This window comes from Mus musculus, chromosome 17 (assembly GCF_000001635.26).
Source record: "Mus musculus strain C57BL/6J chromosome 17, GRCm38.p6 C57BL/6J".
NCBI lineage: Eukaryota > Metazoa > Chordata > Mammalia > Rodentia > Muridae > Mus > Mus musculus.
The window spans coordinates 23627834-23867252 of NC_000083.6; the positions used below are offsets into that span (position 1 = coordinate 23627834).

The 239419-nt window shown below is 49.5% G+C and overlaps 18 protein-coding genes, 2 long non-coding RNA genes, 1 other non-coding gene and 1 pseudogene across 85 annotated transcripts; 9 read left to right on the forward strand and 13 right to left on the reverse strand.

Moving 5' to 3' along the window:
• Positions 1 to 481: 481 nt before the first annotated feature.
• Mmp25 (matrix metallopeptidase 25) lies at positions 482 to 17436 on the reverse strand. 3 transcript variants are annotated; one of them, XM_017317466.2, is made up of 10 exons: positions 16515 to 16601; positions 16206 to 16338; positions 12306 to 12441; positions 11920 to 12209; positions 4901 to 5077; positions 4716 to 4800; positions 3958 to 4040; positions 3510 to 3662; positions 3173 to 3430; positions 482 to 3003 (listed from the first exon to the last, which is right to left on the reverse strand). In XM_017317466.2, exons 2-10 carry the CDS (start codon positions 16282 to 16284, stop codon positions 2735 to 2737), a joined length of 1530 nt encoding a protein of 509 aa, XP_017172955.1. In that variant the 5' UTR covers positions 16285 to 16338; positions 16515 to 16601; the 3' UTR covers positions 482 to 2734. The 3 variants fall into 3 exon arrangements, with proteins under 3 accessions (XP_017172955.1, NP_001307187.1, NP_001028511.1); NM_001320258.1 differs by lacking the exon at positions 16515 to 16601 and adding an exon at positions 16758 to 17436 and having other exon boundaries at positions 1336 to 3003; positions 11920 to 12103; NM_001033339.4 differs by lacking the exon at positions 16515 to 16601 and adding an exon at positions 16758 to 17436 and having other exon boundaries at positions 1336 to 3003.
• On the forward strand, positions 14368 to 15344 carry Gm7773 (predicted gene 7773; annotated as a pseudogene).
• Bicdl2 (BICD family like cargo adaptor 2) lies at positions 16772 to 40788 on the forward strand. 3 transcript variants are annotated; one of them, XM_030249622.1, is made up of 11 exons: positions 16772 to 16976; positions 32578 to 32719; positions 33935 to 34229; positions 37555 to 37770; positions 37908 to 38024; positions 38109 to 38255; positions 38916 to 39113; positions 39227 to 39376; positions 39716 to 39846; positions 40056 to 40176; positions 40270 to 40653. In XM_030249622.1, the coding sequence occupies exons 3-11, from the start codon at positions 33948 to 33950 to the stop codon at positions 40429 to 40431; spliced, it is 1524 nt and encodes a 507-aa protein (XP_030105482.1). In that variant the 5' UTR covers positions 16772 to 16976; positions 32578 to 32719; positions 33935 to 33947; the 3' UTR covers positions 40432 to 40653. The 3 variants fall into 3 exon arrangements, with proteins under 3 accessions (XP_030105482.1, NP_722479.1, XP_006524048.1); NM_153784.3 differs by lacking the exon at positions 16772 to 16976 and having other exon boundaries at positions 32673 to 32719; positions 40270 to 40788; XM_006523985.4 differs by lacking the exons at positions 16772 to 16976; positions 32578 to 32719; positions 33935 to 34229 and adding an exon at positions 36730 to 37297.
• On the reverse strand, positions 40785 to 46084 carry Thoc6 (THO complex 6). 3 transcript variants are annotated; one of them, XM_030249886.1, is made up of 14 exons: positions 46008 to 46084; positions 45681 to 45906; positions 42959 to 43074; positions 42808 to 42872; positions 42616 to 42719; positions 42490 to 42527; positions 42360 to 42408; positions 42203 to 42274; positions 42014 to 42116; positions 41694 to 41743; positions 41558 to 41620; positions 41363 to 41473; positions 41143 to 41277; positions 40785 to 41053 (listed from the first exon to the last, which is right to left on the reverse strand). In XM_030249886.1, exons 2-14 carry the CDS (start codon positions 45717 to 45719, stop codon positions 40973 to 40975), a joined length of 1026 nt encoding a protein of 341 aa, XP_030105746.1. In that variant the 5' UTR covers positions 45720 to 45906; positions 46008 to 46084; the 3' UTR covers positions 40785 to 40972. The 3 variants fall into 3 exon arrangements, with proteins under 3 accessions (XP_030105746.1, NP_001344309.1, NP_001008425.1); NM_001357380.1 differs by having other exon boundaries at positions 46001 to 46044; NM_001008425.2 differs by having other exon boundaries at positions 45681 to 46044.
• Positions 45775 to 47691, forward strand: Hcfc1r1 (host cell factor C1 regulator 1 (XPO1-dependent)). Its single transcript, NM_181821.2, has 3 exons — positions 45775 to 46235; positions 46702 to 46842; positions 47051 to 47691. The coding sequence occupies exons 1-3, from the start codon at positions 46150 to 46152 to the stop codon at positions 47184 to 47186; spliced, it is 363 nt and encodes a 120-aa protein (NP_861542.1). The 5' UTR covers positions 45775 to 46149; the 3' UTR covers positions 47187 to 47691.
• Positions 47612 to 49616, reverse strand: Tnfrsf12a (tumor necrosis factor receptor superfamily, member 12a). Of its 2 annotated transcripts, NM_013749.2 has the most exons (4): positions 49494 to 49616; positions 48686 to 48790; positions 48306 to 48440; positions 47612 to 48213 (listed from the first exon to the last, which is right to left on the reverse strand). In NM_013749.2, the coding sequence occupies exons 1-4, from the start codon at positions 49585 to 49587 to the stop codon at positions 48158 to 48160; spliced, it is 390 nt and encodes a 129-aa protein (NP_038777.2). In that variant the 5' UTR covers positions 49588 to 49616; the 3' UTR covers positions 47612 to 48157. The 2 variants fall into 2 exon arrangements, with proteins under 2 accessions (NP_038777.2, NP_001155218.1); NM_001161746.1 differs by lacking the exon at positions 48686 to 48790.
• A 1898-nt stretch (positions 49617 to 51514) lies between these two features.
• Positions 51515 to 54613, forward strand: Cldn6 (claudin 6). 2 transcript variants are annotated; one of them, NM_018777.4, is made up of 3 exons: positions 51532 to 51574; positions 51925 to 51988; positions 53215 to 54613. In NM_018777.4, the coding sequence occupies exon 3, from the start codon at positions 53231 to 53233 to the stop codon at positions 53888 to 53890; it is 660 nt and encodes a 219-aa protein (NP_061247.1). In that variant the 5' UTR covers positions 51532 to 51574; positions 51925 to 51988; positions 53215 to 53230; the 3' UTR covers positions 53891 to 54613. The 2 variants fall into 2 exon arrangements, with proteins under 2 accessions (XP_006524704.1, NP_061247.1); XM_006524641.1 differs by lacking the exon at positions 51925 to 51988 and having other exon boundaries at positions 51515 to 51574; positions 53215 to 54610.
• A 137-nt stretch (positions 54614 to 54750) lies between these two features.
• Cldn9 (claudin 9) lies at positions 54751 to 56193 on the reverse strand. The gene has a single exon (NM_020293.3). It carries the CDS (start codon positions 55814 to 55816, stop codon positions 55163 to 55165), a length of 654 nt encoding a protein of 217 aa, NP_064689.2. The 5' UTR covers positions 55817 to 56193; the 3' UTR covers positions 54751 to 55162.
• Positions 56194 to 76774: 20581 nt separating this feature from the next.
• 1520401A03Rik (RIKEN cDNA 1520401A03 gene) lies at positions 76775 to 98618 on the reverse strand. 14 transcript variants are annotated; one of them, XM_017317753.2, is made up of 42 exons: positions 98306 to 98618; positions 93998 to 94168; positions 92244 to 92276; positions 91090 to 91119; positions 90577 to 90609; positions 90271 to 90300; positions 90147 to 90179; positions 89467 to 89499; positions 89326 to 89382; positions 88538 to 88567; positions 88412 to 88444; positions 88195 to 88224; positions 88069 to 88101; positions 87922 to 87981; positions 86879 to 86911; positions 86729 to 86764; positions 85976 to 86005; positions 85839 to 85871; positions 85692 to 85751; positions 85581 to 85613; positions 84663 to 84692; positions 84537 to 84578; positions 84320 to 84349; positions 84194 to 84226; positions 84047 to 84106; positions 83488 to 83520; positions 82640 to 82675; positions 82133 to 82165; positions 82008 to 82043; positions 80917 to 81220; positions 80674 to 80783; positions 80277 to 80396; positions 80071 to 80115; positions 79732 to 79773; positions 79580 to 79612; positions 78434 to 78493; positions 78315 to 78344; positions 78165 to 78224; positions 77960 to 78037; positions 77696 to 77737; positions 77546 to 77599; positions 76775 to 77402 (listed from the first exon to the last, which is right to left on the reverse strand). In XM_017317753.2, the coding sequence occupies exons 7-42, from the start codon at positions 90163 to 90165 to the stop codon at positions 77377 to 77379; spliced, it is 1857 nt and encodes a 618-aa protein (XP_017173242.1). In that variant the 5' UTR covers positions 90166 to 90179; positions 90271 to 90300; positions 90577 to 90609; positions 91090 to 91119; positions 92244 to 92276; positions 93998 to 94168; positions 98306 to 98618; the 3' UTR covers positions 76775 to 77376. The 14 variants fall into 14 exon arrangements, 12 of the variants coding, with proteins under 12 accessions (XP_017173242.1, XP_017173246.1, XP_017173244.1 ...); XM_017317757.1 differs by lacking the exons at positions 93998 to 94168; positions 98306 to 98618 and adding an exon at positions 92686 to 93169 and having other exon boundaries at positions 80674 to 80709; positions 80917 to 80952; positions 81167 to 81220; XM_017317755.2 differs by lacking the exon at positions 92244 to 92276.
• On the forward strand, positions 98503 to 108902 carry Pkmyt1 (protein kinase, membrane associated tyrosine/threonine 1). 7 transcript variants are annotated; one of them, NM_023058.3, is made up of 8 exons: positions 98503 to 98808; positions 104504 to 104991; positions 105990 to 106483; positions 107133 to 107239; positions 107367 to 107539; positions 107730 to 107887; positions 108491 to 108568; positions 108662 to 108896. In NM_023058.3, exons 2-8 carry the CDS (start codon positions 104641 to 104643, stop codon positions 108771 to 108773), a joined length of 1473 nt encoding a protein of 490 aa, NP_075545.2. In that variant the 5' UTR covers positions 98503 to 98808; positions 104504 to 104640; the 3' UTR covers positions 108774 to 108896. The 7 variants fall into 7 exon arrangements, with proteins under 7 accessions (NP_075545.2, XP_030105682.1, XP_030105685.1 ...); XM_030249822.1 differs by having other exon boundaries at positions 98504 to 98808; positions 108491 to 108556; positions 108662 to 108902; XM_030249825.1 differs by having other exon boundaries at positions 98632 to 98808; positions 105990 to 106082; positions 108662 to 108902.
• On the reverse strand, positions 108353 to 113066 carry Paqr4 (progestin and adipoQ receptor family member IV). 2 transcript variants are annotated; one of them, NM_023824.3, is made up of 3 exons: positions 112027 to 112497; positions 110307 to 110528; positions 108353 to 110166 (listed from the first exon to the last, which is right to left on the reverse strand). In NM_023824.3, the coding sequence occupies exons 1-3, from the start codon at positions 112190 to 112192 to the stop codon at positions 109733 to 109735; spliced, it is 822 nt and encodes a 273-aa protein (NP_076313.1). In that variant the 5' UTR covers positions 112193 to 112497; the 3' UTR covers positions 108353 to 109732. The 2 variants fall into 2 exon arrangements, with proteins under 2 accessions (NP_076313.1, XP_006525161.1); XM_006525098.3 differs by lacking the exon at positions 112027 to 112497 and adding an exon at positions 112966 to 113066 and having other exon boundaries at positions 108354 to 110166.
• A 299-nt stretch (positions 113067 to 113365) lies between these two features.
• On the reverse strand, positions 113366 to 118127 carry Kremen2 (kringle containing transmembrane protein 2). 3 transcript variants are annotated; one of them, XM_006524983.4, is made up of 10 exons: positions 117906 to 118127; positions 117102 to 117197; positions 116710 to 116884; positions 115920 to 116011; positions 115722 to 115846; positions 115387 to 115540; positions 114729 to 115061; positions 114524 to 114649; positions 114364 to 114442; positions 113366 to 114138 (listed from the first exon to the last, which is right to left on the reverse strand). In XM_006524983.4, exons 1-10 carry the CDS (start codon positions 118105 to 118107, stop codon positions 113928 to 113930), a joined length of 1593 nt encoding a protein of 530 aa, XP_006525046.3. In that variant the 5' UTR covers positions 118108 to 118127; the 3' UTR covers positions 113366 to 113927. The 3 variants fall into 3 exon arrangements, with proteins under 3 accessions (XP_006525046.3, NP_082692.1, XP_006525047.1); NM_028416.2 differs by having other exon boundaries at positions 117102 to 117270; positions 117906 to 117996; XM_006524984.4 differs by lacking the exon at positions 117906 to 118127 and adding an exon at positions 117473 to 117849 and having other exon boundaries at positions 117102 to 117270.
• Positions 118128 to 121402: 3275 nt separating this feature from the next.
• 9530082P21Rik (RIKEN cDNA 9530082P21 gene) lies at positions 121403 to 126232 on the forward strand. Its single transcript, NR_015472.2, has 3 exons — positions 121403 to 121877; positions 121968 to 122266; positions 123845 to 126232. It is a non-coding gene; the product is annotated as an RIKEN cDNA 9530082P21 gene (long non-coding RNA).
• On the reverse strand, positions 124962 to 146697 carry Flywch1 (FLYWCH-type zinc finger 1). 5 transcript variants are annotated; one of them, NM_001357993.1, is made up of 9 exons: positions 143582 to 143769; positions 142402 to 142499; positions 135143 to 135485; positions 134333 to 134761; positions 132774 to 133283; positions 132371 to 132634; positions 128714 to 128977; positions 127821 to 128111; positions 124962 to 126030 (listed from the first exon to the last, which is right to left on the reverse strand). In NM_001357993.1, the coding sequence occupies exons 3-9, from the start codon at positions 135393 to 135395 to the stop codon at positions 126008 to 126010; spliced, it is 2034 nt and encodes a 677-aa protein (NP_001344922.1). In that variant the 5' UTR covers positions 135396 to 135485; positions 142402 to 142499; positions 143582 to 143769; the 3' UTR covers positions 124962 to 126007. The 5 variants fall into 5 exon arrangements, with proteins under 5 accessions (NP_001344922.1, NP_001344923.1, XP_006524145.1 ...); XM_006524082.4 differs by having other exon boundaries at positions 124964 to 126030; positions 142402 to 142495; positions 143582 to 146697; NM_001357994.1 differs by lacking the exon at positions 142402 to 142499.
• A 2383-nt stretch (positions 146698 to 149080) lies between these two features.
• Flywch2 (FLYWCH family member 2) lies at positions 149081 to 158383 on the reverse strand. Of its 3 annotated transcripts, XR_001782129.2 has the most exons (4): positions 158168 to 158303; positions 151795 to 152223; positions 149979 to 150107; positions 149081 to 149266 (listed from the first exon to the last, which is right to left on the reverse strand). XR_001782129.2 is itself a non-coding variant. In NM_001357140.1 (3 exons), exons 2-3 carry the CDS (start codon positions 152114 to 152116, stop codon positions 149169 to 149171), a joined length of 420 nt encoding a protein of 139 aa, NP_001344069.1. In that variant the 5' UTR covers positions 152117 to 152223; positions 158344 to 158383; the 3' UTR covers positions 149083 to 149168. The 3 variants fall into 3 exon arrangements, 2 of the variants coding, with proteins under 2 accessions (NP_001344069.1, NP_084074.1); NM_001357140.1 differs by lacking the exons at positions 149979 to 150107; positions 158168 to 158303 and adding an exon at positions 158344 to 158383 and having other exon boundaries at positions 149083 to 149266; NM_029798.4 differs by lacking the exon at positions 149979 to 150107 and having other exon boundaries at positions 149083 to 149266; positions 158168 to 158248.
• Positions 158384 to 161786: 3403 nt separating this feature from the next.
• Gm52285 lies at positions 161787 to 175939 on the reverse strand. Of its 2 annotated transcripts, none has more exons than XR_003952234.1 (2): positions 175857 to 175939; positions 161787 to 163133 (listed from the first exon to the last, which is right to left on the reverse strand). It is a non-coding gene; the product is annotated as a predicted gene, 52285 (long non-coding RNA). The 2 variants fall into 2 exon arrangements; XR_003952235.1 differs by lacking the exon at positions 175857 to 175939 and adding an exon at positions 163348 to 163456.
• On the forward strand, positions 162694 to 196908 carry Srrm2 (serine/arginine repetitive matrix 2). Of its 22 annotated transcripts, none has more exons than XM_006525077.4 (16): positions 162912 to 163112; positions 164557 to 164678; positions 179099 to 179369; positions 180233 to 180340; positions 180521 to 180685; positions 182136 to 182213; positions 182580 to 182642; positions 182906 to 182938; positions 183198 to 183248; positions 183806 to 183898; positions 184595 to 184787; positions 187289 to 193857; positions 194580 to 194867; positions 195958 to 196071; positions 196183 to 196287; positions 196383 to 196902. In XM_006525077.4, exons 3-16 carry the CDS (start codon positions 179128 to 179130, stop codon positions 196390 to 196392), a joined length of 8112 nt encoding a protein of 2703 aa, XP_006525140.1. In that variant the 5' UTR covers positions 162912 to 163112; positions 164557 to 164678; positions 179099 to 179127; the 3' UTR covers positions 196393 to 196902. The 22 variants fall into 22 exon arrangements, with proteins under 22 accessions (XP_030105991.1, XP_006525140.1, XP_017173200.1 ...); XM_017317711.2 differs by lacking the exons at positions 162912 to 163112; positions 164557 to 164678 and adding exons at positions 175308 to 175565; positions 194088 to 194182 and having other exon boundaries at positions 195170 to 196071; positions 196383 to 196908; XM_017317714.2 differs by lacking the exons at positions 162912 to 163112; positions 164557 to 164678 and adding exons at positions 175308 to 175565; positions 194088 to 194182 and having other exon boundaries at positions 195170 to 196071; positions 196186 to 196287; positions 196383 to 196908.
• On the forward strand, positions 195458 to 195536 carry Mir5125 (microRNA 5125). The gene has a single exon (NR_039586.1). It is a non-coding gene; the product is annotated as a microRNA 5125 (primary transcript).
• Elob (elongin B) lies at positions 196907 to 201276 on the reverse strand. The gene is made up of 4 exons (NM_026305.2): positions 201250 to 201276; positions 201011 to 201145; positions 199635 to 199740; positions 196907 to 197146 (listed from the first exon to the last, which is right to left on the reverse strand). Exons 1-4 carry the CDS (start codon positions 201250 to 201252, stop codon positions 197034 to 197036), a joined length of 357 nt encoding a protein of 118 aa, NP_080581.1. The 5' UTR covers positions 201253 to 201276; the 3' UTR covers positions 196907 to 197033.
• Positions 201277 to 205504: 4228 nt separating this feature from the next.
• Positions 205505 to 208860, reverse strand: Prss33 (protease, serine 33). Of its 4 annotated transcripts, none has more exons than XM_017317516.1 (7): positions 208210 to 208860; positions 207844 to 207934; positions 207443 to 207466; positions 207165 to 207327; positions 206764 to 207035; positions 206358 to 206527; positions 205505 to 206190 (listed from the first exon to the last, which is right to left on the reverse strand). In XM_017317516.1, exons 1-7 carry the CDS (start codon positions 208354 to 208356, stop codon positions 206032 to 206034), a joined length of 1026 nt encoding a protein of 341 aa, XP_017173005.1. In that variant the 5' UTR covers positions 208357 to 208860; the 3' UTR covers positions 205505 to 206031. The 4 variants fall into 4 exon arrangements, with proteins under 4 accessions (XP_017173005.1, XP_017173006.1, XP_006524514.1 ...); XM_017317517.1 differs by lacking the exon at positions 207165 to 207327 and adding an exon at positions 207689 to 207764; XM_006524451.2 differs by having other exon boundaries at positions 207689 to 208293.
• A 91-nt stretch (positions 208861 to 208951) lies between these two features.
• On the reverse strand, positions 208952 to 216386 carry Prss41 (protease, serine 41). Of its 4 annotated transcripts, XM_006524911.4 has the most exons (8): positions 216244 to 216386; positions 216124 to 216150; positions 216006 to 216038; positions 215609 to 215777; positions 215367 to 215510; positions 214412 to 214692; positions 209658 to 209815; positions 208952 to 209315 (listed from the first exon to the last, which is right to left on the reverse strand). In XM_006524911.4, the coding sequence occupies exons 1-8, from the start codon at positions 216302 to 216304 to the stop codon at positions 209076 to 209078; spliced, it is 1113 nt and encodes a 370-aa protein (XP_006524974.1). In that variant the 5' UTR covers positions 216305 to 216386; the 3' UTR covers positions 208952 to 209075. The 4 variants fall into 4 exon arrangements, with proteins under 4 accessions (XP_006524974.1, NP_081920.1, XP_006524976.1 ...); NM_027644.1 differs by lacking the exon at positions 215367 to 215510 and having other exon boundaries at positions 216244 to 216323; XM_011246604.2 differs by lacking the exon at positions 208952 to 209315 and having other exon boundaries at positions 209727 to 209815; positions 214599 to 214692.
• Positions 216387 to 225938: 9552 nt separating this feature from the next.
• Prss32 (protease, serine 32) lies at positions 225939 to 231943 on the forward strand. The gene is made up of 5 exons (NM_027220.2): positions 225939 to 226093; positions 226546 to 226708; positions 228138 to 228418; positions 229406 to 229569; positions 231247 to 231943. The coding sequence occupies exons 1-5, from the start codon at positions 225964 to 225966 to the stop codon at positions 231511 to 231513; spliced, it is 1005 nt and encodes a 334-aa protein (NP_081496.2). The 5' UTR covers positions 225939 to 225963; the 3' UTR covers positions 231514 to 231943.
• Positions 231944 to 239419: the final 7476 nt, after the last annotated feature.

The following is a 239419-nucleotide window of genomic DNA, read 5'->3' on the forward strand; positions in this document are numbered from 1 at the left end:
GTAACCTCATAACAGCTGGGTCCCCCATTTCTTTTAAAACCAACCCCTCACCCCCTTCTCATCCAAGCCTGCAGCTTCTCCTGCGGTGCACAGTGACTGACATCTTATTCCAGCTGCCCCAGATCCATCACGCTCACAAGAAATAAAGGCTTTCTCTGACCACCCTTTTAAAACGATTGACTCTTTATGTACATGAGTGTTTCGCTTGCAAATGTACCACACACCTACAGAGGTCAGAAAAGGGCATCAGATCCCCTGGGACTGGAGTTATGGCCATTCCGATGCTGGGAAACAAAACAGAATCCTCTGCAAGTCTAGAGAGCACTTCTCCAGCCACTCCAATCCCGTTTCGTTCTCTTCCTGAGTCAGGCTTAGTTCCCAGCTCCCCACCCCTCCCCCACATTATGGTAAAAAGCAAATGTGTGAGTTAAAGTGAATTAATTTGATGAAGTTGTGAAGATAAAGAACACTTTAGATCCCATTGTGGTGGCACAGACCTTTAATCCCAGCACTCCAGAGGCAGAGGCCAGATTATCTCTGTATGAGACCATCCTGGTCTTCAACAAAACACTGAAGGCGAAAAATAATAGAGTTTGTAATTGGATATGAAACAGAAAAGCTGACGGACTCAGAAGCATGCAGCTCTACAGAAAAGCCAGTAACTATGGTCTCAGTCTAAGGCTCTGATCCGAACCGATGAGGGCTGAGGGACTCACACACCTTTCGCACACTCTCCTAACTCCGTAACAGACTCAGTGGTGGGTAAAATGGCTTCTCAGAAATCCTTGAGGTTCCAGCAGAGACCATCCAGTAGCCAAGGAACTAGAGAGGTGAGGACAGCTGCATCTTGGTGGCTGTCCCCTGGTTGTCAGAGTACCCCTGGCACCTGTGCTTCCTTGAAGCTGCAGTTACATTGTCTCCACAATACAAGAAACTAAACCACAAGGACATTCAGCCTACATACCTTCAATATATATAATATTGACCATTCAATATATGCTGAATACATATTTCAATATTATATTTTGATATATATATAATATTGAAATATCATATATGTCACAAAAGTTCCTAATGCTTTTTCATTCCTTCCCTTTTGTGGACCTAACAATGAAAGATCTGGTCCACCATAGTTTGAGATGAAAATAAGGGCGCATTGCCCAATAAATATTCCACCTACCTCATATTCATAAAACCCCTCATTGGAAGCGGTCCGTTAGGCCTCCCCCCACCCACCCACCCACACACCTTGGGGTAGTCAGTCTTCCGTTAGGCCTCTCCCCCACCTTGGGGAGCCTACTTAACCTCTCTTCAGAGTGCTTTGCTATCTTGTTCTTTTTTTTTTAAGGATGTATTTAGTTTATGTATATGAGACTGTAGCTCTGTCTTCAGACACATTAAAGAGGGCATTGGATCCCATTACAGATGGTTGTGAGCCACCAAGTGGTTGCCGGGAATTGAACTCTGAACCTCTGGAAGAGCAGCCAGTACCCTTAACCACTGAGCCATCTCTCCATCCTAAACTTGGTTCTTTTGCCTTACTAAGTAAACTACTCAAGCTGTCTATGCATTCATTCCTAAATATAGATTCTTGGCCCCCTCCCCAGAATGCGGATTCAGGGCAAGGGAAAATGATCTTTATTCTTGAATACCCATGAGATGCTGGATAGTGGCGGTGCACATCTTTAATCCCAGCACTCAGTAGGAAGAGGCCCCATATCTCTGAGTTCGAGGCCAGCCTGGTCTACAGTGTGAGTTTCAGGACAGCCAGGGCTATACAGAGAAACCCTGTCTTGGGAAAAAAAAAAAATCCCATGAGGTTCTGCACAGAAGCAATGATCTAGGTCCTGAATCTATGAGGAAGTTGGTTTGAAGGAAGCTACCTCAGGTTTTTTTTTCACTGCTCACTGTGTCTCATTGGGCACCCTGGGGGGGGGGGGGCTAGGACAGCAATCAGTGACAAAGACAGGAATCATAAGATCCCTTCCAAATGAATGGGGCAATCCTGAGTTCAGGGTGATGACCCTAGGCTGTGTTCTGGGATGAGGGTGACGTAAAAGGAGATAAGCAGGGCCAAACATGGAGAAATTCCATCCACATCAACACTGTTGTCAGCCAAGACTTGACGCACACCCTAGAGGAGGTGGCAGTGCTTGGCCTAAGTCCCTACCCTGTGGCAGTGATTATGAAGGGACATGGAGGGAGTAGATCATGGTAAGAAGATTCAGGAACATTCAGAGGCTAAAGGAGATGCTGGGGTTCAATGTCCTGGTCCTGTTTAACGCATCTAGTCAGAGTACAGTCACCATCCCACTGTGATCAGTAGGACTAGTTGAGAATTAGAGGAGTGGGGATTCCCAGAAAGCCAGTTAGCTCAGCAGAAGGCAGCACATAACCTGGGTGTTAGTGTCACCTTGGTTTGGAGGAGCAATTCTGGTTTGAGGAGCTGCAATTCTGCTGGGTTTCTAGTTCTAGTAGCTACAGCAGGCACGCCCCTCTTGGCGATGGAGAGGGTGCACACCACCCCCTGGCGGCCACCCTCACTATGGCCACGGCTCCCTGCACCCTAACAGAAAGCAGACTCAGTAACACTGGAGGCGTCCCCGGGCTTCTACTAGGAATCTCTCAGCTCTGTGCACGTGGGATGAGGGACGCGGAGCACAGATGGTGAGGCCCCGCTGCGGGAGACTCCGTCTTCCTTTTATATAGGAAGTCCACAAGGAAGGACCAGGTTTCAGTAAGAAAAGACCTCTCCAGCCACTAGGGGTAGGAGAGGCAGCAGGAGGGGCGACAGCTGCTCTGAGGCTTGATTGAGCTCGCAGTGACAATCACAGCTTCGGGTTTTGGATGTCGTTTTCGGGGGACTGGTGACTCGAGGGTCAGAGTTGGGGGCAGGGCAGTCCAGCCACTTGGGCCCAATGGGCTGGGGGGAATCTGACTCAGCTTTGACACTGCCCTCCGCAAAGCGCCAGAAATGGGTGCCCTTGAAAAAGTAAGTGTCACCTGTAGGGGAGGAGACGCCTCAGAGTCTTGGTCTAGACTTGCCCCAAAGCCAATGTTCCTTTTTTCATTCCAACTCCCAGGATGCCCACCCCACCCCACCCCATCTGCCCTCCCCTCGTCTCCATCTTTTCTCTCCCAGGGATCACAATTTGCAAATGACTCTCCACACCTGTGTTGCTGATGGTGACATCGTCTGGGGCAAAGGGCGCCCCATCCCAGAGACTCAAGGCACGTGGGTAGCCAGGGTCTGGGCGGGCGGCCACCTCGTCATACCGCCAGTACTTTTGACCTCGGATCAGGTATGTCTTGCCATTGTGAGGCCATGAGAACACAGCATCCACGTCTTCTCCTGGGGGCAGCCCAAACTCTACCAGTGGCCGCGCTGCACCCTCAAGCTGTCGTTCCTGGAACACCCAGAACTGCGGGCCTGGAAGAAGGCATGTTGGTAAGGGGGCAGGGAGAGCTCCCTAGACCTGCCCTATCCAGTACCCATGACCCTTACCCACCGCTGAAGAGGATGATTCGGCCATCTAGGGGTCGGGCATAGGCAGCCTGGATGACTTTCACATGGGTTGGCAGCCCCTCCCAAAAGCGGTGCAACCCAGCAGGGCGGGGTGATACCAGCTGTCCTGAGGGTTGGAGGCGCCAAAACCATGGGCCTGCAAGGGTAGAAAGTATAAGGGATGGAGATGTGACATGGTAAGGGATCTTTTCCCCTCCCTAATGTCCCTGTCTGACCCAGTGAGTGGCTGGGCAAGGGGCTGCATCTTCCCGTCCCATAAGATATATGCAGGGGGACTCTATATATCAAATAACCATATATATGATGACCATTTTATGGCTTGCCTGGGGTACCCCACCCCCACCCCCAGCAATCCCACCTCTCAGGAAACTTTGTAGCCTAGGTATGTCACCAGAAGTATGCAGATCCAAAGGCCATCCAAAGTGACTTACCTTTGAAGAGGAAAATTTCCCCTCGAATGTTGGCAACGGCATCAAAGTTGCCCTCACAGCGGTCAGGCACAGGTGTGGCGGGGCTGGGAAGGACAGGGGAGTAAGCAGGAGGCGGGGCTCCCTGTGCCTTGCTCTTGACTACTTGGCAGGGGAAGGATGCTTCCCACCGATGCCTCTTGTGTGCCTGTGTGGATCGTGCATGGTGCGCGTGCATCTCTATGTGTGTGAGCCAAAGGTTGACAAAACCCATCTTCCTCCATTGCTGTTCACCTTGTGCAGTCCTGGCTATCCTGGAACTTGTAGGCCAGGCAGATCTTGAACTCACAGAGATCTGCCTGCCTCTGCCTCCCTGAGTGATGAGATTACGGACCCACACCTCTGGCTTGCCCATGGGTCATCTTTCCAGTCTTCCTTTTTAAAACTGTGTTTGTGTCTACCACCTGTATGTGGGCGTGAGAGGGTCACAAGTGTCAGATGCTCCAGAGCTGGAGTTACAGGTAGTTGTGGGCCTCTTGAAATAGGTCCTCCACTAGAGCAGCAAGTGCTCTTAAACACAGAACCATCACTCCAGCACTTCCAGCCCCTTTTAACGGAGGACACTGAGCAAGGGAGCTGGCCACACACTTACCTGTCAGGGGGCATGGCTGGAGGCTGGGGAAGACACACTTACCTGTCAGGGGACATGGCTGGAGGCTGGGGAGGACACACACTTACCTGCAAGGGGGCATGGCTGGAGGCTGGATAGGTCACACACTTACCTGTCAGGGGGCATGGCTGGAGGCTGGGGAGGCGGAACCAGGGGTTTCCTTGTGGGCCTGGCATTTGGATTTTGGGACACTCTCCCTGTGGGAAAAATCAGACAGATATGGGTTCCCTGGATCTGCTGTATGGGCCACAAGGAAGCCACACCTGGGGCTGGCTCAGGGTATCCCCCTTCCCCTACCATAGAGCTGCTGCAGTCCGTCACGGTCATCCTGGGGCAAACGGTATGTGGCAGGGTCACCCACCGGGCCCTGGTAGAAGGGCCGCATAATGGAGTTGGGTGCAGAAGAGTGGCCAAGGCCTAGGGCATGGCCAAATTCATGAACTGCTACTGCAAATAGGTCAATTCCGTTATCATCTGGAAAGAGAGGACCAAGGGCTGAAGCTGAGACCACCCCACATTGGGATGAAAGCACAAGGATTTGACCCAGTGGCCAAGGGGAAGGAAAACTCAGGAGACTCTGGAGTGGGAGCTCCCTCTGCCCCACCCACCCCTTCCTGGATGGTACCATCGGTCCCACATTCCTGCAACCACTGAATATTTGAATCTTCAACCATTGAGTCAGTGAATATTTTTGAGTAGCTCTTTTTGGCAGTAGTGACATTGGGATATGGGATGAAAGAAACCCAAAAGAAAGACAGAAGGGGTCCCCGTCACCCTGGAAGGAAACGGTGCATACAGAAACTTAGGGGCAGGAAGTTGGGGTGTCCGGTACTTGGAGCATCCTTGCCCAATTTCAACCTGTGGTTAGAAACTCTCACTCTAGCTGGGGGTGGGGTAGGGTGGGGTAGGGTGTGGTGCACATCTTTAGTCCCAGCACTGGGGAAGCAGAGGCAGGCAGACCTCTGAATTTCAAGGCCAGCCTGGTCCACAGAGCAAGTTCTAGGACAACAAGGTCTACACAGAGAAATCCTGCCTTAGCAAAGAAAACAAACAACAACAACAACAACCCCACTCTGCTGGGTGTGTGGTATACACCTTCAATTTCACCATTTACAAGGCAGGGCAGAGGCAGGCAAGTCTGAGTTTGAGGCCAGCCTGGTCCACATAGTGAATTAAAATCTAGACAGGACTACATAGAGAGACTATGTCTCAAGACCAACAGACAGACATTCCAACCCCTACCCTCCCACCATCTCCAGCCCAGGGTCTCTTTCATTCCATTCCCTCCTGTCCTTGGATCCGCATTTCCATGTCAGTTCTCAGACCTCACCACTCCCTTCTTCACCTTTTCTTCCTCCCCAGGGCCCTTGCCCCTCCCACTCAAAGCTCTCTTAATGGTGGGACCAGACAGAGCTCAGAGCTCCCACTAGCAAGCACTCTCAGACCACAGCCCGCTGCTCTGCTGCTCTGGCGCCCTGTCTCACTCCCAGCCTCTTCCCACCGCAGCACTTCTTCTCTGGGGACACCGCCCTGGTCAGAACAGAGCCTCTTCAGACTTGGTTTCATCGATCTCTGACTTCATTGCATAAGGCCTGCTCGGAAGAGACTGAGTCAGGGGACCATTCCACTTGGCCCAGGTTTCTGAATGGCGGGTCCACCTCCTTGTTTCTAACCAGTTTAATGAAAGTGAGGTATTGGGACTCACTGGTAAACTGAAGAGCATTTGCCCTCAGCTGCCGAGTCTATAAGCAAAATAACAGGGAAAAATGTTGTGTTTTTCTTTTCTTTTCTTTAAAGCCTGGGTCTCACTGTGTAGCCCTGGCTAGACTTTAATTCACTATTCAGACCAGTCAGGCCTTGACCGTGATGTAATCCTCCTGCCTCTGCCTCCTAAGTGCAAGTACTACTGGTATGAGCCACTCTACTCAGCAAATTGTAAGAACAGCTAATGCTAGGCTCCCGTACATCTTAGACCTCCATCTTCGATCATTTCAAAGAGAGAAGAAATCAGCAAAGTCAGCAGGGGAGCTGGGATGGATGCTCTCCGTGCCGGGCTCTGCCCCTGGCTTTCGACAGGTCACATCTTCAGGTGAACCTGTTTGAACTACATTTGAACTTCCATTTTGGCTACAGGTCAGCTTACTGTTGTGAATCCTTTTACTGAGAAATCGGAGGAAGTTCGGTGTCTCAACAGGGGTGCTTTCTTTTCCCCTTCCTTATCTCACCTCTCTTGGGGCAACTTGGGGCTTCCGGGCCAGGAGTCCCTTCCTGGTCTTTCTCACGCCATGCAGACACCCTGAGAGCCCTGGTGGACAATGCTCAGGTCCCTGTCACCACCGGCCCTTTTCTTGTCTTTGACCTAGCAGATGGCTCCTTTGCTCTCTCAACCTGTATTCTAGGTTCATAACCCTTCAACGATGGGACCCAGACTCAGTCCCCACTTTCATGTGACACATGCTGGCAAGTGTCCTTCTTATTTCCTCAGGACAGGCAGAGCTGGGATGTAGTTTAGTTGGTAGAGTGCTTGATTCCCCAGGAATTGAAGGTAATCCTTAGCTCACAGATGTAGTAGCTGTCTTTGGCTACTTTGTGGGTTCTTCTTCTTCTACCCTTCTCCACCCCTTTTCTTCCACCCTTTCAAGCCCCTAACACTAGATAAGAGAGAAAAAAGGATAAAGAGGAAAGGAAAGAGATCCCTGAATAAAGTCAGGGGTTGGAGAGGGTGATGTCCTTACAGACGACTGCCTGCTGAGTAGGGACAGCAAGTTCCTCAGGGCAAGCTTGATCTTCACTGTCAGGATACCTAATTTCTTCTTGTTGTTGTTTCTTCTTTTTACATAACTACTTAACAAACCACAACCACCAACCAACCAACCAACCCACCCACCGTCACCAACCCTCTGAAAAGTCCCCAGAATTCCAAACATCATACAATCCCAGAAACTGTCTGTAGCTGGCAAAATCACGCTCCTGCTAGAGCAGGAGGCAAACCATGGTGAACTGCTGTGGACAGTCTGAAGCAGCCCTGTATCCCCACCTGGGGTTAAAACGGAAACATGTTCTTGTATTATTTCTGTGGTTTTGTTTTTTAAAAAAATTTCAAAATTGTCACCACACAGAGATCTGCCTGCCTCTGTCTGCCAAATGCTGGGATTAAAAGTTTGCATCACCCGTGCACTCTCTTTCTCTATATGCCTCCACATCCATCCTTCTTTCGACAGACTCAGTGGTAAATGCTTAAACACATCATCCTGAAACACTCTCTGGACCTGGCTGCCAGGATTCCAGCCACACTAGGTTCTGCCCTTGCTTCTTGGCCATTCGGTGATCACAGCCTCCACTTTCTCGATTCTTCTCACACAAAACTCTACTTTGGGATCCTCACATCCATGGAGATGTGATTTACAGGCGCAGAAAGGTCACTTGTCCCCACATAACCAAATCCTAGCCAGTTAATATTTGTTTGTGGTGTGGCAATGTCTAACTACTTCCTGTTTTCTCCCTACCTCCATTGTTTTAGGTTTGGGGTCTTGTTCTAGACCGTGTCTCTTGCTTGCTGGCCCAGAACTCTCGAGATTGTTCACCGGCTGGTCACCTGTATGGATCACCCTGCCTTTGCCTTCAAGTGCCACTACTTCTTAACTTTGAGGCTCTCCACTGCTCTTTTCTTGACTTTCAAATTCTCCCATTTCTTCTGGGCAGCCTTGCTGATCCCTGTCCCCAGACCAGTGTGCACAAGTAAGAAGGAAACGAGCCACCGGACACTCTCCTTACTTCATCTCTAGCTGAGGAAGCAGTGCAAGAAGGCAATGTCATCTGCACTTATCGCAGTGGCGGAAGCTGAACTGAGTCAGCTTCGAAGCTGACCTATTTGCACTGGAGATGTGTGTGGCTCAGTAACAGAGCACTTGCCAGGTCTGCACAGCCTGCATCCCGAGCCTCACAGTGTTGCTGGATACTACTTCCTTACAGCAAGTGCTCCACAGAGCCTGGGCACCAGACCTAGCTGTCTCCTCCCGGTCATCCTACCCCAACACAGCACACGACCGACTGGACAGGACTGAGAAGAGCTGGCCCACATCCTTGCTCAGCTGTATCACTTCTCTCTCCTGCTACCTTTGCCCCTGAGAATTTACTTGCTTAAGAATTTCTATCTGTTATTACTACTACTTTTAGGCCTGAACTGCTTGAGTCAGCTGACAAATTCTATGGTGTAAAGTTCAGAAACAAGGTTAGTCATATTGATGTGATCACAGCAGAGATGGCCAAAGATTTTGTAGAAGACGATACCACACATGATTAACTGAAGGATAATGCTTGCTGTCTTGGAAGATGTGTATAATAATGTGGTCCATACCCAGGAACTGTACATTTTAAAACTAAGTATTTGGTTATTATTAAGTTTTTGGATTTAGAGTACACAGTCCTTTTATACTTGTCTTTGTATTTTATAAGCTCCCCTGTAATGTTACATTTCTACATATAGCTGAGGAATTTTATTTCCTATGCGACTTTTTGTAAAGTGTCCTCCTATTTTAAATCTTTTGAGATATTCTAAATATTCTTCCCAATTATTTTATAGCTTCTATTAAATAATTGGTTTGTGACTAAAAAAAAAAAAAAAAAAGAATTTCTATCTGGCAGGGAGAGGTCGTGGCGCACACCTTTAATCCCAGCCCCCGGGGAGGCAGACATGTGGAGTTCAAGCCTAGTCTAGTCTATAGAGAGTAGAACAGCCAGGGCTAGGTAGAGAAACCCTGTCTCAAGGAAGGGAGGGAGGGAAGGAGGGAAGGAGGGAGGCAGGGAGGAAGGAAGGAAGGAAGGAAGGAAGGAAGGAAGGAAGGAAGGAAGGAAGGAAGGAAGGAAGGAAGGAAGGAAAGAAGAAATTTTTCTGTCTGGAAACAAAAAATACAAGAGGGAAAAAAATGGGGGTTCGGTGCAGGAATCAGAGAGGACAAGGGAAGAAAATAATTTCCACCTGAACCTCAACTTCTGGGAAACCTGACCAGGGACAGAACTAGGAGTCCAAGTTCTGCATGTGTGTCTGGGTGAGAGTGTTGGCAACCCTGGAAATAAAGTTACACAAAGTTATGAGCTGCCATGTGGGTGCTAGGAATTGAACCCAGGTCCTACAAAAGAGAAGCCAGTGTTCTTAACCTCTGCACCACCTCACCAGCCCCAGGGATGCAGGTTCTAAAGAGGATGTTTATGCTCTGTGCTACCTGCACTTTCTGCCCACCTACTGCTTCCTCTCCAACGACCCTATCTAATAGTATCAGTCTTGTAGGATGCTGAGCTGAACCTGGACCATGTCATCCTCCCTGGCACCAGAACTAGAGATCACAATCTGGGCCTGCTCCAACCTCCCTCAGATCTAGCCCTCCGCCATCGCCCCCATATTCTCTTCCCTAGACTTTGTCTACTCCCACCACTTTGCCTTTCTCCACTCCATCTCCTCATGCATCCAGGACCATTTCTAGGATGCAGAACTACTTGATGTGTCCTCAGTGCTTTCCAAAACCTGTTGTTTTAAATTCTGCTTACTTCCCAAAACCTTTTCCAACATAGGGTCCACTCATGTGTGACATCCCCACTGAGGACACAACTTTCTAGCCATGGATGTTGCAGACGGTGTCCCCCCTCAGTGGCTCCTCCCACCTAACTACATGGCACTCCACTCACTGGCTTGTGTGCTTTCCCTGAGTGTCCCCTGTACCTTTGTACTTGAGATGAATAAGACTTGGTCCATCTGGCCCGTGGTATCTGGTGCTCAGCATTCTTTGTTCTGTCCTGTTTGAGACAGGATCATTCTCTGTAGCCTAGGCTGGCCCTCATCCTACTATGTAGCCCTCACACTTGCTACAAACCTGCTTTAGCCTTCCACATACTAGGATTACAGGTGCACACTCTACACACCTGCTTGGAACCCTGTGTTTTAAAATAAAAATGTTTGTCTTGAGTTGAGTCTGGCTATAGACCTTCAGCTGGTCTCAATCTCACAATCCTCCTGCCTCATCTTTTCAAGTACTGTGATTTCAGGTATGTGCCATTACCCTTGGTACCACCGCATCTGGCACTTGGTCACTTGGTGTGTATTTGAGCAGAAAGAGACACCACCACCCTATCCAAGAGCACTAGACTGCTGCCTCTTCAGGACACTTAAGCTGAGAACTTTCTGTTGTGATTTCTGGCAACTGTCTCTGTGTGTACTGTAAGTACCAGTCAAGTTTCTGCTTCAACTGATGGGCAGGGAGATGCTGGAATGTTTCACACCAGCCCAGCTTTGAGGTGGGCACTTGAAAGGCCTCTATAGTGGTAATTTTAAGTTGATTTGGTTGTGCCTCAGTGGACTGGCCAAACACTAGTCCAGATGTTGCTGTATAGGTGTCTCAGACTTGACTGCCATCTACTTTCAGTGAAGCAAGTCACCCCAGTGTAGACGGACCAAATCCTAAAAGGCTCTGACAGCAGATACTCAGGAATCTAGGAGGGAAGGAATTCTGTCTCAAGACTGAAGCAAAAATCTGTCTGAGTTTTCATTCTGCCTTACAAAATTTGGCCATAACTCCCATGAGCCAATTCCTTAGAGTAAATCTCTTTCTGGATAGCCTAGAATAAACAGTGAATGCAAAGCCAGCCTGGGCTACAATAATGAGACCAGGTCTCAAAAAAACTCTTTTAAAAAATTCCCCCCCACCATCCCCCAGGGTAGGGTGGGGAAGGCAGAGGAGGCTAGGAACTGGAGAGGTGGCTTAATAGTTAGCACTGGCTGCTCTTCCATAGGATCCAGGTTCAATTCCCAGCACCCACATGGTAGGTCACACTCTTATGTGATACCAATTCTATACCCCCTTATGGCTTTCCACAGAACCAGGCAATGCACATGGTACACAGACACACTTACAGACAAAACATCCATACACATACCATTAATAAGTTTTTTTTTAAGTTGTTGCTTGTTTATTTGTTGGGGTGTAGACTCTCACTGTGTAACCCTGACTGGGCTCACTATGTAGACCAGGCTAACCAGCCACCTGACTCTGTCTCCTGAGTGCTGGGACTAAAGCTATCTATTACCATGCTGAGCTCTGTGTGTGTGTGTGTGTGTGTGTGTGTGTGTGTGTGTGTGTGCATGTCCACATGGGGCTGAACCCATACATGCTATACAAGCAGAATCCCCCTGTAGTCTACCCTTCCCACTCCTCTGGGGATCCCTGACCGACCAACACAGCTTCCATCAATTAATTAATTCAGACCTCATTCTTCAGCATAGACAGATCTGAAGAGGCAGTCCCTCTGAAGATGGAAAGTTTTACCTGTTGACCCAAAAGTCCAGGTCTCTTCATCATCAAAGTGCGTGTCTCCAGAGATAGGGTGCTCCCCAGGGAAGAAGGCGTGAGCCAACGTGCCACCAGACCCGTCAAAGGGGTAACTGTCCTGGTGGTAGGCCCGAGCAAAGTGGATAATGATGTCAGGCTCCTGGTACTGAGAATTCACCTCCTGGAATGTAAGGCCTGATTCAGTAGCCCAGACAGCCAGGGCATAGCTCAGGAGGGTCCGAACAATCTGCGGGCTCAACTGGGATTTCTGAGAGAAGGACCGGATACTGAGGAGAGAGAAGGAGAGCCCGTGGCTGTGGAGGAAATGGCCAGCCAGGCAAAGTGTACTCACCAGGTCAAGGGAGGGACAGACCAAGGCCTACCTCCATGTCAGGGTGCGTTTCTTCCAAACACTGCCACTCAGAGAATAGCGACGTCGGCGTCTGACCAGCCCAGCTGCGCCCAGGACATCAGGCAGGGAGCACCGGGGCTTGCGCATGGTCTTTATTGTCATTGGGTCTGCGGGAGACAGCAAGGCATGGTGAACAACTGGACAGTCTGAGAGGGTGGTACTAAGAAAACCAAGAAAACGACCCAACAGTAAAGACCACTGGCTACTCTTCTAGAAGATCTGAGTTTGCATCTCAGCACTCATACGGTGGCTCACAATGGTCTCTAACTTCAGTTTCAGGGGACATGACACCCTCTTCTGACCACCATGATGCACAGACATACACACAGGCCAAATACCCAAATATAAAAGATAACAGTAAATAAATCTCTAAGAAAGAAGTTGGGGGGGGGGGCTGGAGAGATGGCTCAGCGGTTAAGAGCACTGACTGCTCTTCCACGGGTCCCGAGTTCAGTTCTCAGCACCACATGGTGGCTCACAAACATCTGTAATGGGATCCGATGCCCTCTTCTGGTATTTCCAAAGACAACGACAGAGTATTCACATACATAAGATAAATAGATAAATCTTTTTTTAAAAAATTAAAACAAAACAAAAACAAAAACAAAACAAAACAAAAAAACAAGAAAGAAGTTGGGTACAGCTCCACGACCTGATTTGGAACCTAGATAGTCACTGTGAAAGGTGGCTCAAGCCAGACACACTCTCTACTGGGCCATGAGTGGACTGGCCACTATCCGAGGCACTTAGAGGCTTAAGCAGGGTCTCTTGTACCAGTTCACTAGACTCAATGGGTGGATGCTGGAGAAAGGTGAAATGGATTGTACACGGATACATGTGGGGTACACATGTGCACCTGTGAGTGTGGAGGCCAGAGCTCAGCCTTGGCTGTCATGCCTTAAGGGCTGCCATTAGTTTGGGGTTGAGACAGGATCTCTTACTTGGTCCAGAGCTCCCCACTAGATTAGACTGGGCAGTGAGCCCTGAGGATCTGTCTCTGCCTCCCCAGATACAGTTGGGATTACAAGCGTACCGTCAGGTTCCTTCCTAGCTGGGTTCTAGGGATCAAACTCAAGCCCTCACGCTTGCAAGGCCAGGACTTTACTACCAACTCGGACACCTCCCCTTTCCTTTTTTTTTTTTTTGCTTTTGTTTGTTTGTTTGTTTGTTTTGTTTTTCCGAGACATGGTTTCTCTTTATAGCCCTGGCTGTCCTAGAACTCACTTTGTAGACCAGGCTGGCCTCAAACTCAGAAATCCGCCTGCCTCTGCCTACCAAGTGCTGGGATTAAAGGTGTGCACCACCACGCCCAGCTTTCCCCTTTCCTTTTAAGGCCAGAGCTCCACTAAGCTGCCTAAAAGCTGTCCATCACTTTTTTTTCTTCCTGGTTACTCTGTGTAGACCATGGTGTCCTGGAACTCACTCTGAAGATCAGCCTGCCTCTGCCTTCTGAGTGCTGGGATTAAAGAGTATGCCACCACCACCCTACCTGGTTTAAGTCTTCATGGGATGTTGATCAAAGTCTAAAGACGAGCAGGAGTCTTAGTAGTCCCCAGTAGATAACCATCCATTTTCCAAATCAGCTCTATCTATAAACCCCTTTTCTAGCACCACCCATTTTCGGAAATCATTTCTTCAAACGAGGTCAAACCACATCTCACGGGTAGCAATAGCAAACAGTAACCCAGTGATCTCAGACTCTCTTCTAGGCTGCTTGAGAATGAACGGGCAGGGGGACGTTCTTTTCCTTGTAGCTACTGAAGATTCTCCAAGCTCCCTCTGCCTTCTTATTTAACTCCAGAGGGGAGCCCTCAGTATACTCCCTGAGCTCGGCTACTGCCACATCCCCACCCTGTCTCCCCTGCACCACATGCAGCAAATGAAGGAAGTTTAAGACCAAACCAGAGCTGAGCACGAAGGCCTGGCAACTGTATCCCATCTACTCAATGGGGCTAAAACAGGAGGACCACATGTTCAAGGCCAGCCTAAGCAACAGAGTGGAATGCTCACCCTCACAATAAAACTAACAACAATCTTCCTGTCCTGGCCGCCATCAGAGAGCAGCAGCCATGGCCCTGCGCTACCCCATGGCCGTGGACCTCAACAAGGGCCACAAGGTGACCTGTGTTAGCAAGACGAGACACTGCAGGTGCCACAGGCACCTCACCAAGCACACCAAGTTCGAGCGGGACATGATCCGGAGGTGTGCGTGCGGCTTCATGCCCTACAAGCGGTGAGCCATGGAGTTGGTCAAAGTGTCCAAGGACAAGCGTGCACTCAAGTTCATCAAGAAGAGGGTGAGCATGAAAGATCCTGACAGAATGTAAAAGGTCACAGAAGCTCTGAAATTGGCAAAATAGATTTCATTGTTAGCAGAACTAGCTTCACTGATTTAGAAAAATAGAGGCGCACAATGCTCTGGCCACTCCTTGAACCCGTGTGTCTGCCAATGTTTTGACCATTCCTTGAACCCATGTGTATGCCCACTGATGAAGCCCATTGCCAGGTGTTTGTGTTATTGGTTGCTGAGAAAGAATCGAAAAATCTCCCTAGCAACCACAGCCCGGCCAATCCTGAGTTGCTACACCTGCACCAGACTCTTTCCTTGTACCCCTCCCATACCCATTTCTTGAGAATAGATATTGTTTAGATCTGGAAATCCCCTACTCCCTCCTTCTCCTTTCCCCTGTGAGGGCCTATAAAAACTGGGACCCCTTTCCCTCTGGGTCGACTCCTCTATCCCTGCATGGGATATGAGTCATCCCCAGAGCTCTGGCTTTCCTCAAATAAAGCCTCATGTGGTTTGCATCAAGCTTGGTCTCTCGTGAGTTCTTGGGGGTCCGCTATTATCCCAAGACTTGAGTGAGGGTTTCTCTTGTGAGGTCTTTCAAGCACGCACATACGCGCCAAGAGAAAGCAGGAGGAGCTGAGCAACGTGCTGGCAGTCATGAGGAAGGCGGCAGCCAAGAAGGATTGATGAACCCTCCCCCAATAAAAGATGGTTCCTACAGTTAAAAAAAAAAAAAAACCACTGAAAACAAACCCTGCACCCTGCAATTCAGATGAAGTTGCTCTCTGCCTTTGAGCCCCCCTTGCCTGGGTTCTTTGGAACAAACCTCTTCCCAGGTCACCTGATCAAGTTCTTGCTTGCCTAAGCCCCTCTTGAGATGTAGGCACCCCCAGGCAGATGAACTTGTGCCTTGTGCCTGTCACAGTTCTTCTGCAGTTGCTGAGATGTTTTCCTGTGGCTGTGTCCTATTTGTGATCGCAGTTTATAAGCTCATGGGACTTATTTCAGAGAGGCCTGCTCAGCTGGACACAGTAGTACAGACCTGGAATTCCAGCTCAGGCTGAGGCAGGTGGGTATAGAGTGTTAGGCTAATCTGTGCTACTTAGGAAGACTGTCAACAAAAACAAAATAGCCCTTTACCCTAATCAGACTAGTAGCTCTTAGCATCAGAATGGCCTCATCTGATGTAATTTTGCATATTGATGTTTTTTCTTTATTTCGAATGGGGACCAGATTTGTTCTGTCCCTGCTGCACTGGAGCCTGACAAAGACTGGCCAGTGAGAGTCCAAGGTCTGGGCTGGAACCTGAGACCAACATCTTTAACTTCTTGCAATTTAGGCACTCCCTGCGGTTTAAAGACTCCGAGCCATGCTGGGCAGTGGTGGCGCACGCCTTTAATCCCAGCACTCGGGAGGCAGAGGCAGGCGGATTTCTGAGTTCGAGGCCAGTCTGGTCTACAAAGTGAGTCCAGGATAGCCAGGGCTATACAGAGAAACCCTGTCTCGGGAAAAAAAAAAAAAAAAAAGACTCTGGGCCAATCATAGAGGCAGGCTTGTCCCGCAGCGTGGTGGGCTACCTACCCATTTGTCCAGTCTCAGGTAGTCCGGCAAATCTCTGCATGACTTTGATTGCATCCTGCAGTTTCTCAAGACTCTGCATCTGGGCGTGGACAGGATCCGCCGGTGGCAGGTAGCCATAGCGAGTCAGCCATTCCTAGATCACAGGATAGGATTGATGAAACTCTAAAAGGATGGGGCTTTCCCTTCTCACTATTTGAAAGTCCTGCCCTTCAGGGTAGGCAGAACCTCAGCTCCTAGCCCTGAATGATAGAACCTATCTCCCTTATACACACAATCATGGCCCCTATCCCCCAGCCCTGAGTTTGCCACCTTTATAGAACCAGCAGATGAGGCCCCAGCTTCCCATTTTAGCTCCTTTTCAAACTTCTGAATCTCAGCCACCAAACCTCCTGATAGAGACAGTATTCCAGAGCTCCAAGAGCCCACCCTCAGTCACTCTTCAGAACATTTGAAGCCAACCCCCTCTTCCCTTCAGACCAGAAGTCCGCCCCCACCCCCCCTTTCCTTTTACAGGTTCTGTGTGATCCCAGTTGCGGGTGGACCCCAGCTCACCACGCCCATGCTCACGACCTTCGCATCGGGATTCTGAGCGCGCACCGGCAGCAGCGGAACCAACAGAAGCGCCAGCAACGGGAGACCGAAAGCCGGCAGCCTCAAGATGCGTTCAGCTTGGACGGACCGCGGAGGCACGCGAAGAGGCCCTGACTCCCGCCGCCGTGGAAGTCTGGAGGAGGTCAGGGACCCGGTGCAGATCCAGGGAGCCGACACAAGGTAGTAGAGACGGGCAGGAGAGATCTGGGATCCTGGGAAGCACATCACGGGCTGAACGGCGATAATCGAGGGTCCAGGTGGCGCTGGGGAGTGGGGGTCCTGAGAGCGTGGAGAAGGCTCAGGAGGGGACAGAGGTCCGGCAAAGAGGTCCCCTACTCCTGTCTCCTCCAGGTCCAGCCTGGGCGAGGCGCCAACTGCCCAATATGCTAGTGGGAGCCTGGATGAGGCGGGGCTCACCCAGAGAAGCGTTAAGGGCGCGGTAGGGGAAGTAGCCCAATCTTCCAACGTCAGTGTCCAAGAGGAGGGTCAGGGGCTCTCCCTGTTCCCCACCGGCACGCAGGGACTCTCCTATGAGCTTAAGGGCCAGCTACAGTGGGGCAAGCCGGCTGACAAGTCCTCTACTCCGCCGTCTCAGTCTAAAAGTTTCTGTTCCCAGATCCATGCTCTGTCGCAGGGCTCTCTTCTGCTTCCTCAGGACCGCGGGCCGGGGGCGGGGTGGCCGGAGCTCCCCTCCCCCCACGCATCCTGCCGCCCTGCCGGGGGACCCCAGGCTGCCGGCCGTCTGAGCTCCGTAGCTTCCTTTCGCCGCGGGATCCTAGCCGGGCCCAGCTGTGCGCAGTATGGTTGCCCCGAACCATTGTTCCAACCCACCCAGATGTATGAGCCTCTGTTTTGAGCACAGAGCTCTGGCACCTCTAGACTCTAAATTCAGGTCCTGTTCCCATCTCAAAGTCCCCCCACCCCTCTCTGGACTAAGTTTAGGGTTTTTTGTTTATTTGTTTGTTTTGGTTTTTTTGGGGGGTGTTTGTTTGGTTTTGGGGTTTTTTGGAGGGTGGGTGGGCGGGTTTTTTTGGGTTTTTTTTGTTTGTTTGTTTGTTTGTTTTTGGTTTTTTTCGAGACAGGGTTTCTCTGTATAGCCCTGGCTGGAACTCACTTTGTAGGCCAGGCTGGCCTCGAACTCAGAAATCCGCCTGCCTCTCCCTCCCGAATGCTGGGATTAAAGGCGTGCGCCACCACGCCCGGCCGGACTAAGCTTTTTAAATCCAAAAATCTGCACACCAGGAGAAAAGCAAACGGAAAAAAAAAAAAAAAAAAAAAAAAAAAAAAAAAAAAAAAAAAAACACAATCACTGAGGAAAAGTTGAGGACCTGCAGAGCCTCCTCTCCAGCTAGAGAAACGCAGAGTACGAGATCTGATTTAGGTGAACAACGGTTGAGAGCACTCAGGAGTAATCAGGGTTCAGGCTGCGGGTCAGAATGGAAGGAAAGTGGTGAAAGGAATGTGTTGACTGCTCCGGGCCTGGAGCCACAGGAGGAGCTCCATTTGCATCTTAGACAAAATAAATCGTGGGCAGGATGTAGAAGCTGCAGATGTAACTTGGTATCCTGTATTCTTCTGCAGAGCTGTGGACAAATACCGCAGTCTGGGTGACTTAATACAAAAATTCGTTTTCTCACGGTCCTGGAAGGTCCAGGAGCCAGCGCTCGGTTTCTCCTGAGACCTCTAGGCATAGAGAGTGCCACGTCTCTTCACATGGTCATATCTGGATCATGACACCCCTGGTATGTCTTCCCCAGACCTTGAAGTAAACACATTACCAAGCAATGAGAATTAGAAATTCAGCATAAAAATACATAGGACATCCTCTGACTTTATTTTTTCTTTTATTTTTTTAAACCTTTTATTGATTCTCTGTGGAGTTTCACATCGTGTACCAAATCCCACTCATCTCCCCGTTCCTTCATATCTGCCCTCCACCCTTGCAACCTACCCCCAAAAGAAAACAAAAACCAAACCAAAACAACAACAACAACAAAAAATGTATTAAAAAACCAAACCAACTCGTCGAGAAAGCTGTAGTGTGCCACTGTTTTCTCACAATATACCCTTTTGTCCACACATTGCAAGTGTTCATTGCAATGAGTGCTTGCTTTGATTCAAGGCCCCTGGCTGCTGCCACACCATCAATACCAGATCCTCACTGGGACTTTTTTGAGACATCCTGTTACAGTCCTGTGTCATGGAGTTCCTGCAGCTTTGGATCTGCAGGTTCGGCCCCGTCATGCACTCCAGCAGTTCATAGATGAGGTAGATGTTGAGATGCGCCAACTCCAAGCCCTGGATCTGGGCCTGGGCGGCAGCTGAGCTGGTCAGCCAGCCAGTTCTCCCACACCCACACCTCCTCCAGGGTGAGCTCTCCAGCACTGCCCTGGCTACCTCACCCAGTATGGGCAAGGGCCAGAGACCGCTCCGCTGTTCTCATGCACTGGAACTGGCTCCCCTGAGCTACTGCCACCAGAGCCAGGCAAAATGAAGGGCCTCGCTCTCAGAGTTCCTCAACCAATGAGGGGTGGGGCCAGCTCTGCCCAGCCCTTGAACATCCACATGGTCCCAGGCGGCACCCCAGACCAGGGGCATCCAAATTGTCTCTAATGGTAATATGAGCCATAGACATCAACACAAACCCCTGCTGCTACATGGCTACAGATGCAGACTTGGCCGTCCGCAGCAGCAGGAGCCATCCGTGATTTCACTGTGGTCTCAGATGGAAGGGCAAGCTACTTATATCAGGCTGCCTCTCTCTCCACCCTCGAGTCGGCAGCTCTACCTCTCTTCATAACGCACAGCTGCTCCTCTTCTCTTTCTCTCCCATCTAGCCACCACGTACTTCCACAGAGTGGAATAAGTGGATAAGCCGTGCAGCAGGTGGGCCTTTGGGTGTCCTCTATCTGCCTACACCACTTGTCATGGCTTCAGAAGAGCCTTGGGGTATCCTCCATTTACCCATGCCACGTGGCAAGGAAGCTGGTGGGACTGTGGGTACCTACAGCCTGCCCATGCCTCCTGGTAGCTGGCTGGTCTTTTTTTTTTTTTTTTTTTTGAGACAGGATCTCCCTGTGTAGTCTTGTTGACAGAGATCTGCTTGTCTCTGCCTTTTAAGTGCTAAAATTATAGATGCCACCATGACTGGCCGAACCCTTTTTGAAGATTTACTTTATTTTTATTATTATTTTGTATGTGTGTGCCTATGTTGTAGTGGGGTGCCCACTGAGGGCAACAGGGCATCAGATTTCCTGGCAGTGGTGGTAATGGTGGTAGTGGCAAAAGCCTTTACTCATAGCACTCTGCAGGCAGATATCTGAGTTTGGGACCAACCAGATTTACAGGGTAAACCTGGGCTACATAAAGAAACCCTGTCTTGAAAAGCCAAACAAACAAAAAAAACCTAAATTTTACTTGGTAGCCTACTCTGTATGATCTTGAGCTCATAGCAATCCTCCTGCCTCAGCCTCTGGAGATTACACGTGTGCACCACTATACCCATCAAGGAATGGCTTTTTTTTTTTTTTTTAGATTTTATTTATTATATGTAAGTACATTGCAGCTGTCTAAAGACACCAGAAGAGGGCGTCATATCTCACTATGGATGGTTGTGAGCCACCATGTGGTTGCTGGGATTTGAACTCAGGACCTCTGGAAGAGCAGTCAGTGTGCTCTTACCCGATGAGCCATCTCACCAGCCCAAGGAATGGCTTTTATTGAACCTAGGTGGTGAGGCTGTGGCAGGAGTACTCTGACTCTGAGGAGAGGTAACCAGCCACGTGGCACTCATAGAAATGAATAAACGGGTTATTTAAGTTACGAGCTCATCGGAGAATGAGACAAAGTCTGTGGCCTAGGAATTTATTTAAGTCTCAGAGTCATTATTTCAGGAACAGGGAAGTGGATGGGAAAGTCCACAGATATAGTGAGGAAGGCACAAAGTTTTAAAGCTGTATCAGCAAATAAATACTTTGGTTTTTGGTTGTGATCTTAGACTTTAACAGCAGAGCCATCTCTCCAGTCCTCAACTAAACAATTTTTTAAAAGGCACTCGAGGTAAGTAGGTATTGTCCAGCATACCTGTATTCCCAATTCCTAAAAGTTGGAGGCAGAATGATCAAAAGTTCAAGGTCGGGGCTGGAGAGATAAGAATGCTCCCCCATAATTCAAAAACTCTGTAGGTGAAGGTCAGAATTTCATTCCCAGCTCTATGTCGAGTTAGAGGTCAGCCTGGGCCATGTGAGACCCTGCCTCAGGAACAAGCTACAAACAAACACAACAGTCGGGATCCGTATTGCAGGGTGAGAATGGAGCCCTGTGCTCAGGACTTATTTTGTGGTTGATATTAGACAGCTCTGAAGAGTCAGCCATCTTTTATTATTTTTGTTTAAGATTTTATTTATTTATTATATGTAAGTACACTGTAGCTGTCCTCAAACATTCCAGAAGAGGGCATCAGATTTCATTATGGATGGTTGTGAGCCACCATGTGGTTGCTGGGATTTGAACTCTGGACCTTCGGAAGAGCAGTTGGCGCTCTTAACCACTGAGCCATCTCTCCAGCTCAGAGTCAGCCGTCTTGAAGATGAAAGACAGCTGCCAGCTCCTTGCCACTTAAGAGGTGGCATCTAATCATCACCCTGTACTGATCTAGCCAGCCAGCGCAGACAGCAGGTGTGGGTATGGAGAAAACTTCCATTGAGTTTGCCACAAACACCACCCCCACCCCCTAGCACATTCTGCCTGCAAGTTCATCAAGGCAGATCTGCCAATCTCACAACTGTGAGAGAGAGGTTTTAAAGAACCATTGATCTAGGCCAGGCAGTGGTGTCACACGCCTTTAGTCCCAGCATTTGGGAGGCAGAGGCAGGCGAATTTCTGAGTTCAAGGCCAGCCTGGTCTACAGAGTTCCAGGACAGCCAGGGCTACACAGTGACTCTGGGACTTTAGGTGTGATTTGCCTATCATATGAAAAGCTTTGCAGCATACCCTAAAAAAGGAAGAAAGGAAGAGAGAAAGAAAGGTTGTTGAGCATCTAGGTTGAGATAATTACTGTGCAGCAAGGGATCCTGGGACCCTCCCTCCCCGCCCCTTAACTCCACCTTTGTGTATAAGACACAGTGAAACTCCCTCCCGTGTGTCCATAGAGATGGCCACTAATTATTGTCTTTGGGTTTTTGTTTTTGTTTTCTAGAATGTAGCCCTGGCTGTCCTGGCACTAGCTCTGTAGACCAGGCTGGCCTCAAACTCTCTGCCTGTCTCCCCCGTAATGGGGCTAAAGGTGTGAACCATGACCACCCAGCTATTGTCTTTGTTTTTGACACAAGGGTTCTTGAAGACTAGGCCGGGCTCAAATTCACCATGGATCCAAGGGTGGCTCCTGATCCACCTGCCTGTCCTCTCAGGTGCTACTATTACAGGCCTGTGCTCCCACGGCTGATTTTATGCAGTGCTGGGAACAGAACCCAGGACCTAGTATATAGTTAAGCATATATGTTTAAATTATTGAAAATATGAAGAACCCAGCACCCAGGGGACAGAGGGATGCCAGATTCATCTGCATAGTCATTTTCAGGCTACTGAGACCCTGCTTCATAAAAGAAAGAAAAGGGGCTGGAGAGATGGCTCAGTGGTTAAGCGACTGCTCTTCTGAAGGTCCTGAGTTCAAATTCCAGCAACCACATGGTAGCTTACAACCATCTGTATTGATATCTGACGCCCTCTTCTGTGGTGTCTGAAGACAGGTACAGTGTATTTAGATATAATAATAAATAAATCTTTAGACCAGAGCAAGCAGGGCCAGAGTAAGTTGAGAAACCGGAGGGAGCAGGCTTGACCAGAGAGATCAGAGGTCCTGAATTCAAATGCCCAGCAACCACATGAAGGCTCACAACCATCAGTAAAGCTACAGTGTACCCATACACATTAAATAAATAAATAAACAAACAAATAAATAAATAGATCTAAGAAAGAAAGGAAGGAAGGAAGGAAGACAGACAGACAGACAGACAGACAGACAGAAAGAAAGAAAGAAAGAAAGAAAGAAAGAAAGAAAGAAAGAGAGAGAGAAAGAAAGGGAAGCATAAGGAAAGCTGCCTGTTCAATGGTAGAAGAACCAATAAATAAACCGAATCTTAAACACTGTGTACCTCTGCCCAGCCACTGATAGACACAAAGTAAATCCAAATGGATCACTCTGAATCTAGAGGAAGAGAAAGGGAGAGGGAAAGAGGGAGGGGGAGGGAGGGGGAGGGGGGAAGGAGAGGGGGAGGGGAAGATGGAGGAGGAAGAAGAAAGATCTTGAAAAATGTGAATGGTACTTCAGGCTCCTGCCTTTGTGCCTGTCAGGAAATTTGCAGGCCTGACATTCCTGGGACCATCTGAAGACTGACTGCGTGTTAGGTTAAGATATGGTATTCATTTAATCAGGGTTCAGTCTGTCAGGTGTTCTGAGAGCATGATTAGGAAGAAGTTCTTAGCCAAGATTCACATCTTTAATCCCAGCACTGGGAGGAAGAGGCAGACAGATTCTGTGAGTTCGAGGCCAGCCTGGTCTACAAAGGAAGTTCCAGGACAGCCAGGGCTGATACACATAGAGACCCTGTCTTGAAAAAACAAAGAGAGAGAGGAGACAGAGAGACACAGAGAGAGACAGACATGCATGTGCGTGCATGCGCACACACAGAGTGGTGAGGAGGGAAGGAGACAGAGACAGAAAAAGAGAGAGGCAGAGAGGAATAAATCTTTGTCCTCTGGAGAAATGAGCTAAAGCAGACAGTGGTCTACCCAGAATGGTGTGAGCACATGATACACAGTTCCTAGTCTGAGGGAAGAGGTAGGCTCCATTGCACAATTCCACAGCCTCTTTAATTTGAGGATTTTCCAACCTACTGATCCGACTGATTCACGCAACAATCATGAGTGTTAGAGCATCCTAGTCTGTTCAAGAAGCCAGCCTGAGTCATAGCTCATTCAGTAAAGTGCACATTCGTGGAAAAAGCAGAGCCTAAAGTGCCACATCTGTAAAGTCAGTGATGGATGCTGGACAGACATAAGTACATCCCTGAAGCTCGTGGAACCGGGGAACTTCCGGTTCAGCTAGAGACCTTGTCACAAAAACCACAGATGAATCCTGGTGTGGTGAATCAGACTTTCACCACAGCACTTGGGAGACAGATACAGGTGGATCTCTGTGAGTTAGAGACCAGCCTGATCTATAAATCAAGTCCCAGGCCAGTCAAGGCTACACAGTGAGACCCCCGCGCCCCTTAAAACAAAACAAAATACCCACTAAAAACAAAAATACAAATGAAAGAAAAGATGAAGGAGCTGGAGAGACAGCTCAATGGCTAGGAGCTGGGGAGATGGCTCAGTGGTTAGGAGCTGGAGAGATGGCTCAGTGGTTAGGAGCTGGGGAGATGGCTCAGTGGTTAGGGGCTGGAGAGATGGCTCAGTGGTTAGGGGATGGAGAGATGGCTCAGTGGTTAGGAGCTGGGGAGATGGCTCAGTGGTTAGGAGCTGGGGAGATGGCTCAGTGGTTAGGGGATGGAGAGATGGCTCAGTGGTTAGGAGCTGGAGGGTTGGCTCAGTGATTAGGAGCTGGAGAGATGGCTCAGTGGTTAGGAACTGGAGGGTTGGCTCAGTGGTTAGGAGCTGGAGGGATTGCTCAGTGGTTAGGGGCTTGAGTGCTGGCTCAGTGGTTAGGAGCTGGAGGGTTGGCTCAGTGGTTAGGAGCTGGAGGGTTGGCTCAGTGGTTAGGGGCACTTGCTGCTTTTGCAGAGGATTGGAGTTCAGTTCCCAGAAGTCACGCTAAGCAGTTCACAACCACCTGTAACTTGAGCTCCAAGACATCCAATACCCTCTTTTGCCTCTTCAGGTACTACTCTCATTCATGTGCACGTACACATACACACATACATATAAGTAAATAATAAAAATGTTTTTAGAAAAGGTAAGGGGGCTGGAGAGATGGCTCAGTGGTTAAGAGCACTGACCTCTCTTCCAGAGGTCCTGAGTTCAATTCCCAGCAACCACATGGTAGCTCACAACCATCTGATGCCCTCTTCTGTCTGTGTGTCTGAAGACAGCTACAGTGTACTCATATACAAAAAATAAATAATACTTTTTTTAAAAAAAGAAAAGGTAAAGGATTGAAGAAAGCCATGTAACATTGACCTTTAGCCTCCGTACGCATGCTCATGCGTGTGCATATACATATGTGCACACACCCACAAAAAGACCTGCATACACAGTTCATACTCAAATACAAAGAGAGAGAGAGTCAAACCCAAAGGCCCACATCCTACCTATAACTTCCTTTAAAAATGCTCACTTGGCTCAGTGGTTAAGAGCACTGACTGCTCTTCCAGAGGTCCTGAGTTCAAAACCCAGCAACCACATGGTGGCTCGCAACCAACTGTAATGAGATCTGATGCCCTCTTCTGGTGTGTCTGAAGACAGCCACCGTGTACTTACATATAATAATAAATAAATCTTTAGAAAAAAATGCTCACTTGGGGCTGGAGAGATGGCTTAGTGCTTAGAGTGCTGACTGCTCTTCCAGAGGTCGAGTTCAATTCCCAGCAACCACATGGTCACTCACAACCATCTGTAATTGGATCTGATGCTCTCTTCTGGTGTTCTGGTGGTTGCCAGTGGTGGCGCACACCTTTAATCCCAGCACTTGGGAGGCAGAGACAGGCAGATTTCTGAGTTCGAGGCCAACCTGGTCTACAAAGTGAGTTCCAGGACAGCCAGGGCTATACAGAGAAACCCTGTCTCGAAAAAAAAAAAAAAAAAAAAAAAAAGTTGGGCATAGCTCTTCTTAATCTCAAAAGGGACTCAGTTTCAGTTCCCATGATGGCTCCTGACTGCCTATAAGTCAGTTTCATAGGATGTGATGCCCTTTTCTGCTTTTCTGACTTCTATGGGCTCCTGCACACTTGTGGTGCACATACATATACTCAGGCACACACACACATTGAAGGGGGGAAAAAAAGCAATGTGCCAAGCTCTATAGAGAATGGTAAGGGTCCTGAGAACCAGGCAGGCACTAGGTGGTGCTCTGAGGTAAATAGATGAACACAGGCAAGGAAAATTCCAAAAAAGCAGAGGCAAGCAGAGACTGATGTCACCACAGGCATTGTTGGCGCACGTTTCCCAGAGAGGCACAGGAAGTGACCAGAAATCACAGTTTCTGTCTCTCTGTGTATGTGTCCTTCCCCATCTCTTCCCCTCCTCCCAGTCTCTCTCCCTGCTTCCCACCTTCCCTCCCTCCTTTTCTTTCTTCTTTCCACCCAGGCTGACCTTGAACTTGTGTAGCTGAGGCTGCTCTTGAGCACCCTGAAGCTCCTGCCTCTACCTCCCATGTGCTAGAATTGTGGGATGTGCTATTACACACATGGCTTTCTTGGAGGACTCTAAGCATTCTAAGTAGGAGAGTGTATCTGCAAATGAGAAAAAAAAAAAAAAAAAAAAAACTGATGGCCTAACTGGAAAAAGCCCTCATGAAAGAGAAATGGAAACCTATATTTCTCCTAAAGGGGAAATAAAAAGGGATCTGAATGCACTGAGAAAGGCTTTGTTGAGTTTTCTTCTGAGTCAGGGTTTCCTGTAGCCCTGGCGTGGCTTTGAACTACGGCTCCTCCTGCTTCCACCTCGGCAGGTGCTGGGATTACAGGTTATGCCACCACGCCTGGCTAAGGAAGGTGAAGGACGAAGCTGGGGCTCCACTGTTACTGGAGTGGGGTTGGCCATCGACAAGACTCTGGCTACAATCAATGATGACTGACCTGAGGCAGGCAAAGGCATTACTCTAAATCACCAGCGCTGGGTTTCTCAGACTCTAGCAGTCTTTATCTGGAGCCCAGAGATCTGAAAGAGCAGAGCTCTGCCAACTGGCTCTGGGCAGACAGGCTGGAGGGGCTCAGCCTTCCTGGAGATGCCTGTGGCAACTTCTGGGTTTCAAGTTTAGGAACCCAGCCAGGGTGTCCTTCCTACTTCTTCAGGAAGCTCTCTGGGCTTGTGCCCCGAGTCAAGAAGCCTCAGGGCACAACAAACAGCTCCTTGCCCAAGTTCCAACTGTCATCAGAGAAGTGGCCCAGCTTTGAGTACAAAGGGAGTGCCCAGGGACCTGAACCTCTCAGAATTACAGGCTCTAGCCCTCAGGGTCCCAGGCCTCCCTCACACAGAGGAGGCGCTGCTCTATGGCATCCCTCTGACAGCAGGTGACAGCAGGTGACAGACACAGGCATGAGATACCAAAAGACTCCAGAGTCCCATCTGTACACTCTTCCTGAGTAGATGGTTCTGTCCACACTGACACATCCTGGACAAAGATGGGGAAAATAAGGGGCTGGTGAGATGGCTCAGTGGGTATGAATTGAATGCCCTTCTGAAGGTCCTGAATTCAAATCCCAGCAACCACATGGTGGCTCACAACCATCTGTAATGAGACCTGATGCCCTCTTCTGGGGTGTCTGAAGACAGCTACAGTGTACTTACATATAATAAATAAATAAATCTTTTTGTTTTTGTTTTTTCGAGATAGGGTTTCTCTGTGTTCCCTGACTGTCCTGGAACTCACTTTGTAGACCAGGCTGGCCTAGAACTCAGAAATCCGCCTGCCTCTGCCTCCCGAGTGCTGGGATTAAAGGCGTGTGCCACCACGCCTGGCTAAATAAATAAATCTTAAAAAAGAAAAAGAAAAGAAAATAGGGGGCTGGGTGTGGTGGCGCATGCCTTTAATCCCAGCACTCGGGAGGCAGAGGCAGGCGGATTTCTGAGTTCTAGGCCAGCCTGGTCTACAGAGTGAGTTCCAGGACAGCCAGGGCTACACAGAGAAACCCTGTCTCAAAAAACCAAAAAAAAAAAAAAGAAAGAAAATAGGGGCTAACTGTAGCAGAAGACCCTACCCATCTGGTACTTTGATCTTAGACCCATTTTACAATGAAATTATCCAAAGTTGAAAGGAACTGAAGATGTGTGAGATATCCAAAGCAGGAGGAAGCAAGGTGTGATCTGCGTAGTCCAACAATGGCTGCTCACACTGGAAAGGTCTGGAAGGTCTGGAAAGCATTCAGTCCAGGAGGCTGGATGTCTCAACAGTCCCAACCTGGTACCGAAGGCCTGGAGGATTTCTGCACAGCAGCCGATCTTTAGTTTATGTTAGAACCCAGAAGCTTGTTCTAATATTGGTGAAGGATTGCCTCAGCAAGAGGATAGATGAAGCTGCCAGCAAGAATGAATGCAAGCAGGCAAAAAGGTATGCTTTGTTGTTGATGGTGATGATGTATTATTTGTTTTTTTTGTTTCTTTGTTTGCTTGCTTGCTTGTTTTGAGACAGTGGTTCACTATGCAGCTCTGGCTACCCTGAAACTTGCTCTATAGAACAGGCTGGTCTCAAACTTCCAGAGATCCTCCTGCCTCTGCCTCCTGAGCACTGGGATTCCTCAAAATACTTTTTCCCATACCAGGACAGCATTTCTCTATGGAACAACCCTGGCTGTCCTGAAACTCAATCTGAAGAAAAGGCTGGCCTCAAATTCACAGAGACCCACTGGCCCCTGCCTCCCGAGTGCTAGAATGAAAGGTGTATATACCATCATACCTGGCTTAAAATAATTTTTGAAGGGTGCTAGCAACATTAACTCAATAGTCGAGACTCTTGCCTCTATTTGTGAGACCCTGAATTCAATCTCTAGTACTAAAAAAAAAAAAAAAAACCAGTCTGTTGAACAGAGGTGAATATAGGAACATGATTATTGTCCATGGAGTTAAAGAAAAACTTGGAGTAGGAGTCAAAGTTGGAAAGAGCAAGAGGATGAAGAAGATGATGGACGACTTGGGTTTAGAAGGATTTCCCCCTTGTCTACAAAGCATCTCTCCCATCACAACACAACTCGCTCTTCTCCCCTGCCCAGGATTTTGAGGTTGAGCCTCATGTTGTAGCCCAGGATAGCCTAGAACTTCCTACATAGGCCAAGCTGGACTGAGTTCAGCTGCTGAGTGTGTGTACTATAGGCATGCACCGCTCTGCCTGAAAATAACTTCCCTCTTCTAAGAAAAAAGGTGAAATGCAAGGCTGCAGAAACTTGTATGTCTTGGGGTTTGAGTCAGGGTCTTACTATGTAGATCAGGCTGGACTCAAGATCACTATTCTATAATGTCTGCCTCTCAGGGGTAGGCTTTGAAACAGGTTCTTGTGGACATATGGAGCAAATTAGCTATATATAGGGACAGCATTCCTTTCATCTCCTTGTCTTTGATATAGCATATATGATGTCATTGTGTTAGCTAAATACTACTCTATAATTGCAAAAACATATTGCAGCTACTTTCTTGACACTCTGAAAGCATCTAAGTAATTTTTAAGAATAAATTATCAGTGCCTTCAGTGTGAAATATTTCATACAAAGGTTTTAAGTTCTCCCCACAATATACTCATTATTCATAGATTCCATACATGTCATAAACGCCTGAAGGCTTTTGGACCAAGGTTTGGAACCAATGCCTTCCCTGTCCAGTTGCCCATGTGGAAGAGAAAGGCTGTTTCAAGACTTGCCTGGCTTCTAGGTGCCCAGCAGAGCTTGACCAAGGCACTGTAAGTTCTGAGAAGGCTTCCCCAAGAAGGAGATTCCCTCCATCCACTCGATCCATTAGGAGCTATTTAGATGGAGAGGAGGTGAGAATAGGATAGAAGCTGGGCCTGGACCTCCAGGAAGCTGGTTTGCTTGTGAGCACCACTGAAGAGCACGGGAGGACTGCTGAATGGTCCCTCATCTCCAGCTACTCCAGCTACCTCAGGGTCTCCCTGGAGATACTTCATCTCTACTGCCCTGCTTCTTCCAGATGAGTAGGAAAAGTGGGGGTAGAACTGGAAGTCTCCAAATGTAGGGGGCCCATAGCTAGGTGCAGAGGTGGTAACTACATTCAGAAGTCCACAACTCTGGTGCTGTAGAGACTAAAATAGGAGAATTGAGAATTCAAGGCTAGTCTGGGTGATATAGAAAGATTCCACCTTTAAAAAAAAGAAAAAGAAAAGAAAGAGAAAGAGAAAAGAAAAAGGGAAAGGGAAAGGAAAAGAAAAAGAAAAAGAAAAGGAAAAAGAAAAAGAAAAAGCACGTATGGGACCCAGTGCTAGACTAGTGTGAGGTCTATAGGTACCCACAAACAGTTGACTTTACATCTCACATCTGGGCTCCTCACCTATCCCTGTGGTGACCTCATAGGTTTGTTCTGAGGGCGAGAGACAATGGAATACAGATGAGTCACCAAGCACAGTTCTTCATTGTCACTGAATCTTTACACTCCTGCAAGCCAAGAACTGCTGTAGTCCCTACTTGCAGAGAAGGAAACTGAGGGCCACACGGATTAGTCAGCTGATTGACACAGACACTCATATCTGGCCAATAGCCACACTGGAATTAGAACTGAAGCCACGTGATGTCAGCACCCATGGACTGAGATCCTTTGTTCTACTGTTTTATTGGTTTGCTTCCAGTTCATAGATCCATGCTCCCTCCCACATCCGGGGTGTGCTGTGAGCATCCCAGAGGGAGGGCTGTAGTCTCATCTTGTCCAGATGAGCTCAGCACCTGCCTAACTGGAAGGCCTTTGCCAAAGTCAGCTGAGTGGGGTGTTCTGGGCCGGGTCCAAGAGACCGGCCATTGGAGAGGATGCTTTGCTTGATTTTCAAAGGGGTCAGGTACACAAACCAGGCCTTGAATACACAGAGATAGATCCTCCTGCCTCTGCCTCTCAGGCCATCACCTGCCAGTCTTGGTTTTGGTTTGGGGGTGGTTTTTTTTTGGGGGGGCGTTGTTTTGGTTTGGTTTGGTTTTGGTTTTGGTTTTTTTGGGTTTTTTGGTTTTTCAAAAACCGAGCTGGGTGTAGCCCTGACTGTCCTGGATCTTGTGCTGTAGACCAGGCTGGACTTGAACTCAGAGATCTGCCTGCCTCTGCCTCCCAAGTGCTGGGATTAAAGGTGTACGCTGCCACCACCTGGCCTACTTCCTACTTCCTTTTTTTTTTTTTTTTTTTTTTTTCGGTCCTGAACCCTAGCCAGAGACACACAGAGCAGATACTCTCAGGAAAGCTGAAGATGAGAAATGTAGCTTAGTAGGAGAGCTCTTGGGTAGAATGTAGAAGCTGTGGGTTCAATTCCAGCATCTCTCCCTCCCCCCTCCTCTCTCTCTCTCTTTCTCTTTCTCTCTCTCTCTCTCTCTCTCTCTCTCTCTCCCCTGATTATGTATATACCCTTCCTACTTACACTCAGCTGGTATTCTGGTAGCAGCTTCCAATCAGCCTAGAGTGAGTATTTACACCACAGAAACAGGTAAATGTATCAAGTTCACTTTCCCCAGAAACCCGTTGTTAAACCCTTGCCAGCACACCTCTTTTCCAGAGATACATTTGTCCTCTTTATCAGGCCTGGAATTCCTGTCCTGTGCCTCAGGAAGCCCTGGTGTCTAGAATTATGAGGAGCCACAAGGCCAGTGCTGGGTTTCACTTTGTGAGCTGATCTGACATCACCTGTCTTGGCTCCTGTCCCTTGATACCATGGGCCTTGCTGGAGCATGAGACCCAACTCTGCAGAAAAAAAGAACTGAGACCCCACCTCTGGAGCTACATGGACTCAGGTGTGCTTCGAGGCAAGCCACCTTAGGTGCCAGGGAATCAGTGTCTTGTATGCAGCACGGAACTATTAATCCCAGCACTCAGGAGGCAGAGTCAGGCAGATTTCTGAGTTCGAGGCCAGCCTGGTCTACAAAGTGAGTTCTAGGACAGCCAGGGCTACAAAGAGAAACCCTGTCTCCAAACAAACAAAAAAGAATAAGATGCTAGGGCTGGTGATACCGTCGGCTGGTCGAGTACTTACCTAGCACACACCAGGCACGGATTCAAACCCCAGCACAGCATAGGCTGAGTGTGGGGTGGTACATGCCTGTTATCCTACGACCAGGAGATGGAGCCAGGAGCATCTGGAAGCTCAAGGTCCCCTGTTCTTTAGTAAATTTGAGGCCATCCTGTGACACATGAGACCCTGTCACACACACATCCCAAAAATGGCACCGCACACATTCACTGTACATAACTGTGGGGGTTCAAATGAGAATGCCCCCTCCTGTAGGCTCGTACATTTGAATGCTTTGTCCCCAGTTGGTTGAACTGTTTGGGAAGGATTAGGAAGTCAAACTTTTTTGGAAGACATGTGCCAAAGAGGTAAGCTTTGAAATTTTAAAAGCCCATGCCAGGTCCTTGCTCTCGTTCTTGCTCCCCTTCCTGCCCATGTATCAGAGGTAAGCTCTCAGCTACTGCTCCAGTACAAAGCCTGCCTGCCTGCTGCCATGCTCATGGTCTCTAACCCTCTGGAGCCATGAGTCCCCAAAATAAATGCTTTCTTTTATAGGTTGCCTTGGTCATGATACTTTGTCATGGCAATAGAAAAGTAATTAAGACAATAACAAACTTGTACCCCAAACAAAGCCGGTGGCTTCCCTGAACCTCAGCTTGCCCTTCTATAAAATAGTGTGTCAGTAGATGCTGCTTCCTTAGGGTGTTACAAAAGAAAAAAAATTACTATAAAAGGGCTTTCTTAGTGGAGGGCTTACCACGGTATCCTTACTAATAATTTCCTATCACAAGGGCAAGCATGAAGAATAAGAAGCTGACTTCTTTGCTCAGCCTGTAGATCTGCACATAGTAGGTGTTCAATTAATGTTCCCAGTAAGAAGCAAGATGGATCTTTAAGAGGATGGATGTGACATTCCTTTGACAGTGCCTAGCCATTCCCACCACCAGGGGGCGTCCCAACCCCTCCCGCGGCACCGCCCCCTCACCTGTGCAAGCTTGCACCTGGCACCGCCTCCGGAAGAGGACTTGGGGATCGGGGAACCTCGGAGGGAGCCTGGTGGCGACAGGTGAGAGCCTAGGGGGTGATGAGGGCGGGACACTCAGGTTTTGGGCATGGTTGGAGAGGACCGGTCGGAACGGTAGGATGGAGATCGGGAACAGCCTCTAGGGACTCTGGAAGTAACTCCGGGATGCCGGACACCTGCCGCAAAGAGTGATTATCATGCTTGCCCTTGTGATAGGAACGGGTCGGAGAACCCACTGGGTCTAGCCCTAGGACAACTAGACTGGGACATGTGTAACACCTGGGATTTTTCCGGCCAGCTGTACTTGGCACCTGTCGAGGGGAGGGGAACAGGTGCGCGTGGGCTCCGGGGTGAGTAGGGGGCGGGGACCCTCCCGGGGTTGGCATGGAGAAACCAGAGTGTCAGGCCTTTTCTCCTGAGCCCCTGAACCCTTCTCCCTTGGCGGCCCTCGTAAAGCACAGGGCTCCCGTCCCCAGGGGCGGGCCGGGAAGTAAACAGAAACCCGAAGTGGAGGCTGTGGCGCGCTGGCTGGCACAACCTGTTACCTCGCCCTGCGCTGGGTCAGCGCCAGGGCTCAGGGAAAATGGGGGTCTGCGGATGAAGGCTCCTAAGTCAGGAGGGGTAAAGGCAGGAATACCTGAGTCTTGATAAAATTAGGATTCCGGAGATTCCACTTGGAGTCCAGGAGAGGGACGCGATGCCCATCAAGGCTGACAAGGCTAAACCAAGTCTAACGCACTTGGGTCCTGAGAAAGTAGACAAGGATATGGGAAGGCAAAGAGCTAGAAATCTGAGTTTCTGGAAAGGGAAGGAGTTGGATCCCTGTGGCTAAAGGGTCAAGACACAGCTGTCCCCACTGGTGAGAGCCTGTACTCTCTGGATAGGAAGTTGGTTTCATCCCTAAGACTGAGTCTACGTGACCCTGCCATTCTAGGTAGGATTAGTGCCCAGGTGGTGAGGGACTGGGAAGAGGAGCAAGGTCTGTCATTGGGTTGCTTGTGGCACCAGAGCGCTGGGACAAATCTTCCCTAGGGCAAAGAATGTGTGACAAAGGCAGGAGGCAGGAGGTGAGGGCAAGATGGTTGGTTTCATTCTGCTTCCAGCCTCAGTCTACCCTGAGGTCATTAACGGAGCTGGGTGGCCCACATGGATCATTAACCCTTGTCGGCCCAGGCTGCAGAATTGAAAGGCCACTAGGGGGCGTGCCCGGGGGCTGCTGCCGAATGGCTATGTTTCAGCAGCAACCTATCTTCACAGATGTGAAGGCACCATGGACTCCCCTGGTGAGCCAAGCTTCCCTTCCGGGCTGCTCTCAGGGGGTGCTTCTCCTAGTGGCGATGAAGGATTCTTTCCCTTTGTGCTGGAGCGACGAGACTCCTTCCTGGGAGGAGGGCCAGGGCCAGAAGAACCAGAGGACCTAGCCCTGCAACTGCAACAGAAAGAAAAGGACCTGTTGCTGGCTGCTGAACTTGGCAAGATGCTTCTGGAACGCAACGAGGAGCTTCGGAGGCAGCTGGAGACACTGAACACTCAGCACTTGGAGCATGAAGAAGTGAGTTGGCCTGGGGCAGATGGGGGGTGGGCAGGGCTGGGGTGAACAGGAATGAGACCCAAGCAAGGAGAGGCGAGAGACATGTGGGCAGAGTGATGCCTTTCAAACAGATCGAGGCAGGGAATCCATGGGAAGTATACATGGAATCCTGTAGTCCCAGCACTCTAGAGTTCGAGAAAGGCTACATAACAAGACCTGTCCCCAGAGAAAAAGATCCAGGCATGGCTTGGGAGGCAGAGAGAGGCAGGAAGATCTAGATTTCTGTGGGTTCAAGGCCAGCCTAGTCTACATAATAAAACCTTGTCTCAAAAAAAGAAAAGAAAAAGAGAAGGAAGAAAAGAAGAAAGAAAGAGAAAACACATACAGAGAGAACTCACACATACATACTAATTAAAAAAAAAAGATCTAAAAAGAGAAGAGCAGGCTGGGAACTTGGTATGATGGTAGAATTCTTGCCAAGTAAACACAAACCTGTATCCAGCCCTTGGAAAGTGGAAGCAGGAAGTTCAGTAGGGATCAAGGCCATACTTGGCTACATATTGAGTTTGAATCCATCTTGGGCTACATGAGACCCCCCCAAAAAGAAAGAAAGCCAGCAAGAACTCTAAACTGAAGGTGTAGTTCAGTAGCAAGGCATTTTTGTAACCCATGCAGGGCCTTGGGTTCAGTCCCCAGCACAGCAATGTTTCATAAATAAATATCTCAGGCTGGATGTGATAGAACACACCTTAATACCAGGATCCCAGGAGGCAGGGGCCGGCAGGTATGTGAAGCAAAGCTGATCTGCATAAGCCCCAGACCTTCCAGGACTATTAATGAGACCCCCGTCTCAATAACAGATAAACAATTTAAGGACAAACAGATACTGTGTTCAGATCCCTGTCTGTCTCTGGGACCCTGGTACAGTGTTGGTCCTCTCTAAATCTAAAGGCTCGCTCATCCACAGCAACGTGGGAGCCACCACCAGCCTGCGCACAGCTAAGGACTCCTATGCACCCCTCCCTTTATTCTTGTCTAACTCTGGGTTGCAGGGTCAGGTCTTCCCTCTGCCTGGTCTGTTGTCCGCCCCACTCTCACCCTGGGGCTCACACCTGTAAGTGCCCTCCTGTACCCACATTGTAGACCTGGCACTCTGCTCTCAGCTGACCTTGGTAGCCAACTGCCCTGCACCATCCCCACCAGGCCACCAACCAGATGTGCACATAAATGGTGCCCAGGTCTCTGTACACACCTGTAAGCCTCTTTGAATCTTCTACACCTGGTTCCGAATTTCTCATCCCATATTTCACACTTTGTAGCTTCAACGCTGGTGACAGTGGCCATGGCTCTGCCTCAGACTCTGCAGTATCCCCACCCTGGTCACAGCTTTCCTGGATCTGTGACTCTAGTAGCCGATGAACATTAAAAGTGCAGTCAGGCTGGGCACGGCAGTGCATGCCTTTAATTCCAGTACTTGGAAGGCAGAGGTGGGTGGATCCCTGTGAATCCAAGACCAGCCAGATCTATGAAGCAAGTTCTAGGACAGCTAGGGATACGCACAAAAACCTGTCTCAAAAAAAGAAAAAAGAAAGAAAAGGAAAGGAAAAAAGAAAAAGAAGAAAAGAAAAAGTAATCATATTGCTTATGACTTAATCCCTGAACCACAGCTGTCATCAGAGAACTGAAATTCCTCACCATGGCCTAAAAGTCCAGGGAACTTGTGGTCTCTAGTGTCAGTGACACCATCCCTCTTTTGACAGGGTCTTTTTCAGTTCCTTCAGTGACGCAGGCCTGCTCCTTAGGGCTTTTACATTTGCCTGCCTGCCCCACTTCTGAGTCAGGTTTGCTGTGCAACTCAGGGCTGGCCTTAAACCCATTGTCCTCCAACCTTTAGTTTTCCAGATGTCGAGACTGCAGATGTATGCCTTTGCTCCTGGTTTGCACTGGCTGTTCTGCTTGCCACCCCCTTTCTGGTTGGCCCCCCTTGCTCTGCAGGGGCCAATGTAAACATCAACGCCTCCTTAAGTGAACCCCTGTTCTGCTTCCTCCTTCTCTCACTTTCCTGAGTCTTCGATAGCTCTTCCTCTATGTCTCTCTCTCTCTCTCTGAACTTGCCTGATTCAGATATGTGTCCATTACTTTTTTTTTTTTTTAAATTTATTTATTGATTATATGTAAGTACACTGTAGCTGTCTTCAGACACTCCAGAAGAGGGAGTCAGATCTCGTTACGGATGGTTGTGAGCCACCATATGGTTGCTGGGATTTGAACTCTGGACCTTCAGAAGAGCAGTCGGGTGCTCTTACCCACTGAGCCATCTCACCAGCCCTATGTGTCCATTACTTGTGACCCTCTGCCAGTGAAGGTCTCCTTCAGCTCTTAAGAGCAGAATAGAAGGAACAAGGGAAATATTGACTGGGGATGATAAATGTCTGTAGGAGTTGAAGGACAAAGGGCTTGGAGGTGTTAAAGGGACTTGCAAGATATTAAAAGGACTTGCCAAAACCATATAGTGGTAGCAGAACCAAGCACCAAGCAGTCTCTTATTGCCCTAGCAATATTGAGTAAGAGTTTGGCTACCTAGCTTGGGGTCCCACGCTTCCAGCTTCTGACCCAGTTTCCTCCTTTGAGGAGGTTGATGTTCTCCCTCTAGTGGCTGAAATGAAGTAATGCAGATAGAGAGCCAGCAAAGTACCTGGCAGAACACCTGCTCATAATTAGCAACTGCGGTCAGAGTCACTTGGCCCATCCCTTCCTGCTGTAAGGCCTCAAGAGACAGTGAGCCTCCCAGACTTGTCTCTCTGCTCGTGCTGGGCACCTTAGTGTGTAAAGTGTTCGTCCCCCCGCCCCCCTCCTTAGGCCTGGTCCAACAGGTTTGGGGAAGGGCAGATTGAGGGGTGGGCCTCTGGGTGAGACAGCCCAGGATTAATTAGAGGGAGATGGGAAGAGGGGCTGGGCCAAGCTGGCCCACAGAAGTTCCAGGAGACTTCAACGTGCGAGAGGCCATGGGCCGGGGCTTAAATTCTAGCAGGCTCAGACGCAAAAGTCGGTTACAACTTCGTGTCCAGAAGCGCAGGCAGCAGCAGGAGGTGAGTGGACATCAGGGCTATGGCTACCAACACTGCCTGTGTGAGCCTACCTATTTGGTCTGGAGTCGTCTTCCTAGCTCTCTCTGGGTTTCATTTCACTCCTTCTGCCTCTCACTGACTTGCTTTTTTTTTTTTGCTTTCTTGTCTGCCTTAGACAGACTGGCCTCTTTCACGGGTAATCTGGGTGTCCCTCCCTCCATCTCTGTCTCCGAGTCTGCTCCCATCTTAGGTCGCTTCGTTCTTTCCCCTCCACACAGAGGCTACAGCAGGAGAATCATGAGCTCCGTCGAGGACTGGCTGCCCGGGGTGCTGAGTGGGAGGCCAGAGCTGTGGAACTGGAGGGAGATGTGGAAGCCCTGCGGGCCCAGCTTGGCGAACAGCGGTCAGAGCGGCAAGACAGTGGTCGAGAGCGGGCGAGGGCCCTTGGTGAACTCAGCGAGCAAAACCTCAGGCTGAGCCAGCAGCTGGCCCAGGTGGGATGGCCCTGGCCCCTGGAGAGATGGGGATTGCTGCACAGGTCCTCAGTTAGTTAGGGGACAGGTCAGTGGATAGGCTGGGTTGGTGTCGACTCCAGACCGTCGGATGGCTCCATTGTCAGCCCCCTTCCCAGGCCTCCAGGACTGAGCAGGAGCTTCAGCGGGAGCTGGACACCCTTCGGGAGCGGTGTCAGACTCAGGCCCTGGCAGGGGCAGAGCTGGGAGCGAGGCTGGAGAGTCTACAGGCAGAGGTGAGTAGCAGCAGGAGCTCCCTGAGACTGGCCCAGGCAACCCCGTGCCCCAACCTCTGCCTTATCTTTCACATCTGGCCCCAGAACCAGATGCTGCAAGACCGCAGGCAGGACCTGGAGGCCCAGATCCGAGGCCTTCGTGAAGAAGTGGACAAAGGGCAGAACAGGCTACAGACCACCCATGAGGAGTTGCTGCTGCTTCGTAGAGAGAGAAAAGAACACAAGCTAGAGGTGATCAGAGGGGCTGGGGGAGGGGCCAGCCAGCTGGGCAAGGACCTTGGGACTCTCTGGGAGATGTGGGACTGGACGCTGAGGGCAAGTGGGACCCAAGAAAGTGTATAGAACAAAGGACAGGCACTTTTAAAGTACATCAGACAGCCTGGCAGGTCAGGAAGAAGGCCAAGGCCAGAACTCAGGACAGAAAAGTCTGGGGCTGTGGACTCGGTGGAAAGGAGTGAAAAAGAAGGATAGTCTGAATTCAGATAGCTTGGCTTCTTAGCCACACCCTGCCTCAGTTTCCCCAATGGGGTGGTATCATACACCTCAAAGGACTGTGGTGAGACTGTAGGACTCAGGAGAATCAATAAATGCTAGATCAAAGCATTTAGTGAATTAGAAGGAAGACTGCACAGGGGAGGGGACCTACTCTGTGAGATGACCTGATGAAGCCAGACCTGGGCAGAGGACGATGCCAGGCACGCCCTGCTTTATAGTTGAGGAAATTGGTGCCTGCAAAAGGGAGGTGTGTGTTCTAGGTAACTGTGATTCAGGAGAGAGAGCAGGCCTGCTCCACCGGGGTGCAGACCCGGGCATAGCCCTCGGGCGCCCCGTGGGCCCACCGCAGAGGGCCAGCTTCCTGCTGACAGCTGGACGGATCTGTATGACCTGCAGCTGGAACGCGCCCGCTTCGAGGCTGGAGAGGCGCTGAGAACGCTGAGGGGGCTGCAGCGGCGGGTGTCAGAGCTGGAGGAGGAGTCGCGACTCCAAGACACCGAGATATCGGGCGCCTCCCTGCAGACCGAGCTCGCCCACAGCCTTGACAGTGACCAAGACCAAGACCAGCAAGTCAATGAATGTGGAGGCTCTCAGGTGAGCTTGCAGCCTACCAGCCCCACATTCAAATCATTTATGAAGGATGCAGGCTCTACTCCTCCTTTTCCCAGAGGTAACATACATCACTGACCAATTCCTTTGACAAACAGGCCATATTGTCCCCTGAGACTCAAGAGACATCCAGTCCCCAGCCTTCAATACAGGAAGAGATCTTGGAGCCACCTAAGAAACGAGCATCCCTGAGCCCAGTGGAAATACTGGAGGAGAAGGAGGCAGAAGTGGCCAGGCTGCAGGATGAGGTGGGAGAGCATGGTACTGCACACAAAGCCCCCAGGTGTCCACTTCTTTGCCATCTCCACTGTCAAGCCCCCTCCTCCATGAACTTGTAGTCTACCTGAGCTAGTCTGTACCCCCTGGAAGCCTCAGGGGCTCTACTGCTCCCTAAACTTCTCCCTGCATCCGTCCTGTTGAAGGCTAGCCCTACCTCTTCTTTACTACGCCACCTGATTCAAAGGATTCACTCTGAGTTTGAACACAGGCTGAGTTGCCTGCGGTGTTTATAGAGCAGTCCCAGGTTGTGGGAGGGCAGGTTGTCCTCCAAGGCTTTTGTACCAGTCTGCTCTCTTCCTGGCCTGTAGATCACGCTACACCGTACAGAGCTACAGACGCTGCGGGATGAGCTGCAGAGACAAAAGGAGCTGAGAGCGCAGGACAATCCAGAGGAAGCCCTGAGCAGTGCGCTCTCTGACCGGGACGAAGCAGTGAACAAGTGAGCCTGGCATTCTCTTCTCCCCTGTTGCCTCGGGAGGGGCTTATACTCTATCTGGTCCTTCTGGGTCCCTGATTTCCATCACCCTGACAGGAGTATAGCCTTCATTTTGACTCAGAAGCTTCAGCCCCGCCCCCACCCCCCTTTTACCAAGGTCCAGGAGGCCCCAGCACCCCCCGGACCAAGTTCTCTATCCCTTTGATTCTCAGGGCCATGAAGCTGTCACTGGAGCTCAGTCGTGTCTCCCTAGAGCGGGACTCTCTGTCCCGGGAGCTGCTGCGCGCCATCCGCCAGAAGGTGGCACTGACGCAGGAGCTCGAGGCTTGGCAGGTAAGAGAGGGCAGACCCTGAGGAGGACTGGTGGACAGGTATCCTGACCTCATCCCACCCCCATACCCACCCTGCTTTGCCTCCTACCTTCAGGACGACATGCAGGTAGTGATTGGACAGCAGCTGCGCTCCCAGCGCCAGAAAGAGCTCAGTGAGGCTGCAGCCGCCCCAAGACGTGCGAAGACCCGCTTTTCACTGCGCCTGGGATCCGGGCAGAGTGGAGGCTTTCTGAGCAACCTCTTCCGAAGGACCTGAGGGTTGGGGGCCAGGGCTACCTTTTCTCACTCTGGAGCTCAATTTCCTAACAGCCAATGGAGCCGTGGGGTCTAAAATGACTTCCAAGGGAAGTCTTCCATGCCCCAAGAGGTGGACAGAGGCACTTTGGGTGCAGGGGCCAGCTTTGGGGCAGGTGCCCCAGGTGGGTGGCGGGGGCAGAGCTGTTTATTTTTTGAATCTAAATAGATCTATCTTTTCTAAGCGCCAGGTCCTGCCCCATCTGTGCGAGAGGGGTGGGGATGGGTATTTATGTGTAAGGATAAGTCAGAGCTATATATATAAATCACTATACTTAATTGGTCTCCATTTTTGGGGAATAAAATGCAAACAAGAAAAGCCTAAAATTTTATTTTGACAGGACAACAAAAGCTGAATGTAACGGTTCACCAAGCTAAATCTCATACAGGAGTTTGAGATCAAGCTAAGCCAAATGAGTTCCAGGCCAGCCTGAGCTAAAGTTTAAAACCCCTATCCCAAAACACAAGCATCACTCTAGCTCCTGAAATACAGGGTCATGATGTCAAAAGGACAAAGAGAAGGCTCGGTAGCCCAGGTTGGTAAAGACATCTACTCGACAGCTGTTGCCCGATGCAGTCAGGACCTAAAGGCAAAGAAGACAAAGAAGACATACCTGGCTAAGTCGCCCATCTACAGGCCTGGAGAGACCCCCATGGCCATTCCAAGACCCACCTTGCACTCTGGGGCTGCTGGCTGCTGGTTGAGGCTCAGGCTGAGCAGCCCTGGGGAGGAGCCAGGCACCTGGGCCTTAAGCTCCCCGCTCAGTTGCCAGTGATTGACACAACAGCCCTGGCCAGCAGACAGGATCTGTGGAGGACAAAGAGGAGGTGCAGGGGTCAGGTCTAGGTGGGGGCACTGGATAGTGGGACAGGATCAAGACAGGGGGTCTCACCAGATCCTGGTAGAAGGTGACGTGCTTCTGTGGTGCTCGAATAGGAAAGACGGTAGTGGGTGTGGAAGACCTGAGGTGCCAGAGGGTGAGGGCTGGGCCCCCTCCACAGACCTGAACAGAGAGGTGGCAGGCTCCGGTCACTGTGAGCCATGGACCTTCAGTGGCCACTCTCACCCGACACTCTGCCCAGCTTACCATCCAGTCTGAGTCAGTGGCCAAGCAGCCAATCCAGCGCCCATTATGGGGCCTCGAGCACTCCTGCAAAGGAGGAAAGACGTGAGGGCATCTGAGGGCGGATGAGGAAGAGGGCACGGGCGCACTCTCTCCTCACCTCATGCTTGTAGACTTCGATGGTCTGGACCTCTTTGGCTATACGGAGATCTGTGGGAAAATAAAACCACCAAGGCTCCTGGTGAGCCACAAGCCTGAGACACCCCCACCCCCACTTTCTCATTTTTTGTCTTTTTTTTTTTTTAGTTTTTCTAGACAAGGTCTCTACATAGCTCAGGCTGTCCTAGAAGTCAGTATGTACACCAGCCTGCCTCAGAATCACAGAGATCCACCTGCCTCTGCCTCCCAAGTGCTGGGATGAAAGGCTTGAGCCACTAGGCCTGGCTTACTTTCGTCCCCTGTAATTGGAATTTTCCTTACCCCAAAGCCGTACAGCTCCATCCTCACCGCCAGACAATACCTCAGGGCTGCGCTCCCTCAGTGCCAGGCAATGGATGTAGTCTGTGTGGCCCCGGAGGGCCCGCTGCAGGGAAGAGCGGTGGACGGCTCAGGAGATGCAGGAAACACAGGGCAGGCCCAGACTTGCCCTGGCCCCAGACCTCCACTCACTGTGAAGGCCCCAGTTTCCAGATCCATACTGTGCAGCTGACAATCTCCCCCAGCCAGGATGAGCGAATTCTCCTGTGGAGGGAGACAAGAGGGAGCTGAAAGTCCTCGTCCATCAGGGTAGGGAACAAGTTCTTGAATGGTCATAAAGAGCTCAGACCTTGGGGACAAGCAGCAAGGCATTGATTTCGGGTACTTCCAGACTGGTCCTAGGTGGAGGAAGAGAAGGGTCAAAATCACAGAGAGTGTCCGTGACCTCACCTGCCTCCCCCACCGTGGTCCTGGCTCACCTGTATGGAGGCTGGCGACGCCACAGTTCCTTACAGCCCTTCATGGAGAAACACAGGAGGAAACCCTGATCCCCACACCTCTGAGGTGGGGAAGGTCAGCCCTGCCCTAGGCTCCAGACTTCTTACCTTCTTGAGAATTTCTGCCCAAAGCCAACCCTTGACCTCTCCATCGCCAGCACTGAGTAGGTGTCGATCTGTGGAGACCATGCTGTAGACAGGCCCGTCATGGGCTAGAGAGACACAGAAAACTCTCATTAGCCCCTGTGAGCCCTTCTCTCTCCTGAGGTCACCTGAACCACTCTCAACAGCTATACCCACCGTGGAAGACCACCACCGGTTTTTTGCTTTCTTCTTTGGCCTCTGAACTTAAGGCAGCAGACAAACTGAAAGAGAGGTAGGGAGCCAAGTCAAAGCCAAGGAGGCTCAAGTGCCAGGGCTCCTGTGTGGTAGGAATCAGGGTTGAGGGTACCTGAAGATGGCAATCTGCCCGTAATTGTTGCCAGCTGCCAGAAACTTCCCGCAGGGGGAGACACTCTGGGAAAAGATGGTCATGTGCAGTCGCTGCAGGGCCTGAAATACCTCAGCCTGTGGAAAAGGGTGATCAAGAGAGTCTAAGAAGTCTGGGGCCACCTCCTACAGACTTCTGCTTACCCACCCCACCCCCACCCCCACCCCCGCCCAGGCTTCTCAGCCCATCTCAGCCAGGATGAGAGGCATCAGCCCATACAAAGTGACTCCAGGAAGAGAGTGGAAAAAAGAACCGAGGAGCCACAGCTTGCCGGCGGTGGTGGCGCAAGCCTTTAATCCCAGCACTTGGGAGGCAGAGGCAGGAGGATTTCTGAGTTCGAGGCCAGCCTGGTCTACAAAGTGAGTTCCAGGACAGCCAGGGCTATACAGAGAAACCCTGTCTCAAAAAAAAAAAAAAAAACCAAAAACAAAACCTAAGACTTTGAGCAAGACCAAGCCTCCTCCCATTGGCTGAACAGACAGATGGCACTCACAAGAAATTCTGTCATGATTAGGTAAACTAACAAATCTTGAGAGCACTGAAGCCAGAGGGAGTTGTATAGAATGTAACCCCAGCACATGAGAGTTGGAGGCAGGGAAACTCACTGGTAACTCAAGGTTATGCCCAGCTAGACAGTGAATTCAAAGGCAGCCTGGGCTACATGAGACAGTCTCAAGTACACACTAAGGATGGAATTGAATTGGTAGAGTGCTTGCTTAGCACAGCACACTGCATAAAGCAAGCACACACATGTAGCCTGTGATCCCAGCACTCTGAAGGTACAAGCAGAAGGACACATTCCACTACGTGACAAACCTCAGGCCAGCCTGAAATATCTCAGACCCTATCTCAAAAATCTAAGTGACTCAAAATAATCTTTAAAAAATGGGGGTGCGGGGGAGGAGGTCTGGAAGATGGCTCAGCAGGGAAGTGTGCGCCACTCTTGCAGAGGATCCCCAAAGCACCCACATGGCAGATCACAACCACCTGCACCTCAGTTCCAGGAGGGCCCAGCCCCCTCCCTCTACTGCACCTCTCTCTCCTTTCTCCCCCTCTCCCCTCCCCTTTTCTCTCTGTCTCTCTCTTTCTACCCCCACCCCTCAGAAAAAGGTTCTCACCAGGAACCCTCTCTGGCCCAGAACTCACTATGTAGATTAGGCTGGTCCCAGAGAGATCTTCTTGCTTCTGTCTTGTGCATGAGTGTACATGCATGTGTGTGTGTGTGCATGTACATGCGTGCGTGTGTGCGAGTGTATGTGCAGTGTCGAGTGTTGGACCTCCTGGAACTGGATTACAAGCAGCTGTAAGCCCACTCCTATATGGGTACTAGGAGCTGAACTTGGTTTCTTTGGAAGAGTAGCAAGTGCTGGGCCATTTCTCCACTCCCCTGTGATACCCTTTCTGGCCTCTAAGGGTACCATAGCACACATACAACATGTAAGCAAAACACTTACATACATAAAACAATGAGAAAACTTTACAAGGAAATAAGTAAGCCAAGTGTGGTGGCATGCCTTTAATCTGTTCCGACAATTGAGAGGAGGCAGTTAGGTAAATCTCTGAGTTCCTGGCCAGTTTGATGTACATATATGGGCAATGGTGACACATGCCTTTAATCCCAGCACTTGGGAGGCAGAAGCAGGCAGATCTCTGTAAATTTGAGGCCAAACTGGTCTACAGAGCAAGTTCCAGGACAGCCAAGGCCACACAGAGAAACCCTGTCTCAAAATGTGTGTGTGTGTGTGTGTGTGTGTGTGTGTGTGTGTGTGTACGAGCAAGCACAGTGGTTCTTGGGGCTGAGGGTAACTGCTCATGGTAGACCATGCTCTTTTCTTCCTTTTTAAGATTTACTTTACTGATTTTAATTATTTGTATTTTGTATAAGTGTGTGAGGGAAGTATATACAAGTACGTCCACAGGGGCCAGAGGATTGGCTCCCCTGTAGCTGGAATTAACAGGCAATTACAAGCTTTGGAACTTGAGTGCTGGCACCCAGCTCAGATCCTCCACTCTCTCTCCATACCCAAAAACCTATTCTTACTCAAAGCTCAGCGTTTGAGCACCAGCATTGTAGATATTGGGCTTTGCAGCACACCCAATAGCCTGGAGCACTCAGTGGAGGTGAAGGCAGGAAGAACAGAAGTTCAAGGACATTCTCCAGTATATAACAAAGTTCAAGACTTACGAGACTGTCTCACACCAGTAAGCAGTGGGCTGAGCTGTAACTAAATAATAGAGCACATTCTTATGAAGACCAAGACCCTGGGTTTAAAGGGGGAGGGGCACCTCATTTACAATTACGATGAACTTTTTTTTTTTTTTTTTGAGTCAGGGTCTAACTATATAGCATTGGATGACATGGAATTCACTAAGTAGCAGGCTGGTTTCTAACTCACAAGAGATATGTCTCCCTCTGCCTTCCCAGTGCTAGGATCGTAAATGTGCCACCACCTCCAACGGCGCAAATTTTTTTAAGTGGCTCTATTATCCCGCACAGGAAAATGTACCAACATCTAATCCTTCAGTCACTATTAGATCTCAAGGTTCCGGATCACTTTTCGTGGGCTCAGGGTACAAGTCCCACAAATCACCTATGAACACTGGGTATCCTGGAACACTCCAGGGGTAGATGTCAGAGCAAGACTACAAACCCCAGAAGGCACTGTGCATACACTCGACTCACCTGACCCAGAGGCACCGCGAGCGGTGCGGCATGCTCCATCTTGAGAACTACAAGTCCCAGAGGGCTCTACGTGTGACACAATCTCTCGACGCACGACACAACCTCTCGATTCCGGACGTGCCTGATGGTGGCTCTTCTCGTTACGCCCCAAGACCTAGCACTGCCTGTCGCCCAGCAACTAAGGCGGCAGGTCCGTGCTGTCTCGAACCACAGAAACCTAGGAGAACTACACGAAGCACCCTTATGCTAAAAAGCGCCCAGAACTATCCAGCCACGCCGGATCCCCTCCCCCACCGCGCCGACCTGTCCCGCCTTCTAACCTCTAACCTGATTCCTGTCTTCCGCGCCTGCGTAAAACGTCTCCAGTGCGCACGCCGGTAGGCCCGCCCCTCGCGCTGTACCACGCCCTCAAAGGCTCCGCCTCTGCTGCTTGAATCCCACCCCTCTATCTGCAGGACCCTGAGCCGTAATGATCCTGCAACAGCCCCTGGAGCGAGGTCCCCCAAGTCGGGACCCACGGGCCACCACTGGGGTAACTCGCGGCCTAAACGCCAGGTGTGTAATTGGTCCCTGAGTGGGCTGGACGAGCGGAGGGCAGGAGTTTTGGCTGGGGGATCCAGGGCTGGTCAGTAGGGGGATCCTGGAAAGTGGGGAGGCGATTCAGGAAACCGTGGTGCTTGAGCTTGTGTTGAAGCAGGGAAGCCAAGGTCAAGATTTCCAAGGTAACCTGTGTATAGCCTGGGAGAGGAAGGTGGCTTAGGCCACACAAGACAAGGCTGATTCTGGGAACCTGGTTTACCCTGTAGACTCAGGTGGACAGATCTTTGGGAAGGGGCAAAGAGAGTGGACTACACCTGGCGCTACTTCCCAGCTCCCTTCTCAGAGGAGCTGTGCCAGTGACCATGGAGAGCCCTGGAGAAGGAACTTCTAAGTGTAGGGGCGGATGGGGCTTCCAAGATTCACCTTTGGTCCTCATCAGTTTGCCTCCACTCTCAACATCCCTGCCTCTATTCTTCTCCAGTCTTTCCCCCAGGGAACCTTTGCACAAGCAGTTCCTGTCTGAGGAGAACATGGCCACCCATTTCTCCCGACTCAGCCTACATAATGACCACCCCTACTGCAGCCCCCCTGTGACTTTTCCCGAAGCCCTGCCACCACTCAGGTAGGCACCTCCCCTTGAGGGCCTTCTAGAGGATCACATTCGGTCCTCAGAGCCCCTCCTCACTCTCTGCCTCATCGTGCTATTTTTAGCTTCTAGCCAACTTGTGCTGTTTTCCATCTTTGGCTCCAGGCGACCTGGACCTGGTAGGAGGTGGCACTGCCAAGCCAGCCTTCTGCCCTGTTCTTTCAATCTTTTTTTCTTCTTTTAGGAGCCCTTGCCCAGAGCTGCTTCTCTGGCGCTATCCCGGGAGCCTGATTCCTGAAGCCCTCAGGCTGCTGAGGCTGGGGGATACCCCCAGTCCCTACTACCCTGCGTCCCCAGCTGGGGATATCGTGGAGCTCTGAGTATTGATGGCCTGTGTCCCTCCCTATCTTCTTTCTGACAACAAAGACCAGCAACTCCCAGAAAGGGATGAAGTCCTTCTGCAAACCTGGCCACCAGGACCTTCCCTCTGACAAGAGGACACTAGCTCGGTGGAACCCTCAGTGAAAGGCAGCCTGGGAAAGGGAAAATGTTACCCCATTAGTGAATAAAGACCTGTGAGCAGTTGAAGATTTCTCAGCAGCCTTTGGGGAGGGTGGGGTACTGGATGCTGGGGTTTCCTCCTCAAAATCTTCCCTGGAAAATCGGTGAGGGCAAGCCAGGTCCTGGCAGGCTGAGCTCCAGGCATTGAGAATGTGTGAGTCACAGCCTCACCCCCGCCCCCGCAGTGGCCGACTGGCTCCCTCCCTCCAGTTCTGGGGAGTCAAGTTAGGGATCAGGCCATATCTTAAAGTTAAAGATTCTTTTATTAATAAGTCTCCCTCCCCTCCAAACATTATCCCCACAATAAATATCACCCCCCTTGGGAGATGGTTGTTTCCGTGTGTACTGGGGCCAGCCCTCCCAGAGGGCCAGCCCCCTTAGTGTTAAGAACAGGTCTGTCAATCTGACCCACTCCTAGGGCTAAAACTCAGGGAGTGGCATTATAGCCCCTCCGAGTGGGTGGGACCCAGTGTTGTGTCTGCCCCTCAAGTCAGCCAGACTGCCAGGACTTGTGGGGAACAAGAGATTCCCTTGTGCAAATGCTGCAGTTCCTTAGTATGGGTCGCTTTGTGACCCAGATTGAGGCTCTCTGTCTGCCCCAGACCCAGAGATAGGGCAATTGGACACCTTGGAAGGCTCCCTGAACTCTAAGCCCAGTCCTTGGAGGTGAATCACCACCTCGCCCCACCCCCTTGTGGTTGAAAGAGTCTGGCTCGGCTTCTGTCTGGAAGGCCAGGCTGACTCCAGAATGAATGAATGGACGACGAGTGGGCCCCAGCGCGGGTGCTCCTCACTGGATCAGTGCCACACCTGGGCAGCCCTCTCCACCAGTCTCCTCTATGGGGGCTGGAAAATAAAAAGTGGGGTTGTTGTGGTTAGGGGACAATTAGGGAAGTGATGAGGGAGGTGGGAGGAGCGAGGGTGGAGAGCTCACTTACTAGTAAACTTTTCTCTCCGGCGGCATCTTCTCCAGACCAGGAAACTAGAAACCAGCGCCAAAACCAGGACCAGACTAAGAGCGCCCCCCAGAATGGGCCACAGTAGCCTGAAGTGGGCAGGAGGTGCTGCGGCGCCTAGTGATCAGGGTTCAAATCAGATCTTGCCCTTGGGACAGCAGTCTAGTCTGTCCTCAAGGAGGTCTCAAGCTTACCCCCCCACACACACACACACACAATACACACCCTGATAGAAGCCCCTTCCTCAGTCAGTCTTCCCTGATTTCCTATATCCTACGTCTACAACCCTCCTCTCTGCCCCAACAACCCACTACCCAGGTCTAGGATCCGCTTGCCACCAGCCCCACCCCGCCCCCACTCACATCCCAGGCAGAAGTCGCTGTGTGGTCGCGCTGGACAAGAAGCGCAGTCCATGCACTTGTCGAGGTCCGCGCTCCAGGAGCTGCCGCTAGAGCATGGGGAGGTGCCTGAGGAGGGGGCTGCAGGTCAGAAGCTTGCGGCTGGGTGCGGCTATTCTGGGGGCTGAGGTCAGGGTCAGTCGGCTCGAATAACGTGAGTCACTATCGCGTGTCCCCCCCGCCCCCCACTCATTCCTCGCAGGTGACCGCATCGCCTGACCCAAACGCGGCAGTGCGGGAGGGGGGTCGAGTGGCGCGGGACTTGGGGGGGGACAGTACCCCCCCGCGCGCCACAGTGTGACTCACTCCTGGGCACCGGGCCCGACCCCAGTCCCTCCCCCCGCATAACTGGGCATTGAAGTCACCGGATGGAAGGGGCACCCCCACATGGTATAGAGGGCAAAGTCCCCATTGCCCCTTCGCGATTCAAAGATACCAAGACTGGACAGATCTCATTACAGACCAGTTTGAGGACGTGCCCCCTTCCCAAAACAAACCTCCTGCCCTCAAATATACGTTCTCTCTCTACTCTGGCTCTCACTTTTGAGACAGAAGACCTCCCACACCTCAATTGGACAGGTAGCGAAACTGAAGCTCGGACTGCGGATAAAACTTGAGACCTTTCCCACTTGGAACTTGCTGCCTGAAGAGCACAAATCGCAAATCCTCGTGTCTTCCCGGTTCCCTGGTTTCACCGGGTTCTCCAGGCACTCAAATTCCGTTTCTGACCTCCCCAAAGTCCGAGGTTTACCGTCGTCTGAGCCGTGCATACCTGGTGCTTGCTCCCCGGCCGCGGCGCGCATCAACACCAAGCCGAATCCCAACACGAGGATCTGCGGCAGAGACCGCGGCCAAGCCGAAGCCATGATTGCCGGTCCCGAGGCAAGAACTGTCTGCTCCCACCACCCGCAAGCCAGACTCAGGGCTGCGGCTCCGCCCCCGCCCCCGCCTTCCGGGGCGGAGCGCTGGCCTCGGCCCGCCCCAACAGCCACTCTGCTTTGCGAGTAAGCAGTTAGTTAAACCCAGTCAGTTCAGTAAAACCATTCATTCAACACAGTCCCGCCAAGTGTCTACCCTACTCCGCCCTCTGCAAACTTGAGTACCCACGATGTGGAGCGAAGGAAATCAGTTATAAGACATAACTGCATAGTTGGGTTTTTCCTCTTTTTAAGCCCAAATAAATTAGATTTGTCTATTCTTTTGCAATTCTGGGGTGGAGACCAGAGGCTCAAACATACCAGGCGAGAACTGAGTTATATCCACACATCCTTTATGTTTGCTTGCTTTGTTTGGATTTGGGGGTGGGGGGGACCAACAAAATCTCATACTCTATCCCAGAGTAGCCTCGAATTTGAAACATTCTGTCTCATCTCAGCCTCTCAAGTGCTAGGATTGTAGGCAGGAACCACCACACCGATTTTCTTTGGTTTGGTTTAGTTTTTTAGCTGCATAGCTTAGGCTGATCTTGATGTTGGCATTCTCCGGTATCAGTAAACAGTACTGCAAGCATATATAGAAATGCTACTTTCTTTTTTGAAAGATACCTTTTATTTGTGTGTGTGTGACACATATGTTTGAGTGTCTCTGGAGTCCAGAGAAGGGCAACGGATCTCCTGGCAATCGAATTTCAAGTGGTTATAAGCTGGGAGCAAAAAAAAAAAAAAAAAAAAAAAGAGCACCTGGAAGAGCAGAAAGGCTAACCCATGAGCCATCTTTCCAGACCCACGTGCTGCTTTTTTTGGTTGGTTGGTTGGTTGGTTGGTTGGGTTTTTGTTTTGTTTTTTTGTCTTGGTGTTTTGTTTTGTTTGTTTGGTTTGGTTTTGGTTTTGGTTTTTCGAGACTGGGTTTCTCTGTATAGCCCTGACTGTCCTGAAACTCACTTTGTAGACCAGGCTGGCCTCGAACTCAGAAATCCACCTGCCTCTGCCTCCGAGTGCTGGGATTAAAGGCATTCGCCACCACGCCTGGCTCTGTGTTTTGTTTTGTGACAAGGTTTCACTGTGCCCTGACTGTCCTGGAACTCACGTTGTAGACCAGGCTGGCCTCAAACTCACAGAGATCCGCTTGCCTCTCCCTTCCCAGCCCTGGTATTAAAGGCATGTGTCACCACGCCTGGCCATATATGTTGCTTTCTGTTGCTTTCTTTCTTTTCTTTCTTTCTTTCTTTCTTTCTTTCTTTCTTTTTTTTTCTCCAAAACGAGTCTCTCTGTATAGCCCTGGCTGTCCTGGAACTCTCTCTGAAGACCAGGCTAGCCTCTAACTCAGAAATCCGCCTGCCTCTGCCTCCCAACTGCTGGGATTAAAGGCGTGAGCCACCATTGCCCGGCTATATATTGCTTTCTTAAGGGCCTCGGGAAGAGCACGAGATGATTCAGTGGGTAAGATTGCCTGCTGCCAAGCCTGGCAATCTGAGTTCGATCCCTGGGGCCCACAGAGTAGAAGAAGAGAACAAACTCTGATCATAGGTATGCAGTGTGACAGGGTGTCGTCGTCGTCGTCGTCGTCCCCCCGCCGTCCCTGCCCCCCAAAGAGTCACAAAAAAGAGTCACAAAAGTAATGTATCCTTAGGTAACATACAGACCTGTCTTCATTCGCAAAGCGAGAAACTGGGACTGGGGAAAGTTGAGTAAAGTCTCAAGTCATAGCCCAGGTTACTGAACTCAGCAGGTTCCGCCCTTGGAGTGGCCACCAACTAAGGGAACTTTGGGAAACGCACGCAGGTGGCTATCGCCGCAGGGGTCTCTGCTCCTCCCAAAGAGAGGTGGTCCAGTGACGTCATTGAGACTTTAAGACCCCTTGCCTCCGCCCTCATTCCTACTTTCGACCTGGAAATCTTAGCAGTCTCTTTTGCAGGTGAGCCTGGGGTATGTGTGTAAATTGCGGGTGTGAAAATACGCAGGCAGGGGATGTGGCAGAGTGCGTGCGGGCGTGAGTTAAATGCTGGAGCTTTGATCCTGGTGGCGGCCACCTGCGGTGGCCACCTAGGCAGGAGAGGGTTGCGTCGGGAGAAGCGCTCGGGTCCCCTCGGCCCCAGAAAAGTTAAACACCCCTCCCCCTCCCCTGGGACAAAGGCACCGAAACCTGTGACGCCCCTCCTCCACCTGCTTGGCCACTTTGGGGCGGGACTCCCTTCCCCCTCACCTGCAGGCGCGGACCCAGCTGCGGGCGCCGCCATTAAGCCCCTCCTGGTCTCGCACTCCTAGGCTCGGATATCAGGGGTGGCCGAACCGGACTGGACGTCCGCAGACAAAGCTGACCGAGCACTCGGTAAGTAGAGAGGGACAGAGATGAGAGGGAGAGAATGGTCCCCAGCGTGAGCCTGCAAGTGAGAGGAGTCGAAAGGGGCCTATGCCATTCTTAGGGGCAAGGTGGACTTGTAGAACCGAGGGTTATGAAGAGCCACAGCAGGGCGCCAAGCAGAACTGATTCCCTTCGTATCAACATCATGAAGAGCAAAATGAAGGACACAGGTGCCTGTCACAAAAGGCACTGGGATCTTGAATTTTAGCTCCTTAAAGCTGTGTGGAGAGGGGAAAGAAAGGTAGCACGGCCTTTGGTCTAAAACTCAAAAGGATGCTCCCAGCCTCGAGGCCCGCACCTTGACCCTTAGAGGTGGAGGTGGGTCAAGAAAGAGCTGGTAGCCTAGGAAAATCTGTTTTGTGGCAAAAGGGCTTGTTTTTCCTTATCTCTCTCACCCTATAGGGTGGGCTGGACCCGGACTGGCAGGGCTTCCAGCAACTTCCAGGGATTGGGAGGAGCAGACCTTGGAACATAGGGAGGGCGAGATTTCAAGGAATTATACCCACCTGAAACAGAGCTGGGGGTTTCCATTTGAACCTTGCTTGGGTGGCAGGAGGAAGCTTCAGGTCTCCTCTGAGTGCTCACGGGATAAGGGTGGGCCTGAAACTTGTATCGAGAGCCCGACCAATCCAAAATTATACTCCCGACATGTCATTGTCTTTGTTCTGATAAAATGTACCTAAGGATGTGACTCAGCTCCTAGACCGCTTGCCTGGCGTGCAAAAAGCCGAAGCCCTGCCTTACCCCTCTGGTGGTAAACCCTGCAGTCCCCGAATTCAGGGAGTGGACACAGAAGGTTCAGGAGTTCACAGCCAGCATCAGCTATGCAGGGAATTTATGGCCAGCCAGCCTGGGCTACATAAGACCCTTTCTCAGCTAAGATATAAAAAACAAAACTAAACTAAAATCTAGACACAACTGTCGCTATGGGCTGTCCTGTGCTTCAGGTATGTCTTATTTCCTGTCCCTTGCATGAAAATCAACAGGATTTCATTCTCCACCTGTCACAGTCTAGGAAAGAAGTAAATGCTTATTTTGCTCTTGACTGACCCAGGAAGTGTATCTAATCCACACTACAGGACATAGCAGCCAACTGTCAAGGTGCTTGGTGCTGGTATCAGCTGTCGAGGTGGGATGTCCAGACATGCTGCTCTTTAACATGACTCTCCTTTTATCTCCTCCACACTACACAGCCCCCTCAACCTCATCATGGCCTCTACTGGTCTGCAAATCTTGGGGATCGTCCTGACCCTGCTTGGCTGGGTCAACGCCCTGGTGTCCTGTGCCCTGCCCATGTGGAAGGTGACCGCCTTCATCGGCAACAGCATCGTCGTGGCCCAGATGGTGTGGGAGGGGCTGTGGATGTCCTGTGTGGTTCAGAGCACTGGCCAGATGCAGTGCAAGGTGTATGACTCACTGTTGGCGCTGCCCCAGGACCTGCAGGCTGCCAGAGCCCTCTGTGTTGTCACCCTCCTCATTGTCCTGCTTGGCCTGCTCGTGTACCTGGCTGGAGCCAAGTGCACTACCTGTGTGGAAGATAGGAACTCCAAGTCTCGTCTGGTGCTCATCTCTGGCATCATCTTTGTCATTTCTGGGGTCCTGACGCTCATTCCTGTCTGCTGGACTGCCCACTCTATCATCCAGGACTTCTACAACCCCTTGGTGGCTGATGCTCAAAAGCGGGAGCTGGGGGCCTCCCTCTACCTGGGCTGGGCAGCCTCAGGCCTTTTGCTGCTGGGTGGAGGGCTACTATGCTGCGCCTGCTCTTCTGGAGGGACCCAGGGACCCAGACATTACATGGCCTGCTATTCTACATCTGTCCCACATTCTCGGGGACCCTCCGAATATCCCACCAAGAATTATGTGTGATGCTCACTGGGGAGTGAGGCTCTGCTAGCCAGGGAACCTGAGCTGAGCCATCAAGAAAGGTTACGGAGTAGTTTGGGGGTTGTCTTATTTCTTGTTTTTCTTTTGTACTACTGGGTATTGAACCTGGGGCCCCACGCATTTGGTAGGCAAGCACTCACCAGTGAGTCATGTGGTGCCCTGTCTGTCCCTAGGGTTTGTTCCACCTGTTTTTGAGACAAGCTCTTCTCATGGAGCTCTGATCGACCTCCAGCTCCAGTTTTCCTGCCTCAACCTGAGTCCAAGCTCCACCTCTCTCTCTGCTGCTGGCATTTCTCACTTTTAGCTACTGAGGCTGGGAGGATGGGACACTTGAGTTTCTGCGTCATTATTCATTCTGGGGATCTTCTGTGCAGTGTTCTAAGGCTGCCTGGCCTTTGTTTTTCTCAAAATATCCTGTCCCAGTCCCAAGAGTTCCTGCTGTGGCCGGAGGTAACTCACAGGACAGACGCACCCCTTCCTGGTCAGACTTCTCTCCAGCCCTGGAAGGGCAGGTGATAAGTTACCAAGGAATTTTCTACCCTGAGACTTCCAACCTTTGGCCCCTGAATCCCATCGCCAAGGTTACTGTGTACTCTCCCTACAAAAGGTCCCAGCTGTGCTGTAGACCCTCCTCCCCCACACCTTGCACACTTCCCTGCTCACACAATGCTTTACTAAATAAAACATGATTTTTTTTTCTTACAATGTGTCTGATGTCTCTTGGTGTTCAGTACAAGCCTCGCTAGAGTTAGAAGGCGTTAATGGTCTAAGCAAGCTGCTCACTGGTTGGAGACCTCTCCCCCCACAGTATACACACCCTCTTTTCACAGACCAGAGGAGGCTCAGTTACAATGTGCTTTTATTCACAGGTAGGGTAGGGGGCTGAGTAACTTGGATTCAGGTGGTGCTTGGGCTAGACTTGACCAGCTAAAGCCTCAGTATTAGGTCACAGTCCACATCTTACTTTGAAGGCAAGGAGGCTGAGGTCCAGGTTCCAGAGTAAGAAAGTCCAGGAGAGCAAACCACAGCAAAATCCTGGGAGGCAGCGATAAGCAGGGTACCCAGTAACTGGAGCTTTCTCAAGGTTGCAACCACTACAGAGGGTTAGCTCAAGCCAGACCAGCTGAGATCCCCTAAGAGCCAAGTCCTGGCCAATAAGTGAGCTTCGCAGGCGCATGGATTTGATGATATAAGGATGTAGCCCAATGCAGGGCATGAAGCCGCAGGTGGAAGCTTCTGGAAGAAGCCTCAGCCTCACACATAGTCCCTCTTATCCAGTCCCGAAGCACCTGAACGGGAAGGGATGGAGTAGCCCAGCCTGGGGCCGCGGGGACGCTCAAAGTGTGACGGGGGACACGTACAGCAGAGGAGCCCTCCCCCTAGCATGAGCAGGGCAGCGGCAGCCCAGCCCAGGTAGAGGGAAGCCCCCAGTTCTCTCTTGAGGGCTTCCGCAACCAGTGGGTTATAAAAATCCTGGATGATGGCATGGGCTGTCCAGCAGACAGGGATGAGCACCAAAATGCCCGAGAGGAGGAGGAGGACCCCTGCGGTGAGTACGATACGGGCCTTGGCACCTTCGTCCTCCACACACGTGGTGCACTGGGCGCCCGTGATAGCCACCAGCAGGCCCAGCAAAGCCAGCAGGAGGGCCACGACACAGAGGGCTCTGGCTGCCTGCAGGTCCTGGGGCAGCGCCAGCAGTGAGTCGTATACTTTGCACTGCATCTGGCCAGTGCTCTGGACCACACAGGACATCCACAGCCCCTCCCATACCACTTGGGCCACAACGATGCTGTTGCCGATGAAGGCGGTCACCTTCCACAGTGGCAGGGCACAGGACACCAAAGTTCCTAGCCAGCCTAGCACAGCCAGGGTCATGCCGAGGAGTTCAAGGCCAGTGGAAGCCATCTGCTCCTCGGGTCTTCTCAGCTCTTGGCCTGAATCACTCAATAGGGTTGGGAGCACTGTGTTGGAGTTCGGGTGCGTCTCACTGCTCAGGAGGGGGATCTGTTGATCTCAGACCAGGCCAGACCTCACAGCTGCGGGCCTCTCACACATCTGGTACTCACTGAATACGAAGAAGTCCTTAGGTCCCGCTCATCTGTATTGCTTGTGTCCTCCTGGAAGCCTTCACCCATTACAGCCCCTCCAGATCTGCCATGAACTAGGAACAACCGCGTTCCTCTCTGCTGGCTGCTCACGTACTTTCTTGGTTGAAGTCTTCTCTCAGCTGGTATACAGCTTGTCTCAAAACAGGGAACCGTGAGGTGCCACTTGGGACGTCTGAGGGCGCTGGCTGCAGGCGGGGTTTTAAGGCCTAGGCAGGGGAGGAGCCCAGCAAGAGACCTGGAGGCTGCTATTGGGTAGCATAAACCGGAGCAATGGTGAAAAGGGGATGGATGGGGGCCCTCGGGGTTAGTTAGGGTCTGGTGCCAAGACCAAATGGAAACTCAAGAACAAAGAAATTCCAGGAAGATGGGACAAACAGAAAAGAGGAGAGAGAAGTCTGTTAATTGCCTTGGAATGGACAGAGGAGCTCTCAGCCTGAGACTGCCCCCTCTTTGCCACCCCTCTAATTCACTCTGTCTTGGTGGGGTAAATACTGCCCCCCTTATCCATCATTATATCCCCTCCCCTTCCCCCATCCTTTCAGGACTCTGGAATCTGATCTGTCTCCAGTCTCAGCTCAATAACCCTGGCAGTTCCTAGGGAAGGGGCCCCGCCTACAGTTTCCCAGACAACAGGTGCCTGGCGCCCAGCTCAGGTGGCATTACCAGGGCAACAGCCTAGAAAACTATCCCCTCCACCCCTCACACATACACATGCACACGATTCTACCCCAGCTCAGGTGTTTCCACTCCGCCCCCACTGCCGAAACTAGGGGAATGAGCTGAGCGGCTGAAGGTCTCTAGTGGCCTGGTGATAAAGAGCCTTTTGTGGAGATGGGGAGGGGCAGAAAGAGGCCTGAAGCAAGAAGGGACAAGGGAGACCCTGAGCAAAAGTCACATGAATAGCCAGCCAAGACCAGATGTCACAGAGGTGGGCAAAGAAGCAAGGCCCAGAGGGTTAGAACGTCCCTGAGCCCTTACTTCCAGTCCACAGAAAACACTCATGAAAGTCTCCACCTCAGAGTACTACTGCCTGCCTGCAGCTCAAATTCTGATTCTAGAGTGGTCAGGGAGGGCCAGGCGTCTTAACCTATTTGGATCAGAGACTCGGTTGAGAAAACTTAAAGAGTTTGTATGGGATGCTTGGAACAGAGAACTTAACAAATGAGCTCTCAACCAATATATGCATATTTCAGTAAGTCATGAACAATTCCTTCCAGGGGCTTTTTTTTTGGGGGGGGGGGTGAGGGTCTCTTCATAGCACTGTCTAGCCTGGATCTCATTATATAGACCTGGTTGACCTTGAACTCAGAAATCTGCCTTCCTCTGCCTCCTGAGGGCTAAATTAAAGGTGTCTTGCCACCGTGCCCGGCTGCTTTTTTTTTTTTTTCTTCCCAAAACAAGGTTTCTCAAACTCAGAAATCCACCTGCCTCTGCCTCCCAAGTGTTAGGATTAAAGGCCACTGTCACGCCCAGCTAAAATATATTTTTAAAGACTTTATGTGAGTACACTGTCACCGTCTTCAGACGCAGCAGAAGAGGGAATTGGAACCCATTACAGATGGCTGAGTCACCATGCGGCTGCTGGGATTTGAACTCAGGACCTCTGGAAGAGCAGTCAGTGCTCTTAACTGCTGAGCCATCTCTCTAGACCCAAGGGCTATTATTTAAAAGACAAAAACTGCCATGCAGGCATGGTGACACATACATACCACTCAGGAGGCAGAGATGGGTGGGTATCTGTGAGCTCAAGGTTAGACTGATCTACATAGTGAGCTGCAGGATTCCAAGACAGCCAGGGCAATTACAGGGTCAACTACATAAATAAAAAGAGAAAGAAAAAAGAAAAAAAAAAGTAGCTGGGCTACTTTAACCTCATCTTTAACCCCAGCACTCGGGAGGCAGAGGCAGGGAGACTGCTGAGTTCAAGGTCAGCCAGGACTACATAGAAAAACCCTGTCTCAAAAAAAAAAATTAATATACTCCCAATGGCACTTATGCAAGCATCCACAGGCAAGTGCACATGTGTGTGTGTGTGTGTGTGTGTGTGTGTGCATGTATGTGTGTTGTACAAAAGTGTAGGGCTACACAGTGAAACTCTTATCTTTTTTAAAAAAAGGAAGAGGGTAGAGCTAGAGAAACAGCTCAGCAGTTAAGAGTGATTGCTGCCTGTATTAGTCAGGGTTCTCTAGAGTCACAGAACTTATGGATAGTCTCTAGATAATAAAGGAATTTATTGATGACTTACAGTCGGCAGCTCAATTCCCAACAATCGTTCAGTCACAGCTGTGAATGGAAGTCCAAGGATCTAGCAGTTACTCAGTCTCACGCAGCAAGCAGGCGAAGGAGCAGGAGCAAGAGCTAGACTCCCTTCTTCCAATGTCCTTATATTGTCTCCAGCAGAAGGCGTAGCCCAGATTAAAGGTGTGTTCCTTAAACTCGGAGATTCAATCTTCTGGAATCCATAGCCAATATGGCTCAAGATCTTCAAACCAAGATCCAGATAAGGATCTCCAAGCCTCCAGATAAGGGTCACTGGTGAGCCTTCCAATTCCGGATTGTAGTTCATTCCAAATATTGTCAAGTTGACAACCAGGAATAGCCACTACAATCCACCCCTTGTCAACTTGACACAAATAATATCTCATGTTCACATGAAACAATAACAAGGTTGTAAATACGCCTAACATGATATAACTATCCCTCGTACAATCGCAAACGCATTAGTAAATTTACAATGGGCATTCATATTACTTTATAATCCTCGTTTCTGCAACTGGTTACGTGGCCTTAATTGGTATTTATAACTACCTTCCTCTACTACCCATTCTGTATTTCCTTCTCCTTCAGCCAGCACCTCAGCAGGTCTTGGCTCTTTTCCTGGAGGATTGACCCATACCTTCATTCCTGATGGATCTGCGTTCTTTGTCATCCTGCTTGGATTAGGCTGTTGTAGTTTCCCATTGACTTTAATCACAGGACATGGTAGTACTAAGAGGCGCCCTAAGGGATCTCCTACACTCCAGACATAATCTTGCTTACCACCATTGTGAAGAGGTAATCCAATTTCTCCATGGTAATCTGGATCTATCACCCCTCCTAACACTGTTATTCCTTTTTTAGCCTGTTGGTTTAAGGGCATTAGAAGCCCAAAATGACCAGGGGGAAGTCTGAGCTTCCAGTTCAATGGAATGTTTGTTGTAGCTCCTGGTAGGAGGACTCCCCTCTCTGGAGCCAAAACTTCTAGGCCAGCAGAACCTAGAGTTATGGGGACAGGAAGCAAAAATTTTCCTAGAGGGTCACTAGGAGTGATAGTAAGTGGAACTATTCCTTTTTCCACCCCTTGATTCCTGGACCCATGAATCCTGGCTATGGGTGAAACTGTACCATATATCGAGCGCTGATTCAAAGCATATACTGCCTTCTGAAGAACTCTGCCCCAGCCTTCCAAGCTGTTACCACCTAATTGGCGCTGTAACTGCGTCTTCAAAAGGCCATTCCATCTTTCTATCAGCCCAGCTGCTTCAGGATGATGGGGAATGTGGTAAGACCAGTGTATTCCATGATCGTGGGCCCACTGTCGAACTTCTCTGGCTGTGAAATGAGTTCCTTGGTCAGAAGCAATACTGTGTGGAATACCATGACGATAGATGAGGCATTCTGTCAATCCGTGAATGGTGGTTTTAGCAGAGGCATTACGTGCAGGAAAGGCAAATCCATAACCAGAATAAGTATCTACTCCAGTAAGAACAAAACGCTGTCCTTTCCACGAAGGAAGTGGTCCAATGTAGTCAACCTGCCACCAGGTTGCTGGCTGGTCACCTCGAGGAATGGTGCCATATCTGGGGCTCAGTGTTGGTTTCTGCTGTTGGCAGATCTGGCAATCAGCAGCAGCAGTAGCCAGGTCAGCTTTGGTGAGTGGAAGCCCGTGTTGCTGAGCCCAAGCATAACCTCCATCTCGACCACCATGACCACTTTGTTCATGTGCCCATTGAGCAATGACAGGGATGGCTGGGGAGAGAGGCTGACTGTCCACAGAACGGGTCATCTTATCCACTTGATTATTGAACTCCTCCTCGGCTGAAGTCACCTTTTGGTGAGCATTTACATGGGACACAAATATCTTCACATCCTTTGCCCATTTGGAGAGATCTATCCACATACTTCTTCCCCAGATGTCTTTCTCACCAATTTTCCAATTGTGATCTTTCCAAGTCCCTGACCATCCAGCCAATCCATTGGCTACAGCCCATGAGTCAGTGAATAATCGTACATCTGGCCACTTCTTCTTACAAACAAACTGTAATACCATGTGTACTGCCCGAAGTTCTGCCCACTGTGAAGATTTCCCTTCACCTGTGTCTTTCAAGGTTGTCCCAGAAAGGGGTTGTAATGCTGCAGCTGTCCACTTCTGGGTGGTACCTGCATAACGTGCAGAGCCATCAGTAAACCAGGCTCTAGTCTTCTCCTCTTCGGTCAGTTGATCATAGGGAACACCCCATGAGGCTATAGGTGCATGCTTGGCAGCAGATGGCATTGTAACAGGAGTAGAAACCATAGGCATTTGAGCAACTTCTTCATGTAACTTGCTTGTGCCTTCAGGACCTGCTCTGGCCCGATCACGTATATACCACTTCCATTTGATAATAGACTGCTGCTGTGCGCGTCCCACTTTATGACTTGCAGGGTCTGATAGTACCCAGCTCATGATGGGTAGTTCAGGTCGCATAGTAACTTGGTGTCCTATTGTCAAACGTTCAGTTTCCACTAAGGCCCAATAGCAGGCCAAGAGCTGTTTTTCAAAGGGAGAATAGTTGTCTGCAGATGATGGTAGAGCTTTGCTCCAAAATCCCAAAGGTCTTTTCTGTGATTCACCTACAGGGGCCTGCCAGAGGCTCCAAACAGCATCTCTATCAGCCACAGATACCTCAAGTACCATCGGGTCTGCTGGGTCATATGGTCCAAGTGGTAGAGCAGCCTGCACAGCAGCCTGGACCTGTTGAAGGGCCTTCTCCTGTTCCAGGCCCCACACAAAGCTAGCAGCTTTCCGAGTCACTTGGTAAATAGGCCTAAGTAACACACCCAAGTGAGGGATGTGTTGTCTCCAGAATCCAAATAGGCCCACTAAACGTTGTGCTTCTTTCTTGGTTGTAGGAGGGGCCAGGTGCAATAACTTATCTTTCACCTTAGAAGGAATATCTCTGCACGCCCCACACCACTGGACTCCTAAGAATTTCACTGAGGTAGATGGTCCTTGAATTTTGGTTGGATTTATTTCCCATCCTCTGATACGCATATGTGTTACCAATGAGTCCAAAGTGGTTGCTACTTCCTGCTCACTTGGTCCAATCAGCATAATGTCATCAATATAGTGCACCAATGTGATATTTTGTGGAAGATCCAAACGATCAAGATCCCTTCTAACTAAATTATGACACAGGGCAGGAGAGTTAATATATCCTTGAGGCAAAACTGTGAAGGTATACTGTTGGCCTTGCCAACTGAAAGCAAATTGCTTCTGGTGGTCCTTATGGACAGGTACTGAGAAGAAGGCATTTGCCAGATCAATAGCCGCATACCAGGTGCCAGGAGATGTGTTAATTTGCTCAAGTAACGAAACTACATCTGGTACAGCAGCTGCAATTGGAGTTACTACCTGATTTAGTTTTCGATAATCAACTGTCATTCTCCATGATCCATCTGTTTTCTGCACTGGCCAGATAGGAGAGTTAAACGGAGATGTGGTGGGAACCACCACCCCTGCGTCTTTCAAGTCCTTGATAGTGGCAGTAATTTCTGCAATGCCTCCAGGAATACGATACTGTTTTTGATTCACTATTTTCTTTGGCAAAGGCAACTCTAAAGGCTTCCATTTGGCCTTTCCAACCATAATAGCCCTCACTCTACAGTTCAGGGAACCAATATGAGAATTCTGCCAATTTCTGAGTATATCTATCCCAATTATACATTCTGGAACTGGGGAAATCACCACAGGATGTGTCCGGGGACCTACTGGACCTACTGTGAGTCGGACATCAGTCAAAACTCCATTAATCACCTGCCCTCCATAAGCCCCTACTTTAACTGGAGGGCCACAATGTTTCTTGGGATCCCCTGGGATCAGTGTCAACTCAGAACCAGTATCCAGCAGACCCCGAAAAGTCTGATTATTTCCTTTTCCCCAGTGTACAGTTACCCTTGTAAAAGGCCGTAGGTCCCTCTGGGGAAGAACTGGAGAAAGGGTAACAGCAAAACCTTTGAGTGTCTTATCAAGATCCTTCCTCAGCGGAACCTGGCCACCCCTTCATTCAAGGGGTTCTGGATCTGCAAACTGTCTCAAGTCTGGAAATTGATTCACTGGCCGAGATTGCTGTTTACCACGATCTAATGTAGCCTTTCTTTCATTTGGCTGTTTACCACGATCTAATGTAGCCTTTCTTTCATTTGTTTGAGAATTTTTCTGCTTATACAGATCAAACAAATATGCAGTAGGCTTCCTATGTATTTCATTCCTGGAAACACCATGATTGGTTAGCCAGTACCAAAGGTCCAACCGAGTCATGCCATTATAAATTTCACCTCTCCTGTGCTGACCATTACTGGGTATGTTATTATAAACATTCTTTTGTCTACGCTGTCCATTATAATAACTAGAATCACCTTGTCTCGGGCGATTCAATGCTGCCACCTGGCCCTTGTTACCTCGGAATCCAACTAAACCCAGTGAATTTAATTCATCTAATTGAGCAGAAGCATCTCCAATGCTAAGATCTGGCACAAGGAAAAGGGAAAGAACAAAACCCTTCAAATGTGCTGGTGCCCCTCTCACCAATTTGCGTCTTATAGAGCTGGTGAAAGGCATATCTTCTGGACCTTCCCATTGTGGACAATTATGCTTTACACAATATATCCACTCTAGCATTGCAATTTCCCTAAGTCTTAAAATCCCTTCATCAACACTAAGCCATGGAATATCAGGCATCTCCAAGTCATTTCCAGTAGGCCATCTTTTGATAAACACCTCAGCCAACCATTCAAACAAACTTTTGACACCTTTTTTAACTATGCGAGCTTCCGTATTAAACCTAGAATCTCTACTCAGAGGACCCATGTCAATAAACTCAGCCTGCTCTAGTTTTATGTTCCTTCCACCCTTATCCCACACCCTTAAAATCCATTCCCACACATATTCACCAGGTTTCTGCTTGAATGAATTAGCAAACTCATTAAGCTCCTTAGTAGTGTAGCGAATTTCCTCATGGACTACACTTTCTACCTCCCCTCTAGGAGCCTGTTTTGCTTTGAGTCTGGTTACAGGTCTAGAAGAAACTATTGGTGGGCCGTGAGCAGACTCTGCAAAATTAATTTCCTCATGTGGGGAAGGCATTATTTCAAGAGGTGGGGCTGAGGGTACTACTTCCTCAGGTGGGGCAAACCCTTGAGAATCTGAGGATTCAAAATTCTCAGCTTCAACATGGTCTTCCCACACATCCCCATCCCATGTTGTAGGATCCCATTCTTTGCCAATTAGAGCCCTTACTTTAACTGTCGACACACTCTGAGGCTGAGACTTGAATTTTCGCTGTAGTTCAGCCAACCTTACAATGAGAGTTTCTGTTTGATTTTCTGCAACTTGAGCTCTATTGCTACAAGAGAGAAGATTCTCCTCAAGGACACACTTAGCAACTTTTAGATCGTTTACTTGTGTCTGGAGCCTTTCGATTTTATCACACAACTCCTTCCTTTCATTCATCATTTTTTCCACAGATACTAAGAGCAGCCAGCCAGTAAAATCATTTTTCGATTTTTTCCCCATCTTGTAGAAAGCTTTGTGCACTGAATCACCTAATTCATTAAGAAAATCAAGGGCATTAGCTTCTTTAAGTTCGGAATATAGTTTCAACCATGGGTCTTCAAAATTCTCTGAGCTCCCAGGAGGGAGAGAATCTGGAGAGGTTTCAATAGTTGAAAGTGCTGGTGGATCAACAAGCCAATTCCAGAATTTTAAAAGATTCATCCTTGTACTTCTGTTACTCTAGAACCACTCCTGGTACCAACTTCTGTATTAGTCAGGGTTCTCTAGAGTCACAGAACTTATGGATAGTCTCTAGATAATAAAGGAATTTATTGATGACTTACAGTCGGCAGCTCAATTCCCAACAATCGTTCAGTCACAGCTGTGAATGGAAGTCCAAGGATCTAGCAGTTACTCAGTCTCACGCAGCAAGCAGGCGAAGGAGCAGGAGCAAGAGCTAGACTCCCTTCTTCCAATGTCCTTATATTGTCTCCAGCAGAAGGCGTAGCCCAGATTAAAGGTGTGTTCCTTAAACTCGGAGATTCAATCTTCTGGAATCCATAGCCAATATGGCTCAAGATCTTCAAACCAAGATCCAGATAAGGATCTCCAAGCCTCCAGATAAGGGTCACTGGTGAGCCTTCCAATTCCGGATTGTAGTTCATTCCAAATATTGTCAAGTTGACAACCAGGAATAGCCACTACACTGCCCTTGGGGACAGTTCCTGTCACCCACATTAAGTAGCTCTCACTACAGCCTGTAGCACCAGTTCTTGGGTATCTGACACCTTCTAGCCTCTGGGCACCTGCACACACATACAGTAACACATGAAGTTAAATAAAACAATTTTTGGAGACAGGGTTTCTCTGTGTAGCCCTGGCTGTCCTGGAACTCCCTCTGCAGACCAGGCTGGCCTCAAACTCAGAAATCCAAGTTCTGGGAGTAAAGTCATGTGCCACCACAGACCTACTTGAAATGAAATAAATCTAAAAAAGGAAGAAAGATTAAATAAATCTTAGAAAGAAATAAAGGAAGAAGAAAAGCTGGACATGGTCTCCGAATTTAATCCCAGAACTCTGGAGGCAGAGGAAGGGATTAATACACGGTGTCTGTGTGTCTGAGGCCACTCTGGTCTACAGAGTGAGTTACAGGACAGCCAGAGCTACACAGAGAAACCCTGTCTCAGTGAAAAAAGAAAAAAAGAAAGAGAGAAGTAAGGAAAGAAGAAAGGAAGGATAAAAGATAGAAAGGAGGGAAGGAAGAAAGAAAAGTACACACTTTTAAGAAAGGAAAAAGGAATAGGTTTTAGTAATGCATGTGATATGCATTATGAAATTTTATCTTTTTAAAAAATTATTTATTATTATAAATGCATACATTGTAGCTGTCTTCAGCTACATCAGAAGAGGACTTCAGATCTCATTACAGATGGTTGTGAGCCACCATGTGGTTGCTGGGATTTGAACTCAGGATCTTCGGAAGAGCAGTCAGTGCTCTTAACCACTGAGCCATCTCTCCAGCCCATGAAATATTACCTTGACATGTAGGTTTGAACAATATATACTAAATACAATAAAAAGGGAGGTCCTGGAGGTGTGAAGCAAGGGCGGAGAACTTGTTCTGCACATCCCAGTTATACCTGGCCCTGTGTAGCAGCATTCCCAGCACTGAAAAAAAGACAAAAAGGAGTCACGAGTGATGTGAACATCAGAGAAAGGGCTTTTGGATGCAGGGGAGGACAGCTTCTCATTTCAGAGAGACACTGATGGGGCAGGGCTGGGAGGCATGCCACACAGAGACAGAGGTGGGGCAGGGAGGGAGGAGGGAGGGAGGGAGGGAGGGAGAGAGAGAGAGAGAGAGAGAGAGAGAGAGAGAGTAGGTGTTGCCCTACTATTTTTCCCTTACTTTACTCTGTATACTCTGTATATGTGAGCCATAGCTTTGTGTGAGAGAGAGAGAGAGAGAGACAGACAGACAGACAGACAGACAGACAGGATAACCAGAGAGGATAACTTGCAGGAGTCAGTTCTCTTTCCATCATCTGTGGCATGGAGATAGAACTTTACCAGCAGGGTCATCTTGATATTATGATATTATGAGGTTGGGCGTCTGTCTCATCACTTCTGGGTATGGGTTTTAGCACTTTTAGGAAGAGAAGTTTGCTAGCATCAGATTACAAAGGGATCTCTGACTCTAAAAGCCTGAGAAGCTCTCAGACCAAATATCAAGACCAAGGTCGGTGCTACTCTGGTCTGAAAAGTGGGCTGGGCCCTCCCAGTTGCCTCTTCCTACTGAGTCAACCTTCTTGGACCCCAGAGAATTAGAAGTCTCCAATGGTGCACAGAGGCAGAGGAAGGTGGGTCTCTTAGTTTGAGGTCTGGTCTACAAAGGGATTTCTAGGACAACCAAAGCTACAGAGAAATAAATAAATAAATAAATAAATAAGTCCCTTTCTTTTGTTAATACATTATTTACTTTTCTTCCCCTTAATTTTGGCAGAGGTTCATGTGTGGGTATGTGCACGAGTGAGGAGGTGCCTGCAGAGGCATCCTGTCCCCTGGAGCTGGGGTCATAGGTGAGTAGATTGACATTTGCGCTGGGAACCGCCCCCCCCCCAGTTCCCTGGAGGAACAGTGTACACTCAGAATTGCCGAGCCATCTTTCCAGTCTTCCAGCTGATACAGTTTCCCAGCTCTTTACTTATCTGTGTGTGGGATGTGTTCGTGGCATCCAGGCATCACTCACTGTATATGTGAGGTCAAAGGACAACTTGCAGTAAATAGTTGGTGGTGCTCTTCTTCCTCAGCACAGGGTCTAGGAGTTAAACTCAGCTTGTCAGGGTTCTTGGCAAGTGTGTTTTTACTCATTGAGCCATTTTGATGGCCAATGGGGATCTCTTTTCTGTAGTGTCTGAGTCAGAACTAGGAGGCTCCTCAGATCAGTGGCCAGTTTACAGCCCTCTGGTGATAGGTCAGATTTGTCCAACTCATCTGCCTCCAGGGCATGGATGTTTAAAGGGAGTGGCTGTTAAATAGGGCCAATAGAGTCCAGTCCTGCAAGAGGCTTCTCCTGAAGCCTTCCAGGGCCCTCCTGGAATCTGGTCACACAGGTTTGGTTAGGTGTCTGAGACTGGGGCTAGCCTGGGTCTGGGGGCCAAGGACTCCACCCTCTCCGACCCCAAGCCCTCTGGAGGCACACCAGGCACAGAGAAAGTTTTCTGGCTTTGGGTGTTGGAGGCTAGCTCACCCTGGTTGGCTCTGGACATTTTGAGTTTGAGGACTGATCCAAGATTGGGCTCTTGGATTCTGCATTTTCGAGAGTTGGTTAATCTACAGAAGGCTTTGCAATTCTGCAGCTAGCTCTAGAGCCCGAGGCAGTCTGAGTGTGGCAGTACCAGTAAGAGTAGGCAAGCATTGTCAGGAAGCAGGGGCCAAGGGGCCCCCAATTCCTCTGGAGCCCCAATGTGTGGGATGCTTCCTGTCCTGTATCTAGAAGCATAGTGGGAAGCACCCACAGCACCAGGTACTGGCCAACCACAGGAAAGTTTGTGTTGTAGACAGGACACATCACCAGTAAGCAGTTTTGATTGGACTGGCCTTCAAGTGGCTCAGGTAGCATGCCTCCCAATGGCCTTTTTTTTTTTTTTCTTTTTTTTTTTTTTGGTTTTTCAAGACAGGGTTTTCTCTGTGTGACCCTGGCTGTCCTGGAAGCCTTAAACTCACAGAGATCCACACCTGCTCTGCCTCCCAAATGATGGGATTAAAAGTGTGCCCAATACCATCAAGGGTTCACTGTTTCTAACTTTCAGGTCTGGGAAGAGCAAATATAGGGAAAAGCCCCGAATTTCCCAAAGCCTGCAGACCTGGGCACTGCTTCTTGGAGGACTCTAGGTCAGGTTGTAAAAGTCTGCTTACTACACTTGCCGGGCCCTTTGCTTTCCTTGGGACTACTTGGGTGGCCCTAGATTTCAATTAGGTTAACTCCCAGTCTCTCTCACCTCTGCTGGGTCCTGGGAAATCAAAGGTTAACCAAGTTTGGATTTACTTATGCAGTTCCATTGCTATGAAGAGGCAGGGCCCCCCTGAGCAGTTCCCATCTCAGTGAGACTTTAACAGGTCCTCCACAATCCCCCCCCCCCCCCATCTCCCTAGGCTAGGACAGATGTGAGAAATTTTCCCCAGTGTCCTAATTGCTAGAGGAAACGGAGGTGTGCCCCTCCTACCCCCTCCCCCCACAGCCCCCATCTAGAGTAACCAAACAGCATTCTTTGTCCTGGCTGAGTAGGCCTATCAGGGGCCAGTAGGCTCTGGAGGGCAGTTCAAACTAGGGTTCAGTTTACATGAATGGGGCCTAAGTGGGTTTCCTCAAAGTGCAAAGTGGCTTAATGACAGGGGAAGGCAAGAGCCCTCAGGCTACATCCTCCATGGCCTCTTTAAGAACCCGAGAGCCCACAGGCTTTACTGGTGGAGGAGCCAGTTTGTAGCTCCTGAACCTTCAGTGACTTTAACGACTTTAGACCCTCAGCAACTCACTAGCCACCTCCTACAGAGAGGAAACAGGCCCTAAAAAAGCTAGGCTGTGCATACATACAGGCAACAGGAGGGACATGAAGCCAAGATCCTGATTTCTTTCTTTTTTTTTTTTTTTTTTTGGTTTTTCAAGACAGGTTGTCTCTGTACAGCCCTGGCTGTCCTGGAACTCACTCTGTAGACCAGGGTGGCCTCGAACTCAGAAATACGCCTCTGCCTCCCAAATGCTGGGATTAAAAGTGTGCACCACCACCGCCCGGCAAGACCCTGATTTCTAAGTCTGCTGCTCTCTCAACAGGTCAGGAAGACAGGCCTCTGATTACCCATCCATCCGCAGCAGGGTAGGGCATCTTTCCCCTGCTGAGTATCTGTTAGCCACCTGGGGAGGCCCCTAAGACCTATCTCTTCCTGGACAGACCTCTCTCTCATATGCGTGCACATGTGTATGGACTTGACTTTGTGGGGAAGCCACTTTACATTCTGGCTTCATTCCCAGGGTCTGGATCCCTAGCATGGAAAGTCTTCATGAGCAGCAGCCCAGGCTCCCACCGCTGAGCTTCTCTGGACATGTCACAGATGTCCCATTTACAGTGCAGCTCTGGATTGTAAAAGGAAAGGAGCTACCTACCCCACATGGGGCCATGATGAGCAGTTTCCAAAGCAATACCTCTCCCATTCCCACTGAGGTCTCAGACAAAGACATTCTGTCAAGAATGCGAAGGTAGTTTCACCTGGGTAGGGCACAAGCAAGGGCTGAGTAACAATTAACTTTATTATCCATCAGCTGGGTGGTGGTGGTGCACAGATTTCTGAGTTCGAGGCCAGCCTGGTCTACAGAGTGAGTTCCAGGACAGCCAGGGCTATACGGAGAAACCCTGTCTTGAAACAAACAAAAAACAAAACAAAACAAAAAACCAGAAAACTTTATTATCGGTCTCCATTAGTGTTCAACCTGAAGCAGTAGTTATGGCTCCAAAGCTTGGAGAGCTGGGCTCCCTCCCAGAAGAGTTGTGTTTAAAAGATACATTCACATCTTTTTATCTTTAAAAGATACATTCACATCTCACCTGATATTCTCCACTTCTTAGCAAGGAGAGGGGAACTACACAAGAGGAAAGAGAGTGGGAAGGCAGAAAGACAATAGGGTGGGGCCAGGGCGGCAGCAAGGCCCTAGGGAGACTGGGGAGCAGAAAGTCAGGCACTAGGAAAGGCAGCTATGTTACTTTTTCTCTGTCCCAGGATTAGTGTGTCACCTACTGCCCGCGGGCTCGCAGACCACTCAAGGCCCCAGGTCAGTGAAGGACATGGCCTAGAAAACAGTTAAGTTCTGAGAAGAAGGTAGAAGGGGAGACAGGGTAGACACACCTAAACCAGGGCTAGTAGCACAATCCTGCAATCCAGCTTCTGGGCAGCAGACGCCTTCAGACTCCAAGGTCAAAGGCGGCCTGGACCACAGAGAAGGCTTAGCCTGTATGCACTGGATGGTGAGGGAACTTGGGCATGAGACCTCCTGTGATGAGTATCTTTGATTTGCCTTTCGTTCTGGCTGGCTTGGAACTCTATGTAGACCCAGCTGGCCTTGAACTCAGAGATCTACTTGTCTCTGCCTCCCAAGTGCTGGGATTAAAGGTGTGTGCTACCACATCTAGTAATAAAAGTATGTTTGCAAACAGGATCCATAGAGTAGCTCAATATGAAGTCAACTTGGATTTAAGAAAGGCAATGTCGCCGGGCGTGGTGGCGCACACCTTTAATCCCAGCACTCGGGAGGCAGAGGCAGGTGGATTTCTGAGTTCGAGGCCAGCCTGGTCTACAAAGTGAGTTCCAGGACAGCCAGAGCTATACAGAGGAACCCTGTCTCGAAAAACAGAAAAAAAGAAAGAAAGGCAATGTCCTTAGAAGCCGAGGCAAGGGAAGCACTTTCCTAGCACATGCCAGGGCCTGCCAAAGAAAGGCAAAGAGAGGCCAGGTCTCAGGCTGCTGTGGACACTGCAGGTCCTGGTTTAGACCCCTGGCCACCAGCACCGTTAAGAGAACACATTCCTATTGTCCCAGGCCGCTCAGTTTGCATAATCTGTTATTGCAGTCACAGGAACCTAATAAACTAATTGATCTTGTTGATGGGACCTGGGTCTCAGAGGTCCCCCAAGGTCAAGGCTGGTTTCCTGATACCACTCCTGAGTGCAGAAGAGGTCTGCCATCCACTTGGTTACCTGAGCCCAGGCTACCTGTGGAACAAAGAGAACTTTGTATTAAAGTGTCCTGGCTGCACAGAAACCAGCTGTGGGGTAAGGGGCCTGTAAGGCAGGGAGAGTCTTTTTCTCCCTTGGAGATGATTCATAGTCCTTGCATGTGATTCTCCGGCCCGGTATCAACTGTCCATCAACACCATTTGTGGGTAGGAGGACTCCTGGATCTATTTCAGCTGGAGGTTTGACTCCTAAGACTTGGGAGTTTCCAAAGGTAAGTGAAGAAGGCCTTAGCAGTACATGTACTCCCTAGATAAAGGACAATGTGTCATTCCAGACCCCAGCTGCAGAGTCTGAAGCCTTTGTTCTCAAAGCCCAGCGTGGTATCCCAAATATTTAACCTAGCTAGCGCTCAGAAGGCTGACAGGATAATGGAATTGCTGAGTTCAAGGTACAGCTAGTACTACATAGCAAAAAAGGTCTGATCTCAGGGAAGCAAAGGCGGGTTGGTCTCTGTGACTTTGAGGCCAGCCTGGTCTATGAAGCGAGTCCAGGGCAGGCAGGGCCATTACACAGAGAAATCGTGTTTTGAAAAACAATAACACAAACAAAAACAACAACAAAATCCAAACAAGAACAAAAACAAAAAGAGATCTGTCTTAAAAACCCAAGACAAACAAAAAAGGCAAACTTCTGTTTTTATCCACAGAACCTGGGTGTTTCACATCAGCAGGTGTTGGGTAGGCTCTGCAGTCCCAAAACAACAGCTCATTTTATCAGTACTTTGATGAGTTACTTCTTAAATTACCTAGGGAGGACGCTGCAGGACAAGAGGTGTGGGGGAGGGGCAAACGTCCCTTATCTTTCTTTAAATTGCTTTGAATGAGGGTCTCACTAAGTAACAAAGGCTGACCTTTTAACTTGTGATCCCTCTTCTTAACTATCCCTAAAGTTGGGATTACGGGGCGTGTGCCGCCAGCCCCAGCTGACATCCCTCATCTTAATGCCAGGTTTACTTTTTTTCTCCTCAGCCTTGGCTGCAGTCCTGACATTCTTGTCTTATTCCCAGTCGAGCTCTGGCCGGGCCTTCCGAGCCTGCCGGTGTCCAGGCACGGACTCACCGGCTTGTAGCCCCCGCGGAGCCAGGCGGTCAGCAGGGCGGCGACAGGAAGAAGTAGGGCGGCGGGGGCGGCGGCGGCAGCGGCGGAGGAAAGGCTGGGAGCGGCCAGGGCTCGCGGGGGTGCGGCGGCGCCAGCAGGGTGAAGGGCGAGGGTCGCGCGGGCAGCGGCGGCAGCGGTTGTGGAGGCGGCTCGGCGAGCAGCGGGGGCCGGCCGCGAGCACCCACCGGCCCGGGGGTGGCGGCGACCGCGGCTTCGGGCAGCGGCGGCAGTGGCAAGTGCGCGGGCGGCGGCGCGGGCGCGGGCAGACGCGGCAGATCCTGCAGGGCGAGCACGGCTGCGGGCGGCGTGGGCGCGCAGACCTCGGGCGGCAGCTCTGGCAGTGCCAGGTGGACCCCGGGGCCCCAGGGCGCCAGCAACTCCGGGCGCAGCGGGAGTGCGGGTAGCGGCGGCAGCTCAGCTAGGGCCAGCGCCGAGGGCAGCGGCCGTCCGGAGCTCAGGCCGGGCGGTAACCCCGGCAGCGGCGGGTGCGGCAGGGACGCTGCGGGCGGCAGGGACGCGCGAGATCGGCTAAGCCGAGAGTGCAAGCGGCCGCGGTCGCGCCGCGGGTGCGAGCGGGAGCGGGGCCACCGCGCCGCCAGCTTGGCCGATGCTGCCACCCCAGGACCCAGTGCCCGCTGCCGGCCGCTGCCTTGGAGCGAGGGCCAAGGGCTGCTAGGTCCTCCCGGCCAATTGCAGTCGCTTGCAACGCGTTCCAGCCAAACACAAGCTGGTGCGCTTGCTGCCTCGGCACCCCAACCAATCATCGTGTCCTGCCATGCTACTGGTGCATACGCGCCCTGGGCTCCCTCTCCTGGTCCGATGGTGCTCTGAGAGGTTGCAATCTCCAGGCCGTGCCCCAACAGTATTAAATGTGTCACAGCTCCGCAATTGTTGCTGTTTATCAATGGTGACGCTGAAGTGATGCATATTTTCACTCCATTTTCTGTTTTGAGACAAGGGGTCCCAGGCTGGTATCCATACGCAGCTCAGGATGCTGTCCCACTCGAAGCCCTCCTACTTCCACTTCTTGACTACCAGGTGGGTAAAGTTGCTTACCTCCAAGCTTAGAACTGAGTTCAATCCGGAGATCCACATAATGGAAGGAGAGAACCAATTCCTATTAGTTGTCCTCTGACCCCCGAACCCGTGGCACGAACACAGTCACACATACACAAAATAAATAAACAAAATGTAAAAAAAAAAAAAAAAAAAAAAAAAAAAAACCAGTACTCAAATGCAGTGTTTTGGGTTGGGTGTGCAGCTATGTTGATGAAGTGCTAGCTGTATAAGGCTCTGAGTCCAGCCCTCAGCCCCACTCAAATCAGGTGTAATTTTTGTAATTGCAGAACTCGGGGGAGATGGAGGCAGAAAGATCCGAAGAAGCCCAAGGTTATCATCAACCACATAGCCAAATTCAAGGCTAGTTTGAGCTAGATGAGATCCTGGGCAGGAAATGGGGAGATTGGTGGCAATGTGTAGTATATATGTTAACATGCCCAATAATTCTGAATGACAAATGGGTGGGCTTCTGGTAAAGAAAGAAAGAAGATAAATAAATAACTGAGACTCCAGCCTGTCACCCTAGCACTTGGCAGGCAGAGACAGGAGGATCAGGGCACCAAGACTGGCCTCAGCTACTCAACAAGTTTGAGGCTACCTTGAACTGCCCAAGAATCCGGCTCAAAAATGAAATGAAACAACAAAAGGAGAAAAAAGAAAAAGGGGCCAATACCTTCAAATTCGGAATTGGAGGACACTGGATAGATGGCTCTGTGGTTAAGAGCACTTGTTGCTCCTGCAGAGGACCCAGGTTCAATTCCCAACACCTGCTGGGTGTCTCAGTGTCTCATCTGTAACTTCAGTTCTAGGGGGTCAAGAGGCTCCTTGGATACCAGACGTTTTCATGGTGTTCATACATACATTCATACATTTCATGGTGTTCATACATACATTCATACATTTCATGGTGTTCATACATACATTCATACAGTTCATGGTGTTCATACATACATTCATACATCTCATGGTGTTCATACATACATTCATACATTTCATGGTGTTCATACATACATTCATACAGTTCATGGTATTCATACATACATTTCATACATTTCATGGTGTTCATACATTCATACATTTCATGGTGTTCATACATACATTCATACATTTCATGGTGTTCATACATACATTCATACATTTCATGGTGTTCATACATACATTCATACATTTCATGGTGTTCATACATATATTCATACATTTCATGGTGTTCATACATACATTCATACATTTCATGGTGTTCATACATACATTTCATACATTTCATGGTGTTCATACATACATTCATACATTCAGGCAAAACATTCAGCACATGTAAAACAAGGTTTTAAAAATTAAGAAAAATTTGGAATTGGAATATAGGAACTTTTATTAGAATAATTATTAGCATGGGGTAGTGGTGGTGCACTCTTTTAATCCCAGCACTCGGGAGGCAGGGTTCAAGGCCAGCCTGGTCTACAAAGAGAGTTACAGGACAGCAGGGGCTATAAGAGAAACCTTGTCTCAAAAAAACCAATAATTAGTAACAACAGAATGGTTCTAGGGTTAATGATACAGATGGGCCTGGGATTGTGTCTCTGATAGAGTACTTCTTAGTGTGTTTGAAGCCCTGGACTCCACCTCCATTGACCTCTCTGGGAGTAGGTGGTTTGAGCTCACACTTCTATTCTCCAGTAAGGAGAAAGCCTTGGGAAGTGGAAGCCATAGTGAGAGGACAGGGAGGAGCAGGGAGATAATTATTTGAAGTTCAGGCTTAATTTCAATTTTAAACCCTTCCCTGGAGGCCTTGTAGCACGAGAGCTCCAAGAGGAAGAAATGAAGACATCCAGTAGCATGAGCTAACATGAGATGAGGATGAGCAACTGGAGATTTTATATATGTGTGTGTGTATACATACATACATACGTGTGTGTGTGTGTGTGTGTGTGTGTGTGTGTAAAATCCTATATAAGCCTTAACTGCTTATATAGGTATTGTTTGTAGGATCTATGCCCTTTACCATTTAGAAATCAAGTAGAGGGCATTTGTAATTCAGGGGATTTTTTTTTTTTTTAATTTACTTGGATTTTGCTTCTGGAGCCTGAATCCACAGACCTGTGCTCTGTGACTGAACTATATCCTGGTCCCTGGTGTTTATAATTGTTTGAGATAGCTAATTTGCCACCATCAAGTCTGTAGACCATTCTAAACATCTAATCTGTAATTTAGCTAAACATTAATCAAAGAATGTGAAAGCAAATTCTATATCAAAATTATTAATTCAGTGATATCTGACCATAACTGTAAATCTTTTATTTATTTTTTTTATTTTATTTTTTTCCGAGACAGGGTTTCTCTGTATAGCCCTGGTTGTCCTGGAACTCACTCTGTAGACCAGGCTGGCCTGGAACTCAGAAATCCGCCTGCCTCTGCCTCCCGAGTGCTGGGATTAAAGGTGTGCACCACCACGCCCGGCCTATAACTGTAAATCTTAAGGAAAAATACTTTTGAGCCTGGTGTGGTGGCTCATGCCTATAATCCCTCCACTGGGGAACCAGAAGCTGAAGGATCAGTGTTGGGGATTGGTTCTAATGCTTTGAGCTAATCCCACCCCCCAAATCAGGAATCTGCTTGTCCAAACGCTGAAGGTCTTTGTTCCGAATTAGGTTTTGATCAATCAATAAGGAGCCAAAGGCCAATGGCTGGGCAGGTAGACTGAGGTGGGACCTTTAGATTTGCATGAGCTAGGGACTGGGAGAAAGGAAAGCGGAATCATCATGATTTGATGGAGATGGACCAGATCTAGAGCTGCAGAAGGAGAATCATCTGAAATGTGGGTGAGAAGGAACGTGGTGCCCGGAACGGCTTCCCAGGAGCATCATAGGCAGCAAAGATAAAAATATAGGATTAGAGGGCGTTAAGCCAGGAGGAAAATGTATGCCAGCCAAGAGAAGGATTAGAACTGCCCAGCCTTTGAGCTACTAAAGGCATGTTAAAATTAACTGGCGTGTGTGTATGTGTGTGTGTGTATGTATGTATGTCTTTCATTTGTGAATCCAGAAAGCTCCTGGGCAGGTGAAATAAGAGCGAGCGACTGCAAGAGCAAGTGACCTGCGGGAGCAAAGTGGTTAACTAAATACCACTACAGATCAGGAGTTCAAAACAAGCCTCAGCTTAGAGCAAGTTAGAGTCAGCCTCTAACCTATGTAACTGTAAGATCCTGTCTCAAACAAAACAACAGCAGAGAGAGAGAGAGAGAGAGAGAGAGAGAGAGAGGTGGGGCTGGTGAACGGCCTTGGCACAAGAGCCTGATTGCAACCTGACTTTGAGGCCTGGGACCCACAGTAGAAGGGAGAAATGACCCCCAAAGTTGTCCTCTGACCTCCGCTTGTGAGCAGTGACATTCATGCGCCCACCATCACACACAAGCTATACACATGCAAAATAATAAGTCAATTAAGCTAGAAAACATATTTTTATTTTAATTATTATTTTATGTACATGGATGTTTTGCTTGCATGTCTGTCTGCATACTATGTGCAAGCAGTGCCCTTGGAAGCCAGAGAGGGGGTCAGATCCCTTGAGGTTCCAGACAGTTGAGAGTCACCATATGAGTGCTAGGAATTGAACTCAGGATCCTTTAGAAAAACAGCAAGTGCTCCTAACCACTGAGCCATCCCTCCAGCCCCTAACCACTGAGCCATCCCTCCAGCCCCTAACCACTGAGCCATCCCTCCAGCCCCTAACCACTGAGCCATCCCTCCAGCCCCTAACCACTGAGCCATCCCTCCAGACCTCAACTTTTTCTTCTTTTTTTCTTTTCTTCTTTCTTTCTCTCTCTCCCTTTCTTTCTTTCTCTCTCTCCCTCCCTCCCTCCCTCCCTTCCTTCCTTCTTTTCTTTTTCTTTCTTTCTTAATTTTTTTTTTTTTGAGATAGGGTCACGCTGTCTATCAATGAACTCTGAGTCCTCCTGCCTCAGCTTTCGGCCTTTCTGTTCCCCCCCCCCCCTACACACACACACACACACTTTCACGGTTAGAATGCAGCCATCACACCCAGCCTCTTTAACAACGTTAGCAAATGGATTACAAATTGAAACAAGCTATAAAACATTCTTTTGCAAGGTAAAAAAACAAAAAGCTCCCTACATCCTAGACTCCTCCAGGACCTCAGAATGTGACACCATTTAGAGGTAGGTCTTCCTTTTTCAGAACTGGAGCTCACACCCAGAGTCTCCAGCATTCTAGGCAGTACTGAGGTACATGCCAGTCGAAACACTGGGCGTGGGTGGTTTGTTTTGTTTTGTTTTGTTTCTCCACTAGACTATGATCAAACAACACCCCTCCCTAGGGACAGGTTTTAAATCTGTTTCGCTGTCTTCCATATGGAATCCACCCCTGGCACAGAGCCACACTTGATGAGCAGATAAAGATGAAGTGAGGCGCCATGTGCCGCCCTCCCTGAAGTCAGCATCCCTCCCCTGCATGCAGAGGCAAACGGGGAATCATATGGCTTTTATTAATACTTCAGCCCAGAGGAGACCCGGGGCAGGGCAGTGCAGTGCCCTGGGCAAGTCTCATGATCCTCCTGCTGTGCTCCTCTGACCAGGCTCTAATGCAGAGACCCTGGGGTCGGCAGGGCTAGGCTCCATTCAGCATTTCCCAGAAGGACAGTGTCCTGGGGAGAGGCAGAACAAGGTTGGAGCACCCTGATGTCTCTTGGGATCACTCCTCCGCAGTCTAAGGCCTTGGAGCCTACAATCCCTGCCAAGGTCTGGGGACATCTGAGAGGAGCATATGGGCCACCATGACTCCTCTTACCCCTGTAGCCATTTCCCAGCTGGCTGTTGGTATATGTTTTTACTTCAGGATCCCCTGCAATACAGGCCACAAAACAGGGACATGTGGGACACCAGGGGACTTCAGCCTTCCCAGCTTCTTCACCCCAGGCTCATAAAGGTGCTCACTCACCCAGGTGCTTCAGCTGCTCTGGCTTCAGCTGCCCATAGGGCCCTGGGAGAGAGGGTTAGGGTAAATGAACTACATGTCCCACCCCGCCCCCACCCCGCCCCGCCCCAGCCTCATGGTTTCCTTTCTGGTCTCGCCTGTACCCTCATGCCATTCCCTCAGCCATGGGTGTGTGCCCTCTCCTCACTACCCCACACAGCTGTGTGCTAGGCCTGGACTCAGGGCCCTGATACTGCCTACCCACCCTCGGTCACACAGCCCATTTACCTGCCTGGATCCCAAGGCCTGCATATCCATATCCTGGCTTCATTCCAGCCCCCCAGGGCTGGAAGGCTCCAGCCTGACCTGTAAGAGAAGAATTAGAGTAGGTACGGTATCCCCCAGAGCTGGGCACTCAGGAGGCCTCAGTCCTCTGACCTGCCTTGCTGGGTGCTGGTGGTGGTTGTTATTGTTACAACTACTACTACTTTACCATGTCTTTCAAGGGCTGGAACTGTGGCTTTAGGGTAGAGAAGAGTCTCCTCCCTGAGTCCTGCAAAGGATCGGTTTGTTATTCCTATCCAGCTGCTGACTGCAGCCCATCCTCTTCCTCATTGTTTCTGGTACCCTGGGTCCAACTCACCATTCCTAAAGCCATTGGCTCTGGGGAATCCTGGAGGATGAAAGAGGTTTAGTGGGGATAGTGCTCAGTCTACCTTCCTACCCCAATCTCAGTCCCAGTCCCATCCCCTCCCCAGGCACCTGGCTGCAGGGTCTCTGGCAAAATTCCCGCGTCCACAGCTTCATTTCCATAATGGAAACCTGCATGAGAGAGACTGAAGCAGGGAGGGCCAGGGCAGGGCAGCCAGGTAGCCAGCTTTCAGCAAGGCAATACAGAAAGACCAGCTCAGATTGCAGAGGCAGAGCGCCCCCTGGTGGTCCAGACACAAAATACTTGGGAGGCTGATAACTAATGAGATGGGTAAGCCTGAAGTTGAAGTACTGTGATTTCTAGAAGCTACATAAAGATGGAGAGAGATGACCCCATAAAGTTGCCCTCTGAGCCCCATGTATATTGTTATGGTACATTCCCACTCACTCAGAACAATACATTTTTGAAAATAGTAAAAAGGCCTGGCATGGTGGCACACGCCTTTAATCCCAGCACTTGGGACACAGAGGCAGACAGATCTCTGAGTTCCAGGCCAGCCTGATCTACAGAGGGAGATAAAGAACAACCAGGACTATGTAGAGAGACCCTGTCTCAAGACCAAAAGCAAAACCTGATGATGGTGATGATGATGATGATGATGATGACGACGATGATGATAACGATGATGATATCAAAAACAGAAAGCAAAAAGAAGGCTGGGGTAGTGTTGGCTGCATTCACCCTGACCACTCCTGTACTTCCTCATCCGACTAACCCCAGTTCAGCTTTCCCACTGACACCTCCAGGAACCACTTTCCTTCTCTGACTTTCCTTCTGGGCAACTTCTAAAGCTGCTTTCTTCCCAGCTTCCTTCTGAGTGTCCCTATGCTGTCACCTCAGGCAGGGTCACACTGGCACTGGCCACCATCGTGGAGGAGTGTGTGTCGGGTGAATAAGGAACAGAACAGTGGTGCTGCCTGCCTGTAACCTCAGTGCAATGGGGGCATAGGGAGGAGGCAGGCAGAGCTCTATGGATTTCAGGCCAGCCTTGTCTACATAGTAAGTTCCAGGCCAGCCAAGGCTACATAGTGAGAGTCTGTCTAAACAAATCAAAAAAAGAAAGGAGGAAGAGGAGAAGAGAAGGAAGAGAGGAGAAGAATAATAAGGAGACAAACAGAGACAGGAGAGGCCAGAATAAATAGGATCTGCCCATAATAGGTTTGCTTGAGCCCAGATGGCCATTTTGGAGGGCTCACCAACTTTCTGCAGCTTGAGGCCACCACGGAAGCCTGAGGGGAGAGAAGACTGTGGGTCAGACATGACCATGGCCTTTCCCTCCCCTTTTCTAGAGGTGGAATACAGAGAAAGAGATGCAGAGAGGAGAGAGGAGAGGAAGCAGCCTTCTCACCCAGTTTTGCTCCAGCTCCGTAGCCATTGAAGGGCTGGTAACCTGTGAAAGGCAGAGGCCGGAGATGGAGGGGAGGGACCTTGTGATCTCCTTAGGAGCCACAGATTGACCTAGGGAACCTTGAGAAAGAGGCAGGGACTGGCCCTGTTTACATGGAATAGAAACACAGGAAGAACTTAGCTACAAGAGACTTTGAGGGTAGACTGGGAGGGGCTTCCTGGCCTTAGGGTACCTGAGGCAGTTTGAGAGCAGGATGGTGGATGCCCTGATACCCAGAGACAGGCAGAGAGAAGTTGAGGGTTTGTTCTTCTGAGATACAGGAGTTGGAGACTTACGTACCAGCTTTCTGAGGCTTCGGTCCCCACTGGATGGCTGGGGTTGGTGCTATAATGAGGGACACAGAAATGAGCCCAGCACAGGGCCTCTCTGAGCTTCAGTTCAGATGATATGAAACCAGAACACGTAGCCAGGCCCAGACCCTCCCAGAGCCACATGCCTCCTGGTGCCATGCTCCCCCCAAGCTCCACACTGACATGGGATTTTACCATTCTGCACTGGGGGTGGGAGCTGGGATTTCAGGCTCCAGCCACCTCCTTTAGCTGAAGGGACTGTGGTGGGAGGCCTGGGGAGGAACTTTGCTGGAGAAAGGCCACGGTGGCAGGGACCTAGATTAGGGAGGGAGACCGTGAGGAGCTGGCTGCAGGTAGCTGCTCACCCTGTCTCTCAGGACACCTGTGCCAGATCAAGCCATGGTTTTCAGCGGCTCCCAGGACATTCCCAGCATCCTCAGGACAGGACAGCCCAGTGTCTGTGGGCCATACTGCTCAGGGAGACGAGGCAGCTCACACAGGCAGGCAAAAGGCTCTTACTGTCAGCCACCCAACCCCTCTACTTCCCAATCATGCCATCTGACCCCTCTCTCAACTTGGCAGGAGCACTCACCCGGCTGGGCTGCCATGCCATTTCCATTGTTGTATCCTGGAGAAGAAAGGGGGTAAGGGAGAGGCAGGGTCACTTGCCTGTCTTTGGAGGTTTCATACCAGCCTCCAGGCCTGTAGGAGACAAAGAATGGATCACATATACATTCTTCCCTAAGAGTGAAACTTCCGCCTCCTCCCCTCCCCCTTCCCACACCCCCATCTCCCACGCCCCCCACCCCACCCCCACCCCACCCACAGCACTCACCTGGTGGGATCCCTAGCCTGTTCCCTGTCATGTACCCTGAGAGGAAGGAAGGCTATGAGGGTGGGGCTGACATTAGGGGTAGGGATACCAAGGGGGGGGGCAGGGAGAGAGACAGAAAGGACTTCACCTGGCTTAAGAAGTTTCCCAGCCTTTCCCAGTCCTGAGGTGAGATGAACAGGGTATGGGGACCCCACCTTGTTCCTGCCCCTTCCCAGGACCATCTGTGCCTGAGATGGCTTGTTTCCCCTACCTGGCTGTGGTCCCTGGCCTTGGAAGGCTCTAGGTCCCAGCCCATTTCTGTACCCTATGGAGAAAAGTGGGGTTACCCCTCCTGTAAAGACCTTTCTTCCATCTCTATCGAGCCTTGCCCAGGACCCTTCCTGTTCCCCTTCCTGGTCCATAGCTGATGGGAACTGCAATGTCTATTGGGCAGAGGGAGATTTCTTTTTTTTTTTTTTTAAAGATTTATTTATTTATTTTGTGTATATGAGTACACTGTAGCTGTACAGATGGTTGTGAGCCTTCATGTGGTTGTTGGAAATTTAATTTTTAGGACATCTGCTCACTCCAGTCGGCCCTGCTGGCTCTGGTCAACTCCGCTCAACTCTGCTTGCTCTGGCCCAAAGATTGATTTATTATTATACATAAGTACACTGTAGCTGTCTTCAGACACCCCTGAAGAGGGCATCAGATCTCATAACAGATGGTTGTGAGCCACCATGTGGTTGCTGGGATTTGAACTCAGGACCTTTGGAAGAGCAGTCAGTGCTCTTACCTGCTGAGCCATCTCGCCAGCCCCCAGAAGGAAATTTCTGGTTTTGCAGAAGCCATGGACTCCCTCAGGGCCTAGAGTGAGCCCCCATTTGTTTCCTTTTCTCCACTTTCTCAACCCACCCTCACCCCCCAGCCCCTAGTTCCTGCTTATTACCATTCTGAACTGGGAGCAAGAGGGTGGAGCTAAAGTTAGGGAGGAAGGGACTTTAGCCTCCCTAAAGACTCTAAAGACTCAGGCCAGAAACTAGACTCCTTTGGACCTGCCCCTGCAGATCTACAAGGGGACAGTGATAGGAGCCAGACACAAGCTCCCTTACCCAGCTGGATTCCAAGCCCACGGCCATTCCATAATCCTGGGAATACAGAGGGAGGGGACATTAAAAAGGGGAGAAGAGTGTAGGGCTGGTGGCCAGGCAGAAAGACAGGCTACGGCTGGGCTCACCTAGTTTCTGAGCCTTCAATTCTGGCCCATAACCTGAAAGAAGCACAGGGTACCGCAGGGTACCAGTGAGAACTGCTGGGCTCTCTGCCCCTCAGCCTGACAAGCCTGGCCCTGCTCCTACCTTGTCCTTAGCAAGCAGGGGCCGAGGAGAGGGGATGCTATCAGTGGACCACAGGGGCAGAGGTCAGCAGGAGGGAGTGTCCTGCACCTCCCTCCCCAGTACCAGGATCCCCACTGGCCCTACTGATTTACATACTTCCTTTCATTTAGGGACTAAGGCTGACTTTTTGGGGTCAAGTACAGAAAAACCCCTCCCACCATGAGCTTAAGGACCAAGGATGGTGAGGGCAGGGACAGACAGAAAGGACACAGGCTCTCCTCCCCTGGCTTCTGTCAGGAGATAGTTGTGTCAGGAAACCCCCTCAGCTCTCTGCCCTCCTGCTACCTGCCCCTAGCCCTTCTCCCCATCTGCCGGGTATGCCAACACCCACACCCAGAAGACCACACCTGGTAGGGCATCCAGTCCATTTCCGTTCCCATATCCTGGGGAGAAAAGGGAGTGGGGTGAGATGGGGCCCTCAAGAGGAGGCAGTCTCCAAGATATGCAGGGGAATGAGAGGACTTTCCCCTCCCCTGGACTCCTAGGTGTCCCGCTAGGAGGCTTCATTCTCTTTCCAGGTCTATGGAAGAAGACACAGACTCTGGGCCTCGTTATAGACCACCCATCTGTCCACTGCTCAATCAGGCCTTTGTGGTTCTAGCTCCAGACTTCTAGGCCTCAGGATAAATTACCACTCAATCAGGACCTTTGTGGTCCCGGTCTTTGCCTTAAGGTCTTTACCTGGCTGGGATCCTGTTCCAGGAAAGACCCCAGTTGTCAGCCCCGTGTGTTAAAGAGAAATGGAAGTGAAGGTGTGGTGTGGTGTTTATGGATTCAGGAGAGCATGGTCAGGGCACTGCTCTGGTTGGTTTTTGTCAACTTGACACAAGCCTGAGAGTTTCTGGGAAGAGGGCCTCTGAACTGAGAAAACGCCTGCATTAGATTGACCTGCAGGGTATTTTCTTGATTGGAAATTGATGTGGAAGGGTCTAGCTCCCTGTGGACAGTGCTGTGGTCCTGTGTAAGAAAGCAGGCTGAAGAAGCCAGGAGGAGCAAGCCAGTAAGCACTCCTCCAAGGGCTCTGCTTCAGTGCCTGCTCCTTCCTTGTCCTGTCTACCCTTTATGAAAGACAGTGATCAGGTCACTCAGGCTAAGTAAAGCCTTTCCTCCCTAGGTTGCTTTGGTCCTGGTGTTTTATCACAGTAATAGAAATGCAAACTAAGGCAGGGACAGACCCAAAGTAGACAAGACTCACCTGGCTTCTGGGGTTTCCTGCCTTCTCCAAAACCTGTAGGAGACATACACTGGTGAGCGCTTGCTCACCCACCCCACCCTCATACACATATAAAAGTCTCCCAGTACCCCCCCCCCCCCCCCCCCGCTCCAATTCCATTCTGAGCTGCCAGGACTGTGTGAAGGGGACAGTAGGATTTGGGATTCAGCAGAGGGGACAGGGAAGGTCTCTCTTGTACAAAACTAGAAACTGCTCTCAGAAACCCCTCAGTTTTGTACCAAATCTTGGGGAAGGGGAGCACGGAAGGATACCCCAGATGTGGGTCTCTCAGGTCCCTATCTCATCAGACTGGACTCCCAGTCCAGTTCCATTCCTAAACCCCGGGGAACAACAGGGAGCTAGCACTAAACTTGGGAGAAGACAGAGTCATTGGCAGGAGTGACTCTCACCTGCCTTCTGGGGCTTTGCTTGAGTTCCAAAGCAAGAGAGGCAAGTGGGGAGCAGGTGAGGACTCAGAAATGTCTCCCTCAGAACCTTAGTACCCTGACTCTGACCTCTCCCAGTTCCCTGGTGCCCTCACCTGGCTGGGCTCCAATTTCTGGGAAGGCTCCAGCTCCTATTCCATTCCCATTGCTGAACCCTGGGAGACAGCAGAAAGGAGTAAGGGAGGCCAGGCTATGTGGGCTGAGTGGGCTGCCCAGGGACACTGGCACAGGGTAGACCTCACCTGGCTTTGGAGGTTTCATGCCTTCTCCGGTACCTGAGAAAGACATAGGGACCAGATGAGAAAGTAAGAGCTCCCCAGAACCCCAACCTAAACACATACCCCAACTCCTTCCATCCCTTCCTTTACCTGGTCCATGACCATTCTGAGCTGGAGGCCCTGTGGAGAAGGATGAACAAGGGACAAAAGGCCCACAGTGTGTCCCTGCTTTATGGCCAGCAGAAATCTAGGTAACCTGAGGACTTCCCTGACCCTCCCCTCACTGACTGGCCCTGTCCTTCAAAGTCTGGGAGGGGAAAGCAGGTTATAGACATGTGTACTCCACCCCAGAGCCCACCACCATCACCTGGCTGGGCTCCCAGGCCAAATCCATTCCCGTTTCCGAATCCTGGGGGCACAGAAGGGTGTGACTGAGTGGAGGGAAGCCCTGGGCTCCAGGAGAGAGAGAGAAACAGGTCAGAACAGGGTTTACCTGGTTTCTGAGGCTTCACACCTTCGTAGCCTGGAGGAAAGACAGATCAAGGTGAGGGACCTGGATTTCTTTTTGGGGGCCTCCTAAGGAGCCCAGCCCTACTCCTGCCTGGTCCATAGTCATTATGAGGCGCAGGGCCTAGTAGGGGAAAGCAAGAGTCTCTGAATGTCAGGCCTCTCTCTGCCCAAGTCCTTGAGCTCCGGCACCAGCCATCCACAGACAGCTGTGCATGGGTCTTGGGGCAGCGGTCATACTGTGTGCTGGCTCCTTTCTTGCTTTCCTTGCACCATCCTGAAGCACTGAGTCCTAGTATCTTTTCACTATGCTCCTAGTGGCCTCTGGGTATTCAGACCTTCATTGCATATGGCAGCCCTGCCTGAACTTCTGGTTTCTCCAGGTCTGGCTCTGACAGTCCCTCACTTTCTGTCCCTCTTCAGTCCTCTGCTGCTTCTCGGTCTCTTCCTGGGTTCCTTTCTTCTGCTCATGTTCTAGAAGGTGATGATTCAATCGTCTGTTGCGATGGGCTTTTAACCTTCTTCTTGGGTCTTGCCTCTCTAAAGCTCTGGAGGCCATATCCAGTTGCTTGGGTCATTCTTTGGGTATCACAACCAGCCAAGAAACCTTCCTTCTCCTTCATCAATACTATCTCCAGCCTTGTGGGTCCCTCGGCCATTTCTAGAGCCCACAACTTCTTTCTGTGGACCTCTCTTCGATGTTCTTCAAGCCTTCACCAATTTGTAGTGGACCACAGCCTACTCCCCAACTTCTCCTTCTGTTCTAGAATGCTCAGGGTGGCTCTTGTTGACAGCCTTAGTGCCATGCTGTTGTCCTAACTTCCCAGCATACCTTGGGCTTCCACACCTGGCTAGAGTGTTTGCTGTGTGGGGTTAAACTGGAAATCAAGCAACTGGGTCTCACCTGGCTTCTGGGGTCTTAGTCCTCCTCCAAGGCCTGGGGAAGAAGAGAGAGTTTTAGATCTCCACTTTAGCACTCCTATTCAGGGGTGCTTGAATAATCACAGTACTTCACCTGGCTGGGCTCCAGTTCCCAGGAAGGCCCCGGCTCCCTGCCCATTTCCATTCCCAAGTCCTAGGGAGACCATGAGAAGGAGTGAGATTAGAGCCCGGGAGAAATGCAGCTGTATATGAACAAGGATGGGTGTAGCAAGAGTCTCACCTGGCTTCTGGGCTTTCCCAACTCCTCCAAAGTCTGGAAGAGATGTACAGATCCGTACAGGCTTCTTTCTAGAAACTCAGCCCAGGATACCCTGCATCTTTCCCTGTCCTTCCCCCAACCTCCACCCCCACTTTTACCTGCTCCAAAGCCATTCTGAACTGCAGGACCTGATTGGGGGTAGAGGGATTGACATAGGAACGGTGGATGCACCTTGAGGGGTCTGCCTTGCCTGTGGACCTGTTCCTCCTTCTGTAAATTCCTTCCCAGTTGGATATTTTTTGTTTGTTTGTTTGTTTATATTGTGAGACAGGGTCTCACTATATGTAGCTCTAACTGGTCTGGAACTCTCTCTATAGAATAGGCTGTCCTTGAACTCACAGACCTATGCCTGTTTCTACCTTCTGAGAGCTGGGATCAAAATCCTCCATCACTATGTTTAGCTTTGTTTTATTCCAAGATAATGTTTCTTATAGCTGAGGCTGGGCCTCTAGCTTGCTCTTGGCCTAGGGTGACCTTGATGGAGTGTCTCTACCTCCCACGTGCTAGGACTGCAGACTTGTACCACCAGGCTCTGCTTTCTTACTCAGACCAGCCTGGAATTCACCACATCTCCCAAACTGACCTGGAACTCTTGATTCTCCTGCCCTGGCCCCTGAGCATGGAGATTAAGGTGTAAGCCACCATATCCTGCAGGAGCTTTGCTTCTTGACCCATAAAATGAGCTCACTAGCCTGTGTATAAGTTGAACTTGAGCTTCATGGTGTTCATAGGGCATAACACCAGGCCTGGCTGAGGGGTGAACTTTGGAGAGTGGTCACCTGAGTGAGCTTCTAGAACCCTGCCTCAGGTGCCCAGGCGGGCCCTGGACCTGCCACCATCCCTGTGCTTACCTGGCTGGGACCCCAGGGTGTTTCCATTGCCAAATCCTAAGGAGAAAAGGGGGTATAAGCAGTGGGTTTGAGGAGGGCTTGGGAGTAAAAGGTCTCAGGGTGATGGGGACAAAGCCAAGAGGACAATGGAAAGAACAGGTGCCTGCTCACCTGGCTTCTGAGGCTTCATGCCAGCTCCCAAGCCTGGGGGAAGACCCAGGGAAACTGAGCCATGTACAGACCCATTATTACTCCTATCATCCAAGAAATTAACGTTCTTGTTTCTTTCCTTTGTTTTTTCTTTTCAGTACTAGAGGTTAAATTTGAGGCTCTGTGCACACTGAGGAAGTGCCCCTCCCACTAGACTATATTCCATAATTTTATTTATTTTAATCTATTTTAAAATTCTTTGATAATTTTATTCATGTATTTAGTGGATTTGGTGATTTTCTCTCTCTCTCTCTCTCTCTCTCTCTCACACACACACACACACACACACACACGAACATACACACACACACACACACACACACACACACACACACATGCAAAGAGAGAGAGACATCATTACCTTCTTTTATCCTCTTCCTATTATCTTCCCACTATTTTGGGGACAGGGTTTCTCTGTGTAGCCTTGACTGTCCTGAAACTGTAGACTAGGCTGACCTTGGACTCAGAGATCTGCTTGCCTCTGCCTCCTAGACACTAGTTTTTTTTTTTGTTTGTTTTGTTTTTTTTTGGTTTTTTGAGACAGGGTTTCTCTGTATAGCCCTGGCTGTCCTGGAACTCACTTTGTAGACCAGGCTAGCCTAGAACTTAGAAATCCTCCTGCCTTTGCCTCCCAAATGCTGGGATTAAAGGCATGTGCCACCATGCCCGGCTTTTTTTTTTTTTAAAGAATGGGTAATTTTTATTTATTTATTAATATGTAAGTACACTGTAGCTGACTTCAGACATTCCAGAAAAGGGTGTCAGATCTTGTTACAGATGGTTGTGAGCCACCATATAGTTGCTGGGATTTGAACTCATGACCTTTGGAAGAGCAGTCAGTGCTCTTACCTGCTGAGCCATCTCACCAGCCCTAGACACTAGTATTAAAGCCATGTACCACACCAGGGCCTGGAAATCAGTCTTTGCTCTCCCAGTCCGTGACTTTCCCTAGAGTATCCCTTACCCTCATCTCCAGATCCCCAGTTTGACCCTGGTGCCCTCACCTGGCTGGGCTCCAATTCCTGGGAAGGCTCCAGCTCCTATTCCATTCCCATTGCTGAACCCTGGGAGACAGCAGAAAGGAGTAAGGGAGGCCAGGCTATGTGGGCTGAGTGGGCTGCCCAGGGACACTGGCACAGGGTAGACCTCACCTGGCTTTGGAGGTTTCATGCCTTCTCCGGTACCTGAGAAAGACATAGGGACCAGATGAGAAAGTAAGAGCTCCCCAGAACCCCAACCTAAACACATACCCCAACTCCTTCCATCCCTTCCTTTACCTGGTCCATGACCATTCTGAGCTGGAGGCCCTGTGGAGAAGGATGAACAAGGGACAAAAGGCCCACAGTGTGTCCCTGCTTTATGGCCAGCAGAAATCTAGGTAACCTGAGGACTTCCCTGACCCTCCCCTCACTGACTGGCCCTGTCCTTCAAAGTCTGGGAGGGGAAAGCAGGTTATAGACATGTGTACTCCACCCCAGAGCCCACCACAATCACCTGGCTTTGGAGCTTTCATGCCCTCTCCAGTACCTGAGGAAGGCATAGGGACCAGATGAGGAAATAAGAGCTTTCCAGAACCCCAACCTAAACACATACCTCAGCTCCTTCCATCCCTTCCTTTACCTGGTCCATAGCCATTCTGAGGTGCAGGTGCTGTGGGTAGAGAGAGGCAGAGGCTACAGCCTGACTGGTAGGAGGCTAGCCTGAGGTGGTCTGGACCACTCTCAGACATTTGTGTCCCAAGCCCCCAGCAGTACTCTTAGGGAACATGCCCAAAGATCGGCCTAGGAAACCATCCCTAGACTGAACACTACTCAAGCAATACGCCGGGCAGGCCAGTGAAGGGACCTGTTCTTGGGAGGTAATGCAGAGACAGAGCTGGGGACACGGAAAGCTGGAACCTAGAGATGACAGAGCTGAGCTGGGGATACAGCATCACAGAGAGAAAACGAACAAACAAACAAACAAAACCAGCGCAGAAGAAAGGCACCTGGTTTTTGAGGTTTCATGACCCCTCCTGGGCCAGAGAGAGACATAACAAGATTGGCATCTCTGTCCTCAGAGAGACATAACAAGATTGGCATAAAACTGTGCCCTAACCCCTCTTCATCACCTGCACCCCCACAGTCCCTGCCCAGTTCCTCTCATATGGCAGGCTTCCTGCCTTAGGGGATGTACTGATGCCGAAGCCATTTCTGCCATTAAATCCTGGGGAGAAAGTGGTATGGTGGGATTATCCGAGGGACAAAGAGAGCCATGGGAAAAGATGGAGCTAAGATTTGGGCAGGGCAGGATCTTCAAGCCCCCAGCTTGGAGAGTTTCTCTCCTCCCAGGCCTGGGTCAGGTGGAAAGTTGAGCCCTACCAACTTCATCCAGAACCAACCTCTCCTTTTATATCCAGTGGTCCTTACCTGGCTGAGCTCCTCCCACTCCTGGAAAGGCTCCAGCTCCTAGCCCAGGCCCATATCCTGGGATGAAAGAGCCAGAAAGAAGAATAAAGAGGGGGCGGGGCCATCAAGCTGAGGAGGAACAGGCATAAAGAGAGCTCTCACCTGATTTCTGGGGCTTCACCTTCCCTCCAAAGCCTGGGGAGAGAGACAAGGCAGATGATGGCACCCCTGGGACCGAGCCTCCTCCTGGGTTCTCTGTTCCATATCCATTGTGAACTAAGGGGCCTAAGGTGGTGTCTGGGGCCCAGCTAAAGTAGTGGTGAGATGGCTGGTGAGATGCCTCAGCAGGTAAAAGCACTGACCGCTCTTCCAAAGGTCCTGAGTTCAAATCCCAGCAACCACATGGTGACTCACAACCACCTGTAATGGGATCTGGTGCCTTCTTCTGGTATGTCTGAAGACAGTTACTCATATAAATAAAATAAATAAATCTTTAAATAAAGTAGTGGTAAGCAGGGTACCCTGTCCTCCCCTCCCCACACCTGGCACCAGAGGCTGCCATGCCTCCTGCCTTCTTCTCTATCTCCTTGAGGCTTAGGGGATTAACCTAGAGTGACTGTACCCCCAAAGGAACACCCCCATTTTCCTACACCTTAGAAATAGGATGCTATATTTGGGAAAGGCCCTGCTTCTAGACCAATACCATTACCAAACACCATGGAGCCAGGGTAGGGGTGTCAGGGAGGCACATGGGGGTGGCTGTAAAGGTGAGGAAGGTGTCAAGGAGCTACAGGGAGGTTGCAGAGGTGGGGTTAAACAGGTGGCATCTGAGGAGGGCTCACCTGGCTTTGGAGGTTCCATACCACCTCCAACGCCTGAGAAAGAGGTGAAGGTCAACTGAAAGTCACAGGATTCCCCCTTCCCCAACCCTTGATCCCTTTCTTCCCGTGGCAGCCCCACCTCTACCTGTTCCATAGCCATTTTGAGTTAGAGAGCCTGTGAGGAGAAAAAGAGCTGAGTTGAGGAACTGTGTGGTCCCAGCTGAAGTGGGTGATGTGGGGACCTTGAAAGTCTTCCCTAAGATCAAGCTAGAAACAAAAATATCCAAATGTCTCCTCAAGGAGAAGGCCCCAGATGCTGACCTCCCACCAGGTGATGCTAACCTTGCTGGGGGTTCCTGAGTCCTGCTTAGAGAGGGGGTGTGAGAAAGATAGATGGAAATGAGTGTGTGAGAGAGACAGGAAGACAGAAAGCTCGGCTGGTAGAGCTCACCTGACTTTTGAGGCTTAGCATCTCCTCCAAAGGCTAGGGAAGAGAGAAAGCAGGTGAGTACCTGGGGCACTAAGCTGAGGGTCTCCCCAGAACTAACCATTATGAATGACTTACATAGTCATTCTCATTAGTGGGTCTCCCTACCTTCTGGGACTATGCTCAGATCAAACCACGAGAATGGACATCTTCCAAGTACCCAGTGTCCATCCCTTTATTTCTACCTTCCTTTGTGTGTGTGTGTGTGTGGGGGGGGGTAGAACACAGTCTTACTCTGCAACCCAAGCAGGTCTGGAACTTACTATGCAGTCCAGGCTGACTTGAGCTCTCAGAAATCTTCCTGCCTCAAGCTCTGAGTTTGGGGTTTACTGGTATGAACCACCACACCCAGCTTCCCACAATCCTGGGATGTCTGTATGCCTGTATCCTCTTTCCTGCTCTGTCTTGCCCTCCTTTATTAGGGAGAGAGACTAGAGTGTCCTGGCCCTGGCCCCCCAAGTTCTCCCTTCATCTCACCTGTTCCCAGTCCACTGGAGGGGCTGTAGCCTGAAAGAGAAATGAGGGGTTTAGTTTAGGGGATGCACAGCAGGGCAGGAGCCTCGGAGCTACTCTGCTTACACTTCTGAAGATTTCACTTCATAGGTAGCCATCTGGCCTGCAAAAGCCTGTTGAGGGTTGGGGAGGATTGAGAAAGGAACCAGGCCAGGCAGTGGTGGTGCACACCTTTAATTCCAGCACTTTCGAGGCAGAGGCAGGTGGATTTCTGAGTTCGAGGCCAGCCTGGTCTACAGAATGAGTTCCAGGACAGCCAGGGCTACACAGAGAAGCCCTGTCTCAAAAAACCAAAAAGAAAAAAAAGGAAGGGAACCAGGCCAAAGGTCCTGATTTCAAGTCCTAGCAACCACATGGTGGCTCACAGCCATCTATAATGGGATCTGATGCTCTCTTCTGGTGTATCTGAAGACAGCCCCACACCAGAGGCTGCCAGGGGTGTAAATAAATTAAAGTGTTGGGGGGGGGACCCAGGTCACCAAATCCCTGCTTCTGAACCTCAGTTTCCCCCTCTGGTCACAGGAGGTATAAGGACTGAACCAGTGGATAGTCTGGGACTGGGGAACTGAAGATTGGTTCCTGGAATGGAAGGGGGTACCAAGCTATACCCCTGGATATTTGAGGGGGCAGAGCACACTTTGCTCTCCTAGTCACTGTGTATAGCCCTCCCCCCTCCAACCTCATCTTTGGAAACTTCCTGTTCCCTCTTCTCCTCCTCTTTACCCAGTCTCAGGGATCCCTCCTCCTCCCCATAGAACTCTATAGGCCCCATTCATGATGCTCAGTAGCAAAGCCTTGAAGCCTCTCCGCTCACTGGTGCCCCCCTCCCCCACCCCCCACTCCTGTCCCACTGTAGCACTCTGCCCTTGGATGCTGCCAGAGCCACCTTCCTCCTTGCTGTCACATCCCATTCTCCAGGCCCCTCCCCCAGGGACAAACTTCCCAACTCTTTCAAGATGAGTTTCTAGCTTCCTATCCTCAAGCAGACACTGCTAATGCTGCCCACGGGGAAGAGACTCCGTGCTCTCCTGGCCTTTGTATCTGGAATTTCAGAGCTGGGGAATATCTAGAAAGCTCCAAAGGTCGCTGGAGTCAAAAGTATCCAGAGAGCCACTTACCTTTCCCCAAGTTAGGAGGGAGTCGGGGAAGTCCTAGGGAAGCAAAGGGTACTTAGAGTTCAGGGCTGCAATCTCAGAAACTGAAAGAAAGCTAGACCCAGACACCCATCTACCTCCAGTGCAATGCACCTAAAATCCTCCTCATCTGAATTCTCTGCTTGCCTAGGCTCCCCTATCCCCAGTGCCCACCCAACCCCGATCATTCTGAAACTTTTAGAAGGGGGCTTATGTACCCCAATGTAGCCTCGAACCTGCGGTGTAATCATATAGCCATGAAGCCAAAAAAGCTCCTGAACTTCTGATTGCGTTGGAAACACTACCAACTGTACTCATTCCATCCCCACCCCCAGAACCTAGCTGTCTAATTCATGTTCTAGTCAAATCTCAGCCCCAGCCCCAGCCCCAGCCCCAGCCCGGACCCTCCCCAGAAGCCCACCCTCACCGCCTTGCAAGCTCTCAGAAGTCAGGCAGAGCAGGAAGAAGGCAACGGGAGAGACTCTAATGCCCATGATGTCCAGGGAGTACAAAGGCTCGGCACCCTTTGGGCCTTTAAGCAGCCTTACTGGGATACTCCCTCACTCAGGTCCCCAGCTGTGAGGGGCAGAGACTCTGCTTGTAGACCCCAGGAGGCCAGTCCAGGGGTTCCGCCCTGGAGCAGAACAGGCGCCTGGTCCTCTGGGTCTCCCTATAATGTACCCCCTCATCCATCATTGGTGCTGACAGCTGGGTTAGACCTCCCTGGGGCTCCTCCACCCTGTCAGTGACTCTGGCATTGGCACCAGGCTGGAAGGAAGGGTTCAGATTCCCCCAGCAGCTGGGAAGGAGCAGACTGGCACTCTACGCCCAGCCTAAATACAGCTATGGAAAAGGTGGGAGCAAGGCCAGAGATCTGCGCTTAGCTAGTCCAGAGCGCTAGCAAAGTTAACTGTGTTACTAGAAAGGCAAGCGGAAGATGCAACAGTGTATCAGAAGCTATTGAACTCTCAGATTGTGCTGGCAAGAGACTAGCTCTCGTCCAGTCTTATTCCTCCACCGATCACTAGAAATGGACCTTTTTGGCTCCAAGCGAGGACTGGCTTGCTAGAGGGTTACCCCAACTTTCAGTCCTCATCCTGAGCTCTTCCTCATTCCCCATAGCAATAGATTACTCCAGAACTGACTTTAGGGGTAGTCTCAGGATGGATGGGACTGGCACACCTTTCATCCTTGGGGCCTGGACAGTTGAGCTGGGCTTGCTGCAGGAGGCCTGGCAGATTGTGCTTAGGAGAGGCAAGCCTGGATACACTAGGGAGGGGGTCTGGCCGGGAAATGCCCCCACTCATAGCAAAGTGAATCTGTGGACCTCACTGAGCTGGCTGAGGATAGCATTGACTCAGAACCTGGACCTTGGACTCAAGTTCAGAAAGCTCCACACCCTGTTTATTTTTTGTCTCTTCTCAAACCTCAGGCCCTCCTGGAGCTGCTGGCTGAGGAGGCCACTTTGCCAATGCTGGCTTCCAGACAGGATGGAGGTCTGGAGACAACGGGGCCTCTGAGCCCACCACACTTCGAAGCCCAGTTTTTGCAGCCAGCAGCCAGCAGACTAGCCAACACCATTCACTCATAGGTCAACTGCAGCACCAAGCTAGCTCTAGAGATCACTCTTGGACACCCTAAACTCAGGGCTACACCTCACAGATAATCTCTCCCTACTCTGGACATGCATGCATATGACCAGTCCCACGGTATCTCTCCACCTTCCCCCAAAGACTCACCTTTTGTGAAAAAATTGACTGCAGGGTCCCTTAGCCCAGCATCTCAGTACAGCAGCACCCTGCTTGCCCATTTCCATCCTGCTTGGTGTCCAGGGACTGGATCTTCCACTAGTCACTGAGAAGGACGCAGGGGTGCTCAGGTCCCAGCCACTCCTTTCGAGTCCAGGACAACTGGATAGAAAGTACTTTCATGCTGCATTGCCTGCTTTGCCCCAAGGTCATGGACCTTGGTTCCCTGGTGTTCCTAATTGGTTTCCCTGAAAGGCCAGCTGAGTGGGCCCTAGGCATGTCAGTGAGTTGACCTTGGCCTTTTTGAGGCTGAGTACTTTCCTCCAAAGTGATGGCAGTAAAAGCCAAGGGCCAGAGCTACTGGAAAGCCTGGTTTTGTAGATGGGGAAACAGGCAGAGAAGAAAAGGCATTTGGCTCAAATGGTACAACTCCTAAATTGGGCTAGAGTCTGATGCTAGGCACTCCAAGAGGTTTTCTCTCCTGCTCCTAACCTTCCCCATTTTCCGGAGCAGGCCCAGGCCCAGATGTGTCAGTAAGCTTCAGAGCTGGGACAGCTGAGGGCCCCCTAAGCAGAGTCAGACATACAGACACATAGTATTCATTACAGGGTGCCAGGGAGGTAAAGGGAAAGATTTCAAGGGGCTACACAGAAGGTATGCTTGGCCAGTGCCAGGCTGTCTGGGAGCTGGCACAGGCCTGAGGAAAATCCCAGACAGCCTGAGTCCTTGGGCCAGCTTGATGTCTGCTTGAGCCCTGCAGAATCACCATACTGGCTCCACCCAGGTAGTCCAAGAACACAGAGTTGGGAGCTCCAACAACTCCTGCCAGAGCACTAGTCTGGGCTGCTGAGCACCCTGAGCTGAAGAGGACAGGGGACAAGGCCCGGTATCCAAATATCTAAACAGAAGAGGTGTCTGGCAGGGATCAAGGGCAAGGAGATAGTAGCTGCTGGACCGGCAGGACTGATGCCTAGGATACATGTTTTAAAATGGCAGTCTGTGTCAAAGGATTCCCTGACAGTTGCTTAACCTCCAGCAGCACCTGTGAGGGTGGGAATTTGGGAGGACAGCTGGAGGCACAGCCAGGCGCCTGTAGGCAGACGCCTCCTGTACCAGCAGCTGCGCTGCTGCCCCTCAGCTGCCCCCTCCACCCTGTATCGGCAGCTCTTCAGGCCAGATCTGAGCTTCCGATTTCCCCTGGCTGCCTTTGGGACACCTTCCCAGACATTACCCAGGCACCCATAAATGGGCAAAGCTGACCTCTATTAACCTCCTCTCCCCCTCCAACCCCCCCCCCCAATTATTAGAATTGTTGCAACCATGATATATGATATACATTGAAAAGCAAGCATACACTAGACAGAAATATACAATGTAACAAATGCTCATAAACACTATGCAACAGAAATAGAAGGCAGCCAGTCCTCAGAAGCTTCCATCACGGCTTCCTTCCGTTCTGTAGGGTTCCATTTGAGTATCATCTTTGCCTCCCTTTCTTGTCACACCACCCCTTTTGTGATCCCATCTGAGCGAGAGACTCTTTCTAAGAGTCTGAGAAGTGTGTGCAGTTCTGTGGTACTGTTATGGTGAAGTGTAATTGGGAGTGTTTGGGGGGGGTCTCCCCTGGATGAGGGGTGAGGCTTGCAGAATTGAGCACCTAGGGGAGGTTTGAGGTTTCCAGTGCAAGAGTCCTAGGGTTTTGTTTTTTGGTTTTATTGTTGTCGAGACTAGGTCTCTACATGTAGTCTTGACTGGCCTGAGACTTATAACAGAAATCAGGCTGGCCCTGAACTCTGAGAGATCAGCCTGCTCTGGCTCTGAGTGCTGGGATTAAAGGCATGCACTGCCATGCCCAGCTAAGAGTCCTGGTTTTGATCCCCTTGGGAACATGCCTCTGTCTGTGCCATCGCAGTATGGGTAGAGGTGACTCCTGACTTAACCAGCAGCTGCTCTTGTCTTGACTGATGCAACCCGTGGGCCCATTTTGCATCAATGGGAGAGAACTCTTACACTAGAGCAGTGGTTCTCAGTCACCCTACAGCTTCAACCCTTTAATACAGATCTTCACGTTGTGGTGACCCCCAACCATAGAATCAATATTGTTGCCACTTCATAACTGTAAATGTTTTACTGTTATGAACTGTAATGTAAATATCTGTGTTTTCTGACGGTCTTAGGCAACCTCTGTGAAAAGTTCTTTAGATAGCTTCAAATGGGTCTCGACCCTCAGGTTGAGAACTCTAGCGGCTCTCACCTCTACTGATCAAAAGCACTAAACCAATCAACTGTCCCTCTGCTGCTGCTCCATGTCAACTTTCACTTTCTAAATCAAACTTTTGCTTTCTGGCCTTCTGTTTTTTGTTTTTGTTTTTGTTTTTTAAAAAAGACAGGGATGGTGAGATGGCTCAGTGGGTAAGAGCACCCGACTGCTCTTCCGAAGGTCTGGAGTTCAAATCCCAGCAACCATATGGTGGCTCACAACCATCCGTAACAAGATCTGACTCCTTATTCTGGAGTGTCTGAAGACAGCTACAGTCTACTTACACATAATAAATAAATAAATCTTTAAAAAAAAAAAAGACAGATAAGACCATGAACCTGGGCAGAAAAGCACAGATCTCTCTGGTCTGCCTCTCCTCTAACAAAAGCAGTTCACATATATTTTCTCAGTTGATGCTCGTTTCTTCCAGCAAGGAGGAGCTATTATTCATTTTACACATGTGGAGACTGGCAGAGCAACACTACAGCCTTTAGTTCCCTCACAGGATGTCTGTCCACTTACCTGTAACTGCTGTTAATCTATATTTACTAGGTGTCTAGTGCAGCCTTCTCTGCAGAGTGAGATGTTTTCTGATGTATGCCACTGAAATAAAATGCTTTTATTTCTCCCTGTAGCGCTGGGGATTGAACCAAGGGCTTCACACCTGCTAGCTGACAGCCTAGCCTTTCTACTTCTTCCCTAGTTTCTTTATGAGACAGGGTTCAAATTGATAAAACTGTGCCGGGTTTTGAGACAAAGTCTCACTATGTAGCCCAGGCTGGCCTAGAACTTCTGATATATATCAGGGTGGCCTCAAACTCAGAGATTACCCCTGCCTCAGCCTCCCCAGGTCTTCAGTGTTGGGATTACAGAGCTATACACCACTTTACCCAACTTTTACTTAGTGGTTTATCTGAGGACAGGCATCTTGTTTCGTTTTTTTGTTTTGTTTTGTTTTAATTGAGTTTTCTTTTTCTTTCTTTCTTTTTTTAAGATTTTATTTATTTTATGTATGTGAGTACACTGTAGTTGTCTTCAGGCACACCAGAAGAAGGCATTACAGATGGCTGTGAGCCACCATGTGGTTTCTGGGAATTGAATTCAGGACCTCTGGAAGAACAGTCAGTGCTCTTAACCACTGAGCCATCTCTCCAGCCCCAGGAATATTGTTATAGTACCCACTGGCCTCCAATTCCTAGGCTCATGTGACCTTTCTGCCTCAGCCGCCTCTGTGCTTGGGGTATAGACATGTACCAGTGCAGTTTTTTGTTTGTTTGTTTGTTTTGTTTTGTTTTGTTTTTTGTTACTGTGTGTGTGTTAGTGTGTTTTAATCATTATGAATTAGACTTTGAGGAATAAATGGTTGGAAGAAGGGGAGGCCTGTCCAGAAAACGGAGCTGGCAGAAAATAGCTCTAAATAGTTGGAGAGGGACCTGTCTAGGGTTCTCAACAAGGACTAGACCAAGTCACAACTGTTCTGGCTCTCAAAGTCACTAAAGCAAAGGGAAGGGCTTGGAGGTGGGCGGTACCCCAGCTCTTGATCTCAGGCTTAAGTAGGGCCTGGCCTTCCTTCCCACTGTTGTTCCAAGAGATTGCAGGAGCATTTTAGAGAGATTGGCTATAAAGCATGATTTTTCACTTCTAGTTGAAATCAATAAAGGTCCCTTTCTCCATGAAGCAAGCTCCACCCCACTTTGTTCTGTGCAGACCTTCTTTAAAGAAATTGTCCTAGGTTCCTCGGCTCCACGTTTAGAAGAAAAGTGACAACCCATCATGTACCAGAGGTTGTGAGGCCAGGAAGTGACTGAGAGGAGTCAGTTGAGCACAAGGTTCTGAGCTAAAGGATGTAAGAATCGGCCTCAGACAGCCTATTTACAAGGAGACTCCACCGTCTTAGAACAGGCGCTACCAATCGCTATCCTGGGATGATGAAGACCGGTGTCTGAATATGCATAAGATTATAAGTAGTGGGACATTCGCTTGTGCTGTCCCCAGTGGCAACTCCTTGAGGAGATGCCACTTGGCTGCAGGGCCCTTACCTGCCCCTTTTATGGACACGAATATTAAGGCAGCCAATAGAGAGCAGCTGGTGTGGGGACCATAGTGTGAAGGCCGACAAATACCGACAGAGAGGGGCCAAGGATCGTTCCCGCCGCAATAGGCCTCGAAGAGTTGCGTCTGCGCAGTGAGAGCGCTCCGGCAAACTTCGGAGGCGGGGAGACCTCGGTGCGCACGCAAGACGCGAGGCGGGGCCAATGCCCCGGGCGCTAGACCCGCTGCACCAGGCGGGGGCGGGACCACGGGCGAGCCTGGGCGGGGCCTCGAGGCCGGTTTGGAATTTTTGGCGCGAGCTGGCTCCGCGCGCGTTCACGGGCGGTTCCCCTTCTTGGAGGGTGCTTCGTCCCGGTGTCCAGAGGCCCCGCTGCCCGACCCCGGCCTGCCTGGCCTCTGTGAGGTCCCCAGCGGCCCCCGCCGACCCGGAACCTGGGACCTCGCTGCTGCGCCACGCTGCGCCACGCTGCGCCACGCCCAGCCTCCCCAGGTGAGCCCACACCCGGGTGAGATCTCCCGGTTGCGCCGCTCTTCCGCCGGCGCCCTGGCCCGCGCTCCTGCCGCGCTGCGCCCCGCGACTGCCCTCCGGCCTCTTCTCAGTATCCGGTCACCCCCCCACCCCCCTGCAGCAGCCCCACCCCTCCGTGTCTGTCACGGGCCGGACTAGCCCTCGGATGACTCCAGGTCAGCGCTGTCGCCCACGCCCCGCCTACTCCCGCGGGTCCCCTGTCCCTTCCCATTGGGCGCTCCTTTTCCAGCACTGCCTCTCTTTCTCCCGCGGCTCTCTGGGAAGAGCCCCTCCACCCCCGGGTGACAGCCTGTTTACGCAATGGTTTGTCAGAGTTCCCCCTCGCCTACCGAACGGATTCAGCAGTGGCCCTGCACGGGAGAAACTCACAGTCTAACGCTAGATGGTGGTCAACAGATGGGTACAGCTCAGTAAGAGGGTGAGGTCCCTGGAAACCCAGTGGCTCAGGGACACTCTGTACTCAGCCGGGACTCCACTACCAACCCTTCTCACCCCATAAAAGCTGTTTGACCAGGCCAGAGGTATTAGAATGTAAATGACCAGTGATGTTGAAATGAAAATGGCATTGAGAGGGAATGGTCTCTCTGGCTGAAACAGAAGGTGATGGACTCCCAGGTGCTAGGCATGGAGACTGTATTCCTTCTTCCTTTAAAAAAAAAAAGTTTTTACTCTTTTTAATGCATGTGTATTTTTGTCTGTTTGTGCCTAGTGCCCACATAGGTCAGAAAAGGGTGTCAGATCCCTTTGGAATTGGAGTTACAGACGCTTGTGTGTCAGGGAATCAAACCTGGTCCTTTGGAAGGGCAGCAAGTACTCTTACCTCCCCCACCCACGTCCCCTTCAAGACTGTAGGTTTAATTAACAAGCATGATCGTGGATCCTTACAGAAGACCTGGGATGGGATTTGTTTTTTTTTTTCTTAGGGTGGGCATCAAATGCAGGACGCTGATGGTGCCAGGCATGTACTCTATCACTAAGCTAAAGGCCACCTCTGGGATGGGATTCTTGAAGTAAATAGATCCATAACAAGAGGGCCTTCCAGCAAGCCTCTTAAGTACTTAACCTAAGTAGTAATTTGATCTAGCTACTACTAGAGGTTAGGTGTGGCTCCTTTGATACATTGTGGCTTCCCCTAAAATGGACACTTTCTATTGCTTTTTTGCCTTTGTTTCAATTACAACATTGGAGCAACCCAACACCCTCTTTTGCCCCAAGGGGCACAAAGATACTGACACCAGGGCACTACTATACTTGAGTCATTTCAACTATTATCTAAAGCACTGATTAAGAAAGACAGCAGTTAGCATTTATGTCTTAAGTCCTTCAGCGTTCTGTATGTCTGTGCAGAGTTGCAGCTCCACAAACTCCTGGTGCCAGGTGCTCTTCATAATTCAAAATATCCCAGATTTAGGACCTGGAGTTATAGTAATAAGTCAGTTGGTTTAGCATTTGTCTAACATGAATCATGTCCTGAGTTTGATATACAGCACTGCATAAACTAAATGTAGTAGGACATGTCTGTGATCCTAGTTCCCTGAAGGTGGTGTCCGGAGGATCAAAACCTCACAGTTTTCCTTGGCTGCACAGTGAGGGAGCTTGAAGACAGCCTAAACTAGAGACACTGTCTCAAAAAAATAAAATAAAATACATCTCAGATTTAGAAAGCACAGATGAACCGGGCGGTGGGGGCGCACGCCTTTAATCCCAGCACTTGGGAGGCAGAGGCAGGTGGATTTCTGAGTTCAAGGCCAACCTGGTCTACAAAGGGAGTTCCAGGACAGCCAGGGCTACACAGAGAAACACTGTCTCGAAAAACAAAACAAAACAAAACAAAAAACAAAAAAAGAAAGAAAGCAAACAGATGTAGGGCTGAGGCTATAGCTCTGGTAGAATGCTTTCCTGACGTGTGTTAGCCCCTTGGTTTGACCTATAATGACTAGTAGCTTTTAAATAATGGTTTGACCCATAAATAAATAATAGCTTTTGAAAAGCCATCCTAAGAAAGCATATATGTATAAGACCACTAGCAAATCTGAGGCATCCATTCCAAGATCAAACACTAATATTTCTGTCAATGTCAGCTAGTGGTAGCTCATGCCTATAATCCTAGCACTTAGAAGGCTGAGGCAGGAGGATTGCTTCAAGTTCAGGATCAGTCCAGGTTACATAGACTTTTCTCAAAACAAAGTAAAACTATAAGTATAGTGAGTGAGAAAGATGAATAAAGTTGATTTTTTTCCCCTGTAGTAATTTTTTTTTCATGTAGCTATCCAGTTGTGTGCCATTCGTTGAAAAGATTCTTCTTTCCTGTTGGTTTGTTTGACATCCTTTTTGCAAATAAGTAATTCCAGCTCTCTGGAGGTTGAGGCAGGAGGCTGTTCAAAGCCAGCTTGAACTACATAATGAGTCCTGTCTTGAGAGGGGGAAAACACACACACACACAATTTTTTTTTTTTTTTTGAGACTGGGTCACTCCATATAGCCCTGGCTGTCCTGGCACTTGCTCTATAGACTATGCTGGCTTCAAACTCACAGAGATCCACCTGCCTCTGCCTCCCAAGTGCTGGAATTAAAGGCGTGCACCACCACTGCCCAAGATGCTCATTGTTTTCAATAATGGAGCCAGCTGAAATTCTAACAGAGATTGTACAATTTAAGCTGAAGGCCTTTACTTTGTTTTGAGAAATGTCTGGTAACACTGTACCATAACTATACACCAGTTCACAACTTCAAGACCATTGTTATGAACAGGTTTCCCCTTTTATTTAGGCCTTTAGTTTTTTGTATATGCACGTGAGGGGTAGGAGGTGTCTCTGCAACCACTAGGACCTGCAAAGGATTGACCTCTGTGAGGCAAGAAGAAAATCCAGTTCAACACGACTCAGTAGCTGGTGTTGGTTCAAACTTCTAGACTTCGACCCTGGGTAGTTTATTATAGGTATATTTAAGTACAGTACAATTTGGAAAAAGGTTTCCTAGTGTAACAGAATCCCCCCCCCCCACTCTGTCCAAGGAAGCATAATTAGATCCAAACACGCCTCAGTTCTCTAGATAGGCTACATGTGCCAGCTCAAGGCCTCGGAAGGATCTGGCGAGCAGTCATCTGGGCTGCTAGCCACCTCTGGTTCTGCTGGGGACATCCTGGGGGAGCCAGGTATGGCCTGGCTCTCTAGCACAGGGGTTAGGTTTTTAGCCACCTCTATTCCCAGCCTTCTGGCTAAAAGAGGTCTGTTTGTTTGAAAAGACAACTGTGTGTGCTTAACATTCCTGGTTTTCCTAGTTCTAGCTATGAGTGCAAGGACAGCTGTGCCCCAGTATATGTCCATTCATTTTGGTTTTGGTAATAGGGATCAAACCAGGGCCTATCACATGCCAGGGAAGTGTTCTGCCACTGAGCCAGTGAGCTACATATCTTCTTCCACCTCCTCTTCCTCTTCCTCTTCCTTTTCTTCCTCCTCCCTCCTCCCTCCTCCTCCTCCTCTTCTTCTCCTCCTTCTCCTCCTTCTCCTCCTTGTTCTCCTTCTTCTCCTTCCTCTTCTTCCTCTTCTTTCTTCTTTCTTTCTTTCTTTCTTTCCTTCTTCTTCTTCTTCTTCTTCTTCTTCTTCTTCTTCCTCTTCCTCTCCCTCCTCCTCCTCCTCCTCCTTCTTCTTCTTCCTTCTCTCTCTCTCTGTCTCTCTCTCTCTCTTTTCTTTCCTTTCCTTTCCTTTTTTTTTTTTTTTTTTTGTTCTAGACAGGGTCTCACTATATATGTAGCCCTGGCTAACCTGGATCTCTCTGTGTAGACTAAATTGGTCTCAACCTCATAAAGATTTTATGCCTCCTGAATGCTGGGATTAAAGGCATCATGCCCAGCATTTCTTCCTAGTTGCTTGTTTGTTTATTTACTTTATATGTATGGGTGTTTTGCCTGAATGTATGCCTATGTTTTATAAGTGAGTAATGTGGGTGGAGGCCAAAAAGAGGGTGTCAGATTCCCCTGGCAGCCATGTGGGTGCTGAAAATCCTGGAAGAGCAGTCACTCCTCTTAACGGCTCAGCTACCTCTCTAGCTCCTTCTTCCTTCTTTTTGAGACAAAATCTGGATATGTGGTCCAGGCTGCTGTCAGATCTGTGGCCTTCATGCTCCACTGTCCCCTACTGGAATCACAGGAATGCATACCATGCCCAGCCCCTCAGCTAAGACCTAAAGCTTTCTTTCACTAAAAGAGATGTATTATTACCAGGGTGAGGTGTGCAATCACATGGATGTGGCTGGTTGTCAGGCTTGCAAGGCAAGCGTTTTTCACCTGCTCAGTTATCTTTCAGTTTGGTTTTGGTTTTGGTTTTTTTTTGTTGTTGTTGTTGTTGTTGGTTGGGGTTTTTTTGGAGCAAGTTCTCATATAAATCATGTTGGTCTTGAATTCTATGTGTAGCCAAGGATAGCTTTGAACTCATCCTTTTGCCTCTGCCTTCCAAGTGCTGAGATTATAGGTGACAGTCACTGTGCCCAGCTCCATTCAGCCCTCCTTACTTTTTTGACAGTATTGTCAGATATGGACGTCTTAGTATTTCAAAGTCAAGTTTTCCTGGGAACAGCCTCAGGACTCTGTTTTACAGATTGCTTCTACCCCTGGGCAATATATCTAATCTGTGCTGTGGACAGTGGTGCACTTTGCCCTGACTGGCTCTGATGCCTTAGAAGCAGGATGCCAAGCCAGGACAGCGGTCTCTGGCATTCCCTGCCTGCCTTTTCCAATGTGGAGCTCTCTTCCTATGAATGAGCTGGGGCTTGACCATAGGCTTCTCAGCCTGCTAGGCCCAATATAGAACTTCCATCTTGTCTTTCAGTGGGGCAGGGGAGAGAAGAAAGGTCTTGGCTAGCCGGGCAGTGGTGGCACACACCTTTAATCCCAGCACTCGGGAGGCAGAGGCAGGCGGGTTTTTGAGTTCAAGGCCAGCCTGGTCTACAGAGTGAGTTCCAGCACAGCCAAGGCTACACAGAGAAACCCTGTCTCAAAAAACAAACAAACAAACAAAAACAGAAAGGTCTTGGCTAATCTACCACTCAGCTGGAACCAGCCTCTGCCCTGTGGAGTTGGTGGGAGGCTTAGTAATGCTGACAGCCTGCTCTCCTAGACCAACACCAAGTTTGACAGGGAGCCGAGGCAGCAGAGCCTCACCTCCGGATCCCTGCCCACAGCCAGCGACATGCAGATCCTACTGGATCTCCACATTCTTACCAAGACTTGCTAGATTTTCTCCTGTAAACACTTCATTTCTCTGTCTTTAGTACTACATTCAGAGACTTAAGATGGTTGTAAATTCCCCTCTATTCTGTCTATATCTGAGGAGAAGCCCTCGGGTTTCATATTTTATAGGAATATTCTAGAAAAGAATCTGTTGTAGTATAATAACTCTGAAAATAGAAGAAGGAAGTTTTGGAACTCAGACGTTGTCTTTACTGTTAAACTGGTGATGAGGGACCTTGGGAGAGGCTGCAGGGAGAGGCTGGATCGACACGTGCAGGGCTGCCAGGCTTGGCATTCCCCAGCTGCTATGAGGCCCTCAGGGATACAGGGATACAGGACATGGTCCTGGCTTGGTGTAATTGCCACCTCCAGGCCTCAGATGGCATCATGTGCACGTGTGTCATGGCCTATTCTTTTCCTTCTCTGCAGGTACTTGTGGCCCACACGACCTTCATGTGGACAATACAACGTGTGTGTGGCAAAGAAGTGGCTCTCTTGTGGGCCACAGGACCAAGTGCTGTTTGAGTGGACACATTGCTTTGTGCTCGGATCCTTTAGCGTTGGCCATGACCATGCCCACCGAGGGCACCCCACCACCCCTAAGTGGTACCCCCATCCCAGTTCCAGCTTACTTCCGACACGCAGAGCCTGGTTTCTCCCTCAAAAGGCCTGGGGGCCTCAGTCGGAGCCTCCCACCTCGGCCCCCTGCCAAGGGCTGCATCCCTGTCAGCCGTCTATTCCCCCCTCGCACCCCAGGCTGGCACCAGCCCCAGCCCCGGAGGGTGTCTTTCCTGTGTGAGACCTCAGAGCCCCTGCAGAGTCCTGGGTATGACCCGAGCCGGCCCGAGTCCTTCTTTCAGCAGAACTTCCAGAGGCTCAGCCGCCTGGGTCATGGCTCATATGGAGAAGTCTTCAAGGTAAATGGAGGGTGGTTTCCCAGGCTTCGCAGGAGCCTCTTTGCCTTGGGTTCCCTACTTGAGTGGAATAGTGTCCTAGGCACCCTGCAGCCCTTTCTTCTCTGACAGCCTTCCTCTCTAGGACTGAACAACCACTCTCCATCCCAAGATCAAGTACCTTCAAGAGCTACCTCATGCACACTGGCCTCTTGTCCAGGCCTAGCACAGCCCACAGCAGTTCTCTGCTTTCTGCCTGGAGATGGCTGTGCTGGCGCGTCCATGGCTGGGTCTGTCTGACCTGGAGCTAATCCCACACCATATTCCCTAGGCTAGCAGGTTCAAAAGCTGTTCCTCTCCTTGGCTCATCATCATCTTCTTTTCTATTTTTTTAAAGATTCACACACACACACACACATACAGAGAGAGAGGGAGAGGGGGAGGGGGAGAGAGAGAAAAAAGACAGAGAGAGAGAGAAAGAAACTGTCTTCAGAAACACCAGAAGAGGGCATTGGATCCTAATACCAATTGAATGGTGGGAATTGAACTCATGACCTCTGTAAGAACAGTCAGTGCTCTTAACCACTGAACCATCTCTCCAGCCCATCATTTTCTTTAATATGGTTTTAATTTTCCAATTACATTTCTCCTAAAATAGTAGCTTTCCTTTATGCAAGCATTATTGAAAAGCAATTTTATTTAAAATGCAAGCGGCACAGACCCTTTTCCTCTGTAGAGGAAAGCCTGGACACAGCAGAGACACTGTCCGTGGTTTGGGGGACTACCATTTCCTCTTAGCACTGGACCCTGGTCATAGCACATAGGTCTACCCCACCTCCTCTGTTGCTGGGTCTCTGATGCACCGTTGTGCAGTGGACATGCATGTGTCCAGTTAGTTATCATTGCACGCAGAGGTCTAAGGCTGACATGGATTCCCCTACGTTGTGAAATCAGGACAGCATTCTTTGATTGCCCCATCCCCTGCCCCCACATCCTGCTTCTGGGCAACACCTCCCTTCCAGGTGCGCTCTAAGGAAGATGGGCGACTCTATGCTGTTAAGCGCTACATGTCGCCATTCCGCGGCCCCAAAGACCGAACTCGTAAACTGGCTGAGGTAGGTGGCCATGAGAAAGTGGGGCAGCATCCACACTGCGTGAGACTGGAGCGGGCCTGGGAGGAGGGTGGCATCCTATACCTGCAGACAGAACTCTGCGGGCCCAGCCTGCAGCAACACTGTGAAGCCTGGGGGGCCAGCCTGCCAGAGGCCCAGGTCTGGGGCTACTTGCGGGACATTCTTCTGGCTCTGGACCATCTACATAGTCAAGGCCTAGTTCACCTTGATGTCAAGCCTGCCAACATCTTCTTGGGCCCCCGGGGCCGCTGCAAGCTGGGCGACTTTGGACTACTGGTGGAGCTGGGTTCAGCCGGTGCTGGCGAGGCCCAGGAGGGAGATCCTCGCTACATGGCCCCAGAACTGCTGCAGGGCTCTTATGGGACAGCAGCAGATGTGTTCAGGTGAGGCCTGGGTGAGGACTGTAAGAGCCCTTTGTTGGTGGCTGATCAGCAGACAGAAAGGGACTGCCTGATAGAGGAGCTCCTTCCTGGCACAGGGTAGGAGGGCAATCCAGCCTGGGAGGTGCTGTCACTCCCTGCTAGCTGAAAGGTTTCCAGAGTAAGCAGCAAGCCTGCCAGAGGCCCTTTATACTGTAGGCTAGCCGTCTCCTTGCAGCTTCATGGCTGTGCTCCAGGACAGGGAGAGTAATGAGGTGGAGGGACTTGTTAAGTCCACAGTTAACATCTGGGACTACAGCCAGACCCAGGGTTTTGAGACCATACTGGCTACTACTACCCTGCCTCAGTGTATTCTGTTCATCTCTACAGAATGATGATGCCAACCCTAGTAACCATGGAACCATTTGCATGTCAGTGTGGTTCTGATGGGCTAGCTGCTTGAGTGTGGAGTCCATACTTCAAGGTGTCCATCTTGACTGGTGCTCACTGGCCCTCCAGGGCTCTCCTCAAAGCTCCTTACCCCTTTCTCACTAACTTTATGGTTTATGGTAGAAGAGAACGGCCCTTTCCCACCAGAATGCTGGATAGGATTGGGATGTGTGTCACAAAGCTGACTCTGCCTCTTTTTGTCTTCGCGTCCTGTCCTTCCTAGTCTGGGTCTCACCATCTTGGAAGTGGCCTGTAACATGGAACTGCCCCATGGTGGGGAGGGCTGGCAGCAGCTGCGCCAGGGATACTTGCCCCCTGAGTTCACTGCTGGTGAGTGGTTCAGAAGAAGAGCCAACTATCACCAGCTTCTGGCAAGGGGTGGTGAGTAGTAGGGGGCACCATTGGACTAAGGGCCCAGTCAGTACCCTGCCCCGACATGGCCCTGCCTCATCGGCAGGTCTGTCTTCTGAGCTGCGTTCTGTCCTCGCCATGATGCTGGAGCCTGACCCCCAGCTTCGAGCCACAGCTGAGGCCCTGTTGGCCTTACCCATGCTGAGGCAGCCACGTCCCTGGAATGTTCTGTGGTATATGGCTGCGGAAGCCCTAAGTCGAGGCTGGGCCCTGTGGCAGGTAAGCCTTTATGGTGCTGGGCTACCCTACCCGTTCCTTGCCCAGGTGACCTTCCTGGCCTCCTGAGGCTCACTTCTGAACTTACTGTATAGATTACTGTTGTCCTTGAACTCATCATATTCCTACCTCAGCCTCCCAAGTGCTGTGATTCATCACAAGGCTTGGTTTCTGAGGCTCATTCTTTCTTTAGGCCCTGGTCACTCTGCTCTGCTGGCTCTGGCACGGGCTGGTGCATCCTGCCAGTTGGCTGCAGCCTCCAGGCCCACCGGCCACACCACCTGGCTCTCCACCTTGCAGCCCCCTCCTGGACAGCACCCTCTCCAGCAGCTGGGATAATGACAGCATAGGGTGGGTGGTGTGTGTGTACATCATTGTGGTCAATGCGAGGGGTCTCGGGGCCCCTGTCACACTCAGGGGACAAAGACTGCCAGTGTAGAGGTAGATGGTGGTCTGTGTAGGCAGCTGTGACATTCAGTGCACAACTGCAGTCCCCACCTCTGTAGAGGCTGTCCCTGTTCAGAGATAAAGTGCTGTCTTCCACTGAGTGGACACCTCCCAGCACCTGGTAAGTCCCTGTCCTGAGAGGATTCCCTTGCTCCCAGGTGTCTGCTAGCCAAGGGAAAGAGTGTATAATTAAGAAACGGCTGCAAGGAGGAACCTTATGCTCTCAGGATGCCTCCCATTATAGAAATATCCCCTCACTCTGACGGCTCGTTCTAAATGCTAGAGAAGCTTCATTTACCAAAACTCCACACCCAGCTCAGTTGGACCTGAAAAGGGACAGAGTTAACCCATGAATGTGGTCAGGCGGGAGAACTTGTCAGCTGCCAGTGTTTATTTCAAGTGTGCCTTGTCCCTTCACCAAGCAGAGGCCTGAAACAAGGAGGAGCAGGGCTGTTTATATCCTACTTTGCCCAACCGTCACCACCCTGCTTGTCCTCTTTCTTGTAGTCCCTCACTCTCCCCAGAGACCGTCCTGTCCCGGATCACTAGAAGAACCTCTACCCCTCGGGGCAGGTACATACCTAGGTGAGCAAGCCCGGGGTCTAGGCTTGGGCACGGTTTTCTTTAGGATCCAGTGTCTTATTCTTTTTTTCTTCTTCTTCTTCTTCCTCCCCCAAGGGATGCCCTGGACCTAACTGATGTGGACTCAGAGCCTCCAAGAGGTCCCTGCCCCACCTTTGAGCCAAGGAACCTCCTCAGCCTGTTTGAGGACTCCCTAGACCCAGCCTGAGCACAGGCCCAGCCAGCCTTGGTGCTTTTAAACCTCTGACCGTCTTGCCCACCTCTCCCCTGAAACTTCCGTGTCTAATAAAAAGTAATGCGTCTTGGGAACACCCAAGGTTGCTCATGTGGCAGCATAGCTCTTCTTGTCCCTTTATTGATGTTGCCTAGGGTCTTGGGCCTTTGGGATGATCTGGCTGCGAGTCAGTACCCTTGGGCCAGCAGGCTGGAGCCACCCACTGTATAGAGATTTCCTGAGCAGACAAGTCTCTGGTAGGCAGGTCAGTCAGACCATGGCACTGAAGAGCTGAGTCCTTGGTCCAGTGAAGCCCGAATCCAACACCTCCATTCCACAGCTGTGCCTGTTGCCTAGGAAAAGCAGCAGTTCCCCTCCTGTCTCCTGGCCAGATGATACAAGCAGGACCAATGTCCACTTGGCTCTGAGAGAAGCCTGGTCCCACTCCTCTGCATCCTCACTGCAGGAATGACAGGAACAGCAAAATTCTGGCTGCTGAGAGGTTTGACATGCAGAGCAGGGAGATGGAGGTCAGGAAGCAGGGTCAGAGTGGCTAGCTCAAGAATCCAGGAGCAGGAGGTGTAGTTATGTATGGGAGCAGCAACATAGGGGTAGTGGTTCTGGGCTGGAGGCTTGGTAAGTTGGCAGGACTCAACTGTCAGAGACTCTCACAGGTTAAACAGGGTAAATTGGGAAAAAAAAAAATGGTTTCCTTCTAATGACAGCAAAACAATGCCCAGGAGGGAAGATGGCAAGGAAAGTGGAAGCTGGGGTTTGAAGGCCTGGATGCAAGAAGTGAATCCATGGGGAAGAATGAAGAATGGTCTCCCAGCTAGGAAGTCCCATGTGCTGGTTCTTCCAGGGAACCAGCCCCTTGCAGACCAGTAGGAGGAAAGGTGGTGGAATTTGTCCAGGAAGCTGTGGGCAAGCCAGTTTGGCAGCTAGGAGGCAGCTCAGTCTGGGGGACAGGCATGGTGTGCAGCCCAGAGCAGGTCAGGCACAACCCCAGCATGGAGCTGGAGGATGGAGCCCACACTCAGCAAGTGCATGATCTGGTGGGAGTTGCCCCAGTAGTCGAAGCGACCAGGCCCCCACCGCTCTGGCAGGCGTGCCACATTCACCAGCCCTCCAAGCAGAGCCAGTGCGTCCATGCGCAGGTAGCAGGGCAGAGAGCCTGGAGCCCCTGAGCCCAGCCCCACTCCACGGGCCCCAAACACCAGCAGGCGGGCCCCAGCTTGCCAACCAAAGGCTCGAAGCCGGGCACTGGTGGAGGGGGCAGTGAGAGCTCTCCAGCCGGCTACACCTGACAGTGCAGTGTAACCCATCAGGGCAGCTGGGCGAAGCCACGGTCTGCAGGCCAGAGTGCAGTGGATGATGGGCAGGGCTCCTGCAGAGAGAGGGAGGGAGAGAGGTGGGGGGAGAGGAGAGGAGAGGAGAGAAAGGGTTTAAGTCCAAATTAGCTGATCTTCCCAACCCACAGCTCCCACCAGTGGCCCCTGCCGCCACCTCTCTGGGGCCCTGGCTCACCAAGGGTGTTGACAAGGCAGACTCCACACATATCCAAGGCAAGGAGCCGGGTGTACACAGGACTGCCTCCTTGGTGGCACATGAAGAGGTGATACAGCACAGAGGCTGCAGGGGGCACCAGGCAAGCCACACAGTGTGTACCTCCTAGCCAGCCATCCTTGCCCAGCTGACTCCAGGGCATGGTCATTGGCACCAACACCAGGAAGCCCAGCAGGGCTAGCCCTAGAAGGGAGGGAGAGTTATATATCAGACACAATCAGCATAAAAGGAGAATCATATCCACAAAGGTACCAACTGGAGCCAGGAAAATAGCTTAGTCGGTAAAAGCTGTTAAGCCTGACAACCTTAACTTGATCCTGAACTCCACATGGTAGGAGAGAACCAATTCTCACAAATTGTCTTCTAACCTCCACATTCCTGGGCAGAAGTACACCTGCCCACCCACTCATACACTATGAGTATGTTTAAAAATAAAAAAACTAAAGTGGCCTGACTATGAAAAACAAACGAAAGTCAGAGCAAGGCAGAGTTCAGTGCTGCTGCCTGCCCACACAGAGCAGGTCTTGCGGGCTACAAACTTTCAGAAGGGTTACTGTCTGTCAGGATCACTGCAGATCTAGGAAGCAGAGACAATAAGCCCTACTTTGCAGGTGCAAAAACTAGCTTGGAGTAATCTGTCCCAGCTGAGCCCAGCGAGTAGGCAAAGGAGAGAGGATGATGAACCAGGGCAGACCAATTCCTGGCTAAAGCCACAGTTCCTCCCTGCCACACAGGAGGCCAGACCAGGTCTGTCTTGTCTGTCTGTCTGTCCGTCCTGCAGAAATCTGGAGAAGCATGACCTCAGCCTGAGTTCTGATTAGGACAGGAGGGACATACCAGCCTCAGGGTTACTTAACATTGTCAAATGTCCAGGCAGATGGAGGCTTTGGGTCTTTTTGTTTTCCATAAAGAAAGCCAGGAAAGGCCAGAATGAGGGGAAAGGACTGGAAGAAGCCTATCCTGTCTCCACTGGGGCGCTTTCAGCTCTGTTCTTTCCAGTGCTGGCCTTTCTTGGACATTCCTCCCTTCCCCACAACCAGTTGGCATTGCCTTAATAGAGGACAAATGCAGGCATCAGCCCCACTCTTGGTGGGGGTCTGACTAGACAATAGCGCTCTTCCTCTAGAGAAAAGCCCAAGTCTAAACCTAGCTGGCTCTAGTTCCCTCTCCCAGCTGGGGCGGCTCAAGGACAGGCCAGGGCTGTGTCAGCAGAGCTCTAGGGGCCCGCAAGAAGTGTGTTGGGGGGCGGGGTGGGGGAAAGCGGAGCCCCACGGTACTGCTATGGTCGTGGGGACTCAAGGCTATCGCGAGGAAGGGCTTGGGTCAGGCAGGGGCAGTCTTCTCTCCAATTCCTCCTAGCCAGTGAACGCCCATCTCCAGGATGAGCGCTGGAGGGGGAGGGTGCCCAAGGCGCAGGATTATCAAGGGGATACCAGGATTCTTACCCCTAGAGCTCAGCCGGATTAAGCTGGCTCTCACTCTGCTCCCCTGTCCTGCTTTGGGGCACTACTGGGAAAGCAGGAGCTGGCAACGAAGCTTGGGACAATGGCAGCTTTGTCACCGCGGCGCCTGACCCAACCAGAGCAGGGACAGTCCAGGACTTGAGCTTGGGGGGCTGCTGTGCTCACAGGCAAGGCGGCCGCGAGTGCAAGAAGCGTGAATCGGGGCGCGGCTCACCTACCGTGTGTGTAGATGTTGCCCAGCTCGTTGTGTAGGTAGAAAAGGCTGCGCAGACAGCCCGAGCCGCTGCTGGCCGGCCGGTAGCCGGTTAATACGAACTTATTGAACTGCAGGTGCGGCGGCGAGCTAGCCCAGTCCAGGAGACGAGGCCCGGTCAGGAATGCCATGGCCTCACGCACTGCGGCCGACCGGCGACCCTCTGCGCCTGGGCTTCCTTCTCAGTGGAGCTGCAGCGCTGGGAAGCTCATCCCGATTCACCTCCGGCTATCCGGTGGCCCTGCCCGGGTCAGCAAGGAGGTCCCGGCCCCCTTCCCTCACGCGCTGCGCACGCGCGAGTTCGACGCCCCCGCAAGGGAGAGAAAGCTGGCAACCCCAGGTCGGAGCTCAGTGCATTCAGCTCCACCGTAGCAGAGCGGCGGAGGGAGAGCTCCGGTTGGCCGCAACGGCAGCCAGGCGTCTCGCCGCAGCCCGGAGGACGGGCGCGGCCGGACGCCGGAGGGGACAGCAGGCTCCACCCCGGCTCCTCGCCCCCGCCACCCTGCCTGTGTTTCGCGCGCTGGATTCCTGACGTTCTTGTTGCAGGGACCAATGGGCTCTGCGGACGGAGATGCTCCGCCCCGAGACCGCCCATGCCTTCTCTTTTTAACATATGCGGTTCCAGCCTTCTTTGCGTGGAGTGGCTGTTGGCTTGCGACGCGAGTTTCTGTGTCGGGCTCCTCCACTGGAGTGGCCTAGCACCTTGGGTCTACCAACATTATCACACCCCAGCTTTCTTAATGACCTTCAGGTTGCCGCACCTTTGGGCACCTACCTCAAGCACATAACCCGGCTACCCAGCTCTAAACCCACAGTCAGACTCTGTCCAAGGTGCTGCTGGCTAAGCGCCCCACCACCACCCCCCACACCCCCCAGAAGAGTCCTGAGCAGCGCAGGCGCTTACCCACTTTGGAGGCATATTTCCATTGGCGGGGAACCCAAGCGTCTAAGATGTGTGGTGCACCTGGAACCCTTAGCGAGGCCCAGCCCTTCCGGCCAGGCTGCTTCGAGCTTGGGTTCCACCCAATTCACTCCCTTTTATCGCCCACAAAGCACACCCTTAGCCCTGCCCAGTACAGGCAAGGAACGGGCAAAGGCAGGAGACCAGGGAAGCAAGGTCGGTTCTCTTCTACTCTGGCAGGGACAAGGAAGGCGCTTCTTCCTCATAAAACTACCCAAGACCAACTTCCACATCCTCTCATAAGAAAGCTCACAGTGTGGACACCCAGCATCCCACCTGCAGCCCCCCTGCCCACACCCTTATCGACAGGTTCTTCCTCGCGCAAAGAACTTGCTAAAGCCTCTACCAAAATAGGCCTTTTATTTTAAGTCTATACTGAGTCTTTAGATCACTTTTGTTTTGTTTTTGTTTTTGTTTTGTTTTGTTTTTTGAGACAGGGTTTCTCTGTATAGCCTTGGCTGTCCTGGAACTCACTTTGTAGACCAGGCTGGCCAGAAATCCTCCTGCCTCTGCCTCCCGAGTGCTGGGACTAAAGGCATGCGCCACCACGCCCGGCTTTAGATCACTTTTGTTGGCCCCTAACCTTTCATCGAGGGCAGCAGTCCAGGACCATCCCCAAAAGAGGCGCAAAGAACCCTGAAACCAAACACCACCCATCACATCAAGGTCCATGAATTAGGGTGTTGGATTCCCTTTGTCCTTTGGCTTCAGTCATCTGGACCCCAAGGGTCAGGCCAAGTTCCCAAATAGCACTGGATGCTTCCTGTCCGATCTTCTGGTCTTCCCGAGATGATCAGAGACCGAGCTGCTTTTAAAGGGGCACAAGGTCGAGGTAGGGTGCTGCATAATATCTCGGGTGTCCATCTCGCTGGCAGAAGTGGTGATGGACTCACGTACGTCTGGGGTCAGAGAGCAGAGACGAGCGAGCGCAAGGAGCTCTGGCTGGAGGCACTCAGGGGACGGTAGCCCGCAGCAGGACCCTCAGCCTGAGAGTCCCCTGGGGGACAGGGCAGGGCCACCCCTCGGGGCCGGCGGTACCACACAGCCCAGCTTCTCCCGGGGCCCCGGGAAGGTCCCATGGCCAGAGACCCTTTTCCTGGAGCCAGCAGACAGCTCCTAGGGAGGGAGCAGACGTCAGCTGGACCCATACCCAGCCCTGCCTCTAACATCCTGCTCTGCCTGCAAACCAATTCTCCCACGGCCTCGCCCACTCAAGAACCCAGGGCCTTCCTAGCTTCGTCCCCCAGCCCAGGCTTCCCACCGGAGACCCCACACCCGAGGCACGAGGCATCAGGCGCCCAGTGCGGGCTCTGCCCTCAGGCCCTGCCCCAGCGCCCGCACCGTCGACGCAGCAAACGCAGTAGGGACAGGAGCAACAGCAGCAGCACAGAGAAGGCCGTCACGGTGGAGAAGACTCGGGCTGTGGGCACAGGGGTGTGATGAGGACAGGCCTCCGAAAAGCCACTCCTTGTTTAACTCCCACCTTGTAAATCAGCCTCACCACCTATCGAAGCCTGTGCAGCTCCGGGCTTGGGGCTGCAGCTCGCGTTAGCCCCATCGGGGTCCCCTGCGAGACTCTCAGTTGAATCCTCTGGAGATGCTCTGCCCTCCACTGTATCCTGCAGCCCTGCGGAGAGAGGTGTGAGGCGAGGTGGCCAGGAGTGCGGTTGTGTGGGCGGCGTCAGAAGGACTGGCCCCTGGCTCACCGCGGTAGGTGAGCGCGAAGCCTTGAGCATGGCCTCTTGCGTCGCTGCGGAAGGTGAGCAGCAGCGCAGCAGTGCGCAGGCGCAGCGGTCCCGGAGGCGGCGGATGGGCGCCGTCGAAGGCACGGAGTAGGTTGCCGGACGAGACGTCGCGTAGCTCCAGCCGGTCTCGAGAATCAGCCAACTCGAAGAGGCGGAAGGTGAGTTCTAGCACAGCGCCCAGTTGGCCCAATACCCAGCTGCAGTTCCGGTCTGGTCCATACTCATCCGGAAAATCCGGGGAGTAGATGACTCCTTGAGGAGCCGACCAGTTTCCCTGGCAGGAGCCCACAGACACTGCGGGCAGAGCAGGCGGTCAAGAAACAAGAGGCCAGCTTGGCTTTCTTTCCAGCGCAGGTGGAAAGAGTCCCCTTTTCGAGCTAGGTCTCATTCCCACCCCAGTACTGGCACCGCTCAGTTTCTTTAAATAGGCCCCTCCTTCGAACCAATTCCTAATTAAGTGCTGGCTTCACCATCAGGTTCAGCCTCAAGTCCTTTACAGATCCTGCCTTCATTCTTAGTCTCCTTAACACGCCCCATTCCAACAGAAGGCTTCCTGATTCCACTCCTAGTGGAGGAATGGCACATTAGACTCCACCCTTCATTCTGGTCTACGTCTCACCTTCATAGATGCCTAGTCGTCCATCGCCTCCACAGAGCTGGCCTGGGTGGCCAAAACAGATCTGGTCACAGTCGGTGGCAGGGGCTGGACGTCCGCGGGCCAGGTCACTTTCAGAGCCACAGAAGCAGGCATAACCAGCCTCCACACCAGCCAGCTGGGAGCACAGACTGGGTGACCCCAAAGGCAGGGATGGTGGATATGGGTGAGTAGTGGGGCGGGAAGTAGGGAATTGGTGGGGTTCAGAAGTTAGTGTCAAGTTTGGCATTTGTGTTGGGAGCTGGGTAGGGTGCTGAGGTCAAGGTCAGGGGTCACTGGCCTGGGCTCTAGGACAGTACCTGGTAGCCCTTCATGCGGCAGAATCGAAGGCACACTTGGACAGTGAGCTTTGTGGAGGTGCCACTGGGACCACTGAGAGCAGGGGGTGCCCCAGAGTCCACGAAGCAGCCCAGGTACCCAGGCACTGTGGAGGGAGCAGAGTCAGTGTCTCACCTCTGAGTGACCCTCCGGCTGGGTGGGCTCTTGACTTTACTCACTGTGACATGTGGGGATATCACAGTAGCGCCAGTAGATGCCCTCTTCTGTCTCTGCCACGTAGCACCAGGGCTGCACATCACCGTCTGGGTTCCTGTGGTCCGGAGGGAGATAGTGAGAAGGCCACTCTCTGGCCTATGGTCTATGCTGTGTGGCCACCGAGAGAGCCGGTTCCTCTCTTGTCAGTACATTCTCCACCCACCTGCTCCGGGATGCTGACTTTTCCAAGAGGAGGAAAGGCTCTATAAGAGCCTGAAAGGTTTTTGTTTTGTTTTGTTTTGTTCTGGTTGTTAGACTTGACCTGACTTCAATGGGTCCTCACTACTCTCTTGCATACAGCTGGTGCAAATCGTAAGCCCTAAGCTTTATGGCTGGGCAAAAAAGTGGCCCCCTTTCCAGCCCCTGACTGATAATGCTCCAAACGAAAGCTGTGTCTTTGAACTCCTCATATGAAGGATTGTAGAAGTTGCTCAAGCAAGTAGGGCAGAGCCAGTCAAATCATTCCAGGGGGCGGATCCAACCAGACAAGGCATCCCAGGGCCTCTTGAGGGTGTAAGCCTTTGTGCTGGCTCTGACTGGCTTTGCAGAAAAAACGGTCACATATCTTTAAAAGCCGGGTTTTTGCAAACCTTGCGAACCTCGTTTGAGATAGGGCCCACCTTAAATCTTTCTGAGGGTACTGTACCAGGCCAGAGCAGACGCCTCTCTGTCCCTCCTCCTGCCACCACTGGTCCAGCCTTGCTGAAGCGCACCCTCCCACCCACCCACCCACCCCAGAACCCCCCTCCTCACCTACAGAAGTTATGCGCACCCAACCCCCAGCGGCCCTGAGGGTCGCTGGCGCTGCTGTAGCTGTGCTGCTGTGTCTGGTCCCAGAAAAGACAAGGGCGTCCAGCTCCGCGTGGGCCGGTGTAGTTCTGGTGGCCTCGGTAGTCAGCGCCGTTCACCTGGAAGCATTCGGACAAGCCTGCCCGGCAACCGCGGGATCTGGAGAAGTCTGGACACCCACTGGGCCTCCTCAAGCCTGGTCCCAGCCAGTACTCCCCAGTTCCCATCCCCGAGGGGGCCTTCGGGTTGCTCAACTGCTCCACCCACCTGCTGTCCCGCCTCTCCAGCTTTGGGACCCCTTCCCTGGGGCCCAGGAGAGAGCAGTGACTTTGGCCTGGCCACCTTGCCTTACTCACCTGGACTGTGCAGGCTCCCTGCTGAGGCCCCGTGCAGCCGCAGCAGCAATGGGAAGAGGAGGAGGAAGCCCTGCAGATGTGGTGTCCCCATCTTCCCTAATCAAAGAGATGGTGCCTTGGACGGAACACGGCCTGGGACACCCACGGGGTCTAGGATCTCCCAGGTGACCTGAGGAGCAGGGGGCGTTGTCCTTTGATCGTCAGTCCTGATCTTACTTTTGTTGGCGCTGCCGGTCTGAGACCAGGAAATACCTTCCCGGGATCTCTACCCGGCTGTCGCTCTTCAGGGGTCTCTAGGGAAGGTATCTGGCCGGAGGTGACTTCAGGCTCGGCTTTCTAGCTCTGGGTCCTGCCTGGGTCCCCACACTCACCCCATCGAACTGTGCCTTGCACCTTGAGACTCCCTCACCCAGGTTTCTAAAGCACTGCCTCCTGCCCCCCTTGTGTCCCTACAAGTCCCTCCCCTCTTGTCCCACACCCCCTAGGGAAGGCTGGAAGCCCCGCCTGCGACTGCAGCGCAGGCAGCAGGTCCAGACGCCTCCCACGCCTGATCCCCGGGACCCCCACCGTCCCAACACATGCCTCCCACCCTTTCTTCTTTCTTTTCCATGGTCGGTGTGGGTTCTATTGGGAGAGTATGGAGGGACACATACCAGGTTAACAGACCTCTAGAGGACCCTAACGGGAGAGTTACAGGGCTCCCTCCCACGACTGCACCCAGTCAAAAGGACACAGGCACCCAGATTTAAGTGCGCGCGCGCTCCCATTCAATCCATTCATTCATTGTAAGACGCTCACACGCACATTTTCCCGGAATCCTCACGCTTCTGTCTCCCCAGGTCCCGCCGCGGCTGGCTTGAATAAGAAAACGCCACTCCCTGACCCTGATCGCGGGAGACAGACAGGAATCGTGGACGCTTAGTCCACGACAGGCAGGGGCAGCTGGTGTCTGGGGAGGAAGGCAGCTGCGCCCCCGGTTCCAGCCCGCCCCCTCTCCCGTTTCCATTTCTTCCACTCCCTAGGACCCCAGCCCAGGCTCTCCGGAGCCTTGCCTTGGCGGAATTCCCCAAGCGGTGCCCCCCACCTGGAGGGGAGGGGGAGGGGAGCAGGCCCAGGCAAGCGTGGGGGGAAATTCCCCGCCCCCTCCCCCTGAGCCCGACTCCTCCGAGTCCTCTGATCTCCCAGTGCTGCCCCGGGGCTTGGGGGGAGGCCAGCGCAGGTGCGTGGGAGGGCGGGGGCGGGGACCCGGGGAGGGAGATGGGGGGGTGGGGGACTCTAGGCAGCCCTACCCTGTCCAGACCCCTTGCCCATCAGACCAGCCTGCCCACCCTTTACTAACTAACCTCTGTATACCTTGGACCCAGGTTGACTTGACCCAGCTCTGACCGTCCTGAGAGCGTTTGCCACCTAACACACGTCCTGAAGCAGATGGAGAAACAAGATTCACAGGGAGCATTCTGAGAGGCCCAAGTGTACGTGGCAGAGATCAAAGATTAGCTGTGGGAGCCCTACAGTTGTGTAGCTGGCGCCCCATGCGAAGGTTCTTGGGGCTACCACAAGTTGCGAGGGGGTGGAGGGAGTGCGATAGAGGTGGGGTATTCCAAGGAGACGGACTTGCTTTAGGTTGTAGGCTAGTGAGTGGCGCCTCCTCTGGCAGCTCGCTCAGCAGCCAAGATGAGGATCCAGCCGGGAGTCCCCCTCTTGTACTGACTCTACCAGAGCCCTCCAGATATCTAACAAGGACACTCCAAGAAGACCTGTCTGTCCTTCCCTTTCCACCGGAGGGCAAAAATGAATGTTGAAGCTCTGTAGTTTTCCCCTCACGTTTTATGTGAGGGTCAGTCCAGTGGAGGAAGAAGCGAAGAACACAAGTGAATGTCCATGATCTCATGCATGGCAGAGTTGGCCAACGAACAGTGGGCCTTAAAACAACTCTCCAGAGTTTAGGATGGATCTGCCCAGTCCTGTCTCCTGCAAAGGGACAAGGGAGAGAGATGGTATTCAGTTACCAGGCTGGGGACACTGAGTGGAAAGAGGAAGTGTGTTCCTGCCACAAGTTCCAGTCTGGGGTGGCTGAGGAACCTTTGAAAAGTAAGACAGGCCACATGCCCCGCACCACTAACACACACACTTCCCCAGCATTCCACACTCAGCCCTGTGCAGGCAGCAGCTTGTCAGCATTCCCATGGCCCTAGGGGAACATTTGCACCTCCCCATTCTGCAGGTCCATGAACTGGGGCTCAGAGGCCTTTGGCAACTATGGGCTCACTAGCTAGTCAGTGTTGGAGCCTGGTTTCAAGTAGAGTCTGCTCTAGGTGCTGGGCACTGACACCGTTGTTCCTATCACATCTTTGGGGTTCTCTAACTCCACAGAACCATGTGGCTAGGGAGGGACACCAGGTAGCTCTCTCTCTCTCTCTCTCTCTCTCTCTCTTTCTTTCTCTTGTTCTTTCTTTCTTTCTTTCTTTCTTTTTGTTTTTATTTATTTTTTTATTTTTTTCCAGTCAGGGTTTCTCTGTGTATCCCTGACTGTCCTGGAACTCACTTTGTAGACCAGGCTGGCTTTGAACTCAGAAATCCACCTGCCTCTGCCTCCCGAGTGCTGGGATTAAAGGCGTGTGCCACCACACCCAACAGCTCTCTCTTTAGAAAAAAAAATTATATATTTTTAGACAGGGTCTTACTTGTAGCCCTGCTGGACTAGAGCTTGCCATAATAGACCATGTTGGACTGGAACTCACAGTATTCCCCTGCCTCTGCCCCCTGCATGACAGAATTAAAAGTGTTGGCCACCATGCCCACCTTCTAGTTCTCTTTGTCCAGGACCATAAGTCCCATTACTTTCCCCACACCTCCACTGAGAGCTGCGATCCCACTGCAGGCTCCCTGGGAGAGCTTTTTCACAGCTGGAGAAACCAAAGTACTGAAAGTTAGTATAGGGTCACAGTGCCTAAGACCCTGACCCTGGTGAACAAAGAAGCTTCCTGATCTGTCACTACCTGCACATACTTGTTATGTGGCGACAGCAGAGAGACAAGAACAGAAAACTTGGACATGAGGGTGGGTGGCCTTTGCTTGTATTTCCTTGGAAGCACATGATATCAGGTTTGTCCAGCTCAAGGTGTGTGTGTGTGTGTGTGTGTGTAGAGAGAGACATTGGGTGGCATTACCCCAGGACATTTCCCAGGGTGCATTTGAGCCCATCAGAGTGAGGGTAGATGCCAATGCAGACTCAGCAAAAGGAACCCCACAATTCTCAGTTGGATATCCGGGTCTCTCAGCGGTGGCACGTGGTGTTCTGCATGCATGCCTGCTTTCACACTTCCCCTCCCCCACCTCAGAGTCTGCTTGTCTTTCTCACTTCCCGATAATTACACCTTCCTCTCTGAATCACACCTTCCTTGGTCATAGGTCATAAGTAAGACGTTGTGTAGGTGCCATTTGATGCTTTGGGTCTCAAAAGCCTACTGCTATACCATGTCCGTTTCCTCTGTCTGCACCACCACCTGGCCAACTGTGAGAGAGAGGGCTGCCTCAGTGTACTTCAGTGAGAAGTGAGAGGGCTGCCTCGGCTGCCTCAGTGTACGACGCTCACCTTTTTTTTTTTTAAAAAGATTTATTTATTTTATGTATATGGGTACACTGTAGCCGAACAGATGACTGTGAGCCATCATATGGTTGTTGGGAATTGAATTTTTAGGACCTCTGTCTGCTCCAGTCAACTCTGATCACTCAGTTCCTGCTCGCTCCAGCCCAAAGACTTTTATTATTATACATAAGTACACTCACTGTAGCTGTCGTCAGATCCCTTTGTCGGGTGGTTGTGAGCCACCATGTGGTTGCTGGGATTTGAAATCAGGAACTTCAGAAGGGCAGTCAGTGCTCTTACCCGCTGAGCCATATCACCAGTCCCACACTCACCTTCATTGTAACATAAGCTGCTGCTGGCTTGTCATAAGTGCTCACAGCCTGTCGGGGCTAGGGAACACTCAGCCATGGATACCCATGACTTTGTTCATCTAAATTTCTTGAGCTTCCTCTGCCTCAGTTTCCCTACTGGGATGCCACAGTTGGGGAAATATGTGTCCAGCAGTTTTGCAAGTCTTGCCTCTGGGAGGCACAGAGGGTAGCTACCTTTGCTATTTACATCTGCCTCCAGCCTCTAGGGGGTGCTAGAGAACTGTTTCCAGAGAACTCTCGGTGATTTATTGGAATTTGCCATTCTGGACTAGGTTGGTAATTCTGAGAGGTGGAGTCAGTTTGTCTGCTCCAGCCATAAAATTCTTCTGGAGGGGCCTCTCAGGAAGGGCGGCTACTGACCTGGGGCTATGGGTTATGCTGGTTCTTCGTTGCCCCTCCCTCACAGGAGGCCTGGGAAGGAAAGGTTTCACTTTCGAAGGATGAGATGGCTAAACAGAAAGGCCCTGTCCAGTCATTTGCAATCAGACTTCGCCTGGTGGTTGCTACACTGACTGACTTGAGGGGGTGTCAGGGGTGTGGGGACCTCTGGGAAGAAGATCCTGGAGACCCAACAGTAGTTGGTGAGGAACCACCATGACTTGGTTTCAGAGTCCGCTGGTTTGGAGCAGAAAGGTAGGAACTGTATCCTGCCCATTCTCTCGTCCTGCTTCCCCAGACCTCTGACTCTGTCTTCTCTTTCCGCAGGAAAATTACGGCACCAGCTGGGAGCTGCAAATGCCTGTGGGGGTCCCAGTTGCTGCTGGTGTCCTGGCCCTCCTGGCCCTCCTGGCGTTGGCTTACCATTGTCTCAAAGAGGTACCTTCCTTCTCCTGACTCCATGCCTCTGCCCACAGCCATCTCCTTAGAACCTTCTCCTCTCTTTCTCATGACTCTCTCTGTGCCCAGGCCTGGAGGTCCAGATGCCAGCAGCCCTTGCCATGAGGGCTGGAGGTGTCCTCAAACTGGAGAGAGCTACAGCTTGTCTTCATCCACAGCCCGGGTCAGGGCCAGCTGGCGACCCTCTCTTCAGAGCCTCATGGCCCTCTACAGCCTTCCCTACTGTCCCTCTGAAGACCCTACTGGTACCAGGACAGCCCCTCGGCTTTGGGTCTGAAGAGACCTCCGTGTTTCAGAGGAGGTCGTGGTATTGGCCAAGCACCCTGCACCTGTTAATGTGGATGAAGGATTGAATCCATGGGAGGAGGGTAATGTGGGGTGAGGGCTGGATCCTCATCCCTCGGGTGTCAGGCATGAGGGAGGGGACACACTAGCAGAACTGTCTGTTGTCTCTGGGTTGTGGCATCAAGGCTTTCTCTCCCCAGAGTCACCTCAAGAAGTCAAGGCCCTGGTTACTCCATCTTAGCAGTAGCCTGTTCCTCTGGGGGTGCGGTAGGGGTGACACTGTGACCCAAAGGGGAGCCATGGACTAGAAGCAAAAGCACAAGGCCCTCGCGAGTGGCCAATGAATGTCTCAGCAGGCAGAGGAAGCTATGTCTGACCTCCACTCCCCAAATCTCTGTCATTGCCCAGGCAGAGCTTTGGGGTCTCATGTCCCAGCTGGCTCCTTCCTGGGACCATGGCAAGGGCCACTGCAATCTCACCCTTTGTAGTCCCTGAGTTCTCTTGGCTGAGCCCAGGCACCAGAGAAGGCAGGGCCTACTGAAGCACATCAGGGGTCCCTGGCTGGTGAGCAGTAAGCCTGTGGAACTTTCTGGGTCAGGACACTGCTGCAGGCCCCCTGTGTCCACTGTGACCTGGACTCCTGAGATCACCCAGGATCACCTCATTATTTTTTTGCTGAGCTTCCCTGGGTCAGGGAGGGTGAATTAGTAATGGCAGGTTAGTTAGGCCATGGCAAGTCGAATCTGAAAGTGATTCCTGCCCCTGCTGATGCACAGGCTCACCAGCCAGTTCTCTGGAGTGTAGACGTAACCCTGCATGCACCAACACTCTTCTCTGACTATGTCACACTGTGTGGAGATGGTGGAGGGATTGATGCAGATTAATTATAGTCTCTAATTAATTAAACTGTCTCTGAGTTAAGTAAGAGATGGGGACAGGAACACTGGTGCATGCCTGTGGTCTAAGCTAAATGTGGCAGGTTGAGGCAGCAGAATGACTTGGGTCTAGGACTCAAGGTCAGCCTGGATAACAAAGCACTGCCTGGCCTTAACTCTCAGTGGGGTCTGCTATGTAGCTCAGGCAGGCGTGCAAATTGTTAGGTAGCCCCATCGGGCCTCATCTGAGATCCTCATACCTTGATTCCCTGAGTACTGGGACTATAGGCACATAGAATTTGAGACCTTGATTCTCAAAAACAAAAAAAACAAAAACAAAAACAAAAACAAAAAACAAACAAAAAAGATGCTGGTGATGAACCTAGAGGGCCTGATTTGGCCAGTGAACTGTCTGGAGTCTAGATTTCTGCCCATAGCTGCACAGGAGAGGATGAGCTACCAGCCTTAGTTAGGGGCTGCCACTTTGATTGAAGCTGTGTGTGCCTCCAGGCAAAGGACACTGTTCAGACCTCCCAGAGACCTGGTTCACCAAAGGCATGAGCTAATAACAGGGAGTGTTTGGCAGCTGATCTTGGTAAATTGTTCAAAGCAGTAGTGTGTGTTGGACAGGACAGGCTGGTGGGCTTGGGGGCAGTGTGGAGTGAGACCAGCGTGGACAGGGCACAAGTGTCTAGGGCTGCAGGAAAGCGTGCCAAGCCTCTAATACCCTCCTGTTTGGCAGGGGCCTCTGCCATGGTCAGGAAGGTCACACTGAGTCTATTACAGTCCTGCAGAATAAGAACAAGATTGGTCTCCCTGGAGTACTGGATATCTTCCCGAGCAAGAGGCTGTAGGCTGAGGCAAGTGGAGGAAGGCCTAAAGACCAAGTGGGCCCTGGAGACATCCTTAAGTACATCTCTGGTGTCTGGTCCTTAAGTGAGGTAATCACACCTGACACACACAGCCAGGGAGAGGACCCCATGGCAGGAACTGTGGAGTCTGCACTGGCGGGCTGAGGAGGGGCCTGAGGAGAAGTGGGTGTGGAAGCCTCCCGTTGCAAGGTGAGTAGTTGGTCTCCAGGTGAGATGGAAGTAGAGGGATGGAAATGTATATTAAATCCCACAGTTGCTGGGCAGTGGTGGCACATCCTTAACGCCAGCTCTCAGGAGGCAGAGGTAGGTGGATTTCAGTTTTAGGCCAGGTTGGTCTACAGAGTAAGTTTCAGGACAGCTACCTAGAAGGAGGACTACACAGAGAAACCATGTTTCATAAACCCAAATCAAACCCCACCATCGAGTTTTTACTTGAAATCCTTTCTCTCTACCTGGTGCTGAGATTACAGACATGTGCCCCAGAGGTGCTGGGAATCTGACTCAGGTCCTTATAGCTATGTAGTAAGCACTTTACTAAGTGGGCCGTTTCCCCAGCCTTCAGACTGTCTTTTTTTGACTGGAGACAAATCTCAGGTGGAGGCCCAGGATGGCTGGTAATCAGAGCCAGTTAATGACGAAGATGAAAAGTGGGGAGTTGCCTGCCCAGGAGGTGCCCAGCGTCTCAAGAGGCAAACCTGGCCTTTGCTTGGGATACCACTTTCATCTGTGGCTCTCACTTGGGGTACCGCTTCCATTTGTGGCTCACTTGGGGCACTGCTTCCATTTGTGGCTCACTATAACTCATTCTCATGAGCTCAGAAGAACTCAAGCTGAGAGGTAGTACATGGCCCACTCTTCAAGCCTTCCCCAGGGCTGGGGATAGCTCCTCAGCAGGTCCCCTCCAAGTCTTGATCTAGGCCAAGCAAACACCATTGCCCATGAGTTACCAACCAAATCCACAATGTCCCCAGCACTTGGCAGGCGGTATGTGGTTTGTGGCAGCGCAGACTATTACTGACACACAGCAGCTCTGTACCATGAGACTACACAGGGTTTATTGAGGGAATCAGATGAGCAGAAGACAGCGGCAGGCACCAGGCCATTACTATCCCACAGGGGTGGCTGTTCCACGGCTTGTTTGCTAAGGGAGAGGAGCATGCAGCTCTATGACATGATGAGGACAGCTCTGGCCAGGGTGCAGCACGCAGGAAATTCTGCCGTTCCTGGGGACATTAGAGTGCCACTGCTGGCATGGCTCCTGAGTCCTGCTAAACTCTTCTACAGGAGGTGGCTTTGATGCCATCTAACTGACCTGGTGCATCATGCGACACCAGGTGAGCAACCCTCAGTGGTGCCGCTGCCACTAGAGCATGCCTACATGGTGTCACCTCCTCCTGACATCTGGGCTGGCTCCCAAGAACTGTGGACACAGGTTTAAGTTGGGAAAGAACGCAGGGTGCCAAGTCTGCCAGGGAGGTAGAGCGAAGCCTTTAGCCTGTTCCGCTCTGCCACAGTCAGAGCTGGGTGAGCCTTAGCAAGCAGCAAGAGACTAAAGAGCAGGCAGGCCTCACACCTGCCCCTAAAAGATGCCACAAAGCAAAACAAACCCTGCTGTGACTTGCACTGTCTTCAGAGGGTGGCAAGAAGTTCCTGCACATATCCTGGCTTGGGGTGACTGCATTTTGCTGAACTTCATGGAGCGCACACGGGATCACGCCCACTGGAAAGCTCTGAGCAAGGCAGTGTGCTCTGAAAGCAGATGGTGCTGAGGCCTGGAGAGCAGAGCAGGGCAGAGGTATATCATCCAGACACAGTTCTCCACAGCTGTCTAAGGTCAGGATGGTAAGAGCAGCATGGGACAGGCCTGCAGGCCACCCATCCAGCTTGGTTACCACCCAAAGTCCAAGCACTCCTCCTGGGAGACCTCTGAGGAAATGTGACAGTCCTGGGTGCTTTGGAAGAGTTGTCATCAAGTGCATCTGAAGGATGGGAAACGCCTGCAAGGATGGGAAGCATTTGGGGTGCCAGCTGCTCCTCTGTTGCTCCAGAGAAGACTCACTTCAGCAGGACTGGCTGCTCAGTTTTTGCTCTTTGATTTTCCTGATGACAGAGAAATGTGCATCATTACAAAGGTTTATTTAAGCCAGGCATGGTGGTGCACACCTTTAATCCCAGCACTTGGGAGGCAGAGGCTGGTGGATCTTTGTTTATGGTTAGCCTGGTCTACAGAGTGAGTTCTAGGACAGCCAGGGCTATACAGAGAAACCCTGTCTCAAAAAATAAACAAACAAAACGCTAAAGGTATATTTACGGTCTCTGTGTGAGTTATTTTGGGTTTTTTTCGTTTGTATTTGTTTGCTGACTGTATCTCACTATACAGCTGAGGCAGGCTTGGAACTGACCATACAACTGGCCCAGGGAGTTGGTCTTGGCCTCTGTGGTGCTAGGTCTGCAGGCACGGCTAGTTCTTTTTTTTTTTTGGTTTTTTCAAGACAGGGTTTCTCTGTGTAGCTGGCTGTCCTGGAACTCACTTTGTAGACCAGGCTGGCCTCGAACTCAGAAATCCTCCTGCCTCTGCCTTCCGAGTGCTGGGATTAAAGGAGTGCGCCACCAGGCCTGGCTGGCACGGCTAGTCCTTTTCCTCAGCAAAGACAAAGCCTGTTCATTGCCTGGAGGCTGTCCTGAGATCCAGCAGACCTGTAGGTGGGGGTCTTTGTTATCTAATATATGGTCACAAATCACCCCTAAACAGCTTTTGGGATCAAAAATGTTAAGAGTGGCTGGGCTGGGTACTTCTGACTCACTGTGATGCTGAGGAACAACATCACAAGGACCACAGTCATTTAAGGGAGGAACCACTCCCACGACAGTTCCTGCTCTAATCTCTTCTTCAATCAGTTTTTGTAACCTGTGTCACTCTTGGGGTAGTTTTGTGGTTCTGGGTATTAAATGCAGGGTCTCACACATCCTAGGCAGGTGTTCTACCACTGAGCTGTATTTCCAGTTCCTCCCTCTAGTAATTCATTAAATAAATCACTGAAGTTGTTTTCATACCAATAAATGTTATCTGTAATAGCCTATGGCTGTTTTATTCATCATTTTATTAATTTATTGAGACAAGGTCTTTCTATGTAGACCAGGCTGGCCTTGAACTCATAGAAATCTGCCTGCCTCTCTCTCTGTGGCGATGGGATTAAAAGCATATGCCACTAAACCTAGTGTATTATTTTAATTTTTTTAAAGATTTATTTATTTATTTTATGTATACGAGTACACCATTGCTCTCTTCAAACATACCAGAAGAGGGCAACAGATCCCAGTACAGATGGCTGTGAGCCACCATGTGGTTGCTGGGAATTGAACTCAGAACCTCTGGAAGAGCAGTTAGTGCTCTTAACTGCTGAGCCATCTCTCCAACCCCCCCCCTTTTTTTTTTAAAGAGAAGGTTTCTCTGGATAGCTTTCGCTTTCCTGGAACTCACTCTGTAGACCAGGCTGGCCTTTAACTCAGAAATCTGCCTGCCTCTGCCTCCCAAGTGCTGGGATTAATGGCATGAGGCACTAACACTTTTTCCATGAAAACAAATTTTCCATGAAATAAAATTATTTACAAACTTTATGTATGTGGTACCTGTAGTCAAACACACAACATTATTTGCATTCTTTTGTGGTAGTCTATATTTTTCATTAAATTTTTCAAGAGACAACCAGCTCTAAGTGTTGAGCTGTCTCAGAATAAGAGAGGAAGATGGGTTTGGAAAGATTGCTGGGCAAAGGCCCAGGAAGAAGCAGGTACAGTTTCATGGCAATGGGAAGGGACCAGAGGAAATGAGAGGCAAAGGTTCTGAAAATGCACAAGTTAGGCAAAAGCCCTGGTCACTCAGTGTATACCTTTCTTCTTCTTCTTCTTCTTCTTTTTCTTCTTGGCTGCACTGGGGGCCTTCTCCCGCTGCCGCAGGGCCTCCAGGCCAGCCAGGTCAGGTGGGTGGCAGTGGCTCCGCATCACCATGACCCGCCGGCCCTGGGTGATGGCTCGGCTGCGGCAGCCCAGCCGAGCCTGGTCTCGACACATCCAGTACACTTTCTCACCAGCAGCCTTCTCCTTCCTGTACAGGAAGGACTCATACACCAGGAAGCGGCCTCCAAGGGATGTCCGCAGGAACTCCAGTGGCTGCAGGGGCTCTGTAAGGCAGAGTCACTGTGAGGGCACCAGTGGAGTCCCAGCCCGCGGCCACAGGGCTCTCTGCTCACTGTAATCCCAGGAGGGTTCACTCTGGTCCCTGCTTCCATTCCTCTCCCTGCTCCTCAGGGCTCTGGGGACTAATACTCAGACATGGTCCTGACTCTCTAGTCTGTACTGCCTTCCTTTCCTGCCCGGGCCATCCCTGGAGCTCTGCTAGAAGCCTCACCAGACCACGAACTCTGTGCTTGCTGGGAGACCCCCTGACAGAGGTGGGGCCTGGCTGGACCACCAGAGGTTCATCTGGTATTTGTACTGAGGGTCTGTCATTCCCCTGGCCATCAGCTAGAGCAGAAGAGGCCCAGGGAGAAGACAGGTAAAGAAGAGAGGCCCAGATGGGATGGTGTAGGGGGGAGGGGGAGAGAGGGTCTCTAGGGCTCAGACATACTGCTCAGTCATATATGTGTGCCCTTCTAGTGACTGACAGCCATACCACCCTGGCCCACCACCCCCACTGTTTCTAGAGCCAGTGTCTCTTAGCACAGCTCCTGGAAAGGGGCTGGGGTGCTGCTGGGCAATGAGAAGCCACACTCCCTCCACATACCTGGGCCTTCCCAGTGGGTCAGGTTAGGGAAGTTCTCCCTCTGCCGAAGGGCTTCCAGGCCACCCATGTCCGGTGGGTGGCAGTGCCTGCGCATGACCATCACCCGCTGGCCCTGTGTGATAGCTCGGCTGCGACAGCCCATGCGTGCCTGGTCCCGGCAGGTCCAGTACACCTTATCACCAGTTGCTTTTTCCCGTCTGTAGAGGAAGGACTCATATACCAGGAAGCTGCCTCCTAGAGGGGTCTTTAGGAACTCAGGCCCTTCTGTAAAGAAACAAAAGAATAATCAGGGAAGGTACACGGGAACTGAACCTGGCCTTGGGTGGGGAATATTCCCATTTTCATAGCCAAGAACACCATACACCTTGGAGAGACCCTACCACCCACTTTATGCCTTCTTCCTGCTCACAGTGAGATAGCCCTGTCTTCAAACCCCACACTCCTCAGGTGCCAGGGTCTGCTTGTCCTGAGGCTGGAGACTGGCCAGGCCAGGCCCTGCAGGTGAAGTTTTCTATGAAGCTAGCTGAGGAAGGAGGTGGGGTGTTTGTTTGCTCCTGTGTACCAGGTGCCCTGCAGACCAGCAGGCAGATCTCCATAGCCGTGAGAGTGAGTCCAGGGAAGAGCGGCTCGGCTCAGCTCAGCGCTCGAGTCTCAGGACTCATGGACTGTGTATGTGTGTTTAGGCTGGGTTTGGGCTTGAGCTACGGAGGTAGGAGGAACCTGAAGGACAGCCTGGCCCTGCCCACTTGTCTTATGCCTGCCTCTCTTGTCCTTACTTTGACCAGGCACCAGGGCTGCTGTGGTGGTTTTAATAAAAATGGCTCCCGTAGGCTCAGAGATTTGAATGCTTGGTCACCAGAGGGTAGCACTATTTGAAAGGATTGGGGGGTATGGCCTTGTTGGGGTGGGTTTTGAGGTTTCAGAAGCCCCAGCTAGCCCCAGTGGCTCTGTCTCTTCCTGTTGCCTGTAGATCTAAGCGTAGAACTTTCAGCTACTCCTCCAGCACCATTTCTGCCTGTGCACCCCCATGTTCCTAGCCAGGACAAAAAGGAACTAAATCTCTGAAACCGTAAGCAAGCCCCAATTAAATGCTTTCTTTTATAAGAGCTGCCATGGTCATAGCATCTGTTCATGGCAACAGAACACTGGCTAAGGCAGAGTTGGTGCCACGGACTCGGGTGTGGCACTGACAGTCCTGACCTTGCGGCTTTGTGGCAGAATGTGGACTCTGGGGCTTTGCACTAGGAAAGCAGTTGAACGCACTAAGCATGGAAACACGGAAGACAGTGACAGACTACTGAGTCACTGGATGACAGAAGCTGAGGAGCAGCCCTGAGAGGCCGAGGTCTTGAGTAGAGGCATCGCATCTGACTCCGGAGCTCCTAGAAAGGTGGGGAAGGAGGCCAGGAGGTAAGGGCCATCTGCAGAGAAAAGCATCCCAGATGCCAAGAGGAAAGCAGACATCACACTAAGGAGACTAAGCCTCGTGGCTGTGGGGAATGGTCCACCTCCTCCCACAGTGGAGAAGCCATTTGAGATTAGAATGTTTGTCAGGAAAGGGTTGAAGAGATGGAAATTAAGCAGTTAAGAGTACAGGCTGCTGCCGGGCGTGGTGGTGGCACACGCCTTTAATCCCAGCACTCGGGAGGCAGAGGCAGGTGGATTTCTGAGTTCGAGGCCAGCCTGGTCTACAAAGTGAGTTCCAGGACAGCCAGGGCTACACAGAGAAACTCTGTCTCAAAAAACCAAAAAAAAAAAAAAGAGTAGAGGCTGCTCTGGAGGACCTGGGTTCAATTCCTAGCACCCACACTTACAACCATCTGTAATTCCAGTTCAAGGGAATCTGATGCCCTCCTCTGGCCTCCACAGGTACCAAGCACAGACTCAATGGACAGCAGACACACAGATGGTACGTACACATACACACAGACAAAACAGCTATACACATGAACATTCAAAGAAAAGAAATGGTTTTCAGGAAATAAAAATGGTACAGTACACTAGCAGAACAGGCAGAGGCAGTGAACTGTAAAATGTTAAGGTGTAGCCTGGGGCTCTCACAAAGCCACACTGCCGAGCAAGTGTGTGGGGGAAATTATCAACAGCTTCAAATGAGCAGGGTCTCAAATGGCTTCTCCAAGATGAGAGGCTCCAGGACCACCTAAGCCAAAAGAGAGGAGGGGACCAAAATAAATAAATAAAATCCCAGAGACAGGGCATCTGACTAAGGGGATCCAGGTGATAGCCAGGCGTGGTGTCAACCCCAGGCAAGGCTGCAGCAGGGCTCAGCAAGCTTTGTTGCTGCCGGTGATGTAATGCATGGCAGACAGCAGAGAGGGAAGGAGGCAGTGATGGGCTCCTAGAAGAAGAGGCACACATAGCAGCTTCAGGACAGTGGGGGGAGCACACAGGGAGCGGAGATGGGCAGGGCTCCAGCTCAGCAGGGGTAGAGCTCAGGAAGAACAAAGGGCAGCTATGATAATGAGATAGTTCAGAAAATAACAGCACCTGCTCTGAGCCCGTCAGTTCACTCCTGCGGTTCACTCCGCAGGGAGAAGGGAGAACTGACACGTTCATGTTATCCTTAAACCAACGCATGCATGCCACAGTGTGCATGTGCATATGCATGTGTGCACACACCGGTAAGCAGACTGCTGTGAGCTGGAGTCCATCCAGGGCTACAGAGTTGAGACCCTGCTTCAAAATATAAAACAAAGGGCTGGAGAGATGGCTCAAAGATTAAGAGCACTGGCTGCTTCTCCAGAGGTCCTGAGTTCAATTCCCAGCAACCACATGGTGGCTCACAACCATCTATAATGAGATCTGGTGCCCTCTTCTGGCCTGCAGGCATACATACAGGCAGAACACTGTATACATAATAAATAAATCTAAAAACAACAAAAAACCTACAAAACAACAACCAAAAACTAAACAAAAAGTCTAAAACCTACTCAAAAAAATATAGCAAGTCTAAATCACTTCCTCTGGTTGTAAGTCAGCAGGTAACAAGGAAATTGAAAAATAGATTAAATGGATTAACGATGGTAGAAATGCTTAGAGTAGAATGCATAGGCTGGGAGTATGTCCTGTATCATCTCCCTGCAACCAAGCTGGAGAGAGGCTCAGCTCTCTCAGCTTCTAGACTGTGACCCTGACCGTGGCCCTGTTTGTGCTGTAGGAATGAGGACCTGGCCTTCTACACTTGGTAGCCTCTACTGACAACTCCTAAAGTGTCAGAGGATGAGAGACTAGGTTTATCAGGTTTCAGCCTGGAAGACTAAGTAGGCTGGTGAGGAGGGACCCACGAGAGCCATACCCAGATGGACTGAGTTTGGGGCACAAGGGGTGGGAAGAATATAGAAGAGAGGATGGTAGCCAGGCGTGGTGGTGCACACCTTTAATCCCAGCACTCGGGAGGCAGAGGCAGGCGGATTTCTGAATTCGAGGCCAGCCTGGTCTACAGAGTGAGTTCCAGGACAGCCAAGGCTACACAGAGAAACCCTGTCTCAAAAAACCAAAAAAGAAAAAAAAAAAAAGAAGAAGAGAGGATGAGAGGATGGTGACTTCTAGAATATTTACAGAAGGAAGGACAAGGACAGGACATGTGTAACAAGAGAAAAAGCTATAGGGTCCCCCACCCCCACCCCTGCCAGGTACCTGGGCCATCCCACTGAGAGGGGCCTGGGCGTTTCTCCCGCTGCCTCAGAGTCTCCAATCCTAACAGGTCTGGTGGATGACAGTGGCTTCGCATCACAGTCACCTGCCTGCCCTGAGTGATGGCGCGGCTGCGACAACCCATGCGTGCCTGGTCCCGGCAGGTCCAGTACACCTTCTCACCAGCCACTTTCTCCCGTCTGTAGAGGAAGGACTCATACACCAGGAAGTTGCCCCCTAGAGGGGTTTTTAGGAACTCTGGGCCTCCTGCAGGGAACAGGACAGACAGTCAGGGCTAAGAGCAGAGGATGCACAGTAAGACAGCATGGGGGTTGGGGAGAAGGTAGGTTGAGAAGGTTGGCCATCCCCTCCCAAACTGAAGCAAGCCCCTAAATGTAAGACTCACTGGGGTCTACATCCTGGTCCTCCTCGGGGGGCTCCTGCGAGGATTCCTGCTGCTTCTTTGCTCGTTTTCTAGACCTGGACCTGGACTTGGACTTGGACTTGGACCTGGATTTGGACTTGGACTTGGACTTGGACCTACTGAGAGTCAGTGTGCCCTGCCCTCTTCGGTAGAACAGGCTGTCCACTCCTTGCAGCAGTGAGTCCTCTATGTCATCGCAATCCTCCAAGTCCCCAGCCCCAATTCGCCTTGCCTGTATCTTCTTTATGGTCTTCTCCTGCTGTCGCCGGGCCTGCAAGCCTTCTATGTCAGGTGAGTGGCAATGGCTGCGCATCACTGTCACACGCTGGCCCTGGGTGATGGCTCGGCTACGGCAGCCATGGACTGCATGTTCCCGGCAGGTCCAGTACACCTTGCCTCCTACCGTCTTTTCCCGCTTGTAGAGGAAGGACTGGTGAACCAGGAAGGTACCCCCATAGCAAGTCTTCAGGAACTCAAGAGGCCGATACCGTACTAGAGGAAAGACCCAGGGAAGTCACCACATTGAGGGCAAGAGTCCGGGGTCCCAGGAGGAACCACCATGTACTTTCTTCCCAGATGTTGACATATTTCCCTGAGCTGGGCATGTGTGAAGCCCAGTCCATTTCCACCAAGCCACCCAAGAGGAACAAGAATTCCTTCTCCAAGTCAGTGAGACTCAGTTCACAGTTCACACCACAATGGGAGGGGGCCAAGCAGGGCGCTGAGTCAGCAGATTATGTTCTGGGTCACTCTTGTCCATATTTTTCTAGGGTTTGTCTAAAAATTTTTTATCTAGTTTTGTGTTTTACAGTGTATAGAATTAGGCCTAAGGCTTCCAGCATGCAGGGCAAGTGTCACCAAGTAACATCCCTAGCGCCCCCCACCCCCTTGAATACTGTAGGCTCACCTTCAAATAATCTTAACAGACACATACTGAAAAGAAGCTCCCCTCCCACCAGTACAGCCACTCAGACTCTCAGATCCTTGTGGGTCAGGAGACTCTGAGCTTCTGGAAGCCACACCTACTTACTCTATGAGCATACCACCTCTATGATGCCACCTCTCACCTAGCTAGGCAGTGCAGAATACGACACGATTATTATCAACCCACAAGCTCTTCAATAGTCCAAGTTGCCACAACCTGCTTCAGGCGCAAACTCCAGAGACCCCAGACTTCATGTGAATTCTGAAGCTACAGTCCTTTATCTGTGGGGCTGAATTTGAACCTGGGACTCAAAGCCAAACCTTGCTGCTAGGAACCCTGTCCAAACTTTATTCCAGAATCACAAAAGCCTGCCCATTGGTATGTAGATTTCTGGGCACCGTAACAGGCTCTGCTACAGTGGAAAACTTGAAAGGCCCTAGGATCCCTTGACCACAGAGCCGTCTGACCTGTGGACTAATGTTGTCATGGATGCATTTATATTTTTGACTTACAGCACATTTTGAGAACCCATTTGAAACCCCACATTTCCTTTGGGAGTGAAGGATCTGAGGGTTCTTTCCTACCCCAAACAAGGAGAGGCCGCATACTCACTCACCCACTCCTGGTGTAGGGCGTTTCTTGGGAGGCAGGCTCTGCAGTGCCAGGGACCGGTACCCCTGCTCCTCCTCTGGGGTTTCAATGCTTGGCTGAGGAGTAGGTTCTGGCTCCACAGGGTACAACCATAGGCTCACTTCATCTTCTTGGACTTCAGCGCCCTCAGGCAGGGCTGAGCTGGGCGGCCTTCCCCTGTGGCGCTTTTTCCTGTCCAGGCCCTCCTTCTCAGGTGGGTGACAGTGGTCCCGCATCTCTGTGACTCGAAAGCCACGGGTGATGGCCCGTCCCCGGCAGCTTAGCTCTGAGTGCTGGCGGCATTTCCAGTACACCTTGTCCCCCACAGCCTTCTCTTGCTTGTACAGGAATGACTTGTGCACCAGAAGGCGGCCCCCAAATGGGGTCTTCAGGAACTCCAGAGGCTGGGGAGGAACTGGGGGCATAAAAAGTCTGGATTAGCTTTTCTAGAGCAAGGCTCAAAGTCAGGGGCCCCAGGGAATGGGTCTTGGAATAGGTCAGGGTCCTGTGGGCAGAATGCTTTATTGGGCTCCTAGCTGCCAGGCTAGCCCAGGTTCTAAAAGATGCTTTTGTGGTAAGGAAAGGGGTTTAGGGAATTTAGAGAATTCTGCGTACAGCTGCAGTTCTCATGAACCTGGAAGAAAGGGCCAAGTGCCCAGAACACTAAAAGTGCTTAGAGCCTACGAGTCAACTAGAAGGACTGGGGTATCCAAAATCACCCTTGGATATGGATGGAGATGGGTATGCAGGTCAACAGATTTGCCAGAGCCAGGATGGCAGGGCTAGGGAATCTCACCTGCATCTACCCTACTACGTTTCCGGTGAATTATCCGTCCTTGCTTCTTGACTGGTGCAACCTGGAGAGTATTGTTCGGTAGGGTTGCAGTGCTAGACGTCTCCTGGGACGCGACATCTGTCGGCTTGGGTCTCTCTTTATCCCTGGCCGGGACCAGATTGGAGGACTCTTGAGGCTTCCTGGCTCCAACAGATGGCTCCTGGCCAGCTCTCAGGCTCTCACAGTCCTGCTCACTGGGCTCAGGCAGGGGCATCCTGAGACCCAGAGCATGGCCCTCAAGGCCACCTTCAGCCCTCTGGCAGATGGGTCTCTCTTCAGAATGTGGGAGTCCAGAGCCTCCGTCCTAAGACAAGAGCCAAGGCAGTCAGTGGAGGGGGCTCCTGGGCCTGGGGCTCTAACGAATGGAGCAGGGATGGAGCTCGGGGATATGGACCTTGCTTGGTACCGTGGGATTGAGAGGCTGAAGAGGAAAGGGACCTGGGCCATGCTCTATCAGGACCTTTCCCGACAGCCCCACCCAAACCTCCCTGTCACGTGTAAACTGACTGCACAGGAAGTGCCTCTCTGGGGCTGCCACTGACTAACATGCTAAGTTACTGAGTTTCTACCTTAGAAGCCTCATCAATGTCCAGCACAGAGCCCTTCCAGCATCAGTACTACAAGGTGAACAGCTACTAGGATAAGTAAGGAGAGAGGTACTGAAACTGGGTACGCCGGAGAATGAAGAGGCTGAAATCCCACTGTGCCTGCTCAGGTACCTGGGTGCCTACCTGGGCTGTCTTTGACCTTGTGCCCTTTACCTCAATGCTGGGAACCTGTCTCAAAGAACCCAGGCCAGTGAGTACTGGTACTTTGCATGTCAGAAGGCCAAAGTCTAGCCCTGGGGAAATGTGACCCTCTGGGCTCACACAGCTTATCCTCTGACCTACTCTGGAGACCTCAGCTCAGCCAGAGTAACCTTGCAATTGTTGTCTTGGTGCTGCCCTGGCTGGCCAGGGGCAAGGTTCCAGGCCTCCAGTCTGGACAAAGATGGTCAGATCTGGAGTAGCAGCCCAGGGTGGGCTAACCTTTCTGTATCTCTGAAACGACTGAGTAATATGGAGTTAGCAAGGTGTCTCACCTTTCAGTAAGAGCCATTAAACAAGACTGTAGCACTCCAGACATTTTAGATTCTCTAATTTTTTTTTAAAGCTCAGTAATATACACCTTTAATTCCAGCACTCAGGAGGCAGAGACATTCGAATCTCTGAGTTCCAGGCTAGCCAAGACTACATAGTGATACCCTGTTTAAAGAAAAATTAAAGATTTATTTTTATTAATTATTGGGGGATTTTTGTTTGGTTTTGGTTTTGAGACAGGTCTATGTACTTGTGGCTGTAATGGAACTATGCAGATCAAGCTGGCCTTAACTCAAGATTAGCCTGCCTCTGCCTCTCTAGTATTGGGATTAAAGGCTATGCCACTATGCCCAGCAGATTTAGTGTGTGTTTGTGTGAGATCAGATTCCCTGGAACTCTAGTCGAAGGTGGTTGTGACCCAATGACCCAATGATATGGGTGATATGGGAATCAGACTTCTGTATTCTGAAAGAACATTTCAATGCTCTAACCACCAAGTCATCTCCAGCCATTATCTATTCATTTTACATGTATGTATATGTATGTATGTGCACCTTTATTCATTTTACATGTATGTGTATATATGTGCACCTTTGGCTCTTCTGCAAGAACATTAAGTTCTCTTAGTCCCATTAAGCATCCCTCCAGACCCATTTTTAGCTTCATTGCTCGTACCCACAAGTTCTCTGGGTCCAGTGCCTCCTGGTCCCCTGTTTCTGACCCATGGATCCCTGGTCTAGGAGCCTGCATCAGCTTCCCAAAGGCGGGGTCATCTCTGGTGTCCAACAGGACAACTGTGGCCTAAGGCTGGAAGAGCACTGGATCCCTAATAGCCTTTTCCAGTTGGTGTTGCCTGTAGGTCATACCCAGCATAACAGTGGCAGGTCAGGAGCCCAGTCCAGTCCCAGAGACAACAATGCTTGCCCCTCTCATGGGATGCTAAGGACCTTGGACCTATGCAAAGACCCCTTAGGTAATTTTGTGGCAGGAAAGCTGGAGGCTTTGCCTACCAGATGTAGCACCCTTCAGTTCCCATGTTGCTTAGGTCCAGGAATCAACTGACTTCCCCCTTGCCCTGGAAGGTGAGGATCCGAGACTCATTTGCACTCTGCCTTGTGTCTTTACCTCTAAATTCAAGAAATCCCATCCACCAGGGCCAGGCTCCCTGACCACCAGCTCCATGGAGGCCTTACAGACGCCTGTGCCTGCATGACTCACGGGGAGCCAGATCCTGTGGGTCCCTCTGCCTCCTCAGTCGAGGCTGGCATGACAGGAAAGCCCTCATTCTCTGAGGGCTGCTCCCTGATCGGAGAGCAGGCTGTATGGACTTCTCAGCAAAGCTTCTCTTTATCAAGCTTCCAGGACTTATCCCAAAAGATGTGAAGACGCTCCCATAAAATAGAAAGATCCCAGAAGAGGCTGGTCTCTGCAACTGACTCGATCTAGACTTGAGGGACTATGCTTACTTTCACCCTTTAAAGGGCTTGGGGTACCAGCCTGTGTTATGATCCCAAGCCCCTCCACTCAGGTATACAGGCAACTAGATATGGTGACTAACCCTAGCAAACACTAAAACTCGAGAGTACCGTTACACAGGAGCAATGACTCCTACCTTCACATGTAAAGGAGAAAACAACAACAACAACAACAATAAAAAACAAAAGAAGTTAAGAGAAAGCAAAGGGCTAGGTGGTGCATGCCTTTAACTCCAGCACTGGGGAGGCCAAAGCAGGCCCATCTCTGTGAATTCAAGGCCAGCCTGGTCTACAGAGCAAATTTCAGGACAGCCAGGGCTACAGAGAGAACCCCTGTCTGGAAAACCCGAAAAGGAAAAACAGTATAAGTAGGCACGAGTGTGGTGTACAGGCCAAGCGGGGTCTGAGGGCAACAAGCAGGGCTGGTGAGGGAGAGCAGGCATAAGTGTTTAACTGGGATGGGGTTTTCATGACACACATGTGCCAATGAAACAGACCAATAACAATGGTTTCAGTGGTAAATTTCATGCCGTGTTTCACCATGCGTACAAGAACCACCTGCCATATTCCATTTCCCTCACATCTTCTGAACAACTGGTGATGTCTCCCTGGTGGAGAATTTCAGTTCTGAAGAGGCTGGGGAATTGAGCTTAGTGTCTGAGTGCTTGTTCTCCAGGTGTGAGGCCCTGACTCCATCCCCAAAACACAATGCCCCCTGGTTATTTTGGAGACAGGGCCTCTCTATAGCCTGTCTTGGAACTCCTATATAAACCAGGCTAGCCTCGAATTCACAGAGATCCTCCTGCTTCTGCCTCCCGAATGCTGAGATTAAAGGCATGAAACTCCATATTTGGCTTCTTTTTTTTTTTTGTTTTTCGAGACAGGGTTTCTCTGTATAGCCCTGGCTGTCCTGGAACTCACTTTGTAGACCAGGCTGTCCTGGAACTCAGAAATCCACCTGCCTCTGCCTACCAAGTGCTGGGATTAAAGGCATGTGCCACCATGCCTGGCTCATATTTGGCTTCTTTAATACCCTCAGTGACAGAAGCCAGCAAGAAAAAAATCAGTCACTTGGCAGTGGTGGCCCATCTCTAAGAGTTTCAGGCCAACCTGATCTATAAAGCAAGTTCAAGAACAGCCGGGGCGGGGGGGGGGGTGCTGGTGAGATGGCTCAGCGGTTAAGAGCACTTACTGCTCTTCTGAAGGCCCTGAGTTCAAATCCCAGCAACCACATGGTGGCTCACAACCATCCGTAATAAGATCTGGCGCCTTCTTCTGGAATGTCTGAAGACAGCTACAGTGTACTTACATATAATAAATAAATAAATCTTAAAAAAAAAAAAAAAAAAGAACAGCCAGGGGTACTACACAGAGAAACTCTCTCTCGGGGGATAGGGGAGGAAAAGAAAAATTAGTCTCTCTGGATTTGTTCATAAACAATCAGAGCAGGCCAGCACATAGAGACTGAAAGAGGTGCCTAGTGGGCTTCACGCCAATGTCATGGTATGAGACCCTCTCTCCCATCACACAAGCACTAGAAAAATAAAAACCAGATAAAAAGTATAAGATGTTGACATTCATGTTGATAGGGATGTGGGTGTTCTCTATAAAATCCCGTGTTTGGGTTTTGTTTACCTTTGTGTCTTTGTATGAATATACATTGACTGTACACACGTATGCTTGAATGTAAGTGTGGGCAAGCGCATCACGGTGTGTATGTGGAAGGCAAATAACCACCTTGGCATCAGTGTTTGCCTTCAGCTCACTGAGGAAGGATTTCTTGCTACTGTGAAAGGAATGCCAGGCTAGCTTGTGTATGAAGAGTCCTGAGCTTCTCCTGCCTCCCCTCTCACACAGGGCTGGGATTACAGATGGTTGGTGCCACGTCCTGTCTTATGTGAATGCTAGGACACGAACCCTGGTCCTCATGCTTGAATGGGAGAGCTTTACCATCTGAGCCATGTCTCTCAACCTTATTTCAGTTTAAAAAAATTAACTATAAATTACCTTGTATTTATTGTCTATGTGCATATGTGCATACATTTGCTTACATGTGACAGAGGTCAAAGGATATGCTACAGTCAATTCTTTTTTTTTTTAAAGATTTATTTATTATATGTAAGTACACTGTAGCTGTCTTCAGACACTCCAGAAGACGTCAGATCTTGTTACAGATGGTTGTGAGCCACCATGTGGTTGCTGGGATTTGAACTTCAGACCTTCGGAAGAGCAGTCGGGTGCTCTTACCCACTGAGCCATCTCACCAGCCCCTACAGTCAATTCTTTATGGCCAGACAGAGTCTGGTTATCTAAACAGGCCCTCGGCTAGGCAGCAAGACTTATCTGTTGAGATATCAGCATTCCTTTGTTTAGGATTATTATTTTTTTACTTGTTTTGAGACCAGGTCTCACTATATAGATCAGGCTGGCCTGGAACTCAAGATCTGCCCAGGCTGGCATCAAATGCATGACTTAGCTGTGGCTGGCCCTGAGTGCCCGATCCTCCTTTCCCTACCTCTAAGTGCTAAGACTATGGAGTGCCCCCAGCCTTGTATCATTTCGTTTGCCTGATGAAGTAGGCTTTAATGTACTCAATTTGTAACACCAACTTCTCACTCAATACAAGTCTGTGAAGAAAACAGTGTTTCCAGGTTAGATCAGTGTGAACAGGACATCAAGAGTCTAAAGTTTGTGGTCTGGGGGCTGGAGAGATGGCTCAGTGGTTAAGAGCACTGGTTGCTCTTCCAGAGGTCCTGAGCTCAATTCCCAGCAACCACATGGTGGCTCACAACCATCTGTAATGGGATTTGATGCCCTCTTCTGGTGTGTCTGAAGACAGTGACAGTGTACTCATACATTTAAAGTTTGTGATTATTCTTTCCACCTCTCCTCCCTCAGTACTCAGGTCACAGAGCTGGGTGACTACGGCACTCCCCTGGCTTGCTCTGACACATGGCCCTGCTGCTGGTCACAGCTGCTCAAGGCACGGCAAGAAGCCCTGAAATATTCGAAATTACCCAGTGCCTTTCAGACATAACTAGGTCCAGTCCCTAATGTCTAACTAAAATCCTGAAAGTCAGATGCCTCTCTTGTCAGCTAGGAGCAGAGGCAACAGTTACCTTTACATGGGAGATAAATTACATTGCCATGCTCCTTGCTGGACAGGAGACTTGGGCCAAGCTCCAAACCTTTTCTAGCTAATCTCACTTGCAAAGTAGGAAGAGTGGTGCATGGGAGACGACTCAGTGGGTAAGAGTGAGTGCTGTACAGGTGTGAAGACTGAGGCTCAACTCCCCAGCACCTATGGGAAGGGTCACATGCCTGCCTGTAAGCCTAGACTTGGGTTGCCGAGTCAGGCACATCTCAGGAACTTGCTGCCACCCAACCTCGCTGAAACTGTGAGCTTCAGGCTCAGTGTGAGGGTCTGTCTCAAAAAATAAGATGGTAGATCTATTCCTGGCTTCTTCCTCTGATCCCCACCCCTCCAGTAGTGAATGAGATACTGTGAGTGAGATTCATCCATGTGCATAAAGCATTCACAAGTCCAGTTCCTCACCCAAGCTCAGCGGGGTCCTGAGCAAAGGAAAAAGGAGGCCCTGTTGTCTATTAAAAAAAAAAAGTCCTGAAGACAACAAGTATGGTAGCATATCCCTTTAATCCAGCAATGTGGAAGAGAGGCAGGAGGATCTCTGGTAGAGGCTAGCCTGGTTTATACAAGGAATTTCAGGCCTGTCAGGGCAATACAGTGAGACCCTACCACAACCAACCAACCAACCAATAAATAATAACCAAAAGAACCAAAAACCAAAAAAAAAACCCACCCCAAACAACAAAACCCTCCTGAGCTGGGCATAGTGGTTCACACCTATAATCTCTGTTACAGAGAGGCTGAGGCAGGAGGTCACTTGAGTCCAGGATCTCAAGACCATTTTAAATAGCATGACAAAATCTTGGCCTCAAACCATTTTTTTTTAATTAAAAATTTTTTTAAAGTAAGAAATGTTCTACATGATTTCAGTGGCTTCTCTCCCACCAGCCTCTTCCACGAGTCCTGAGACAGACAGAGCAGAGCACTCTACCTGGTTAATAAACCCTGTGGTTACAACACAGACTAGACACAGTACTCCTCAGCTTCCTTCCATCACACCCTGGGAGTCTGTGTGCAAGCATCACTCTGGGGACAGGAGAAGGTGGGAACAATCTCCAGACTTCTTTTTTTGTTGTTGGGGTTTGTTTGTTTGTTTGTTTGTTTTTTGGTTTTTCTGAGACAGGGTTTCTCTGTATAGCCCTGGCTGTCCTGGAACTCACTTTGCAGACCAGGCTGGCCTGGAACTCAGAAATCCGCCTGTCTCTGCCTCCCAAGTGCTGGGATTAAAGGCGTGAGCCACCACCGCCCGGCATCTCCAGACTTCTAATGTGGAGTTTCACAAGCTCTGCACTGGTGCCATTCTAGACCTGATCTCATTTCCCTGGGATGGGCAGGGTACGATGTTTATTGGCACCTTTGGGCTTTATGTACTAAATAAAACCCACTACCACCTCTTTTCTCAAGTCACCGGGGAACCAATACTCCTGGTGGAGAGGAGGGATGGGACAGTGAACTGAGGATACTGTTCCAAAGCGATTCAGCAATGCAGACGCTGCAGCAGGACATGGTGATACATACCTTTAATTCCAGCACTCAGGAGGCAGGGGGTGGAGGAGCTCTGTGAATTTGAGGCCCACCTGAAGCCCACAGATGAGGGCTACATAGAAAAACCCTGTCTTGAAACAAACAAACAAAAAGGAATAAGGCAGAGAGTGATAAACAGCCTTGTGTATGCATGCACAGAGACACACAAACACACACTCAGAATGATAAGGAAAACCCACATGAGATGTGGGAAGCCAACTGATAGATTTCCGCAATCCTCCTAGATGAGAATCTTGGCTAGACGGATTCCTTTACCTAACAATTCAGCTTCACATCCCTCCCCCAGCAAAGCCATCTTCATCTGCATAAGTGAGCATGTATTATCAGCTCTCCTCTACTTCATATGCTGTTTTGTTCCCACAAGTCAGACTAGTGGCACTTGGGAGAACAATGAGATAAACATACCAGAAATCTAAACCAAGCCCCAGCAATGGTAAGGACCCTGGAAAGCAAAGAAGTTAAAAACAAAACATCATAACAAAAAGATCTTTCTTGGGGATGGTTATCTGATTGTAGAGTAAGGAGTAAAGGGGGGTTTAAAACTGTCAGATAAGCTAGGTCTTGAATCAATGGGTTAGCAAGTCAGTCATTTGGAATGGAATGGAACGGAACAGAAAGGAATGAATTAGAACACAGCCTAAATAGATCTGCGTCATGTGAGATTGGTAAGCGACTCTCTTTAAACTTGCGATTCACGAAATCTATCTTCAGGCACAGAATATACACATAAAACATCTTTCTCAGTCTAGAATGCGTCACAAAGTTTGAAAGCCACAATGGGCAACCTATAGTCTGAACGAGGAGGGGTAACAACCGGCAAAAAGTGCAAGGTCATTGGGACCTGCGGCCGCCAAGGATGGGCCGCGACGGAGGACAGAGCTGGATGGACATGCAATGGGTGGACACGGTTCAAGGAAGATGGGCGAATGTGTGGTCCCGGATTTAGAGGTGTTAAGATCGGTACAGGAGTCGAGTGGGTTGATGGAGAGATCAGGTAGAAAGGAGGCGCATCGTGGATGTCCGACAAAGAAGCACCCCATGCCCGAGCTACAGAGCTGGGGCCCCTCCCCAGCACCGGGCGCGACCCCAGGATAGCCGGACCAGGCATCGCTCCGCTGGTCCGACCCTCCCGCCCGCAGGGGCCCGTCCTCACCGACGGCAGCGGGCCCTGCCTCTCCGGCGGCTGAGCCACCCGATCCTTCGTGTGAGTGTCCGCCAACGCAGGCGCCGGCCTAGCAGCCGGGGCTGCTCTAGGAACCACGACCCCGCCGCCCGCTCCCGCCGCCAACTGCCCCCTGGGGAGCGAGCCCGTGCCCGCGCGCGCGCCCCCGCGAGACGCCTGCTTGGGAAGCCTAGAAACTACTAGCGAGCATGCGCAGCAGAGGCGCGGAGCCATTCCTGAGGCGGATACCACTTCTCCGGGTCTTCTCTGCGCAGTGTCAACTTGACACCCTAGCCAATCAGCATCAGGGGCGGGTCTACTAACAAGGAAGAAGGCGGGACAACCCATGGTCCCGCTACTGCATCCGGGAGGGCGGGGCGACAGGTGAATTTGTAGCAAGGATGCAGGCTGGGAGTCATCACTAAAAGGATGACAGCGCTATTGATAGAGAGAACAGGACTTTTATAGGATTTGACTGCATTCTTACGAAGTTGTAGCTTTGGCTTAAGTGCGTCTTTAGGCCTGTGACCTTCAGAACTTTCTTTTTTACATTTTAAGTATTTTATTTCTTTATTTTTTATTTTTATTTTTATTTTAAGACAGGGTTTCTCTCCGTAGCCCTGGCTGTCTTGGAATGCTCTCTATAGACCAGGCTGGCCTCAAACTCAGAGATCAGCCTGCCTCTGCCACCCTAGCACGGTGAGTACTGGGATCAAAGGCATGCGCCACTGCCACCCAGTTTTCTTCCTTCCTTCCTTTCTTTTTTATTTTTTAAAAAACATAACTCTGACATATTTTAAGTGTATTTTTAAAATGTATTTGGATGTTCTGTCTGCATGTGTATCTGTACACCATGTGCATTTCTGGTGCCTGTGGAGGCCAAAAGAGGGCATAGGATCTCCTGGAGTTGCCCAGAGTTATGAACCACCATGTGGGTGCTGGATATCAAGGCTGGGTCCTTTGGAAGCAGCCCAATGGTCTTCATAACTGAGCCAGTTCCAAAGAACATTCTTTTTTTTTTTTAAGATTTATTTATTTATTATATGTAAGTACACTGTAGCTGTCTTCAGACACTCCAGAAGAGGGCATCAGATTTCGTTACGGATAGTTGTGAGCCACCATGTGGTTGCTGGGATTTGAACTCTGGACCTTCGGAAGAGCAGTCGGCACTCTTAACCACTGAGCCATCTCGCCAGCCCTCCAAAGAACATTCTTATGCAGCACGTTGAAACCCTTAGATACCCCCCTCTCCCAATCCAGGACTATCTGAGATTTGAAATAGTGACAATAACAGATCGCATATTTAAATAAGAATCCAGGAGCTGAATGTGTGTGGCACAAATGAAACAGAAGCAAGAGAATCAGGAATTCAAGTCTTTCATCAGCTACATAGTGAATGTAAGGCAAGCCTGAGCTACATGAGACCCTGGGTTTTAAAAACAACAATATAGGTGAATAAGTAAGTAGAAGAGAAAGATAAGGGTTTTGGTTTTGGTTTTGGTTTCAGAAATCTAAAAGTTAAAAAACTTTTAACTTTTAGAGAGAAAATGGGAAGCCCTGTGTGGCGGGGCAAGCCTGTAAACTCAGAATTGCGGAGACAGAGGCAGGAGAATGAGGCCATCCTGGGCTACACAGCGAGTCCTGGAAGCTGATTCTTCATAGACTGTCTCCAAAAACAAACCGTTTTGAAAAGAAACACTGTTAGGTAGTGGCTCTCAACCTTCCTAAAGCCGTGACCCCTTAATACAGTTCCTCATACCGTGGTGACCCCCAACCATACGATTATTTTTGTTGCTACTTCCTAACTGTAATATTGCTAGTTATGAACCATAATGTAAATATTTTTGGAGATAGAGGTTTGTCAGGGAGGTTGTGACCCACAGGTTGAGAACCACTGCCTTAGCGATTCTCAGCACTTAAACAGCTCTTTACAGAGGACAAAATTCAGTTAGGAAATCTGACACCCTCTTTGGCCTCCTCTAAAATCAGGCATGTACATATTATAGACACATGCATGCAGGCAGATGCTCATACGCGTGAGATATCCTGTCTCAAATAGCTAACAAATAAGTAAATAAATAGACAGGCAGACAGATCTTTGAAAACAAACAAAATTGAGTGTGGTGGCCACATCTGCAATCCCATCCCTTGAGGATTTTGAGACAACCTCAAACACAGAATAATGCCAGTTTGGCCTGGTATGATGGTCCACATTTGGACTCCTAGCTACTTGGGAGGTAAGGGAAGAGTAATCAGGAGTTTGAGGACACAAGGAGCCCTGTTTTGAAAGCCGAAGTTTAAGAACAGGGATGGTGATGGCTCACCTGTAATCCCACTAATTGGGAGGCAGAAGCAGGAGGATTTCTCCCCCAGGGAGGACGCTTGCTCTGCCTTGAACCTCTTTCTTGCTTTTAACATAGCTGAAACCGTCCTGGGATTAGCAGGCTTCCACGGTTGCCTTGCTGTCCCTTCACCTCAGAGTTAATGCAGCACCCCGCACCCACAGGTCTACTGTTATCCACACATCTATTCTGTACATGAGCGGAACTATAAGCCCTCTGCAATATGATAATCTCAAATCTGGGCTCTCAGCTCTCCTTCCCATGCACTGTTTGCTCCTTATGGTCTTTACACTGAGAAATTCAGTAGCCCAAATAGACAGAGATTCCTTCCCTGGTAGTGTTAGTTTATGTAGTGTGGGAATGGGGCAGGAAGTGGGGGCAATAAATCTAATACACTATACGTGCAAGAAGCCACGTACCTTTAAGGAGCGAGCCCTTGCTCTGCCACTGCAGAACTGAGAGTGGTAATCCAGGACCGCACTCCAGGAGGCGCTCACAACCCGTGCTCTTTAGAGATGCTGGACCGGCGCGAGAGCGCGCCCCCATCTATGTAGTCACCAAAACAAGTGTGAGACAGAGTCCCTGAGTGAAGATTTAGGAGAACTGGATAGAGCGGGCCACTCTAGCCCATAGGCTAGATACATAGGCTGGAGTTTGCACACAAAGGTTAGGGTAGCCTTGTTCCTGTTGGGCTCCTCTTCTCCCTGGCTTCTCTCTAGTCATTCTCTCAACTCTGCCCTCAGGCTTGTGTGTGTGTGTGTGTGTGTGTGTGTGTGTGTGTGTGTGTGTCCCTGTGGGCGTGTCCCGTGTGTGGAGGCCAGAAGTCAAAATTGGGTGCTTTCCTCAATTGCGTTCCCTCTTATTTTTTGCACCTCGGTCTCTTACTGTCTGAAGCTTGTTGATTTGGCTAGACCGACTGCCAACATGCTGCAGAGATCTTCCTACCTATAGAGCCCTGGGGTTATAGGACCGAACCACAGCATCATGTTTTGTTTTGTTTCCTTTTTTGTTTTTTTAAGTTTTATTTTTATTCCGGGCGTGGTGGCGCACGCCTTTAATCCCAGCACTCGGGAGGCAGAGGCAGGCGGATTTCTGAGTTCGAGGCCAGCCTGGTCTACAAAGTGAGTTCCAGGACAGCCAGGGCTATACAGAGAAACCCTGTCTCAAAAAACCAAAAAAAAAAAAAAAAAGATTTATTTTTGTTTTTATATGAGTACACTGTAGCTGTCTTCAGACACACACCATTAGAGTGCATCAGACTCCATTACAGATGGTTGTGAGTCACCATGTGGTTGCAGGGAATTGAACTTAGGACCTCTAGAAGAGCAGTCTCTCCAGCCCTAAAATTTCTATTTTTTTTAAATTGGTAATTTTTTTTAATTTACATTTCAACTGTTATCCCCTTTCCCTGCCCCCAAACCCCTATCCCACACCCTCTCCCCCTGATTCTATGAGGGTGTTCCCCCACCCACTCACTCACCCACTTCCACCTCCCTGCCCTCGATTTCCTCTACACTGGGGCATCGAGCCTTCAGAACCAACGGCCTCTCCTCCCATTGATGCCCGACAAGGCCGTCCTCTGCTACATATGTAGCTGGGGCCATAGGTCCCTCCATGTGTGCTCCTTGGTGGTTTAGTCCTTGGGAGCTGGGGGGGGGGTGTCTGGTTGTTGTTCTTCCTATGGAGTTACAAACCCCTTCAGCTCCTTCAGTCCTTTATCTACCTCCTCCAATGGGGACTGCTAGAAATCAGTCCTCACAATTGAGCAGCAGAAACATTTGCCGACTGAGCAAGCTCCCTAACCTCAGGTCCTGTCCCATCACCTCAGTCTCCTAAATGCTGGGATAAAGGAATAACTACCACACCCTGCCCAGATCCACTGACCATCTGACAAAACCAGACAACCAAAAGCACACGGCAAAAGAGAAACCAAAGTGGACTCTATTTAAAAAGCAGAATTAGGACAAAAGAGCTAGCTTCCAGGATTGGAGCAGAACAGCAATATTACAAACAATAAGCCCTCATGGGGGTGGAGTAACCAGCCACTCCTGGTTAAGAGCACTGCTGCTCTTCCAAAGGACCCAGGTTCAATTCCCAGCAACCACATGTGGCTCATAATCTCCTGTGACTGTGCTTTCCGGGAACCTGAACACCCTCTCACCTCCAAAGGTGCTGCACGCACATACTATACAGACAGACAGACAGGCAAGATTAATAGAGGATATTTAAAATAAAAAACAACCCCACAGCCCTTGTAAAAGCAATACAGCAGAATGGCAGGAGAGAAGAGTTTCTGAGGCAGGCAGTTCTGAAGACATGTTTGGATCACAGGGCCTCTATAGCCTTCATTGAAAAAGATGATGTCTCTCATACCCAGAGTGGTTTTCAAAGAGTAAGGACTGTAAGTGAAAGAGCTGGAGGCCAAAGCCTTGGCCTTTGAATCTCTGAGAGTTCCCAACTTGGGGATTGGAAGGCATCTCTGCTTCCCTTTCTCTCCAGGCCGTGTGTGTGTGTGTGTGTGTGTGTGTGTGTGAGATCTCTTGGGTTACCTTGCACTCTTGTGAGGAGTCTGTGTAGATCCTTGACAAGTCAGGTGCAGCTCGTCCTTCCTCGGTCGGGAGGAGGCGGGGGCGCTGTGCCTGGGAGCCGCCAACACGAGGGCCTTCTAGAGGGCAGCCTTAAGTCAGGAAGGGCAGTAGCGCATGGTAACCGTGGTGCATTAGGATGGAGGGAATCTGAGGCCCCTTGTACAGGGAAGAGTCAGACAGGAGATTGGGTTGTCCTGGGTCCAGAGGAGGAGTTCTTGGTGCCCCATTTCAGGCTTCCAGCAGCACAAAGACTAGGGAACCACTTGGAGTTATGCCAAGAGTCCATTTTCTAGGCCAAGGGAGCCCAACCATGAGGCTAGGAGTTGGAGGCCTCAAGAGAGACTGCACCAGGTCTAATGGCTCAGGCCAGGCAAGTTTGGGATAGGACGGGAAGTCAGAAAGTTCTGTTTTACACCTACCTCAGCCAAGCAGTGGTGGTCCTTGAACTTGGAAGGCAGAGGCAGGCAGATCTGAGTTCGAGGCCTACATGGTCTACAGAGGGATTTCTCAATCCTATCTGGAAAAAAACAAAAACAAAAACAACAACAACAAAAACTACCCATGGTGGGAAATAGCACACAGCTTCTTTTATTTTCTCTCTTTGTTTCTTACTTATAAAAGTAGCTTATGCAACAGCAGTTGCCAAGGTTATGGGGAAGTGCTGGGGGCCTCAGGGAGCACAGTGGTCTCCTCTGAACTTGAAGAAGACACCCCTGACCCTCCATTGTCTTCTGGACCATCTGAATCTGGAAGAAAGAAAGATATGTCAGCTTGGTAACAGAACAAAGGAAGGCTGGCAAAGGCTAGCCCTGGGCTCCCACTCTTCTTCTGTAAGCTGAGGGCCACTCTCACCCTAGCTTCTTAGGGGTCAGTAAAGGGCCAGAAGTGTTTGTTAACTGACTTAGAAAACTGCCACAATGAGGACACTATTCCCAAAAAGTCACAAGTTCAGGGTCACAAACCTTTTTTGTCATTTCTAGGAAACAGCTGAGCAGGAAATGACTGAATAGCCACTACCATGGCCAGGGTTGGGGCAGAGACGGGGAGGCCTGCTTGCTCATAGCAACAGGACAGCAGGCTGTCCACTGATCAAGAACACCTGCCCTGCACAGCCCTGAAGGGGTGCCATCCCTCCTTTGCGTGTCATCTGGACAAGTGAGTTTTGTTCCAGTTCTCATAGAAGCCACCGCACTGCGGAGCCTGAAGTTACACAAGAAGCAAGACAAGGTCTTCCATGGTTGGAAGGGCCCCACATGATGTCTCTTGTGAGAAGATGGGTTTCCCAGCCAGAGTCCATCTCCTGTGCAGGTGGTCTCAGGTTGGTGACACTAAGATCAGCCTCCTATGGGGCTTCAAGCCCCCTTCCTCTACCCCTGTGCTGCTGAGAACCAGGTGGGCGGACAGGAACGCACCCAGAGAGGATTGACTAGTGGAAGCACTCACAAAGAGTTAGCTTACCAAGGTCTTTCTGGACTCCTCCATACTGCTTATGTTGTGGGTAGGAGGCTGAGGGTCCTTATGGTCCCCAAAGAACTCCAGGCTTGTAGCAATGGGCACTCCATCTTGGCTTGCCTGAGAGTTTAGCCCCTAATGTGGGGATGGGCAGTGTGACCATGTAACTCTATGACCTCAGGCCGTCCCATTAAGTTTCTCCCACTGCTGCAGGATTCCTTGAAGCCCATCTGACTGATGGTAGGTAGCACAGGGCTTCCCCTCCTTCCCCGTGCTGGTTGGGTGCATGGCTGATCCCCAGGGGCCTCCTGCGTAAAGGCAGAACATGGAAGCCCAGGACTACAGCTTTTCTCATCCCCAGATTCTCAGGGTCTGACAGGTGCTGCTTCTGTTGGGAAGAGATCAGTTCATTTACCTGACACTGAGTAACCCTAAAGGTGTATTCAAGTTACAGTATCTGCTGCCCCAAGCCTAGGGGCAAAGGGAAACTGCTAAAGATTGACCCCCAGCCACCCTTAAAGGTAAAAGTAATATGAATGGACAAGAGAGATAATGACAGAAATGTTCACATGGACAACAACCACACAGAGAACACTCACAGGAATGGATACAACATGTGCCCGCGCGCACACACACGCACACAAGGACACACAGGTTAGGGAACCTCCAGCTTCACCCAGGGAGGTGTCTTGTGCCCTCCCTGGGCCTCCAGGTGCTGTGGGCCTAGGACTCTCCTTCTAGCTCTAGTGACTTTGGGGACTATGTGTGCTGGCACTTCTGTGTATAAGTATGTCCTGTGGCCATCACCTCAGCCCCACCCACAAATGTCCCGACTGAGTACTCCAAGCTTGGCCACTTGCTGTTTTTCCCCCACTCCCTTGAACTCTCAGAGGATGCCTGCCAGCCTCTGGTGCTTGTCCCCAGCCAATCCATCTGCTGCTTGCCACCTCACTCCTCCCAGGGAGACCTGAGGAGACCACAGGGACGGGCATGGGGCTGCCTGAGCTGGGTGTAGAGAAAGGGACAGTTTGTTTTCACCACCCAGTCACAACAGAGGAAGTGCCACAGTCACGGTGGCGTGGCCAGGCTGCCCGTCCCCTCCCCGCATCAAGCCACTGTAAAGCAAGGGGAGAGGGTGCTGAGTTTTCCCAGTAAACCCCACGTCCTCTTGACCTGCAACTTTGAAGATTACTCCTTTGCTGCCTCCTGACAGTTCTCTGGAGCTCTGTTCTGTCCTTTGTGGAGGCTTTAGTGTAGGTGAGGCTGGAGCGGGAGAGAGGGTGGAGGAGGGGTCCCTACAGCTCCTGTTGGCCGTGAGTCCCCGAGTCCCCGTGCCTTGTGAGCACACAGATGCAAGTCTACAAACATGAGTAAACTGACTGGAGAAATGCAGGCACTTTTTGTTACTGGCTATGAAATGCTTGTGGAACATGTGGGTGGTGGAGCTCGGGCCTTAGGGAACACCCACATGTAGCCAAGACCTTGAGAGTGGTCAACAGCCTCCATCATGCAGTGCAGGGCAACAGGCCCTCCTCAACCTCTGACACTCCTGTGATGGAGCAAGGCAAGCACTCCATGCAAAGGGGATTCTATGATCTCTAGGATACTTGGCAAGCCTAGCCCCAGGCTCGCCAAGGAATACCCAGCCCACACTTGTTCGCTGTGCCTTCCACTTCCCACCTGTGCTCAGAGACGTAGAGGAGCAGGGATCATGAAAGCAAAGAGAGCAGCAGGGACTCAGGCCCGGAGCCAGGTGCCTGTGGCAGCGCTGGAAGGGACCCGGGTATCTTTGAGGGGGCAGCGCAAGCTACAAGAGCCTCACCCAGGTTCTGCTTGCTGCGCTTCTGCTCGGGCTCCAGGGGAGTCGCTTCAATGGCCCGCTGAGCCTCAGGATGAGTCTTGAGGAGGGCCTTAGCCAAGGTGGCTGGGCCTGGCACCCCCAGGGACATGATGCAGTGCACTCCTTTGCGCTTGGCCCCAGCCACTTTGGCGCTGTCTTTGGAGGCTGTCAGCAGAACCAGTTTGGAGAACTTTCTGGGCTTCCTGGGGGCTGCTGGGACCACATCTGTGCCAGGCTGGGGAGCTGGTTCCTGGCTGGCCTTCATGCTCTCACCCTCCTGCTCACTGGGTTTGGGCTGAGGCATCCCAGGACCAACAGCCTGGCCCTCAGGCCACGCCCAGCCCTGGCAGATAGGTCTCACCTTTTCCTCCTCCTCCCTGGCCAGGAACCTGGGAGTCCAGAGGCTCTGTCCTGAGGGGGAGGCAAAGCAGTCAGTAGAGGATGGGGTGCTAGCAAATGGATCTGGGGTGCAGCTTAGGGGGAGGGGTGGAATGAGTGATTTATTCTTTACCAGTTTACTCTCTTGTATGTTCATGAACTCACTTCCCTGCCCCCATGGCAACATATGTTACATCTAAAAACATGTAAGATATACTCATTCACAAGGTAATTTACCCATTAGTCCATTACTCAAAAAGAAAAGGGTCTCTTGCACGCCACTAAATGTCAGAAAAATAAAATACCCAAGCTGGGCTTGGGGCGGCTCTGTGGTAGTGCCCGAGTGTAGCATGTGACAAGGTTCTGTTACATCTCCAGAACTTCAAAAAAAAAATGTTAAGCAACAAGTAAATAAGATTAATACAAATCGCAGGGTGGTGGTGGCGCACGCCTTTGATCCCAGCACTCAGGAGGCAAAGGCAGGTGGATTTCTGAGTTCAAGGCCAGCCTGGTCTACAGAGTGAGTTCCAGGATAGCCAGGGCTATACAGAGAAACCCTGTCTCGAAAAACCAAAAATGAAAACAGACAAAAATATTAATACAAATCACTAGAATAAAACTGAGCATATTAAAATTCAGGAGCAGGTACAGTGGCAAATGCTTCAATTCCAGCATTTAGGAAAAAGAGGCAAGCAGATGTCTGAGTTCCAGGCCAAGCTGATCTATATACGGAGCCCAGAGAATGGTGTGTGTGTGTGTGTGTGTGTGTGTGTGTGTGTGTGTGTGTGTGTGTGTGTGTGTGTGTGTTAATAGCTCAGTAAGCAATGTTTTGATGTGAAACATAAGGACCCAAGTTTGGATACCCAGCATTCACATAGAAAGCTCAGTGTGACAGCCCCTGGAGCCGGAGTACTTGGGGGAGGGGAACAGAGTCAGGTAGACCCCAAGGGATAGTTTCCCTGACAGTCTACCCAAAACAGTGAGCTCTAGGTTCAGGGAGAGAAGATCAAGTGGAGGTAGAGGAGGATACTCACATGCCCTGGAGAGCACACCTGAGAGCACAAAGATGCACTGCACTGCACATGTATACACACACTACACCACACATGCACACACACAACAGAGCGGCCTAGAAACCCCTTGGATGAAGCCGTATGAGGAAATGGTCAGGCACCATGCCCAAGTCCACCACAAAGCAACCTGAGCCAGGAATGAGATCTGAATTCAATCTTGACCTTCATTACTGGAACCCAGTGGCCTCCCTCCCAAGAATTACTATCATCCGGCTCAGCAGTTAAGAGCACTGACTGCTCTTCCAGAGGTCCTGAGTTCAATTCCCACAACCATCTGAAATGGGATCCAATGCCCTCTTCTGGTGTGTCTGAAGACAGCTACAGTGTACTCACATATATAAAATAAGTAAAGCTTAAAGAGAGAAAGAAAAAGAAAGAAAGAAAGAAAGAAAGAAAGAAAGAAAGAAAGAAAGAAAAGAAAAGAAAGAAAGAAAGAAAGAAAGAAAGAAAGAAAGAAAGAAAGAAAGAAAGAAAGAGAGAAAGAAAGAAAGAAAGAGAGGAAGGAATGAATTACCATCATCCCGATCTGCCTGCCCTCAGGGAGGTGACCTTGGGCACTTAATGTAGTGGCCCAGTACCACACAGCTGGTGAGAATCAGGACTGGAACCAGGCTCACTGGCCAAAAGCCAATTCCAATAAGAAAAGTCAGCTATGAAGAAAACTGCTCCAGAGTGGGGTCCTACCTTAATTAAGTAGTCAGGATTACAACCCTAAGAATAAAATGGATATTCACAAGCCCGATATGATACAAATAACTGAACAAGCATTGGAGAAGGCCCAAGTCTTCCTCATGGACTCCAGGGCTGGGGATATCATTGGAGAGTGCCTGTCTAGCATGCACAAAGCCATGGATTTGAGTCCCAACACCAATGGTAGCAGGTACCTATGATCTCAACAGAAGTAGAGGCAGAGGTTTAGGAGTTCAAGGTCACCCTTGGCCACCTACAGAGTTCAAGGCTGGGATGGGTTAAAAGAGACCAGGCTGGGCCAAAAGAATTCAATTGGGGCTGGTGAGATGGCTCAGCGGTTAAGAGCACTGAGTGCTCTTCCAGAGGTCCTGAGTTCAAATCCCAGCAATCACATGGTGGCTCACAACCATCTGTAATGGGATCCCATGCCCTCTTCTGCTGTCTCTGAAGACAGTGACAGTGTACTCACATATAAAATAAATAAATCTTTTTGTTTGTTTGTTTGGTTTGGTTTTTCGAGACAGGGTTTCTCTGTCTAGCCCTGGCTGTCCTGGAACTCACTCTGTTCCAGGCTGGCTTCCAGCTCAGAAATCCGCCTGCCTCTCCCTCTCAAGTGCTGGGACTAAAGGCGTGCGCCACCACCACCCAGCGTAAATATATAAATCTTAAAAAAAAAAAAAAAGAATTCTAGCGAACAGAATTCCAAGGAGTATACTCCTTCCTCCTTCCTGGGATGGACCTTAGGTCCAAAAACCCTGTCTAAAAAAAAACAAAACAAAACAAAAAGAAAAGACTACAAACGCTACCTGTGGTCTGGGACGAATTTGGGATGATGGTCAGAATGAGAGGTCTCACCTTTCACTATCACCCTGGATTGTTTTTGAAAGACTTATCTCCATTATTTGTATATATATTATGTGTGTGTGTGAGTGAATGCCTCTTAGACAGGCACCCTCTGAGGCTAGAAGAGGGTGTCAGATCCCTTGGAGCTGAAGTTCCAGGCAGTTGTGAGCTACCAGCACGGGTGCTGGGAATCCAACATGGGACTTCTGTAGGAGCAGCAAGTGCTTTACCCTGCTGCGCCACCAATCCAGACTCCTTCTCAAAGCGCAAGCTCCATGAACTCACTTTTAGCAGTAGCCATATATTTTACATTTTAAAAGATAAGATTCATTTACTCAACAAGGTAATTTGTTTGTTTGTTTTGGTTTTTCGAGACAGGGTTTCTCTGTGTAGCCCTGGCTGTCCTGGAACTCACTCTGTAGACCAAGCTGGCCTCGAACTCAGAAATCCGCCTGCCTCTGCCTCCCAAGTGCTGGGATTAAAGGCATGTGCCACCACGCCTGGCAATTTTTTTTTAATTAGTCTACTACTTGGAGAAAAAGGGTCGAAAACCAGACTTCTCACTATGAGGCTGAGGCAGGAGGATCAGGAGTTCAAGACCAGTCTAGGCTACATGAGACTCTGTCTATAAATAAATAAATATATACATACGTACGTACATACATACATAGCCAGGTTTGGTGGCTCACACCCAAAATCCCATCACTCATTCTGTCTGTGGATCAAACAGCTCTGTAAGTAAGATGTGTTGCAGAGGCCTAAGAACATGAGTCCAAGTTCCCACCACCTATGTAAAAGCCAGGCCTGGCTGCACATGTCTGAAACCTAGCACTGGGAAGTAGAGACATTCAGATCCCTGGAGCTTGCTGGCTGACCAATCTGCTTAGCCAAAATGGTGAGCTACTGGTTCAAGTGAGTCAGTCTGTCTCAAGAGAATAGGGGGAAGGGGGAGTGGGGGAGACACATATTTGCTTCCTCCTCTGGCCTCTGCATCACACACACACACACACACACACACACACACACACACACACACACACATACACAGCAAAAAAAAAGTGAAGAGCTGTGTAGCCCAGTTGAGAGATTGCCCACATTCACTCCCAGCCTTACAAACTGAAGCAGCTCTCGTGACCTTGGTCATGACGAAGGATGCCCAGAAAAGCAAAAATAACTCAAGACCCAAGAGCATACAATAAGCAGGAGTCATTCACACTTCTTCATGTCTGTGAGCGGCAGGTGCTGCACCTATAATCCCAGAAGTAGGAGGGCTGGGGATTCAAGTCAGACCTACTCATTAGGAACCTATCTCCAGTGAGTGCCAGGACAGCCAGTGCTATACAGAGAAACCCTGTCTCAAAAAAAAAAAAAAAAAAAAGAACCTATCTCTAACTCTAAAACAAGGGTTATGGAAATGGCCTAGCAGGTAATGATGCTTTCTACCAAGCCTCAAGACCTGAGTTCAATCCCAGGATCCGTATCGTAGGAAAGAGCTAATTCCAGGATCCGTATCGTAGGAAAGAGCTAATTCCAGGATCCGTATCGTAGGAAAGAGCCAATTCCCACAAGTGGTCTTCTGATTGCCACAGGGCACATGCACACACTCATTCAAAAAAAAAAAAAAATCAAACAAAAGAAACAGGGCTGGATAGATAGCTCAGTGTTCAGCTGCTTCCCTCTCTTCCAGAAAACATGAGTTCGGTTTCCAGCACCCACATTAGGTAGCTCACACAACCACCTGTCCACCTCAGAGGACACAATGCCCTGTCTGACCTTCACAGGTACCACATACATGTGGCACACAGACACACAAAACAATTTATTAAAAAAAAAAAAAAAAGCCGGGGGTGGTGGCGCACGCCTTTAATCCCAGCACTCGGGAGGCAGAGGCAGGCAGATTTCTGAGTTTGAGGCCAGCCTGGTCTACAAAGTGAGTTCCAAGATAGCCAGGGCTACACAGAGAAACCCTGTCTCAAACCCCCCACACCCCCAAAAAAAAGGAAAGGAAAAAGAAAAAATGTGGAAATGGGATGTAAAGAACAGGAAAGATAAGGTTAGAGGCAGGGTTAATTATTTGAGGAGGGGCTTTGAAGACCGAGCAAGGGCATGCCAGCCAAATGAGGTAGGTTTCTAGAAGCTGCAAGAGGCAAATTAAATGTTTCTCTCCTTGTCCGGGCAGTGGTGGTGCATGCCTTTAATCCCAGCACTTGGGAGGCAGAGGCAGGTAGATTTCTGAGTTTGAGGCCAGCCTGGTCTACAGAGTGAATTCCAGGACAGCCAGGGCTACACAGAGAAACCCTGTCTCAAAAAAACAAACAAACAAACAAACAAAAAATGTTTTTCTCCTAAAGCCTCAGGAATGAATACAGCCCTGCTGTATTCAGCCTGCTGTATAACACCCACATCTGACTTCTAGCCTCTAAAATATACGACAATAATGTGTCATTTTAATAATGTGTCACTAGATGGGTGGTGATTGTTGTTTTGATGGCCATAGAACAGTTAAAAGTCCAAACTCTTACTGAGGAAGCTCTGCAGGCTTGGAACTTCAGTTGTTATCTTGGGGTGATGGACAGAATTACCTTCACAAAGATGAGAATGAAACATGCCCTTACCCTTTTTGGGCTGGTTTGATCTGTGTAATAGGAGATGCTAGCATCAGATGAAGAAGGGTAAGGTCTTTGAACTCACGTTACTAACACCTGCTGCTGCCATAGTCACTGTCCTGCACAGTCCTGGAGAACTGTAATTGGACTTTCCAAGGAACGGTATGACACTGGGGTATGCGGGAGGCATCCCACAGGGAGACATAAGAAAATGGCAGTCACCCTCCCAAAAGGTCAAGAACTGTATTATATGCAGAACACAGCAAAGGTCCCCCAATGTGGAGGTCCCACATAAGAGTACCTCCCTTCCCCAGTCACCATGACTCAGAATGGTATCTTCCACCACCCTTGCCCCAGCTCCCTGCTTCCCTCGAACCAATGTTTCAGTCCCCTGAGCATCTCCCTAGCTGGGTCCCAGCCCTCAAATTCTGCCACTGGGACAAGGACCCCACCCCCACCCCCAGGTCATACGCAACAAAACTGCAGAAGGATGGACATGTACCAGGTAGAGTGGGCTGGGGTAGGGACGCGTTGGGGGTTGTGTGTCCCAGATTGGGGGTGTCCAGGGGTAGTGTGGGTTTATGAAAGGGAAGCATGGAGAAAGGAAGAGCCTCGCGGATGGCCGACAAGAAAGCGGCCAGAATCTGGGGGTGGGGGGCCAGAGCCAGGGACCCTTCCGAACACCGGTCCCGCATCCCCAGACCTCTAGGCTAGGAGTCGCTTCTGGAGCCAGGACCCTCCCGCCCGCTGGGGGCCCGTCCTCACCGACGGCAGCAGGCCCTGCCTCTCGGACGACGGAGCCGTGGCGGGTCCCTCAGCCTCAGTGCTTTGGGCCCCCGCCTTGGCTCCCGCCGTCACCTCAAGCTAGGGTCACGGGGCGAGCATGCGCAGGATGAGGGGGCCCCCATTCCTTTGTCGAATTCCGTCTATCCGGATATTACCTTCGCAGCGACAAGTTGAACGCTCGATGAATAGGCGTGAGGGGCGGGTCCATTACCCGGGAAGGGGGCGGAGCCAGTAGGAATTGGGCTACCTGGGTTTAGGATCCCCGGTATGGTCTACTGACGTCTTTCCACTTACTTCCCCCGTATTTGACTCTGACTCCCTCCTGGAGCATAACTCCAGTTCCAGGGGATTAGACGCCCTCTTCTGGTCTCTGTCCATCCAAGCAAAACATCCAAACACAAATATAAATAAATACTAAATAAAGCATAAACTGGAATGCTTATTTAAAGGTTTTTGTCTGTCCCTCCGAGGGAAGGGAAATGTGTTCTTCATTGAAGCTAACATTCCTAACTGCGCAGCATCCTTTGTCATTAGCCCAGCCCTCGCCCATTGGTCCAGTATTTATCATTTGTTCAGCCGTCGCCCATTGTTGTAGTCACTGACTGCTGAAATAGCCCTGGCACAATTCAGTGACTTTATCCCCGCAACCTTCTACTGTGGAGATGGAAACCGGAATGGCTCAGGGCGCTGCTTTCTGTATTTTGCGTGCTCGTGCATCCTATCATTCTGGGATTGCTGGCCCTCACCCATCTGCAGAAAGGCTCTCCCCCTTTACTCCCACATGGCCCTGGCTCCGCAGGTCCTTGGGTCCCACCCTTCTTCCTGGCTCCTTTTCCTCCATGGCCCCATCCTTTCTCTCGAGTCAACGTCATTTCCTGGGCATTCTCTAGTAACGCAAAGGTCTTCATGAATTACGTCATTTGCAATCAATCATAGTCTTGGTTGTTTCTAAAATTATTATGTTCTAATAAGATATATTATTATATATGGTATAATATAATTGTATATTATATATAATCTTCACGTATAAATCACTGATGTTAAGCCTCTGTCTCAAAAGAACAAAACAAGGGGTCCAATGAGGTGGCTCCCCTTTAGATAGCTGGTTCAACCAGAAGCCTTAGTTTACAGCACTTGCTACCAAGCCAGGCCTACCCAAATTTAATCCCTAGGACCCACATAAAGGTAGAAGGAGAGAAATCACTTCACAAAGTTGTCTTCTGATCTCCACACACAAACCCATGACCACACGTGGAGAGATGGATCATTGGTTGAGAGCACTGGCTGTTCTTCCTGCACCTATATGGCCGCTCGCAATGATGCAGATCTCCTGGAGCATAACTCCAGTTCCAGGGGATTAGACGCCCTCTTCTGGTCTCTGTCCATCCAAGCAAAACATCCAAACACAAATATAAATAAATACTAAATAAATATTGTGGAGGCTATTTTCAAAACATGGAACCAATAAAGATCTTGTATTTTTAAAAAATTATTTAACTTAAACACACATAGTGGCACATGACTGTACTTCCAGAGATACCAGGACTAAGAGTTCAAAGCCAGTTTTGACTACTTAGGAAGCTATTAGAGGAAAATATACTTAGGTACATTTTATTTATTTTTTCAATAGTATCCCACTATGTAGCTCTTGAACTCATAACAGCCCTCCTGCCTCAGCATCCCGGTTCTTACCACTGGCTAGGGTCTGGTCAGATGTTTCCAGGTTTTTGGTTCTTTTTCAGAGAATTGACATACAGACACAGATTCATAAAAGTATGGAGGAAATCTTATTCAAAGCAAAGGATGGGTCAGATGCACTGTAAACTCTGACTGCAGGCCCTTGTTAGCCGAGCTTTCTCTTATGGGCTTCGGTAGTTACCAGAACTCTTACTTTGAGTGCTCCTCTATTTTGATTGGTGGTAGCTTTTGCTCACTGCGCATGTCCTTGCCCATAATGCAACTGATTTTGATCATATGTTTGCCCACTTATGTATAGGTCTAAGATAACAAATAGGGGATTTTCCCAAAATGTTTACTTGGAAAATAAACCTGGGCTTATCATATATTGTAGTGGGTTCAGTAAGAAATGCCCTCCATGCCGGGCATGTTGGCGCATGCCTTTAATCCCAGCACTTAGGAGGCAGAGGCAGGCAGATTTCCGAGTTCAAGGCCAGCCTGGTCTACAAAGTGAGTTCCAGGACAGCCAGGGCTACACAGAGAAACTCTGTTTCGAAAAACAAAACAAAACAAAACAAAACAAAACAAAACAAAACAAAACAAAACAAAACAAAACAAGAATGTTCTCCACAAGCTCCTGCATTTGAACACTTGGTTCCCGGTTGCCGGTGCTGTTTGGTTTGGGGAAGAGTTAGAAAGTATGAAATACTTTTTCCAATATTGGGGCAGGCTTTGAGAGTTTAGACTTAGGGGGAGGGGGATTCGCGACAGGGTTTCTCTGTATAGCTCTGGCTGTCCTCGAACTCAGAAATCCACCTGCCTCTGCCTCCTGAGAGCTGGGATTAAAGGCATTCGCCAACACTGCTCAGCGAGTTTAAAGACTTTTTTTTTTTTTTTTTTTTTTGGTTTTTTTGAGACAGGGTTTCTCTGTATAGCCCTGGCTGTCCTGGAACTCACTTTGTAGACCAGACTGGCCAAGAACTCAGAAATCTGCCTGCCTCTGCCTCCCAAGTGCTGGAGAGTTTAAAGACATTGCCATTTGCTGTCTCTTGTTGAGGGTTGTCTGGTGCTGTTTGTATTCTGATGTTAATTCTGCTTCCTCAGAAGAGGTTGCCCCCATGATCACTCCCTCAGGTGATCTCTTGTAGAGGGGAAAGGCGGGACTAGAGGTTTGAAAGTGGGGGCAGGAAGAGAGGAGAAGAGAATGAGAGAGGAAGGAGAGAAGAGTTTGGATTCATTGCAACAGGGAATCATGGCAGCTGGCATAGCATCAGGAACAGAAAGCTGAGAGCTTACATCTCAACCATGCGCATCAAATAGAGACTGTTGCTGGACTTTCCAACCCCAATAAAACACACACACAATCCAGTTAGTATAATTATAAGCCTTATGCCTACACTGGGCAGATCTAACACTATCCTAACTGATTCCCCAGCCATGAGACTCCTTGCTACTTGTGGTTTCTCCTGGTCACATGGTTCTAATTCATCATGGCTTCCTCCTCCTCTTCTAAAAAAACAAAACAAATCCTCACATTTTTATATGAATTGTACAAGACTGTATTCCCAGTCAGTCAGGAGTCTGAGATAAGAGAATTACAAGTTCATGGTCGGGAGGCAGAGGTGGGCGGATCTCTGAGTTCGAGGCCAGCCTGGTCTACAGAGTGAGTTCCAGGACAGCCAGGGATACACAGAAAAACCCCGCCTCGAAAAAAACAAAATTAATTAATTAATTAATTTAAAAAATAAAATAAATCCCTGTCTCGAAAACAAACAAACAAACAAGTTCATGGTCAAACAGGAGGCAGCTAGTTATGCTGTGTCAAAATAAAAAGTTTTTTTTTTTGTTTTTTGTTTTTTGTTTTTTTAAAAAGGCTGGACATGGTGCTGTGAACAAAAATAAGTACCAGACCACTCCTAGGTATGGTTGAGGAGGTTTTTATTGTAGATATGAGGGAGAGAAGAGCCAGAGGCCTCTGGAAAGATCCAGACTGAACCTGGGCATGAGAGGAGAGACAGAGGGACGGGAGAGGAGACAAGGAGAGGGAGAAGAACCAAGAAGCCAAAAGGATGAAGACCAAGAGAGTTTGTGGGCAAATGTCTGGGCTTTATAGGAATGAGAAGATGGGGGAAGGTTAAGAGAAGGGAAGTGAGGCTCAGGGGCTGGAGAGGTGTAGGGTAGAGTAGTAGGGAGTGCTCTGAGAAGCCGGGACTCTAACGGGGAGCAAGTGTAGAGGGGGCTTGACCATCAGCATCCTCTTTGATATGTTAATAGGCACCTCTGTGGGCCGTATGTACAGTAATCCCAGCGGTTAGCAGGTTAAGAAGGATGATAAGGCCAACTTCCACTTATTTAGCAAGTAGGAAGCCAGCCTGGACTGCGTGAAATTCTGCGTCCAAAACAAACAAACCAACCAACACCCAACACATCGCAGTATTAACACCCTTATTAACACCCTTAGCTCCATGAGACCCTGTTTAAAAGCAAAATCCAAAACGTAAAATACAATAATATTAACAATATGTTTCTGTGGACAAATGAAGGCAACAGTATTTTATCCCCCACCTCCACCTCCGCCCCATTTTTACTTCTATTTCTTCCTTTGCCGCCTGGCCTGTCACAGTGCTATTCTAGTATGGTGGCTCACTCCTGTAATCCTAACAATTGGGAGGCAAACACAGGAGGAGTGTGAGGCCAGTCTGGATTTCTAGCAAGCACCAGGGCAGCCTTGACACAGTATCAAAAAGAGAAAACAAAACAAGCGATTGTGAGGGACTCCGGACCCCGCAGCTTGGTGTTCCCGTTCGCAGAGCGGCGCCCAGGCAGCTGGAGCAGCTGTGCCTTTGTTCTGAGTGCCCAGGTCCACTGTTTGAGAGCCGAGGGCCATTCAGCTCCGGCCGGCGGCGTGGTCCCTGAGGCGACTGCGGGAGCCCTGGGCTTCCGCTAAGCGTTGGAGGAGGAGCAGCAGCGGTGGCGCGCCACACGGTTCTCAGCTGGAATCCATTAGGCCGGGAGGATTTTCGAGAAGAGGTGGCTTGGACATCCGGGGAAGGACTATAGGATACTTCCTGGAGCTAGGCGTCGGGAGGCAGGGTCTCCCATCACTAATCCCAGGTGTGCCAAATACCTCTCTGTTGTCATTGTGTCGGCCAGCTACCTGGAACAGGAATCCGGCATTTTCACCTCCTGTTGTTGCAATGTCACCAGTGTGAATCCACTGAGGAAGAACAGGCTCACACTTAACAAGGTACTTGGAATGGCTTTACTCCTGGTGGGCAAAAAGGGTTGACAGAGTTAGTCCCCAAGGCTCAAGAAAGTGTCAGCATGGATGGAGTCTGCACTGTTTGTCCTTCACTTGTACTGCTGAGAGGCCATCCCCACCCCCAAAGGCAGCCACATTGAGTTTTAAACCTCAGGATCCACAGGACCCATAAACCAGTGCTCTGAAACCAGCCTGCTCCCAGTGGAAGGCCCAGCCTGACCTGCACTAATCAGGTGACATCCTTTAGGAGGAGCAAGAACAAAGCCTGAGGTTACCAGTTCCTGCAGTGCAGAACACTGTTCTCTGAGCATAACGGCCTTAGCCATCTTTTTTTTTTTTTTTTAAGATTTCCTTTTTATCGATTTGTAGGTGTGCACAAATGAACATGCCCACAGAGGCCAGAAGAGCTAGATACCCCAGGGGTTAGTATTACAGGAAGTTATTACTGGGAATCAAACTCTGGTCCCCTGAAAGAGCAGTGCATGCTTCCCTCTTGCCCCTGGATGTTTGGTTTTTGAGACCTGGTCTCACTATGTAGCATTCACTGGCTTAGAACTCACCATGAAGACCAGGCTGGCCTTGAACTCATAGAGATCCACCTGACTCCCAAGTGTTGGGGCTAAAGGCATGCGCCACCACTATTGTCATCTTGATTAGAGGAGCTATGACAGTTCCCTAAAAATCCTCAGGGTCAGATCTGAGCCTTTCCCTCTTCCACCTTCCTGCCTGCTGGTTTTTGATTGTTGTTTGCTTGCTTGCTTGCTTGCTTGCTTGCTTGTTGTGGTCTTTTTTTTTTTTTTTTTTTTTTTGTGTGTTGTGGTCTTTTGAAGACAGGGTTTCACTCTGTGGCCTTGGCTGTCCTGGAACTCACTCTCTAGATCAGGCTGGCCTCAAAGATCTGCCTGCCTCTGCCTCCCAAGTGCCTGGATTAAAGGCATGCATCATTACCACCCCGCTGTTTTTGTTGTTGCTTTTTGAGACAGGGTTTTTCTGTGTAACCCTGGCTGTCCTTGAACTCACTTTGTAGACCAGGCTGGCCTGGAACTCACAGAGATCTGCCTGCCTCTGTATCTTGATTGCTGAGGTTAAGGGCTTGCACCAAGACAGATCACCAGGGATCTATCAGCTGTTTATAATTCTGCCCCAGCTACATGTGGTCTCCGTATGTGAGAAAGCTGGATGTGTAGATGGCAGAGGTTAACTGCGGTGGAGAACCTCATTTATGCCGCTGGGAAGGCAGCATCAAGTTTGGGGTGAGATATTTCTGTAGTGAAGCTGTTTTAGGGTCACCCATGCTCCCACTCATTCCTACCCTATGGATAAGCTCAATAAACAAACTGGTTCAAATCACTGGACTTTGGTAAACTGCTACTTTGGCCTGTCACTGGTGCCTATTTGGATCAAGTAAACTTTGTTTTTGTCTCCCCAGGAAAGTTCCTGAAATACTTCCTGTCTCTGAGCATTGTCCTTCCAACATGCTGTAGTGTGACTTGGGTCTGTAATCAAGGAAAAGGAGGAGAAGGTGGAACCCAGCAGGCTGACTGTACACAGGTATGTGCTTCTGGGTCTTCTTCCTTCACACGTTTTGTTCTTAGGCATTACTGAGTCATGGTGTGTGTGCACATACATGTGCAAGCACATGGGGAGACTCGCCCGAGGTCAACCTTGGATAGCATTCATTCCTCAGGGGCCACCCACTTTCTGTTTGTTTTCTGTTTTTTAATTTACATGTATCTTGTATGTATAAGCATGTGGAGGTCAGAGGACAATTTGTGGGAGTCAGTTCTTTCCTTCCCATGAGGGTCCCTGAAACTGAACTCAGGCCACCAGGTTTCTTAGCAGATGTCCAACCCACTGGGCCATCTAGCCTGCCCTCCTTGTCTTTTGAGACTGGGATAGGAAGCGAGCTGATTAGGCTTGACTGGCTGGTTATTAGGCCCCAGAGACCCACTGTCTTGACCTTCCAACTGCTGAAGTTACCAGCGGGCGCCGTCATGTCTGGCTTTTTCCTTTTTACCTGGTTTTGAAGCTGGAACTCGGGCCTTCCTGTTTGCATAGCAAGCACTTTACTGACTGAGCTGTTTCTCCAGCCTCCTCTTCTCTTTTTAGTAAAGGCATTAGTCACAGATTTAAGGTCTGACCTAAATTCATGATGTCTTCTCAAGACCCTTAATTATATATGTTTATATACATATATTCTTTTTTCTTAATTATATCTGCAAAGCCTGTTATCTCGGGTCAGACTACATGTCTGGGTGGACATGACATTTTGAGCAAGACTCCTCAAATTGCTGTACTGCATGATGCAAGCTTACAAATGAAAATTGAAAACACATTTTTGAGGCTGTAGGGAGGCTGAAGAGAAAGCCATCATCACTTGGGGCCAGTGTGAGTGTGTGGGTGGTGGCAGCTGAGAGCCACAGAGAGACAGGGTGAGGGACAGCTGCCTATTTTCTGGTCTCTGTAATGTCATGATCCATCCAAGCAGGACTGACAGGACCATATTTGCGGAGAAGGTTATATCTCACATTTAAAACAAATTTTATTTATTGTTATTACTGTGTTTTGTGTGATGGAGGGGGGGGTGCTACAATGCATGTCTGGAGGCCAGAGGACAACCTGTAAGTTGGCTCTCTCTATCCATCCTCTATGGGGTCCTAAGGATCAAACTCAGACAATCAGGCTTAGAAACAAAGCAGGATTCCTCCAGTCCCTCCATTTTCTTTTTAGAAAGAAAAAAGAAAAATGGCTGAGATGTCCTGGGATGTAGGTCAGTAGAACACAGGAATCCGCAAGGCCTGGGCTCAGTCTACAGAACTCTTCTCCCAAGGAAGGACAAAGGACTCGAGTAGATTTTCTTCAAAGATAAGAAAATCTCCAATCACCACATGCTGCATGCTGATTTCATTAGTTCTTGGGGACTGCCAATCAAAACTACCAACTATGATAGGATTGAGATGGCTCAGCAGCTTAGAATACTTGTTGCTCTTCTGGAGGGACCCATGTTTCCTCCATCACCCACATTTGGTTCTCAGACGTTAGGATGCAGTGCCTTCTTCTGGCCTCCAAAGGCACCAGACACATCCATGGTAAATAGACATACATGTAGGCAAAGACACTCATAATATAAAATAAGGACATCTTAAAATCAAAACAAAATGTTATGGTAGATCATAGGCTGGGGAGGTGGCTCAGGAAAGCGCTCAAGTGCCCAGTGTACACATGGCCCTGAGGGGAGAGGAGCAAGATTATATCATTTACACCTATGGAACCATTCTATTATAAAAACACAAAAATAGGGGGCTGGAGAGATGGCTCAATGGTTAATTAAGAGGACTGACTGGGGCTGGCGAGATGGCTTAGCAGGTAAGAGCACTGACTGCTTTTCTGGAGGTCCTGAGTTCAAATCCCAGCAACCACATGGTGGCTCATAAACACCCGTAATCCATCATAAACACTTAATGAGATCTGACACCCTCTTCTGGCGCGTCTGAAGACAGCTACAGTGTACTTATGTATAATAATAAATAAATCTAAAAAAAAAAAAAAAAAAAAAAAAGCACTGACTGCTCTTCCGGGGGTTCTGAGTTCAATTCCCAGCAACCATATGGTGGCTCACACCCATCTGTAATGGGATCCAATGCCCTCTTCTGGTGTGTCTAAAGAGAGCAATAGTGTACTCATATATAATAAATAAATAAATCTTTAAAAAATACAAAAATATAAAAATTATCATGTGAGCCAACAGTTCTCCTTTTAGATTTAAGAAATGAAAAACAGAGCAAAATGTTATATCACACACTGTAACCCCAGTACTTGGTAGGCTGAAGCAGGAGGATTGCTGTGTCTTTGAGGCCAGTCTGGACTAGACAGTAAGACCCTGTCACAAAAACAAGAACAAACAAACAACCCAAACGAACCAACCAACTAAGAAGAAAAATTCTGTGTTCTGTATATTTTTACCATCAAAACCCTATACAAAATTACCACTTATTTAGCATACTAACAAAACTTCAAAAGAATCACAACTCCTTCTGTTGGAGAGACTGTAGACAAACAGGCCCATTCTTATTCGGATAGTGGGGACTGAAAGGAACCTTGTATCACTAATAAATGCTTGTGTTAGCTTCCTTGATGTTCTGCCTCTTTCAAGATGGTCATTCCAGTGTTGGCTTTTGTTCTTTTTTTTTTTTTTTTTTTTTTTTTTGGTTTTTCGAGACAGGGTTTCTCTGTGTAGCCCTGGGCTATCCTGGAACTCACTCTGTAGACCAGACTGGCCTCGAACTCAGAAATCCGCCTGCCTCTGCCTCCCGAGTGCTGGGATTAAAGTCGTGCGCCACCATGCCCGGCTTTTGGTTGTTTTTTTGAGACAGGATTTCTCTGTGTAGCCCTGGCTGTCCTGGAACTCACTTTGTAAACCAGACTGGCCTCAAACTCAGAAATCTGCCTGCCTCTGCATCTCAAGTGCTGGGTTTAAAGGTGCGTGCCACCACTGCTCGGTCTGGTCTTGGCTTTTGCTCTTAGGTTTTTTTTTCCTCCGTGCTGGAGACCCAACCCATGACCTTGTGCATGCTAGATGAGTTCTACCTCCAGCCCTTGCGGCAGCGGGGAGTGGCCCTCATCAGAATCCGCACGCAGCCTGCAGTCTCAGCCTCTAAAGCTGTGATCTGAACAATTGTAAAGTGAGGTTGTCTGGAGCATTTCATAGTCCCAAGGAAATGGGACCTCCGAGATGTGTCTTTTGCTTGTTTATTTATGTGAAGTGCCCAATATAAAATGTATTCAGAAGGCAAATCTGAATAATAGTTTATTCATTGGTACTAAGGTTCTTTTACCTCTAGCCCTCTGTGAGATGGAAATGGGAGATGGGGTAAGTATACTTAGATCATCAGCTCACAGCAACCCTTCTAGTTCTAACTAATATTGCCAGGTTTGCTCCATCCTTCCACCTCTGCATTTGTAACTCTCTCTTCCTCAAGTATAAGAAACCTGGTTTCCAGGCTGGCGAGATGGCTCAGCGGTTAAGAGCACTGACTGCTCTTCCATAGGTCCTGAGTTCAAATCCCAGCAACCACATGGTGGCTCACAACCACCTGTAATGAGATCTGATGCCCTCTTCTGGTGCATCTGAAGTCAAATATGTATAATAAATAAATCAAAAAAAAAAAAAAAAAAAAAAGAAAGGAAGAAAGAAAGAAAGAAACCTGGTTTCCATTTCCCTGATATACTTCTACTTTGCTAGAAATATAAAAAGTAGCTTCAGGATTGTACTCTCATGAATTAGAGTTCCATTTAAAAAAAAAAAAAAGTATGTGAGTACACTGTAGCTGTCTTCAGACACCAGAAGGATCCCATTACAGATGGTTGTGAGCCACCATGTGGTGGCTGAGAATTGAACTCAGAACCTCTGTAAAAACAGTCAGTGCTCTTAACCGCTGAGCCATCTCTCCAGACTCCTAGAGTTCCATATTTGCTTTTGTTTTTTCTTTCTTAAGGCTAAAGACATACACCCAAAATACCTGCAAACCCACGTCACTCATTTGCCTCCACAAATACACACACTAAAGAAAAGGGAATAACAAAATCCTAAGCTGCTTTTGTTTTTTGTTTTGTTTTGTTTTTTTCCTGAGAGAGGGGCTCCCTATGTAGTACAGGCTAGAGTCAAACCTTCTATGTGACCCAGGCTATACTGGACTTACAGCCACCCTGCCTCAGGATCCTGAGTGCTAGACTTATCTGTGGGCCATCCTGGGCTATGCCTTTTACTTCTTTTACTTTCTTTCTCTCTTTCTTTCTTTCTTTTTAGAAAGACATTTTTTTAAAAGATTTATTTATTTTATGACTGTAGCTGTACAGATGGTTGTGAGCCTTCATGTGGTTGTTGGGAATTGAATTTAGGACCTCTGCTCCCTTTGGTCAACCCCACTTGCTCAGGCCCAAAGATTTATTTCTTATTATACGTAAGGACACTGTAGCTGTCTTCAGACGCTCCAGAAAAGGGTGTCAGATCTCATTACAGGTGGTTGTGAGCCACCATGTGGTTGCTGGGATTTGAACTAAGGACCTTTGGAAGAGCAGTCAGTGCTCTTACCCGCTGAGCCATCTCGCCAGCCCTCCTCCTTTCTTTTTAAAAACCGTGTCTTATTCTGTAGTCCAAGCCTATCTGGAACTTACTATGTAGATACTCTTGGCCCTGAAACCACCCTGGGCCCTGCCTCCTAGATGTGAAGATTACTGGAGTGAGCCTACATATGTTTACACCTCAACTTTTGAAGATCCTGCCACATCTGAATACCTCCACTCTGGGCTCAAGCCTCCAGTCCATGAGTCTTTGGGGGTGCTCATTTAAACTACATCCAATCCAAAGCCTAAGGGCAGACTAGAGCCCTTACTGCAGAGAATCTTGGTTGAGATGTGTGTAGCAAATGTTCATGCCTGATTTCAGTTCTTGGGAGGCTAAGGCAGAGGATCACTGGTCCTATAATGAGTTCCAGACGATCCTAGGCTATAGAATGAAACCCTGTCGAAAACAAAAGCCAAAGGGGAAAAGGAGGAAACCTGGTTGGTACTTGTCACTACGTGATTCAGAGTTCACGTTAGCGGCCTTGAGACTTGACAGGAAGCATGTGATTAAACCACACGTACACCAGACAAACCAACTGAAAGAAATTCTTCTAATAAGTGGTCAATAATCTTTTTCTCTTTTTTTCCATTTTGAGATAAGACAAGGTCTTGATATATAGCCCTGACTCGTTTGAAAATTGTTGCATAGAGCAGACAACTTCCAACTTGTGTGCTCTTCCTGCCTCTGGCTACGAAGTGTTGAGGTACTGGTACTGGAGGCACTCCTGGGTACTGGGGGTACTCCTGGGTACTGGAGGCACTCCTAGGTACTGGAGACACTCCTGGGTACTGGGGGTACTTCTGGGTACTGGAGGCACTCCTGGGTACTGGAGGTACTCCTGGGTACTGGGGGTACTCCTGGGTACTGGAGGTACTCCTGGGTACTGGAGGCACTCCTGGGTACTGGCGGCACTCCTGGGTACTGGAGGTACTCCTGGGTATTGGAGGCACTCCTAGGTACTGGAGACACTCCTGGGTACTGGGGGTACTCCTGGGTACTGGAGGCACTCCTGGGTACTGGAGGTACTCCTGGGTACTGGAGGCACTCCTAGGTACTGGAGACACTCCTGGGTACTGGAGGCACTCCTGGGTACTGGGGGTACTCCTGGGTACTGGCGGCAGAAGCATGTAGATCTCTGTGAGTCCCAGGCAAGCCTGATCTGCAAAGTGAGTTCCAGGCCAGTCACAGTGAGATCTTGTTTCAGAAACAAAACTCAGTTGATAACCTGTTTGCCTTGCAAATAGGAGAACCCAAGTTTGAACCCCTGAACTTGTGTGAAGAAACATTGGGGAGAGTGGTGCATATTTGTAACCCCAGAACTGAGGAGGCAGAGACAGGCATATCATTAGAGCTCACTGACTAGCCAGCCTGGACTATGGTATGTTCAGGTCAGCAAAAGACCCTGTCTCAAAAAGGGTAGCTCTTGTCCTGTTTTGTTTTGTTTTTGTGGTAAGCTAGTGTTGGATTGATCCCTGGAGCCCAGATAGTGGAAGAAGAGAGCTCACACCTATAAGGTCTCTGACCTTCACAAGTACACTGTGGCAAATGTATGTGTATGAACAAAATAAACAGAATTATTTTTAAGCTTTATTTTTGAGTCAAGGTCTCCTTACAGCATTTGCTGGTCTGGAACGCCCTATGTAGATCAGGTTGGCCTTGAACTCTTACAGATTTGCCTTCCTCGTGCAGTGATTAAAGGCATCAGCTATCACACTCAGCAACACTGTGTGTGTGTGTGTGTCCCCTGGGCTCCGTACAGACATGTATACATGCACTAGCACAAGCCTGTGAACACAAGTGTGCACACACACTAAAAAAAAGAGACATACTTGAGTGTAATGCATGCATGTTTGACTTCCTGAGAAGAATACATATCTATCTACTATAATTAGAGCACCAATGACTGGCCAAACAAATGATTTCACCCAAATCTAGTTTGGTAACCAAGTGATTTATTCATGTTACAGGAAGATGGGGGAGGACTCACAGAGTGCCAGTGACCTGGGCAACTCTATCCTAGCATGCCCATTCCAGTGTAGATGAGGACTCATGACAGTTCCATTGGTAGGTCCCTGCCCCATTTGTAGGCAAATCCACCAGAAACTTTCCTCTTGCCCAGCAATGGTTTCCTGCCTATGTACCTTGGAGACAGCCTTATGAGCTTTGTACATTTTGTTAGGTCTTTAGTCTTAAGTACCTTCCATGAGGAGAGGATGTTTTAACTCAGAAGAAATAATTAAACAGCCCAAGTGGTTCAAAGCATGCTTCTAAAAATGTATAGGATTTCACGCCTTTAATCCCAGCACTCGGGAGGCAGAGGCAGGCGGATTTCTGAGTTCGAGGCCAGCCTGGTCTACAAAGTGAGTTCAAGGACAGCCAGGGCTACACAGAGAAACCCTGTCTCGAAAAACAAAAAACAAAAAACCAAAAACAACAACAAAAAGAAGCCCAGAAGATCCCCTCTGGGAGCAAATTGGGACTATCCCAGTGTTGTGTTAGTAACTACAATATATTTCTTGCTGACCTCTTGAAAAAAAAAATCCATTCCTTTTGTCCCCTGACATTTCCTCTATGGCAGTTAAAATCAAATTTCTCTTGTTTATTCTTTTTGTTTGTTTGTTTGTTTTGTTTTGTTTTCTCTTCTCAAGACAGGGTTTCTCTGAAGCCCTGGCTGTCCTGGAACTGACTTTGTAGACCAGGCTGGCCTCGAACTCAGAAATCCGCCTGCCTCTGCTTCCCAAGTGCTGGGACTGAAGACGTGCGCCACCACACCTGGCTCCCATGTTTATTCTTAACTTTGAAGCCCCCATATTGAGGAGCCACTGATAGCTGGTCTTTGTGGGTTCTTCTTTTTCCCACCCTTTATCCCCCTCACCCTGATTTCACCCACTATCACTAGATAGGATAGAAAGGAGGGGGGAGGGAGGAAGAAAGAGATTCTTTTTAAATTTATTTATTTATTTATTATATGTAAGTACACTGTAGCTGTCTTCAGACACTCCAGAAGAGGCAGTCAGATCTTGTTACAGATGGTTGTGAGCCACCATGTGGTTGCTGGGGTTTGAACTCCGGACCTTTGGAAGAGCAGTCGGGTGCTCTTACCCACTGAGCCATCTCACCAGCCCCCGAGAGAGATTCTTTTGTTTCTTCTTTGATTAAGGCTAATAACAAATTGCAACTAGCCCCCCTGAAGACCAGCAATCACCAACCATGCCTCTTGGGGCTCTAGTATTTTTATATATCCTCTGAAAAGTTCCCAGAATTACAAATGTGTCACAATCCTAGAAATTATCTGCAGCTGGCAAAAACATGCTTCTGCTAGAGCATGAGGCAAATCACAGTCAGCTCCTGCAGGCAGTCCAGAGCAGCTCCACGTCTCTGTAGCTGGGATTAAAACCATATACATATATTTCTGTTGTTTTTTTTTTAAAAACAAGATTCCAGAACTCTTACCACATCTGTAGATTATACCAGTGCCTCTATGTTACATTCACCCATTTATTTATTTCATGTATGTGTTTTGGGGCTGGGGGTTGGTGTCATGCCACACATTAGAAAGTGAGAGGACAACTTTGCAGAAGTCGGTTCTGTTCTCCTGCCTTACAGGTTAGGTTTAGTTCCTTTCCTAGCTGAGCCAGTCCTGTTAGTCCTACATTCCTGCTGCTATTATTGTTGAGAAAGGGTTAACCCAGAGCTCAGGCTGGCCTTGAACTCACAGGGATCTTTCTGTCTCAATCTCTTGAGTCCTGGGATTACAGACATGTGCCAGCATGCCCAGCTTTCAATGTTAATTTGATTTTGAAAGTCTCATTGTGGGCATATAAAGGAACTCACTGTTGTCGTGGAAAAGGAGCATTTTCCCCGAGGGGTGGTCACAAACATTTAATACACTAATTCAGACACAAAATAGGAGCAATCTAGAAATGATACAATTGGGCTGGTGAGATGGCTCCGTGGGTAAGAGCACTGATTGCTCTTTCGAAGGTCCTGAGTTCAAATCCCAGCAACCACATGGTGGCTCACAACCATCCGTAATGAAATCTGACACCCTCTTCTGGTGTTTCTACAGTATACTTACATACAATTATAAATAAATTAAAAAAAAAGAAATGATACAATCTTTAAAGAAGCCACTACCCTTTACTTTCAACCTAAAATACCTTAGCTCCAAAGATGTGCCCAGCTTATGGAACTATAGAAGTGTTGGAGACTTGAAGGTAGAAATGGGACTGAGATTCCTACACAGATGGTGGCTTTCACAATCTTGGAATTCTAATACCTGAGTATATCCTTTTGTTGGTAAATTGAAAAGAAACAACAATACGAGATCTAATTTCTCATACTCATCTGTTAAGGCCACCTGGCATTATCTTGAAGGCTACAAGGTCAGCTTCCTACAGCTCTGCTTCCTGGGGGACTACTTTTTTTTCCTCGTGTCTTTTTATTTATTTATTATTAGATATTTTCTTTATATACATTTCAAATGCTGTCCCGAAAGTTCCCTATCCCCCCCCCCCCCCCCCCGGGGAAGACTACCTTTTAATCAGCCCTGGAAAAAGGACTTTTAAAAATTAATGGGAGTAGGCTGGAGGGACGGCTCAGTGAGACCTTAGAATTGTTCATTCAGAGGAGCTAAGTTTGGCTCCAGCACCCACCTAAGCTGCCTCCCAAGCCCCTTAACCGTATCTTTGGGGGATCTGACCTCTGACCTCTATAGGCACTGCACGCATGTGCACCTTCAACAGACAAACATGCGTATATTTGTTAACACACTAAGTTAAAAGAAGGAGGAGGGGAAGACGAAGATGAAAAGGAAGACGAAGAAATATGATGAGCAGGGAGTGCTGAAAGACTCCGAGAGGAGCCCCTCGCTCAGGCCTCAGGACAATATCGGACACCCAAGAACTCATGACAGACCGAGCTTGTTGCAAACCACATGAGGCTTTATTTGGGGAAAGCCAGAGCTCTGGGGACAACTCATATCCCACGCAGGGGTAGAGGAGTCGTCCTCGAGGGGAAAGAGTTTCCAGTTTTTATAGGCCCTCAGGGGGGAAAGGAGAAGGGGGAGATTAGGGGATTTCCAGATCTAAACAATGTCTATTCTCAAGAAATGGGTATGGAGGGGTACAAGGAGAGTCTAATGAAGGTGCAGCAATGAGCACACACCTGGTCAGAACATTGGCAGACACACAGGTTCAAGGAGTGGCCAGAGCATTGTGCACCTCTATTTTTCTAAATCAGTGAAGCTAGTTCTGCTAACACTGACGTCTATCTTGCCAATTTCAGGGCTTCTGTGTCCTTTTACATTCTGCCAGGATCTTTCAGTGCCTCAGTGGTGGGGCCCTTGCTACCGAGTGAGAGGCACTGGGACAAACTCCCGGAACCGTGCTATAGGGCCAGGAAATGGAACTGCATTCTCACATTCCTCCACTTACATGGCATAGTCTCTATAGGCGAAAAGTAATCACTTAGTCTCTTTGCCCAAAGGTAAGAGAAAGTATTTTTTAGTGGTCTGCAAGCCCCACTTCAGATAGGACTACAGAGGTGGAAACTGTGGAAAGCACCGGATACTGGGCCAGAAGCCGGGTTCAAGTGGCTCCAGAGCTGTCAGGTGGCTTGACTCTGAAGCACCTCTTCCTGCGAAGAAGACTCGGTGCTGTGGGGCCTCGTACACATTAAAGAAAACCATGGTCACAGTGACTAGGTAAAGCTGCTGAGCCACTGCCACCCAACACGGTCACATAAAATGGCGACCCTGCCTAGCGGAGGAGTCTTACGCGTTTTCTCTCTAAAACCGAACTACAGCTCCCAGAACTCTGTGCGCGGAAGGCGTGCGTCTGAGCTACTCCCGGGTGTTGTGGGTTGCGGCCCCCGCGCCCCTCCCCCCTCCTACAGAAGTTTTTTTTCAGCCGACCTTGCAGCTTCGGTACGGAGCCACGCCTTTCCCCGCAGTGCCCGACGGGACTCGGGGTTTTTCGACTTTTCAGTAGCACGTCCCTTCGCCTAAGGTCCTCCTTGTGGCTTCAACGCCTGCGCACGACGCACTACGGTTCCCAGAGGGCCCAGCGGCTCTCATGATTGCGTGCTGACGCACTAGGTCGTGCTGACGCGCAACGCTGCCCAGGCGGGGTGCGAGTGGCGCAGTCGAAGCCCGCTGCGGCCCCTGAGGAAGCGAGGAGGCGGCGGCGGCGGCGGCTGAGGCGGGCGGACCGACGAGGCGGCGGCTTCAGGCTCCGAGGGATACGAAAACTTAAGCAGCAGCTGCGGCGGGACCTCCCTGTTTGACAGTCGGCGGCCGGAGGCGGCGGCGGCGGGTGAGAGAAAGGGAGCGCGCTAGCCGGGTGGGGGAGGGGCGGCGGGCTGGGCCGGAGGCTAGAGCGCGGGGAGAACGGCCCAGGCCGCCGCGCGCACGCGTGCTCGTCGCCTCGGCCGGCGCGGTCGCCTTCCCTTCCTCCCCTCCCCCTCCCGCGGTTCCTGGGACGCGCGGCCTTCAACTCCTCCGCCCCTCCCCCACACGGCCGCGGCGCGCGCGGCCGCCTGGTCTCGTCCGCGCGCCCCCGGTGAGACAGCATTGCGCGAGGCTCTGCTTCTCTCCTTTGCTCTACCTGGGGCTGAGGAGGCCGTCGTTCCGCGGTCGTCCTCTTCGGTCTTTTAGGGGGCGGGGAGAGGGCGGCAGCGGAGGTACTTGTCCCCCGCCCGAGCTTCGGACCTGCTGGTACCTCTCCTCGATCGGCTCCGGCGTGGGTCCACGGGCCCTGCTAGGGGCCTGAGAAACGGCCAGAGCCGCCCAGACCGCGGGGCGCCGCGTGGCCCCCTCCCCCCTCCTCGAGGCCGAAAATAAGCTGGGCTGCCCAGTGGGCGGCGGGAGGAGGCCTTGAACTTTCGGAGGCCAGGATTTAAACCGTTCGTCCTCGTTAGTATCAGAGGCTGTGAGTGTGTGCGTGGGGGTGGGGGATCCCCAAGTCTTAAAAAGTGAGGATAATAAAACCGCGAAAGTATTCAGCCTGCGTGTATAAGGAAGACCAATGTGCTCCTTTCAACCCTGTTATTTTATTTCTTTTTTACGGTTTGGTTTTATGAGCTAGGGCCTCTAAATAGTCTTGGTTGGTCTGGCACTAACCGTGTAGATCAGGCTAGCATTGAACTCAAGAAATCTGCCTGCCTCTGTGGGATCAAAGGCATGAGACACCATGTCTGGCTCCTACCCTGGTTTTTGTTTTTTGTTTTTTTTTTCCCCGGAGACAGGGTTTCTCTGGCTGTCCTGGAACTCACTCTGTAGACCAGGCTGGCCTCGAACTCAGAAATCCGTCTGCCTCTGCCTCCACACCCGGCTCCTACCCTGTTTTTAAAAAGGTCTCCTCAAATATTAAAGCTAAGCCTTTTAGAGCTTTTCGATGGGGAAAAAATTCTTGACTTAATAGCCTGGCTTCAGTCAGCCATTACTTGGTGATGACGTTCTTCCTTGCTGTTTCCATCTTACAGTTCTTTTAAGATGTCTCTTAATTGTGGATTCAAAAGGAAACTATTGCCTTTTTCCGTGGGAGTGGGGCCTAGGCCTGGATGTATACTGTAGCTTGTATGTTTCATGGTGCCTATGCAGTCAGTAGTGTCTCAGCTCTGAGTTCTCTGTATTTTTTACTCAGCGTCCTTTTCCTTGATCATTGCTGTTCTCTCGGTCGCTGTTTCTTGAATATCTTAGTTTGCTAATTTTCTACCTCTTTGTATTTTGGCATTCTGATAAGTTTTCCTCCCTTGCCGGCAATTTGTTCTTGGAGAGGCTTGCATGCTTTGGGCTCCTGTTTTAAATACTTCCTGGTTTTGGTAGTTGTGGTTTCCCTTTTAGTGTTTCAAGCATTGTTTTTGGCTGCTGGTATGTAAGTCCCCCCTCCCCCTTTAGCTCGTCTCTGAAAATTCTCCAAAACTGTGACTCTAATACTTTTTGCTTAGCTTTCATTCTTCAGGTAGGGTGTGGGAGGATTTTTGTGTGAAATGGTGAAAATATGAGTGGTTAGAAGGACTGTTAGGTGAGAAAGCAATATAAGCCCTAGATTTAGAGTGAGGAAGGATTGGTTTTTCTTTTTCCAAGACTATCAAGAGTGGTTGTTAGAAGGTACTACAGAAACATTAGAGGGGGGGGGCTGTAAAAAAGGTTTTGCATTTCTTAGATTTAGCCTTATCTCTTACTCTTGTTGTCTCTCCTAGATTTACCTTTCTTGCTTTTAGTTTCCTCTTGTGTTAACTGTTGAGATTGAGTAGGACTTATGTTAGGCTTGAGGATGAAATGGGGCAAAAGTGCATCTGGGTGTTTGCTTTACATTCAGCATCTTCCTTGATTCCCCCCCCCCCCCCCCCGCACTTTGGTGACATGTCCCCATCCCCAGACTAGGATTTTTTTTTTTTGTAGCCATGGTTGTTCTGGAACTTGCTGTATAGACCAGATTGGCCTAGAACTCAAGAGATCCACCTGCCTTGCTTCCCAAGTGCCGGGACTAAAGGCAGTGCCACCAGAACCAGGCAACACACTTCAGTTTGTTTTTTGTTGTTGTTGTTGTTTTTTTTTTTAAACCGGGCATTGATATGGTACTATTTCACCCAGCTCCATCTCTGCTATCTGCTTTTACTAACCTCTGCTTTCCCCTGTGTGTGTGTTTTGATGCTAGTTTTCTTTCCCATGTTTGAGACCCTATTTTGGAGAAAATGTGTTAGAGGAAAAAAGTAAAACATACATAGTTAGAAGGGAATAGGGAATGAGTAATACAGTCCAAAAAACTGGAGCTTGAGAGTTTAGTGATGCTGAGCTTGGAACACCATGAAAAGGTAGAACCTTACAGGAAAACTGTTAAATTGGAGAGTAAAGCAGGACTTAGAAAAACAATGAAGTGTCAGAACAGGGATTGATTGATTGATTGAAAGTCAACACTTTTACATTAAAGGTATGGAATTTGAACATTTCTAGGTATTTGTAGAGAAAGTATGAGGACAGTTGGAACAGAGAACGAATTTGCGTTTAGACTGAGTTGAAAACAGGCAATATTTAACAAGAGCTAGCCAGACTTGGAGGAGCTGCAAGCCATGTGATAAACCTTACTGGGAAGGAAACTAAAATAATAAAATCACTGTAGTTGGTAGGAGCTATGAATATTTGGAGTCAAAGAGATGGCTCACCTTCCCCATGTGAAGTATAAGCTTCCCCAAGTGAAGTATGTCCATGATTTCTGTGTTTCTGATGTGCTTGCTTGCATGTGGTTTGGGTATGAGACTACATAGCACACTTGGTTTATGTTAACTAGCCAGTTTGCCTATTTAGATACCTAGGACTGTTTAATCCATTTTGTGTTTGTTCAAGTTAGCTTAAATATTTTCTTGGAGGAGGCTTTGAAAATGGACTTAGGCTTTTATTAGGTGATTCTGATCCATGGTGTGTGTTATGGTATTTGGAGGATTTGGTTACCTGTAGTAGTTACATTTAGAGTGTTTGGTGAAGATACTATTTGTGCGTATTGTGGCCAAACAGTAAAGGGATAGTGTGAAGAGATTTGAGAGAACCCAGATTCTTGTTTTCTTAGAGAATGGAAATATAAGTAAAAAGAAGAATGGCTTAGAATTTGAAAGTACATTGTGAGGACTTGTAAGTAGATGCTGAGTGAAAAGGATGAAGTGTGGGGAGGATGAAAGGAGGGATTTGTTTGTAGACTAGTGGAATGAGGAAACATTTTGTTAATGGAGATTCAGTGTGAGACTAAGTGTTGTACTAAGGGCTAAGTAAGAGAGCCAGGGATGTGGGAGATGTGGTAAGTAGTTAGATTGGAGCCAGGAGCCTGACTGGTATCTACCCGCGCCCCCTCAGGAGCGGTGGTGCCCCCTGGGCACAGGGCCATGTACAACGGGATCGGGCTGCCGACGCCCCGGGGCAGCGGCACCAACGGCTACGTTCAGCGAAACCTGTCCCTGGTGCGGGGCCGCCGTGGTGAGCGGCCTGACTACAAGGGAGAGGAGGAACTGCGGCACCTGGAGGCTGCCCTGGTGAAGCGACCTAATCCTGACATCCTGGACCACGAGCGCAAGCGGCGCGTGGAGCTGCGATGCCTCGAGCTGGAGGAAATGATGGAAGAGCAGGGGTGAGGGAATGGGTGGGGAGATTCCAAGCACTGAGTGCTTAGTTTGGGTGTTAGGTGGGATGTGTGGAAAGAAACTAGAGCTGGTGGAAAGAGTCTTAGAGAAGTTGTAAGGGAGGAAGAAAATGAGCTTGAAGAATTGAGAAGAGGCATGGGTCAGTGCATAGTGGGATGTCAAGGAAACTTTCTGGAGAATTAATAGCAGTGTAAGGGGGTTTGAATTACTTAGCTGAATTTATGAAGGGGAAGGGGAACATGAATGAACAAAAGCATGCTGTGTGGGAAAGGAGCATAAGGTAGAAGAGCCAGGTAACCTGATAGGTGTTGTTATTGGTAGGAGGAGAAAGGTAGGTGGATTGAAGGATTGTGGCTGTGGAAGTGGCAAAGGCAGAAGATCGGATTGAAAGAGAATTTGAATAGAGGATATCATGAGTTGTCAGAGAAGTGATATTTTGGAAAAGGAGCACATTCAGGCAGAAAACTGTTTAGAGCAGTGGTTTTCAAACTTTGAGCAGTGGTATCCTTTTATACATTTTGTCTTCCTTGAAGTCCCAGGAAATAAAAGATCTTTTCTTATTGAAGTTGGGAAGGAGCACTGGGAACTCCACCAGCAAGCCCTCCTCTCTTGGCACCTGAATTGTGTAGCATGTTTAAAATCCACTGTTCTAGAGAGCATAGTGTAGAGAAGGAAGGAGTGTCGTGGAGAAAGATGAGGAAAACTTAGGAACAATTTGAGTGACAGTGAGTACAAAATATTGTGTGCATGGAGAAGGAAAAAGGACCCTGTTGGAAGAGGAAGCATCTAAAAATTGGGACTTGGGAAAACTCCTGTCATGCTCTTAACCTTGAAGGGATTTATCCTTCAGGTACGAAGAACAGCAAATTCAGGAAAAAGTGGCGACCTTTCGACTCATGTTGCTGGAAAAGGATGTGAACCCTGGGGCCAAGGAAGAAACCCCAGGGCAGAGACCAGTGTGAGTGTTGTTCTCTTTTTTCCTTTTTTGGGATCTATGAAGTTACAGCTACTGCTGCCTTTTCTCTTTACCTGGGTAGGATTCAGTTTTGCCTTCATCTTCCTTAGTCCCTAGCCTAACTGTTTAATTCCTCCTTATAACTAAGTTCTAAATTAGGGCTCTGATTTTTGCTCTTTTCAGGGTAACTGAGACCCATCAGTTGGCAGAACTGAATGAGAAGAAGAATGAACGACTCCGTGCTGCCTTTGGCATCAGTGACTCCTATGTGGATGGCAGTTCTTTTGATCCTCAGAGACGTGCTCGAGAAGCTAAACAAATAGCTCCTGAGCCTCCCAAACCATACAGGTACTCAGGAGAAAGGCCTGAATCCCTTCCTGGATTAAACATATTCTATTATATTTATTACTAGAAGACTATTTCCAAACTTTATTTTTATTTGTTTTGTTTTTTGAGACAGTATCATTATGTAGCTCTAGCTGTTCCTAGAACTATGTAGAACAGGCTGGCCTTTAAATTAGAGATCTATCTGCCTCTGCCTCCTAACTGTTGAGATTAATGGCATTTATTTGCCATGACCCATGGCTTATTGCCAAACTCTTAGATTTTGTTATTTTGGAGTCAATTTTAAAAAAGAAAAATGTATGAGTTTTTGTTTATATGTATCCTTTTATAAAATGCCCTGGTGCCCCTGGAGGCCAGAAGAGGGCATTGGATTCCCTTGGTGCTAGAGTAACAGATGGTTCAGCATCCCTTAGTGCTGAGAATAGACCCCTAGCTACAAAAAGCAGCCTATGCTCTTAACTGCTTATCAGTTCCTATTTTTACTTTTTTGTTTTGTTTGTTTTTCGAGACAGGGTTTTTCTGTATATAGCCCTGGCTGGCCTGGAACTCACTCTGTAGACCAGGCTGGCCTGGAACTCAGAAATCCACCTGCCTCTGCCTCCCGAGTGCTGGGATTAAAGGCGTACGCCTGGCTTATTTTCACTTTTCTAAAAAATTATTTAAGCTGGGTGTTGTGGTACATGCCTTTGATCCTAGTACTCCAGGCAGATGTAGGCAGATCTCTGCGTTCCAGTATAGCCAGGGTTACATAGTAAGACCTTGTCTCAAAACAAACAATAAAACTGGGTGACACATGACTTTAATCTCAATATTTTGAGGGCAGAGGCAAGTGGATCTCTGTGAGTTGAGGCCACCTTGCTCTGCAGTAGGTAGTTCTAGGACAGTCAGGGATATATAGTGAGACCTACCTTAAAACATAAAACACACACACAGATGCACACACCCAGGATTTACATCCGAGCCGCCCCCCCCCCCCCCCGGATTTTTCTCTGTAGCCCTGGCTGTCCTAGAACTCACTCTGTAGAACCTGGCTGGCCTTAAACTTAGGAGATCCACCTGTCTCTGTCCTCCTAGTACTGGGATAAAAGGCGTGTACCACCGCTGCCTAGCAAATTTAAATCCTTTAATTCTGAAGTTTTCAAGCACAAAAAAAATTGGTGTGTAGCAGTTGTCCTAAGGTGAAAGTTATCAGTGAACTGCTCCATTTATTTATTGGGGTAGTATATTTATTCATTAGAGTGATTTTTTTTTTAAATGTATATGAGTGCTTTGTATGCATATAGATTTTGAATGCCAGAAGAGGGCATCAGAAGAGGGCATCAGATTCCATTATTGTGAGTGGGTGCTGGTAATTGAACTCAGGACCTCTGGAGCCATCTCTCCAGCCCCTAAGGTGAAATGTTTTAAAGAAATATGTCTTGCTTGGTATCTAGAATCTCTTTGCCTTTTTCAGCCTTGTTCGAGAGACCAGCAGTTCTCGCTCACCAACTCCAAAGCAAAAGAAGAAGAAAAAGAAGAAAGATAGAGGACGGTAAGTTGGTTGGAGAGTTACACTAGTATCCAGGGGTTACTGCCTGTTGTTGGACTTTTAGAAGTTGAGTTTGCTTTTAGGTAGCAGAGAATCAAATTGCAGTGACAGTTGAGGGAACAGAATTACTTTTTAGGTTTCAGCTGAGAGGAAATGTGTATACTTAGTGGGAAATCATTGATTATGTAGCCCAGCCAAAAAAGGAAGCAGTATTTTGGATTTGAATTTTATGCTTACTGATTGAATGTAAAAGTGAATTAAGTGTGGCTGTTGATGGTGTTGGATTTTTCTGGTGCTTTTGAAGCATTTTTGAGAATTATAGCCAGAAAGAAAGCCAAGTAGAATGACTTGCTTCTGAACCCATTTTAGCAGGTCAGAGAGCAGTTCTCCTCGACGAGAGAGGAAGAAGAGTTCAAAGAAGAAGAAGCACAGGTATGAGATAAAAAGTTCTTTTTGTTGTTTTGGTTTTTAAAAACAACAGGGTATTTGCATAGCCTTGGCTGTCCTAGAAATCAAAATATAGACCAGGCTGGCCTCTGATTTGGCAGAGATCTATTACCTCTACCTCTGCTGATTAAAGAAATACAGCCACCACCTCTGGCTAAGGTGGAAGTTCTTGGGGGTGATTGGAGGTAGCTCTTAAATTGAAGGGTAGGTGTGGGTTAATAATGATTTTCTGTATTTTTCACAAACAGGTCAGAATCTGAGTCCAAGAAACGGAAACACAGGTAAGAAAGCTTTTTGTTCTTAGGGGAGACATAGTGGTATATGGGAGTGGTGAGTTACTGTTTGATGACTTTGTTTTACTCTATATTTGGTCTGTAAGATGTGTCCATCTCCCCCTCCCCCTTTGTTTTTAGTAGAGCACAAATCTTTAACCTACTTGTTATCAATAATACTTGCTTGGGTTGTTACTTTCATTTCACTTCAGATTCAGATTTTATTACTATTTTAAAATTACTTTTTAAACATTTCCTTCTTTTCTAGGTCTCCTACTCCAAAGAGCAAACGCAAATCAAAGGACAAGAAGAGGAAACGGTAAGTGTGTTTGGGGGAAGTAGAAAAATGCTTCCCTTGGGGAAGGATTAAAAATAATTGTGCCAGAGAGAGAGAGAGAGAGAGAGAGAGAGAGAGAGAGAGAGAGAGAGAGAGAGAGGGAGAGAGGGAGAGAGGGAGAGAGAGGGAGGAGGTAGAGGCCAGCCTGGTCTACCTCTGGTTCAGGAAGTGAAGGCCCTTTTTATCAAACCTAAAGACCAGAGTTTTATCACTGGAACTTAACGTATTGGAAGGGGAGAGTGAACTCCTATAACTTGTCTTCTGACTTCCTTTTACATACTTAATAAACTAAATGTAATTTTAAAAATTTTTTTAATATTTTTTGACAGAGGGTCTTTTTATGTAGTTCAATTATAGAGTCCACGCTCTAGATGAAGCTGGCTTCACCTTATAGAGATTGACATGACTGCCTCCCAAGTCCTGAGATTAAAGGCAGGGCCCACGATGCCAAAGCCAATTTTGTTTTTAAAAAGAAATTAGTTGGGAGAACTCATGCTAGGTATGACAGTCTCCTGAGCTTTGTGGTGGTTTTCCTTCAGGTCTCGAAGTACAACACCAGCTCCTAAGAGCCGTCGAGCTCATCGGTCAACTTCTGCGGACTCTGCTTCTTCCTCTGATACTTCTCGTAGTCGGTAAGGGGTGGTCCATGAGGAATGGAGGGAGAGGGAATGATGGGTTAATCAATTTAATATTTATTGAGCGCCCACGGTGTGCTAGGCGCTGCACAGACCATTCCGAAGACACGGTCCCTGCCCTCTAGGAGCTGACAGGCTAAAGCAACAGGATGGACAGACATATACATTTCCCCTTGTCTTTTTTTATTTTATTTTATTTTTATTTTTTGTTTGTTACGATGTATATGGACTGCCAGAATAGGGCGGGGGTGGTTTGCTGGTTTGGTGGTGTCTGAGGGAGAAAGGAGTCCTTACCCTGGCTTCCTTAATCGGGGAAGGCTTCCTGAAGGAGGTGGGCTCAGAGGTGAGTTGTGAATGAAGTGGGTAGGGAAGGGCCTGGGTGGAAGGTTTGGGTATATTGGAGGGTGGTGAATAATGGGGTAGAGGGACTTTTATTATTTGGGATTATATTGGGAAGAGAGAGAACAACAAAAAAGGACTTGTATTTTCATTTTTGAAAATGAATTGAGTCATGTGACTAAGAACGTTTGTTTATTGTTTTGTTGGTTTTTTTTTTTTTGGTTTGGTTCTTTTTTTTTGGAAAAAAAAGGTTGTACATACAGGAAAGTGGATTGCTAACTGGGGGTGGAGGGGGTTTTCTATTCTTCTTTGAGCTGATTTTCCTGGTCTCCCCTGCCCTCCATTAACTCACAGGTCTCGAAGTGCTGCTGCTAAAATTCATACAACAGCCTTGACTGGGCAAAGTCCTCCCCTTGCTTCAGGGCATCAAGGGGAGGGAGATGCACCTTCTGTTGAACCAGGTGCCACCAACATACAACAACCTAGTAGCCCAGCTCCCTCTACAAAGCAATCTAGCAGTCCTTATGAAGACAAAGATAAGAAAGAGGTATGTTCTGAGTTGGTAGTGTTCATTGGGTTGCAGGGATTTATTTACTCAGGGATGTGCCTTAAATGGGCAAGTGTGGTACATAATGTAGTTTATTAGACAAAAATCTTGTCCTTTAGATTATGGTCAGGTTCAGAGATCAAGGTTGACAAGCAGCTATAGAAAGCAGTTACATGTGTGGGGGTGTATGTGAGTGGATTGGGTGGTAGTTTCAGAGAAACCAATAGTGTAAGCAAATATGAAGATTTTTAGACAGTATTCAAAGAAGATACAGAATGAGAGAAAGAGTTCTCTTCAGTTGGAACTCAGCAACATGGACAAGTTTAGTGGTGCATAATGCCATCTATAAACAACTACTGAGAAATACTTGAGTTCCTAGCCCTACATTCCTCATTCAGTTTCCAAGTCCTTTTACACACCTACAAGTATTTTAGAGTTATGACCCACTAAATTGTGAAGTCTTCAGAATGAAACTTCATTGGATATTAGTAAGTTTTATATCAGTAATTTGTTTATATCCATACAGAGAACAAAATGGTTTATTTTTTTGAAACCAGAACATTTATTTTATGACTGATTGAAATCCTAAAGGTGAACTGGATGCTACAGCAGCTAAAACTGCCCTCTTGGGTTGAGATGTTGTTCCTTCAAGGAATCCATGTCTGAATGTGGGATAAACAATTTTAGGCTCCTCATCCACCCAGACGCAGTAGTGCTTTGTCTCTTTTAGTCTTGGGACTCCAATAATACTCTTGCTCTTGCCACAATAGCCACATTTGCCACAGGTCAACTTCTGAAGGTGGTGGTTAAGTGCCTTAGTGCCATAGAAGTGGCACATGTACATCGAATTATGACCAAGGATGATGTTTTCTTTTGTCATCTTGCTTCTGCCCAACAAAAAGTTTTCTTTTTTTTTTTTTTTGATTTCTTTTTTTTTAAATTAGGTATTTTCCTCGTTTACATTTTCAGTGCTATCCCAAAGGTCCCCCATACCCACCCCCCAACAAAAAGTTTTCTAAAAATTACCTTTAACTTTACTACTTAAAGTATCTATATCCTTTTTATTGTATGCTTGTCATGAGTTCTTACATTTTTCAATCCTTTGATTTGATGCCACCAATCTGAAAGCATGAAAGAATTATCTTTTTAGTAGTTCCTGTTTTATATTCTCTATTCTAGTTCTGTGGCTGATTGTTTCTACTGGTTTCAGTAATTAATGTAACTTAATATTTCCCGTATTGTGTCTCATTTTAAAGATAAGTTACAAGAAAACTTTGCTGCTTGCTATGGTGTTTGTGGTGTTTTCTGTAATTAAGCTGTTTTTATGGTTTGGCCTGTTCCTGTAAGACCATGGTGAATTAATTTTTGTGTGTATGTATGAGGGGGAGGCAAATGTGTTACATGTGTTTGGAGGTCAAAGGACAAAACTACCTATATATGTGTTCTGTGGATTGAACTCTGGTTACCAGGCTTATGTTGCAAGTGCCATCTCATTGACTGTTGGTCAGTATGTTTGTTTTTGAGACAGGGTCTCCTTACATAAGGCCCTGGCTGTCATGCAACTTAATACATAGTTCAGGCTAATCTTAAACTCACAGAGCTCCACCTGCCTCTGTCTCTGAAGTACTGGGATTAAAGGCATATATGGCCATGCCAGGCCCCTCTTGATAAAATTTAACACATTATACACTTTAAAACCTTGTGCCCATTTGTGATATTTTAAGTCAGTCCATATTCAGGTGAAAGTTATTGTCACCCAAACTTTCTCTTTTTGTTTAATTATACCTTTTTTGGGTGGTGTTGTAGTGTTCATTTGCAACCCATACACAACGTCAGACACTTTCCCTTGAAAAGAAAAAAACATTCAATAGAGATGACTTGCTTGATGAGTTTAAAACACTCATCAAAAGATATTGAGTAAGTTTAAGAGAACAATGTACAAAGCAAAAAAAAAATTAAGAGGTAAGATAAAAAAAAAGGAAAATGACTTAGTAGGTGAGTAATTGGTTGCTAGTGATAGTCTATGTGTAACCCCAGTATGCAAAATGGAGACAGGGCTGTCTGTCTATAAGGTGTACCACAGGGCAGGTGGTATTTTGTTGGTAATGCATTGTTTACATTTTCTTGTTTCTCTGAATTACTACTTGAGGTTAGAGATTGTTTATATGGTCAGGTTTTTCCCTTGCTACTTTATTTTCTCATTGTTAAAAATGCATTTATTTTGTGTGTGTGCATGTGATACATGCACATGTGCAGTTCATAGAACAATTTTGAAGAGTAGGTTTTCTCTTTGCCACCTCATGGGCCCATTAAGCTATCTTACTGGCTCCCAACTAAGCATTGCATATTGTCTTGTTACTGAGTATAACTATGGGTAGGGAAAGGGTCAATTGGTATAAGAAGTATATAGTGTAAAATTTTATTAGAAACTCTTCGTATCTTATAGGATAATGAGGTTTTGGTGTTTTTTTTACTATTCCTACTTCTCTTTTCACTCTTAGAAATCTGCAGTTCGACCTAGCCCCTCTCCGGAAAGGAGCAGCACAGGGCCAGAACTACCTGCCCCTACTCCGCTCCTTGTTGAGCAACATGTCGACTCCCCACGACCCCTTGCAGCAATCCCGTCCAGTCAGGAGCCAGTTAACCCCTCATCTGAGGCTTCCCCAACCCGGGGCTGTTCACCACCTAAGTCTCCTGAGAAACCTCCCCAGTCTACTTCCTCAGAAAGTTGCCCACCATCCCCTCAACCTACCAAAGGTTCTCGGCATGCCAGCTCTTCTCCTGAAAGTCTTAAACCCACACCAGCTCCTGGGTCCCGTCGAGAGATTTCTTCTTCACCCACATCTAAGAATCGCTCGCATGGCAGAGCAAAGCGGGATAAATCTCATTCTCATACCCCATCTCATAGAGCAGGGAGGTCTCGTAGTCCTGCCACTAAGAGGGGACGGTCTCGATCTAGAACCCCCACCAAGAGAGGTCACTCCAGGTCCCGGTCCCCTCAGTGGAGAAGGTCAAGATCTGCACAGAGGTGGGGAAAATCTAGAAGTCCCCAGAGGCGTGGCCGTTCAAGGTCTCCTCAGAGGCCAGGTTGGTCCAGGAGCAGAAATACCCAGAGAAGAGGCAGGTCTAGGTCAGCAAGGCGAGGCAGATCACATTCTAGATCTCCAGCTACTAGGGGCAGATCCCGATCTAGAACACCAGCTAGAAGGGGTAGGTCTCGGTCCAGAACACCTGCCAGGCGAAGATCACGATCCAGAACACCTGCCAGGCGTAGGTCTCGGTCTAGAACACCAGCTCGCAGGGGCAGGTCCAGATCAAGAACACCCGCTCGCCGCAGGTCTAGGACACGATCACCAGTTCGAAGGAGGTCTCGGAGTAGATCCCAAGCTAGGAGAAGTGGTAGGTCTAGGTCCAGAACACCAGCCAGGAGAAGTGGCAGGTCAAGATCTAGAACACCAGCCAGGAGAGGGAGGTCCCGGTCTAGAACGCCAGCCAGAAGAAGCGCTCGATCTCGGTCTAGAACGCCAGCCAGGAGAGGGAGGTCACGATCCAGAACACCAGCACGACGACGATCTCGAAGTAGAAGTCTTGTGAGACGTGGAAGATCTCACTCTAGAACACCACAAAGAAGAGGACGATCTGGCTCATCCTCAGAGAGGAAGAACAAATCTAGAACATCTCAGAGGAGAAGCAGATCCAACTCAAGCCCAGAAATGAAAAAATCTCACGTTTCCTCAAGACGGAGCAGGTCTCTTTCTTCACCACGATCCAAAGCAAAATCTTTGAGGCGAAGCCTTTCAGGTTCCTCTCCATGTCCTAAACAAAAGTCACAGACACCAACCAGGCGAAGTCGTTCTGGTTCTTCACCACCTAAACAAAAGTCAAAAACACCACCAAGACAGAGTCGTTCAAATTCTCCTCAGCCTAAAGTAAAATCTGGAACACCACCAAGACCAGGGTCTGTAACAAACATGCAGGCTGATGAATGCACTGCAACACCACAGAGACAGAGCCATTCTGAATCATCACCTGATGGTGAGGTGAAATCAAGGACCCCATCAAGACAAAGCTGCTCTGGGTCTTCTCCTCGAGTGAAATCTAGCACACCTCCAAGACAGAGCCCATCTAGGTCGTCATCTCCACAACCCAAAGTGAAGACAGTGATATCACCAAGAGGAAGAAGCCATTCTAGCTCCTCTTCTCCAAGTCCTAGTAGAGTGACATCTAGGACACCTCAGAGGAAAAGCAGATCAATATCTCCTTGCCCCAAGGTAGACTCTAGATTAAGACATAGCCGTTCTAGATCCTCCTCACCAGATTCCAAGATGGAACTGGGAACACCACTGAGACACTCAGGATCTACATCTCCATATCTAAAAAGCATGCTCCAGACTCCACCAGATCAAAATCTTTCTGGATCAAAGTCACCCTGTCCCCAGAAGTCTAGGGATTCACCAACAGGAAGCTCTGGATCTTTTCACCTCTGTCCAGGTGTAACACCTAGTAGTATAGTACCAGGAGAGAGCTGTTTTAGCGCCTCATTTGTGCAACAAAAAGGACACACTCAAACTTGGCCAGATACTTCAAGTCCAGAAGTCATGCAGACTCAAGTGGAATCTCCATTGCTGCAGAGCAAATCCCAAACATCTCCTAAGGGTAGCCTTTCCAGATCTTCATCTCCAGTCACTGAGCTGACAGCCAGATCACCAGTAAAACAAGATAAAAGTGAAATATCAACAGATCCAAAGCTGAAGTCAGGAATGTCTCCTGAGCAGAGTAAGACTAAACCTGACTCTAGCATATATCCTTTAGTAGACTCTAAATCTTTTCTGGTGCAGAGCAGATTGGAGCCTTCTGAATTAAAAGAGAGACTGGGTTTAATTCAAGAGGATGTTGCATCATCTTGTATACCAAGAGACAAATTTAGTCCTACACAGGATAGGCCTGAGTCTTCCACAGTACTGAAAGTCACACCTAGAGTACTATTAAAAGAAAGAAGTGGAGCTGGCTCACCTCCAGGCAAAAGAGACCAAAAAAGTTTATTACCTAATTCAAGTCAAGATGAACTAATGGAAGTAGAAAAGTCTGAGCAACCTTTAAGCCAAGTTCTACCCAGTTTATCTCCAGAACATAAAGAAATGCCTGGAAGTAACATTGAGTCATCTCCTGAAGTAGAAGAAAGGCCTGCTGTATTGTCTGCTCTTGACCAAAGCCAGTCACAGCCTTCAAAAGCAGCAGAAACCCCTGCAGTGGCTTCATGTTGGAGTGGGCCACAAGTTTCTCCAGAGCATAAAGAACTATCTCATTCTCCCCCAAGGGAGAATAGCTTTGAGTCATCTTTAGAGTTTAAAAACTCAGGCCCTGTTTCAGAAGTAAATACTGGCTTTTCTCCTGAGGTTAAAGAAGAATTGAATGGATCATTCCTTAATCAAACAGAGGCAGATCCATCTGTGGACATGAAAGAACAGTCAAGGTCTTCCAGGCGAAGCAGTTCTGAGTTATCCCCAGAAGTAGTGGAAAAGGTAGGATTATTTTCAAGTCAGAAAGTATCTTCGCCTGTACTTGAGACTGTACAACAAAGAACACCTTCAAGAGAAAGAAGTAGTTCTGCATCTCCTGAACTGAAAGATGGTTTGCCTAGAACGCCATCTAGGAGAAGCCGGTCTGGGTCTTCTCCAGGACTTAGAGATGGGTCTGGGACTCCTTCTAGGCATAGCCTATCTGGGTCCTCTCCTGGGATGAAAGATACACCTCAAACCCCCTCCAGGGGACGAAGTGAATGTGACTCTTCTCCAGAACCAAAAGCATTGCCTCAGACTCCTAGAGCCCGAAGTCATTCTCCATCATCCCCAGAGCGCAACAACAAGAGTGTCACCCCTCAGAGAGAAAGAAGTGGGTCAGAATCATCAGTAGAACAGAAAAATCTGGCTAGGACCTCTCCGGGACAAAGAAGTCGATCTGGGTCTTCCCAAGAGCTTGATGGAAAGCCCAGCGCGTCCCCACAGGAAAGAAGTGAGTCAGACTCTTCTCCAGATTCCAAACCCAAGACTCGGACTCCTCTCAGACAGAGGAGTCACTCTGGATCATCTCCAGAGGTTGACAGCAAATCTCGACACTCACCCAGGCTCAGTAGGTCTGGCTCATCTCCGGAAATGAAAGATAAGCCAAGAGTGCTACAGAGGGCTCAGAGTGGTACTGATTCTTCTCCTGAACACAAGATACCTGCTCCTCGGGCCCTGCCCAGGCATAGTAGATCAGGTTCATCAAGCAAAGAGAGAGGTCCTTCCCCTGAAGGAAGCAGTAGTTCTGAGTCTTCTCCAGAACACGCCCCCAAATCCAGAACTGCTCGAAGAGGTTCCAGGTCCTCAATAGAGCCAAAGACAAAGTCTCACACACCACCTCGACGCCGGAGCTCTCGATCATCTCCTGAGCTAACCAGGAAGGCTAGAGTCTCTCGTAGAAGCCGGTCTGCCTCCTCATCACCAGAAATCCGCTCCAGAACTCCACCAAGACGCAGAAGAAGTCCTTCAGTATCTTCACCAGAGCCAACTGAAAAGTCAAGGTCTTCACGGAGGAGGCGCTCAGTTTCTTCTCCCCGTACCAAGACAACTTCGAGGAGAGGACGGTCTCCTTCACCCAAACCTCGTGGACTCCAAAGATCCCGATCCCGCTCACGGAGAGAGAAAACCAGAACAACCCGACGCAGAGATAGATCTGGATCATCTCAGTCAACATCTCGAAGAAGACAGAGGAGCCGGTCTAGATCACGAGTTACTCGGAGACGGAGGGGTGGCTCTGGTTACCATTCAAGATCACCTACCAGACAGGAGAGTTCTCGAACCTCCTCTAGACGCAGAAGAGGCCGCTCCCGGACACCCTTGACCAGTCGGAAGCGATCTCGATCAAGAACATCACCAGCTCCTTGGAAGCGCTCTAGATCTCGAGCCTCACCAGCTACTCATCGGCGGTCCAGGTCCAGAACACCACTGATAAGCCGACGTAGGTCCAGATCTCGGACCTCACCTGTGAGTAGGAGACGGTCAAGGTCAGTGAATAGGCGTAGATCTCGATCAAGAGCATCCCCAGTGAGTCGAAGGCGATCCAGGTCCAGAACACCACCAGTAACTCGTCGTCGTTCAAGATCCAGAACACCAACTCGCCGTCGTTCTCGTTCTAGGACTCCTCCAGTGACTCGCAGAAGGTCCAGATCCAGGACTCCACCAGTAACCAGGAGGCGATCTAGAAGCAGAACTTCACCTGTTACTAGAAGAAGATCAAGATCCAGGACATCCCCAGTCACCCGGAGAAGATCGAGATCTCGAACATCTCCAGTCACCCGGAGGCGGTCCCGTTCCCGAACCTCTCCAGTGACAAGACGACGCTCCAGGTCTCGAACTCCGCCAGCAATTCGAAGACGATCTAGGTCTCGGACACCACTGTTGCCACGCAAGCGCTCTCGAAGCCGCTCACCACTTGCTATCCGCCGCCGTTCTAGGTCTCGTACTCCTAGGGCAGCTCGAGGCAAGCGGTCCTTAACAAGATCTCCTCCAGCCATTCGTAGGCGGTCTGCATCTGGAAGTAGTTCTGATCGTTCACGTTCTGCCACTCCTCCAGCAACAAGGAATCATTCTGGATCTCGGACACCTCCTGTAGCACTCAGTAGCTCTAGAATGAGTTGCTTTAGCCGTCCTAGCATGTCACCAACTCCTCTTGACCGATGTAGATCACCTGGAATGCTTGAACCCCTTGGAAGCGCTAGAACGCCCATGTCTGTGCTACAGCAAACAGGTGGCTCCATGATGGATGGTCCAGGTCCTCGGATTCCTGATCACCCAAGATCATCTGTTCCAGAAAACCATGCTCAGTCTAGAATTGCACTTGCCTTGACAGCCATCAGTCTTGGTACTGCCCGGCCACCTCCATCCATGTCTGCTGCTGGCCTTGCTGCAAGAATGTCCCAGGTTCCAGCACCTGTACCTCTCATGAGCCTTAGAACAGCCCCAGCTGCTAACCTTGCCAGCAGGATTCCAGCAGCATCTGCAGCAGCTATGAACCTTGCTAGTGCCAGGACATCTGCTATTCCGGCATCTGTGAACCTTGCTGACTCAAGAACACCAGCTGCTGCTGCAGCTATGAACTTAGCCAGCCCTAGAACAGCAGTGGCTCCTTCAGCTGTGAACCTTGCAGATCCTCGAACCCCTGCAGCTTCAGCTGTGAACCTAGCAGGAGCTAGAACACCAGCTGCATTAGCAGCTTTGAGTCTCACAGGCTCTGGGACACCTCCAACTGCTGCAAATTACCCCTCCAGTTCCAGAACACCCCAGGCTCCAACCCCCGCAAACCTGGTGGTGGGTCCTCGATCTGCGCATGGCACAGCTCCTGTGAATATTGCTGGCTCTAGAACCCCTGCAGGCTTGGCTCCCACAAATCTCTCCAGTTCCAGGATGGCTCCAGCATTGTCTGGTGCAAACCTCACCAGTCCCAGGGTGCCCCTTTCTGCTTATGATCGTGTTAGTGGCAGAACCTCACCTTTAATGCTTGATCGAGCCAGGTCCAGAACACCACCATCTGCCCCAAGCCAGTCTAGAATGACCTCTGAGCGTGAGCGGGCTCCTTCCCCTGCTTCAAGAATGGTTCAGGCTTCTTCGCAATCTCTTCTCCCTCCTGCACAGGATCGGCCTCGGTCCCCTGTGCCATCTGCTTTTTCAGACCAATCTCGTTCAGTTGTCCAGACCACTCCTGTAGCAGGGTCTCAGTCCCTTTCATCCGGGACAGTAGCGAAGTCCACATCCTCTGCTAGTGACCACAATGGCATGCTTTCTGGCCCTGCCCCTGGGATATCCCATGCTGAAGGTGGGGAGCCACCTGCCTCTACTGGGGCCCAGCAGCCTTCTACATTGGCTGCTCTGCAACCAGCTAAGGAACGTCGGAGCTCTTCCTCCTCTTCATCATCATCTAGCTCCTCCTCCTCTTCATCATCTTCATCGTCATCCTCCTCTTCCTCTGGCTCCAGTTCTAGTGATTCAGAGGGTTCCAGCCTTCCAGCTCAACCTGAGGTGGCACTGAAAAGGTGAGGCAATTAAGGGATCTAGGGAGCAGGGACTTAACAATGGGTGGGTGAGTAGGGAGGGAGAAATCTTGTCAAAAGCACTTGGCTTTGAGAAAGTATGGGGGACCTTGGCCTTCAAGCTGGGAGTAGAAAGAATGTTGGGCGGGGGCTTTGTGGGGAGGAATGGGACAGATAAAAGTCTCCAAAGGTTAATTCTCCAGAGGATAATGATAAGTTTTCCATCTCTACAGAGGACAGAACTAGAGGAAATGGACTTAATTTTACAGCAGGAGGGATGGCAGTTAGACCTCAAGAGGAACTCCCTGGGCTGGAAGGATCTTCAGAGGTCATCCCATCCCTCTCCCTGCCTCCAGGCAGGACGGCCCCTCCCCAGCCAACCTGCACTCACAGGGGCCTCCCCAAGCTGCGGCTCTCCAAGGAAGGAGATCACCCAGCTTCAGCTTCCACATCTGAGTCCAGGGGCCTTAATCCTTCATCAGGGACATTCTTGAGGTTTAACCTTGATCCCTTGTGCTTCGGGCCCCAGCCTGTTGCTTGTGTTAGCAGAGGTTTGGTCAGCTCTGTGCCACTGCTCCAGAGAAGTACTACTCACTGGCCTGCCTTCGTGTTTTCCCAGGGCTTTTCTCAGGCACCCCTCCCCCACTGCCGTTCCTCCAGGCCAAGGAAGGTAGGGTTGGGGTTGGGGCATCTTGTCTCCTTGTGACACCTTTCTTCTCTCACAGGGTTCCCAGCCCCACCCCAGTCCCAAAGGAGGCTATTAGAGAGGGACGTCCTCAGGAACCAACCCCGGCCAAAAGGAAGAGGCGCTCTAGCAGCTCCAGTTCCAGCTCCTCCTCCTCCTCCTCTTCCTCTTCTTCCTCTTCCTCCTCCTCCTCATCTTCCTCCTCCTCTTCTTCCTCTTCTTCCTCCTCTTCTTCCTCCTCTTCCTCCTCCCCCTCCCCTGCTAAGCCTGGCCCTCAGGCATTACCCAAACCTGCAAGCCCCAAGAAGCCACCCCCTGGCGAGAGGAGGTGAGTGCTTTCTTGCCTGTTGTGGAAGGGGGGTTGGGGTGAGTTCTCCAGAAAGGGGACCCTGGGTGAGGTTCCTGCTGGGGTGCCTCGTGTGGACGTCTGTGACTGGTTGTACGGGAGAAGGAGTGCCGGACTCCTCCCATCCTCCCACAGTGTTGTATTCTGGTCAAGGGCTGCACTATCTAACTGAGGTGTCCCAGGCCATATCTGGGAAGTCATAGGATTCTTCCTCCCTCTCCCCTCCCCTGACAAGCAGCCTGGTCTCAGAGATCTAGCTCTAAGTCTCCCCATTGCTGCTGCAGGGCTCTGGTCTGGCCACCGTCATCTTCTCCCGACTCTGTCCACAGCCTCCTCCCTGTCTCCCTGCCTCCACGCCATTCTCTTCCACACGTAGCCAGAGGGATCTTTCTAAAACGCACATCTGGTTACTTCCCTTCACTCCACAAATCCTTCCGGAACGCCCTGTGGCCTGCAGGATAAAGTGCCACCTCTGCGGGAATGGCGTGTGAGGCTCTTCACCAGCTGCCCTTGCCCGCCCTGTGCTCCTCCTGCCCGCCCCCACACATGCCCCGTGCTCCGGCCATACCCAGCGCCTTGCAGTCTAAGGAGAGCCCCATGCCTTTGGACATGCTGTTCCTTCTGCCTGGGATTTCCTTGTCTGCCTGGTGAACTCGTTCTGCAAGACTGCATTCAAACAGCACCTCCGAGAAGACTGCCCTGCCATTTCCCTGTCCTGCCCAGGTCCCCATCCTTTCTCTGGATCCCCAGGCCCATGCATATCCATCCTGCTGGGCTGTTTCCTATGTAGGGGGCGTGTGTGCCTTCATTGTTAACCTTTACTACCAAACAAAATTCTTCCAAGGGCAGGGACTCTTTTATCTTTGCATCCCCCGCTGCACCCTGTGCCCTGTCCACTGGGGTACTCGGTGGATGGTGTGCGGGCGGATGGGTGAGTGCGGACAAAGGTGGGTCTGAGGCTGGCCCTGTGTGGTGTGAGGTTTGGTGGTCAGGACCTGGGTGGGTGGTCCTGAATGCTTGGCTGGTGGGTTTGGGAGGATGTGGAGCTATAGAGGCCTACTCTGCTTCCTAGGTCTCGAAGTCCTCGGAAGCCAATAGACTCCCTTCGGGATTCCCGATCCCTCAGTTACTCACCCGTTGAGCGTCGACAGCCCTCGCCCCAACCTTCACCAAGGGATCTACAGAGGTAGGGCCTATAGCAGGTGCTAGCAACCTGACTCAACTAGCTACCATTAATTTGTAAGCAAAATTTAAAAGTTTTTGGTATTGTTCTGTGACCTAATTTCTCCTCTTGTAGCAGTGAGCGAGTTTCCTGGAGAGGCCAGCGAGGGGACAGTCACTCTCCTGGTCACAAGAGGAAGGAGACACCTAGTCCCCGTTCTAATCGTCACCGCTCCTCCAGGTGTGTCTCCTTGGAAGTCTGGCCCTTCTGAGAGCTAGTAGTTAGGGATAGGGATATGTGTGGTGACCCAGAATGACCAGTCTTCTCTATTCCAGGTCTCCATAATCTGGATTCCACTACACCTCATACTCTGGAGACATGAGTATTCCTCATTTTTCCCAGAAGAATCATGGAAGGAGTCTTTGTATGCCTTCCCTTGAACCTTGGCAGCATCTTGAGGGGAGAGCGTCCTCTCCCACCCACCCTTTTTTTTTTTTTTTTTTTTTTTGGTTCCTGTGAAATGTTGATCTCTGTGAGTTTTTCCTGGTTCTTGTGTTTTGGGGGTTGGAGTGGGAGGGAGGGAGTCTAGGGAGGGAGGGGCACAGCTCAGGACATCTAGGCCTCAGATTGTGATGATCCAGGGAGTTAGCTCCCTAAATTCTTGGGTGACTGATGGTTTAACTTGGTAAGTTGTAATCTTTCCTGAAAGAGGAAGGAGCTGAAGTTGGTTGGCCCTGCTGCACCCCCTTACAAGGTTGTGAGGCCCTCTCCCCCCCAACTTTGTTTAAGGCATTTTGGTTTTTTAAAATCTGTACAGTAAAAGCAACTTTTTCTGTCAAATAAAAATGAGAAATGCAGTAATTGGTCTGTAGTCTTTACTTGGGGTTAAGAGTTCTGTGAACAAGAGGGAACAGAAAAGTCAATCAGGTAGACAGCCAAATTTTTTTTATTGGGGAAATGGGTCTCTAGGGGGTAGGCCTAGGCCCTCACTGCACAGCTTGTTCATTGGCACTGCCTCCAGAATCCTGTGGCTTCATCACATCTGGAAGCTCTGGAGGGCTGGAAAAGGGCTCGATGCGGAGAGCTTCGAAGGTGTCATCTGGGGAAGGGGTATAGAAGATTCTCAGCGTTTCCATTCATTGACTTGTATCAACCATCAAGGCCATAACCCTCCCCACCTTGGTTGCCTGACTTGGCAATGGTATGATGACTTCTGTCCTCAGAGGCCTAACTTTGCCTCTGACCCCATTACATGTCATTGATAAAGACCCCCAACCCCCAGCTTTGTGCTTGTCTGGCAAGTATCAACCTCAGAATTCTTTAATCCTGGTTTCCAGTGTCCACAGTCAGTACAAAACATGAACTCCACTTTCTATCTTTTCTCCTGTTTGTGTCCACCTAGAAATTCCTTACCTGGCCCTCAATGCTACTGGTTGGTAAAATTAGTAAGGAAGACGGCAAAGAGCTGGGGTTTGATCAAGAAAGAAGTCAAGGATGTAGATGTGCTTTCTATTAAGAGCAAAGGTTTAGAAACTGACCATCAGCCAAGTGGTGGTGGTCCACGCCTTTAATCTTAGCACTTGGCTGGGCAGCTAAGGTTACACAAACTTCTGGGGGTTGGGGGAGAATGAATTCTCATTCCTGTTACTGGTCTAGTTAAAACGCCATTTGCCAAACCTTCCTAATAGCCTTCAGCCTTCAGTATGGACATTTGAGTGGCAGCAGCAGTGAAAGCAACCTAATTAGGTCCAGAAACCTAATGCTGTCAGCTGCTTCCAGAAGTGCTTCTGCAAATCCTGCCATTAACACATTCCATTGGCCTGAGGGGTAATAAAGCCTCTGGTCCAGTCTTGCCCATATCTAATGCCATATCAGGAGTTGTGTGCCCTTAGCTTTGACATAACAACCTAACTTAGCTTACGCAGACAAGCTGTATTTTAGCCACAGGAACCCACGCAAAAGGGGATCTATCTGGCCCGTGTATCTTCACCAGCCCTATAAGTGCCTCATTGCTGACTCACAGGCTACTAGTTACCTTGGAGCAGATACCTCCCAGGATATTTATCGTGATAAAAGGATATTTGCAGCAAGCCCTTGGGGGGGGGGGGGCTATGGAGATGGAAATTCCAGGCTGGGTGGGGCAGGGACAATCGGCTATGCATAAGGATATATAGCTTGGTGAGCTGAGGTTTACTTTACAAAAACTAAAAAGGATAATTTACACTTCTATTTCTTTTCCCATCTTAGCCTCTTTCTAGAGTATGTATATGGGCTTTCATGTATGTATGTATGTGTGCCAATGAAGGCCAAAGGCACTGATTTTCTGGAACCGAAATGAACAGTTGTAAACTACCATGTGGGTACTGGGAACTGAACCCAGGTCCCCTGCAAGAGCCAGTATTCTTAATTGCTGAGCCATTTTTCTACATTTTATTCCCCATATACACAGTCCTTGGGGTTCACAGCTGTGAAAACAAGTCCGAGGACCATCCCTCTTTAAAATCTCAGAGGCAAATAATAAAATTATTAAATCTCTACCTGCCTCTCATTGCCTAGCTGTCCTGGAACTCCCTGTAGACCAGGCTGGCCTCAGCATAGGATTAAAGGCATGCACCATAGGTATAACATGATCTAACTTTCCCAAATCACTTGCTTCACTTGTCGTGTCTATCTGGCACAATCTGTCGGGGTGTGGTAGCACACACCTTTAGTCCCAGCACTCGGCAGGCGGATTTCTGAGTTCGAGACCAGCCTGGTCTACAGAGTGAGTTCCAGGACAGCCAGGGCTATAACAGAGAAACCTTGTCTCAAAAAAACAAAAACAAACAAACCCCAAACAAACAAAAAAGGTGATTTGCTAAATCTGGCATGGTATCTGTTCCAGCCAAGTAAGTGCATTATAGTCTGCCTGTCATCTATAGCACTTCATTGTCCTAGTTTCAAAATCTGCAAAGTGAAGACAATGGCCTCACAAGGCTACTATGAAAAAATTAGGCGGAGCTGGGTTCAGTGGGGAATATCTTTAATCCCAGCACTTGAGAGGCAGAGCAAATTACAGGTCAGCCAGGACTAAACTCTGGGTCTAAAAAACAGAAAACCAAACTATATAGATAAACTCTTTCTAGAAAACAAACAAAAAGATCAGGTGGAATAAGGCCATGGACTCAATAAATCCTGTTAAAAATGTGGGTGGTACCAGGAACCTACAAGTTACCTTTAATTTCCACACCTCTTGTTTATGTTTCAAGTTTTAAAAATTATGTGTATGGGCCCTTTGCATGTAAGTCTGCTCCAAGTACATGCCTGGTGCTCAAGAACACTAAAGAAGGCTTCAGTCCCCTGATGTACAATTACACTTCTGACCTAGAATGGAACCCAACTCCTCTGGAAGAGCTACCCTTAAATTGCTGAGCTATGTCTCCAGTCCCTATGCTTTGTTTTTTAACAAGGAAACAAATACTTCATGATCTTTGTGGACTGAAAAGGTATTCCCTAAAAGCTCAGAGGAGCAGTATAGGCTTCCAAAGTTGTTGTTCTTTGGATGTTACCAGATGCTAGCTACCATCCATCCAGGTTAGCCATCTTACCTGCTCGGAAGGCCAGGCCCACTGTGGCTGGGGCCTGTGGCCGTGCTGTCTGGCTAGTGAAGCCACACTCGCCCAGAGTTTTGCCATCATCAAGGAGCTGGTCATCCTGAAGAGAGAAGCAGGGTTTAGGGAGAGGTCCTAAGGTCCCAAAGACAGCCAACTTAGGTGAGGAACTTAGGAAGAGGCATCCCTAAGTATAAAACACATATTCCAGGACTATATCCAAGAATTTCCAGCTCTGACTGCACTGATGGCTTACAGCAGCTAAAAGCTCTGGCAGAGACTTCCAAGGGCATTTTCTAGCACCCATATAGATTGGTTCACAATTCCACTTCCATGAGATCTGATCCCTTTGGCCTCCAGAGCACCTGAGCACCTGGACTGTATGAGAGCAGGTATCACACACACAAAAATAAAACTCACAGGCCTCTGAATTCTGGCTTTTCCAAGCTCTCTAGATATATCTAATTCAAAAGGTAGTTGGAATTTTTTTTTTTTTTGAGAAAATATCTCAAACAGTATTTTGTTCTTGAAATTCTGATCCTCCTACATCTAGCTCCCAAACAGGATTATTGCCCAGTTTTTTCCGCCTGGTGATCTAACCTAGGCTTTCATACAGGTTATGTTAACACTAAACACAGCTGCACCCCTGAGTCCTATCAAGTTTTTCTCTCCACTCCCCACCTTTCTTTTAAAAATCAACCTTAACCTTAAAACGGGAATTATGAGGAGCATAGAAAGCAGCACTAAAAACACTATGTGGTTCCTAGACCAGCAGAGGGTCTTTCAAGAAAAAGATCAGTGGGTATCAGTGAGAAAAGCCCTTTAGAGACATGAATCCAGGCTCTAATCTGGAGTTACAGCTGGAATTAGCTCAATGTATTTAGATTACTGGCACGCTTCTGGGAAGCCTGACTCGGGATTGGGGCATGAGGACCCAACTCCGCAGGCTAGCTTATTCAAAACTGGAGCTGGCTTCTGGAGGTGAGCTTGAATGCCAAGTGTTTCTAGAACATCAGAAGACTGGCGAGGGTAAACACTGGCTGGGTGAATCACTGGTGGGATCTTGACCTATCTTCTAAACAACACTTGCATTCCTCGAGTTCCACCCCACCCTGTGACAGTGGGATTCCGGTGGGCTCCCGACAGGCCGAAGGTGGCTAGCCAGGAACAAACCCTGGCTCTGCCACGACCTTCGGCTGCGTAAGATTATCGAGGCCTCGGTTTCCCCAACCGCTGAGCAAGACGGCCTGGCAGGGCGGGGCGGCTGCCGGGAGACCTGATGCTGCCGGCTCTTCAGCACGATCAAGAGACCTCCTTGTTAAGTGTCCTGTCTGGACCCCCGCGCGCGCAACCGCCACGCCCGCTCGTCGCACCTTGTAAAGCCGCTGCTCCTCTGGCGGCCGCTTGAGGATGCCCTCGACGATGCGCTTCAGTTCGAACACGGTGCTCGACTCCTTGGCGTCCGTAAAGATGGTGGTCTTGTGGCGCCGGATCATGAGAAACACGTCCTGAGGACGGCGGGCCCGCGTCAGCGCTAGCCCGCGGCCCCCGGCGTGGCCCCGGAGCCCCCGCCGCCCCCGGCCCCGCGCCCCTCCCCCCCGCGCCCGCTCACCATCCCGGCGGCTGCTTCTGGCTCGACGCGCCGGCGCGGCCGCGCTCCGCCCCTTCCCGGCAGCCCAAGCGCGACCCAGCGTGCTCTGCGCGGCCCCGCCCGCCCCGCCCCCTATCCTGCAGCCCCTCCCACGCCGTTGCGGCCATCTTAAGCGATCCGGAAGCCACTTCCTGTGCTTGGCCGCCATCTCGGTGTCTGGGTTATAGGTGGTTATATATTGAGCCCGTCTCGGATCCGTGGTGCAAGCTGGGCTTGCTTTGGGGCGTAGAGAGTGAGTCACGGAGAGCTACTCATGCATATCTGCCATGAACAATTTTATATGAGTGTTTTATCTGCATTTATGCCTATGCAACTGTTACATGCAATGCTTGGGAAGGCCAGAAGAGGGCCGTCGGGTCCTCTGGTCGTGTGGGGTGCAGGAAATCGAACCTAGCTAACTCCTCGAAGAACAGCCAGTCCTCATAATCATCGAGCCATCTCTCCAGCCCACGTTTATTTATGGGTCAAGCTCTTGCAGGGAATGTGAGGGGTAACTTTACAGCCATTTTGAGACGATGTACAATTTTGGATCTAAGATCACCACTGTGTATTCTCCTCATCCAGCTCTAGGCTTGGGTCTAAGGGTTTGTTAAATCCAATTCAGCCATGCTTTGTGGCCTCTTAGGAGCTAGAGAAACTATTGCTCTTCGAGACTTCTGCTGTAGTTATTAGGGTCCACTCTAGCTAGACTTGGCCACCTGGTCCCAGTACACCAACTAAAAAGTGTTAATAGTGAAAAGCATTGATAGGTTTACTTAATGTGGCCATAAGAAGAGGTCCAGTGACTTTCCCAAGTCGACTGTGGAGTTTGTTTAAACTGAAATGGAACAAATGAGTAGTGTTAGGCAAGGTATGGCCCATCATTTGACTGTCCTACAAGATGGCCTGATGAGCTGTGACATCTGTTTCAGGTCAAACCCTTCCTTATTCCAACATGAGATTCCTGGGGAAATCCTGATTACTTGGAGACCATTGTTTTTAACAGCCTTGAGAAGGCTAGGCTGACTTCACGACAGACTTCAAATTGGCAGTTAAGGACACTAGGCCTAAAAACTGGGCAAGTCCAGGGAAGTCAATTGATGATTTAAAAAAACAAAACAAAACAAAACCCTAGGCTCCAGCCTTCATGTCCAGGTAATGGACTGTCCCAACTACCTCGTCTGATGCAAGGACAGTGGGTCAGCAGCAGTTTCCAGACATCCTCAGCTACTTAGTAACAGTTCCCAGACCTCCCCAGCAAGTTTCTAGTCCCCACACCATGTTAATAGAATTCTGTAGAGATGTGCACAACAGATTAACATAGAGGTCACCTACACTGGAATTCTCTAATGTGCTTTAAATCAGGCCTGAAAGCTCACTTGGGTGTCTCTATCTTGGTAATAGGAGACCCCAGCATGCTGGACTTGTGCAGCTTAAAACATTCTTTGCATTTACATACTATTTGAGTCTGGGGTATCATTCTTTGGAGAATCATGTATCCTTACAGACTGATAGTCAAAGAGGGGTGGGGAACAAAAGGACAGTGGCTCTTTGGATTATCTTCATTCCTTTTACTATCTCTGGTACATTTCCTGGGACTGAAGAAGACAGGATATTGTCCTCTCCCTCCAGGAACCTGGGTCAACAGCTCACCTTCCGTCCTAGATTCAGTTCCCAGAAAGGTCTGTAGGCTTGATTTTTCAGACCCTTCGAACACTGATTTGTGCCATCCTAAATTATAAGACCAAAGGCCCTCTCAGCTTCTCTGCCAGTGGTGGGCAACCATCAGAGTTTCAGACAAGGCTAATGGGTGGCCCTAAGTTGTAGGATCTGGGAGAATTGTCTGTCTGAGCTTGTTAGGGAAATAGGAACAAAGTGCTAACTAGCTCTGTTTGGAGCAAGTTTTCCTGATACTCTTAAGCCAGGCTGGCCTTGAACTCAGTAGCCACCATACCTACCTAGAGTGAGCTTTCCTCATTTTAATCATATTACAATACTAAATTCTCTGCTAGAGACATTCCCACCCTATTTAAACATTTTTATTTTTAATTATATGTTTGTGTGGGGTCTGTACATGTGAGTGTCGTGCCTGGGAGGCCAGGGGTTCCCTGTAGCTGGAGTTACAGGTGGTTGTGGACTGACGGCCATGGGTGGTAGGAATTGAACTCAGGTCCTCTGCAGAGCAGTATGTACTGTTTTAACCAATGGGTTCCTACTTAATTATTTTGGTGGCCTGGGCTGGCCTTGAGGTCTCAATTTTTCTACTGCCAACCTCCTGACTGAGTGCTAGGATCATAGGTATATACCACAATTTCCTGTTTTTTTTTTTTTTTTTTTTTTTGTTGTGTGGGTTTTTTTTTGTTTTTTTTTTTTTTGAGACAAGATCTCACTATGTAGTCCTGGCTGACTTGGAACTCCCCATATAGTATAAACTGGCCTTGAGTTTTCAAGATGTACAGAAATTTTTTCCCCACCCATTCTATGTTTTAAACCTGCATTGGGACTGAAAAGATGCTTGGGACCCCACAATCACAGAAATGACTGTTCTTATAGAGTTAGTTCCCAGTGTTCGCAGCAGATGGCTAACAACTGCTTGCAACTTCAGCTGGAGGGGATGTGACAGTGCTGGCTTCTGTGGGCACCTGCACTCATGTGCACAGAGATAGAGGCACACTTGGACACATAATTACAAAGAACACCAGGAGCACAGCTTTAATCTCAGTACTTGGGAGGCAGGGGGAGTTGAGTCTCTCTCTGTGAGTTCAAGGCTAGCCTGGTCTACATAGTTCCAGGCCAGCTAAGGTGACAAAGTAAGACATTGTCTCAAAGTTTTTTTCTTTCAAAAAGTGCCGCGGTGAGGCATGATATCAGACTGTCCATATGCAAGAACGCATCTTTTCCTGTGATGGCAAGTCTTTCTGATGTTAACTTTGGTGAGTCTTCCAATAAATTCCTCTTTCTCTTTTTTTCTGTGAGACTGTCTGTCTAAGGGAAGCTCTCTAGGGCTCTCATCTGCTATAAGCAATCAAGGTCACTCATTTCCTGGCTTGATTCACTTACTATGTGAACCCACCATGCTGCTGCCCTGGCTCGCATTAGCCTCGTGCCTGACTTGCTCCTGAGGTGACCCTGCAGCTCCGGGCAGTTAACCTCCTCCAGGCCTAATTTTCCTTAATGAGTGACTGGGGGCTGGTGAGACAATCTACAAAAGGGCTAAGAAGGCCGACAAAGTGGAGAAAACAATGGGACACCCTGAAAAGCAGGCTGTTTAGGAATGAACCCCGGGCTACACCCTGCCAGCTGTGACTAGACTCAGGTGTGAATTTGGGCACCACTTTTCTCACTTGGCAAATAGGAAAACCAAGTCTTTAATGAAGTGGTACAGTGATCCTACTCCATCGCCTCATTCAAGCACATATCACACGAGCTGTGGTGTTGTTAACTGATCCTAGTCTCTGCTTCTAGAATCTCTTTGGCTACCTGGTCAGTCATACCTAAGAATTACTGGGCTGTCTGTCCCGAGGTAGTTCTCTTTCAGGGTTTCCTCATGCAATACCCTATTGCTTGACTGGCCCAGGCAAGGATGACGGCAGTGGTAGGTAACGGACAGGGCATGAGCTTACAGTAACAACAGTAACAACACTTACAGTAACAACATGAGCAGTCAGGATTTTCTCTGCAGGAGCTCCAGGGTCCTGCCGTAGGTGTGCACACGGCCATGTGTAGGTTGCCCTGCAATAGTTATGCACTTCCCTGAGCACTCGCATCCCTTATCACCCCACCTGGGCTTGTTCTATGATTCAGTGGACTATTCTCAGTCTTGGGCAGGAATAGCAGCCCCAAGCTCTGCTCCTACACGGCTTCTTCCTTGGGGCCAGTGAGCATCTAGTACAGTCCACTGGATTCCAAACACTTAGGATGAGGCAGAAGAAGAGGAAGCTGGGAAGAGTCAGACATGCTCAGGTCTTTGGTCCTTCTCCACCACATTTCTGCTGCCTCATTGCTCAGCTCCTGAGAGAAGGCTTTGATATTCCCTGGGTCCCACATGGTTTCTGTTCTCTCGGACACTCTAGGAGTTCACCTCTCTCCATCGATAGTAGTAGTACTGGGCTTCCTCAGCCTGGGACGTGACATACAGACTACTAGCCTATTTGCCCTCTAGTGTGTCTCCATCACAATTAGGTAAAGTCTATATGTAGATTAGATTTTATGGCCATGCAACAAATTGCCACAAAGGTAGCAGCTTAAAACAACATACATTTATTAAATCGAAAAATCTGTGGATCAAAAGCTCAGGCAGCTCAGTTGCGTCCTCTGTTGAGGGCTTTACCAGCATGAAGCTAAGGGATTAGAAGATGGGGGAATTGTATCCAGACTCCAGGGTGTTGGAGGTTCCTGGTGGCCACAGACTTCTCTCCCCCTGCTGGCTGTCAGTGCCTTGTGGTTCCTCAGTGTCTGGCCCCTCAACCTTCAAAGTCAGCAAAGGAGATTCTCCTTGGTGTAGAGTTCCTCTTATACTTTAAATCTGTCTGACTTCCTCCAGGATGCAAAGGGCATACAGGCCAGATGAGCCAAAAGGAGAGAGCAGAGTGTAAGTGCAGGGGACTCACAGAAGATCCCTGAGTGATAGAAGATGGGCCTGAAGGAGGAGAGGAGGGAAGGGGGTAGGCAGATGGACTCTTAGCATCTCAGCTTCATGTGAGAAAGAGGGGAATGTGGGATGGACCAGGAAGCTCCAGATTCACATTTTCAGACCCACCAGCATCAGAGGCTCAGGCGAGCCTGGATCCAGGGACTATACTTGGCCACATTGGTATAGACACCTGGACGGTTGGGCAGGGCACAGCCCTTGCCCCAGCTCACCACACCCACCAGGACCCAGTGGCCAGACTCCATACAGGTCAGGGGTCCTCCAGAGTCACCCTGCGGGAAAGAGGTGAGCTTAGGTCATGGCTCTCTTTCAAGGCCACTTTCCTAAGCCCAGTTCCCTGGGGTAGTTGGTTGGGGGTCTGCAACCCCCTCAGTCCTGGATTTTAGGGAGGTAAGTGGCTGGGGAACCAATTCCAGAGGGAGAGGGTTAGCAGACACACCTGGCAGGCATCCTTGTGGCCTCTGCGGTAGCCAGCACACAAGTTCCCTGGTAGCACTATGCGTTCACCCTGGGGCACGTTGGCACCCACGTGGTAGAGGCGGTCACAGGCTCGGGAGTCCAGCAGCGGCACCCTCACTCCTTGCAAGGGTCTCCCCTTTGGGAGTGGTACTGAGGGAAGAGGGACAGATCTGAGAATCAGGAGACAGGACAGCTTGAAGTGGGGCTTGATGGGAAAAGATGAACGGGAGGGTCTGATTTGCAACCCAGGATTCCTTGAATCTGATAAAAGGAATGTTTGCGCTCTGGATTTCACACTGGGACTGTGAAAGACCAGGATTCAAAGTCAAATGGAGGAGAAAGGGATGTCGGGTGCCCCCATAACCTGACCTGACTATATGCTTTACCTCCTGGGCTGAGGCTACCCCAGCCAGTGACCCAGCATGGAGACCCTGGTGGTGGATGGGACCCTGGTGCAGGCAGGCAGACAGGCTGGATGCGGGTGCTCAGGGACACTGGGTGACGCAGCTGCAGCAGTGCCAGGTCACCACGGGCCTCGTCCTCAGAGTAGTCAGGAGGCAGCAGCACCCGCAGCACAGGAACCAAGAGCTCGTGGGATGACCTGACGTCCAGACTCAGTGCTCCCAGGAGCACACTGTACTCTGACGGCCATACCCGTCTGCAGAACAGACAGGGCGGCTGCTGACACTACCTGGACCATGGGCCTGTCAGGAGCCGGCACTGCCCGCCCCTCCCTGGCAGCACTCCCCTGTCTTTCCTGGAGCTGGAACAGTGAGCAAGCACTGACCTAGGGAAACAGTGACCTGCCGTCAACACCCACTGGGGTGCAATGAGTGACCCTCCGCACACATGGGCTCCACGGTGCTGAATGCTTGTTTGCCACGGCCACTCTCCATCCTGAGCATCCCGGCCCCCAACGATCCGGCTGGACATGCGGGGCTGCCCACAAGCTGTGACAGGACAAGAGGGCACTGAGGCTCGGCTGGGACTTGGAGTCTGGGACGTAAGCATAGGAAGAGGGGACAGGGCCGAGCTGAGGAGGAAGTGGTTCACAACCTTTCTTACCTGCACACTCCTGCATCCTGGTTCCTGCAGGGGGGAGCAGGTAAGGGACTAAATTAGGGATTAGATGCCAGGTAACAGAGTCCGGGTCAGCAATGAGATTAGGTGGAAGGTGGAACATATTGGTTACACTGACCTCATGCCAAGCTTCTGTGCCATTGGTCACCTCCATCACCCTCCCCAGAGCACTGGGAGGTGGGAGGTGGGTCTTAGGCACTACATACATACAGCACACTAAAACGTACTCACATTCGGAGAGACCAAGGACAGTGCCAGAGAGTCTGTGCCTCAGGAAGAAAGATGGCCCACAATGCTCTAGAGGCACCTGGCTCCGGGAGAGGTGAGGTGAGCAACCTGTAGTTAAGGTCTCTGTGGAAGCACCCCTAACCCTCGCCCCCACTCACCTAACACCAACAGGAGCAGGATCTGGAGGTGGGAAGCACCCCTCATTGTATCTTCAGAACTGGCCTGGGTGCAGGTAGCTTGGTCTCTCGTCTGGAAGTGGCAGGGAGCAGAGAGGAGCAGTCTAGTCTAGGGAGCATGTCCTACCCAACCCTGTACCTCAGCGGCTGTTCTCTCTGCTTAGTCCTGGTCCTGTCCCTGAAGCCCAGACTCTATACCTCTACCTGTGACTTAGACTCCATGTGACAAACTCTGACAAAGCACACCCAGCCTCAGATCTGGGCACCTTAGGCCTCAGTAGGAGCCCTGGAGCTTCACCCTCTGGTCCCCATCTTTCATTCTCTAGCACCCTTGGGTCCAGCTCTCACCCTTGAAGCCTGGTGTTCTCTCTGATGGGGCCAGGGGAGGTCCTGGGGGCTTAAAAGACAGAGGAGGTGGAGGCCCAGGTAATTATCAAGGCCAAGGCGGAGCTGTGGCCTCACCTGAACAGCTTTAAACAAAGATGCTTTGAGCATAACTTAAGAGGTGCAGGAAAAGGACACCAGGTGCTGAGAAGCTGGGTGGGGAGGAGGCTGGGGGAGCTGCGGTTAGGCCAGGAAGCTCCAGAAGATCCTTGGCAGCTCATCTCTAAACCCGATCCTGCTGCCTTGTGAAACCAGCTGCTGGGGCTCTGAGCTCTATTGTTCCGAGCAGTAATCCCAGCTCAGCCACAGCAGCTGATCTCACATGGAAACCCAGACTCCAGACCCACACTCTAGATCCTAGGCCTGCAGCCGACTGCACACGGAACGCAACCTGGCCAGTCCCTTCTGGATTTTAAGTCAGTATGAGCACGGAGTGAAGAGTGACCAATTTCAAATTGCCACAACACCTTGGCTACAAGCAGCACTATGCACTATCAGGGGAATGGTGTACTCTTTGGTTTGGGTTATCCTGAAATTCTGCCCTGCATCTAGCCAGGGATCTGGGGCTCCTGTCCAAACTCCGCTGTCACTGACAGTGAGCTGTCTGCAACCAAAGCCTAGACTAGCTATCATGGGCCCTGGGCTGGACCATTCAGGGTGAACACAGGGAAGTCACAAGGTATCCATAATGCTGCAGAGTGCCAGCTCAGATATGCACAATGAGTTTATTGGCAAAGAAGACAAGACAAGAGCCTGGTGAAGCAAGCTATCCCTACAGTATATGGACTGTCCTGGGGCTGCAGAGAGTGCAAAGCTGCAGCCTCATGAGCTCAGGTGGGCCTCAGGAGCCAGGGAGCCTGAAGCAGAGTGATAGACAGCAGTGGCAGGGCCAGATCACGCCTGACTGCACCATTGAGGATCATCATGGTCTCGATCCAGTTGTAATAATGGCTGACGTTGGTGTAGATGCCAGGCAGGTTGGGTCGCCCACAGCCTATTCCCCAGCTCACAATTCCGATCTGATACCAGAGACCATCCATGTTGCAGACCAAGGGTCCTCCTGAGTCACCCTGAGGAGGAGCAAGGGTGAGCCTGATAACTTGGTGGGTGGGGTTGGGGAAGGGAACACCGTGGGGTAGAAGGCTTCATGAGGTCTTCCCCTGGCAGCCACAGAGCCTCAGGCTCTTCATCAGGAAAGTAGGGCCATGTTTTCCACCTCTGAGGGTTTCAGGGATGATGGAGAAAACTATCATGAGAGGGAAATGGGAAGTAGGTTTATAGGCTGGGTAATTAAAGGCTATAAATGATTTCTCACAGATGAAGCAAAAGCATGCTGATGGCAGACCTGGAGCGAGCTCTCCAGCCTGAAGTGAAGGAGAGGGGGGCTTCCTCAGAGGGGCAGGCAGACTCACACTGCAGGTGTCTGCGCTCCCATCCTCAGCGCCAGCACAGAACACATCCTTGGTGATCAAGTGGTGTAGGGAGAAAATCTCGAACAGCTCCTGGCACCTGCTGTTGTTTAGGATGCTGACCTGTACTTCTCGAAGGTGATAGGGCGGTGGCAGAGGCTCTGGGGGTAGGAAGATACAGAGCACAGTATTGAGGTCTCCTCTACTCTTTTTTTTAAAGATTTATTTATTATTATATGTAAGTACACTGTAGCTGTCTTCAGACACACCAGAAGAGGGAGTCAGATCTTGTTACGGATGGTTGTGAGCCACCATGTGGTTGCTGGGATTTGAACTCTGGACCTTCGGAAGAGCAGTCGGGTGCTCTTACCCACTGAGCCATCTCACCAGACCTCCTCTACTCTTAAGGGCAAGAGTACACCTCTTACATAAGGGTGGTGTCCCCTGCTGATCACCCCACACCACGGACAGTCCAGTATGACAGAAAGAACCAGCGTGGAGGTAAGTGTTGAAGTTCCCTGAGTGCCCCAGTTCCTCCATGTCTGCTCTGGAAGGGCTAGCCCCTGAGTGTGGCAGTGGAGGGAGACCTTTGCTGGAGCATAGGCGGGAGGGGTTGGGGTGCTGAGATAGTTTGGGCACACAGGATCCCAAGATGGAGACTCCCGAGTTCACCAGCTTGGAGGTGCATGCCTGAACTCTCAGCATGGAGGTGACAGGACTGTGAGTTTGAGGACAGCCTAGACTACAAAGAAAAACATAGTCTTTAAAATGCTCTCAGGGTTGGGACTGGAAAACTGATAAGAGCACTTACTGCCCTTGCAAAGGACCCAGGTTTAGTCCCCAGAACCCACATGAAGACTCACAGTTGTCTGTAACTATTTCCATTGGTCTGGTGTTTCTTCTGATATGATGTGCACGTGCACGCATACATGCACGCGCGCGCGCGCGCGCGCGCGCGCGCACACACACACACACACACACACACAGGCACTTGGGTACACACACACCCTCACTCAGGTGAGCACACATATGCACACATGTGCACACACACACACATACCCAGGTATATACACACACAAAATAAAATAAGATGAAATTCAAGAAATATTGCCAGGGCCAATAGGATGTTTATAAACATGTTTATGTTTATGATTACACTGTCACTCTCTTCAGACACACCAGAAGAGGGCATCGGATCCCATTGCAGATGGTTATGAGCCACCATGAGGTTGCTGCAACTTGAACTCAGGACCTCTGGAAGAGCAGCCAGTGCTCTTAACCGCTGAGCCATCTCTCCAGCCCTACCCATCATGCCTATCATGTATATTACAATATTGTAACCCAGCTCTACTTCATAAGAACAGCAGCAAAGACAAAAACCAAAAGGACAACAAGGGAATCTGGATGAGAGCTGTACACCAACGAATTAGATAGCTTGCCTGCCAAGGTGGCACAGAAAAATCCCAGGAATCTCATACACTGTTAAACAGACTCAAGATAGAGCCACAATAAACAAAGAGATAAAATCAGCCATCAAGGTTTCCCAACCAAGGAGAAGTGCCTGGGTGTGTCACTGTTAAATTCTATCAATGTGTAAAGAAAAAAGATCTGGGATCCTTCCTGTACTCTCCCTAACTACAGGCCAGAGAAACACTTCCTGATTTACACACTTGGCCAGTGAGACCCAAGGGCTGAAGCTAGACAAACATAAAAGCCAAAAGAAACCCAAAACTCAGCTAGGCATGGTGGCACACGCCTTTAATCCCAACACTCGGGAGGCAGAGGCAGGCGGATTTCTGAGTTCGAGGCCAGCCTGGTCTACAAAGTGAGCTCCAGGACAGCCAGGGCTATACAGAGAAACCCTGTCTCAAAAAAAAAAAAAAAAAATAGAAACCCAAAACTCGGGACCACTCATAAATATCCTAAAGCCGGGTGGTGGTGCACGCCTTAAATCCTACCCAGTACTAGAGAGGTAGAGGCAGGTGGATCTCTGAGTTTAAGGCCAGCCTGGTCTACATAGTGAGTTCCAGGACACGCAGGGCTATTTAGAGAACCTATCTCAACAAAAAAGAAATAAGTAAGTAATAAAAAAATATCACAGCATGCAGCAATGAGGCCCTCAGCGCAGGAAAGGGCTGTGATCCATGAGCAGCCACAAGGGTCCCACAAGGGTACAGGAGGGTCCTGCATGGGAAATCAGCACAGCAGAGACATGTTAGCAAGAGAAAAGACAGTCTCCATCAGTGCAGAGAAAACATTTGATCAAATGTCTTTCATATAACAAAGCAAAATTTGATAGCCAGGTACGGTGGCGTGGCCTGCGACCCAAGTGCTGGGACTGGGGACAGGAGGGTCTGGCTCACAGGCAGGCAGCCTAGCAATGCTGGTGGGCTCATGGTACAGAGAGACCCTGACTCAAAAACAAAGCAAAACAAAACCAGGGGCTGGAGAGATGGCTCAGCGGTTGGTTAAGAGCCCTGATTGCTCTTCCAGAGGTCCTGAGTTCAATTCTCAGCAACCATATGGTGGCTCACAGACATTTGTAATGGGATCCGGTGCCCTTTTCTGATGTGTCTGAAGATAGCAACAGTGTACTTGCATATATAAAATAAATATATCTTTAAACACAAAACCAAACCAAAGCCAATGTGGGGCCATTGAGATGGCTCATCTGGCAAAGGCATTTACTGCTGAGCCTGATGACCTGGGTTCTATTTCCAGAGCCCACATGGTAACAGGAGAGAACTGGTTCTTGCTACTTGTCCTCCAACCCCCACAAGCATGCTGTCGTATGAATGCACTCCTCCCCCAAATAAGTAAAATTTAAAACTATATGTGTTTTTATATATGCATGTTTTATGTGTGCATAATTTATTTATACATGCATGAAAACTGAGATGAAGAGCATTTGAGGAAGATGCACAAGGTTGACCTCTGACCTCTCTACACATGTGCACACATGCTTGGAATACTCACGGGCCTGGACGTGCACATACACATGAAGATGCACATATTCCCTCCCACCCCACCTCCAAAACCCAAAACTTCCCTGCTCTTTCATAAAAGCACTAAGCCAGCTAGGATCCAAAGGCAACTACCTCCACAAAGCTACATTGTGCTCAATGGTGGAAAAACAAAAAGCTCTTGCTCCAGAGTAATAATGAGGTGGGTACCTCTCCTTTTTGTGCATGATATCCTGGAAGGTCTAGGCAGAGAAATTAGGTAAGAAAGAGAAATAAGGACTGGTGAGACGGCCTAGTGGTCAGAGACATAGCCTGATGGCCCAAGTTCAATCCCCAGGCCACATAATGGAAGAAGAGAACCAACTCCTTTTGTAAATTGTTCTCTCTCTCTCTCTCACACACACACACACCACACATACACACACCACATATATACGCATAACACATATAGCACAAATGCACACACATAATACACACACACATAAAACACATATACACACAACACACATGCCATACAACACATACCAAATACACAACACATGTGCACTCAGAGTAATGAATATCCCCTTTCAGAGGAAGAGTTAAAGGCATCCAAACTGGAAAGGAGAAAGGATGAATCTTTAAGTTGGGCTGGTATGTGAACGAAGCCAGACCCATAGGACCACAAACTGTATTTCACTTATGGGCAGAAAACAATGGTTCCGTGCTCAGAAAGCTGGGTTGTGGTTATCAGGGGCTGTAGGGAGGGACTCATGAGGAGTAAAGGCCGGGTGGGAATGAAGGTCCCTAGTTGAACAGTATTGTCAACACACTAAATGGGGTTGGAGCACACTCTTTGTATGGTTCCTTAATGGTATGTGAAGTACAACTTAGAGAGAAGCAGTTCCCACTACTGCCACAAGGGGCAACATTGAGGACAGTACATTACATTTAAGAATCCCGACCATTTTTCTCTGACTACTTGTGTAGCATTTCCAGAGGCAGCTAAGAGCCTGAAAGCAGGTCTGGGCTGCCAAGGGCTACAGGTCCTAGGGACATGAGGAGATTGAGAGAAATGGCGGAGGGGTATGAAGTTTTCTTGTTTTGTTTTGTGTTTGTTTGTTTTAGACAGCCCAGGCTGGTCTCAAACTTGCTATGGAGTCCAGGATATTGAGCATAGGATTAGACATGAACTCCTGACCTTCCTGGCTTCCCTTCCCAAGGGCTGGTCTTATACCACAATGCCCACTGAGGTTTTTGCTTTTTGTTTTCCAAGACAGGGTTTTTATTTATGTAATCCTGGAACTTGCTCTGTAGACCAGGCTGGCAGGTTTTCTTTTTGAAATGATGAAAATGTTGCACTTAGACAGAGGTGACAGCCTATGACCTCACCACTCTGAACACGCCTGATCTTGAAGGCTAAAGTGTCACCTAGTGAGGACTTAGAGGCATGATAATGGTGACAGTTTCACTGGTGTTAAAATGTGTGATTTCAACACTGCTCATGTTCATACTTTAGGGCTTGTAAATTAAATCAGTGTCAAAGAGACTGTCCTCAGAAGGTCTTAAGCACCCATTCTGGCTGAGGAATGCAAGCCTGGCTGAGTCCCTTCCTGCATCTCTGGCCATTGGCCTACCCCTGCTCCAGAACAGAAGGCAGCTCCATGCAGGTGGGAAGCAATGGGGGTGGGGGCTGAGCAGGAAGGCAGGAGGCTCTTGGAGCTCCAGAGCCAGAGAAGGGTTTCAGGGCCTGCTGTGGCTGAAACAGGGGACAGATAGCACACCCACATGCCCACCCTGCGTTGCTAATCTCACTCAAATCCTCCTGAAGGACTCCCCAGCCGGTCACCCAGCACCTGGGCTGGTGCTGGGACGTAAAGGTGGAAGGCTGCACACAGACAGGCTGGATGTCCTTGTTGTAGGTGACCGAGGAGGCCAGCCTCAGCAGGGCCAGGTCATGGGACTTCAGCTTGTCTTCGGAGTTTACGATGATGTCCTTTACCCTGTACCGTCCAGAATAGGCCTTCCTGTTCCAGTAAGACGGCTTGGATGTAAGCTGCCCAAGCTGGACGGTCCACTTTTCTGGATCAAGGTACCTAGCAGGGAAGATGAAAGTGATCAGGACCCTCAGGAGGACGCTGGCCACCTGAGCCACCGGATCTCTGTGTGAGGTGACACCGTAGCTCTGGTACTATTTACTTGCTGAGACCCCCTTGTAGAAACAAAGCCTAGACATAACCAGATTCCCTTCTCCTGGGACTCTGAGGAGAGAAACAGGAAGACCACAGTCCCCAATGGTCTGGTCACTATTTTTTTTTTTTTCCGAGACAGGCTTTCTCTGTGTAGCCCTGGCTGTCCTGGAACTCACTCTGTAGACCAGGCTGACCTCAAACTCAGAAATTCGCCTGCCTCTGCCTCCCAAGAGCTGGGATTAAAGGCGTGCGCCACCACTGCCTGGTTGGTCTGGTCACTTCTTAAGGGCCTCTCTGAATAGAATTCATATCTGGTATGGGGTTGGGGATGTAACTCAATAGACAGTTTGCTTATCATGAGTGAATCCCTGGGTTTGACCCCCCTCCCCCCCCGAATTGTATAGACTCAGGCATGGAGGTGCACGTTTGTAATCCTAGCATGCCAAGAGGTAGAGGCCAGAGGATCAGAAGTTCAAAGTCATCTTCTGTTAAGTAAAAAGTTCAAGGCACCTCAAAACCAACCAACCAATCAACCAACCAACCAACCAACCAACCAACCAACCAACCAACCAACCAACCTTGGGAACCTCCAAGGGAAGGTGGAATGAGACCTGCGCCTTCCTAATTCGATATGGTAGGGGGCAGTGAGCATAGATGAATAGACCCGAAACAGCATGGGAATGTTTGAATAAAACATCCTGGAAGAATTAGAGTGGCGCCCCCTGCAGGGCCAATGGTAAGGTTTTTGGATTGTAAGCAGCGCTTGGAGCTCAGGATATCAGGAGGCTGTCCCACCCCGCTCCTACCATCCCACACTCACTTTCTAAAGCAGTGTGCAGCAGTGAGCACCCAGCGGCGGCTGAGAAGGCTCCCTCCGCAGCGGTGGGACTTCTTCAAGCGCAGGCTGGCCTGCCACGGCCAGCGCCCTTGCATGGATTCTATCCCGCCCACTATCCGGGACCGAGTGTCATTCCGGCGGCCACAGGGCACTGGGACAGACAAATAAGACACATGGCTGAGCAGCCTAGGAAGGCCCATAGCATCCCTAGGGTACACGTGTATGGGAGGAACTGGGGAGAACCACGCAACCGTACACCCCCCCCCCTTCCTCCAGTATCCTGGGGTTTTGTTGAAGAGGCAGGAGATCAGGAGATGGCGCAGAAACCCTTCACACGTGGTTCACAGACACCCAGCCCTCCACAGAGCCCATCAGTCACTTGAGAGAAGCTTGATGTCTGTGCTCTTGAGATCTGTGGGGGAGGAGTGGAAAAGATGAGGCGACTTCTTTATGCCTGGCCTCGGTAGGTGTTTCTCACAGGGACCACGGTTCCTCACCTGCCGCCTGGCTTTCTTCACGTGACCCTGGGTGGAGATAAGGTGAGCCTCGCGCGGACCTCCGAGTTTCCCATACTCCCCCATGACCCCCAGTCTGGTGAATGAATCTCCTTAGCTCACCAGGCTTCCCCAGCATCACGCACAGCAGCAGCAGCAGCAGCACTGGGCCCTGTATACCCATGGCGGCCTCTCTGAAGTCGGGTGCCCAGCTTTAACGTCCTGCCGCTACAGGCTTAGTGGCGCCCTCTAGGGGACAGGTCAGGGAGTAGGAGCTTTGCTCGGCCACCGTTTCCCGGCTTGACTCCAGAGCGGTCAATTGATGAACCACAGTCATCTTTTTCTTGTCAGAGCCCAGGATTTGGATGTCTTCTCTCTTGTGTACTGACAGCTTTCTGTAGGACCAAGGCCCTGGCCCTCAGCCCGCACTCCTAGGAAAAGCTCATGAGCAGGCCTTAGGGTATGCTGCCTTGTGTTATGTGTGATAGCCTTTTGCTGGATGCACTGAACAAAGGCTGGCCCTATTTGAGGACAGACAGAGCTTAGAGCCCTATAATCTACCTGCTACCATTGCAATGAGCCCTACACACTGTATGGGGATCACCAGACACTCTTACCCTTTGTACAGGAACATGTCAGGGCCTATATAACCATACTGGCTCATCAGTTATTAGCTTTGAATTCACAGCCAGTTGGGTATCCATACCAAAACCCTCTGCCTCCACGACTGATTAGAAGTTCTTATGGAACTCAGAGAATGTAATATGTTCATGGTCAAAGTTTATACAGTAAAGGACACCTATCAAAATCAGACACATGCTTCTAGATTACCTCACCAGCCCAGACTAATGGACAACACTTAGTTCTCTCAGTAAGGACCTTTGTCTCACAGGAAGTTAGCCCAGCACTGAGCAACAACCTGGCCACGAGCACCAGAAGGACCTATTGAGAAGGCTCAGTGGTAAGATGCTTGCTTAACTGCACCAGGGTCCTGGTTTTGGCCTCTATCAATCATTGTATAACTGTGATAGCTAATTTCAGCCCTTAGCTTGGCAGAATCTGGGAAGTCTCGTGGGAAGGCAGTCTCAGTGAGGGACATTCTCTCTATCAGCTTGGCCTGCATGCAGGCCTGTGAGGATGTTCTTAGTTGGACTAACTGAACTGAGAAGACATATTGTCATAGTTTGCTCTGTTGCTGTGATAAATCATGACCAAAAGTAACCTGGTGGATCTTTATGAGTTCATGGCCAGCCTGGTCTACATAATAAGTTCTGGGGCTGTGTAGAGACCTGGCTGGCCTTAAATTCATAAAGATCCACTTACCTCTGGGCTTAAAAGTGTGTACCACCACATGCCAGGCGTGGTGGCACACACCTTTAATCCCAGCACTTGGGAGGCAGAGGCAGGTGGATTTCTGAGTTCAAGGCCAGCCTGGTCTACAAAGTGAGTTCCAGGACAGCCAGGTCTACAGAGAAACCTGTCTCGAAAAACAAAACAAACAAACAAAAAAAGTGTGTACCACCATGCATGGTCTTAATTAATTATTTGTTTATTTATTATTTGTGTTTTTTGTTTGTTTTAAGATTTTCTTTTTTTTACCCTGATATAACTGTCTCTTGTGAGACTACGCCAGGCCCTAGCAAACACAGAAGTGGATGCTCACAGTCAACTATTGGATGGAACACAGGGCCCCCAATGGAGGAGCTAGGGAAAGTACCTAAGGAGCTGAAGGGGTCTGCAACCCTATAGGTGGAACAACAATATGAACTAGCCAGTACCCCGGAGCTTGTGTCTCTAGCTGCATATGTATCAGAAGATGGCCTAGTCAGCCATCATTGGGAAGAGAGGCCCCTTGGTCTTGCAAACTTTATATGCCTCAGTACAGGGGAACACCAGGGCCAAGAAGTGGGAGAGGGTGGGTAGGAAAGTGGGGGGAGGGCCTGGGGGATTTTTGGGAAAGCATTTGAAATGTAAATGAAGAAAATACCTAATAAAAATAAAATTTAAAAAAGATTTATTTATTTTTTAAGTACATGAATATACATACTGTTGCTGTCTTCAGACACACCAGATTAGGGCATCAGATCCCATTACAGATGGTTGTGAGCCATGATGTGGTTGCTGGGATTTGAACTCAGAACCTCTGAAAGAGCCATCAGTGCTCTTAACTACTGAGCCATCTTTCCAGCCCCCTAATTAATTTTTCTAAAGCGTTATTTTAGAGAGAAGGCCCAGGGGTTAAGAGCACTTGCTCTTCTTGCAGAGGACCTAAGTTCAGTTCCCTGTACTCACAAGGCAGCTCAGGACTGTCCTTAACTCCACTTCTAGGGATCTGATGCTCTCGTCTGACCTCTGCAGGCACCAAGCACACAGGTGCTGCACAGACACGAATCCAAACAAAATACTGGTACATAGAAAATAAAGTAAGTTTAAGATATTATTTATTTATTTTGCTCTCATGAGGCAAGGTTTCTCTGTGTGTTCTGTCCTGGAACTTGATTTATAGACCAAGCTGGCCTTGAACTCACAGCCTACCTCTGCTTCCTAAGTGCTGGGATTAAAGGTATGCACCATTGTGTCTGGCTTTGGTGGTTTCTTCTTCCTCTTCCTCCTCCTCTACCTCCTCCCCCTCCTCCTTTCTTTTCGAGACAGGATTTCTCTGTGTAACAGCCCTGGCTGTCCTGGAACTCAATCTGTAGACCTCACAGAAATCTGTCTACTTCTGCCCCCTGAGTGTTGAGATTAAAGGTGTGTGCCATCACATCTGTCTTTCTGTCTGGCTTCTAAAAATGTGTGTGTGTGTGTGTGTGTATGTGTGTGTGTGTGTGTGTGTGTGTGTGTGTGTGTGTGTGTGTTTGAGTGCTGGAGAAGACCAGAAGAAGTCTTTGCATTCCTTGGAAATAAAGTCATAATTAGTTGAGCTGTCTGATGTGGCTTCCAGAAACCATATTCTGATCCTCTGAAAGACCAGCAAGCAATTTTACTGCTGAGCCATCTCTCTAGCTCCTAAACTACATTTATTTATGTATGTGTGTGTGAGTTGGTGCTTACGTACCACAGCACGAGTGCTGAGCTCAGAGGACAACTTCTACACGATGATTCTTTCCTGCATGTGGGTTCCAGGCATTGAGTTAGGTCCTTAGCCTTGGTGGGAAGTGTCTTTGCTACTCTCTTGCCATCCTTCAGGCTCTCTCTCTCTCTCTCTCTCTCTCCCTCTCTCTCTCTCTCTCTCTCTCCCCCTCTCTCTCTTAGCTCACAGCTTCGGGGAGCTCTGCAGAACCAGGGCCAGCAGAGTAACAACCTGCAAGCGACAGGAAGGAGCTCAGCTCAGCAGGACTTGGACTTGTAGCCAGCTTTGGTGCAAACTTTTAGAGTCTAACACTGGGTAGTTTATTGCAGGCATATTTAAGTACAGTACAGTTTGGATAGAAGTTTCCTGATATAGTGCAATTCTGTGTGCACAATGAGGTATAATTACCTTGAAACTCTTCTCGAAGTACGGTATTTCTTCCATGAAGATGGGCTCTAGAGATAGGCTACATGTGTTACCTTAAGGGCTTGGGGAGTATCTGGTGTGGTCTGGATCATACAGAGGGCACACAGGTCACCTAGGCTATTAACTATCTCCAGTCCTGCTTGTGAGAGCCTGGGGGACCCATGTAGAGCCCTACATGATACCACCGGGGTCATCTAGGCTATGGGCCACTGAAGTGGAAATTTCTGATTTCTTTGGAGACTCAGTTGTGTCATGTGATGCTTTTCTGGAAGTTGTCTTGTGAGAGGGTGTTTTGCTGCAGCAGACACTTGAAAGGATGTGTGATGTTTGGAAAGAGTCTAAGTAGAACCCCACAGACTGTGAGTGACACTCTTGCACTGGTATGCCTTGCAACACTTGCTGGTCTTCAGATCTTCGCTTGTCATGACTGTGCAGAGATAAACGCACCACAGAATTTCTGGTGGCGTGCTGGCTGCTTCTTGCCGTGGTGCCGATTTGGCAGAGCCTCTCGAGTTCTGCTGGGTTGAGCGGCTACTATTGATTTGTATTTGGGGTTCACTATTGTCTTGTATTGTATTGTATTGTATTTGGGGTTCACTATTGGACTGGACTGCTGACAAGGATTGGAATTGCCCCAAAGAACTATTTCTGAACAGGTCCAGAACTCCCATTTCCTATTAACATGCCTTTGCTCCTACCTCTGGTGAGAGGTTGATGTGTTTAAGAACCCTTATTAAAGTAGGTTTTGGGAAAAATCTAAGCCTACAGGTCACCTCCATTGAAATGAGGCTATTTATCTCTGTAGTGGTTTAATTAAATATGACCCTCTATATACTCGTGTGTTTGAATTTTTGGCCCATAGGGAATGGCACTATTAGTGGGTGTGGCCTTGTTGGAGCAGGTGTGGTCTTGTTGGAGGAAGTGTGTCACTGTGGGGGTGGGCTTTGAGGTCTCTTATGCTGAAGCTATGCCCAGTGTGGCACAGTCTCCCATTGCTGAGGATCAAGATGCAGAACTCTCAGATCCTTCTCCAGTACCATGTCTGCCTGTATGGAACCATGACTCCCACTATGATGATAATAGATTAAACTTCTGAAACTGTACACTAGCCCCAAGTAAATATCCTTTATAAGAGTTGCTGTGGTCATGGCGTCTCTTCACAGCAATGAAACCTTAACTAAGACATTTTCTTCTGTTGAAGAGACAATTCTATGTGTTTAACATTCCTGATTTTTCTAGTACTTATTGGTGAGCACAAGGACGTCTATGTTCCCAACACACAGCAACATAAAGAAACTAGGACAGCAACCCAAAGATCTAGGGATAGATTAGCTGTAGAAGATGTGCCTAGCATAACCCTCAGTACTGCAAAAAGAAAAGAAAAAGAATGAAGAAAATTGAGCTAAAACATGAACAGCACTCTTTGGGGGTGGGTCTCCTAAATTTCTCTTTAAAAAGGGATTTTTTTTTTTTAATTTTGGTTTTTCTGTAGTCCAGGCTTTATTGAAACTCTTTCTGTTGACCAGGCTGGCCTCCAACTCATAGTGCTGGGATTAAACATCATCCCTGCTTGGCTTCCCTTAGAAAGACTGTACACATCAGACAATAGTGATGAGACCCTAAGGATGTGACTAGAAATGTGAGCTGTAACTTCTAGCTAAAGCACTTCAGCAGAAGAGATGAATGGTAAAGCAGACCTAGCTAATGAAGAAAGGCTTAAGAGGAGCAGAGGTGAGGACTGTGGGGCTGAGATATTGGAGCAAAAGGAGAGTATGGAACATTAGCTCTGCATTTGCAGCATTTTCAAGTCTGGAGTCAGGGCTGGAGTCTCTTCCTATTGTTATAGTAATATGTAATAAATGCTTTCCACAATAAAACCTGGGCAGATGATGGCTCAGGCAATACAGTGATGGCTAATCTTGGTTGTCAACTTGATGAAATTTAGAGTCAATAAGTCCAAACAGTTGGGCACACTTGTGGGGGATTTGAGGTGGGACGGAATAACCTGGAAATCTGGACCATACCTTCTGGTGGCAGCCTACTTAAGAAAGCTCTTGCTTTTGCCTGCTTGTCCTCTGTGGCAAGTTCATCTATCCCGATGCTGTTGTGTTCCTTTGCTGATATTAATACCTGCTTCTTCAGGACGCTAACAGACTAAAGACCAGTTGAGACATCCATCTTCATGGACCGAATAACTGCTGGATTCTTGGTCTTCCTTTTGAGAGACTATAATTATTGGACTAGTCAGGCCACAGCTTGTAAGCCACTTTAATAATCTTCTTTTAACACACATGAGTGCACTCTCACCACACATACACACACCAGTTCTGCTTCTTCAGAGAACCCTGATTAATACAGCTCTCCAGAACCCATGTAAGAAGCTGGTACAATGGCCTATGTCTGTAATCCCAGGGCTAGAGGCATAGACATGAGCATCCCTGGGTCTTACTGATCCGGTAGTTTAGCTAAGTCAGTGAGCTCTTTTCTCAGAAAAGAAGGTGGAGAGCAATTGAGGGAGACACCCAGTGCCAACCTCTAGTCTCCACACATATGTGTACTCACATGTGTTCTCATCCATACATATAAATGCACAACACACTCAAATATATACACATGCGTTCACACACACATTTTTTTCCATGACAGTGTTAGTTGGGTGACAGAGATGGCTCAGTGGCTAAGAGAACTTGCTATTCTTGTGGAGGACCAGAGTTTGGTTCTCAATATCCACATTATAACTTAAAACCATCTGTACCTCTAGTTCCAGAGGATCTGGCACCCTCTTCTGGCAGCCAGAGGTATCAGGCACACAAACAGTGCTCATACATACCTGCAAGCAAAACACTCATGCACAAAAAAACCAATAAATTTAAAAAAAATTGTTAAACTAAAATAAAGGGTTTGAAAAATCCGAACAGCAAGCCAGGCTCTAGGACCCCCCATCCTGTTACAAAGCAGAGTGTGTTGAAGGCCTGTACAGGCCAGCTGTCTGTGTCAGGGAGGTATCCTAGGTTGTGAGGTCTAACGAGGGAGAAGCATGTGTTGGTTATTCCCAGAGCAACGCTTGTTGAAATAAGGAACAAGGTGGACATGCCTGGGAAGGAGGGGTCTACAGCTCCCTGCCATCCTGTTAAACCCTCCAGAGGCCCAGGGATATTTACCAGTACTGCACCCAGCAGGGAACCAGGTACCTGAAACACAGAAACGCTTGTGGATAGGTGTGAGACCTAAGGACCAGAGATTAACAGGATAGGCATTGGCTCTGGTCTTGGAGGAATTCTCCAACACAACTGCTTTTTCCTAATCCCCACTTTCCCTGCTGCCTCGTCCCTTCCCCCCTCCTCGTTCCCTTTCTTCCCTCCCCTTTCCTAGGGAGTATTGTATGACTTTTCCTGGGAAAGAAAATAACAGATCGGCCTATTCATCCAGACGGGACACCAATAACAGACACAGAGGTTCAGCCCACGTGTAGCCCAGTGAACGAGTGGGTTGATATGGGGGCTACTGATTAGAACATGGGTCACTCAAGGCAGCTGCATCACCGGAAGTACACACTAGATGAGAATGATTCAAAGTACAGGCAGCTCTGCCAGCAATGCACTCTGTCCTCTCAGAGTTCACTAACTGCTTTTATAACCCAAGGGAGGGCCTTTAGGAATCTTATCTGCAGTTCTTTGAGCACTTCCCTCGTGTGTGTGTGTGTGTGTGTGTGTGTGTGTGCGCATGCGCGCGTTGTCTACTTTATTTATTTATCACCCTTGCTTCCTTCTTTCCTTCCTTCCTTTCTTTTTTTTTTTTTTTTAAAGATTTATTTATTTATTATATGTAAGTACACTGTAGCTGTCTTCAGACACTCCAGAAGAGGGAGTCAGATCTCGTTACAGATGGTTGTGAGCCACCATGTGGTTGCTGGGATTTGAACTCCGGACCTTCGGAAGAGCAGTCGGGTGCTCTTACCCACTGAGCCATCTCACCAGCCCCTTTCCTTCCTTTCTTAAAGATTTATTTATTTCTGTTTTATATGTTTGAGAGTTTTTCCTGCATGGATCTAAGTGCATCACACGCATGCAGTACCCACAGAGGCCAGAAGAGGGCATCAGATCCCCAGAACTAAGGTTACAGATGATTGTGAGCAGCCATGTTTTCGGAATCCAAGCCTGTTCCTTAACAATAGCACTAAGTGCTCTTAAGCAGAGCGTCTCTCCGGCTCTCTACCCCCGTTTGTTTATTTTGAGACAGACTCTTTGGAGCCTGGGGCTTGCTGATGAGACTTGACTGGCCAGCAACCTCCAGTAATCTGTCTTTGCTTCCCTAGCAGACTACAAGAGCATGCCATCAGGCCTAGCTAGCCAGTACAGAAAGCATTTAACTGGGGGCTAGCTTATAGTTTCAGAGGATTAGCCCATGATCATCATGATGGAAGATAGGCAGGCATGGTTCTAGACAGTAGCTGAGAGCTTTATATCCTGATGCACAGGCAGCAGGCTGAGAGACATTGGCCTGGTGTGGACTATTGAAACCTCAACGTCTGCAGAGACTAAAGGAAAGGCCATCCAGAGACTGTCCTATCTGGGGATTCATCCCATACACAGTTACCAAACATAGACACTATTGTGGATGCCAAGAAGTACATGTTGAAAAGAGCCTGATATGATTGTCAGATATACCCTGCCAGAGCCTTACAAATACAGAAGTGGATGCTCACAGCCAACCATTGAACTGAGCGCAGGGTCCCCAATAGAGGAGTTAGAGAAAGGACTGAAGGAGTTGAAGGGATTTGCAACCCCACAGGAAGAACAACAATATCAACCAACCAGTCCCCCAGAACTCCCAGGGACTAGGACATCAACAAAGGAGTACACATGGCTCCAGCTGCATATGTTGCAGAGGATGGCTTTGTCATGAGTCAATGGGAGGGGAGGTCCTTGGTCCTATGAAAGCTTGATAGATGCCCCAGTGTAGGGGAATCAAGGGCTTGGAGGTGGGAGTGGGTGGGTGGGTGGAGGAACACTCTCATAGAAGCAGGGGAAGGGAGAATGGGATAGGGAGTTTTGGGTAGGGGGAACCGGGAAAGGGGATAACATTTGAAATATAAATAAAGAAAATATCCTGCTGGGCGTGGTGGCGCACACCTTTAATCTCAGCACTCGAGGCCAGCCTGGTCTACAAAGCGAGTTCCAGGACAGCCAGGGCTACACAGAGAAACCCTGTCTCGAAAAATCTAAATAAATAAATAAATAAATAAATGAATAAATAAATAAATAAATAAATAAATAAATAGAAAAAATAAAGAAAATATACAATTAAAAAAAAAAGCAACTTCAGCACCCACCCCATGGGATGTGGCACACCTCTTCTAACAAGGCCACACCTCCTAGTTCTTCTCAAATAGTTCTACCAACTGGAGACCAAGCATTCAAATATATGAGCCTAAGGGAGGTGAGGGGGGCATTCTCATTCAAACCACCATAAACTCAAACTCAGTATTGTAGCCTAGCTCTGAACTTTCGACTCAATTGTCTCTACCTCCTGAGCCCTGGAACTGCAGGTGTGTGCTACACCAGCTCATCTGGTTTATGCAGGTACTGGGGATCAAGCGCGGAGCTTTGTGCATGCAGGCAGGTACTCTAGCAACTGACCTATAGCCTAAGCCCTTGTTTTCTTTATTTTAAATTATAAATATATTGGTGAACACATTGCACACAGGATGGAGATGGATGTGGAGACTTTAATATTGGATAAGATGGGGTCTGGGACTGAAGCATAAAGCGACACTGCAGCTGGCGAAGTAATTACTGTGTACAGTTTCCATTTCAGTGGGGGCATCTGGGTGTTTGAAGGCCAGTGAGCCTTTCTGGGAACAATCCTTTTTGAAAGGAGTTGCCTAGAGACTGAGTGAAGGGCAGCCAACAGAAGAGAAGTTTCTAGAGAAGACAAATACCACAGGAGTCTGAAAGGATGTCCACATGCCTCATCCTCCAGCCCAATGCTGGCATGCCCTTCTGCCTAGAGCTAGGCCCATGGCTGCCCTCTGGTGGACAGCGATGGACACGAAGGCTCCCGAGGGTGCCAGGCATACTATACAATGATTCTGCATCAATGAAAGTTGAGGGCCGTGGATGCTGCGGTTCCTGGATCAGGAAGGGGAGGACCAGAGGACCCCAGAGCATGAAGCATGTAGGGAAGTCAGGGTCTCTGTGCCCAGGGACAGTGGACATGTGAGGCCTCTCCCAAGGCTGCAGGGCAGGTGTGGAGGCTGAGCCCCACCCCAGGGCAAGTCCTGAAACCACACCAGAGCTGCAGTCCCTCTTCCTCTTCCTGGAGTATTTGGCCCCAGCAGGTGTACCATGGAGCTGGCTCTGCCTGCCATCCTATTTACCTTCTTTCCTGGAGTTCTTCTGGGGAGTGAGGTCCTCCCAACCGACTCTGACAGCCCGTCTACCACGACAGGCAGGAGGAGCATTGACTTGGACTCAGGTGAGGTGGTGTATGGGGAACGGGAGCTTCGGGAAGATACGTAGAATGCAGGTTTTGTTGTTTGGGTGGCTTTTTTGTTTGTTTTGTTTTTAGTTTTATTCTGTTTCTTTTAGTTTTGATTCCTGGTCTCATTGTAGCTCAGGCTGGCCTCCATTTTACTGCATAGTTGAAGCTGACCTTGAACTCCTGATCCTCCTGATTCAGTCTTCAGGTGCTGGGATTACAGGAAGGAGGCAGCAGAATTATAGGTTTGGAGGCAGACCCAGAGAGCTGTTTGATCCTGGCTCCTTCTGGCCTTATACTAGGCAGGTGCTATTAGGCACCAGGTACCTGAGACATCCTCTGGCCCACACTGGTCAAGCTCCCAGGGGCTGTGACAAACGAGCCAGGTTTGAGGGTATAGAGAAGGGCAGAATAGCCATGTATCACCCAATCCTACTGATTCCTTGCAGTGTGTGGACGTCCCAGGACATCAGGCCGCATCGTGTCAGGACAAGATGCCCAGCTGGGCCGGTGGCCTTGGCAGGTCAGCGTGCGGGAGAATGGGGCGCACGTGTGTGGGGGATCTCTGATTGCTGAGGACTGGGTGTTGACTGCTGCCCATTGCTTCAACCAGTGAGTGTCTCCCTATGGGTCACGTGGGCTGGGGCCTGTTGGATTTCCCTACATTCCTTTCAGATGACTTCATTTCTCCATTTGAACCATAGCTCCTGCCTACTATGGCAGGAGATGAGGCAGGGTCATGCCATTTTATATCTCAGTTACCTGTCTTGTTATTCCTCAAAATCAACTCTTGTATAGAAGGGATGGCTCAGAGGGTAAGAGGGTTTGCTGCACAAGCAAGGTGACTTGAGTTTGAATCCCCTGCCCAAGTTAGTGCAAACAGCCAAGTGTGGCTTATGCCTGGGGTGTATGTGGGAGCACGAGGCTCTCTGGGGACTGCTGACTTCCAGTACAGTTCTAGGTTATGTGGAAAACCCCGTCTCAAGGCTAAGAGTAATAGAGCAGGGTATCTGATGTTACCCTATGCTTTCTGTACACGCCTAGGAACCTGTGTACCCACTGACATACTGACATGCAGACACACACGGTGGGGGGGGGACAGTTACTAAATCAGCCCTTGAGAACCCAAGGTCTTTGTGTATGTATGTGAGCATATGTGAAGTATGTGGCCATGAGTGTTTGAATGTGGGCACAGACATGCCACAGTGCATGTGTGACAGTCAGAGGACACCCTCAGGGGTCACTCCTTATCTTTCACTTTTCTTTTTTGTTATTGTTACTGTTGGTTTTTATTATTTATTTATTTATTTATTTATTTATTTATTTATTTATTTATTTATTTATTTATTTATTTTAAATGTATATGTACAGAGTGTTCTCTTTAATATGTGTAAGTGTTCTGCCTGTAGGCCAGAAGAGGGCACCAGCTTCATTACAGATGGTTGTGAGCCACCTGTGGCTGTTGGGAATTGAACTCAGGTCCTCTAGAAGAGCAGTCACTGCTCTCAACTGATGAGCCATCTCTCCAGCCCTCACCTTGCTTTTTGAGACCAGGCTTCTCTTTTTGTCCACAGCTGTATTTACCGGGCTAGTTGGTCAGGAGCTTTTATTAACTCTCCTGTCTTCACTTCCCGCTTCTCCATAGGGACAGACTGGGGTTGTAGATTTGCACACCACTGGGCCTGGCTTATTCACTGGGTTGTGGAGATCCAAACTGAAGTTTTTATGCTTGTACTGTAAGCGTTCTTACACGTTGACCCATCGGTCTAGGTTCCAAGAATCCAAGGTCTCAAATAGACTGCTCAATAGCCAGGGGCCTTTGGATGGGTGACTTGACTTTCCTAGCTCTGTTCTGCACCTGAAAAATGGAGGAAGTGATGGCAGATTTATGGGTTACAATGATCATTAATGGTGGTCATTAAAGGCGGTGCTTGGCATTGCTTTGGTGTGCTTAGCTCTCAGAAAAGCCCAGTAGCAGTATTAGAGTCTCTGCATAAAGACTGTCTTTCATTTTCATCCACCAACCTCCCCCTTCTCCCAGGGGCCAGTCCCTGTCTATCTACACAGTACTGCTGGGTACCATCTCCTCCTACCCTGAGGACAATGAGCCGAAGGAGCTGAGAGCTGTGGCCCAGTTTATCAAGCACCCAAGCTATTCAGCGGACGAGCACAGCAGTGGAGACATTGCCCTGGTGCAGCTGGCTTCACCCATCTCCTTCAATGACTACATGCTTCCAGTCTGCCTCCCGAAACCTGGCGACCCCCTGGATCCTGGCACCATGTGCTGGGTCACTGGCTGGGGACACATTGGCACAAATCAACGTAAGGATGTTTGGAGCTGGTGGCAGGGTAGCCAGTCTTGACACCTTTCCTAGGGCCAGTCCCCACCCTCAGACAGGACCCATATGGAGTCTTTGCAAAGAATGCCCATTACAGAGGGTGCATTAAAACACTGCCACAACAGCTCATCACCAGCTGGCTACTGCCAGCTCCCAGATGTCCTCCTAGCATCTAATAACCAGAAGGATAGTGTTACATCCAGCAATGGGTAAGAGATGCCAACTGGGCCTGCATCACAACCTTCCTGTCATCTTTGCTGCCAAGGCCCTTGTGGACAGTGCTTACCAGGAGTTCATTTTTGACTGAGCAGCCTTCACTATCTAATGGGGTCCCTGCTCTTCCTCTGGTCAGTGAGTTCTCTAGAGTGCTGACCCAGTGGGGTTAAGGCTGGAGGTGCACAGCATGATGCTTTTAAAGGCATTTCCATTTCCAACTGTCATCTGCATGGCCCTCATCTCTGTTGTCATTTCTGCGATCTCATCTTGATTTAGTGTCCTGAGGCGGAGGGTAAATCAGATAGGTGGTCACTCTCACTCAGTTCAGGAGACCAGAAGCTTGAAATTAAGGTATTATCTGGGCCTCAAACCTTTTGGGGTTCTAGGGAGGGCCCCTCTTTGCCTCTCAACATCTGCCAGTGCTATGCGATCCTGGCCTCTTAGCCACAATACTCTAGTCTTAGCCTTGGGGTCCACAAAGACCTCCACTGCCATGTGTCTCCCCAGATCTCCTCTCTGTGTCTGTTAAAGGTTCTCATCTTGATCTCCCAGGTTGGGATGTGAAGCTGTCTATGTGCTCAGATGCCACCCCACCCAGATACACATTTGCAAAGCTTTTCAGGGCCTCATGTGGGGAAACAGGCCCTGAGCAAAGAAGCAGAAGAAATGACCCCCGTCACAGGGTTCAGTTAGACGTGTGGAGCTAGGAGGCGACGGAGTGTCCTCTTCTAACTCTGCTCTCTCCCAACCCCAGCGCTCCCACCACCCTTTACCCTGCAGGAGTTGCAGGTGCCTCTCATTGATGCTGAGACCTGCAATACCTACTACCAGGAGAACTCCATTCCCGGCACGGAGCCAGTCATCCTTGAAGGCATGCTGTGTGCTGGTTTCCAGGAAGGCAAGAAGGATGCTTGTAATGTGAGTCAGACACATCCAGACAGTGCCACCTCACCAGCAACCCAGAGGGCAGGCAGGGTGCTCCTCTCCCCTCCACACCAAGAAACTTTCAGGAGGGTTGGGCATCTTAACAACAGTGTGTGTGCATGCGTGGGCACACACACACACACACACACACTTCAAAAAGTTATCCCAGATGTTGTCTCCCTTCCAAATATTTTATAAGCACAATCATAGGGCTGGGAAGATGGTTCATTGTCTGCATCACAAGCATGAGGAACTGAATTTGAATCCTCAGCATTCATATATTAAAAAAAAAAAAGCCAAAAAAACAAAACAAAAAGCCAGATGTGAACAGGTTGTGGTGGCATACACCTTTGATCCCAGCACTCAGGAGGCAGAGGCAGGTGAGTCTCTGAGTTCAAGGCCAGACTGGTCTACAAGTTCCAAGACAGCCAGGGCTACACAGGGAAACCCTGTCTTGGAAAAAAAATAAAAAAGACTTGTACAATAGTACAAGTCTATGATTCCATCATGGCGGTGGGTGGAGTGTCAGAGGCAGGCAGGTTCTAGGGGCTTGCTAGCAGGCCCGTCTAATCAAAACACATGTTCCCAAGTTCAGTGAGAGACTAGGTGGGGAGTGATGAAGGAAGACATGCAATGCTGACCTTTGGCCTCTGCATGCACACACAGGACAGCACACACCTCTCTCTCACATGCCTCACCTCTGTCAAATAAAATAAAATAAATATGACCAGAGAGCTGGGGGTGTGGGTGAGTGGTAGAATGTTTACCAAATGTTTGAAAGGCCTTGGGCTCCACCCTCAGCAGAGTTAGGGAGGGAGAGAGAGGGAGAGGGAGAGAGACAGAGGGAGAGGGAGAGACAGAAAGACAGGGAGAGAGACAAAGACAGACAGACAGACAGACAAGAGAGTGAGAGAAACACAGAGAGAGATACACAGAGAAACAGAGAGATATAGAAACAGACAGAGACACAGAGAAAGAGAGAGACAGAGAGACACACATGCGTGGGCGCGTGCACGCGCACACACACACAAAGAGAGAGAGAGAGAGAGAGAGAGAGAGAGAGAGAGAGAGAGAGAGAGAGAGAGAGAGAGAAATTGGAAATTGAATTAAATAACTGTGAGCTTACCTCGATCCTGAAAGTTTTCATCCCCCTTCTTGGTGAACGCTAGAAACCTTTGACTACATTTTCAGCAAGAGCAGGCCACATTCAAGCTTGGTTGGTTTTATCCTTTCTTGTTTGCTCTTCTACACACCCTAACTGCCAAATACATCTTGATTGTTTCTTCAAAAAGATGTTTTAGATAAAATCAAACAAGCTGAAGCAAGAAGCACTGTCAGCGGCTCTGAGGTGGCGGCTCTGAGGTGGCGGCTCTGAAGTGGCCTCCTGCTTTTGTCTCTGAACTCACAGCTTCGGCAGAAGTTCATATTTAGACACTAGGTCAAGTGTCTTATCTGCTAGGGATCTCTAGCAGTTCTCAGGAAACCTACAGTTCTCAGATCACCCATCCCTAAAACCTTCTAGAAACTTCCAATTCCTTGATCCTGTCTAGTATGATGAAGAGAGTCTGAAGGGACTGGGTTGGAGAAGTTCAACCTGTGTTTTCTACCTGTGTAATGAAGGCAGTGGGCTCAGACAACCCCAACAACTGTGTATCCCTTCTTTCTCCTCAGGGTGATTCCGGAGGTCCCCTAGTCTGTGACATTAATGATGTCTGGATCCAGGCAGGGGTGGTGAGTTGGGGATCTGATTGTGCTCTGTTCAAGAGGCCAGGTGTTTACACCAACGTCAGTGTCTACATCTCATGGATTCAGAACACAATGTGGAATTTACCCATGGAAGGAAGAGGTTTTTCCCCCAGCCTTTCAGGGACTCCACTCTTGGGCCTGTTGCTGTTTCTCACATCCCTCAGTAGCGCCTTCTTCCTCCTGGGACCCTAATGCCATCATCTCTGCACCTGTATCTGGAACTGTTCCCCTCGACCGGCTTCCAGGCCAGCACAGCTTCTCTCACAGACGCCCTCCTGTGCCCTCCTTGCACAGCTACCTTCAGACAAGCACCCCATCCATGCTGTGTCCTTTAGGGACCCTCTCCTCACCCCATCAGAAGCCTCCTAACTCCCACATCATTAAGATCCTTGGGACCATCAGCTAAGCTCTGATCTCCTGGCCCCCATGGACCCTGAGCTGCCTCTCACACCCTTGGGGCCTGTGGGTTTCCAGGGGCAGAGGGACTTCATGCCTCTCACTCCTGGGTGGAGCACAGGCCACAGCCATCTTTCAGGGTATCCTTTGGTGGTGTCTGTGACCAGGCAAGTCTTTCTCTAGTGTATCTGTGTCTGAAACAATAAAGACTGGATCGGGCAGTGCACAATTTCCCCCTGCGTGGCTTCTCCTATGCGCATGAGCTTCAACCTCCACGGGTGCCCAGAGGGATACCCCTACAAGCCTCCCGCATATGCAAATGTCACCCATATAGTGTCACCAGATGCTTGGCACTCCTGTGCACACAATGCTCTCAGTCCCATTGCTCAGAAGCAGGAAAAAGAAGAGTTGGAAACTCTAGCTTGTCCAGGTCCTCAGCTCAGCTTCCTTGCTTGTAGGGATGGCAGAGTGCTTCCTGAAGATTCTGGGGCCATTGGTAGGACTGGGATAATGTTAGGGTCACAAGTAAGGCGTGGGGTCACTTACGAGCTTATAGGTGGGCATGAGGTAAATCCTAGAGGCCATTGGTGGGACCAAAATGAATCTCAGTATTACTGGCAGGTGTGAGCCCCAGTCCCTGGGCTATGTATGGGTGGGGCTGGTAGTAGGTTAGACTCATAGCTCCTGAGTTGGGCAGAGGAGATGCCAGCTCACACTTCTGGGTGTAAACAGATCTGGTATGGTGCCAAGCCAGGGTTGTTTCCAACTCCCTGGGTATATGATAGTTCTGCTGGAGGGCAGTGCCCTGGCTGCAGCCCAGGCAATGGAAGATGTGAGCAAAGCTACTAGGAAAGCAGCGGACAGGAGGTGGGGACACACGAATCCTGTTCCAAGACACCTCTCTAGCCCAGTGATCATACTATCCTACAGGTCCCCTCTGGCTCAGCTCCACCTTCACTCTCTTTGCCTGCTGTGACAGGATTGTCAGCCTCTGGAGCTAGCTCCTGCTGCCTGGTCAGCCCCAGAGGCATCCACTGGACCCGGGGCCTCCTGACAGCCTAATGGCAGACAGGAGTGGGGATTGCAGTGTTGATGGAGATTGGGGTGGAGGTGCTGGCTGGTCCTCAGGTGATGTGGCATGCCCCGTATGCATAGCCATCCCGCTGAGGTAAATGGCTCATGCCTGTCTCCAGATCAGGCATTCAACCAGTCAGTAATCATGGTCAGATATGACCATGGTGTGGTTCCCCATGTTCCTGAGTCTCCTTCACCTGGGATACTCCTCCAAACACTGGGGTACATCAGGGGGGCATGTGGACCTCTCTCACTCTCTCCTCACATGAATGACTCTCACGCACTGCCCAGCTGGGACATGCCTCTGACTGTCACTGTCCACTTTTGGCAGGAGCCCCGTGGAGTGGCAGCTGAATGAGACAGAGTAGAGAGGCCAGGGAAGAAAAATCTAATCTCTTCATGGGGAGCTGGGAACAGCCAAGGCTCTTCTGCGCTTTGAAGATCCAGTCTCAGGCTTCCAAAGAGTTAACTGCTCAGGGAGCCCAGACAGGACCGCTCCTCACTTGACCTGATCCCCGTGGCCCCAGGGACAGCCTGGGTGCTTCCTTTTCCTCTTCTTCTTCCTCCATCTTTCCCTCCACCATCAATTCTTTAACCTAGCAGATACTCATTCAGCAGGCACATAGTGCTCAGAGGCAGCTCAAAAGGACAGTTAGAAATCACCAGGGAGCCAGGCAGTGGTGGCGCACGCCTTTAATTCTAGCACCTGGGAGGCAGAGGCAGACGGATTTCTGAGTTTGAGGCCAGCCTAGTCTACAGAGTTCCAGGACAGCCAGGGCTACACAGAGAAACCCTGTCTCGAAAAACAAAACAAAAAACAAAAAAAGAAATCACCAGGGGGGTCTCTCTGGTTCTTGAGTTCTGTGGCTGTAGAGTAGAGGGTTCACGGGGGTGTCCAGCATTCATTTTTGTTAAGATCAGGATGCAGAAGGCCCTGCTGAGGAGATGCCACAGGCACAGGTACCTGAAGTGCCAGCTCTGTAGCTGTCTTGGAGTAGACTGTGCCCCAGTGGCTGGGGCAGATGCAGTCTTCTGTGTGAAAGGATGGCCTAGGGCCAGAGAAGGGAGTCAGCTGGGCTGGAAAAGGTTGTAGAGGAGGTGGTGAGGGCCAGTGAGATGCCTTAGTGGGTAAAGACACTTGACACTAAGCCTGGTGGCTTCACATTGATCTCTGGGACCAACATGGTAGGAGCAGGCAACTTTTGTAAGTTGCCCTCAGTCCCCCCACCCCACCCCACACATACATAATCCCCCTATACATATACACACACACTACCCAATACATACACACACACCTCATACACACACACACACACACACACCATCCAATTCACATACTCCATACACACACACACACACACACACACACACACACACACACACACACACCACCCAAAATACATACATACATACATACACTCACACACACACACCACCCAAAATACATACACACACAAACATACCCCCCTACATAACCTCCTACACATATACACACACCATCCAATACATACACACACACCTCAAACACACACACACACTATTCCATACACACACTTACACCCACACCACCCAATATACATACACACACACAACACACACACACACACACACACATACACTATCCAATACACATCACCCCACATACACATACAAACACAACCCCCCTATACTGCACACACACACATATCACTTGATACACACACCCACAACCACAGCATGTACACACACATACACACACTATTCCATATACACACATATACACACCATCCAATACAATACACATACCTATACACATACCATCCAATACACACATACACTTGCATACCACCCCTTGTACATAAACAAACACAATTCACACATGCACCCACACACACATACACACCACTCCATACACACACAAAATCACACACACACACACAGTATAAGAACAACAACAACAACAGGAACAATCTGCCCCAACAACTACATCTGCCCCAGACACTGGGACACAGTCTACCCCAAAACAGCTACAGAGCTGGCACTTCAGGTCCTTGTGCCTGTGGCATCTCCTCAGCAGGACCTTCTGCATCCTGACCTTAATAAAAATGAATGCTGGACACCCCTGTGAACCCTTTACTCTACAGCCACAGAACTCAAGAACCAGAGAGACCCCCTTTGGTGATTTCTTTTCTTGTTGTTTTGTTTTGTTTTGTTTTGTTTTGTTTTGTTTTGTTTTGTTTTGTTTTGTTTTGTTTTGTTTTGTTTTCGAGACAGGGTTTCTTTGTATGTCCTGGCTGTCCTGGAACTCACTCTGTAGACCAGGCTGGCCTTGAACTCAGAAATCCGCCTGCCTCTGCCTCCTCTTAAGCTTGAACAGCTTGAGAGGTCAGTTAGGAATCTGTGGCCCAAGCAACCCCTTGGGCTGTAGTCAAGTCAGGATTGTGTTCCAGTGTCCCAAGGGGGTAGCTGGCACTGTGCCTGGGTGGTGACTGTCTTTGTAGCAGGCTGGCTGAGACATGAATGCTAGGGTGCTAAAAGACACAAAAGTCCCTTGAGAAGATCCTGCTCCTTTCCCATTCCATGGGCCTGGTCCCCTAACCAGCTAGCTGCCTCGCAGGACTCAGTCTGCCCTTGAGTGCCTTGGCCAGCTCCTTTGCCTACTGGGCCCTTCTCGGCAGGAGCGACTGAGCACAGCATATGAAGTTCTGGAGATTCTTCCAGTCATTGCCACACCAGCACCTCCCTAGGTCACCATTTGGGAACACTCCCTACAGCACCTCCTGGTGGGGTCTCTGATGGATTGCTCCCACCTTCCCTCCAGATTTAAGGCTCAGGACTCCAAGGAAGTAGACACCCAGGACAGCAGGAATGCCTGGAGGGAGCCCCTGAAGGTGGTGCTGGGGAATTCACCACTGTCCCAACCCACTGTGTCCTGGAGGAAATGGGGCTCAAGACACACAGAGGGACACCACACATGCACAGACCCTGAGATCATTAATCATTTATTTTCTGAGACAAGCTTTCTTCATTATGTTGCTCTGGATGTCCTGGAACTCACTATGTAGACCAGGGTAGCCTTGAACTCACAGAGATCCGTCTGCCCCTGCTAGGATTAAAAGTATGTGTATTATACCCTAGCAATGATGGTTAATCTTAACATTGACCTTGACAGCCTTAAGAATCATCTAGGTTATAGACAGCAAATGTGTTTGTGGGTGTGTCTCTGAGGGTGTTTCCAGAGATAATTTGATCTCTAGGGTTCTGATCCAAGGAATGAAACAATCTCTTGATAGTTTACTACCTGATGGCATTGTCAGGAGATAATAAGAATAGATGTGGTGATTTGAACAGGCGTGGCCCCCACGGGTTCCTGTATTTGAATACTTGGTCCCCACTTAGTAGAATTGTTTGGGAAGGATTAGGAGGTGTGGCTTTCTTGGAGGAGGTGTGTCACTGCAGTTCGACTTTGAGGTTTCAAAACCCACCATAGGCCTGGTTAGTTCTCCTTGCCTTGTGCTTGCGTCTCAAGATGTGAACTCTCAGCTGCAACTCAACCACCATGCCCTCCCTGCCTGCTGCCCTAGGTCATGGACTCTAATCCTCTGAAACTGTAAGCCCTAAATGAACTCTTTTTCCTTTAGATTGCTTGAGTCATGGTGTCTTAGCACAGTAATAGAAAACTAACTGAGACCATAGGTGAGGTCTAGCAGGAGGAATTATCTTACTGGTGCACGGTCCTTGAGGTTGTATCCTCTGTTCCCTCCCCTCCCCACCTTTTCTGCTTTCTGAACGCAAGGATTTGAAGTATTGGGCTCTCCCTACCTTCCCTGCCATCCCTCAAAATGTGAGCTGGCATAAAGCCTCCCTCAGGTTTCGTTGGGTGATCTGATTACAAGAAGCTGACTAGTATAGACCTCCTCCAGTGGTCACTGGGCACTGGGACTCTGGGATGGACAACCCAGCGCTGTCTCCCTCTCATACACTTTTCTTGATCTCGAGATAACAAAGTTACTAATTGATTAATTTACTTATTATTACATATGTGTACCCATGGTGTGCTGGGGATATACATGTGCCACAGCTCACGGTGAAGGTCAGAGGGCAACATTTAGCAGGTTAGCTCTCCCCTTTTACCTGAACTGTGGTCCTCAATGTAGAGCTGCTGGAACTTTGTCAAGTGGCAGTGGTCCATACTCATGAAACAGAAGCCAGAGGCCACGAATCAGACCAGTGACTCACTGCAATGAACATGTGTGTAAAGATGTATGGATAGAAGGATAAACTGGGACACGCTATGACACACGACTGTGAGAGACCAGACTGTGGGAAACCAGACCCTCAACAACTCTCACCCTGAAGATCCGGCTGACCCTTTGATGGGAGCAGTGTCACCCCCTCCTTCATGTCTCCACTTGGCGCCTGGGACTGTTAAGATAGAGCTGGCATTCCAAGATAAGCTGCAAGATGTTTGAAGCCTGCACTCAGCATCCGCCCCAGATGTCCATCCCTCTCTCTGTGCTTTGATTGTTCCCCCTCAGCCCCTCCCTATTTTCTCTCACTGTGTGCTTATAATCAGGCTCCCAGCCTCCATTAAACACACCTTGACAACTATTTGCTTGGTCTCACTCCCTTTTCTCACCTGTTTCTTTTTCAGGGTTGGTCCCCCTCGATCCCACGAATAACTAGGTCCCCGCGGGTCAGGATACACTACAGCTTCCAGGGCAAGATTTTGTTGTTGACTGTTTTTATTTTAATTTTGTTTTTATTTTCTTTTGAGAGGAGGTTGCAAGAGTGGAGGACAGATACAAGCAGATGGGAGATGTGTGGGATTGGAGTGCATGATGTGAAATTCACAAAGAATTGATAAAAAGTTTTTAAAAAGGAGAAGTGGTAACCACAAGATGAACACCACATGTTTTCATTCATGTGGAATCTAAATTTAAATACTATTTTTTAATAAAAAATGTATGTGTAAGAGTTTTTTGCCAGTATGTATGTATATATGTATGTGTATATGTATTTATGTATGTGTGTATATGTGTATTTATGAGTGTGTAATATGCATTTATGTATGTGTATATGTGTATATGCATGTATGTGTGTGTATGTATGTATATGTATTTATGTGTGTATGTATGTGTGTATATGTGTGCATGTGTGTGTATGTGTGTGCACGTGTGTGTATGTGTATGCATGTGTGTATATGTGTGCATGAATGTGTGTGTGTGTATACCACATATATCAGAGGTCAAATCTCCTAGAACTGGACTTACCTATGTTTGTGAGCTGCCCTGTGAGGGTTGGGAGCCAAACTGAGGTCCTAGGCAAGAGCAGCAAGTGCCCCTCACTGCTGAGCCTTCTTTCTCTAGACCTCCAGTAAGATTTTGTTACTTGGAAGGGGACCAGTGGGAAAGTGGGAAGGGGCAAAGACTGTGGGAGAACATGCATGAAGCACAATGGTGCACACAGGATGAAAATATTGACACAGCCTACATTTGTACATTAGTAAAGAAATTAATTGAAAGATGAAAAATATTTAACCCAGACCTTCAGTCTGAACCTGTTCACTGAAACAGCAGCCAGAACAGCAGCCAGAACAGCAGCCAGAACAGCAGCCAGAACAGCAGCCAGAACACTGGCTCAGCAGGGACATCTGTCAATGGACGCAGGATAAAGACTGTGGTACAAACACATAATTGAATATTATTCAGCCACAAATAGACCAAGATCCTGTCCTTTGCAGCAACATGATGGATGAGATTATAGGACATTGCATAAGTGAATTAAATCAGACACAGGATAAATACCAAGAGCCAGGCATGTTGCTTATTGGGAAAGGCCCTGCCTAGCGTGTACAAGGCCCCGAGGTTCATCTCATCACAATCAAACAAACCCGAAACAAAAATCAAATACCATAAAAGTTAATCTCAAAGTGTAGAACCAGAGAGAGGTAGCCAGAGTCAGGGGTGCCGCAGAGGAGGGTGGTGGAGAGAGGGCTGAGTGATGGGGCCCAGGGTAGAAAGAGTAATTTCTAAAGTACCAAAACATGAGGGGTGAACTATGGGCAACAACCATTGTTTCAGAATAGTAGAGAGAAAATTTCCAGCACAAAGAAACGGTGAATGGTATGGATCTAACCATTTAACCTAGTCTGATTGCTGCACCATGTCTGCATGTACTAAGCCCATGCTAGCCAGGCATGGCACCGTATGCCTTAAATCCCTGGTTTTGCCTCTCCGATATGGACATGTAAATGGTTGCGCATGCACGTGTGGAAGCCCGTGCACACACACACACACACACACTCACAAGCAATTTTTTTTTTCAGAGAAAATAAACTGAACATGGTGACATATGGCTTTAGTCTCAGCACTCATGAGGCAGAGGCAGGAAGATCAATGTGACTTCAAGACCAACATGTTCTACATAGAGAGTTCCAGGACAGACAGAGCTATTGTAGTAAGACTCTGCCTCAAAACCAACCAACCAAACACCCCATAAAACAAACAAACAAACAAACAAAAGCAAAACAAAACAAAACCCTAAAACCAAACAAGCCCCACAAAAAAGGAGAAAAATAAATGTTTAATTAAAAACTTTCTCTCTGCTGGGTGGTGGTAGCGCACGCCTTTCATTCCAGCCAGGATGC

What these genes read in the sequence shown, in the direction of transcription:
- Flywch1 (NM_001357994.1), bottom strand. Translation starts at nt 135,395, where the DNA reads ATGCCCCTGCCTGAGCCCAGTGAGCAGGACTGTGAGAGCCTGAGAGCT. An exon ending in GGACCAGGATGTAGACCCCA is followed by an intron (nt 132,635 to 132,773) that starts GTGAGTCTTACA and finishes TGTTCCCTGCAG; the next exon opens with GAGGCCCAGAGTTCCTAAAA. An exon ending in GACCCACTGGGAAGGCCCAG is followed by an intron (nt 128,112 to 128,713) that starts GTATGTGGAGGG and finishes TCTGCCTTACAG; the next exon opens with AGCCCCTGCAGCCACTGGAG.
- Prss32 (NM_027220.2), top strand. Translation starts at nt 225,964, where the DNA reads ATGGAGCTGGCTCTGCCTGCCATCCTATTTACCTTCTTTCCTGGAGTT. An exon ending in GCTGCCCATTGCTTCAACCA is followed by an intron (nt 226,709 to 228,137) that starts GTGAGTGTCTCC and finishes CCCTTCTCCCAG; the next exon opens with GGGCCAGTCCCTGTCTATCT. An exon ending in ACACATTGGCACAAATCAAC is followed by an intron (nt 228,419 to 229,405) that starts GTAAGGATGTTT and finishes TCCCAACCCCAG; the next exon opens with CGCTCCCACCACCCTTTACC.
- 1520401A03Rik (XM_017317746.1), bottom strand. Translation starts at nt 92,752, where the DNA reads ATGGGCATTAGAGTCTCTCCCGTTGCCTTCTTCCTGCTCTGCCTGACT. An exon ending in CCTCAAGCTGCAGAAAGTTG is followed by an intron (nt 78,494 to 79,579) that starts GTGAGCCCTCCA and finishes TCTCTCATGCAG; the next exon opens with GTTTCCATTATGGAAATGAA. An exon ending in TCCAGCCCTTGAAAGACATG is followed by an intron (nt 78,038 to 78,164) that starts GTAAAGTAGTAG and finishes CTTCTCTTACAG; the next exon opens with GTCAGGCTGGAGCCTTCCAG.
- Hcfc1r1 (NM_181821.2), top strand. Translation starts at nt 46,150, where the DNA reads ATGATCCTGCAACAGCCCCTGGAGCGAGGTCCCCCAAGTCGGGACCCA. An exon ending in ACTCGCGGCCTAAACGCCAG is followed by an intron (nt 46,236 to 46,701) that starts GTGTGTAATTGG and finishes ATTCTTCTCCAG; the next exon opens with TCTTTCCCCCAGGGAACCTT. An exon ending in GAAGCCCTGCCACCACTCAG is followed by an intron (nt 46,843 to 47,050) that starts GTAGGCACCTCC and finishes TTCTTCTTTTAG; the next exon opens with GAGCCCTTGCCCAGAGCTGC.
- Cldn6 (XM_006524641.1), top strand. Translation starts at nt 53,231, where the DNA reads ATGGCCTCTACTGGTCTGCAAATCTTGGGGATCGTCCTGACCCTGCTT.
- Pkmyt1 (XM_006524310.3), top strand. An exon ending in CATATGGAGAAGTCTTCAAG is followed by an intron (nt 104,992 to 105,989) that starts GTAAATGGAGGG and finishes CCTCCCTTCCAG; the next exon opens with GTGCGCTCTAAGGAAGATGG. An exon ending in GAGGCTGGGCCCTGTGGCAG is followed by an intron (nt 107,540 to 107,729) that starts GTAAGCCTTTAT and finishes TTCTTTCTTTAG; the next exon opens with GCCCTGGTCACTCTGCTCTG.
- Elob (NM_026305.2), bottom strand. An exon ending in AGGAGCAGCGGCTTTACAAG is followed by an intron (nt 199,741 to 201,010) that starts GTGCGACGAGCG and finishes TTCTCTCTTCAG; the next exon opens with GATGACCAGCTCCTTGATGA. An exon ending in GGGCCTGGCCTTCCGAGCAG is followed by an intron (nt 197,147 to 199,634) that starts GTAAGATGGCTA and finishes CCCCTTCCCCAG; the next exon opens with ATGACACCTTCGAAGCTCTC.
- Bicdl2 (XM_030249622.1), top strand. Translation starts at nt 33,948, where the DNA reads ATGGACTCCCCTGGTGAGCCAAGCTTCCCTTCCGGGCTGCTCTCAGGG. An exon ending in TGAGCCAGCAGCTGGCCCAG is followed by an intron (nt 37,771 to 37,907) that starts GTGGGATGGCCC and finishes CCCCCTTCCCAG; the next exon opens with GCCTCCAGGACTGAGCAGGA. An exon ending in ATGAATGTGGAGGCTCTCAG is followed by an intron (nt 39,114 to 39,226) that starts GTGAGCTTGCAG and finishes TTTGACAAACAG; the next exon opens with GCCATATTGTCCCCTGAGAC.
- Srrm2 (XM_006525077.4), top strand. Translation starts at nt 179,128, where the DNA reads ATGTACAACGGGATCGGGCTGCCGACGCCCCGGGGCAGCGGCACCAAC. An exon ending in GAAATGATGGAAGAGCAGGG is followed by an intron (nt 179,370 to 180,232) that starts GTGAGGGAATGG and finishes TTTATCCTTCAG; the next exon opens with GTACGAAGAACAGCAAATTC. An exon ending in GAGCCTCCCAAACCATACAG is followed by an intron (nt 180,686 to 182,135) that starts GTACTCAGGAGA and finishes TGCCTTTTTCAG; the next exon opens with CCTTGTTCGAGAGACCAGCA.
- Thoc6 (XM_030249886.1), bottom strand. Translation starts at nt 45,719, where the DNA reads ATGGAGCATGCCGCACCGCTCGCGGTGCCTCTGGGTCAG. An exon ending in GGGCAGAAATTCTCAAGAAG is followed by an intron (nt 42,528 to 42,615) that starts GTAAGAAGTCTG and finishes TTCTCCATGAAG; the next exon opens with GGCTGTAAGGAACTGTGGCG. An exon ending in CAGCAGCCCCAGAGTGCAAG is followed by an intron (nt 41,054 to 41,142) that starts GTGGGTCTTGGA and finishes CTTTGCCTTTAG; the next exon opens with GTCCTGACTGCATCGGGCAA.
- Prss41 (XM_006524911.4), bottom strand. Translation starts at nt 216,304, where the DNA reads ATGGGTATACAGGGCCCAGTGCTGCTGCTGCTGCTGCTGTGCGTGATG. An exon ending in AGACATCAAGCTTCTCTCAA is followed by an intron (nt 215,778 to 216,005) that starts GTGACTGATGGG and finishes TGTCTGTCCCAG; the next exon opens with TGCCCTGTGGCCGCCGGAAT. An exon ending in TTCCCTTGGAGGTTCCCAAG is followed by an intron (nt 214,693 to 215,366) that starts GTTGGTTGGTTG and finishes CTTCCCTGCTAG; the next exon opens with GTACCTTGATCCAGAAAAGT.
- Tnfrsf12a (NM_013749.2), bottom strand. Translation starts at nt 49,587, where the DNA reads ATGGCTTCGGCTTGGCCGCGGTCTCTGCCGCAGATCCTCGTGTTGGGA. An exon ending in GGCCGGGGAGCAAGCACCAG is followed by an intron (nt 48,791 to 49,493) that starts GTATGCACGGCT and finishes CCCCCTCCTCAG; the next exon opens with GCACCTCCCCATGCTCTAGC. An exon ending in CAGCGACTTCTGCCTGGGAT is followed by an intron (nt 48,441 to 48,685) that starts GTGAGTGGGGGC and finishes CCTGATCACTAG; the next exon opens with GCGCCGCAGCACCTCCTGCC.
- Paqr4 (NM_023824.3), bottom strand. Translation starts at nt 112,192, where the DNA reads ATGGCATTCCTGACCGGGCCTCGTCTCCTGGACTGGGCTAGCTCGCCG. An exon ending in GGGCAACATCTACACACACG is followed by an intron (nt 110,529 to 112,026) that starts GTAGGTGAGCCG and finishes CCTCCCTTCTAG; the next exon opens with GGCTAGCCCTGCTGGGCTTC. An exon ending in CTGCCTTGTCAACACCCTTG is followed by an intron (nt 110,167 to 110,306) that starts GTGAGCCAGGGC and finishes CTCTCTCTGCAG; the next exon opens with GAGCCCTGCCCATCATCCAC.
- Prss33 (XM_017317516.1), bottom strand. Translation starts at nt 208,356, where the DNA reads ATGCTCAAAGCATCTTTGTTTAAAGCTGTTCAGGTGAGGCCACAGCTC. An exon ending in CCTGCTCCTGTTGGTGTTAG is followed by an intron (nt 207,467 to 207,843) that starts GTGAGTGGGGGC and finishes TCCCCCCTGCAG; the next exon opens with GAACCAGGATGCAGGAGTGT. An exon ending in GCAGGTCACTGTTTCCCTAG is followed by an intron (nt 207,036 to 207,164) that starts GTCAGTGCTTGC and finishes TCTGTTCTGCAG; the next exon opens with ACGGGTATGGCCGTCAGAGT.
- Flywch2 (NM_001357140.1), bottom strand. Translation starts at nt 152,116, where the DNA reads ATGCCTCAGCCCAAACCCAGTGAGCAGGAGGGTGAGAGCATGAAGGCC. An exon ending in GCGCAGCAAGCAGAACCTGG is followed by an intron (nt 149,267 to 151,794) that starts GTGAGGCTCTTG and finishes TCTTTCTTCCAG; the next exon opens with ATTCAGATGGTCCAGAAGAC.
- Cldn9 (NM_020293.3), bottom strand. Translation starts at nt 55,816, where the DNA reads ATGGCTTCCACTGGCCTTGAACTCCTCGGCATGACCCTGGCTGTGCTA.
- Kremen2 (XM_006524983.4), bottom strand. Translation starts at nt 118,107, where the DNA reads ATGGAAACGGGAGAGGGGGCGGGCTGGAACCGGGGGCGCAGCTGCCTT. An exon ending in GGTGCGCATAACTTCTGTAG is followed by an intron (nt 116,012 to 116,709) that starts GTGAGGAGGGGG and finishes TCCGGACCACAG; the next exon opens with GAACCCAGACGGTGATGTGC. An exon ending in ACGACTAGGCATCTATGAAG is followed by an intron (nt 115,062 to 115,386) that starts GTGAGACGTAGA and finishes CTCTGCCCGCAG; the next exon opens with TGTCTGTGGGCTCCTGCCAG.
- Mmp25 (NM_001033339.4), bottom strand. Translation starts at nt 17,021, where the DNA reads ATGTGCTTCCCAGGATCCCAGATCTCTCCTGCCCGTCTCTACTACCTT. An exon ending in CTGGACTTTTGGGTCAACAG is followed by an intron (nt 5,078 to 11,919) that starts GTAAAACTTTCC and finishes CTCTCTTTCCAG; the next exon opens with ATGATAACGGAATTGACCTA. An exon ending in TGTCACCATCAGCAACACAG is followed by an intron (nt 3,004 to 3,172) that starts GTGTGGAGAGTC and finishes CCTCCCCTACAG; the next exon opens with GTGACACTTACTTTTTCAAG.